This window comes from Nyctereutes procyonoides, unplaced genomic scaffold (genome assembly GCF_905146905.1).
Source record: "Nyctereutes procyonoides isolate TBG_1078 unplaced genomic scaffold, NYPRO_anot_genome, whole genome shotgun sequence".
Lineage (NCBI taxonomy): Eukaryota > Metazoa > Chordata > Mammalia > Carnivora > Canidae > Nyctereutes > Nyctereutes procyonoides.
Window position 1 is genome coordinate 46,157,935 of NW_026575125.1, and position 288,358 is coordinate 46,446,292.

The following is a 288,358-nucleotide window of genomic DNA, read 5'->3' on the forward strand; positions in this document are numbered from 1 at the left end:
AAAGAAAGAAAGAAAGAAAAAGACAAGACAAGACTGGGAAGGCCTCCAGAGGAAGTACAACTTGGTCTGGACCTTCAAAAATAGACTTCAAAGTGGGAAAGAAGAGAAAAAAGAGCATTACATCTAGTCTCCACTCTTAATCCCCTTCTTCTTTTTCATCTGGTCCTTACCTGGTCACTGGCTGTCTGAGTATCTATTCACATGCCTAAAAGATGGTTGAACATCACCAATGCCTCTGGATTTCCAGGGCTAGAGCTAAATGCCACTCTGGAACCAGCAGCGAACAGACACATGATCCAAATGGCTGGATGGTAGAGACCAACCGAGGTCTAGCAATGGTCTCCATTGTCACCCAGTAGGGTGGGTGATCACGCACACCATTTCCTTCTTTCCTTTCACATGACCTCAAGTTGGTGATTTTTTCCCTCGAAATCTCAGTAAAATTGACAGAATCAATCATATTTTGCAGGGTATGAGGTTGAGATAAAAATATGTATGTATGTATATATGTAAGTATGTATTTACATGCATATATATACACTTTAAAGTATCCAGCTCAAGGCCTAACACATAAATGGTACTTGATGTTATTATCATTCCTCATAGAAAGTCAGAGGTAAAAGGAACTTCAAAAATTACCCACTCTAACACTCATTTCTCAGAGTAGCTAAGGTCTAAAGGGAAATAAAACATTGCCTGGGATCACACAGGTTAGTGCCAGAGAAAGAATTGTTTTTTTTTGTTTTGTATATTTTTTATTGGAGTTTGATTTGCCAACATGTAGTATAACACCCAGTGCTCATCCCGTCAAGTGCCCCCTCAGTGCCCGTCACCCAGTCACCCCGTCCCCCCCACCCACCTCCCCTTCCACTACCCCTTGTTTGTTTCCCAGAGTTAGGAGTCTCTCATGTTCTGTCACCCTCTCTGATATTTCCCACTCATTTTCTCAGAGAAAGAATTGTAAACCTTTCTTCCCGCAACCTTCTCCAAGAATTTTCTTTTTACCTTGTCTAGCTGAGTCATGTTGATTACTATTCACACTGTGGGGGTAAAGTAAATGGGTCGCCCCTCCAATGGGTGTTGGCCTGTCTTCAAACAGTTGGAGGATTTATTCACCTAAGAATTACAGAAAATTTATCTATTCCAGGTTATTGCTAGATAAGGTAAGAGACTAGAGAGGACTCAGATCTGATCCCTGCCCCTAAGATATTCCAAGACCTGAGAGAAGATGGTTATAAACAGACAACTGCAAACAAACAAACCAAAAAACCAACCAAACAAAAACTAGAGATTTGTGTGTGTGTCAGGTAGTGAAGGGACTAAAGGGTGACTTTAAGCGATATTAGCCTTCCCCCCTATAAAATCCATCAACCAGTCCACATCCATCACAAATAACTTAAATGGCAAGGATGTTCTTTCTGTGGATGACTGCAGCTCTTAATCTTTTGTAAAGTATGACTAAAATAATCCTGAGAGACTTCCAGCTATGGCTGAATGAGAAGATCAGGAAATGCCCCCCTCAAAAAGAAACCATAAAGTAGATAAGTTGATTTTTAAAAATAAAACCAGTTGTATTGGAGCCCAAAGGAGCACAACAATCTAAGAAGTGTTTATACTTGTTTGTGTGTGTGTGTGTGTGTGTGTGTGTGTGTGTATGTATCACAACTCTTTGTTCATCCATCATGGACACTTTCCATGTCTTTACCTATATAAATAATGCTGTTATGAACATGGGGGTGCAGATATTTTCTCAAGTTAATGTTTTTATTACCTTTGGATTTATTCTCAGAAATAAATATCCACGAACTTGTTGGACCATATGGTAGTTGTATTTTTAATTTTTTTGAAAATTGTCTATAATGTTCTCTACAGTGGCTGCACTAATTTACAAACCTACCAACAGTGAACAAGGGTTTTCTCCACATCCATGCCAATTTGTACTATCTCTTGTCTTTTTGATGGTGGCCCTTCTAACAGGTGTGAGGTGGTATCTCATTGTGGTTTCAACTTGCACTTCCCTCATGACTGGTGATTCTAGGCATCTTTTAATGTACCTGTCGGCTTTTCATGTATTTTCTTTGGAGAAATGCCTAATTCAGATACTTTGATCATTTTTTAATTGGGTTATTTGGTATTTTGCTATTGAGTTAGTTGTAGGAGTTCTTCATATGTTTTGGATATTAACCCATCATTAGATATATGGTTTGCAAATGTTTTTCCCACTCTGCAGATTGTCTTTTCACTTTTTTGAAGGCTTCTTTCACTGTGCAGAAGATTTTTGGCTTGATGTATTCTGACTTGTTTATTCTTTGTTTTGTTGCTTCTGCCTTAGGTGTCCTATCCAAAAAAGTCATTACGAAGACCCATGTCAAGGAGATTTGTTCCCGTTTTCTTCTAGAGGCTTCATGGCTTCAGGTCTAACATTTGAGGCTTTAATATATTTTGAGTTGATTTTTGTAAGTGGTGTAAGATATGCGCCCAGTTTCATTCTTTTGCATGTGAATATCCAACTATCCCAGCACCAGTTAGAGACTGTCTTTTCTTCACTGAGTATCCTTGGCTCTCTTGTCAAATATTAGTTAACTGAGTGTGCTTAGGTTTATTTCCGGGCTCTTGATTCTGCTCCATCGGTCTATTTCTCCATTGTCGTACCAGTACCAAGCCGTTTTGATGATGACAGATTTAGAGTATAACTTGAAATCAGGAAGTGTGATACCTGCTGCTTTGTTCTGCTTTCTCAAGATATTTTTTTGGGGGTGGGGTGATGCCACTTGGGGTCTTTTGTGGTTCTACATAAACTTTAGAGGGCCTTCTTCTACTTCTGTAAAAAACTGTCATTGAAATCTTGATAGGGACTGCATCAAATCTATAGATGATTTATGGTAGTATTGACATTTTTAACAACATTAACTTTTCCAATCTATGAACACAAGATACCTTTTTTTACATTTATTTGGGCCTTCTCCAATCACTTTTATCAATTTCTTCTAGTTTTCAGTATGGAGATGTTTCCCCTCCTTAGTTTAATTTATTTCTAAGTATTTCATTGTTTTTGATGTAATTGTCAATGGGAAGAATTCCTTTTTCCTATGATTAGATGCATATTTTATTTAAAATAGGTTTGGAATTGAGAGAATCATGAAAATCATGAATATAAATATTTATTGGCAACGTTATGGTAAGTACATGTATTATACATGCATATATATATATATACATATACATTGTTTTTACTGTCATCATCTCATTTTGCTTTATGTCATCAATGAAGTTGGTCATTGTATGCCTGTTTTTATAGGATACTTGGCAATGTAATGTAAACTGATCTAAGCATATGCAATTAATAACCGATAGAGTCATAAATTTAACCCAGGCGCTTTTGTCTCCAACAACTATGCTTTATATTTTATTTTATTTTATTTCTATTTTATTATTGAGGTATTGACATAGAATGTTATGTTACTTTCAGGTGAACAACATAATGATCTAACAATTAGCTACATTACTCAGTGCTCACTAAGATAAGTATAGTCACCATTAGTCATTCTACAACATTATTATAATATTGTTGGCTATATTTTCTATGCTGCAGCATTTATCTCCATGACTTATTTGTTTTATACCTGGAAGTTTATGCCTCTTAATCCCCTTCCTATGGTATTTGTCTTTGTCTGACTGGCTTATTTCATTTAGCATTATACTTTCTAGCTCCATCCATGTTGCTGTTAAATGGCAAGAATTCATTCCTTTTTATGGCTGAATAATAGTCTGTTGTATATGTATGATACCACTTCATCTTTGTCCATTCACCTATCAATGGATAGTTAGGCTGCTGCCATAATTTGGTTGTTGTAAATAATTCTGCAATAAACATTAGGGTGCATGTATCCCCTCAACTTAGTGTTTTTGTGTTTTGGAGATAAATACTCAGTAGAGCAATTACTGGATCATAGGTAGTTCTATTTTTAATTTCGTGAGGAACATCCATACTGTCTTTCACAGTAGCAGTGAAACTTTCACCAGTTTGCATTCCCAACAAGAGTGCATGAGGGTTCCTATTTCTATGCATCCTTGCCAACGATTGTTGAGTTTTTGACGTTAGCCATTCTGACAGGTGTGAGGTGGTATCTCATTGTGATTTTACTTTGCATGTCCCTGATGATGAGTGATGTTGAGCATCTTTTCATGTGTCTGTTGGCCATCTGTATGTCTTCTTTGGATAAATGTCTGTTCATGTCTTCTGCCCATTTTTTAACTTGGGTCTTTTTGTGTTGAGTTCTATAAGTTCTTAGATATTTGGATACCTACTCTATTGGATATATCATTTGCAAATCTCTTCTCTCACTCAGTAGGATGCTTTAATTCTGTTGGTTGTTTCCTTTGCTGTGCAGAAACTTTTCACCATGATGTAGTCCTAATAGTTTACTTTTGGTGGTGTTTCCCTGTGGAAACAGGTTGTATAACAAACAGATTGTTCTCTATAGTAAAGAGTCTGTTGGCTGGTTTGCATCTCTCTGTTTTCTACCCTTTGCTCCTTTGTTTTGTTTCTTAAATTAAATGTGAGAGTGAAGTCATACGGTATATCTTTCTCTAACTTAGTTCACACAACACAATACTCTTTAGCTCCATCCGTGTCACTGCAAATGGCAAGATTACATTCTTTTTGAGGGCTGAGTAATATCCCATGTTTTATATATATCCCACTTCCTTATCCATTCACCAGTCAATGAACCCTTGCCTCCTTGCATAATTTGGCTATTGTAGATAACACAGCTATAAACATTGGGGTGCACGTATAGCTATGAATTAATATTTTCGTATTCTTCAGGTACATACCCAGTAGTGCAATCGCTGGATCACAGGGTAGTCCTATTTTTAACCCTTTGAGGAACCTCCATACTGCTTTCCAGAGTGGCTGCACCAGTTTGCATTCCCACCAACAGTGCAAGAGGGTTCCCCTTTCTCTGCATCTTCACCAACACCTGTTGTTTCTTGTGTTGCTGATTTTAGCCATTCTGACAGATGTGAGGTGATATCTCATTGTAGTTTTAATTTGCATTTCCCTGATAATCACTGATATTGAAGATCTTCTCATGTGTCTGTTAGCCATCTGGAGGTCTTCTTTGGAAAAACGTCTATTCACGTTTTCTGTCTCTTTCTTAATTGGATTATTTGGTTTCTGGGTGTTGAGGTTTACAAGTTCTGCACATACTGTGGATACTAACCCTTAACTGGGTGTGTCATTTGCAAATATCTTTTCCCATTCTGTAGGTCGCCTTTAGTTTTGTTGATTGTTTCCTTCACTGGGCAAAAGTTTTTGTTTGATGGAGTCTCAATAGTTTATATTTTACTTTTGTTTCCCTCGCCCCAGGAGACAAATCTAGTCGCTATGGCTAATGTGAGAGGTTACTGCTTGTGTTCTCCTCGAGGATCTTGATGGTTTCCTGTCTCACCTTTAGGTCTTTCATCCATTTTGAATTTATTTTTGTGTATGGTGTAAGAAAGTGGTCCAGTTTCATCCTTTTGCATGTCGCTGTCGTTTTCCCAACACCATTTGTTGAAGAGACTGTCTTTTTTCCCATTGGACGTTCTCTTCTGCTTTGTCAAAGATTGATTGGCCATACAGTTGTGGGAATGGGTTCTCTATTCTGTTGCATCGATCTATGTGTTTGTTTTTGTGCCAGTACCATACTGTCTTGATCCCTGTAGCTTTGTAATATAACCTCTACTCTGGAATTGTAATGCCTCCAGCTCTGCTTTTCTTCTTTAAGGTTTTTGTGGCTATTTGGGGTCTTTTGTGATTCCATACAAATTTTAAGATTCTTTATCGTAACTCTGAAAAATGCTTTCGGTATTTTGATAGGAGTTGCATTAAATGTGTAGTTTGCTTTTGGTAGTGTAGACATTTTAACAATACTGGAAGACATTTGTCTTCCAATCCGTGAGCATGGAATGTCTTCTCATTTCATTTTGTCATTTTCAATTTGTTCATTGATGTTTTATCCTTTTGAGAGCAAAGGTCTTTCATCTCTTTGGTTAGGTTTATTGTCAGATATCTTATTGATTTTGGTGCAATTGTAAATGGTATTTCTTAATTTCTCTTTCTACTCCTTTACTATTATTGTATAGAAATACAACAGGTTTCTGTACATTGACCTTGTGTCCCGCGACTTTACTGAATTTGTTTATCAGTTCTAGCAATTTGTTGGTGGAATCCTTAGTTTTTTATATAGAGTATCATGTCATCAGCAAATAACAAAAGTTTTCCTTCCTCCTTGTTGATTTTGATGTCTTTTATTTGTTTTTGTTGTCTGATTGCTGTGACTGGGACTTCCAGCACTTTGTTAAGTAGAAGTGGTAAGAGTGGACATCTTTGTCTTGTTCCTGGCATAGAGAAAAGCTCTGTTTTTGCCCTTGAGGATGATATTAGCTGTGGGTTTTTCATATATGGCTTTTATTGTGTTGAGTTATGTTCCCTCTACCCTGCTTTGTTGAGGGTATTTTTTCCTAAGGTAGACTTTTTATTATGCACCAAAACAGAGATTAGCAGAAGGATATGGCCACTGTACTCGTAGTGCTAAAAAGGTGTATAAAGAAATAATTCAGAAGTGAGAATGTTGAGCCCTGTATTTTAGTCATAAGTAATGCTCTTTGTTATTCTACTGAGTTGGTTTTGTGTTCATCTGATCTTTGAAAGTCCACTAATGATTTGTAAAATATACATTGTATATTAGTTCTATAGTGTCCAAGGAAAGATCATAATATTATAGTTGGCAACATTATTAACAAGAACCACGGAGGGTTTTTATAATTAATGGATATCCTACATTGTCAAATGCTTTTCCTGCATCTATTGAAATGATTATTTTAAATTTAAATTTAATTAATTAAAATATAATGTATTATTAGTTTCAGAGGCAGAGTTTAGTGAGTCATCAGTTGCATATAATACCCAGTGCTCATTAAATCAAGTGGCCTGCTTAATGCCTATCACCCTATTAGCCCATCCCTCCACCCACCTCCCCTCCAGCAACCCATGATTCTTATCCCTTTTTTCAGTGTGGTGTATCATGTTGATGATCATGTTGCAGATATTGAACCACTCTTGCAGCCCAGGAGTAAATCCCTCCTGATTGTGGTGAGTGACTCTTTCATTATACTGTTGGGTTGGGTTTGGTAGTATTTTACTGAGTATTTTTGCATCTATATTCATCAGGGATACTGGTAGTATTTTACTGAGTATTTTTTTAAAAGATTTTATTTATTTATTCATGAGACACACAAAGAGAGAGAGAGAGAGAGAGAGACAGCCAGAGACACAGGCAGAGGGAGAAGCAGGCTCCACGCAGGGAGCCTGATGTGGGACTCAATCCCGGGTCTCCAGGATCACACCATGGGCTGAAAGCGGCGCTACCGCTGAGCTACCCAGGCTGCCCTTAATTAGTATTTTTGCATCTATATTCATTATACTGTTGGGTTGGGTTGGGTAGCATTTTACTGAGATATTTTGCATCTATATTCATCAGGGATACTGGTGGTCTTTTTTTCAGTGGTGTTTTTATCTGCTTTTGGTATCAGGGTTGTGCTGGGCCTCATAGAATGAATTTGGAAGATTTCCTTCCTCTTGAATTTTTTGGAATAGTTTGAGAAGAATAGGTATTAACTCTTCTTTTCACGTTTGGTAGAAATCCCCTGTGAAGCCACCTGGCCCCGGACTTTTGTTTGTTGGGATTTTTTTGATTGCTGATTCTATTTCTTTGCTGGTTATCAGCCTGCTCAAGTTTTCCATTTCTTTCTGTTCCAGTTTTGGTCATTTATATGCTTCTATGAATGTATCCATTTGTTCCAGGTTGTCCAATTTGTTGGCATAAAGTTTTTCATAATATTCTCTTATAACTGTATTTCCATGATGTCGATTATTATTTCTTCACTCTCATGTGTGACCTTATTCATTTGGGTCCATTCTCTCTTGTTGTTAATAAGTCTGGAGGTTTATGAATTTTATTAATTTTTTCAAAGAACCAGCTCCTGATTTCATTGATCTGCTCTATTGGTTTTTAAGGCCTATATCATCTTTTTCTGCTTTGATCTTTTTTTTTTATTCCCTTCCTTCTGCTGGCTGTAGGCTTCGCTTATTATTTTTCTAGCTCTTTTAGGTGTAAGGTTAGGTTGTTTCATTTTTTTGTATATTTTTTTATTGGAGTTCGATTTGCCAACACATAGTATAACACCCAGTGCTCATCCTGTCAAGTGCCCCCCTCAGTTCCCGTCACCCAGTCACCCCATCCCCCCACCCGCACCCCCTTCCACTACCCCTTGTTCATTCCCCAGAGTTAGGAGTCTTTCATGTTCTGTCACCCTCTCCGATTTTTCCCATTCATTTTCTCTCCTTTCCCCTATAACCCCTTTCACTATTTTGGTTAGGTTGTTTATTTGAGATTTTTCTTGCTTTTTAAGGTAAGCCTGTATTGCTAACTTCTTTCCAAATAGGACCACTTTTGCTTCTTCCCAAAGGTTTTGGACCACTGTGTTTTTACTTTCATCTAATTCATGTATTTTTTTTTTATCTCTTCTTTGATTTCCTGGTTGGCCCGTTCATTGTTTAGTAGCATGTTGTTTTACCTCCATGTATTTGTGGCCTTTCCGTGTTTTTCTTGTGGCTGACTTCTAGTTTTATGGCGTTGTTGTCAGGTGCATGATGTGAAGTCAAAGTTTTTATATTTGCTGAGGCCTGATTTGTAACCTAATATGTGATCTATTTTGTAGAATGTCCCATGTGCACTTGAAAAGAATGTGTATTCTGCTGTTTTAGGATGGAATGTTCAGAACATATCTGTTAAATCCATCTGGTCCAGGGTGTCATTTAAAGCCATTGTTTCCTTGTTGATTTTCTGTCTAGATGATCAGTCCACTGATGAAAGTGGGGTGCTAAAGTTCCCTGCTCTTATTGTCCTATTATTAATGGGTTCCTTTATGTTTGATATTTATTCTTTTATATATTTGTGTACTTGCATATTAAGTGCATAAATATTACCGTTGTTATATATTCTTGTTGGACTGTCATCTTTATTAAGATATAGTTACCATTTTGTCTCTTGTTACAATCTTTATTTTAATGTGGAGTTTGTCTGATACAAGTGTTACTACTCCAACTTTCTTTTGACATCAATTTGGATGGTCAATGTTCCTCCGTTCCCCTTACTTTCAATCTGCGGGTGTCTTTAAGTCCAAAATGAGTCTCTTGTAGACATATAGATGGGTCTTGTTTTTTATACATTCTGACACCCTGTGTCTTTTGTTTGGAGCATTTAGTCCATTTACATTCGGAATAATTACTGATACGTATATATTTTGTGCCTTTTTATTACTGGTTCTTTTGTTGTTTGTGGAGATTTTCTCTCTTCCTTTCTTTGTTACCTTTGGTCTCTTCTTCCCACTCAAAGAGTCCCCTTTAATATTTCTTCCAGGTCTGGTTTGGTGATCATGAACTCCTTTAGATTTTGTTTGTCTGGGAAACTCTTTATCTCTCCTTCGGTTTTTTGTTTGTTTGTTTGCTTGTTTTTGTATATTTTTCATTGGAGTTCGATTTGCCAACATATAGCATAACACCCAGTGCTCATCCCGTCAAGTGCCCCTGTCAGTGCCAGTCACCCAGTCACCCCATCCCCCCCGCCCACCTCCCTTTCCACTACTCTTTGTTCGTTTCCCAGTGTTAGGAGTATTATGCTGAGTGACGTAAGTCAATTGGAGAAAGACAAACATATGGTGTCATTCATTTGGGGAATATAAAGAATAGTGAAAGGGAATAAAGGGGAAAGGAGAGAAAATGAGTGGGAAATATCAGTGAGGGTGACAGAACATGAGAGACTCCTGTCTCTCTATTTTGAATGATAGCCTTGTTGGATAGAGTATTCCTGGCTGCAGATTCTTTCCATTCAGCCTGTTGAATATATCATGCCATTCTTTTCTGGACTGCATGATTTCTGTTGAGAAATCTCCAGCTTGCCTTATTGGCCTTCCCTTATAAGTTAAGGGCCTATCTTTTTATGCTGCCTTTAAGATTTTTTTTTCCTTTTTCACTATATTTTGCAAATTTAACCATAATATGTCTTGGTATTGGCCTGCTTTTGTTGATTTTGATGGGAGTTCTCTGTGCCTTCTGCATCTGGATGTCTGTTTCCTCCCCCCAGATCAGGGAAGTGTTCAGCTATTATTTCTTCAATTAAATTTTCTGCCCCTGTTTCTGTGTTTTCTTCTGGAACACCTATAATACAAATGTTATTGTATTTGATGGAGTCACTGAGTCCCCTAAATGAATTCTCAAGGTACATAAATCTTCTTTCTCTCTTCTGTTCAGCTTCATTATTTTCCATTGTTTTGTCTTCTAGGTCACTGATTCGTTCCTCTGCTTCTTACAGCCTTTTGTTTATTGCATCAAGCCTGTTTCCAATCTTCCTTATTCCATCCTTCATCTCTGATTGATTCTTTTTTTTAACAATTTCATCTCTATGGAAAGGATCTCACTGATGTCTTGTAATATTTTCTCAAGCCCAGTGATTATCCTCATGATTGTTGCCTCCATCAGGGGCAGCCTGGGTGGCTCAGTGGCTTAGCGCCACCTTCAGCCCAGTGCCTGATCCTGGAGGCCGAGGATAGAGGCTGGTGTCGGGTTCTCTGCATGGAGCCTGCTTCTACCTCCGCCTGTGTCTCTGCCTGTGTGTGTGTGTGTGTGTGTGTGTGTGTGTGTGTGTGTCATGAATACATAAATGAAATATTTTTTAAAAATTTTAAAGATAAATACTCCATCAGATGTGTTACTTACATCTTTTTTGCTTAGATTTCTGGCCATGGCCTTACCTTTGTCTTTCATATGGGATCACTTTCTCTATCTTGGCATTTTGTCTAAGTTTGGATCTTCCCTGTGTTGTGAAAGCCAGTTTTATATCTTGTTCTCAAAAGAAATGGCTTTTTAAAGAATAGTCCATGTAGTGCCCTGGGACAAAAAGAAGCAAATCTTTTTGTCCAGTTGAAGTCTCAATAGTTCATTTTTCCTTTTGTTTCCTTTGCCTCTAGAGACCTCTCTATCAAAAAGTTGCTGCTGCCAAGGTCAAATAGGTTGCTTACCCCTATTCTCCTCTAGGATTTTGATGGATTCCTGTCTCTAGTTTAGGTATTTCATCCATTTTGAGTTCTTTGTGTGTGTGGTGTAAGACAGTGTTTCAGTTTCATTCTTATCTATGTGGCTATCCAATTTTCCCAACATGATTTGTTGAAGATACTTCTTTCCCATGTATATTCTTTCCTGATTTGTCAAAGAGTAGCTGACCATATTTTTGAGTATCTATTTCTGTATTTTCTATTCTGTTCCATTGATCTATGCATCTGTTTTTGTGCCAGCACCATAATGCCTTGATGATTACAGTTTTTTAATACTGCTTGAATTCTGGAATTGGGATGCCTCCACCTTTATTTTCTTTTTCAATTTTGCTTTGGCTATTCAGAATCTTTTCTATTTCTATATAAATTTTAGGATTAAGTGTTCCAGATCTGTGAAAAATGTCAACGAATTTTGATAGGGATTGCATTGAATGTGTAGATTACCCTGGATAGGGTAGACATTTTGCAATATTTGTTCTTCCAATCCATGCACATGAAGTGCTTTTCCATTTCTTTGTGTCTTCCTCAATTTCTTTCAGAAGTGTTGTATACTTTTCGGAGCACAGACCATTACCTCATTGGTTAGTTTTATTTGTGGGTGTTGGTTCGATTATAAATGGGATTGATTCAATGATTTCTCTTTCTTCTGCCTCATTGTTAATGTATAGAAATGCAACTGAGTTCCATGCTTTGATTTTATATCCTGTGAGTTTGCTGAATTCCTATATCTGTTCTAGCAGTTTTGGGGTCGAATGTTTTGGGTTTTCCACATAGAGTATCACGTTGTCTATGAAGAGTGGAAGTTTGGCTTCTTGCCGATTTGGATGCCTTTTATTTCTTTTCGTTGTCTAACTGCTGAAGCTAGGACTTCCAGTACTATGTTGAACAACAGTGGTGAGAATGAACATCTCTGTCATATTTTTGACCTTAGGGGCTGAGCTCTCATTTTTTCCCATTGAGGGTTATTCCTGAGTATTTTTCTCATATGGCTTTTATGATATTGAGGTATATTGCTTCTATCCTTACATTGTGGAGAGTTACTATCAAGAAAGCATGCTGCGTTTTGTCAAATGCTTTTTCTACATCCTTGAGGGCATCATATGTTTCTTGTCTTTTCTTTTATTACTGTGGTGTATTAGATTGATTGCTTTGCAGATGTTGAAAGCTTCACCCTTGAAGCCCAGGGATACATAGCATTTGATCATGGTGAATAAATCTTTTAATATATTGTTGGATGGCATTGGGCCATTGGTATCTTGATGAGAAATTTTGAGTCCATTTTCATCAGGGATACTGTTCTGTATTTCTCCTTTTTGGTTGGGGTCTTTTTCTGGTTTTGAGACCAAGGTAATGCTGGCAATATCTACAAATGAGTTTGGAAGTTTTCCTTCCATTTCTATTTTTTGAAACAGCTTCAGAAGAATAAGTATTAATTCTTCTTTAAATGCTCCATAGAATTCTGCTGGGAGGCCATCTGGCAGTGGACTCTTGTTTTTTTGGGAGATTTTGGATTACTTCTTCAATTTCCTTCCTGTTTGTGGGTCTGTTCAGGTTTTCCATTTCTTCCTGGTCCAGTTTTGGTAACTTATATGTTTCTAGGAATGCATCCATTTCTTCCAGACTGTTTAATTTGTTGCCATTTGGTTGCTCATAATGTTCTTTTATAATTGTTTGTATTTCTTTGATATTGGTTGTGATCTCTCCTTTTTCATTCATGATTTTATTTACTTAGATCCTTTCTCTTTTCTTTTTGATAAGTCTGTCTATGAACTTTTCAATCTTATTCATTCTTTCATTGAACCAGCTCTTAGTTTCTTTGATCTCTTCTACTGGTTTTTAAAATTTTTATATAATTGATTTCTTCTCTATCATTTCTCTTCTCCTGCTGTATTTAATGTTTATTTCCTGTTCTTTCTCCAGCTCCTTTAGGTGTAAATTTATATTCTGTATTTGAGAGTTCTGTGTTGCTTGAGAAAGACTCATATTTCTATATAATTCCCTCTTAGGACTGTCTTTGCTGCATCGCCAAGGTTTTGAACTGTTGTGTTTTCATTTCTATTTGCTTCCATGTATTCTTAAAATTCCTCTTTAATTTCTTGGTTGATTCATTTATTCTTAGTAAGATGCTCTTTAGCCTCCATTTATTTTGTGTTTCTTCTAAATTTTTTCTTGGGATTGACTTCAAGTTTCAAAGCAGAAATATGCACAGTATAATCAGAAAATATGTAGTCAGAAAATATGCACAGTATAATCACAATCTTTTTGTACCAGTTGAGACTGAATTGTAACTTAGTATCTGGCCTTTTCTGGATAATGTTTCATATGTACTCAAGAAGAATGTGTATTCTATTTCTTTATGATGAAATGCTCAGGATATATCAGGGGAAGTTCATCAGGTTCAATATGTCATTGAAAGCCCTGGTTTCCTCGTTCATCTGCTTAGATGATTTGTCCATTGTTTGATTGGGATCTTAAAGTGCCTAGTATTATTGTATTATTTTCAATGAGTTTCTTTAAAATTCTTGTTTTATGTATTTGGCTACTCCCAAGTTAGGGGCATATATATTTATAGTTGTTACATTTCTTTGTTGGACATCCCCCTTTATTATGATGTAGTGTCCTTCTTCACCTCTTAATACAGTCTTTGGTTTAAAGTCTAGTTTGTGTGATATAAGGATGGCCACTTCAGCTTCCTTTTGATGTCCATTAGCATGATAAATTGATCTCCATCTGCTGACTTTAATCTGAAGGTGTCTTTGGGGTTAAAATGAGTCTTCTGACACAAAGAGATGGAAAAATATTCCATGCTCATGGATTGGCAGAATTAATATTGTGAAAATGTCAATGTTACCCAGGGCAATTTACACGTATAATGCAATCCCTATCAAAATACCATGGACTTTCTTCAGAGACTTAGAACAAATTATTTTAAGATTTGTGTGGAATCAGAAAAGACCCAAAACAGCCAGGGGAATTTTAAAAAAGAAAACCATATCTGGGGGCATCACAATGCCAGATTTCAGGTTGTACTACAAAGCTGTGGTCATCAAGACAGTGTGGTACTGGCACAAAAACAGACACATAGATCAATGGAACAGAATAGAGAACCCAGAAGTGGACCCTGAACTTTATGGTCAACTAATATTCGACAAAGGAGGAAAGACTATCCACTGGAAGAAAGACAGTCTCTTCAATAAATGGTGCTGGGAAAATTGGACAGCCACATGCAGAAGAATGAAACTAGACCACTCTCTTGCACCATACACAAAGATAAACTCAAAATGGATGAAAGATCTACATGTGAGACAAGATTCCATCAAAATCCTAGAAGAGAACTCAGGCAACACCCTTTTTGAACTTGGCCACAGCAACTTCTTGCAAGATACATCCACGAAAGCAAAAGAAACAAAAGCAAAAATGAACTATTGGGACTTCATCAAGATAAGAAGCTTTTACACAGCAAAGGATACAGTCAACAAAACTCAAAGACAACCTACAGAATGGGAGAAGATATCTGCAAATAACATATCAGATAAAGGGCTAGTTTCCAAGATCTATAAAGAACTTATTCAACTCAACAGCCAAGAAACAAACAATCCAATCATGAAATGGGCAAAAGACATGAAGAGAAATCTCACAGAGGAAGACATAGACATGGCCAACATGCACATGAGAAAATGCTCTGCATCACTTGCCATCAGGGAAATACAGATCAAAACCACAATGAGATACCACCTCACACCAGTGAGAATGGGGAAAATTAACAAGGCAGGAAACAACAAATGTTGGAGAGGATGTGGAGAAAAGGGAACCCTCTTACACTGTTGGTGGGAATGTGAACTGGTGCAGCCACTCTGGAAAACTGTGTGGAGGTTCCTCAAAGAATTAAAAATAGACCTGCCCTACCACCCAGCAATTGCACTGTTAGGGATTTACCCCAAAGATTCAGATGCAATGAAACGCCGGGACACCTGCACCCCGATGTTTCTAGCAGCCATGTCCACAATAGCCAAACTGTGGAGGGAGCCTCGGTGTCCATCGAAGGATGAATGGATAAAGATGTGGTCTATGTATACAATGGAATATTACTCAGCCATTAGAAACGACAAATACCCACCATTTGCTTCAACGTGGATGGAACTGGAGGGTATTATGCTGAGTGAAGTAAGACAATCGGAGAAGGACAAACAATGTATGTTCTCATTCATTTGGGGAATATGAATAATAGTGAAAGGGAATATAAGGGAAGGGAGAAGAAATGTGTGAGAAATATCAGAAAGGGAGACAGAACATAAAGACTTCTAACTCTGGGAAATGAACTAGGGGTGGTGGAGGGGGAGGAGGGCGGGGGGTGGGGGTGAATGGGTGACGGGCACTGAGGGGGACACTTGACGGGATGAGCACTGGGTGTTATTCTGTATGTTGGTAAATTGAACACCAATAAAAATTAATTTAAAAAAATTAAAAATAAAAATAAAATGAGTCTTCTGTACTCAGCATATTGATTTTTTTTTTGTCCATTAGATATCCTATGTCTTTTGATTGGAGCATTTAATCTTTTTAGCTTCAAAGTAATTATTGAAAGACATGAATTATTGCCATTTACAGTCATTGTTTTTGTAGAATATATTTGTTCCTTTCTGGCCTTTATTACTTTTGAGCTCTCTCTTTGTGTAGAGGATCCCCTTTAATAGGTCATGCCAGGCTGGTTTAGTGATCACAAATTCTTTTAGTTTCTGTTTGTCCTCAAAGCTCTATATCTCTCTTTGTCTTCTGAATGATAGCTTTGCTGGATAAAGTATTCTAGGCTGCATATTTTTCTCATCTAGCACCTTGATATACCATACCAGGCCTTTCTAGCCTGCCAGGTGTTTATGATTAGGTCTGCTGCCAGCCTTATGTGTCTACCCTTATGGATTAAGGACCTCCTATCCTGAACTGCATCCAGGATTTTTTCTTTGTCTCCAGGATTTGCAAATTTCACTATTATATGTTGGGGTGTTGACCTATTTTTATTGATTTTGAGGGGGGTTCTCTGTGCATCCTGGACTTGAATGCCTGTTTCTTTCCACATTCTTGTTATGTCTTCAGCTATAATTTATTCAAGTATACCTTTTGCCTCTCTCTCCCTCTCTTGATCTTCTGGGACACCTATTATCTGGATATTAACTTGTTTTGTAGATTCAATGAGTTTTCAAATTCTCCCTTCATTATCCAGTAGTTGTCTAGTTGTCTTCTTTTCAGGTTGCCTATTTTGCATCATTTTATCTCTATATCACTGACTGTCTCTCCTGCCTCATTTATCCTCGTTGTTAGAGCCTCCACTTGGAACTCTATCTCAGTAATAGCATTTTTAATTTTGACCTGATTAGATTTTTATTTTTTTATTTTATTTATTTTATTTTATTTTATTTTATATTTTTTTAAGAAAACGGAAGCCTGCTTTTATTGATGCACACACTGACGGACTTGCCAATGGAAGGGGCGGTGACGTTTACATGACACTGGTGGTTAACGCAACAGAAACATGAGGACAGGAGATGGCTTTGCAGGGACATGATGCCTTCATAAGTTAGGGAAACGGACTGCTAGCTGGCTGCCCTTTCATTTCATGTTCTTCACAAACTCCTCTCCCTTTTTGATGGAGGCCTTCAGCTCGGGGATGGCTTCTGCTATCATCTTCTCTTCAAAAGGGGAGACCTTGCCAATGCCTAGATTCTTCTCGATGCCCTTTTTCCCCAGCAGTAATGGTGTGGAGAAATAGGCACAGTCTGCTTCCTGGGATTTAACAAAGGAACATTCGACAACTCTTTCCTTCCCATTCATTGCATCCACAAGGGAGAAGACAAACCGAGCTCCAGCGTATGCCATGGACAGGGTGGCAGAGCCTGCTCCAGCTTTGGCCTTCACCATCTCCGTGCCGGCCTCCTGAATCCGCCCAGTGATGGCTGTCAGCTGGTCCTGGGGAAGGTCCACCTTGGGAGTGCACTGAGAGATCAGGGGGATGATGGTCTTCCCAGCATGACCGCCAATGACAGGAACATTGACTCGCGCGGGATCCAAACCCTTTATTTCTGCAATGAAAGTGTTGGCCCTGACAATGTCCAGGGTCGTCACCCCGAAGATTTTATTGGGGTCGTAAGCTCCGTGTTTCTTGAAAACCTCCGTTGCAATTGGGATGGTGGAGTTGACCGGATTTGAAAAGACGCAGATCATGGCCTCAGGGCAATGCTGGGCACAGGCAGCAGTCAGGGTGGCCACAATTGAGGCATTGGTGTTGAACAGGTCAACCCGTGTCATGCCTGGTTTTCTTGGGACTCCGGCTGGAATAACCACCACATCGCAGCCTTTGAGGCAATCCGGTAGCTGCTCAGGTCCGAGGTAGCCTTTCACGGTTGCTCTGGTCTCGATGTGGCTCAGATCTGCGGCCACTCCGGGTGTATGAGCAATATCGTAGAGGGTCAGGCGGCTCACTAAGGGGCTGTTCTTGAGAAGCAGCGCAAGTGGCTGCCCAATTCCTCCGGAAGCCCCAAGCACAGCTACTTTAGCATTGTTCTGGGCCGAGGTGCTAAAGCTGCGGCGGAGAGCAGCGCCGGCAGGGCGGGCGAGGGCAGAGAGCATGGTTGGTTAGAGCGGGCAGGGAGCCGAAGAGCAGGCGCAGGAGCCGGCGGCTGGCAGGTGACACCAACGACCTCCCCCTGATTAGATTTTTAGTTCTTTTATTTCTACAGTAGGGGATTCTCAAGTGTCTTCTATGTTTTTTTTCATGCCCAGCTACTATCGTTATAATGATTGTTTGCAACTTTAGTTCAGACATCTTACTTATATCTATATTATTTAATCCATGGCAGTGAGTACTACATCTGTTCTTACTTTGGTGGTGAATTTCTCCATCTCATCTTTTTCCCCAGAAATTAATACAATAAAAGAGAGAAAAAACAAAACAAAACAACAGAGACAACGCAAGATAAACCAGAAAAAATAACAAAACAAAGTAAGAATAAAAATAAAGCAAGAAACAAAACAACAAAACAAAAAAGTAGATCCTGGTGTATTTTGGTTTGTTAAAAGAAACTAGGTGCCAAAACGGGAAAGAAAGAAAAAAATTTACACACACACAAATAAATAAAACACAATGAAAGGAAACAAAAAATGAGATGCCTGGGTGGCTGAGCAGTTGGGCTCCTGCCTTCATCTCAGGTCGTGATCCTGGGATCTGGGATTGAGTCCCACATCAGGCTCCCTGCGAGGAGCCTGCTTCTCCCTCTGCCTGTGTCTTTGTCTCTCTCTCTCAGTCTGTGTCACTCATTAATTAATAAATAAATAAATAAACAAATCCTTTTTTTTCTTAAAGGAAGGAAACACAAAATAAAATGCATGTATATATAACATAAAGAGATTAGGCGGGGCAAGATGGCAGAAGAGTAGGATCCCCAAGTCACCTGTCCCCACCAGCTTACCTAGATAACTTTCAAATCATCCTGAAAACCTATGAATTCGGCCTGAGATTTAAAGAGAGAACAGCTGGAATGCTACAGTGAGAAGAGTTCGCACTTCTATCAAGGTAGGAAGACAGAGAAAAATAAAAATAAAAAAGCATCCAAGGGGGAGGCGCCGACACAAGGAACCCAAAGGCCAGGCGGATAGAGCTCCCGGGACAGGAAAACCCAGTCCCAGAGAAGCAGGAACTTTACCAACCTTCCCAGAGGGAAAGGTGTTCGCAGGAAACCCGGGCAGGATCCTAGGAAGGGCAGTGGAGCACCCAGGTCCCCGGGTCACTAACAGAGGAATTGCGCCCAGGGGAGAGCGCACCACAAACCACTGGCCGCGCTTCCTAAGGGGCTGGAGCTCACACCTGGTAGGGCCTCAGGAGCAGCTCAGGCAGTGGCTAGGGAGGCGACTCCAGGCGGAGGGGGCTGCGCAGTCCGGGAGCATGATTTCCGTGGCGCAGGCCCCGGAGCACAAGGTGCCAGGGGACACAGCCCAGGATCCGGTGCTCCCCATGGGACAGGCAGAGTCCGAGAGGACACAGGACAGCGAGGACGCTCCTGCTGCCAGGCGGCCCTGAGCTATGCAGATCAGCGCTCCCCCTCCCCTGGAGCATCCAGGCCCCTGTGGACTGGGAGACTGCCGTAGTTACTGCTGGAGCTGACTCCAGGACTGGAGAGCTGGCCACCGCCACTGTTGTTCTTCCTGGTGTCACCTTGTGCCTAAGACTGAGCGGAGCTGCCAGGGACCAGGGGCCTCACAGGATAAATAGCTCCCACTGAACCGTGCACCTGGCAGGGCGCAGCGCAGCTCCCCCAAGTGCACACACCTGAGCATCAGCACAGCAGGCCCTTCCCCCAGAAGACGAGCTGGAAGGACAGGGGAGGAGCAAGTTCTTAACCAAGCAGTGCTGGAAAGCTCCAGGGGAGGCGAGGGACTTACAGTATGTAGAATTAGGGGATACCCGCCTTGTTTTTTGTTTTCTGTTCGTTCTGCTCCCCACTTTTTTCCTTCCCTTTTGCCTTCCTTTTTCCAGTACAAGTTGTTTTTAGCCACTCTGCCTGAGCAAAATGACTAGAAGGAAGAACTCACCACAAAAGAAAGAATCAGAAAGAGTACTCTCTCCCACAGAATTACAGAATTTGGATTACAATGCGATGTCAGAAAGCCAATTCAGTAGCACAATTATAAAGCTAGTGGTGGCACCGGAAAAAAAGCATAAAGCAATCAGGAGACTTTATGACTGCAGAATTAAGATTTAATCAGGCTGATATTAAAAATCAATTAAGTGAGATGCAATCGAAACTGGAGGTCCTAACGACGAGGGTTCATGAGGCAGAAGAAAGAGTGAGTGTCATAGAAGACAAGATGATGGCAAGGAAGGAAGCTGAGGAAAAAAGAGAAAAACAATTAAAAGATCATGAGGAAAGGTAAAGGGAAATAAATGACAGCCTCAGAAGGAAAAATCTACGTTTAATTGGGGTTCCAGAGGGCGCCGAAACGGACAGAGGACCAGAAAGTGTATTTGAAAAAAATCATACCTGAGAACTTCCCTCACTTGGGAAGGGAAACAGGCATTCAGATCCAGGAAATAGAGAGAACCCCTCCTAAAATCAATAAAAACCGTTCAACACCCTGACATTTAATAGTAAAATATACAAATTCCAAAGATAGAAGATCCTTAAAGCAGCAAGAGATAAGAGAACCCTAAACTTTATGGGGAGAAGTATTAGGTTAACAGCAGAACTTTCCACAGAGACCTAGCAGGCCAGACAGGGCTGGCAGGATATATTCAGGGTCCTAAATGAGAAGAACCTGCAGCCAAGGATACTTTATCCAGCAAGGCTCCATTCAGAATAGAAGGAGAGATAAAGAGCTTCCAACATAGGCAGAAACTGAAAGAATATGTGACCACCAAACCATCTCTGAAAGAATTTTTCTTTCTGCAAAAAAATATTAAGGGTGACTCTGTAAAACAAAGAGGAAGTCCAAGGAAACAATCCTCAAAAACAGGGACTGAATAGGTATCATGATGACACTAATTTCCTATCTTTCAATAGTAACTGAACGTGAATGGGCTTAATGATCCCATCAAAAGGCGCAGAGTTTCAGACTGGATAAAAAAGCAATACCGATCGATTTGCTGTCTACCAGAGACTCGTTGTAGACATAAGGACACCTACAGCCTGAAAAAGAAAGATTGGAGAACCATGAACCATTCAAAAAGTCCTCAAAAGAAAGCAGGGGTAGCCATCCTCATGTCTGATAAAGTTTATCTGATAAAACTTAAAGGTTAAGACTGTAGTAAGAGATGAAGAGGGACACTATATCATACTTAAGGATCTATCCAACAAGAGGGCCTAAATCATGAATATTTATTTCCCTAATGTGGGAGCTGCCAAGTATATCAATCAATTACTAACCAAAGTTAAGACATACTTAGATGATAATACACTTATACTTGGTGACTTCAATCTAGTGCTTTCTACACTCGACAGGTCTTCTAAACACGACATCTCCAAAGAAAACAAGAGCTTTAAATGATACACTGCACCGGATGGATTTCACAGATATCTACATAACTTTACATCCAAACTCAACTGAATACACATTCTTCTCAAGGGCACATGGAACTTTCTCCAGAATAGACCACCTACTGGGTCACAAATCAGGTCTGAACCGATACCAAAAGATTGGGATCGTCCCCTGCGTATTCTCAGACCATAGCGCCTTGAAATTAGAACTAAATCACAACAAGAAGTTTGGAAGGACGTCAAACACGTGGAGGTTAAGGACCATCCTGCTAAAAGATGAAAGGGTCAACCAGGAAATTAGATAATTAAAAAGATTCATGGAAACTAATGAGAATGAAGATACAACTGTTCAAAATCTATGGGATACAGCAAAAGCAGTCCTGAGGGTAAATACATTGCAATACAGGCATCCATCCAAAACCTGGAAAGAACTCAAATACAAAAGCTAACTTTGCACCTAAAGGACCTGGAGAAAGAACACCAAATAGATCCTACACCCAGCAGAAGAAGAGAATTAATAAAGATTCGAGCAGAACTCAATGAAATAGAGACCAGAAGAACTGTGGAACAGATCAACAAAACCAGGAGTTGGTTCTTTGAAAGAATTAATAGATAGATAAACCATTAGCCAGCCTTATTAAAAAGAAGAGAGAGAAGACTCAAATTAATAAAATCATGAATGAGAAAGGAGAGATCACTACCAACACCAAGGAAATACAAACAATTTAAAAAACATTATGAACAGCTATACACCAATAAATTAGACAATCAAGAAGAAATGGACACATTTCTGGAAAGCCACAAACTACCAAAACTGGAACAGGAAGAAATAGAAAACCTGAACAGGCCAATAACCAGGGAGGAAATTGAAGCAGTCATCAAAAACCTCCCAAGACACAAAAGTCCAGGGTCAGATGGCTTCCCAGGGGAATCCTATCAAACGTTTAAAGAAGAAAGCATACCTAGTCTACTAAAGCTGTTTGGAAAGATAGAAAGAGATGGAGTACTTCCAAATTCGTTCTATGAGGCCAGCATCACCTTAATTCCAAAACCAGACAAAGACCCCACCAAAAAGGAGAATTACAGACCAATATCCCTGATGAACATGGATGCAAAAATTCTCAACAAGATACTAGCCAATAGGATCCAACAGTACATTTTTTATAATAAATTTATTTTTTATTGGTGTTCAATTTGCCAACATACAGAATAACACCCAGTGCTCATCCCGTCAAGTGCCCCCCTTAGTGCCCATCACCCATGCACCCCCACCCCCGCCCTCCTCCCCTTCCACCACCCCTAGTTCATTTCCCAGAGTTAGGAGTCTTTATGTTCTGTCTCCCTTTCTGATATTTCCCACACATTTCTTCTCCCTTCCCTTATATTCCCTTTCACTATTCTTTATATTCACCAAATGAAAGAGAACACATAATGTTTGTCCTTCTCTGATTGACTCATTTCACACAGCATAATACCCTCCAGTTCCATCCACATCGAAGAAAATGGAGGGTATTTGTCGTTTCTAATGGCTGAGTAATATTCCATTGTATACATAAACCACATCTTCTTTATCCATTCATCTTTCTATGGACACCGAGGCTCCTTCCACAGTTTGGCTATTGTGGACATTGCTGCTAGAAACATAGGGGAGCAGGTGTCCCGGCATTTCACTGCGTCTGAAACTTTGGGGTAAATCCCCAACAGTGCAATTGCTGGGTCGTAGGGCAGGTCTATTCTTAACTCTTTGAGGAACCTCCCCACAGTTTTCCAGAGTGGCTGCACCAGTTCACATTCCCACCAACAGTGTAAGAGGGTTCCCTTTTCTCCACATCCTCTCCAACATTTGTTGTTTCCTGCCTTGTTAATTTTCCCCATTCTCACTGGTGTGAGGTGGTATCTCATTGTGGTTTTGATCTGTATTTCCCTGATGGCAAGTGATGCAGAGCATTTTCTCATGTGCATGTTGGCCATGTCTATGTCTTCCTCTGTGAGATTTCTCTTCATGTCTTTTGCCCATTTCATGATTGGATTGTTTGTTTCTTTGCTGTTGAGTTGAATAAGTTCTTTATAGATCTTGGAAACTAACCCTTTATCTGATAGGTAATTTGCAAATACCTTCTCCCATTCTGTAGGTTGTCTTTGAGTTTTGTTGACTGTATCCTTTGCTGTGTAAAAGCTTCTTATCTTGATGAAGTCCCAATAGTTCATTTTTGCTTTTGTTTCTTTTGCCTTCGTGGATGTATCTTGCAAGAAGTTACAGTGGCTGAATTCAAAAAGGGTGTTGCCTCTGATCTCCTCTAGGATTTTTATGGAATCTTGTCTCACATTTAGATCTTTCATCCATTTTGAGTTTATCTTTGTGTATGGTGCAAGAGAGTGGTCTAGTTTCATTCTTCTGCATGTGGATGTCCAATTTTCCCTGCACCATTTATTGAAGCGGGATACAGGGAACATTCCTCAACATCTTAAAAGCCATCTACAAAAAGCCCACAGGAAATATAATTTTCAATGGGGAAGCACTGGGAGCCTTTCCCCTAAGATCAGGAACAAGACAGGGATGTCCACTCTCACCACTGCTATTCAACATAGTACTGGAAGTCCTAGCCTCAGCAGTCAGGAAACAAAAAGACATTAAAGGCATTCGAATTGGCAAAGAAGAAGTCAAACTCTCCCTCTTCAGTGATGTGATGATACTCTTCATCGAAAACCCAAAAGCCTCCACCCCAAGATATCTAGAACTCATACAACAATTTGGCAGTGTGGCAGGATACAAAATCAATGCCCAGAAGTCAGTGACATTTCTATACACTAACATTGAGACCGAAGAAAGAGAAATGAAGGAGTCAATCCCATTTACAATTGCACCCAAATGCATAAGATACCTAGGAATAAACCTAACCAAAGACGTAAAGGATCTATATGCTAAAAACTATAGAACACTTCTGAAAGAAATTGAGGAAGACACAAAGAGATGGAAAAATATTCCATGCTCATGGATTGGCAGAATTAATATTGTGAAAATGTCAATGTTACCCAGGGAATTTACACGTTTAATGCAGTCCCTATCAAAATACCATGGGCTTTCCTCAGAGAGTTAGAACAAATTATTTTAAGATTTGTGTGGAATCATAAAAGACCCCGAATAGCCAGGGGAATTTTAAAAAAGAAAAGCATAGCTGGGGGCATCACAATGCCAGATTTCAGGTTGTACTACAAAACTGTGGTCATCAAGACAGTGTGGTACTGGCACAAAAGCAGACACATAAATCAATGGAACAGAATAGAGAACCCAGAAATGGGCCCTCAACTCTATGGCCAACTAATATTTGAGTAAGCGAGAAGGAATACACACTGGAGGAAAGACAGTCTCTTCAATAAACTGTGCTGGGAAAATTGGACATCCACATGCAGAAGAATGAAACTAGACCATTCTCTAACACCATACACAAAGATAAACTCAAAATGGATGAAAGATCTAAATGTGAGACAAGATTCCTTCAAAATCCTTATAGGAGAACACATGCAACAACCTTTTTGAACTTGGTCACAGTAACTTCTTGCAAGATGCATCTATATTAAGGCAAAGGAAACAGAAGTTAAAATATACTATTGAGACTTAATAGGATAAGAAACTTCTGCACACAAAAGAATCCATTAACAAAACTAAAAGACAACCTACAGAATGGGAGAAGACATTTGCAAATGACATATCAGTTAAACGGCTAGTATCCAAGGTCTATAAAGAACTTATTAAACTCAACACCCAAGCATCAAACAATCCAGTCCTGAAATGGGCAAAGGACATGAACAGAAATTTCAGTCAAGGAGACATACACATGGCCAAGAAGCACATGAGAAAATGCTCCGCATTACTTGCCATCAGGGAAATACAAATCAAAACCACTATGAGATACAACTTCACACTAGTGAGAATGGCAAAAATTTACAAGACTGGAAACAACAAATGTTGGAGAGGATGTGGTGAAAAGGTAACCCTCTTGCACTGTTTGTGGTAATGTGAAGTGTTACAGCCACTATGGAAAACAGTGTCAAGTTTCCTCAAAGAGTTAAAAATAGAGCACCCTATGACCTAGCAACTGCAATACTGGGTGTTTACCAAAAACATTCAGATGCAGTGAAACTCTGGGACACTGTTCCCCAATGTTAATGGCAGCAATGTCCATAATAGCCAAACTGTGGAAGGAGCCACGATGTTCTTTGACAGATGAATGGATAAAGAAAATTTTATATATACAATATCTATCTATCTATCTATCTATCTATCATCTATCTATCTATCAGCCATTAGAAAATATGAATACCCACCTTTTGCTTCAACGTGGATGGAACTGGAGGGTATTAACTGAGTGAATTAAGTCAATCAGAGAAGGACAATGATCATATCATTTCACTCATACAAAGAGCCTAAGAAATAGCGAAAAGGATTATAGGGGGAAAGGGGAGAATCGAGCAGGAAAAATTGGAGAGGGTGACAAACATGAGAGACTCCTAACTCTGGGAAACTAACAAAGGGCAGTGGAAGGGTGGGGGGATTGGGTAACTGGGTGTCGTGCACTTAGGAGGGCACTTGATGGGAGGAGCACTGGGTGTGATAGTATATGTTTGCAAATCGAATTTCAATTTAAAAAATAAATAAAATAGAATATATAGAAAAGAAGACAGGCAGTAACTACTTTGACATTGGCCATGGCGACTCCTTACTAGATATATCTCCAGAGGTGAGGGGAAACAAAAGCAAAAATAAACTATTGGGACTACATCGAAATAAGTGGCTTCTGCATAGTGAAGGAAACAATCAACAAAACTAAAAGGCATCCTACAGAATGGGAGAAGATATTTGCAAATGACATCCAATAAAGGGTTAGTATCCAAAACATACAAGGAATGTATCTTTCAGCATTCTGAAAACACATCACATAATCAAATTTTAAAAGTGAGCAGAAAACAGAAATAGACATTTCTCCAAAGATGACATATAGATGGCCAACAGACTAAAAAGATGCATATCATCCCATATCATCAATAAATGAAAATCAAAATACAATGAGATATCACATCACATCTGTTAGAAAGGCTAAAACCTACAACAAAAGAAACAACAGGTGTTGGTGAGGATGTGGAGAAAAAGGAACACTAGTGCTGGTAGGGGTACAAACTGGTGCAGCCACTCTGGAAAATAGAATAGAGGTTCTTCAAAGAGTTAAACATAGAATTACCTTATGATCCTGCAATTATACTAATGAGCATTTACCCAAAAAACCACAAAAGCTCTAATTCAAAGGGATACATGCATCCTTATATATATAGCAGCATTAGTACCAATAGGGAAGATATGGAAGCAGCCTAAGTATCAATGGATTGATGAAAGGAAAAAGATGTGGTAGACACATACAATAGAATATGATTCAGCCATAAAAAATGAAATGTCATTTGCAATGACATGGATGGATCTAGAGAATATAATGTTAACCAAAATAAGTCAGAGAAACACAAACCATATGTTTTCAGTCACGTGTGGTATTCAAGAAACAAAAAAAAAGGAGAAAAAAGAGGGGGGAGAGAGAGAAAGAGGGAGAGAGAGAGAAATCAAGACACAGACTCTTAATGATAGAGAACAAACTTATGATTACCTTAGGGTAGAATGGTGGGGGGATGGGTTATTTTTTCTTAGTGTAGATTTTTTTTTAATTGAGTTCAATTTACCAACATATAGCCTAACACCCAGTGATCATCCTATCAAGTGCCCCCCTCAGGACCTGTCAATGAGTCACCCCCACCCCCCGCCCACCTCCCTTTCCACTACCCCTTGTTCGTTTCCCAGAATTAAGAGTCTCTCATGTTCTGTCTCCCTGTCTGATATTTCACGCTCATTTTTTCTCCTTTCCCATTCATTCCCTTTCACTATTTTTTATATTCCCCAAATGAATGAGACCATATAATGTTTGTCCTTCTCCAATTGGCTATTATTTCACTCAGCATAATACCCTCCAGTTCCATCCACGTCGAAGAAAATGTTGGGTATTTGTCGTTTCTAATGGCTGAGTAATATTCCATTGTATACATAAACTACATCTTCTTTATCCATTCATCTTTCGATGGACACCGAGGCTCCTTCCACAGTTTGGCTACTGGGGACATTGCTGCTAGAAACATCGGGGTGCAGGTGTCTCGGCGTTTCATTGCATCTGAATCTTTGGGGTAAATCCCCAACAGTGCAATTGCTGGGTCGTAGGGCAGGTCTATTCTTAACTCTTTGAGGAACCTCCACACAGTTTTCCAGAGTGGCTGCACCAGTTCACATTCCCACCAACAGTGCAAGAGGGTTCCCCGTTCTACACATCCTCTCCAATATTTGTTGTTTCCTGTCTTGTTCATTTTCCCCATTCTCACTGGTGTGAGGTGGTATCTCATTGTGGTTTTGATTTGTATTTCCCTGATGGCAAGAGATGCTGACCATTTTCTCATGTGCCTGTTGGCCATGTCTATGTCTTCCTCTGTGAGATTTCTGTTCATGTCTTTTGCCCATTTCATGATTGGATTGTTCGTTTCTTTGCTGTTGAGTTGAATAAGTTCTTTATAGATCTTGGAAACTAACCCTTTATCTGATATGTCATTTGCAAATATCTTCTCCCATTCTGTAGGTTGTCTTGTAGTTTTGTTGACTGTTTCTTTTGCTGTGCAAAAGCTTCTTATCCTGATGGAAGTCCCAATAGTTCATTTTTGCTTTTGTTTCTCTTGCCTTCATGGATGTATCTTGCAAGAAGTTACTGTGGCCAAGTTAAAAAAGGGTGTTGCCTGTGTTCTCCTCCAGGATTTTTATGGAATCTTGTCTCACATTTAGATCTTTCATCCATTTTGAGTTTATCTTTGTGTATGGTGTAAGAGAATCGTCCAGTTTTATTCTTCTGCAGGTGGATGTCCAATTTTCCCAGCACCATTTATTGAAGAGACTGTCTTTCTTCCAGTGGATAGTCTTTCCTCCTTTGTCAAATATTAGTTGACCATAAAATTGAGGGTCCACTTCTGGATTATCTATTCTGTTCCATTGATTTGTGTGTCTGTTTTTGTGCCAGTACCACATTGTCTCGATGACCACAACTTTGTAATACAACTGATATCTGGTATTGTGGGGATCCCTGGGTGGCTCAGTGGTTTGGCGCCTGCCTTTGGCCCAGGGCGCGATCCTGGAGACCCGGGATCGAGTCCGCATTGGGGTCCCGGCATGGAGCCTGCTTCTCCCTCTGACTGTGTCTCTGCCTCTCTCTCTCTCTCTCTGTGACTATAATGAATAAATAAATACAATCTTTCAAAAAAATAATAAGGGCAGCGCTGGTGGCTCAGCGGTTTAGCGCCGCCTTCAGTCCAGGGCCTGATCCTGGAGACGGGGGATCGTGTCCCACGTCAGGCTCCCTGCATGGAGCATGCTTCTCCCTCTGCCTGTGTCTCTGGTTCTCTCTCTCTCTCTCTCTCTCTCTCTCTCTCTCTCTCTGCTGTGTGTGTCTCTCATGAATAAATAAAATAGAATCTTAAAAAAAAGAAATCTGGCATTGTGATGCCCCAAGGTATGGTTTTCTTTTTTAATATTCCTCACGCTATTCTGGGTCCTTTCTGATTCCACACAAATTTTAAGATGATTTGTTCCAACTATCTGAAGAAAGTCCATGGTATTTTGATAGGAATTCATTGAAGTGTGTAAATTTCCCTGGGTAGCATGGACATTTTCGCAATATTAAGTCTTCCAATCCATAGGCTGTGTCTTTGTGTCTCTTTGTGTCTTCCCCAATTTCTTTCAGAAGTGTTGTGTAGTTTTTAGGGTATAGATCCTTTACCTCTTTGGTTAGGTTTATTCCTAGGTATCTTATGCTTTTGGGTGCAATTGTAAATGGGATTGACTCCTTCATTTCTCTTTCTTCAGTCTCATTGTTAGTGTATAGAAATGCCACTGACATTGATTTTGTATCCTGCCACACTACCAAATTGCTATATGAATTCTAGAAACCTTGGGGTGGAGTCTTCTGAGTTTTCAATGTACAGTATCATGTCATCTGCGAAAAGGGAGAGTTTGACTTCTTCCTTGCCAATTTGAATGCCTTTTATTTCATTTTGTTGCCTGATTGCTGAGGATAGGACTTCTAGTACTATGTTGAATAGCAGTGGTGAGAGTGGACATCCCTGTCTTGTTCCTGATCTTAGGGGAAAGGCTCCCAGTGTTTCCCCATTTACAATGATATTTGTTGTGGGCTTTTTGTAGATGGCTTTTAAGAAGCTGAGGAAGGTCCCCTCTATCCCTACACTCTAAAGAGTTTTGATCAGGAATGGATGCTGTATTTTGTCAAATGCTTTCTCTGCATCTATTGAAAGGATCATATGGTTCTTGTTTTTTCTCTTGCTGATATGATGAATCATATTGATTGTTTTACGAGTCTTGAACCAGCCTTGTGTCCCAGGGATAAATCCTACTTGGTCATGGTGAATAATCTTTTAATGTATTGTTAAATCGAATTGGCTACTATCTTGTTGAGAGTTTTTGCATCCATGTTCATCAGGGATATTGTTCTATAATTCTCCTTTTTGCTGGGGTCTTGTCTGGTTTTGGAATTAAGGTGATGCTGGCCTCATAGAACAAGTTTCGAAGTACTCCATCTCTTTCTATCTTTCCGAACAGCTTTGGTAGAATAGGTATGGTTTCCTCTTTAAACATTTGATAGAATTCCCCCTGGGAAGCCATGTGGCCCTGAACTTTTGTGTGTTGGGCGGTTTTTTTTTTTAATTTTTATTTATTTATGATAGTCACAGAGAGAGAGAGAGAGAGGCAGAGACACAGGCAGAGGGAGAAGCAGGCTCCATGCACTGGGAGCCCGATGTGGGATTCGATCCCGGGTCTCCAGGATCGCGCCCTGGGCCAAAGGCAGGCGCCAAACCGCTGCGCCGCCCAGGGATCCCATGTTGGGCGGTTTTTGATGACTGCTTCAATTTCCTCCCTGGTTATTGGCCTTTCAGGTTTTCTATTTCTTCCAGTTCCAGTTTTGGTAGTTTGTGGTTTTCCAGAAATGCATCCATTTTTTTTCTAGATTGCCTAATTTTGGCATATAGCTGCTCATAATAAGTTTTTAAAATCGTTTGTATTTCCTTGGTGTTGTTGGTGATCTATCCTTTCTCATTTACGATTTTATTAATTAGAGTTTCTTCTCTCTTCTTTTTAATAAGGCTGGCTAATGGTTTGTCTATCTTATTAATTCTTTCAAAAACCAACTCCTGGTTTTGTTGATCTGTTCCACAGTTCTTCTGGTCTCAATTTCATTTTATTCTGCTCGAATATATTAACTCTCTTCCTCTGCTGGGTGTAGGATCTATTTGCTGTTTTTTTTTCTACAGCACCTTTAGGTGCAAGGTTAGCTTTTGTATTTGAGTTGTTTCTAGTTTTTGGATGGATGCTTGTATTGCGATGTATTTCCACCTCAGGACTGCTTTTGTTGCATCCCAAAGATTTTGAACAGTTGTATCTTCATTCTCATTAGTTTCCATGAATCTTTTTAATTCTTCCTTAATTTCCTGGTTGACTCTTTCATCTTTTTGCACGATGGTTCTTATCCTCCATGTGTTTGATATCCTTCCAAAATTCTTCTTGTGTTTTAGTTCTAATTTCAAAGCATTATGGTCTGAAAATATGCAGGGAACGATCCCAATCTTTGGTATTGGTTCAGACTAGATTTGTGACCGAGTATGTGGTCTATTCTGGAGAAAGTTCCATGTGCACTTGAGAAGAATGTGTATTCAGTTGCATTTGCATGTAAAGTTCTGTAGATATCTGTGAAATCCATCTGGTCCAGTGTACCAATTAAAGCTCTTGTTTCTCTGGAGATGTTGTGCTTAGAAGACATGTCAATTGTAGAAAGCACTACATTCAAGTCACCCAATATAAGTGTATTACTATCTAAGTATGTCTTAACTTTGGTTAGTAATTGATTGATATACTTGGCAGCTCCCACATTCGGGGCTTAAATATTCATGGTTGTTAGGTCCTCTTGTTGGATAGATCCTTTCAGTATGATGTAGTATGATATAGTGTCCCTCTTCATCCCTTACTACAGTCTTTGTGATAAACTTTAATTTATCTGATTTAAGGATGGCTACCCCTGCTTTCTTTTGGGGACCATTTGAATGATAAATGGTTCTCCATCCTTTTATTTTCAGGCTGTAGGTGTCCTCATATCTAAAACGAGTCTCTTCTAGACAGCAAATAGATGGGTCTTGCTTTTTTATCCAGTCTGAAACCCTGCGCCTTTTGATGGGGTCATTAAGCCCATTCACGTTCAGAGTTACTATTGAAAGATAAGAATTTAGTGTCATCATGATACCTATTCAGTCCCTGTTTTTGTGGATTGTTCCCTTGGACTTCCTCTATTACAGAATCCCCCTTAATATTTCTTGCAGAGCTGGCTTCATGGTCACATACTCTTTCAGTTTCTGCCTATGTTGGAAGCTCTTTATCTCTCCTTCTATTCTGAATGAGAGCCTTGCTGCATAAAGTATTCTTGGTTGCATGTTCTTCTCATTTAGGGCACTGAATATATTCTGCCAGCCCTTTCTGGCCTGCCAGGTCTCTGTGGAGAGGTCTGCTGTTAATCTAATATTTCTCCCCATAAAAGTTAGAGATTTCTTGTCTCTTTCTGCTCTTAGGATCTTCTCTTTGCCTTTAGAATTTTCAAGTTTCACTATTAAATGTCGAGGTATTGAGCGGTTTTTATTGATTTTGGGGTGGTGGTGGAAATCTCTCTATTTCCTGGATCTGAATGCCTGTTTCCTTTCCCAGGTTAGGAAAGTTCTCAGCTATGATTTGTTCAAGTACATATTCTGGACCTCTGTCCCTTTCGGCACCCTCAGGAACCCCAATTAAACGTAGATTTTTCCTTCTGAGGCTGTCATTTATTTCCCTTAACCTATCCTCATGATCTTTTAATTGTTTTTCTCTTTTTCCTCAGTTTCCCTCCTTGCCATCAACTTGTCTTCTATGTCACTCACTCGTTCTTCCACCTCGTTAACCCTCATGTTAGGACCTCTAGTTTGGATTGCATCTCTTTTAATTGATTTTTAATTTCTGCCTGATTAGATCTAAATTCTGCAGTCATGAGTTCTCTTGAATCCTTTATGATTTTTTCTAGAGCCACCAGTAGCTTTGTAATTGTGCTTCTGAATTGGCTTTTGACATTGAATTGTAATCCAAATTTTGTAACTCTGTGGGAGAGAGGACTGTTTCTGATTCTTTCTTTTGAGGTGATTTTTTCCTTCTAGTCATTTTGCTCAGTGCAGAGTGGGTAAATCAAGTTATACTGGGGAAAGGAGAAAAAGAGAGAAGAGAAAAAAGAAGAAAAAAAAGAAAAGAGAAAAAGGGCGGGGACGCAAATAGAAAACAAACAACAAGGGGGAGTATCCTTTGATTCTGTATACTGTAAATCCTTCGACTTCCCCTGGAACTTTCCAGGGGTGCTTGGTCAATAATTTGCTTTTCCCCTGTCAATCTAGCTGATCTTCTGGGGGGAGGGGCCTGCTGTGCTGATTCTCAGGTGTGAGCACCTGGGGGAGCTGCTCAGCCCCCTGCCTGGTGCATGGCTCAGTGGGAGTTGTTTATCCTGTGAGGCCACTGTGAGGCTCAGTGGGGGTTATTTATCCTGTGAGGCGGCCAGCTCTCCAGTCCTAGAGTCAGCTCCCGCAGTAACTACCACAGCTCTCAGTCCGCAGGGGCCTGGATGCTCTGAGGGGGGGGCTGCTGATCTGCCAGCTCGGGGCCACCCAGCGGTAGGAGCATCCTTGCTGTTCTGTGTCTTCCCGGCCACTGCCTGTCCCGGGGGGAGATAAGGATCTTGGGCTGTGTCCCCCAGTGCCCTGGGCTCCGGGGATGCACCCCTGGAATCACGCTCCCACAGGAATCGCGATCCCGGGGCACGCAGCCGCCTCCGCTCGGAGCCTCGCCTCTGCCCAAGCCGCCTCCTGAGCTGCTCCCGGCCCCCGGGCATCTGTAGCCCTTTAGGGAGCCCCGCTGCAGTGTGTTGCCATCTCCCCCTGGGCGCAGTTCCTCTGTTAGTGCCCCTGGGAGCCTGAGGGCATCCCCGCCCCTCCAGGGATCCTCTTCAAACTCCCTGCCAGCGCCATTCCTTCCGGGAAGATTGGTGAAGCTCCTGCTTCTCTGGGCCGGGGCTTTCCTGTCCTGGGGGCACTCCCGCGTGGCCTTAGCCCGGCTCCTCGTGGGGCCCCTCCCCCTTGGATGCTTTTTTATTTCTTTATTTTTTTTTCCGTCTTCCTACCTTGATAGAAGCGCAAACTCTTCTCACTGTAGCATTCCAGCTATTCTCTCTTTAAATCTCAGACCGAATTTGTAGGTTTTCAGAATGATTTGAAAGTTATCTAGGTAAGTTTTGGGGGATGGGTGACTTGAGGACCCTACTCTTCCGCCATCTTGCCCCCTCCTGAATGCACCTGTTGTGATGAGCACAGGGTGATGTATGGAAGTGTTGAATCACATATTATATGCCTGAGGCTAACATCACACTGTATGTTAAGTAACTGGAATTAAAATAAAATATTAAAAAATAACTTATTTTAAACTACATTAAAAAAGGAATATAAAAAAAGAATATATTTGAGTTCCTTAAGGACAGGTATCCTATCCTACTTGTGTTTGCCCACATCCAGTGAGCACCTTGACACAGCTGTGTGCTTAATGTATAATTAAGGATTGAGTACAATAAATAAATGTCCAAGGAGAACTATTTGCTGCACTGGGGAGCAGTGATCGATTTCACGAGAGTCTGAGTACTTGCTTAGCACACCAGTAATGGTGGAATGTCGCCCCAATAAAATTTTTCAGATAAGTTGATATTCATTGAAAGCATCAATATAGTCATCAGGGATAAGAAAAAAGAACACATTGGTAGACTTTCTTACCTTTACTGTTTTAATTTTGAATGGCATATGGTGTGGGAGCACCCCATCTCTTCCTGTTTAGAGCCTCTAAATGTCTTAATCTGGTCATACTTGAGAGAGGGAAAGGATTATGACATGGTCCTCAGAACAGTTCCTGGGGAGAGAGACCTCATACACAGGACAACACACTCTAATTAGTGTTGGCAGAGGGACTGCAGGAAGGGATTTGGGAGCTCAGAGAAGCACAGTCCTCTTAGGGTGAATAGAGGAATCTAATAGGAATGGGGGTACAGGGTGGGTGATAGATAAATCAAATGGGGAGCTGGAGAGAGAGCAATTACTGAATAAGAGGTAGTAACCAGAAAAGAGACCACACAAAGAAGAGAACGCTGAAAGTGGAGAGTGAAGGAGGAGGTTGACAGGCAGGGAAGGAGGCCCATCTGGAGGTGGAAAAAGGCAGGACCACTTCTGGCTGGGGAGGGAAAGCCAACAAGCTCAAAACTAAGGAGAGGTTTGGAGAGAGCAGATGCCTTCTGGATTCCAGAGGACAGGTGAGCTACGGTGCCCAGCTTCAGTGAAGACCCTGTGGGATCCTCTGGGCAATGGCTTCAATGTGCTTGACTCCACACACCCTAAGTTGAAGAAAACCTGCTGCATGTTCAGGAGCTAATTGCATTAATGTGATCAGGTTTAGAGGTGCTTGGACCCTGTTAGTACGGGAGATAGAGGGGGCAGAATCCCCTTTGGGACTTATAATGGAGAGATCTGGTCTCTGTTCTGGCAGCAGAAAGGAGGGATGCAGACCCGGTTTGGACTGTGGGAAGATAAAGAAATAGTTGAGGCAGTAAAAGAAAGGAGCAGGACCCAATTTGGGAGGGAGATAAGCTATGGCAGGAATCCGGTAGACTGGTAAAAGGGGACAGGGTCCGCACTGGGTCACAGAAAGTAGGGATCAGGACCCAGAAATGAGCAGCAAAATCCCTTTGAATAGTGAAAGTGACCAGGCTCAGACAGAAGGAAAGAGGAGCTAGGTGCTAGTTTGAAAAGGGAAGGGAAAGAACCTGGTACTATTTGGGAACAAGGAATACACAAAAGCGTAATACCGCTGGGTTTGTGGGTAGGGTATTGTCGCAGAAAGGGCGGGCGCGGTCACTTGCAAACATGAAGTGGGGGAGCAGTTTGGGGAATGGACAGTGCAGGAATGCACAGGAGAGAGGAAGGAACAGGCATCTTAGGGAAAGGGCGGGGCTGAAAAGTACTGCAAAAGGGGGCAGGGTTATTCAACATAGTACTAGAAGTCCTAGCCTCAGCAATCAGACAACAAAAAGAAATAAAAGGCATTCAAATTGGCAAAGAAGAAGTCAAACTATCCCTCTTCGCCGATGACATGATACTCTACATAGAAAACCCAAAAGACTCCACCCCAAGATTGCTAGAACTCATACAGCAAATTGGCAGTGTGGCAAGATACAAAATCAATGCCCAGAAGTCAGTGGCATTTCTATACACTGAGACTGAAGAAAGAGAAATTAAGGAGTCAATCCCATTTACAATTGCACCCAAAAGCATAAGATACCAAGGAATAAACCTAACCAAAGACGTAAAGGATCTATACCCTAAAAACTACAGAACACTTCTGAAAGAAATTGAGGAAGACACAAAGAGATGGAAAAATATTCCATGCTCATGGATTGGCAGAATTAATATTGTCAAAATGTCAATGTTACCCAGGGCAATTTACACATTTAATGCAATCCCTATCAAAATACCATAGACTTTCTTCAGAGAGTTGGAACAAATCCTGTTAAGATTTGTGTGGAATCAGAAAAGACCCCGAATAGCCAGGGGGAATTTTAAAAAAGAAAAGCATAGCTGGGGGCATCACAATGCCAGATTTCAGGTTGTACTACAAAGCTGTGGTCATCAAGACAGTGTGGTACTGGCACAAAAACAGACACATAGATCAATGGAACAGAATAGAGAATCCAGAAGTGGACCCTCAACTTTATGGTCAACTAATATTTGACAAAGGAGGAAAGACTATCCACTGGAATAAAGACAGTCTCTTCAATAAATGGTGCTGGGAAAATTGGACATCCACATGCAGAAGAATGAAACTAGACCACTCTCTTATACCATACACAAAGATAAACTCAAAATGGATGAAAGATCTAAATGTGAGACAAGATTCCATCAAAATCCTAGAGGAGAACACAGGCAACACCCTTTTTGAACTTGGCCACAGTAACTTCTTGCAAGATATATCCATGAAGGCAAAAGAAACAAAAGCAAAAATGAACTATTGGGACTTCCATCAAGATAAGAAGCTTTTGCACAGCAAAAGAAACAGTCAACAAAACTACAAGACAACCTACAGAGTGGGAGAAGATATTTGCAAATGACCTATTAGGTAATGGGTTAGTTTCCAAGATCTATAAAGAACTTATTCAACTCAACAGAAAAGAAACAATCCAATCATGAAATGGGCAAAAGACATGAACAGAAATCTCACAGAGGAAGACATAGATATGGCCAAAACGCACATGAGAAAATGCTCCGCATCATTTGCCATCAGGGAAATACAAATCAAAACCACAATGAGATACCACCTCACACCAGTGAGAATGGGGAAAATGAACAAGGCAGGAAACCACAAATGTTAGAGAGGATGTGGAGAAAGGGGAACCCTCTTGCACTGTTGGTGGGAATGTGAACTGGTAGAGCCACTGTGGAAAACTGTGGAGGTTCCTCAAAGAGTAAAAAATCGATCTGCTCTGTGACCCAGCAGTTGCACTGCTGGGGATTTACCTCAAAGATACAGATGCAATGAAACACTGGGACACTTGCACCCCGATGTTTCTAGCAGCAATGTCCACAATAGCCAAACTGTGGAAGGAGCCTCGGTGTCCATCGAAAGATGAATGGATAAAGAAGATGTGGTTTGGGATCCCTGAGTGGCGCAGCGGTTTAGCGCCTGCCTTTGGCCCAGGGCGCGATCCTGGAGACCCGGGATCGAATCCCACATCGGGCTCCCGGTGCATGGAGCCTGCTTCTCCCTCTGCCTATGTCTCTGCCTCTCTCTCTCTCTCTCTCTCTCTCTCTGTGACTATCATAAATAAATAAAAAATTAAAAAAAAGATATTTATAAAAAAAGATGTGGTTTATGTATACAATGGAATATTACTCAGCCATTAGAATCGACAAATACCCAACATTTTCTTAGACGTGGATGGAACTGGAGGGTATTATGGTGAGTGAAATAAGTCAATCGGAGAAAGACAAACATTATATGGTCTCATTCATTTGGGGAATATAAAAAATAGTAAAAGGGAATAAAGGGGAAAGGAGAAAAATGAGTGGGAAATATCAGAAAGGGAGACAGAACATGAGAGATTCCTAATTCTTGGAAACGATCTAGGGGTGGTGGAAGGGGAGGTGGGCAGGGGGTGGAGGTGACTGGCCGACAGGCACTGAGGGGGGCACTTGATGGGATGAGCACTGGGTGTTATGCTATATGTTGGCAAATTGAACACCAATAAAAAATAAATTTATATAAAAAAATTAAAAGGGGAAAAAAAGAAGGGGGCAGGGAGGCCTATCAGGAAGGGGTGGTGCGTGTCTGTGTGGAAGAGCAGAGATGGGCGGTTTTAGGGAAGGGGCAGTGCAAAGCAGTACTGCAGTGGGAGCCAGCTGGTGTTGGGGGAAGCGCTGGATCGAAATACGTTGCAGTTAGGAAGAGTGGGTCAAGGGCTTGTCCGAGCTGCTCTGCTGCTCTGAGAGCAGAGGCGTCTGTGGGATTGAGATTATCAGCCTTTCCGGACCACCAAAGCTCATTTACTCCAGCTGGCACGCATGCGCACTATTAAGCTGCAGTATGGAGCGTGTCTAAAATGAAGGGGTGGGGTTGTAGAACTGCCTTGTGGTATCACAGAGGCAAAGGAGCTAGGGTTTGGATAGGTGGTCTGGGTTTCTAGGTATGAGAACCCAATAGTTGAAGGGTTTGGGGGCCAAAGCTGGATAAGCTCCCTCTTCCCTCAGGATAAACGAGAGGTCTGGTGAATCTCCCTCTCCTCATTCTCCCCTAACTCAGGCCCCTTCCCCTCAGGCTTAGTTGTTACTCGGCCTTTCAGAAAAATGGATAGGAGAAATGACCGCAATTATAGGATTCTCCCATTCCAAGTGAGGCATCTCTGTATTCTCACCAGGCCATCTGCCCAGTCCTGAGTTCATTTACTGGTCTTGAGCCCCTTACTACTCTGTAGTTGAAGAATTTCCTAGCCTATCCTGTATCAGTCTTTCCCTGCAAGATGAAGGAGGAGAGAAAAACCTGTCTGACTTTATCTTCTGCTCCCTCCCTTTTCCTCTATCCCCCCCTTCAATCACTGCACAGAGGAAGAAGAGGCCTTTGTGGAAAGGGTACACTGTAGGGAGGCCAGATGGTTCAGCAGATCATAATTCTAAGTGTGTAGGGCCTCCTTCTTTCCCCCTGGGAGCCTGGGGCTTCACTTCCCTCCAGATATACAGATTGAGACCACAGAAGAGGACAGTGTCTTGCTGATGCAATACCCTCTTGGCGGCAACCAAGGACTCTCTGGCCATGGACCTACCAGTTGCTGACCCGCCTAAGAAAAGCAAGATCAAGAATGCTCCCATTAAGTCTGTTACAAAGACCTTACGTGCTGCCCATACGGTCTCATCTGCCAATGTGATTGCCACTAACAAGCCTAAAGTAACTTTGCAGTCTTTATTTATTATTATTTTTTAGTTTCTTTTTTTATAAATTTATTTTTTATTGGTGTTCAATTTGCCAACATATAGAATAACACCCAGTGCTCATCCCGTCAGGTGCCCACCTCAGTGCCCGTCACCCAGTCACCCCCACCTCCCGCCCACCTCCCCTTCCACCACCCCTAGTTCGTTTCCCAGAGTTAGGAGTCTCTCATGTTCTGTCTCCCTTTCTGATATTTCCCACTTATTTTCTCTCCTTTCCCCTTTATTCCCTTTCATTATTATTTATATTCCCCAAATGAATGAGACCATATAATGTTTGTCCTCCGATTGACTTATTTCACTCAGCATAATACCCTCCAGTTCCATTCACGTCGAAGCAAATGGTGGGTATCTGTCGTTTCTAATGGCTGAGTAATATTCCATTGTATACATAAACCAATGAAACGCCGGGACACCTGTACCCCGATGTTTATAGCAGCAATGTCCACAATAGCCAAACTGTGGAAGGAGCCTCGGTGTCCATCGAAAGATGAATGGATAAATTTTGCAGTCTTTAAATCTGCCTATCATCCCCCAGATCAACCAGGCTTCAGCTACCAATGAAGCAGCCAATACTCAGGCTTCTGTAGTCACTGCTCAGCCTAAGAAAGCCAGTAAGACAAAGAGAATTACTGCTAAGACAACCCAAAGCTCCCAATCTCCAACTGGTAAGCAGAGTGTCACTATACAGATCAAGCCACTCTTGCAGGCTCTATACCAGACATCCTGCAGGCTATCCAGGTTTCAGTTACCAGTGGGTCAGCCAACTCCCAGGTCTTGACAGCCTCCACTAAGCCTATGGAAGTTTCCAAAGCTAAGAAGGCTGCTGATAAGGCCATAACTAGTACTATTGATATCTCATTGGCTCCAACCACCACCCACTCAGCTACCACCCAAGGCCAACTTACTAATGAGGCAGCCACTACCCATGCCACAGCAGCTGGCAACAGATCTAATAAAACCTCCAAAGTGAAGAAGGCAAGTGTTAAATACTGACACTGAACTCCTAGAGGCCCCAAATACCAAGACAGCTACCAGGCAGACTGAGGCCTCAGCAGCAGCTATCTGGCCCCCAAAATTCAGGGGTAAGAAGGCTGCCAATAGAAGCCCAAATTCTGCCTATGAGGTCTCTCAGGCTCCATCTGCTGCTCAAATGGTCACAAACCAAGCCCTAGCAGCCACCTTTCAGGTCAAGAGAGGGTCCAGGGCTCATATGTCTGCCACTAAAGCACAGACAGCCGAAAGTCAGACTAAAATTGTTGACCAACGGGCCCAGGCCAAGATGGCCACTTTTAAGACCAACATAAGTGCTCTTGAGACTCAGGTTGCTGCTGCTTTCCAGGCCCTGGCAGATGACTCCCTGGCCCAGTTGAGTCTCTACAACCAGGACCCAGGGCAAGAGGAACCAAAAGGTGAGATCTCTGACATCACCATTCTTAACTCTTCACTTCTTTTCCATTCCTATGCTCCTGGTTTGTTCATTTGTTCTATATAAGTGTATTGAGACTTTTTGCTCTGAGCCAATCCCTCTGTTTGGATAGGCTATGAGAGTTGCTGAGAAGAACATGATATAGTTCCTGCTCCCTGACAATCCATGGATTGGTGGGGAAATAATACATCCATACACTTAGCTACAACCTGGATATAATTCAACTTGTATTTACATAGTAGTTACCACGTGCTATGTTTTCTCTTGGGTAGTCATACAGGTGTGTCTTTATTTTTTGAAAGTAACTCCTACTATCTAGGGATCATAGATCCCAGTTTTATAGATGAAAAAACTGAGTCCCAGAGAGATGAAGTTATTTGTCCAAGGTATACAGCTAGCAAAATCAGTGGTGGCCAAAATAAGAGGAGGAACCCTGGGTCCTGCCCTTGGGTTGCTTTTGTCCTGAAAGGGAAATGAAACTCCTGGCTAGAAGATAGTGAAGACAAATCTAGGACTCAGGGTGGCCAGTTGGACGGTCAGAACCCACTATAGGAAGGGTTTGGGAGATTTTCAGGAGATGGTAGGGTAGGGAGACAGAACCTTTCATCTGGTGACTCTAGACCTTCCTTCTTTTTGATGATGTAGTCAAAGCATCTGAATGGAGATGAGAGAGGTGGCAGTAATTACAGGTTGATCCCATGGGGCTGGAGGCCTCTGCCAGCCTGAAACGTGGCCATTTTGCAAGAAAGGGTAAGAATCCAATTCTGGCAAGTCTCTTTTCTTCTTTACCTTCCCTCTTTTCTGTCATTCTTCCAAGTTTTCTAAAAACATATTGAGTTCTCCCCATGTATTCCTCTTCTCCCAGGCAAATAAGTTGGTGAAATACCTGTTGGTTAAGGACCAAAGATCCCCATCAAGCGCTCAGGTAGAGTCATACCAACTCTCTTCCCTGAAATCTCCTCTCCACTCCCCTCCCTCCTCTGCTCTGGGGTAACCATTTACTTTTATAGCCTTTTTGTTCTCTCATATATCCTCCCTTACTCTTCACATTCTGATATGGCTGGCATCTCCCATTAACACAGTTCAGGACTCAGACTGCACTGACCCCACAAGCTGGCAAAAGGGCTGCAGTTCTGTGGCCCCCGCACAGCCTGGCTGCTCCCACCTCTCCCTTCCTACAGACATGCTGAAGGATGTCATCCAAGAATATGATGAATATTTCTCAGAGATCATTGAACGAGCAAGCTACGCTCTGGAGAAGGTGAAGGGGCAGCCCTGGGGGATGGGCACAATGGGGAAGCCTTGACTCAACAAAGACATACATGACCCTTCTGGGATAGATCAGAGACTTTCTTTTTTTTAATAAATTTATTTTTTATTGGTGTTCAATTTGTCAACATACAGAATAACATCCAGTGCTCATCCCGTCAAGTGCCCACCTCAGTGCCCACCATCCAGTCACCCCCCCACCTCCCCTTCCACCACCCCTAGTTCATTTCCCAGAGTTAGGAGTCTTTCATGTTCTGTCTCCCTTTCTGATATTTCCCACTTATTTTTTCTCCTTTCCCCTTTATTCCCTTTCACTATTTTTTATATTCCCCAAATGAATGAGACCATATAATTTTCAAAGAGACTTTCTATCCCCATTACTATGCAGTTGGGCAAACAGTGGCATAAGTAGGAACATAGACTAGCCCAGGCTCACACTGAAAGCCAGTGGTAAAACACAGCTAGGACTCAAACCTCCCAAGTTAGTTCTGTCTGATGCTGGATGTGTCCTGTAATGCATTTTAGATGGTCACCTCTCTATTTCACTCTCCATTCTCTATCTCCCTAGATTCCCACTAATTACAAAGGTGATGCTGATAATAGTAAATTTCTTACCTGTTTTCTGTAGTGGTGACCACTTAGCTAAGTGCTTTACCTGCATTATCTCACTGATTTCTCATATACACTCAAAACTCTAGCTACACAGGGAACTATGGGATGCTCAGGAAGCTCTCTGATGCCTAGGTTGAATTTTGTGATCTCACAGGCTATATTTTTACTTGGCAGATGTTTTGAGTCAATCTGAAAGAAATTGACAAGCAAAGTAGCTTGCATATTCTCATCAGCATTCAGGAATTCTCTGCAGGCATACTGGGAATGTAAGCTGGGAAAGGGCTGGGGTGGGAGGGAGGCTCTGCTTCTGTCTATGGCACTACCCCATCCCTGTCATCTCTCCCCATATCTCCTTGGAGAGGCAGAAAGTCAGGGCCTAAAAAGCCCCTGTTTAAGCTTCATCACATAGTTGGAACCCTGCAGATGGTAGTGGTACTTGATTATGATTGACTAAAGAGTATAGAAGCCTGGAGAAGTGCATTCCTACTGTCTTGTTTTCTGTTTATACAGAAGCTTCCAGGAAAAGCAGACCTGTTGTTGCCTGTCTCTTCCTACTGGCTTTGGTAAAGTGGTTCTTCCTGGTATGGGTGAATCATAATGCTTGAAGGATAGGAGCATCACTGGGGCTGTACCTAGAATTCTCTTGGAGCAGGGGGGTCAGTTTGGGAGAGAAAGAAAGGACTCACATTAGCTGGGTGCCTAGATTGTTCCAGGTTGATAGGCATTCTTCTATCCTTTTGGCAACCTGGACAGAGGAGCATTGGATTTTGCCATTCTACTTAACAGGAGACTGAGACTCAAGAGTCTAAGTGCCTTGCTCAGTGTCACATAGACCTTGAAGTATAGACTGGGAAGAATTCTGTCATGTGTGAGGAATCTGGGAGAGGGTAGCCTAGTGAGCTGGCTGATATGTTTTTTGCAGATGGCTGCTGGACATAAATCTTCTCTCTACCCTGTTATTTCCCTAGGGCTAAGGATTCGCCAAAGCTAGGTCTCCTCATGGTGCTTCTTAGCATCATCTTTATGAATGGAAATCGGTCCAGTGGGGGCGAGTGACTGGGCATGTAGCTGAATGGGTGGCCACAGTTGGAATTCCACATGTTCATTTTCTGTCCCTGTCTCCTCTTGCCTCCCTTTGCAGCTGTCATCTGGGAGGTGCTGCGCAAGCTGGGGCTGCGCCCTGGGTATGATCAGGCTCTCTCAGTGCTTGCTGTCCGTGTTGTTGTTTGGCAAGAGAGGATGGTCCCAGGATTTCATCAGCTTGGTGGTCTGGTGGTGTGGGAACGGGATGCTGGACTGGGTAGAGGGTCCAGGGTTCTGACCTGGGTGGACGGGTAAATGGTCCTGAACTCTCTGCACTTTCCCACCCCTATGTCATTCCAAACTGAGATAGAAGATAGAACTTTAGGGGCATTCCTGACAAAGAACCATCTGGCTTCAACTTACTGTTTCTAGTGACTGTGTGTTCACTACTTTTCTGGCTTCGCTGGGACTGCTATATATGCTAGAGAGGTCTCTTCCATGTTGAGAAATGCCTCTTCCTTCATATGGGAAGTTTTCTTCTCTGTTTATGGGTTATTTTTTCCCATCATCAGGGTGAGGAACTCTCTCTTTGGGGAAATAAGGAAGCTCATCCCAGACAAATTTGTGAAGCAGAAGTAAGTGGCATTTGGAGGCTTTGTCTGGCCCTGAAGTGTTCTGAGTGTGCTGCTCTGGTTCAGAAAGTGCTCAATCAGCTCTTTTATTACACTAGCTTTAGATGCAGTATGGGCATCCTATGCCCTAGAACTGAGTCCTGTCCACAATTCCCATGAGTGGACAGTTCCAGGATTAGGCTAAAGACAAGGCCCTTGCTTTGGGGTGTGCTCAGAGCAGGGTACCTGAAGAATGGCTCCTCTGTTTACAACACACCCAACAGGAATTTGGGCTTACTCCTCACAGGTTTCAAGGTACTTTGGCCTTCCTGTGACATCATGCCCTATACGTGCCTTCTATGAAGCATCAAGTGACAGCCTTGCACAAGTCCAAAAGGAAATAACTCAATATTGGAGACCAATGCAACAAACTGTGTTTGGGAGTGAGTGTAGGGAAGGAGGGTCTTAGAAATCCTTCTGTAGGAGCTTAGTATTTGAAGGGGCTTGCCACCTGGTACCATTGGTTGCACAATAGATTTGTTTGGTTAGAAGCAAGTTTCATTTCCATTCTCCAAGGTACCTGGAGTACAAGAGGGTCCCTAACAGCAGATCACCTGAATATGAATTCTGGGGCTTGCACTCTTACCATGAGACTAGCAAGATGAAAGTCCTCAAGTTTTCATGCAAGGTAATAGGAGAGCTTCCCTGACTTGTAATAGTAAGGATACTGGATGTCCCTTGCTGGGGAAGACTATGTGCAAGGGTGGTCAGGTACAGGGCAGCCTTCAGTTAGTATATAAACATATGGAACTTCACTGATGTCTGAGAATGCTGCTGAACATAAAGTTTACATTGTTTCATTCTTTTTTCATACTTTGTGTTAGTCTTCTTGCATTGTCATAACAAAATACTACAGACTGGGTAACTTAAACAACAGAAATTTATTTTCTCACAGTTTCTGGAGGCTGAAAGCCCCAGATTAAGGTCCAGCAGGATCGGTTTCGGAAGAAACCTCTCCCTCTGGCTTGCAGATGAATGTTTTCCTGCTGTGTTCTCACACAGTAGAGAAAGGGCCTTTTATAAAAACACTAATCTTATTTGACTAGGGCCCCACCATTATGACCTCATTTAACTCTACTTCCATTAAGGCCCAATCTCCAAATATAGTCACATTGGGAGCTGGTACATTAACATATGAGCTTGTGGGGGGACACAAACATTCAATCCATAACATACTCTTTTATCATTTCCCATCTTCTCAGTGAGGTTAAGTAATTTGTCCAAAGTCACACAACACCTTAGTTATCAGAGCTGAAACTGGATCTCAGGACTGACCCATGATAGAGCCTCAGAAAACTAAGAATTAAAAAAAAATACTGCTGCTATTGGTTTTATACAAAGCCCATAGTATGTAATTAATACATAGTTACAAATGTTATTGTCCTTATATTGATTATCATTCCCATTTCAGGTGCAGAAGAAAGACATCAAAGACTGGGCTGCTTAGTACCAGGCGGTAGAGATGGAAGTGCAAGCTGCAGCTGTGGCTGTGGCTGAGGCTGAGGCTGAGGCTGAGGCAAGGGCTGAGGCAAGGGCTGAGGCAAGAGCCCAGATGAGGATTGGAGAAGTAGCTGTGGCTGGGCCCTGGAATTGAGATGACATGGCTATCGACTGCCTAACAAGGGAAGAGTTAGGTGATAATTCTCAGTCCTGGAACAGATTTTCATTTGAAATTGAGACCAGAGCCCAAGAAAATGCTGAAGCCAGCACCAACATCGACTTCAACAGAGGAGCTAGCACCAGGGTTACCTTCAGTGATAATGCTAGCATTAGCTTCAGTGCTACGCCCAGACCCAGTGGTGGCTTTGGTGGCAGAGCTGGCTTTAGCTTTGGTGGCACACCCAGGACCAGTTCCAGCTTCAGCAGTACAGCCAGCATTTGCTTTAGTGGTATACCCAGCACTAGCACTAGTTTTGGTGGTGCAGCCAGTACCAGCTCTAGTTTCAACAGTGAAGCCTGCATTAGCTTTAGTGGCATACCTTGTACCAGTGCCACCTTTGGTGGTGGGGTCAGCTCTAGTTTCAGTGTCTCACTTAGCACCAGTCCCAGTTTCAGTGGTGAAGCCAGCTCTGGCTTTGGAGGCGCACTCAGCACCACCACTGGCTTCAATGGTGCACTTACTACCAGTAGCAGATTTGGCAGTATGCCCAGAACCAGTTCAGTCTTTAGTGGTGCACTTAGCATCAGGACTGTATTTGGGGCACACTGAGCACTAGTGTCTGCTTTGGTTTCTCTCCCAGCTCTGGTGCCAGCTTTGGTGGCACACTTAATACCAGTTTCTGCTTTAGTGGCTCTCCTAGCACCACCACTGGTTTTGATGGAGTACTCAGCACCAGTGTCTCCTTTGGTGGCTCTTCCAGCACCAGCACTGACTTTGGTGGTACACTAAGCACCAGCATCTGCTTTGGTGGCTCTTCCAGCACTGGTGCCAGCTTTGGTGGTGCATTCAGCACCAGTGCTGGTTTTAGCAGTGCTGTCAGCACTAGTGCTAGCTTTAGCAGTGCACCCAGCACTATCTCTGGCTTTGGCAGTATGTTCAGCACCAATGCTGACTTCAGTGGGGCGCTTAGCACCACTACTGACTCTGGCATTGCTCCCAGTACCAGCATTGGCTTTGGTGGAATTCCCAGCACCAGCCTCTGCTTTGGCAGTATGTCTAACACCAACCTATGCTTTGGTGGCCCTCCTAGCACTAGCACCTGCTTTAGTGGTGCTACCAGTGCTAGTTTTGGTGATGGATCCAGTACCGCTGCTGGTTTCATCTTTGGCAATGGGTTAAGCACCAATGCTGGATTTCGTGGTGGGCTGAGCACCAGTGCTGGCTTTCGTAGTGGACTAGGCACCAGTGCTATCTTCAGTAGTGAACTGAACACCGGTGCTGGCTTTGGTAGTGGACTGATCACAAACGATAGCTTTGGTGATGGACTGGGCACCAATGCTGGTTTTAGCAGCACACTTGGCACAAGTGCTGGCTTTAGTGGTGGCCTCAGCATCAGTGATGGTTTTGGTGCTGGCCCTAATAACAGCTTCAACAGAGGACCAAGTACCATCATTGGCTTTGGCAGTGGTTCCAACACCAGCACTGGCTTAATTGGTGAACCCTACACCAGCACCAGCTTCAATTGTGGACCCAGTTCTATCACTGGCTTCAGCAGTGGACCAAGCACAGGTGTTGGCTTCAGCAGTGGACCAAGGAGTAGTGCTGGCTTTGGCGGTGGACTGAGAAATGGTGCTGGCTTTAGTGGTGGAGCCACCAGACTTGGTGCCTGTAGCTTCTCCTATGGCTAGTGAGGTTTCAGGTAATTACAACATTTGCTCAGCCATGGCCCATGGGGATGGGTATAAGAACTGGGAAATGTTATAAGAAACCCCAAAGGGGGAGGTTTGGGTAGGGGGATGAGGACAATGAAGGAAGTATGAGGAAACAGTATATTTGGTGCTAAAATGTGTTCCTGTTTGGTGTTGCTTTTAGCTTTATTTCCCAGGTTTGCAGATACAGCTAATGAATTCCAGCAGTTCTTTCCAAGGAGCCAAGGTACATCCTTGGGATCTTTGTCCACACAGCAGTATAAACAGACATTATCAATCAGCTGAGGATGACACACTATGAAAAATCTGTTTGCAGATCCTGCTTTATTGTTTGCTTATTGTGTGTTATCATATTTTGGTATCAGAGTTACATTAAATTTGCAAAATGAATTGGAGTTTTTTATGTTTTTTAATGTGCTTGTTGTAATATTTCAGGTTCCTAGAAGAACTAGAGATCAGTGTAGCTCTTCAGAGAAGGGGGGCTGCAGCTTTAGGCTAAAACAAAAATATTATTTCAATGGGATAGAGACCTGGAGAAAGTATAGCAGACAAAGGGATTATAGCTTGAATGAAGATATAGAGGGAAAGCCTGGACTAGAAGGAAGAGGGAGAGGGTTTTGGACAGTAAATATAGATCCATTTTGAGACATTTGTATAAGAATAGAGAGATAGGCTGTATAAGAATAGAGGTAGACACAGGAACAAGGGAGGGTTTTCTTGAGATAGGAAAGAGAGATCTGAACATGTTGCAGAGTGTAGGGGCAAAAGCCAGTAAAGGAGATAGATATTCTATAATAGTCAAGAATGGACTGAAGTAGCCCATGCCTGAGAAGGTGGGATGGGATAGAGTGCCAGGGAATAGAGGGTGACCCTGACTTTGAATAGGATTTAAGGGTGGCTGTGGAAGCAGATAAATGTAGGTTTGTTTCAAACAGCACATCTTCCCAAAAAAGGTGATATGAAAAAGGTGATACAAGGTTTGGGGCTTGCTGGTGGCTATGATGGAAGAACAAAGGAATCAAGGCAGTGAGTACATGAGTCTGTCTCTTTATCCCTGGGTTGCTGATACCTAGGTGCATGGAGAGTGGCTAAAGAAATGGAACATAGGATTCAAGCTGTCTAGGGATGGAGGAACAATGAGGAGGAAAAGATGATAGATTGGAAGAAAATTGAGGAATCAAAGGATTATACTCTTGATGCAGTACAAGAACAAATCTTGTTCATTCAGGAAATACCATACACATGCCTACTATGTGGGAGGAATGTTTCTAGGGATCCTGCAGATGACACAGAGAGTTGTAAGGACTGGGGGCCAGTGGTCAGATAGTGAGATCCTTGTATTTAAGAAGTCATACTGGGACTGGGGTGTCTAGATGGTCTATAGAGTAGATGGCTAAGGGGGAAATGATCATTGTTTTGAGGGGTCAGGGGACTTGGAGGGCAGATTATTATTTGGATCATTTGTATGGACAGTGAAATCATTCAGGATGACAGCAGGAGTTGGAGAAGAGAGGAACACTGTGGTCTAGGTACAAATTCTTCTGAGTGTAGGAATGAAGGTGTCAGGTCCTCAGCTATGCTGCCCACGAAGAAATGAGGCCATAGGTCCTCACAGAGACATATCTCCTCCCTCACTTTTAGAGTTGCTACACCAGAACCCTTCCCTCCAGTAAGCCCTCATCCATTCCACACCCCACAACACCAGAGGCACTTCACAAGGTTGGGATCTTAAGAAGATCTTGTGGGGGAAACCTCACAATGCCTTCCTCTCCTCTTTGTAAGCAGCAAGAGAAGTCTTTATTATTAATAAGGATTTATTAACTTAGAAAAAGTTTCATTCAGAGCTAGACACCTCCTTGGTTGTAGCTAGAAATAAAGATGTGTTTCGAAGCTGCTGAGGGCTTCTTCACTGGAAGCAAGGCTCTTTCAGTAAGGCCAAGTCCAGGGTCTTAAGGTAAAGGAAGTACAAGGATAGCAGCTCTTAAAGGTGTGAGACAATGAGAGCAAAGGCAGTTTCACTTCTTGGAAAGGGCTCAATAGTGGGCAGGGACAGTGTCCAGGGCTTCTTCAGGTTCTCGGGTGATGTCCACATTCTGAGAGGAGAGAGCCCAGGATTAATAGGAAGGAGCCAGCACTGTAGAGCCCCAGCCCCTTCCCTGCCTCTTGTTCTCACTGCCAGGCTCTCCTCCTTCAGCCAGGCCTTGATCCTTACACTTTTCTCAGACAAGCCTCTGGGGAATCTCAACTTGAAGACTTTCGGGTAGGCATTGCTGTAGCCCTGCATCTCAATGGCACCTCAGGCCTGGGCCACAGTTCCTGCAATTTTTGGTGCTGGTTATTCTACCTGTTGGTATGAGACACTCAAGCTCTGTGGGATTGGGCCAGCCTTTCTGTGCAGGTGGGTGCTTTCACCATGTGCCAACTTAGGCCACAGAGCCCCTCACCTACCTCAGGTTTCTCCCGGTGCGTGTTTACGGCTTCCACGTTCAGGTAGATGGACTCCACTTTGCAGCCTCAGAAAAGAACAGCCAGTCCATCCATAAGCCCCCAAGGTAAGCACAAATCTTCCCCAAGGTGTCATTCACTCCCTCACCTATCACTACCTATACCCCCAGCTCCACACCATGTAGATTGTGACTGCTCTGCAGGAAAGGGAATGTAGATCTGCTGAGTGATGTATGGGGAAGACACCAGATCTAAGAGAAGCCAGTGAGGTATCTTCTCAGCTGCCCCTAATAGTCTCAGAGTTCTCTGAGCCTTAGTTGCTCAAATGGGAATAGGAAGGAGATGAGAATAGATGATCTCTAAGGACTCCCCCCAAGTCTTGTGCTCTGTGAGACAGCAATCTAATGTATATAATAGTGGTAGAGCCCTATAGATCTTCTAAGCTGTGTTAAGTGCTGAAGTGGTGGAAAAGCCTTGGAGCTACTGCCTTGGGACAATGAGTCCCAGGTAAAATTTATTTAGAGGACAGGGATGCCTGGGTGGCTCAGTGGTTGAGCCTTTGCCTTCGTCTCAGGGCATGATCCTGGGTCTGGGGATGGAGTCCAGCATTGGGCTTCCTGCAAGGAGCCTGCTTCTTCCTCTGACTGTGTCTCTGCCTCTCTCTCTGTCTCATGAATAAATAAATAAAATCTTAAAAAAACTTATTTAGAGGACAAAATGGTTATGGCATCAACAGAGGTCTGGAAGTTCACAAGGGAGTTCTGGGAGCCTGAAGATAAAGGAGAATGGTATCACTGGGGCCCAGGGCTGGCGGAGGAAGCCCAATGCCTATGGAAGTCCCCCTTAGCTCCAGCCCTGTGGACTGCAACCTACTCTGGGCTTCAGCACACTGTCTTTCCTATTCATACTTTAGAAGATATTTGAGTCTGTCTCTTCCCTGCTTATGAATATTTCATAGCAAACTAAGAGTTTCATAGAAAACTCTTCTTTTTCCCAAGAAAGAGTCTAAACTGACCAGACCAATCTTTGAGCTCTTTCTTTGATCTGGCCCTGACCTACACTAGTTCCTCTGGTCCCCTTCATGTACCTTCTCTTTTACAGCTTAGTGTTCCATGCTTGGTGCTTTGATAGAGCCAAAGAAAGTTGAGGGCAGCTCCTGGATTTAGAGGCCATCCTAGTTCTTCCCTGTTTTCATCCTATTATTGCCAATTCTTATTTCACCAGGACTTACAATTATCCACCCCAGAAACTACCCCCATTACTCTCTTGGGCAAACGGTATACACTGGAAGCATGCTCATGCCTTCTATGTGTCTTTCCACAGATGAGGGTGGAGGCACTCACCATAAGCCACAGGTGTGAGTTTAAGCACTGTGTGCAAAGGACACTTGAGATATGGCAGCTCATCTGGAAAGGAGGATAAAGTAGCCATTAGAGAAAGGGTACTGGGGAGGGTACCATTCCTCAGGCCTCCTCTGCCATACCCCTTTCCTTATGGTCAGCTTCATTAGGGTTACACTCCCCCACTCTGTGAGCAGTGCTGAGAGCAGGGTGGGTAGTAAGGAAGAATACAGAAGGGTGTCCTCTAGAGCAGAAAGGAAGGAGGACCTTGGGGAACGTGGAAAGACTGTGAGTTCCCCAGGAGGGACAGGATGGTCATCTGGGATGTGGCCTATCTCTTCACTCACAGGGCAAACATGAAACCAAGGTAGACCTTCCTCCTGCCCTCAGCCTCAGGCCTTCCACAGGCTCTTTTAGTAAGAAGGCCCACAGCTTTGTCTTGGCAAGTATTTTCTGAGACCTTGCTATGTACCAGGGCCCTTGAATGTACATGTACCTTGGCAGCTCCCACAATTTTCTCTCCAGCCCAGGCCTGCATTCTCTGACTCCTCTCACACTTGTCAATAGGCATTTCTCTATTCACTTGTTTCCAGTTGTTGACTGTTTATTATTCATAAAGTTGTTTTGAATATTCACATACCATTTATTAAATGAGCCTAGGTTTTCATTTATTAGACATCTCTGAGAGGAAGAAATGATCAGGCCCATTCCATGGATGAAGAACTAAGGCTCTGAGCGGACACTTATCCCATGTCACAGTCAGGAAGCAGCAGCACTGGGACTTGAACCTAAGACCCTCTGAGGCTAAATGCATGCTCTGCCCCCTGCAGCCAGCTGCCACTGCCTTGGAGGGGCTCATAGGGTTGTGGGAGTGACACTCCCAGCTCTCACTACTCTCCAACAACAGCCCTCTCACCCACCCAGAGTGCCCTTACCACTTCCCATCTTCCTTCAATGAGCCAGAACCAAACTTCACATGGCTTCCCTGCCCTCAAGGTTCATCCTGGGCTTTTAAGGCTGCCACTACACTCCTGGCTTCCTGAGACATCAGGTTTGGCGATATCCTGGGCATCCATACTGCTCCTCCTCCTCATCTTTGTCATCATAATTGTCAGGCCCTGGGGGCCCAGTGCTTTGGGTACAAGATCTCATTCTATCTTTGCCAATACTCTACAGGGGTTACTGATCCACATGGCGCACATAACAAAATGGACTCAGAGAAGGCAAGTGACTTGCCTGAGGTCTCTGACTTAGCTCTGCCACCACCTGGACAAGTAACCTTGGCCCAGCCTTTTCTTTCTCTGGACCTCAGAGTTCCTACCTCTCCCAGCACAAAATTGGGTTAGATGTACTCTGCGGGTGCCCCAGCTCTGAGGTCCTATAGGTCTGCTTTCCCTGTCACATCATCTCTCTGGGATCCAAGTGTTTCCTCACTGACTAATAGGGGTAAAAGCATGTACCCAGCACTCCCTGGGCCAGCTCTCAGGGCAACTTGGAGCAGCTGGTGTGACCTGTGCATGAATAATCAGGAAGTGTTTAAAGCGGTGTGAGAATAACAGGTACATGTGCTCTTCCTTCAATCTACGCATATCCGTGAGGGAGGTCCTCTGGAAAGTACCTGAGATTGACACCCCTCCCTTATTCCCTGAGCCCTGTAACCTTGGGCAAGTTCCTTCATCTCTCAGAGCCTCCATTTCCTTATCTGCACAGTCGGGGTTACAGTGCTTGCCTCACAGTCTCAAAGATAGTACTGAGCAATAGATATGGGAAGTTATCAGAAATTTAGTAGCACAAGAACCCTCACCCCAAACCCATCACCTTTTCCAGTGAGGAGATTGAGGACCAGGCAAAAGAAATGACTTGTCCAATGTCAAGTTCTCAAGTTCCCTGGGTTTCAATTTGGATGACTCCATATCCAAATACTCTTTATTTGGAAACTAGCATAGTACAGAAGATTCAAGTCTGCAGGACATTGCACAATATAACTTTCAAATATAAATTTGCAAGGTCCATACATACCCTCACAGTATCCTGGAGATGCCAATACTTCAGCATCCACATCAGAAATGAACTATCATGCCAAAGAGTGACATAACAGTCCTTTGCCAGGTTCCCTGCCCTAGGTTGCAGTTCAGTATATGTTGTCAGCCTATAGATACTTTGTAAACTACAATATCTAGATATCTTTTAAGAAAGAAATCATCATTTAAAAAATAAAATTAAAATATCACTATCTTGGGAGAAATCATCGCAAAGACAGAAGCCTATAATCAGGGTCAGGAGGCAACAAAAGGTCCCATTACCACCTGATGACAGCATGTTTCAGAAAAGTACCTTCAGCCTTTTCAGGTTGATACATACTGTTAAGGCTAGCTTTGAAAACATTAACTCAGAATAATACTAATATTAGTAACAGCAACTAACACCTATATAGCTCATACTGTATGTCATGAACTGTCCTAAGCTCTTTACATATGTTAATTTATTTAAACATCATTATTGTTCTCCCCATTTTACAGATGAGGAAATTGAGGCCAGAGAGGCTTAAGTAATTTGCCAAAGCTTGTATGTGACAGAGCAAGAATTTGAACTCAAGAATTTTTGTTCTAGATGCTGTGCTCTTAGCTACCAAGATATAAACTACAGACAGCTGGTGTCAGGATCCCAAATCTTATCCAGCTTCCTGTGTCAGGAACAGAGAGGAGTGTGGTACCTGAGCTCTTATCCAGGAAGTAGGCAAGGAGGCATCGCATGACAGCCTGGTGGCAGATCACCAGTACATTTTCCTGCCGTTCTAGCTCCATTATAACTGGCTCCAGACGCTGAACCAGATCTTCATAGGACTAAGAATGACAGAAATTTGGGGTAAAAAAAGGTAGATGAGGAGATTTGCTCAGAGAACAACTCAGGACTAGGAATCAGGAAAAGTTGGTTCCGGCACAGCTGTTTTTGACCCAGTAGTATGATGTTAAGTCATGCAATTCATTTTTAGTGTCTTAGTTTCTCATCTACTAAATGGGAGCATTCAATACAGTGGACTAAATAACAACAATAATAAAACTTCTCAATATAAAATTCCTAGAAAAGCTAGATAAAATAAATGTTTGGCCTGCCGTACTCTCAAAAAAATAAAGGCAACATGAATGTAGGGTTCCAAAATGGAGAAAAACTTGGAATAAAAATAAAGATAGAGAGAGGTAAGTGGATGTTGCCTTGGGGGGCATTTATCAATCACAGTAAATGAGAGGCTTGAGATTTTAAAACCTTATAGAGATAGAAAGCAATACCTTAGATGTTTGCAAGGTGGAGAATAGGGACTGAACTTTTCACACAAATCTGAGACCCTCAAAGGGCTACATCCTTAGTAGAAGTGTAAACTAGAAGAAATATATATCCACAGGCAAAAGGAAACAATGACATTTATCTGCCTCTCAGTGGAAAAATAGGAAAATCTTCCTATAATAATACATTAACCACAAGCCTACCATCAGGTGGGTTTGTGGTTCAGATTTACAATATTCATGTGTTTTAGAAAATGCTAAGATGAGGGTTTAATAAAAAGCAATTTTAAGTCATTAGTTACCAGAAGTGTCTGGAAGAAGCAAAGGGAAATTATCTCTGGATCCTCTCAACTTAGTCTGTGCAGAATTCTTATATACAAAATTTACCAAACTGTAGCTCACATAACATGCAAGGGAAATAAGCTATCACAAGTGAAAATAAACAGAAACAATGAGAGGAGAACCTTAAAAACTTAAGATAAAGGATCCACAATATAAAATAAATATGTTTGAAATTTATAAAGAAATAAAAGATGGAATAAAAATCTGAGGAATAAGTAAAATGCTATTAAATATATGTTGTAGATTTGAAATAAAAGTAATAGAATTTGTATAAATGAAAAATACATTTATTAAAATTGAAAACTAAATGGATTGAGTAAACAAAAGTTTAGATACAACTTAGGAAATAGTGATTTGGAAGATAGAGCTGAAGAAATTACTCAGAAGGCAGCAAAGACATAAAAAATAAGAAGTTAGGAAACATGAAAAAAGGATAAAGACAGAATGTCTGAGGGTTTCTAGAATTGTGGAAGAATCCCAATTCTCAAATTTAGGAAGTCTAACTAATCATAAGCAAAATAAATGAAAAAAATGTTCAGATATATCTGGGTGGAACATAAAAGCAATGAAGATAAAAGATCTTAATAGCAGTCTTAGGGAAGGTAAACAACAATTAGACTGACTATAGACTTCTTAGTCACATTAGAAGCCAGACGGCAATGATGGTGGGGGAGGAGTTAAGATGGTGGTGAAGTACAGGGATCATGGGCTTTCCTCATTCCTTGAACACAGATTTATGGAGGTCAGATCCCTTGGGACACCCAAGGAACTGATCTGAGTATTGGAAGAAAGATTTCTACAGTTGGAGGGAGATAGTATGACAGGTTTATTTCAACAACAACAACAACAACACAAATCAAAGCATACCTAAAGGTTCAAATGTTCCCCACTGCAAACAAGGAGGAACTCTGCAGAGGACTGACCAGCAGGAAAGGACAGCCAAAACATCAGAGTGCACACAGCATGTATCAGAAACACATTCTGAAGTGCAAAGCCCTGGACATTGTATGACTGCTTTTTAAATATAGCATTACTCTCAGGTGCAGGAAACAAAACAAGCTTTCATAACACGCAAAAGACAGAAATGTAACCAAAATGACAAGATGGAGGAGCTTTCCTCAAAACAAAGTTCAAGAAGAAATTACAGTCAGGGACTTACTAAAAACAGATGTAGGCAATATATCTGAACAAGAATTTAGAACGCTCATGCTCATAATATTACTAGCTGGGCTTGACAAAAAAGCATAGAAGACACAAGAGAAATCCTTGCTACAGAGACAAAGGACCTAAAAACTAGTCAAGCTGAAATGAAAAATGCTATAACTGAGATGCAAAACAGACTGGATATAATCACAAAGAGGATTGAAGAAGCAGAGGAAAGAATAGGTGATATAAAAGATACAATTATGGAAAATAATGAAGCTAAAAAAAGGCAAAGAAAACTAGCAGATCATAAAGATAGGGAACGCAGCATTTCCAAATAGCACAAGAATATTTGTATCATAGGAGTCCCAGAAGAAGAAGAGTGGGAAAAGGGTGCAAAAGGTTAATTTGAACAAATTATAGCTGAGAACTTCCTTAATCTGGGGGAAGGAAACAAGCACTTGAGCGCAAGAGGCACAGAGAACTCCCCTCAAAATCAACAAAAACAGGTTGACACCATGACATATTATAGTGAAACTTACAAAATACAAAGACAGATAATTCTGAAAGCAGTAAGGGGCAAAAGGTCCTTAATCTACAAGGGTAAACATATAAGGTTACCAACAGAGTTGTCCATGGAGACCTGGCAGACCAGAAAGCAGTGGAAGGAAATATTCAACGTGCTAAGTGGGTAAAATATGCAGCTAAGAATACTTAATCCAGCAAGATTATAATTCAGAATAAAAGAAGAGTTAAAGAGGTTCTAAGACAAGTGGGGACTGGGTGGCTCAGTCAGTTAAGAGTCCAACTCTTGGTTTTGGCTTAGGTCATGGCTCATAGGTTGTGAGACTGACCGGCAAGTCAGGCTCCAAGATAAGTGGGAAGTCTGCTTGAAGATTCTCTCCCTATGCCCCTTCCCTGACTTGCTCAACTCTCTCTCTAAACACTAAAACTAAATCAGCCCTGCAACAAATATTAAAAGGGATAGTTTGAGTGGGGAGAGAGCCCTAAAGTAACAAAGAACACAAAGGAACAGAGATAACTATAGAAATAGCAATTTTAAGATAATGCAATGGTGCTTAATTCATGTCTTTCAACAATTACTCTGAATGTAAATGCACTAAATACTCCAATCATAAGACATATGGTATAAGATATCAGAATAAATAAAAAAATAAGACCCACTGATATGCTGCCTACAAGAGACTCATTTTAGAACCAAAGACACCTTCAGCTTGAAAGTGAGGGTGTAGAGAACCATTTATCATGGTAATGGACATCAAAGGAAAGTTGGAGGAGCCATCCTTATATCAGACAAACTAGATTTTAAATGAAGGACTATAATAAGAGATAAAGAAGGGCATTGTATCATAATAAACGGGTCTATCCAACAATAAGATCTAACAATTATAAATATTTATGCCCCTAACTTGGGAGCAGCCAAATATATAAATGAGTTAATAACAAAATTTTTAAAAACCTCATTGATAATAATACAATAACAGTAGGGGATTTTAACACCCCACTCTCAACAATGGAAAGATCATCTGAACAGAGATCAACAAGGAAACAAGGGATATGAATGGCACAGTGGACCAGATGGACTTCACAGATATATTGATAGTATTTAACTCTAAAACAGCAGAATACATATTCCGTTCAAGTGCACGTGGAACATTCTTGAGAATAGACCTCATACTGGGAAACAAATCAGGCCTCAACTGGTACAAAAATTTTGAGATAATACCATGTATATTTTCAGACCACAATGCTATGAAGCCTAAAGTCAATAACATGAAAAAAATTTGAAAGGGCCACAAATACAGGGAGGCTAAGAACATCCTACTATAGAATGAATGAGTTACCAGGAAAGTAAAGAGGAATTTAAAAAAAATACATGTATACAATGGAATATTACTCAGCCATTAGAAATGACAAATACCCACCATTTGCTTCAACGTGGATGGAACTGGAGGGTATTATGCTGAGTGAAATAAGTCAATAGGAGAAGGACAAACATTATATGGTCTCATTCATTTGGGGAATATAAATAATAGTGAAAGGGAATAGAAGGGACGAGAGAAGAAATGGGTAGGAAATATCAGAAAGGGAGACAGAACATGAAGACTCCTAACTCTGGGAAATGAACTAGGGGTGGTGGAAGAGGAGGAGGGCGGGGGTGGGGGTGAATGGGTGATGGGCACTGAGGGGGGCACTTGACGGGATGAGCACTGGGTGTTATTCTATATGTTGGCAAATTGAACACCAATAAAAAATAAATTTATAAAAAATAAAAAATAAAAATAAATGAAAACAAAAAAATACATGTAAGCAAAAGAAAATGAAAACACCAGGGGAATTCTACCAAACGTTTAAAGAAGAAATAATAACTATTCTACTGAAGCTGTTTCAAAGGATAGAATTGAACAAAAACTTCTAAACTCCTTCAATGAGGCCAGTATTACCTTGACCCTAAAACAAGACAAAGACCTGATCAAAAAGAATTACAGATCAATATTCCTGATGAACATGGATATCAAAATACTCACTAAGAATATTTACTACGACCAAGTGGGATGTATTCCTGGGATGCAAGTGTGGCTCAACACTGACAAATCAATCATTGTGATAGATCACATTAAAGAAAGAAAAGACAAGAACCATGTGACCCTCTCAATTGATGCAGGAAAAGTATTTGACAAAATACCGCATCTTTTCTTCATTAAAACTCTTCAAAGGGATCCCTGGGTGGCGCAGCGGTTTGGCGCCTGCCTTTGGCCCAGGGCGCGATCCTGGAGACCCAGGATCGAATCCCACATCGGGCTCCCGGTGCATGGAGCCTGCTTCTCCCTCTGCCTGTGTCTCTGCCTCTCTCTCTTTCTCTCTCTGTGACTATCATAAATAAATAAAAAAATAAAAAAAAATAAAAAAATAAAAAAAAAACTCTTCAAAGTGTAGGGATAGAAAAAACATACCTCAATATCATAAAAGCCATCTACAAAAAGCCCATAGCAAAAATAATTCTCAATGGGGAAAAACTGAGAGTTTTTTCCCTAAGGTCAGGAACACGACAGGGATGCCCACTCTCACTACTGTCATCCAACATAGTACTAGAAGTCCTACCACCAGCAATCAGACAAAAAAAGATATAAAAGGCATTCAAATTGGCAAAGAAGAAGTCAAACTCTCACTCTTTGTAGATGACATGATATTGTATGTGGATAACCCAAAAGACTATACCCCAAAGTTGGTAGAACTCAAACAGCAACTCAGCAACATGGCAGGATACAAAATTAATACACAGAAATCAGTGGCATTTCTATACACTAACAATGAGACTGAAGAAAGAGAAATTAAGGAATCAATCCAATTTACAATTGCACCAAAAATCATAAAATACCTTGCAATAAACCTAACCAAAGAGGTAAAGGATCTGTTCTCTAAAAACTACAGAGCACTAATGAAAGACATTGAGGAAGATACAAAGAGATGGAAAAAACATTCCAAGATCATGGATTGGAAGAACAAATATTGTTAAAATGTCTATACTCTCCAGAGAAATCCACATTCAATGCAATCCCTATCAAAATATCATGGACTTTTTTTTTTTTGCAGAGTTGGAACAAATAATCTGAAGATTTACATGGAACCAGAAAAGACCCTGAATAGTCACAGCAATGTTGAAAAAGAAAACTGAAACTGGGGGGTATCACAAAGCTACATTATAAAGCTGTGATCATCATAACCTTTGAGATGCAGCAAAGACAGTCCTAAGAGAGAAGTATGTAGTTATACAGGCTTTCTCAAGAATCAAGAAAAATCTCAAATACAGAACCTAACCTTACACCTGAAAGAGCTGGAAAAGAACAGCAGATAAAGTCTAAGTCCAGCAGGAAAAGGGAAATAATAAATATGAGCATAAATCAATGATAGAGAAATAAAAACAGTAGAACAGATCAACAAAACTAGGAGCTGGTTCTTTGAAGGAATTTATAAGATTCATAATCCCCTAGCTAGACTTATCAACAAGAAAAGATAAAGGACCCAAATAAATAGCACAACCAATACTGGAGAAATACAAACAGTTATAAGAGAATATTATGAGCAAATATATGCCAATGAACTAGGCAATCTGGAAGAAATGAATGCATTACAAGAAACATATAAACTACCAAAACTAAACCAGGAAGAAGTAGAAAACCTGAACAGACTCATGCATAGCCAGGAAAGAAATCGAAGCAATAATCAGAAATATCCCAAAGCACCAGGCTTCAGGGTTGGATGGCTTCCCAGAGGAATTCTACCAAACTTGAAGAAGAATTAATACCTATTTTTCTGAAGCTGTTTCAAACATTAAAAAAGGAAGGAAGACTTCCAAACTTATTCTATGAGGCCAGCATTACCTTGATCCCCAAACCAGATAAAGGCCCCACCAAAAAGGAGAATTACAGACCAATATCCCTGATGAACATGAATTCAAAAATTCTCACCAAGATACTACTCAATAGGATCCAACAGTACATTAAAAGGTTTGTTCATCATGACCAAGTGGATTTATTCCTGGGATGGAAGGGTGGTTCAACGTCTGCAAATCAATCAACGTGATACACCACATTGACAAAAGAAAGGACAAGAACCATATCATCCTTTTAATAGATGCAGAAAAAGCATTTGACAAAATGCAACATATTTCTTGTTAAAAATTCTCCACAGTGTAGGGATAGAAGAAATATACTTCAATATCATAAAAGCCTTATAAGAAATACACATAGAGAATATCAACCTCAATGGGGAAAAACAGAGCATTTCCCCTAAGCTCAGGAAACTGACAGGGATGTCCACTCCCACCAGTGTTGTTCAACATAATACTGGAAGTCCTAGCCTTCCAAAAGAAATAAAAGGCACCCAAAAAGAAAGAAAAGGCATCCAAATTGGCAAAGAAGAAACCAAATATACACTCTTCGCAGATGACATGATACTCTATCTAGATAACCCAAAATACTCCCCTCCCCCCAAATTGCTAGAACTGATACAGGATTTCAGTAAAGTGACAGGATATAAAATCAAAGCACAGAAGTCAGTTGCATTTCTTTACACTAACAATGAATTTATAGAAAAGGGAATCAAAGGAATCAATCTCAATTATAATCACAGCAAAAATATAAGACACCTATAAACCTAACCAAAGAGGTAAAAGATCTGTACTCTGAAAACAATAGAACATTTATGAAAGAAATTGAGTAAGACAAAGAAATGGAAAAACTCCATACTCATTGATTGGAAGAACAAATACTGTTAAAATGACTATGCTATGCAAAGTCATCTACATGTTCAATGCAATCTCTATCAGGATACCATCAGCATTTTTTACAGAACTGGAACAAACCTGAAATTTTTATGTAATCATAAAAGATCCCAAATAACCAGAGAAATGTTGAAAAAGAAAACCAAAGCTGGTGGTATCACAATCTGGACTTCAAGCTGTATTACAAAGCTGTAATCATCAGGACAGTATGGTACTGGTACAAAAACAGACACATAGATCAATGGAACAGAATATAGAACCCAGAATTGGTCACCCAAACTAATCTTTGACAAAGCAGGAAAGAATATCCAATGGAAAAAAGATGGTCTCTTCAACAAATGGTGTTGGGAAAACTGGACAGCAACATGCAGAGGAATGAAACTGGATCACTTTCTTACACCATACACAAAGATAAACTCAAAATGGATGAAAGATCTATATGTGAGACAGGAATCCATCAAAATCCTAGAGGAGAACACAGACAGCATGCTCTTTTATCTTGGCTGTAGCAATTTCTTGCTAGATATGTCTCTAAAGGCAAGGGGGAAAAAAGCAAAAGGGAACTATCGGGACTTCATCAGGATAAAATTCTTTAGTACAGTAAAAGAAACAGTCAACAAAACTAAAGGAAATCTATGGAATGGGAGAGGATAGTCACAAATATTTTATCAGATAAAGGGTTAGTATCCAAAATCTACAAAGAACTTATCAAATTCAACCCTCAAAAAACATACAAACAAAAAAATCCAGTCAGGAAATAGGCAGAAAACATGAACAGTAATTTCTCCAAAGATGACATACAAATGACTAACACACACACATGAACAAATGTTCAATGTCTCTTGGCATCTGGGAGATACAAATCAAAATCACAGTGAGATACCACCTCACACCTGTCAGAATAGCTGAAATTAACAACTAAGGAAACAATAGATGTTGGTGAGGATGTGGAGAAAGAGGAACCCTCTTAGGCTTCTGGTGGGAATGCAAACTGATGTAGCCATTCTGGAAAATAATACAGAGTTTCCTCAAAATGTTAAAAAAAAAAAGAGTCATCCTATGACCCAGAAATTGCACTCCTAGGTATTTTATCCAAAGGATACAAAGATAGTGATTTGAAGGGGCTCATGCACCAATGTTTATAGCAGCAATGTCCACAATTGCCAGCCTATGGAAAGAGTTCAGACATCCATTGACAGGTGAATGGATGAAGAAGATATATATATATATATATATATATATATATATATATATATATATATATATATGTATTTCAGCAAATGAAATGAAAATCTTGCCATTTACAATGACATTAATGGAACTAGAGGGTAGCTGAGTGAAATAAGTCAGTCAAAAAAGACCAATACCATATGATTTCATTCATATGTGAAATTTAAGAAACAAAACAGATGAATATAGGAAAGGGAAGGAAAAATAAAATACCAGGAAACTGAGATGGAGGCAAACCATAAGAAACTTTTTACTATAGGGAATAAACAGGGTTGCTGGAGGGGAGGTGGGTGGGGGATGGAGTAACTGGGTGATAAGCATTAAGAGGGCACTGGCAATAATGAGCACCAGGTGCTATATGCAACTCATGAATCCCTGAATTCTACCTCTCAAAATAATAATGCAGTATATATTAATTAAAATGTATTTAAATAATTTTTTTAAAAGAATGAAACAGATTATATAACTTAAACAAGTAAAATATCAGGATCAGGGAGCAAGATGGTGGAAGAGTAGGAGTTCTCAACTCACCTGGTCCCACCAACTTACCTAGATAACTTTCAAAACATCCTGAACACCTACAAATTCGACCTCAGATTTAAAGGGAGAACATCTGGAATGCTACAGAGAGAAAAGTTTTCGCTTTTAGCAAGGTAGGAAGGTGGAAATAAATAAATAAATAAAAGAATAAAGTTGGGGGGGGGGATTGCAAGGAGTCAGGCTAAAGTGGAGTAGCAAAAGCCTCCGGGACAGGAAAGCCCAGCCCTGGAGAAGCGGGAACTTTAAAAATCCGTGCCATATTTTTCCCGGACAGAAAAGTGCTTAGCAGGGAAATCAGGCCGAATCTCAGGAGGGGCAGTGAAGCCTCCAGATTCCCAGAGTCACTATTACAGAGAAGACATAGATATGGGCAGCAAGCACATGAGAAAATGCTTCGTATCACTTGCCATCAGGGAAATACAAATCAAAACCACAATGAGATACTACCTCACACCAGTGAGAATGGTGAAAACTAACGAGACAGGAAACAAGTGTTGGAGAGGATGTGGAGAAAGGGGAACTCTCTTGCACTCTTGGTGGGAATGTGAAGTGATACAGCCACTCTGGACAACTGTGCGGAGGTTCCTCAAAGAGTTAAAAACAGAGCTACCCTACCACCCTGCAATTGCAGTGCTGGGGATTTACCCCAAAGATGCAGATGCAGTGAAATCCCGGGACAACTGCGCCCCAATATTTATAGCAGCAATGTCAAGAATAGCCAAACTTGGAAGGAGCCAAGATGTCCTCTGGCAGATGAATCGATAAAGAAGATGTGATATTATATATATCAGCCATTAGAAAGGGCGAATACCCACCATTTTGTGAGATGTGGATAGAACTGGGGGGTATTATGCTGAGAGATGTAAGTCATTCAGAGGAGGACCATCATTATATAGTTTCACTCATAAGGTGAGTATAAGAATTAGTGACAGAGATTATAGGGGAAGGGGGGCAAAGTGATTGGGAAAAATTAGAGAAAGTAAGAAAACATGACAGACTTCTAACTATGGGAAATGAACAAGGGGAATTGGGAAGGAGGTGGGCGGGGGGATGGGGTGACTGGGTGGCAGGCACTGAGGAGGGCATTCGACGAGATGAGCACTGGATATATATATATATATATATATATATATATATATATATATATATATATATATATGTAAGATATCAGGACCTGAATTATAAAGAAGGGAGAAAAATAGAAGTAAAAACTAAGCATAAAGATCTCAAAATAAAAGATATAAGCTCAATTCAATCAATAAAAGTAAATGTATCAGAATTACCATTCAAAAGACATGTATTTTCAGGTTGTATTAAAAATAACACAAGCAACAACATGAACTACAACAACAACAACAGCTGAGGTGCCTGGGTGGTTCATTCGGTTTGGCTTATGACTCTTGGTTTTGGCTCAGGTCATGGTCTCTGGTTCATGGGATAGAGCCCCATGTTGGTCTCCGTGCTCAGTGAGGAGTCTTCTCTCCCTATCTCTTTCCCTCTCTTTCTGCCCCTCCCCCTGATCATGCTCTCTATACCTCTAAAATAAAGGAAATAAAGCTTTTTAAAAAGGGACTACATGCTGTTTACATGGGATATAAAGCAAAAATACACAAGGAAGTTGAAAGTAAATGAATAAATAAAAATGAACTAGGTTGGGGGATCCCTGGGTAGCTCAGTGGTTTGGCCCCTGCCTTTGGCCCAGGGCGCAATCCTGGAGTCCCGGGATCAAGTCCTGCATCAGGCTCCCGGCAGGGAGCCTGCTTCTCCCTCTGCCTGTGTCTCTGCCTCTCTCTCTGTCTATCATAAATAAATAAATAAATCTTAAAAAAATGAACTAGGGAAATACTAGAAAAAATATATAGCTATATTAATATTAGGTAAAATACATTTTCAGGCAAAAATATTATTAGGGGAAATATTATTATTCATAATAAAATATGCAATTCCCTAATAAGATGTAACTTCTTCAAACTTGTGTGCCTCAAAATATATAAGGGAAAATAAAGTCAAACTCTGACTTTATAATGTCATTTCTGAGAATGAGGATAAAAATGTGAAATTGCTTTGTAATACAGGATATCTATTGTTTTGCCTTCCCTCGTGTCCTTCTTTTCTGATAATTATACCCAGGAATTTATATTGGAAATGGAGTATGAATGGGATGCGCACTGGGTGTTATTCTATATGTTGGCAAATTGAACACCAATAAAAAATAAATTTATAAAAAAAAGGAAATGGAGTATGACTAATAAATGCTTTAAGATGTGGAGCTGGCTAAATGGAGGCTGGATTAAAACAATGAGGATCCACCTGATATGGGAATAGGAAATTGACAGTCTCTTCATGTGGTGGCAAATAATTTGGTTAGAATATTAGCCATTGTCCCTTGGGAGTCCAACCTACTGTCCAGAGAGACTGGATCTTTAGGCAACTTGTCAATAAAATTACAGGAGTATGTTGAGTGAAAGGATACCAGAGATAAAATCTAGGATAAAGCCCTCCTGAAAGCAGATGGGAAATAAGCAGCAATTATTTAGCTTTAATAAAAGAGGAATCTGTTGCCTATTGCCATGAAACAGAGACAGCCGAGAGCCAGGTTATAATGTACCTTATGGGACGGCAACAAAATACACTTTAGTCCTTTTCTAAAGCTGTCCAGGGAACTATGGAATTCTGGGTATTGGAATGAAGATACTGGGAGAAGTTCTAGGTATCAGGCAACCCCTCCAAACCTTACCTCTCCCTTGGGATAGCGGTACCGATATTTATCTTGGTCCCGTAGTGCAAATTCTTCAGGATAGTGTTCCTGGATTTCTTCATAGGTCATCTCCTCACAGACACCCTGAGAAAAATCATTTGGGGACAAAAGTATTGCCAAAGTGAAATCCACACAGCCTTTACCATAGTTCTGAGGCCAATGATTGTGGAAAAGCAGAACACAGCACCTGATTTTCTGTGAACAAAGCTCTATGTTTGTGCCTGTTGTCTTAGTATATGTGTGTGTGTGTGCACGCGTGCATGCATGTGCATGAGATGTGTGGATGTGTGAATGTGTTCAGTTTGAGTATATAGTATATGGTGGGTACCTGTGTGTGGTGTTTCTCTATGATTGTCCCTATGATTTGTAGATATACGTTGTACATTTAAGTATGTATTTTATAAATATATGGGCTTAAGGATTTGAGACTGTGTGTGTATGTGTAGCACGCTGGTACATTTAAGGACATATGCCATATATTTATGTATTTGTCTCAGTATTTGTAGTGTGTTTATTTGAGTGTGTGCGTACGGGGTGTCTGAGCATCAGGGATATGCCCACATGAATGTTTCTGTAGTCTTTCAGTGTGTCTGCGGCATGCATTTCTGTGAATGTTTCTGATTACGTCTCTGGTGTATATGTGTGAGTATTTGTGTGCCTACTATGCCTGAGGTTATGTGAAATTCATGGTACTATTTCTATCATGCCATGGTATGCCTCTCTGTGTCCGTGTGATGTAGGTATGTACAAAGACTGCATGTGTGTCTATGGTGAGTGTGTTCATATATATATCTCAAAGTGTGTCTCTGTGAGGTGTATGTATGTGCATGCATGATACAGGTTTAGATTGGTAGATGTGTCTGAGAGGGATCCTATGTCAGACTAGCAGCAGGTATCTGTGAAGTGTATGTCTGTGAATATAGGCATATTTGTGATGGATACCTATGACTGTGTATGCAAGCACACACTTGTGTGCACATACATAGCAGTGCTCTTCTATTTTATAGCATTTTCCATCCCCTCTGTTCCTACCTCTGCTCCAGGACCTCTGGCAGATAGAGAAACACATATCCACAGACATCTCAGAAGACAAGAGTTAATAAATCCCTAACAGTTTCAGAGTGGGCCCTGGGGAGATAGAGTCTCCTCACCCAAAGAAGGAATCTAGAGCTCAAGAGTGAGCTCCTTAGGAGCACATAAGAGCTTCCCAAGTTCACTGAAAAATTCCCGGAAATGAGGTGGGGGTGGGAAGCAATATTGGGTTTATAAGGTTTCCTTTTGATTGTGTGGATTCCAATTAGACTTTTCTGTAAGGGAGCAACAGTCTCTAGTTATTGTCTTTTGAATCATCTATTAACCTTTCTTTAGGGGTGAAGTTCACCCCTGCCATAGCCCACAATCAGCTCTGCAGTGTCAAATTTCTCTACTGATACTGTCCATGGGAGAAAGTGCACTCTACTGCATACACAAGGTCCTTCCAGATTGGCATTGATTTTCTATTTTGAGGCATGCTAGAAGCTTGTTGCCTGTGGAAATGACCATTGACTTCTTACTGACTTAAGGCAAATTACCCAACCTCTTCCAATTTTATTTTTCTCATCTGAAAAATGAGGAGGATTACAACTACCTCACAAAAAATGCTTTGAATATTAGAGATGATATATGTAAAAGAGACTAGTACAGAATGTACAAGGCTTTCAAGACGCAATCAGTGGAATTTATTATTAACATATGGAAAATAAACCAGAAACTTAGGCATCATTCTAAATTATTGCTTCTTCCTTACCCTTCCCCTATAACAAATTTCTGTGATCCTATCTGCTAAATTTCTCAGAAAACCTATTCCTTTTTCTTCCCAGTCTTTACTGCTACCATCATAGCAGTTCTACACACACACACACACACACACACACACACACACACACACACACACACAAAATCTATCTTCTTTGTTTATGCTACTCTCTACCTGACATACCATTCCTGATCCTCTCTACCTGGCTCACTGTTAATTAACTCTCAACTCAGCATCACTTCCTCCTGGCAGATCCTGGCTGAGTTTGATGCCCAGCCCTGATATCTGTGCATCCATGGTCTAACCTACCAGAGCCTATATCACAATGCTGTTTTGTATTTTGCTGTTTTTATTCCCCAACTACTCTGTTTTGACTGAAAATTCAGTGAAGACAAGAATCTCTTTGTCTCCACCATCCCAAAGCCTAAAACAAAGTAGCTATCCAATAAATGCTTATACCACATATAGGCCAGAAGCAAGCAGTGAATGATCTCTTATGATGAAGGGCTTATATATTTGCTTGAATGTATTTTATAGCAAATATATGTGACATGTAGAACAATACTGTATATTCCTTTTCTATATATATGTATCTCTGTACATCTATAGCTGAGTACATGTGTATGTATGTAGAAATACATATATTTCTCTGTATTTATAGAAGTATATCTACAGGCAAGCAAGTTAACCTACCTACATGCAAGTTATTTATACTTGTGATAAAGCTTTTACTTTTAGGTCTAACAATCATAACCTGTGGACTGCAACCTGATGTCAGTATACCTATAGTTCAAGTGAGACAATGTGGAGGAAAAAAATGCTTTTGCAAAGAGCACATGGGAATACTTGACTCTGAAGTGAGATTGCCCTGTCATGAGGGTCGGACGGTATTTCTTCTTCATTCCATCTCCAATGCCACTACTCTGGTCCATCATTACCTCTTGCCTGGACTAATGCAGCTGTCCCCATACTGATCTGCATGCTCATCCTGGCCTTCTTCCCACATAGTTTCCATTCATGACCAGAATGAACTTCCATTTTTAAATTAATTAATTAATTAATTAATTAATTAATTAATTATTTTATTTACTTATTTATATCAAGTATAGTTAACATACAGCACTATATTAGTTTCAGGTGTATGATATAGTGATTTAATAACTCTATACATTTCTCAGGGCTCATCAAGATAAGTGTACTCTTAATAAACTGTGTCTATTTCACTCATCCCCTGCCTACCTCCCCTCTGGCAACCACCAGTTTGTTTATTTAAGAGTCTGTCTTGGGATCCCTGGGTGGCGCAGCGGTTTGGCGCCTGCCTTTGGCCCAGGGCGCGATCCTGGGGACCCGGGATCGAATCCCACGTCGGGCTTCCGGTGCATGGAGCCTGCTTCTCCCTCTGCCTGTGTCTCTGCCTCTCTCTCTCTCTGTGACTATCATAAATAATAAAAAAAAAAGATTTAAGAGTCTGTCTTTTGTATATCTCTTCTTTTTCCTTTGTTCATTTGTTTTTTTTATTACATTCTACATATGAGTGAAATAATATGGTATTATTTTCTTTTTAAGAATGTGAGACACATTCAGGCTACTTCTCCTTGACTTAGACTACATCATTGGCTTCCCACTTTTAGGGCAGTATCTAAACACCTCAACATGAATTATAAAACTCCATGAACTGCCTTCCTTTCCAACCTCATCTCCCTTATACTTCCCTTCTTACAACCTTTTGTCATAGGAGATGCAGTCTTAATTATGGCCTGCCTTTGGGCTCCATGAGGACAGAGAACATGTCTGTTCTGGCCTTCACTGGATCCCCAAAACACAGAACAGTATATGGTACATGGCCGGTTGTTGAGAAATATTTATTGAATTAATTGGGTTCTTCATAGGCACCAAAGCAGAGGCAATCCAGAGGATAAGCCCAGAGTCAAGTCCCATCAATCACCAAAAAATCCATCCCCCTCCATCTCACCGCATCAATTTCATTTAGGGCCTTCCACTGCTCATAGGGAACACCGAGGGCCTCCGCTGTTTGTATAGTCCTCTTCATGTGGCTGGTCCACACCTTCAGGGAGTTGATGCCCTGGGACTGAATGAAGTTAGCCAGGGCATAGGCATACTGGGTGGTGGGGTTGCAGAGGATGAGAAGACAGGAGAAAGAGAGAGATGAAAGAAGATAGAGTAGCTGTGAGATCTGCCACAAATGGTGAAATCACGATGAACAAGAAAGAATAGAATTTAAATGTTCCCAGTTTATAAACAAGGACATGACAAGGATCAGGGGAATAGAAAAGGATACGTGTGTGTATGTGTGTGTGTGTGTGTGTGTGTGTGTGTGTGTGTTCATTGATGCTTGCTTATTAAACCCCTTAGTTATTCATTTAAATTGCCCACATCTGGCATTTGTGGAGCCTGGGAGTACAAATGGAGGCATTCTACCCAGTTGACCTCCCTTCTCTTCCCATTTCTGCCTCCATCCTGCACTTATAGGTGCCTTGAGTACATGTTTATAGATAACCCAGTCACATGACCAAGTTCTGTCCACACCCTATTTCCACTGATTCCCATGATCCACAAACAGCGACCCCTTGGCCACTCCTTTGCCTAAGGGTAAACATTACTGTAATGTGGCTGCTCTCAGGTGGACAGACTCTTGGATAGGCCCACACAGTCATGGAAAGCAGATGCCAGGGCAGAAGGGAAAGGGATTCTGGGTTCTGGGTACTCAGAGTATGGTCTAGAAGTAGAGGGTGTGGGATTTGGGAGACATTTCTTTTTGCCCTTGGGGATTCTCATTGCTTGAGTGGGGGTCTTTGGTACCCAGCTTCTAAGGGCATTCAAACATACTGAGTGTGTGGTCATGTGCTGGGTACCAGGGTGTCCTGTTCTCAAGACACAGCCAGTGCAGTAAGGGAAACAATGACAGCATTGAGAGGAAACATGAAGAGCTGTCGGAGCCCAAATGAGCAAGTCATTTGTTCTTCTTTGGCAAAGAGTCATGTTATTAGCCGCAGATGGTATGTGAGGAACATTGACACAAATACATAGATGTGTTTATATGAACATATGCATATATACAAATATAAGCATTGTATATATCTATTCTAATTATGGATTATGATTCAGTAGTCAGTGTGCTCTGGTGGAAGGAGCCCTTGATTGGGAAATAGGCAATTGGAGTTAAACTTTCCCAGCTTCCTCACATGGTCCCTGTGCTCTGGGACACATCCCTGATTCTCTCTGGCCTCATATCTTCTGCCTGTAAGATGTGAACAGCATTAACTCAGCCTTTTTCCTGTGAGCATCACATTTGATAGTGGACAAGAAGCATTCAGAGTGCTCCCCGACACACAGTAGGTGACAGCCTCTGTGATTATGGGTGATAGTTGATGGGAAAATGCTTTGTAAACTGCATGGTACACTGAGCCCATAAGCATAAATGTTGGTCCCAGGCATTTACATGTACATGCACACATTTGTGTGCAAGGGTAGTATGCGTTGTGGAGTTGGCATGTGTCCAAACTGGGCATTGAGCTGTGTGGGTAGGGCCATAGCTGAGCCCAAGCAAGAGATCCCTGGTTGCAGGTAGTGCCATGGGGCAAAAGCTGATGCCACCAGTACCTTCTATTCTTCTCTGAGGAGTAAAACAGGTGGGAGTCAAAGGTCTGGTTCACCCCAAGGGGAGTCTGTCAGTCTGAAGGTAACAGAAATGGAGCCACGAGGACCAGGCCTTCCAGTGCAGTGCCTTGCCTAGGGACACCACTACCTCTGCAGAGGGGGATGCTTAGGGGTAGGCAGGAAAGCTTGGTTTTCAATTCTGGCTCTCTTTTTTTTACTGGCTGCATGACCTGGGCTGTTTTTTTCTCATCTCTGGGCCTCAGCTTCTTCAGGTTTCATAAATCACTAATGATAATGCCCACCCCACAGAACTGTTGTGAAGATTGAATGAGGCCACACATGTAGAAGCAGATGGTGCTGTGACTGTGCACAGGTGCCCAATAAAAGAGAGTGCTCCCTCCCTCATGCACCGCACTTTCCATTTGTTCTGCCCAAGCCATTGTTCCAGCAAGAACAATACCTGTATTAACAAGCCCAGAAACAGAGCCAAACACTAGGGGAAATGTGTGTCTTTAATTTATACTCATAATGTATAAGTTACTATATGTTTGGCTGGAGAGAAGAGACTCATGCCACAGAGTCAGAGATGGGCCAGAACTGAGAGTGTTGGAGCCTAGAGCCTGCCCCCCTGGGAGGGCAGGAAAGGTCAGGGGAGAGCTTCTTGGACCAAACCATGGAACAGGAGCTGGGCCCTGGAAGGGAGTCAGGAAGAGAGGGCAGGAAAAGGGCAGTAACTTGTGGGGACAAGTGCTGACAGTGGGATGACTTGAAGGAGGGGTGGGGGACTGTGGCATCAGCCCTGAGTAAGGGAGAAAATAGATTCAAGGATGGGGTACATCAGAGTAGCTTTCAGGGCATGTGATGATGCTCACCAGCTGACAGAGGAAGGCGGCCTAGGTGGAAGAAACTGCACAAGCAAATGCACAGAGTTGTGTGAGAGAAGCGGGGACCAGTCATGCAGGGGAGAAGGGTGCTCACTATAATGGGGGTAGGAGAGCAGCCAGATCTGGGCAGGCCTGAAGTGCCAAGACCAAGCTGCAGATGCTATTAGTGCATGGGAACCATTCAAGGATGGGTTAAGGCTGAGCGGCTGATTGGGTGGAAGAGTGAGCGTGACCAGAACCTACTTTTACCCTGTCACTGAATTCCCCCATCATCAGGACCCAGGCAGTGGCTGTACCACCCACCCACAGCCCACCTGGGCCAGTTAATCCAATGCCTGGGGGTGTGTGGGACCCTTCCTACCTGCTTGCCTCGAGCTGAGAGGCCAGAGTCACCTCCGATGCGGCCTCTGAGGTTGAGTTCACTCTCACCATGCCGGCATAGGTAGATGGAGCGGGGTGTGACGTGGATGTTCATGAGATAGTAGACTGTGCGGCTCTGGATGTGGTCCTGTACTCGGTTCACCATGTAGCGTGTGCCCACATCGAAGATCTTGATGTAGGATAGGTGGCTGGGCCGGCCCAAGCAGGAGCAAGGGCAGCTCAGGGGATGATGGTGGAGAGGCTGATCCCAAGACAAAGCCCCAACCACATACCCTGCCTTCAAGCCTCTTCAGTGCACCCTTCACCCATCTTTCCTCTAACAAAATGCCATGCCTTGCCCTATTCTGGGTACCTGTTCTAGAGACTTGGCTCCTGTCCACCCCAAAGAGCTCACTGCCTGCTACCATATCCCCCTGTCTCCTTTCTTCAGTTTCAGTTTGATCCAGGCTATCTTTTCACATCTACTTTTTACACTTCAGTCATCTGGGCTCTCTTCTTTGTGGTTCACACTCCTGAAAAACTCAGAGAAAAGCTGTAATCCCATGTCCCTGGCTGCCTTCCACATCCTACTGGCAGCTCCTGAATTGCCTACTCACTCTTTTAAATCTCAAGCTGAGCTCTGTACCTCTATTCTTTAAGTCTCTGCTATGATATATTGTATTTGACAGTCTATAGGCAGCTACCAGATTGGGTCTGTATGCACTTGTGTCTGTGTGTGTGTATGTCTCTCTCTTCACTCAGAAAGGGAAAAGTGTTGGTTTTTTTCCCTGTAATGCAGTTAACAAACACACCTTCTTCTGTTTTAAGCCTTGTGTTTGAGGTGGGGACTCAGCATCTGCCCTTTGGGAACTCTCAGGCCAGTCAAGAACATGGAAACACATAGCCGATGCTAAACACCCCTTCCATAAACAGTCATTCACTCTTTGTGAATGTGTGCCAAGTATTGGGATATGGGAATACAGAAGTGGTACACAACATGGAAATCTTGTGGTCCTTGTTTCAAGCCCCCCTTTTATCTCTCTTAATTCTGTGCCCTAGTCATGAACTAATAACTATACACAGAGTGATAATCAAACTATTCAATAACCTGTCTGAAGAGGAGCTGGGAATGGGCAGCACTGACTAGTCAAAAGATTAGAATAATGATCTTATGAGGCCCCTGCTATGCCAAGCATGAATCTTTTAGTTGTTGGACTATAAGGGAGTTCAAGGAAATCCCTGGGAAGAGGTAGGGAAGGCTGCAAAAATGGGGTGACAGACAGCAACCCTGGGTGCACAGTAGCAAAGCAAAATAAATAGAAATAGCTATACTAACCCAAGTCATGTAAGTCAGTGGCTGATGGGTTTGGCTTCAGAAAGCCTCTCTTCTGATCTTCCTAGAGAAGCCTTTTTTATCTCTGAAGTTTTATTTTTATTTATTTATTTATTTATTTATTTATTTATTTATTTATTTATTTATTTTTGGAGTTCAATTTGCCAACATATAGCATAACACCCAGTGCTCATCCCGCCAAGTGCCCCCCATCACCCAGTCACCCCAGCCCCCCACCCACTTTATCTGTACCATACTTAATCATGCCCATCCCTGTCATCTGTGTCAATGGTTCCCACAGGACACTTGCTGAGCACTTTTTTGCGTGTGTATATCTGTCAAGGAGTGGGGACTTCGAAATACATAAATCCTCATAATCATCCTAGGAATAAGGGATTATTAGATTTGTTTTATAGAAGAGGAAAATAAAACACAGAGAAAGGAAATGATTTGTGTAAGGTCAATCTCTCCAACTATCTTATCCAGAACTCTCAGAACCGAGGGGTAGAAAATATCTGATGTAGGCTTGTTGCCTAATGACTGTCTGTTCCTGATGCTAGGTCCTGGATAGCTCTAAGAGAACTTCTGAATTCCTCAGTTAGTCTGACATTCTAGGTGCCTTCACACACTGGCCTTGCTTGGCCTCACTTCATGGTCCCACATCCACACCTATGCCCACAATTTCTCTGTTTCAATCTAGCCTTCGTTATTTTGCTAGAATATTCTCTAAATTCCTGTACTCTTATTCAGATTTAACTACACCATTCCAAAATGCTGTTCTATTTCCTTGAAAAGATATTCCTTGCCTGCTTTCCAAAGCTGAGTTGCTATGCATCCATTCCTCAAGAACCAGCACATTCAATCTCTCTAGGAAGTCTTCTTTGAGCTTTGGATCATGTGGAGTCATTTACGGGTGCTTCCCACCAAAAATATTATATTAGCTAGTGCCCACCTCTTACCATGTGTAATCTAAAACAAAAGTTATAAGCTATATTACAATTTGAAGAGGTCCTATGAATTTTTTTTCATTTTGACCACATTGATGCTGGTTTTGAAGTTAAAATAGCAAAAGCTTTCCAGATTGTTTTATTTTTATTTTTGGTAGCCTAAACCTTTCTGGTATCCCAAATACACATCTAGTCTACCTGCACTTGGTGAACCTGGTCTTCCAGATCTCTTTTTCCAATCTGGGGTAAGTTTTCTCCTTTGTGTTCCTTTAGCCCACTTGGTTTAACATTTCCACAATTCTGATCAACTGCACATTCATTGTCTTCTCTGACCAAGTGGGCATTCTATCACAGCAGGAACAGCCCTTCCCTCTTTGGATTCCTAGGGCACAGCTTTGGCTGAGCCCTGATACATAGACTGTAAATGTCTGTTGATGTAAAATGATTAAATAAAGCCAACCCTCAGAATATGTCATATTCAGTCCCAAACACTAACTGAGCACCTGTAGAAGTCTAGGCTGAAGGCTAGGGGCTTTCTCAATGTCATTTTTCCACTTTAGCTCCCCTTCTTCAAGCTTCTTTCACTATAAGCTGCTAGCCTATATGGTGGTTTTGTGGAAATATGAAAAAGTTATTCTTTCCTGAGGGCAGAAACATCTCCATTCCAGCACACATGTCTCGGTGAGAAAAACAAGTGTGCCCTTGACTTGGTTGTCCTTGCACAGTGAACAATCTTTACAATTGTACATAAAGGTCCTGCTCCTTGCACCAAGTGTCTAAGCCACATGTGACACTTCTTTATGATTTAGGCATGTGGGAGGGGGATAACCAGGCTGGAGGGATGAGATAACGGTTTGAATAAATATTTTACTGACTCATTATGTGGCCTCAGGTAAGCCCTTGCTCTGTTCTGTATCTCAGTTTCTCCATCTAAGGAGCAATGCAGTAACAATACTTGCCTCTTAGGACTTCAATTGGACAGAAGGATGCTCTTTACATTTTTTTAATGACTATTTGAGGTGAGGTCTCCTTATACTTCTCACTTGGGGCCCAAAGGGTCTGAGTGACCACAGTCTCTTCTCATCACAACCCATTTTCAGGATTATGGGAATATAGTATGTCTAAAATTCACATATTCTCTGCACTACCAGCTAACATGTTTCTAATTTTTAGCTGGCAATATCAATGAGAGTTTAATATTTTTCATGTGTTTTTCCATATGTCAAGGCACGATGGAAGCTACCTGCGGATAGAAACCACCTCTTGCCATTATTGATATCCCTACATACACCACAGCTCAAAGAGGCCAAATATCTATTGATTGAAGAGGAACATGGATTTTGTGAAAAGAGACATGAGTAAGAGACAAAATATGATTAAAATCCTAGTTCTACCCCTTGATTTGTACTGGGAACTTGGCAAATGGTTTCAGCTAAGACTCAATTTTCTCTTCTTGAAAAATTATAAGCATAAGATCTATTTTGGCTTCCTTTATAGGGGTGCTGAAGGGATTCAGTAGAAACAAAGAACGTGAACATGTTTGGAAGCTGAAGTGTCATCCATGTGTAAGGAATGCTCTTGAAAAAAAAATAGCAACAACCACAAAAAAAAAAAAAAACAAAAATAGCATTTGTTCCTAGAAATCAGGGTCCTTAGCTGTCCATATTGCTCAGGAAGGCACCACCTTAACCATCTCATAGACATTTTACATCTCAAGGACTACCTCAGATAATTAGAGTTTGGAGGGTCCTAGAAGACAAATAATCAAATCTAGCTCTATGATTTTATAGATAGAGAAGTTGAGGCCCAAAGAGGGGGGACATTTTCCCAGGTCCTAAAGGACATCAAAATAGGGTTAAAGATCCTGTCTTGGATTTTAGGGTTCTGCATTCTTACCTATCCAGTTCATCATCCAAGGGTTGGTAGTTGACCTCATAGCACTCAATTCTCTTTAGAAAGTCTTCCAGAACCTTTTCCCGGTCACAGTCTATGTAATCAGGGCTGCCAAGTTTTACTTGCTAGGAAAAGGGAGAACAGGGAAACTGTAAGAGACAGAGACTCTAACAGTGATCTTTGGAAGTGCTCTTAGAGATCATTGAGTACAACATCCCTCATCATGAAGATTAGGAAATTGAGGCTTAGACAAAGGGTCTTGCCAAGTTTACAAAGTCAGTCAATTGAAGATAATTTGGATTGTGTGTCTGCTTATTCCTTATTTCTATGTGATTAAACAAGGTCTGTTATAATATTGTACTCACTTCTAAAGCACACAGTGTCTAAGAAGAACAATTAAAAGAACATGTGATATATACACACAATGGAATATTGCTCAGCCATCAAAAAATTGAAATCTTGCCATTTGCAACCATGTGGATGGAACTAAAGCGTATTATACTAAGCAAAATAAGTCAATCAGAGAAAGACAATTATCATGATTTCACTCATATGAGGAATTTAAGAAACAAAACAGAGGATCATAGGGGAAGGGAAGGAAAAGTAAAATAAGATGAAATCAGAGAGGGAGATAAACCATAAAAGACTATTAATCATAGGAAACAAACTGAGGGTTGCTGGAGGGGAGGTAGATGGGGGGATAGGGTAACTGGGTGATGGGCATTAAGTAGGGCACTTGATATAATGAGCACTGGGTGTTATATGCAACGGATGAGTCACTAAACTACCTCTGAAACTAATAATACACTACATGTTAATTAATTTAATTTAAATTAAAAAGGTAAAAAAAGTAAAAGTAAAATTGTGATGTGAGAAATGGTTGAAGAAGAAGAATAGGAGATCTTGGCCAGGGGTCATAATGGCTTACATGTATTGAGTGTTTAATGAGAGAATATGGCATGCTGGCTTTAAATTTCTAAAAGGTTGATGGCTCCTAATCCCCCAATGCCTATCTTCTCCATCCACATTTGCCATCTCATGAATGGCACTATCATCCACTCAGTTACCTGAGTCTAAAAAGAATAGAGGAGTCATCCTAGATGTGTCATCATACCTTACCTCTCAGCAGACACCAGATCCTTTCCACTCTATCTTCTAAATATTCCTCCCATTTATTTCCATTCTCTCTTTCATGGATGCTTACTTTAGCTTTGTGACTAATTTACTCTTGTCTACAGTCTTGTTACTTCCAATGTATTCCTCATACTAGCAGCCAGAAAGATATTTTTAACATGAACATCTGACCATGGCATTCCCCTGCTTAAAACTCTTAATCATTTCCTTATATATTTTAGGGCAAAGTGTGAACTATTTTATTAGGTGACCCATTTGTCATAATTGACTCCAAGATTATTTCTTCATCTCATATCTTATTGTTCTCCTATTCTTCCACACACTGCTCTAGCTAACTTAAACTACTTATAGTTCCCTGGAGATGCCATAATTAGTATATACTATTCCTTTATATCCAATTCTTTGCCTGCCAAGTTCCTATGTATTCTTCAAGGTTCAGGTCAGCTATTGCTTTCATTGAGAAGCCTTCCCTGATACACATATATCCCTCCCATGTAAGGATTGGTACTCAACAGTGTTTTCCCACAGCCTCTTTTTTTTTTTTATAAATTAATTTTTATTGGTGTTCAATTTACCAACATACAGAATAACACCCAGTGCTCATCCCGTCAAGTGTCCCCCTCCGTGCCCGTCACCCATTCACCCCCACCCCCCGCCCTCCTCCCCTTCCACCACCCCTAGTTCATTTCCCAGAGTTAGAAGTCTTTATGTTCTGTGTCCCTTTCTGATATCTCCCACACATTTCTTCTCCCTTCCCTTATATTCCCCTTCACTATTATTCATATTCCCCAAATGAGTGAGAACATACACTGTTTGTCCTTCTCCGATTGACTTACTTCACTCAGCATAATACCCTCCAGTTCCATCCACGTTGAAGCAAATGGTGGGTATTTGTTGTTTCTAATGGCTGAGTAATATTCCATTGTATACATAAACCACATCTTCTTTATCCATTCATCTTTCGATGGGCACCGAGGCTCCTTCCACAGTTTGGCTATTGTGGACATGGCTGCTAGAAACATCGGGGTGCAGGTGCCCCGGCGTTTCATTGCATCTGAATCTTCGGGGTAAATCCCTAACAGTGCAATTGCTGGGTCGTAGGGCAGGTCTATTTTTAATTCTTTGAGGAACCTCCACACAGTTTTCCAGAGTGGCTGCACCAGTTCACTCTACGCCAATAAATTAGGCAATCTAGAAGAAATGGACGCATTCCTGGAAAGCCACAAACTACCAAAACTGGAGCAGGAAGAAATAGAAAACCTGAACAGGCCAATAACCAGGGAGGAAATTGAAGCAGTCATCAAAAACCTCCCAAGACACAAGAGTCCAGGGCCAGATGGCTTCCCAGGGGAATTCTATCAAACGTTTAAAGAAGAAATCATACCTATTCTACTAAAGCTGTTTGGAAAGATAGAAAGAGATGGAGTACTTCCAAACTCATTCTATGAGGCCAGCATCACCTTAATTCCAAAACCAGACAAAGACCCCACCAAAAAGGAGAATTACAGACCAATATCCCTGATGAACATGGATGCAAAAATTCTCAACAAGATACTAGCCAATAGGATCCAACAACACATTAAGAAAATTATTCACCATGACCAAGTAGGATTTATCCCCGGGATGCAAGGCTGGTTCAACACTCGTAAAACAATCAATGTGATTCATCATATCAGCAAGAGAAAAACCAAGAACCATATGATCCTCTCATTAGATGCAGAGAAAGCATTTGACAAAATACAGCATCCATTCCTGATCAAAACCCTTCAGAGTGTAGGGATAGAGGGAACTTTCCTCGATATCTTAAAAGCCATCTACGAAAAGCCCACAGCCTCTTTTATTTCTTCATCTCAGCACTGACTCATAGTTATGTCTATAAACTTGTCAGTATCTCTCACTTGGCTGTGATCTCAAGGGCAGGATTTTTCTCTATGTCTCTAATACACAGAATAGACCAGTTTAGTCATATAGATTAAATTTGTGTTGAATCAATAAATGGCTGGATAGAAGGGGGGATGAAGAAGAGAGGGATTGGACATGTTCTATGTCTCAAGAGGAAAAAACAGGACAAATCAGTGAAAATTTCAGGGAGGTAGATTTCAGCTTGATTGAACTGCATTTGATAAAAGCAATGAGTCTCTTGTCACCGGAGGTATGAAAAAAATATATAGACAAACATTTAGCTGAGATTTCAAGTATTTGATGGAGGGTTGAGGGAGATAACCTATAAGATTTCTTCTGTCCCTGAGCTCCAATAATTTCATGAAATAAGGAACAATAAAATGTGGTGGGTGATCCAGTTCTAGACCACATGCCTAGAATATAAGAGCAGTTATATTTCTGATACAAGCTTGAGGTCTAGTCCCAGTACTACTTCTTTCTGGTTGTATGAATCCTTGAAAACTCTTTTTTTTGGAATCTCTGCTCTCTCTCTCCAACAATGAAATGATACCTAACATACAGGTTTATTGTAACAAATCAGTAAGAGATGCTTGGTGCCCACTGCATATTAAGGACTCTATATTATGTTGGCTACTTTACATTTCATAGGATTATTATAGGACAGGATGGTCAGGAAATACTTCCTATAGGAGAAGAATACCACCTTTAACCTCATAGAAGTCTTTTTAGGCATTATCCAAACCTGAGGAAAAGTAAGGAGGAAAGGGTAAAGTGCTCCTTACCCTGATGTTTTCTGCAATGATGCCAGGGTCATTACAGATAGACTCAATGAAAAAGACCTATAAGAGAAAAAGAAGAGAAATTTTCAGCAAGGAATTATGTTTGGTGGTGCCAACCATAGCTTCACTTCTTCACAGTGGCTCTGAGTTATCCCCAGGGGGCATCTCTGACAACATAATTTCATACAGTGTTACTTTTAGGATTTTGAGTTTTATGAGGCATATTGACTCTAAACTGAATGGCCTTAAGTTATTCTTTTATGTTTTTATTAGGTTTTAGTTCTTATATATGCTTTTTGTAGTGCTTCTCTTCCCTCCATCCTCACTTCCACCTCCCACAGTGTCAGCCTGTCAGCAATTATCTTCCATTACTAATATGGCACCTCTTCTTTCCTGTTCTGTTTTGCTGCTTCTAACTGTGATCTAGAAAGCCATATAACAAATTAAAGCCTGACTTGGGCTGATTTGTAGCTGATTTGGCAGGTTGCAGTCCTTTGGTTTACCTTTCTTTAAGATTTGTACTAGATAAGTAGGCTCTAGATAAGAGTGGGAGTGTTACTATACCTTGTAACCATGTTCTTTAGCAAACTGCAGAATTAGTGACCGTCGTTCTCTGGTAGTGTTGGTGGCATCAAAAACCTATAGGCCAATGATGACATTGGGTTACTCTGAATGTGGTTTTTGAGAGAACACCTACTCCTTGATTATCCTTGTGCTAAGTGGAAGGCTTCCAGGGTGAGATAGAACTTGACTGAGTTTTGAAGGATAGGAAGGATCTGATACTGATTTATGCCAATATCTCAAGCATTTATTGAGCCCTTGCTGTCAGTCCAGAAATGTAGCAGACTGTAGGCATAGACAAGAGGAAACCTGTAAAATTTTATTAGCGTCATTTTATAGATAAAATAGCCAAGGCTTTGAGGAAAGATTTGCTTTAACCAAGGCCACCAAGAGCGGCTGACAGAGCAGAGCTACAATGGATTTTCTCAACTCCTAGTTGAGGCTTCTTCCTTCTCTATCACTTTGGAACTCTTTAAGAACAGGTAACAACTCCCTATCCTCAGCACCTTAGGTGGGACTATTTAAAGATCTCTTCTCCTTTTAGAATTCACAAATCCTACCCCAAGGGTTTATAATATTAAATTGACTAGATTTTTAGGTAAATCTCTAGAACTCAAAAATGTTTGTACTATAGTCTTTTTTAAAAAATATTTTATATTTATTTAAGAGGCAGAGGCAGAGGGTGAATAAGGCTCCCTGCAGGGAACCCAATTCAGGACTCGATCTCAGAACCCCAGGATCATGACCTAAGCCAAAGACAGACGCTCAACCACTGAGCCACCCAGGCGCCCCTGTACTGTAGTCTTAAACTGTGTTGTAGTCTTAACTCTTGGGGGTGGAGTGGTAAAGCATAGTGGTTAGGAATGTAAAAAAATTTTTTTTAAATATTTTATTTATTTATTCATGAGAGACACAGAGAGATGCAGAGACACAGGCAGAGGGAGAAATAGGCTCCATGTAGAGAGCCCAATGTGGGACTTGATCTCAGGACCTCGGGATCAAGCCCTGGGCCAAAGGCAGATGCTCAACTGCTGAGCCACCCAGGCATCCCAGGAGTGTAGATTTTGGAGCTATACAAACTGAATTCTAGTTTTGGCCTTGCTGCATACATGCTGTGCCACCTTGAGGAATTATTTACTCTCTCTGTGCCATTTTTTTTTACTATAAAATGGAGTATTAACAACAACATGCCTGTCTCATGGGAGAGGGTGGAATTAAATTAATATGTGTAAAATACTTATAATAATGTGTAGAACATAGTAAATGTTCAATACATTTGAGGGGTCCTTCATTCCAGCAGAAACTTGAGGGAAAATGCAAATTTCTTTACCGCAACATGACCTTCCTCATGGCTGAGATAGTCATGGACATCCTTCAGGGCTGCCAGGGCACACTGCCTAAAAAATATAGAGAAAGAAATGGAGACAATCCCTATCCCCAAGATGAGTTCCTCTCTATTTTTCTCCATTGTCTTTTGCACCATCTCTCAGATATCTCACATTAAATTATTAATCTATGAAACATATACATAGGGTATCCTATATTCCAGACACTATGACAAGCACAGAGAGGTCACATAGTTGAAAGTGGCTTTGTGGGCCAGGCATAAAGTGGCATACCCAGGAAAAGTGGACTAATGACAGAGCCATAATATTAAAAACTCCAATCTTTGGGGTGATAGAGCTCAAGTGGAACTGATCCTTAAACCCAGTTAGAGTTTGAGTATATGGTCTGTGAAATAGAGGGCATTCCTGAAATGGGTACCAGTACAAGCACAGGTATAATGGTGGCAATATATTCATGCATTTGGTAAAAATCTATTTAGTGATTATTCTTTGCTAGGTTCTTTTTATAAGGGCATGGATCAATAAATGAGATATAGGATCTGTTGTGGAAATGGTCAGTGTCGTAGAGGAGATAGACCTTGAGATTGAATAGATGGGACTGGAGATACTGAAATGGGCCAAGCTATTGAGACTCTTAAATGCTAGGCTGAGAATTTTCCACTTTCTCTTGTAAGGAGTAAGAGACTGAGACCATTAGTTCCTAAGTTCTTAAGTAGGGGATGGTCGTGGGTTTTGGGTAGGCTAGAGGAAAGGCCTTTGAGAGTCTAGAAGATCTCCTTGCTAACTCAAGTAACTCTGCCCCATGTCCCCATTATCTTAACAAAGCCCTCCTTCAACAATGGGCAGCACAGTTCTATAAAATAGTAGGCACTTACTTCCTGATAAGTAGGGCCTCCATATTGTCTGGGAGAAAGAATTCGTAGTTCTTGTAGCTCACTGCTTCCCGTCGGTACTGGCCTAAATTAAACACTGAAAGCAGGGAGACCTGGTGAAGAGGTTGGAAAGATTCTAGTAGAAAAATATTTAATTGCTGGGAGAGATTTCAGAGGTAGAAGGAGGTATAATTTGTGCCTATATAATATGCTTATAAAGCTTCAAATTGTGGCTACCAACTCACTTATTCCTTACAACAACCCTGCAACATAGAAATTACAATCCCATTTTATAAATTAAGAATTTTTTTTCTAGATGCCACTCTTTTTTTATAAATTTATTTTTTTTTTTGGTGTTCAATTTGCCAACATATAGAATAACATCCAGTGCTCATCCCGTCAAGTGCCCACCTAAGTTCAGAGATAAGAAGTAACTTTCATAGTTAATAAGTGGGAAGCTGGGATTCAAAACCAGGTCTGTTTGGCTCCAAAGCTAGTGGACATTTTACTATTCTATTTCATTATAAATTCCAACCCTTTTAATGCCCTATTCTATTGGAAAGATAAGGAAAAAAAATTCAGTGAGTAAAATTAATCACTAACGGTCAGTGAGTTAGCAGGTAACAGAATTAGACTGGACCTCCTGAAACCTAGCTCAATGTTATTGCATTCTCCTGTATAATGATAGAGAATCCAAATTTATTGCCCTCTCTAGGCCATACTTTTTCATCAGTAATAGTGAAAAACTGAGAGAAGGTAAGGAAAGGAGGAGAAAGAGGATAAGAGGCTAACACAATATTTCATTCAATAAATACATTCTGATGTACACTCTGTAAAGCAGGACAAGAGTTCTGAAGCCTCAAAGATAGACCAGATATGTATGATGGGGACCCAAGGAGCTTACAATATAGCAAGTAGGACAGACAGTAAACCAGTAAACAGAGTTCCCACAGAGTTTCTTGAGTTCTCTGACAGACGCATTCAAAAGAATAAGGGGAAGGACAGATTAATTATACTTAGGGTAATCTGACATGGTTTCCAGTAGCATTTGAACAAGTCCTTTTAGGAAGGCAGGCCTTTTTATAGGCAGGCATGGGGGATGGGAGTGGGGAACAAAAACATTCCAGGCAGAGGAATACTATAAGCAAAGGTATGACATTGGCAAAAGGCAGAACATGTTTAGGGAATGATGAGTCATTCACTGTGACTGAAGCCTGAGAGACTGGCAGGGGTGGATCATGGAGGGCCTTGAACAACAGGTTAAAAATCTTGGGCTTAAACCTGCAGGCCAAGAGGACCTGTGGAGGTATGGTAAGCTTTGTGCTTTTTGAAACATGACTCTGAGGCTTTGTGCTCTGTGGGAATGGACTATATTGGAGCAGATGGAAAGCGTGTGCATTAGGGCAGAGACCTATCCACCACAATCCCATATTCCCCTAACATCCAACAGAAACTACGTGGAGCCTGTAGTCCTCCACAAGAACGATCCTTTCTCTTCTCTTTTGCCAATGTTCTACTCCTCCCACAGGACCAAGCTCAAATATATCCTACCTGGAAGCTTTCTCTGCCTTCCAGTTGGTTATTTCCTCTGTGAGCCCCCTCATTACCCTGCTCTAGGATTCTTTAAGTGACCATGAGGCATTCGTATGCATCCCAGCCAGATAGAAAACTCTTCAAGGACAGGGTGTGATTCATTAATTTTTGCATCCTCATTGCCTAGCATGGGTTTTAGCACATAAAAAAGATTGGGAAAGCCTTCATCAGTGAATAAGAGAAAGTGCATGAAGGAAAAGAAATGGGATAAAGAGAGGAGGAGACTTGAAGAGAGGGAAGGAAGGGGGCAGATAGATAGGGTGCTGGGATGAGCAAGAGAAAGAAGAGGAAGAGAATGGAGAAAAGGTGAAGTACATGGCCAACGTGGGATTATTTTTTTCCCCATCTGTAGAGCCAAATAGTAGACCTGGTACAGTGGGTATCAGGCTTTGGAATAAACCAGATGTGGGCTCATTTCCTGGTTCTTTCACTCAATGGCCATGTGCCTTTAGTGGGACTTCACCTCTTGGGCACTAATTTAATCAATTGTAGAATGATGATAATACTAGTTTCTTCTTCATGGGCATTTTAGAACTTAAGAATAGATGTTCGTTCTTAAGAGACCACACTGAAGAGAATGGAAAGTTGGAAATAGGGAGTGAAGGAGGAGGTTGATAGGCAGGGAAGGAGGCCCCTCTGGAGGTGGAAAAAGGCAGGACCACTTCTGCCTGGGGAGGGGAAGCCAACAACAAGCTGAAACCTAAGGAGAGGCTTGGAGAGAGCAGATGTCTTCTGGACTCCAGAGGACAAGGTTAGCTAAAGTGCCCAGGTTTAGTGAAGACCCTGTGGGAACCCCTGGGCTGTGGCTTCAATGTGCTTGACTCCATATACACTAAGGCTTAAAGAAGATCTTAAGGTTTTGAGTAAATGGTAATGCTAATCAAAATAGTAATATTGGTGTGGTAATAATAATAATGGCAATAAACATAATAATGATAATAAAAATACTATATTACTCATATGGTTGTGTTAAGATCTTGCAAAACTGGAGGTCCCTGAGAACAGACATTTAGTCCTGTTAATTAACCTATACCTAGTACCTAGAATACAGTTAGGCACAGAGTATGTGCTCAAGAAATTGTAAAACTTTTAAGAGTGCAGTGGTGGTGGTGGTAGTAGTAGTAGTAGTGGCGGTGGTAGTAGTAGTAGTAATTCTAAGATTGGTAATAATGTTTTGAGGCATTCCTGGTACTGAGGGAATGTCCTTTCTGAGGCCTGCTACCTTACTCTTCAGCTAGTGGCCAGTAAGGGGCCATAGAACAAATGGTTTCAGAAACATACCTTTAGTTGGTGTTCCTATCCAGTTGAGATATCTTGTGAGCTTCGTGGAGATGTAGGTCTTTCCTCGAGCTGGTAAACCCACCATGATCACCATTGTGGGGGAATTGGTAAACTGGGGTATTGACGCTGGAAAATAAACAACATCTCGAAAGCTTATCCCCAGGTTCCCATGACCTTCTGGTATCATATTAGAGGTGTAGAATTAGAAAAACATCCTTCCTACCATTGTAACAGCAACAACAATAACAAAAACCTGGACATCTTTTTTTAAAAGATTTTATTTATTTATTTATTCATGAGAGACAGAGAGAGAGAGAGAGAGAGAGAGGCAGAGACACAGGCAGAGGGAGAAGCAGGCTCCATGCAGGGGGCCTGACATGGGACTCGATCCTAGGTCTCCAGGATTCCACCCTGGGCTGAAGGTGGAGCTAAACCACTGAGCCACTGGGACTGCCAAACCTGGACATTTTCTAACTGACTTCTGAATTCATCAGAAAACTGAGATTACAATGTAAACAGCTAACCCCAAATCCGTAGAGATAGGCAGACATCTGCAGGGAGCAACACGGCCCAGGTATTTCCTTATCTTTCATAGATACTACTGCATAACATATAAACTCATAAAAAGACTCAGCTAAAAAATTTTTAATAAATTGTTAAAGATTGGTTGTGAGCTAGTATGAGAACGTGAAGCCCCTGGGGGCTGAAGAAATAGATGGTTTTGCATCCTCTAAGAATTCCATCAGGTGCTGACAGAGAAGACAGAAGAATCCTGAGATAGATGTCCTGTAGTTCTGGCTTGGAGAGGAAGACAGAAGAGCAGCCATTGCTGAAATTGTGCCCAGATCATTCTCCCTTTGTATTCTATGAAACAAAAACCTTAGTCTTCACAGAGAAAGGGAATGCAACTGTAGTTTGGGAGCACTAGTGGAAATTAACTGCAGCTGATAAAGAGGAATGGCCAACACTACTGAAATTCTGCCCAGACCCATCTACTCCATCTCCCCTAAAGAAAATAATCTTTAATCTGCAAGGAAGGGCAACAGAAACTGAGGACACTGGGAGAAACTCACCACAGCTGGAGAAGAATAATGGAAAAAATGCTATAGCCCAGGAGGCATAGGAATATGCACTAAGCCTACCATTATAGTTAGAGAAGAGGCAGGAACACATGGGAAGGTCACACCTCCAAGACTGAGGATAAGCCTGCCTAAGGCTGAGACTTAATTAGACTAACATAAAATGGCATTGGTCCCCTATTCCCTACTACCAGGTAAAATAATAGAAGACTGCATCTTCAAAGGATGCAAAAAATAATTGTCTCCCTCCAGAGAGTAACACAAAGGGAAGAATCAAGGCAAGAAAAAAATAGTCTGAAGAGACAAAGAAATAATCAGGATCAGACTCAGTTATGATACACATGTTGGAATTATCAGGCAGAGAATGTATAATAGCTAAGATTGATAAGTTAAAAGGTTTATTGGAAAAGGTAGACAACATGTAAGATCAGATAGATAATTTCAGTATGGGGATGGAAAGTATAAGAAAGAATCAAATGTAAATGCAAGAGAAAAAGCACAGTAATAGATCTTAAGGATGTCTTCAATGTTCTCATAAATGAACTTAACATAGCTAAGGAATCAATGAACTTGAAGATAGGTCAGTAGAAATTACACACCCTGAAATGCAGAGAAAAAATATTAAAAAAACAAACAAACAAAACAAAACAACCCAGAATAAAACATCCAAGAAATATGGGAAAGTATCAAATAGTGTAATATATATGTAATTTATAAATATCATGTACATATATGTATATACATGCAATATATATGTAATTAAAATAACAGGAGAAGAAGGAGATAATGGGAAAGAAGAAATACTTGAAGAGAGAATTGCCAAAAATTTTCAAAATTGAGTTATTGATTATAAACCACAGATTCAGGTATCTCAGAGAATACCAATCAGGATAAATAAAATATAAAAATGAACCACACCACACCTAGACATATCAAATTTAAACTGCAGAAAATCAGGCAAAAATAAAATACTGAAGAAGGCCGGGGAAAAGATGCAGTAGGAACACCTTATCTACAGAAGAACAAGGAGAATTATATTAGACTTCTTGTCAGAAGCCACATAAGCTAAAAGATAGTGAAATAAAAAATTTAAAGCTTTGAAAGTTAACAACAACTACAGTAACAAAAACAACAAAACCCACAGACCCTGCCAATCCAGAATTCTAAAGTAAGCAAAAATATCTTTCAAAAATAAAGGAAAAATAAATACTTTTATTTAAGACAAACAAAAACAGGAAATTCATCACACCAGACCTGTCATATAATAAATATTAAAGAATAATATTTAAGCAGAAAAGATGTGATATAGGTCAGAAAATTGGATCTACATCATTAAAGAAGAGCATTAGAAAAGGAATAAATTAAGGCAAAATACACCTTTTATTTTTCATATTATTAATTGTTCTAAAAGACAACTGACTGGCTAAAGTAATAATAGTAATAATGCATTGAGTGTTCATAGCATATATCAGAATGAAATAAGCACAAAAAAGACACAAGGAAAGAGAGGAAGAATCTAGGAATATTTCTGTTATAAAGGTACTTGTTCTACATATAAAGCAGTATAGTGTTATTTGAAGGTAAACCCAAATTATTTTCAAAATAGATTGTAAACTCCAGGGGAACCACTAAAAAAGTAAACACACACACACACACACACACAGAGAGAGATATATAGATGATAAGTAAACACAAGCAATAAAATGGGATCATAGGGGATCCCTGGGTAGATCAGCGGTTTAGCACCTGCCTTCAGCCCAGGGTGTGATCCTGGAGTCCCGGGATCGAGTCCCACGTCGGGCTTCCTGCATGGAGCCTGCTTCTCCCTCTGCCTCTCTCTCTCTCTCCCTGTGTCTCTCATGAATGAATAAATAAAATTTAGAATATATAAATAATAATAATAAATTGCAACTGCCCTTTCTCCAACACATGCTTTAAAAAAATGGGATAATAGAAAATGCTCAAATAAAATAAGAGAAAGCAAAAAAAAAGATAAAAAAAAGAAACAAAGAGGTCTGGGAAGATGGTGGTGGAGTAGGAAGACTCTAGGCTTGGCTTGTCCCACAAATACAACTAGATAACAATCATATCATCCTAAATAATCACCAAATCAACGTGGAACCTGGCAGAATAAACTCCACAACTAAAGGTAGAGAAGAGACCATATCAAAGAAGGTAAAAAAAATGTGGAGACACATCTTGGGAGAGAAACAGATATGGCCACCATGGTGGAAAGGAACTGCAGTTGCAGAAAAAGGCAAGAGATAGGCTGGCACACAGGGGAGCCCACAAGAGGCAAACAAACCCCCATGGAAATTGGCTTGGAAAGTGAAAGGGGCTGAATTTTGTGAGTTCTTGCAACAACTAGGGTTAAAAGTCTGGAGATTTAAAGGCCAGCAGCATTGGCTCAGGGAAAGCACAGAGAGCATTAGGATGCTCTTAGAGAGAAAGCTGGGCAAACAGCCTGTGGACATACAACTTGAAAATAGCAATCTGAAGAGTGCCTGGGGAATACAATGAGGAAATTATTTGCTCCTCTTCGAGTGGTAGCATTCACGGAAAAACCCATCTGGGAACAAAATGAATGGCAGGCACCATTCCTGCCTCCCAACACTTTAGGAACGGGACCACTTGTGGGACCCAACCAACGCTTACATTTGCTTCCCAACTAGCTTTTGCCAAGCCCTCCCCCGCCTCTGGTGGAACTTCCCTTCCCAGTCATGCTTGCCTCGGTTCCATTGTGGCAGGCTTCTTCTCCTAGAAGACCAGCCCAAATCCCTGCCCACATTTCATCCCTCCAGCCAGGAGTTTTGTGGGGCCTCAGTTCTGGCAGCAATGTTAAAAGCATAAGCAGACCAGAACATACCTAGTTAAAACTTGCCACACTCAGACCAGGTACCAAATATTGCCCACAACAGGGAAAGAGAGCCTCTGTAGATGACTGGCCTGAAGGATAAAGCAGTCAGGACACAATGGCAGAGCACATGCAGCACAAATTGGAGACATGCTCTGAAGCACTAGGCCCTGGGGAATAGGGGACACTACATTAAAGGGTATTACAGGAGCTCTTCTTCATCAGGTGATTATCCTCAAGAACAAGAGAAGTAGCTGACATTCCTTACATATAGGAACATGCATAAGGACTTAGACAAAAGACAGAAAAAATTATTCCAAATGAAAGAACTAGAGAAGGTCACGACCAGAAGTCTAAGCAAAAGAGATATAAGTGACATGCCTGACAGAGAATTTAAAGTAATGATTATAAAAATACACACTGGACTTAAGAAAACACTGGAAGTCACTAGAGAGAACCTTAACACAGAGATAAGGAATAACATAAGAGAGATAAAGGGTTCAATAAGGGAAATGAGAAACACACTTGATAGAATGAACAGCAGACTGGAAAAAACAGAAGAATAAATTAGTGATCTAGAAGACAGAGTAACAAAGTAATCAGGCTGAATGAAAGAGAGAAAAAAAATAATTATGTAAAATGAGAATAGACTTAGGGAACTGAGAGACTCCATCAAACATAATAACATTCATATTATAGGGATCCTAGAAGAAGAAAGAGAAAAATGGGCAGAAAATTTACTTGAAGAAATAATAGCTTAAAAAATTCCCTAATCTGAAGAAGGAAATAAATATCCAGATCCAGGAGGCACAGTGATGCTCCAACAAAATCAGTAAAGCATATCCACACCAAAACATATGGTAATTAAAATGACAAAATATAGTGATGCTTACAGACAGCAAGTCAAAATAAGACAATTACATACAAGGGAAATCCCATAAGGCTATAAGTAGACTTTTCAGCAGAAACCTTGTAAGACAAAGGGAATGAAGTGATATATTCAAATTGATGAATGGGAAAAATATACAGCTAAATTACTCTAACCAGCAGGGCTATCATCCAGAATAGAAGGAGAGATAAAGTTTCTCAGACAAACAAAAACTAAAGGAGTTTATTATCACTAAACCAGCCTGCAAGAAATATTAAAAGGAACAATTTGAGTAGAAAGGAAGGATTATAAATGAGTATATGAAGGTAGGAAACACAAATGCAGTAAAAATGAACACTTCAGTAAAAAATCAGTTAAGGAACTCAGAAAATAAAAGGTTTTAAAATATGGCACCATATACCTAAAACATGAGAAGGACAGGAATAATGAGTTCAAACTTAAATGACCATCAACTTAATATAGACTGTTATATACAAGAGATTTTCTATACAAACTTAACTGTAACCATAAACCAAACACACTAATATGTATACAAATAATGAAGAGAAAGAAACCCAAATGTATTACTAAGGAAAACCAGCAAATCATGAAAGAAAGAATGATCAGAGAAAAATTACAGAAACAACCACAAAACAAGTAATAAAATGGCAATAAATACATGTATATATCAATAATTACTTAGAATGTAAATGGACTAAATGTCCCAATAAAAAGACAGGCTAATACAATGGATTACAAAGCAAGATCTATCTAGATGCAGTCCACAGGAGATGCTTTTTAGACTTAGAGATACCTGCAGATTGAAACTAGGGGAATGGAGAAACATATATCATACAAATGGATGTTAAAAGAAGGCTAGAGGAGCAATAATTGTATCAGATAAACTAGATTTTAAAACAAAGACTGTCACAAGAGACAAAGAAGGATACTGTGTAGCTAAATGGAGACAATCCAACAAGAAGATATAACAATTATAAATATTTATGCATCCAAATGTGAGCACTCAAATACAAAAAAAAACCAGATTAAAACAAACATAAAGAAACTAATTGGTAGTAATGCAATAATAGTAGATAGGGGATCTTAATATTCCGCTTACATCAATGAACAGATAATCTAAACAGAAAATGAACGAGGAAACAAAGGTTTTTTTTTTTTTTTGAAACAAAGGTTTTGAATGACACATTATACAACATGGATTTAACAGATATATTCAGAACATTCCATCTTAAAACACAACACACATTTTTTTTCAAGTGCACATGAAACATTATCCAGAATAGATCACATATTAGGCCATAAAACCAGTCTCAACAAATCAAAAAAAAAAAAAAACAAAATCATACCATGTATCTTTTCTGACCACAACATTATGAAACCAGAAATCAATCACAAGAAAAAAATTTATAAAGACCACAAATACATGAAGGTTAAATAACATACTACTAAACATGAATGGGTAAAACAAGAAATCAAAAAGTACATAGAAACAATTGAAAATGAAAACAAATGGTCCAAAACATTTTGGATGCAGCCAAAGCAGTTCTAAGAGTGAAGTTTATGGCAATAGAGACCTACCTCCAGAAGCAAGAAAAATCTCAAATGATCTTACACCTAAAGTTAGAACAAGGTAGAAGAAGAAAAACAAAGAGCACCTAGCTGGCACAGTCAGTAAAGCATTTGACTCTTGATCTCAGGGTCATGAATTTGAGTCCCATGTTGGGGTAGAGATTAATTAACAGAGTTTTTAAAAAGATAAAAATATTATTTTTTCAAATATTTTATTTATTTATTCATGAGAGACAGAGAGAGGCAGAGACATAGGCAGAGGGAGCAGCAGGCTCTTCACAGGGAACCTGATGTGGGACTTGATCCCCAGACCCTGGGATCATGCCCTGAGCTGAAGGATGACACTCACGCGCTGAGCCACCCAGGCATGCCCCAAAATATTCTTAAAAAAGAAAAAGAACAACAAATAAAACCCCAAAGCAACAGAAACAAGGGAATAATAAAGATTGGAGCAGAAATAAATGGTATAGAAACTAAATAAATGGTAGAACATATCCTTGAAACCAGGAAATGGTTCCTTAAAAAAAATTAATAAAATTGATAAACCTGTAGCCAGACTTATCAAGCAACAATAGGAAGGGACACAAAGAAAACTACAAATGTAGGGGATAAATAACAATCAACGCTTAAGAAATACAATCATAAGAGAATATTATGTAAAATTATATGCCAACAAATGGGACAACATAGAAGAAATGGATAAATTATAAGAAATATATAACCTTCCAAAACTGAAAAGGACCAAATAGAAAATTTGAAAAGACTAATTACCAGCAATGATATTGAATCAGTAATCAAAAAACTCTCAACAAACAAAAGTCCAGGACCTGACAGTTTCACACGTGTATTCTACCAAACATTAAAGGATTAATACCCATTCTTCTCAAGCTATTCCAAAAAATAGAAGAGGAAGGAAAACTTTCAAATTTATTCTATGAGGCCTGAATCAGCCTGATAAAAAATTATATATAGACACCACAAAAAAAAGAGAATTACAGGCCAATATCTCTGATGAACATCGGCACAAAAATCCTCAACTAAATACTAGCAAACTGAATCCAACAATGCACTAAAAAGTCATTCATCACCATCAAGTGGGATTTATTCCCAGTATGCAAGAGTGGATAAGTATTCATAAATCAATCAACATGATACACCACATCAATAAGAAAGGATAAACATCTTATGATCATTTCAATAGATGTAGAAAAAGTATTTGACAAAGTACAACATCTATTCATGATGAAAGCTCTAAACAAAGTAGGTTTAGAGTGAATATATCTTAACATATTAAAGGCCATGTATGAAAAACCCATAGTAAACATCATACTGAACGGGGAAAAACTGAGAACTTTTCCCCTAAACTCAGGAACAAGGGAAGGAGGTACACTCTCACTTTTATTCAACATAGTACTGGAAGTCTGAGCCACAGCAATTAGGCAACAAAAAGAAGTAAAAGGTATCCAGAATGGTAAGGAAAAAGTAAAACTTCCACTATATGCTGATGATATGTTACTATATATAGAATACCCAAAAAACTCCACCAAAAAACTACTACTAGAACTGATAAATGAATTCAGTAAAGTCCCACAGGATACAAAACTTTAAAAAGATTTTATTTATTTATTCATGAGAGACACAGAGAAAGAGGGAGGCACAGACACAGGCAGAGGGGGAAGCAAGCTCCATGCAGGAAGCCTGATGTGGGACTCGATCCTGGGACTCCAGGATCATGCCCTGCACCGAAGGCAGGCACTAAGCTACTGAGCCACCCAGGGATCCCCACAATATACAAAATTAATGTGAAGAAATCTGTTGCATTTCTATACACCAATAATGAAACAGCAGAAAGGAAATTTGAGAAAACAATCCCATTTAAAACTGCACCAATAATTATTATTTTATATCTAGGAATAAACCTAATCAAAGAGGTGAATGAAGTATACTCTGAGAACTATAAACACTGATGAAAGATATTGAAGATGACACAAAGAAATAAAAAGACATTCCATGCTCATCAATTGGGAGAACAAATATTGTTAAAATTTCCATATCACCGTAAGCAATCTATGCATTTACTGCAATTCCTATCAAAATATGAACAGCATTTTTCACAGATTAGAAGAAAAGAATCCTAAAATTTATATGGAATCACAAAAGGCCCTAAATAGACAAAGCAATTTGGAAAAAGGAAAACAAAGCTGGAGGCATCATAATTCTGTATATCAAGTTATATTACAAAGCTATGGTCATCAAAACAGTATAGTAGCGGCACAATAATAGAGATAGATCAATGGAACAGAATAGAAAACCCAGAAATATGGTCGATTACTCTCACAAAGCAGGAAAGGATATCCAGTGGGAAAAAGTCATCTCTTCAACAAACAGTGTTGGGGAAACTGGTCAGCTATATGCAAAAGAATGATATTGTACCACTTGCACCACACACAAAGATAAATTGCAAATGGATTAGAGATCTAAATGTGAGATGTGAAACCATAAAAATCATAGAAGAGTGCACCGGCAGTGAGGTTTCTGACATCAGCCATAGCAATATTTTTCTATGATATGTCTTTTGAGGCATGGAAAATAAAAGCAAAAATAAACAACTATTGGGACTACAAAAAATTATAAAGCTTCTGCAACAGTGAAGGAAACAATCAACAAAACTAAGAGTCAACCTACTGAGTGGGAGAAGATATTTGCAAATGACATATCTATTAAAGGGTTGGCATCCAAAATATACAAATAACTTATACAAATCAATACCTGAACACCAAATAATCTAATTACAAAATAGGCAGAGGACATGCCCAGATGTTTCTTCAAAGAAGACATCTAGATGGCCAACAGGCAAATAAAAAAAAGATGCTCAACCTCACTCATCATTAGGGAGATGCAAGTAAAAACTGCAATGAGTTATCACCTCACCCCTGTCAGATTGATTAAAATTAAGAACAGAGGAAATGGGGTGCCTGCGTGGATCAGTGGATGAACATCTGCCTTCAGCTCAGGTTGTGATCCCGGGATTCTGGGATCAAGTCCCACATCAGGCTCACAGCAGGAAGTCTGCTTCTCCCTCTGCCTGTGTCTCTGCCTCTCTCTCTGTGTCTCTCATGAATAAATAAATAAAATCTTTTTTTTCTTAAAGAACAGAGGAAACAACAGGTGTTGGTGAGGATGTGGAGAAAGGGGAACACTCTTACACTGTTGGTGGGAATGCTAATTTGTGCAACCACTGTGGAAACCAGAATGGAGGTTACTCAAAAGCTAAAAATAGAACTATTCTTTTATCTGGTAATCACATACTGAGTACTTCCAAAATACAAAAAAAAAAAAAAACACAAAAAACCCCCACCAATTCAAATGGATACATACACCCCTGCATTTGTAGCAGCATTATTTATGATAGCCAAATTATGGAAGCAGCCCCAGAGTCCATCGACTGATGAATGAATAAAGAAGATGCTGTATGTGTATGTATATGTATATGTGTATCTATATCTATCTGTCTATAACGGAAAATCATTTAGCCATTAAAAAAATGAAATCTTGCCATTTGCAATGACATGAATGGAGCTAGAGAGTATAATGCTAAGAAAAAGAAGTCAGAGAAAGACAAATACTATATGATTTCACTCATGTGGAATTTAAGAATCAAAGCAAATGAGCAGAGGAAAAGGGAGAAAGTGAAAGAGAGACCAAGGAACAGACTCTTAACTATTGAGAACAAACCGATGGTTACCAGAGGGGAGATGGGTGGGGGGTATGGGTGAAATAAGTGATGGGGATTAAGGAGGGCACTTATGATGATCACTAGGTGATGTATAGAATTGTTGAATCACTATATTGTACACCTGAAGCTAATATAACACTGTATGTTAACTATTCTGGAATTAAAATAAAATCTTAACAAATAAAAAGGAAATGATACCAGAAGGGAGCTAGAGTGTGGGAAACTATGACAGAAATGTTAAACATCTGGATAAATGTATTTTCTGAATCTTAGAGTCCTTTGAAACATGCAAGCAAAAAATAATAGGGTTAGGGTTAGGGTTAGGGTTAGGGTTAGGGTTAGGGTTAGGGTTAGAGAAAATCCTTAAAGCAGCAGGAGACAAGAGATCCCTAACTTATAGGGAGAGAAATAGTAGATTAACAGCAGACCTCTACACAGAGACCTGGCAGGCCAGAAAGGGCTGGCAGGTTATATCCAGGGTCCAAAATGAGAAGACCATGCAGCCAAGAATACGTTATCCAGCAAGGTTCTCATTCAGAATAGAAGGAGAGATAAAGAGCTTCCACGATAGGTAGAAACTGAAAGAATATGTGACCACCAAACCAGCTCTGCAAGAAATATTAAGGGGGGCACTGTATAAGAAACAGGAAGTCCAAAGAAATAATCCACAAAACCAAGGACTGAATAGGTATTATGATGACAATAAATTCATATCTTTCGATAGTAACTCTGAACGTGAATAGGCTAAATGATACCATGAAACACACAGGGTTTCAGACTGGATAAAAAAGCAAGACCCATCTATTTGCTGTCTACAAGAGACTCATTTGAGACCTAAGGACACTTACATCCTGAAAATGAAAGGGTGGAGAACCATTTACCATTCAAATGGTCCTCAACAAAAAGCAGGGGTAACCATCCTCATATCAGATAAATTAAAGTTTATCCCAAAGACGGTAGTAAGAGATGAAGAGGGAAACTAATTCATACTTAAAGGACCTATCCAACAAAAGAAACTAACAATCATGAATATTTATGACCCTAATGTGGGAGCTGCCAAGTATATCAATCAATTACTAACCAAAGTTAAGACATACTTAGATAATAATACACATATACTAGGAGACTTCAACACGGTACTTTCTGCAAATGACAGATATTCTAAGCACAACATCTCCAAAGAAACAAGAGCTTTAAATGATACACTGGGCCAGATGGATTTCACAGATATTTACAGAACTTTACATGCAAACGCAACTGAATACACATTCTTCTCAAGTGTACATGGAACTTTCTCCAGAATAGACCACATACTCGGTCACAAATCAGGTCTTAACCAATGCCAAAAGATTGGGATTGTCCCCTGCATATTTTCAGACCATAATGCTTTGAAACTAGAACTCAGTCATAAGAAGAAATTTGGAAGAAATTCAAACACGTGGAAGTTAAAGACCATCCTGCTAAAAGATGAAATGGTCAACCAGAAAATAAGAGAATTAAAAAGATTCATGGAAACTAATGAGAATGAAGATACAACTGTTCAAAATCTTTGAGATACACCAAAAGCAGTCCTGAGAGGGAAATCCATTGCAATACAAGCATCCCTCAAAAAATTGGAAAAAACCGCAAATACACAAGCTAACCTTGCACCTAAAGGAGCTAGAGAAAAAACAGCAAATAGATCCTACACCCAGCAGAAGAGAGTTAATAAAGATTCGAGCAGAACTCAATGAAATTGAGACCAGAAGAACTGTGGAACAGACTAACAAAACCAGGAGTTGGGGAGGAGGGACAAGATGGCGGAAGAGCAGGGTCCCCAAATCGCCTGTCCCCACCAAATTACCTAGATAACCTTCAAATCATCCTGAAAATCTACGAATTCGGCCTGAGATGTAAAGAGAGACCAGCTGGAATGCTACAGTGAGAAGAGTTCGCGCTTCTATCAAGGTAGGAAGACGGGGAAAAAGAAATAAAGAAACAAAAGACCTCGGAGGGGGAGGGGCCCCGCGAGGAGCCGGGCTGAGGCCGGGGCGAGTGTCCCCAGGACAGGAGAGCCCCGTCCCGGAGAAGCAGGAGCGGCACCAACCTTCCCGGGCGGAAAGGGGCTCGCAGGGAGTTAGAGCAGGACCCAGGAGGGCGGGGATGCCCTCGGGCTCCCTGGGACACTAACAGACACCTGCGCGCGCAGGAGAGTGCGCCGAGCTCCCTAAGGGCTGCAGCGCGCACTGGAGCAGCTCGGAGGGGCTCGGGAGCGGCTCCAGGGAGGGAGCTGCAGGGCGGGAGCGCAAATCCAACAGCGCAGGCCAGGAGCACAGGGCACCGGGACACAGCCCAGGATCCGGCCTCCCCCGGGACAGGCAGAGGCCGGGAGGGCCCAGGACAGCGAGGACGCTCCTGCCCCGAGCTGAGCAGATCAGCAGCCCCGCCCCGGAGCCTCCAGGCCCTGCAGACGGAGAGCCGAGAGCCCCGAGCCCCGTAGTTCCTGCGGAGGCTGAATCCAGGCTTCCAGAGTTGCCATAGCATCTGCGGCTGTTCCTCCTGGGGCCTCACGGGGTAAACAACCCCCGCTGAGCCCTGCAGCAGGCAGGGGCAGAGCAGCTCCCCCAAGTGCTAACACCTGAAAATCAGCACAGCAGGCCCCTCCCCCAGAAGACCAGCTAGACGGACCAGTGATACTCCCCCGTGTTCCAATACAACTTGTTTTTGGCCACTCTGCACTGAGCAAAATGACTAGAAGGAAAACCTCACCTCAAAGAAAGAATCAGAAACAGCCCTCTTTCCCACAGAGTTACAAAATCTGGATTACAATTCAATGTCAGAAAGCCAATTCAGAAGCACTATTATACAGCTACTGGTGGCTCTAGAAAAAAGCATTAAGGACTCACGAGACTTCATGACTGCAGAATTTAGATCCAATCAGGCAGAAATTAAAAATCAATTGAATGAGATGCAATCCAAACTAGAAGTCCTAACGACGAGGGTTAACGAGGTGGAAGAACGAGTGAGTGACATAGAAGACAAGTTAATGGCAAAGAGGGAAACTGAGGAAAAAAGAGACAATCAATTAAGGGACCATGAAGACAGATTAAGGCAAATAAATGACAGTCTAAGGAAGAAAAACCTACGTTTAATTGGGGTTCCCGAGGGCGCCGAAAGGGACAGAGGGCCAGAATATGTATTTGAACAAATCCTAGCTGAAAACTTTCCCAATCTGGGAAGGGAAACAGGCATTCATATCCAGGAAATAGAGAGATTCCCCCCCTAAAATCAATAAAAACCGTTCAACACCTCAACATTTAATAGTGAAGCTTGCAAATTCCAAAGATAAAGAGAAGATCCTTAAAGTAGCAAGAGACAAGAAGTCGCTGACTTTCATGGGGAGGAATATTAGGGTAACAGCAGACCTCTCCACAGAGACCTGGCAGGCCAGAAAGGGCTGGCAGGATATATTCAGGGTCCGAAATGAGAAGAACATGCAACCAAGAATACTTTATCCAGCAAGGCTCTCATTCAAAATGGAAGGAGAGATAAAGAGCTTCCAAGACAGGCAGGAACTGAAAGAATATGTGACCTCCAAACCAGCTCTGCAAGAAATTTTAAGGGGGACTCTTAAAATTCCCCTTTAAGAAGAAGTTCAGTGGAACAATCCACAAAAACAAGGACTGAATAGATATCATGATGACACTAAACTCCTATCTGTCAATAGTAACTCTGAACGTGAACGGGCTTAATGACCCCATCAAAAGGCGCAGGGTTTCAGACTGGATAAAAAAGCAGGACCCATCTATTTGCTGTCTACAAGAGAGAGACTCATTTTAGACAAAAGCACACCTACAACCTGAAAATAAAAGGTTGGAGAACCATTTACCATTCAAATGGCTCTCAAAATATACCCTAAAAACTATAGAACACTTCTGAAAGAAATTGAGGAAGACACAAAGAGATGGAAAAATATTCCATGCTCATGGATTGGCAGAATTAATATTGTGAAAATGTCAATGTTACCCAGGGCAATTTACACGTTTAATGCAATCCCTATCAAAATACCATGGACTTTCTTCAGAGACTTAGAACAAATTATTTTAAGATTTGTGTGGAATCAGAAAAGACCCTGAACAGCCAGGGGAATTTTAAAAAAGAAAACCATATCTGCGGGAATCACAATGCCAGATTTCAGGTTGTACTACAAAGCTGTGGTCATCAAGACAGTGTGGTACTGGCACAAAAACAGACATATAGATCAATGGAACAGAATAGAGAACCCAGAAGTGGACCCTGAACTTTATGGTCAACTAATATACGATAAAGGAGGAAAGACGATCCACTGGAAGAAAGACAGTCTCTTCAATAAATGGTGCTGGGAAAATTGGACATCCACATGCAGAAGTATGAAACTGGACCACTCTCTTGCACCATACACAAAGATAAACTCAAAATAGATGAAAGATCTAAATGTGAGACAAGATTCCATCAAAATCCCAGAGGAGAACTCAGGCAACACCCTTTTTGAACTTGGCCACAGTAACCGGAGAAGGACAAACATTGTATGTTCTCATTCATTTGGGGAATATGAATAACAGTGAAAGGGAATATAAGGGAAGGGAGAAGAAATGTGTGAGAAATATCAGAAAGGGAGACAGAACATAAAGACTTCTAACTCTGGGAAATGAACTAGGGGTGGTGGAGGGGGAGGAGGGCGGGGGGTGGGGGTGAATGGGTGACGGGCACTGAGGGGGACACTTGACGGGATGAGCACTGGGTGTTATTCTGTATGTTGGTAAATTGAACACCAATAAAAATTAATTTATAAAAAAAATAAATGACAAATACCCACCATTTGCTTCAACGTGGTTAGAACTGGAGGGTATTATGCTGAGTGAAATAAGTCAATCGGAGAAGGACAAACATTATATGGTCTCATTCATTTGGGGAATATTAAAATAGTGAAAGGGAATAAAGTGGTAAGGAGAGAAAAATGAGTGGGAAATATCAGTGAGGGTGACAGAACATGAGAGACACATAACTCTGGGAAAGGAACAAGGGGTAGTGGAAAGGGAGGTGGGCAGAGGGTTGGGGGGACTGGGTGATGGGTCCTGACAGGATGAGTAGCGGTTGTTATGCTATATGTTGGCAAATTGAACTCCAATAAAACAAAACATACAAAAAAACCGCAACCAATGTTTTCGAAACTATAGGATTAGATACACCAAGCAGATATTAAGGTAAATAAAAGTAATGTCATAATATCAGAAAAAAAATTTGTTTTTAGGCAAAATGTCAAAAATACCAAGTTTCTAGAAATATTTTCCTTACACTTTGATAAAATATTAATTTCACCAGGAACATATAGCAGTTGTAAATTTTTTTTAATTAGTTATATAGCTTCAAAATTGACAGAGTTACAAGGAGACATCAACACATTTTTCATCTCAACAAGTAGAGAATACCTCAGAAGTATGTTTAGAACATTTGAGCAAGATTAACAAACGTGACTTGACATATATACTATAGCAAACCCAACTGTAAAATGTATATTTTTTTCAAGTGCTTATGGAATGCTTACCAAAAATGGCCTTTTGTTGGTCCATGAAGCAAATATAAATATGTTTCAAAGAACTGAAATAATAAGAAGTACAAGAATGAAAAAAAAAAGGATGCCTAGGTGGCTTAGTGGTTGAGCATCTGCCTTTGGCTCAGGGCATGATCCTGAAGTCCTGGGATAGAGTCCCACTTTGGGCTCCCAGCATGGAGCCTCCTTCTCCCTCTGCCTGTGTCTCTGCCTCTGTGTGTGTGTGTGTCTCTCATGAATAAATAAGTAAAAGCTTTAAAAAAAATTAAAAAGAATTACAAGAATGTAATCAAGAATGTAATCAAACTGGAAATGGCAGGGGCATTGATCTGCCAAAATGGAAGCTGGTGGGTTGACTGGCTCCAAATTCCTGGAGCCCTCCTGCTGTGTTAGGCATTAACCCTTTAGTTGCTAAATGGTGGTTAGTAGGTCCCAGCAGTCCTAGATAAAGGGATGAAGTGCCCAGGGAAATGGGGTACCTGGTGGGGAAACTAAGAAAGCCAGGAACAGTGTTTATTTACCAAACAATCTAGAAATAATTTAAAAGTCATTATGTCCACACAATCATGAATCTGAGGAATATCAGTCCTATTTTTTAATCATTCTTATTTAATAGGTAAATTATAGCACCTGATGCTTATAACTCAAAAAAAACGAAAGTCTGAAAATTAATGAGCTGAGCACTTAACTCCAGAAAGTAAAAAAAAAAAAAGAAAGTGAAAGAAATAGAATAATGATAAGAAAAATATTGTTAAAAAAAAGAAAAAAAAAGAAAAATATTGTTAAATGGGAAACAAAGACATAACAGAAAAGTAAAGAGTCAAAAGTTGATTATTTTTAAAAACTTGTAAAAGTGAAAAACTTTTGGTAAGATTGATCAAAACGAAAATGAGAAGATACCGATAAACAATATTAGAACAAAAGAGAGGCTATAACTGCAAATACAACAGAGATTTAAAAAATCCTAAGTGGGACATCTGGGTGGCTCATTGGTTGAGCTTCTGCCTTTGGCTCAGGAAGTGGTCCAGGGGTTTTGTTTTTTTTTTTTTTTTTTTTTTTGAATACACGGTAAGTCTTTATTACAAACCAAACCTTCCTCACATTGATGCTAGGCAGCCCTAAATGCATGGATGTTTTATTTTCCAAAATATCATCAGTAAATCAGCTGGTTTGAACTTGCAACACATTTTTCTGTAGAAACAATATTGTAAATCATGGTTTGTTTCAGAAACTTGTCTGAAAAACCCTATTGAAACTATAATGCAGCTCTATATCTGAAGTTAAAATCATACATAGAGAAAACATCTTTTTCTTTTCCTTTTTTTGTATACACCATAAATATAATTAGGCAAATGGGAGAGACAAAATAACCTTCAGTAGATACAATAATTTTTAAATGTGTTGAATTAGAGAAAACTAAGCCAAATGGAAAACATGTCTTCAGTTAAATGGGTTTTTAGATTTGCTTTTGGATGTTAGCAATTGAGAAAAATTAAATTTATTTTGGGAGTGATAAAATAAATGGAGAGATGTGAAGACTAACAGGAATTTGTGGGCAGTCTCAGAGTCTTTGAATATTTGTTGTAATTTTCTTTTCATTTAATTTTTATTTTAATACTTTTTACTTTTTCCCTTGGTATTTATAGATTGCCAACACCAACAATTAAGTCAGTTTTATTTATTTGAATTATAATTAAAGCATATGTTTTTATTTGAAAGCACCAAACTTCTCTAACTGCCTCTCCTAATTTTTCATGTTTAAAGGTTCTTCTGAACTCCTTTAGATTAATTTCTCTATTTTACTGCATTATATTTTTCTTATTATTATTAATATTTTTTGCTTACTTCCTTTTTTTGTACTTCTACAGATATACACCAAATAGAGCTTTATTGAAAATATGTATTCATAGATCAATGGAACAGAATAGAGAATCCAGAAGTGGACCCTCAACTTTATGGTCAACTAATATTCTATAAAGGAGGAAAGACTATCCACTGGAAGAAAGACAGTCTCTTCAATAAATGGTGCGGTGTTTTGGGATTGAGTCCCACATCAGGCTTCCTGCATAGAACCTGCTTCTTCCTCTGCCTGTGCCTCTGCCTCTGTCTCTCTGTATCTTTCATGAATAAATAAATAAAACCTTTAAAAAAATAAAAAATAAAAAATCCAAAGATAAGAACTTCAAGCAAATAAATTTTAAAAGTAAAATGAAAGAGAAAAATTCGTAGAAAACCATAACTTAAAAATATTGACAAGTAGAAACAGCAAACTGGAATGATTCTATAACTATTTTTTAAAATTGCATCAGTTAAAATTTTCTTATAAAGAAGATAGCAGGCTCAGATGTTTTTATCTGGAAGCTGTGTCAAATATTTAAAGAACACATAGTTTCTTGGATGACCTGTATCAGAAAATAGAATGAAAGGAAATAATTTGTACTTCATTTTATGCCGCCAAAATCAAATAGAGAAACATGAGAACCATGGAAAAATTACAAACCAAGCTCATTCATGAACAAAATGCCAAATTCCTAAATAAAATATTAATGAACTAAATCCAGCAGTTTTTATTTATCCTAGGACTGTGAGATCAGTTCAACACAAGAAAAACCTGTAATGTAATTCACATTAACAAATTAAAATAGAAAATTAACATGTCATCTTAAGAAATATAGAAAAGATTTTTAATAAAGTTCAAAGTCTACTTATTAAAAACATCATATTGGAAAACTCAGAATAAACTGGAACTTCCAGTGCACCTGGGTGGATCAGTGGTTGAGCGTCTGCCTTTGGCTCAGGTCTTGATCCCGGAGTCCTGGGATTGAGTCCTGCATCAGGCTCCCCATGGGGAGCCTGCTTCTTCCTCTGCCTCTTTCTGCGTTTCTCATGAATAAATAAAAAATCTTTAAAAAATTAACTGGAACTTCCTTAACCTGTTAAATAGTATCTACAAAAAACAACTGCAAATTTACTCAATGGTGAAACTTTAAAAACATTCTCTTTAGGGATGCCTGGGTGGCTCAGTCATTTAAGCAGTTAAGCTCTGCCTTTGGCTCAGGTCATGATCCCGGGGTCCTGGGATCAAGCCCCACATATGGTTCCCTGCTCAGTAGGGAGCCTGCTTCTCCATCTCCCTCTGCTGCTCCCCTTGCTTCTGTTCTCTCTCAAGCTCTCTCTTGCTGTCAAATAAATAAATAAAATCTTAAAAAAAAAACATTCTCCTTAAAATTATGATCAACATAACAATACACACTATTAACATTTCTATTCAGCATTGTACTTAAAATGGTGTGTTTGAGGTGAGAGGTCCTAGGAGTACAGTAATATAAGAAAAAAAGATACAAAAATATAAATATGAGAGGTGAAAAAGAAAACTATCATTAACATATAAGTTATCAAAATTAATAAGAAAGTTAATGAGGTTATCTAGTTACAAATGCAATAGACAGTAACTACAATTATATTTGCATACATTAGCAATAAACTGCTATGAAATGTAATTTTCTAAAAAGGTATTGTTTACAATAGCAACAAGAAATAAAGAAATTTCTTATAATGATGCACAAGTCCTTTCAAATCATAAAACTTCACTCAAATTACATGAAAAGATTTTTAAAAGATGGAGAGATATACTGTGTTTACAGAAGACCCAATGTCACAAAGTCATTAACTCCACCTTAAATTGATCTACAGATTGAATGCAATTCCAATCAAAATCCCCAGATTTTGTCTGTGTGTATAACTTGAAAAGCTAATTACAAAATTTATGTGGGCAAAAATTTTTACTGCAGTATTGTTCATAACCAAAAACTTGAAACTACCTAATTGTGCACCAACAGTAAAATGGATAAACAAACCATGAGATTTCACAAAAGGTAGTACTACACAGCAAGGAGAATAAATACAACTACATGCAACAATAATATAGATGGCACACAAAACACAACATTGAATGAGAAAACAAGTCCAGATGAACATCCACAGTTTTCCAAGCACTTTATACATATTAATGCACTTAATTCTCAGAACATCATTGATTGTGTTAATCTCCTCACCCATTGTCCCCTTTGGGACCAGGCAGTTCTAAAAAGGATGCTCCAAGCAAAAGGTAATTCAGATCTTTCAGTGGTAAATAGACTCCTCAGCAAGGGAGGTGAGACAGACTTTGCCTAGGGCAAGATATGGCAATCACTAGGTTTATTGTCTCTGTGGTCTGACATAATTCAGTCAATCACTAATGAGAGACTGTCTTAGGCACACAGAGTCCACGCTTGCCTATGGTGAGTAGTAGGGTGAGTGGAAGTACAGCATTAAACATATGCTATGTGCCAGGTTCTGAGCTTGATGCTGAGGATATGATGGGCAAAAAGACCACACATCCATCTTCTAGTTTAAATAATAACTAACATTTATGGAGCACTTACTATGAGCTGGACATTTTAAGCATTTTATATACTTTACTGTCTAATCTTTATAACAACACTATTATTCACTTCTTTTTACAGATGAAGAAATGGATGCACAGGGAGGTAAAGAGACTTGCCCAAAGTCACAGAGGCAGGAGGTGGCAGATCTGGGATTCAAACCTAGGCAGTCTGGATCCAGACATCTGAATCACTGAATTGTCCCAACAACACAGTGTGAGAAGAATTAGTTCTGTTTTGCAGCCGAGGAAAGAGATGCTCAGAACTCAAGTGGGCACATATTTGTTTTGTACCCTCTATGTAACAGAGACTATACTAGGAGACTTACATATATTTTTCTGCAACCTGAAAGAGTTCACAGGAATACAGGGTCCTAACTCTAGAGGACCCAAGTATGCAGAGACTGGTTTGCCTGCTTGCCAACTGAACCCAACAGCCCCTTGGAAAGAATTAAAGTGGTTGGCTGGATGGGGGTGGGATGTAATTCTCCGTCTCATCCAGGTCCCTAGATCTCTAGATGAGTGAGTGAAATTCCTGGTGGAGAGAAGGAAAGAGAATAGGAGGCTGGGTTTTTCCACCTCTTCCTCTTCTTCCTCTATCTACATCTTGCACACTACACACCATATTTAATATCCTACATCTTCCTGTATTCTCTAAGCAACTACCTCTCTTCCCAATAGTGCTGAGCCTGGACCTCCTCTAGCATTAGCATAGTGCAAGCTTGGTCAGCTGGTCCTCAAGATGTCTAGGTCCCACAGTCCACTGCTATCTTATCTCTGCTCACCTCATGGCTGCTCATGGCTCAGTCCATCCTTGGACTGGAAACACCTTGGTCTACAACTGTCCCGTTATCTATGGGAAATGGAATACTCCAGTTCTTTTTTTTAATATTTACAAGTTTTGTTTGCTTCTCCTTCGCCCTGCTTTTTCTTAAAATTTCAAAGTGAACATCACACAGCAGGCTGTCCCTGAGAGGCTGAATGTTTTCTCTCTCAAATTTCCAGAGCAGCGAAAGTGTCCATGTGTGCCAAGAAGGAACTGCGGGAGACAGGACATCCAGACTTTCCCAAATCAGACAGGTATAGACTTATTAGAAGAGGCTTGAGAAAAGGGAGGAGCAAAACTGACCAATGACATGAGACTGGTGTGTATCCAGCACCTGTCTCCTGAGAAATTATGCCAGGAATCATTACCTTATTTCACCTAAGCACTATCAGACAGGACCAATTTCCAAACTCTTCACAGAGTTCACCAAAATGAAACATTCTAGGCTAGCACTGAACAGTTAGTTCCAAACTAGCAATGTCAAACAAGAAGCATTTCAAATAAGCTCTGCATAAGAAAAAAAGTGCCTAGTCAAAAATCCCTCTAAGATGGTCTTTACCTAATCCTCATTCTTTCTGTCCTTTATCTCTCTCTTTCTTTCTCTAATTCTTTCTCTGTCTTTTCTGACATTATCCTTTTGTTGTTCTACAGCTATTTCATTCAGCTGCTTATCTAATCCAACTTTCAGGTTCGGATGGGGGTAGAAATGGGGGGGGGGGACTGTCCTTTGCTCTTCTACAAATTCTACTACCACCACCCTGAAGCCCATGGAAGCAAACCACACTTACAGCCCCTCCTCCGCTGTAGCCCGCTGCTGCCACTGCTGTGTGGAATCCAGATCTTCTGCAACCTGGTTTGGGTGAGCTCTTCCATCTCTTGAGACAGCTTAGGTGTTGCAGCAAATGACACCACTGTCCACAAGGTACTGGGCCTCACTTCCTGTCTTACTAGCTATCTCTTCTGTTAATGTGACCACAGCAGCAGGTGGACAGAGTTGGGTCAGGGAGGTGCACTGGGCTTCTGAGCTCTCTGGCAGCCTGTCTCCAGCCCCCTCTCCTCTTTCCTAGTCCTTGCCTGACTTGCCTGCCTCTGCGCCTGTACGTACCAGTGGGGGCTTGGGTACAGAGAAAGAGGTTGGGTAGAGGTCAGCAGAGGCCTCTGAACTCCAAGGACTGTGTACATAGGAGATAAGTTGGAGCCCAGCAAGGAAAGCAGCCAGCAAGACAGCCTAGGTCTGGCCAGTTACTTCCCTCCAATGAAGACAGGACTAGTAGAGTATGCAAATAAAAGACCAAAGATCATGTGCTTATATCCTGTGTGAGGTGGAAACGGTAAAGGTGATGGAGGCCGGTCTCAGTAGCTTTTACAGCTTTGAAATAAAATGATGAGCCTAAGTAGAATGTCAAGTTCTAACTCAGAAACAGAGATCTATATCAGAAATTCAAGGTTTTCAATATAAACAAACAAAATCCCTACTGAAAAATGCAATGTTTTGAGCTAGCAATCAAAAACCAGAACTAGAAGTAGAAGATTCATTGTCTCACTGTTTCTCCCCACCCACAAATGTTATTGCAACTGTTGTCTTCCCCTTAATTCAGCTGTCTTTCCTACCACAGGTCCTTTCCCACTTAAAATGTGCTGCTTGGGGGCACTCTTGGGAGAGATGGACACCATCTAATCATCTTTATGTTCTCCCCAGCCAAGGCTAAATAAATTAGAATAAACCTGACACCTTGGAAAGAGAAGTGAATGCAGCCATTTCTGGGGGGAGAGATGGTAAGTACTGCCCACATGGCTGCCAGCTGCCATTAGGAGTCCTAGGGAGAAAGGCATCATGATCTGATACAGAACCTGACTACAGTTCTTCATGCCAAGTGGAGGCTTAGGGTAAAGGCTGCAGCCGGCTGAGTGTGGGAAGCAGGGAGCAATGACCTCAAAGTAGGACAAGTCCATAGGCCAGAGTCATCTCACCCAGATGTGTCTACTTTACCTTCCCCCCTTCCCCTGGTTGTTTTGAGGCTTTTATGAGTAGAACTCATAACAACATAGCTTACCTGGAAGATGTCCAAGTATACTCTTACTTCATTCTTTTGCAACCTTCCCACCCCCTGAAGAGCCTCCAGTGATTGGCTACAAGGAAGCTCAACTTTCTTCCACTGAGCTGGGTTACACAGGAAGCTCTTGGGAATAGAAATCTCTAATCCCTTTCCTCCAATGCTCTTGGCTGTACTTTGCCTTTTAAGAAGTTCCCTAAAAGTTTATTTTCAGTATCCTAGTCTATACAAAGGTTAGATTTCCTCCAGTTGTGTATAAATCATTCCAAATCTTCAATACATTTCAGAGCCTGCCTATCTAAATGAATGTACTGATGCAGTGAGTCACAGTAGTTAAAAGCAATGGGCTGTGGAGCCATACCACCTGAGTGGAATCCCACCTCTTCCCTCTGCAACGAGATCTTGGGCAGAAGATTTAACTTTTCAGTGCCTCAGTCTTTTCATCTGATAAGAGTATCTATCTGCTCAGGGTTGTTGAAAACTCAACGTGTTAACACACATAAAGCAACCTGGGAAATATTCAAAATGCATTAGTTAACCCCTTTTGTGAAGTAAATGATCAATCACCTCTTCAGCTAATCTGAAACTTCTAATGTAATGCTGAGTATACAAGAAACAATAAAAGGAATTTATAACATATTACAAAGGGTTAACATTTATAATAAAGAACTCCTGCCAATCAATTAGAAAGATAAATTTACTTTTACTTTTTTGGTTTTGTGATACAGAAAAACCTAGAAATCATTACATCCAACCTTCTCTGGTAAGAAAATTGAAGCCTAGAGAGGGGAGGTATTTTCCTAAGGTCCTGTACCAAACAAGTGACCAAGTCCGGGGTAGAACACTGGGGACCTGATTTTTCCCAGTCCAAGGCTTGGAGCAACTTGGACTTTTTTTTTGTTGTTGTTATTAATTGATCAATTTAGTTTGATTTAAGAATGTGGTCTTTCAGATGATCTCAGAACATTTAGAGTCTCAGAACTAGACCTTGGAAGAGATACAACTCTCTTAATCCTAATAAGTCTTCTAATAAGTATTACTCTGCTAATAATTATTTTTTCCTCAGCATTGGCTTTCCTTGCTACTGAGTTGTTTTTTTTCTTTTTCTGACAATGCAATATTGCATATACTGTATTTTGTATTACTTTTTAATTGAAGTATAATTAACATACAGTGTTACATTACTTTACAGAATAATTTAATAATTCTATACATTTCTTAGTGGTCATCTAGATAAGCGTACTACTCTTAATCCCCTCTATCTGTTCTACCCCTCCCATCTACCCAGTTTGTTCTCTGTACTTAAGTGTGTTTTTTTTTTTTGGTATTTTTTAAAATTTATTTACGATAGTCATACAGAGAGAGAAAGAGGCAGAGACACAGGCAGAGGGAGAAGCAGGCTCCATGCACCGGGAGCCTGACGTGGGATTAGATCCCAGGTCTCCAGGATCGCGCCCTGGGCCAAAGGCAGGCGCCAAACCGCTGCGCCACCCAGGGATCCCCCTTTTTGGTGTTTTTTCTTTGTTTGTTTGCTTCTTAAATTCCACAAATAAGCGAAATCATATGGTATTTGTCTGACTGACTCATTTCACTTATCGTAATACTCTCTAGCTCCATCCATGTCATTGAAAATGGCAAGATCTCATTCTTTTTTATGCCTGAATAGTATTTCATTGTGTGTATATGTATATATATGTATGTGTGCATATATATGTATATGTATATATTTTTGTGTGTGTATATATGTATATCCTATCTTCTTTACCATTCATCTATTGATGGACATTTTGGCTGCTTTCATATCTTAGCTATTATAAATAAGGCTACAATAAGCATAGGGGTGCATATATCTTTTTGAGTTAGTGTTTCCATTTTCTTTGGGTAAATACTCAGTAGTGGAATTGCTGGATTGTATGGTATTTCTATTTTTAGTTTTTTGAGGAACTTCCATACTGTTTTCCACAGAGGTTCCCTCAATTTGCATTTCCACCAACAGTATATGAAGGTTCCTTTGTTCCCACACCCTTGCCAACACTTGTTATTTCTTTTGTTTTTTTATTTTAGCCATTCTGACAGATGTAAAGTAATAACTCTTTTTTATTTGCAATGTTAATAATCTTAATAATAACTTTTTACATGTATGTTTTCCATTGTCCACAAAACAACAACATATTCCATATCCTAGTTGCTCCTTACATTCTCACTAGTTTCATAGGGAAACTAAGGTCTAGGGAGATGGGAAAAAGCTTGTCCAAGGTAATTGAGCTGGTTACGTGAACCCCCTTCTCTGTTTACAGTTTTGTCCTCATGACTCTTCCAAGAGGCAGAAAGATAATTTTAGCAGCAGGAAATCTGAGATAGGAGGCTAGCAGGCTATTGGCAAGGTCTGAGAGGGTAAACCTAGGGTCCAGGCTTGAAAACCCAAGTTAAAATTGCCTGGAACTGGAACTAGCTAGCTGGTTTTTGTTGTTGTTGTCATATTTTTTTTTATCTGGCTTTTGTGGTGTATGTGTTGTTTGTCTGGGTTTTTTGTTTGTTTACCTGTTATCAATTTTGATCCTAGAAGCAGGAGAACTAAACAAGATTTATGGAAAGGTCTCAGGATGGCTGTTCTAAATCAAGCCCCAACCTACTTCTCTAAGCCATGTCTCTCTTTCTAAGCCCATGCTTAACTTGCGCTTGCTGATTCACTGAGTCCCCAAACATAACGTATACTTTTTTTTTTTAAACCTCTGGGCTTTTGCTCCACCTGAAATGCCTTCTCTTTCCTTCCATTCTCAGTGAAATCTAACTCAATCTTCAAGAACTGGCTCAATGTTGCCTCCTCTGGGAAGCTTTCCCTGTAATCTGGGATAGGCATTATCTTTGGTTCTCATATTATCTGTATGTTTCCATTTATCTGAGCAAGTATCCACTAGCTTTTACTGGTGTACTTCCCTACTAGACTATGAATTCCTTGAGGATGGGAACTAGACCTCAGTTACCTGCGATCAGTGTTTCCAGTATTCAGCTCAGGTTCTGGCAAGGAGGAAACACTTGCTCAATGAGTATCTCTCTGCCCTAGATGAGATGAACGTATAGACAATCACTATTTGGAAAAGTAAATGTCATAACTGAGATCTGTACAGGGAACTGGGTGGGCAAACTAACTAGGTCTGAAAGTAGAAGGTGGTATCTAGAAAGATTTTTTAACCTTGAATGAGGGAGAATAGAATGAGCAAAAGAATGAAGTCCACCCCACCTGAAAAAGTCCAATCAACTGGTTGCAGAAAAAGAGTTCACTCAGTATCAGTGACTCACTCAAGACCAAGATCTGAACCGCAAATTCTAAACTGGGTTAACTCTATGGAGAAAAGCACACCGTGTGACTTCCTGAGATTCACAGGTCCTGATCATCCTCCCAAAGTATAGGGTATGTGGGAGAATCCCACTAAAAGCACTATTAAGCACATACTGATGGGTTGCAAAATCACAAATGGAGTATCTCTATTAGTAATTCTTGGGAGTATGTGGGTATAAATGCATTTGTAGGGGGTAAGGGTGTACAGGGGAGATTGGCCACATACTTATAATTTAGGTGCTGATGTATTAGGCTTTCTGTGGCAACCACCTAGGTACCACTTCATTGTTAGTCACTGTTCTGGCCCACTATCCCCCCACCACATTCAGCCTCACACCTGGAGCCCAAGGATTACTGTATCCCAGTCCCAGGAGTGGCTCTCTACAGACCATAGTCACTCAGAGAGAAGAGCAGCTGGAGGCCTGTGGGTGGTATTGCCTGTGGAGGCTACAGAAAAAAGCAGGATCACTAATCTCAGACAGAGCATGGAAGTTCTGAAACATCTCCAGAAATTTGGTTCCTGTTCTCCTACTCCTCTTCACCTTGAGATAGCCCTCTGAAGGACGTAGGCCAGGGATTTCAATTTCCATTTTAGTAAGAAGGTTATTGAAGCTCTGAGAAGGTTGAAAAGCTTGTTCAAAGTGCCACAGAAAACCAGACCCACTGTATATACTATTGGGGGAGGTAAGAGATATAATCCCTACTATCCAGTTCACTCAAAACTGGAATAGACCAAGAGAGACTTCTAAAGGTGCTAGAGAACTGCCCTTTTGGTTAGTGTCCCACAAAGACAGGTGGCGATGGATGACAGAGAGATAGATATAGATATCATCTTTTCCCCAACTCTTTCATACCCTTTAATGCACACTTCAAGTAACCCCTATACAAAGAAAACTTTCCAGAAACCTAAAGAATGGATTTGGAATTGTGTATCCCTATCTATTTTTCCTTCTGTCTCACCTACCTGTTCTCCTAGAGGTTTTCTCTTCCATCACTAATTATCCGACACACAGCTTTCTTGCATTTAGACCTTCAAAGCAGGTACCTGGGTGGCGGTAAGAGGGAGTCTCGAGGCGTTGGTTGGTTCCTTGAAAACACTGTGGAAGTACCCTTAATAAGAGGGGCATGTGTGTGCTCTGTTGAAATATCAGCTGTGTTAGTTGTCAAAGAAGTTCCTGAGCCACCGGAGCCTTTTCTCTTCAGGCCAACCATGTGTTCACCTTGCCCCAAAGGTCAGAACTAATATTAACAAGCAACTGCAGAATGGGGAAATTAAAACCAGCAATGTAGACAGGCAAGATCTGGATTTCCTAGGGGCTGAGTTTCAGATTGGTCTTTAGTGTAAATGGGCATGATCTCTTACTGGACAGTGATTTGGCAATATGAAGCAAGAGCAATAAAAATGTTAATTTCCTTTGTCCTAGTTATCCTTCTCCTGGGACTCAGTCCTGAGCCAATAACCACCAAAGCATGAAAAAGCTCAAAGCACCAAAATTCTTATTTTAATTGCAGAGCTATTTATCCTGATGACAACAACTGGAAGGTAACCTTTAAGTCCTCTAGGAGGAAAAGCAGCTATTTGGGCCTTTTCTGCAGACATTGAGGATGATGGCTCTAATAAGGTTATGGTATTCTGGGGGGGGAAATTATGCTGCAGCTTAGGGTGAGGAACCTAAGAATGCGAAGTCATGCTTTTCCTTGGACATTGGGCATGTCTATCATTTCTATTTTTGTGTTCTCAAAAACAAGTCACTAATCTTTTGCTTTTGCATTTGCTCCGTGTTTGTTTATTCAATTAGGAAATATTTATTGACTCCTAAATATGCTGTGCCCTAGATTAGAGGATGGGGCTAATAAGATGAATCAGACATGGTCTTTGCTCACAAGTTGCTGGCAGTTGTGTGACAAAAACAGCAATCAATGGTATCTGTGCATTGCGATAAGTGCTGTGACAGAATGGACCACAGGGTGCTGTGGGGGCCCAGAGAAAAGACCTAACTGGGGAAGTGTGTGGGTGTTAGGAAAAACTTATCCAAGAAAGTATTCCTTGAGCTGATTAAGATAGGCTTTGAATCCTGGCTCTACCACTTCTGTGAGACTGGGGTGAACTCACTCATTCTGTCATACTTAGCCTTAATACCCCATACGGGGTTATCCAGAGAATCAAACAAATAATGCATGTGGAAGAGCCATGGGGTACATTGGGAGACAGTGCTGCTCTGGATCTTGGGTAGCCCACTTCAATTCCCTGGGCTCAACTTTACTTATCTGAGAAATGGAGCCAGGAAAAAATATGTGTTGGGGACTTAAGAATGTTATAAAGCCCAAGACAAATAATGGCTAGAGGGTGGGCTTGAGACAGGTTCCTCTCTTCCCCTTCCCTTATAAATCTACACTAGAGCATTTCTTTTGTTTTTTTTTTTAATATTTTATTTATTTATTCATGAGTGACACACACACACGCAGAGGCAGAGACACAGGCAGAGGGAGAAGCAGGCTCCATGCACCGGGAGCCCGATGTGGGACTCGATTCCGGGTCTCCAGGATCGCGCCCTGGGCCAAAGGCAGGCGCCAAACCGCTGCGCCACCCAGGGATCCCTCTAGAGCATTTCTTACTGCTCCCTATAGCGGCGCGGTTCCCTTCGAGCCTCCCTTCCTCCACCCAAGCACAGTTACAGCAGTAACCCAGAACGACAGAGGCGCACTTGGAGGTAAGGTCAGTCTCACTGGGAGCGGGGCTTCGGTTACCGCGCGGTTTCGTTCTGCTGCTTAAAAGGTGGCGAAATCCGATCTGTAAGTAATTGGAAGCACCAAGGGGACTTTAGAGCGGCTCGGAAACGCAGTCAGACTGCGGTGTGCGGACCGAGTGCTGAAGGAGGAGAAGGAGCCTAACTGGAGGACTTCCTCTTGCCATTCATTCCTCCTAGGCATTTGCACCACCCCCATCAACTTCCGCTCCTCCCGCCAAATGAGAACTGAGAGGCTCGAAGTCCCGCCTCACCTTCGTCGACGTTTTTCGTGGCGCGCAGGAAAACGCTTGGGCCAATGCGCGCGGAAGGCGGGATCTGGTTGGGTCGGGGGCGCCTAGCTGTTCTGTGTCCCCTACATTGGGCGCGAACTGTGAGGCTTTGCAGTTGGCCTTCAAGATGTTGCGTGTGGTGAGCTGGAACATCAATGGGATCAGGAGCCCCCTGCAAGGGATGGTATATGAGGAGCCCAGCAACTGTGCCGCCATGGCCATGGGGCGCATTTTGGACAAGCTGGATGCCGACATCGTCTGCCTTCAGGAGACCAAAGTGACCAGTGAGCGCTCAAAAATCCAAGATCCCTACCATACTTTACCATTTCCACTAAATTTTTCCCCAACTTAATCTCATTTTACTTTACTATTTCTCTATCCGTAGAGTCCTCCTGTTAGACCTAGTTCAGAATCCTGACCCCTTTCTCTTAAACCCCTTTTTCTCACTCCAGTCTGATGTCTTAATTCCTACTTCTCCTGTCCTCAGCACAATCTTAATTCCCTCATCCGTTCAATCTTCGTCCTCGTTCGGATCCTCTACATCCCACTCATTCTCCTGCCCCAGCTCAGTACCCCAAATTTCTTCCTCATGCATTATCCAGCTCCAGCTCCCAAGTTAAATCCTCCAATTCCCCTCCCCCGCCCCCCAGCTCATATCCTTTAATTTCCACCCCATCTTTGTCCCCAGCTCAGACTCCCTAATTTCTTCCCTTTTACCGCTCCCTCTCTCAATCCTCAGTTCTCCCCTCAGATCCCTTAGAGCTCTACCCCCATTTCTCCTTCCCAGCCTCAGAACCTCTTACTTCTATCTCATGTCCTATGCCAAGGTTAGATTCCCTATTTCCCTCTCTCTCCCACCCGAGCTCAACACTCCCCTCCCCCCATTCCTTCCTGCTCCCTTGCACTGGACCCTGAGACCCACTAACAACTTTTTCCTCCATCCCCAGTTCAGATCCTCTAATTGCTTCTCTCTCCAACCTCATATCCCCAGCTCAGATTCCCAGTTCCCTCTCTCATATTTCCATTTCGCACCTCCAGCTCCTCTATTCACCTAATCACTAGCTTCCTCCCACCTAATTCTCCTCTCCTTCTATAGCTTTCTTATTCTGATATCAATTCCCTCTCTAGGCTCTGATGTGTGCAAGGAATTGCCCTACAATGTTAATTCCAGACCTTTGTTTCCTAGGCTCTACTTTTATCTCTGACACAATCTTACATCTGTTTTTTGCAGGAGACGTGCTCACAGAGCCACTGGCTATCATTGAGGGCTATAACTCCTATTTCAGCTTCAGCCGCAACCGCAGTGGCTATTCTGGTAAATGGGGCTTTCTGGGAATGTTAAATTAGTGATGGAGGCAGGTCGGGGGGTGAAAAAGTTTCCAATATTTGATGAGAAAATAATAAGAAACTCAGTCTTTTAAAAGCTACTTTTAATACTTTGGGGTGAGCCCCACAGGAATAAAAAACTCTGGGAAGGGATCCCTGGGTGGCCCAGGGCGCGATCCTGGAGACCCGGGATTGAATCCCACGTCGGGCTCCCAGTGCATGGAGCCTGCTTCTCCCTCTGCCTATGTCTCTGCCTCTCTCTCTCTCTCTCTCTCTCTGACTATCATAAAAAAAAACTCTGGGAAGGGGGTAACCCCTTTACCCACAGGATGGCCTAGGGGAAGAGAGGCTAAGGGAAGGAAAAAAAGCACAGGAGGGATCCGCTGCAGAAACAGGACAAAAATGAATGCTAATGGTGCTAGGACCTATGAGCACTACAGGAGAAAATGAGAGCATGTTGGGACTGGCTTCAGGCACACAGGGGAGACCAAGAAGGTTGGACATGTAGCCACAGAGCTACTTGGGTTCCTCCTTCTTCTCATTTGCCTTTTTTTGCTTTTCCTGAATGGTCTCTGAGGCCCTCTGTTTGCAGGTGGCAGCAGAAAGCCCATTATCTCAGTACTTTCCCTTAACCTAGTAGCTCTGCTTTTTCATATTCTTCTGGTGGATGAGCTAACTCTGGTTACCCTGGGTCATGGTGAGGGCAGCAGATCTGGCCTACCTCCCTTGCATCCCCTCATTCTGTCCCATGTTGCAGGCGCCACAGGCTTTTAGTCCACAGAGCTAAAGTCACATAAAGTTACATGAAGGATAGTTTTTATGTGTAAAATTATCCTATTTGACTTTGGAAGCACAGTCATGTGGTGGTTTATTGTATGAACTTAGGACTGCCAGGGTTTGAGTCCTACCTCACTTCCTAGCTGTGTATCCTTTGACAAGTTACTTAACCTCTTTGTGCTTCAGGTTTCTCAGCTGAGAAATGGAAATAATGCCTATGTCCTAGGGCTACTACAGGCATACCTTGTTTTGTATATATACATAATACATATGTATGTATATATACATTTATAAATAAACATATATAAGTAAATACAAGATAAGCAACAAATATATGAATTTACATATCTATATATTTTCATATATACATACATATATAAAGCACTTCACTATATTGTGTTTTTTTTGAAGTTCGATTTATTTTTTTAAAAAATATAATTAACATACAGTAGTATATTAATTTCAGGTGTATAATATAAAGATTCAACAATTCTATATATTTCTCAGTGTGCATCAAGAGAAGTATATTCTTAAACCTGTTTATCTGTTTCACCCATCCCCCTACCCACCTCCCCTCTATACTTAAGAGTTTAAGTACCACTTTTTTTTTCATTTTTTTTATTGGAGTTCAATTTGCCAACATATAGCATAACACCCAATGCTCATCCTGCCAAGTGCCCTCCTCAATGCCTGTCACCCAGTCACCCCAACCCCCCGCCCACCTCCCTTTCCACTACCCCTTGTTAGTTTCCCAGAGTTAGGTGTCTCTCATGTTTTGTCACCCTCACTGATATTTTCACTTATTTTCTCACTTTATTGTGTTTTGAAGATACTACATATTTTATAAATTGAAGGCTTTTTTTTTAATTTTATTTTTATTTTATGATAGTCACAGAGAGAGAGAGAGGCAGAGACACAGGCAGAGGGAGAAGCAGGCTCCATGCACCGGGAGCCTGATATGGGATTCGATCCCGGGTCTCCAGGATCGCGCCCTGGGCCAAAGGCAGGCGCCAAACCGCTGCGCCACCCAGGGATCCCAATTGAAGGCTTTTTTAAGATTTTATTTATTTATTCATGACAGACACAGAGAGAGAGGCAAAGACACAGGCAGAGGGAGAAGCAGGCTCCATGCAGGGAGCCCGATGTGGGAGTTGATCCCAGGTCTCCAGGATCACACCCCGGGCTGAAGGCGGTGCTAAACCGCTGGGCCACCGGGGCTGCCCTAAATTGAAGGTTTTATGGCAACCCTGTATTACAAGTCTCCTGGCACCAGTTTTTCTAGCAACATTTGCTTACTTCATGTCTCTTTTTCACTTTTTGGTAATTCTTAAATATTTCAAACTTTTTTATTATGTGTAGTTTTTTTGTTTTTATTATTTTTTAAAGATACATACTTTATTTTTTTAAAGATTTTCTTTATTTATTTGAGAGAGAGAGAGTGAGTGAGAGAGAGAGAGCATGAGCTGGGAGAGGAGCAGAGGGAGTGGGAGAAACAGGCCCCCACTGAGCCGGAGCCCCCTGTGGGGCTCCATGTGGGGCTTGATCCTGGTACTCTGGGATCATGACCTGAGCCGAAAGCAGACACCCAACTGACCACCCAGGCGCCCCTTAATATTTGTTGTATGGTGATCTGTGATCAGTGCTTGCAACTTGCTAAAAGCTCAGATGACAGCATTTTTTAGCAGTACTTTTTAATTAAGGAATATACATTGTTTTTTTTTAGACATAATGTTAGCACACATTTAATAGACTATAATATTGTAACCATATAACTCTTATGTGTACTGGGAAACCAAGAAATTCATTTGACTTTATTGCAATATTTGCTTTATTGTGGTAGTCTGTAACTGAACTTGCAATATATTGTGGTGTTCCTGTACAAAGATTAAACAAATTAGTCTATGTGATAATAATAATGGCTAATAATTTTTGAACACTTACCATGTATCCATATAAAATATTTAGACCATTAGCTATTGTTCTGTGGCTTTTTTAGATGAAGGAACTGAGACTCTCAGAATTGCCTCAGGCTTTCAGGAGCCATCCATGGCCCTTAAGTTGGAAGAGTTGTCAGTATAACCACATTACATGAAGTTGACTCAGGTGACCCATTTGGGGGCAACAAGCAATACGATAGGCTGTTGGCTTCTAGGCCCTCTCAGAGTATCCTGTCTATCTCCAGGTGTAGCTACCTTCTGTAAGGACAGCGCTACTCCCATGGCTGCTGAAGAAGGCCTGAGTGGCCTACTTGCCACTCATAATGGGGACGTGGGTTGCTATGGAAACATGGATGAATTCACCCAAGAGGAGCTTCGGGCTTTGGATAGTGAGGGCCGGGCCCTCCTGACACAGCATAAGATCCGGTAATAGCCCACATCCCTTTGCACTGAGCACTGCTGGTTCTACTCTTAGTGTAGTGACTCTGAGGCTCACCTTGTATACTTATATTCATCATGGAAAACATCCCAGATTTGCCTTTCTTGGACTACAGTTCTGACTGGGCTACTCATTGTGTGACCTTGGGCAAATCATATTCGCCTCTGGGCTTTGAGTTTCCTATCTCTACAGTGGGGAACTGGCTGGGAGGTATAGCTCCCTTATTACCACAGGCACCTCAAAGGCAACTTAGCAACTCATCGCCCCAAGTTGCTCTCTTTCTGAGTATCCTGTCATTGTGAATGGCAGCACCGTCACCTGGTTTACCTGGGTGTTATCCTAGATGCCCCTCTCCCTGTTTTACCTGTAGTCTGTCCCCAAGTCCTGTGCATGCCAGCATGTTCATGTCTTTCTGTCCCCTTCACATCCATCCCACAGGTAACCATTAAGTGGAAGCCACATGATGTGGAGAGGGGAGGTTTGGAAATGACCTTTTCTTGTGTGTGTGTGTGGGGGGGGTGTCTCTTCTCCCCAGGACATGGGAAGGGAAGCAGAAGACCTTGACCCTAATCAACGTGTACTGCCCCCATGCGGATGCTGGGAAACCTGAGCGGCTGACCTTTAAAATGCGCTTCTATCGCTTGCTGCAGATCCGAGCAGAAGCCCTCCTGGCAGCTGGCAGGTATTGTAAACCTAAGTGGTACTTGAGGTTCTAGGTCCCCAGCCCATTTAGGTATCAAGCTCCATTGAAAGGGATGTGGGATCTTTGTCTTTTGAGTTCCTTTACAGCCTAGTTGGAGACACCAGCATACCTCCCAGAATGGGCTCTGCTCTCTATGAGCTGTGAGGATCAGGTAAAGTGGTACAAATATGGGTTTTGTACTTAGATACCTTTAAGCACCTATCCTGGCCCTTTTATTCACTATGAGTCCTGAGGCTAGTTCTGCTTTTATTTTCTCAAGTGAGTATATGAATCCCTACCTCACAGAATAGTTTTAAGGATGAAATGAGATGAAGAAGGTAAAGTGTCTAGGAGCAAATGAAAAGTCTTGTCCCAAGAAAGGACAGGAAAGTGAGGGTGGGTTAGAGTAATCAAGGGATGCTTCCTAAAAGAAGTGGTACCTGAGCTCAACTTTTAAGGACCAGAAAGATGCCATTAGGTAGAGATCAGTGAGATAATCATGTCAGATAGGGAATGATCTCATCTCTGGAGATCAGAATTGGGTTGGTCAGGCATAAAAGGTAGCAAGGTTATGGTAAGATTGGAGAGGTAGCCTGCTATGCATTGCTGTGGACTCCTACCTTGGACTCCCTGTGTGAAAAGGTGCCTTTCTGAGCTCTTGGGCCCAGAAGAAAGTAGATGGGCCAGGACTATTGGTTCCCTGTCTTGAATGTCTAGTTGATAATCTCATGTCATGTTTTTTAGCCATGTGATCATTCTGGGTGACCTGAATACAGCCCACTGCCCCATTGACCACTGGGACGCAGTCAACCTGGTAAGGCTCTTCAAGGCCCCGTTCCTCACTTCTGACCGTGGTTCTGTTTAGGCAGCCAGCCAAAGCTGGATTTGGGGCTCAAGGGTAGCTTCCTTCATGGAAAAGGAGAGCTTAGTTTGAAATACAATTCTCAAAGCACTGAGGATTGTTGGATTGTTCATTCAGGAGACATTATTGATCTTGTCCTTGGCATTGTCCTGAGCTATGTCCTGAGGACTCAGTTGCCAGTCAGTTCTGGCTCTTGGCCCCTCAGAGGTTTAAGCATAGTGGGGGATATGACCAGCCATTTACAAAAAGATGTCTTCAGGGCTGAGATGGTAGGCCAGGAGTCTAGAGGAGCCTGGAGAAATGAAATCCCTGGGCTAGTCTGGACATTAGGAGGTATCTGAAAATGGTCAAATATTAAAAACAGAGCTTTAGGGGTAGGGGAAGCAAAGCATTCTAGCTTGAGCAAAGGCTACAAGGTGAGAATTTGCCTGGTATGCATGGTGAACTGCAAGTCCCATTCTTGTTAGAGGTTGACATGGGAAGGGGGGTTAGAGGCAGGAGATGGGGCTGGAGGGTCCTTTGGGGACCAGATTTCAAGGTCCTTGAACTCCATATTATCTTGATCCTTTCCCTCATACAGTGTTTCCTGCTCATGAACTTTCAGTATCTCCCTGTTAGCTCTGCAATGCAAAGAAAACATCTAGGCCTGGCATTGAAGGCTCTTTCTGGTCTGTTCCCAGTCTTCATTTCCATCCTCAGTCCCCCTACACGTTCCGTCCACACCAGGGAGATCTTCTTCTCTCAGTCCATTGTAAAAGTTATTTTCATTTTGACTTTTCTCACTGTACCCTCTGTTTTTTTTTATTGTATGAACCTTTCATCTCTGAGTCTCTTTAGGCCAATGGTTCTCATTCCCTGACAGCACATTAGAACAAGGAACTTTTACAAGAACATTAATACTGGGTGCCACCCCAGACCAATTAAATCAGGATCTCTTGGGTGTGGGGCCAGGGTAGCAGTATGTTTTACAAGGTCCCAGGCTGATTTTGTTGTACAGTCAGGCTTGAGAACCACTTTCCTAGAGTCTACAAGCCAGCTCTCAGCTTGCCTCATGAAGGGAGTGATCAATAACTTATGCTGGCATAGTCCATCTCAGCATTGGACTTGGCTCAAAGAAGGGCCTGTAGGAAGAGTCTTCGATTGGTATGCAGAAGAGTCACATAAACCGATGTGGCTCCCAGCTGGGAAGAAGAACAGAAATGAGATAATGAAAGAATGTTGGTATTGGTGGTATGGTGGGGAAGCGAGTGTACATTACAAAATGTAAACTTCAGTCTCTTCATACCTTATTTCTCATCAGGTATATACTCAGTCTGTTCTTTCTGCTTCCTGCAATAGTGTCATATAACTTTATGCCTTTTTTTTCTTAGTTCAAAACTCTAGATCTCTCAAGTGCACCTTTTACATTTTTCCTTCCAAGAAAAGAGAATAGTACCAGGTCACATGACAAACACAGTCTTTCCAAAATAGAATATGAGAACTTCCCAAAAGACTGGGTCTTCTAGTCTTCTTCTCCCTAAATGGCACCATCATCTCCTTGGCTACTCCAACCGGAAGCCTGGGAATTGATGTTAGTAGTTTCCTTACTCTCTAACCCCACATCCCACATTTAGCTGATCAGTGAGTGCTGCTGACTTTAGTTTCAAACCATTTCTTAATTTCATTTTTCTTTGTCTCCTCTGGCTCTACCCTGGTCTAAGTGATTATCATCTCTTGCTTGCACTATGATAGTTATCTCCTGCCAGTCTCCTAGTCCCCAGTCTGGTCTCCCTTTGTCTTTTGGGTGCACTGCTTCCTTTCTCCACAGGTCCATTACAGAGGCTGCTCTCTCAATTTATAACATCCTCTGTCTGGGTTGTTCTGCTCAGCCTTCACTTTTCAGCTCTAGATCACTTCCTCAAAGGAAGCCTCATTGGTCACTTGGACAAGCTCAGGTTCCCACCTTGTTTCTAGTATCATGCCTGGCACATAATCAGTGTTCTTTGAACATTTTTTCATTGAATGAGTGGGTGGGCAGGTGGATTGGATGGATGGATGAATTGGGAATCAGAGCCAAAGGAAATATTTAATAGGCATGGAATTCTGGAGCTCCTCAGCTGAGGAGTTTGGGGCAGGGGAGGCAACAGTCTGTGAGGCCCTTGATACACATTTAATAAGCCAAACAGTTCCAGAAGGTTTAAATGAAAAAGTAACAGTTTTCTTAACTTCTAACCCCATCCCTACTTCCTAGACGTAACCACTTTTGACTTCCTGCTCTCCAGCCTTTTGGTGAGCAAATCTGAGAATTGCTTTTATTAAGCAAATGACAAGCTTTCAGATTTGGCATTTAATCCCAGCTGTGCCAGTTCTGGACCCTGAGTAGTAGTCTTTTGGGGACCAATCACATTTTTTTTTTTGTCTGAAAAATGAAGCAGTTAGTCTAAGTCTCTTCCAGGTCTAGGCATCTAGTTTTGCCTCTCTGTTCATTCTCCTCCCCCTTCCCCAGGAATGCTTTGAAGAGGACCCAGGGCGCAAGTGGATGGACGGCTTGCTCAGTAACCTGGGATGCCAGGCTGGGTCCCATGTCCGGCCCTTCATTGATAGCTACCGCTGCTTCCAGCCAAAGCAGGAGGGGGCATTCACCTGCTGGTCAGCAGTCAGTGGTGCCCGCCACCTGAATTATGGCTCCCGGCTTGATTATGTGCTGGGGGACAGGACCCTGGTAATTGACACCTTCCAGGACTCCTTCCTGCTGCCTGAGGTGATGGGCTCTGATCATTGCCCTGTGGGTGCAGTCTTGAGTGTGTCCTCTGTGCCAGCAAAACAGTGCCCACCTCTGTGCACTCGCTTCCTCCCTGAGTTTGCAGGCACCCAGCTCAAGATCCTTCGCTTCCTAGTTCATCACAAACAAGATCCTGTGTTCAAGCAATCAGTGCTGCGACTCGGCAAACAAACCCAGGTACAGATGCACCAAAACAAAGCCCGTGTGCGCTCAACCAGGCTTCGGCCAAATCAAACTGGCTCTAGCAGAGGCCAAAAAAGCCTGACAAGCTACTTCCAGCCATCCTCTAATCGTCCCCAAGCTTCTCCTAACTTGGAGCTTCCTAGTATGGGTGCCCTCATGACCCCAAAGACTCCAGAAGAGGAGGTAATGGCCAAAGTGGTGGAAGGGCAAGTCGGTGCTTCAGAGGCCAAGAATGAGAAGGAGATACAGACCTCTTTTTGGAAGTCTTTGCTTGGGGGGCCCTTGCCCATGCCCCTCTGTGCGGGCCACAGGGAACCATGTGTGATGCGAACTGTGAAGAAGCCGGGACCCAATCTGGGCCGCCACTTCTATATGTGTGCTAGGCCCCGGGGTCCTCCCACTGACCCTTCCTCCCGCTGTAACTTCTTCCTCTGGAGCAGGCCCAGCTAAACCAACCCAGGCCTAGGGATGTCTGGCATCATCAGCCCTGTATGTAATTTGAGGCCAGCTCCATCCTAAGCTGCCTATTCTTCCTTCCCCAAAGACACCTCTTCCTCTTTACTTCCTGAAGAACCCTTCCCTTTCCTTTCTCTCTTCCTCCTTTAAGGCCTCTCTTTCTCTTCTTCCTGCCTAGTTCCTACTCATTGGTGAGCTTCTTGTTCCTTAATGCTGTGACCCAGCTCTCCACTCCACTTCCCACCTTCCTGTCAGAAGTGCACAGGAACCAATTGTCCCAGGAAGTTGATTTTATACCCCTTTCTTGTTGAGAAATATATCTGTGCCTAAACAAAGTCTGTGTTTTTGTTTTAGCACACTATGTCATGTAGACATTTTGGATGTGCTTTATGAAGTTGAATCAGAGACATTATCTCAACACGGGTTGCCAGCTGCCTATAGCCTGATGATACAACTCCTAGGAAGGGGAGAGGAAGGAGTGGTACTCACCGTAAAGGTGCTCTGTTGAGTTGTAGGGATTCCTGCACTACTAAGGTTGGATCAGCAAGGGAGGTGAGTGTGGTATGTTAGAAAGCTCAGGTGGTTTGAATAGCTTTCAACCAGTGCTTCCCAACTGCCGTGTCCCACAACTGCCACAAAATGGATTATAGGATGGAAAGAAATGGCCCTAGAATTGCCAGGCAGAGCATGAATGTCAGGAGAGAGTGCCTCCTAGGCAAGTAGTATCATTAGTTCATGCAGGTGTGCTATGCAAATGTTTTCTGTGTGCTATGATCTGGAAAGATTGGGAGTGTTGCCTTGAAAAAGTTGTTTGGTATAGCCAAGTCTCTTTCCCACCTTGGAAAATAGAGCTGGTAGATCCTGTTCTATAAAGTACCGTGGAGAGGAGAGGATAACAGATTGAGGACATCCATTCTGTCTGCTAGAAAATATCTCCAAAGTTTGAGGAACTCTTCTCTTCCAAGCAGTTCATTTAGGGGTGATTCCATCTCCTGGCTTCGGGGGCTACATGGGCCTAGGTTTTCCAGGTCTACCAGTAAAGAGTCAATCCCTGGATTTTTGTTGAAACCATGGGAAAAATCCATTTCAAATAAACCTGCTGAGTGTCCCAACTCTGTATGCTACTCACTGTGTGGTTTTTGGCTGCCATTTTCCTCTTTCTGGATCAGTGTCCCTATTAGTAAAATGGATTGGTCAGACCAACAAGTGACCTATGGTTTCCTCATGGCTCTGCTACTTGTCTGAAGGAGTCAGATATAATGCAGTTTCCTGTCTAACAAAAGGCTACAAATGCTGCAGTTTGTTCTTTATTTTCAGGCTGAAGTCAGCTAGAGGCACACAACAAAGCAGAGGACAGGAAGAGGATCAGTGCACATGGGTTGGGGCTCTGAGGCAGCTGGCTTCTCAGGCATAGGTGGTGACATACTGGGGCCCCATGTTCCCAAAGTAGGAACGTTCCCACTCACTCATGAGCTCAAAGTGCACAGGCCGGTGACAAAAATTGCAGGCAGCCATAGACACATCCTGGAGGGGCAGCCCCACCTCAGTCCAGGCTACCAGCAGCTTCTCTAAAAGGTGGTAGGGGTGGGGAAGGAAAGAATTGGTTAGATTAGGTCTTTTAATCCCAGTGTCACAATACAGATGTGCCAAGATAACGATCCCCTCAAGCCTCTATGATACCTTAGAACCAGAAATAACCTTTGCTCCATTGTGTGCTATGAATGTTACCATTTGTGTATGAGTGCTGTAATGTATACAAGATTGGGAAGCACTCCTTTGACACAACTTAAAGCTGTACTGGCCTGGCCTGGACTACTGCTTAAGTACGGGACATACTGTGACCCAAGAAGTGAATCCATTTGCTTGAAAACTCAGCCTAATGAAGTTAACACAATAGCCATACGGTGTCATCATTTGTGACCTGTGAGCCTGGGATGGGGGGTGTTCTGGAGTGGGTGGGAACCCAGAGGAGAGAACCTGACCCCATTATTGGAAATGCTTCAGGTGTGTGACAGGGCTCTGTCCTTGACCTTGTTTTTATGCTTACTCCCTGGGAGATCTTATTTAGTCTCATGGCTATAAATACTATTTATATGTTGATTTTGAGCTTTTCATCTCAGCTCAGACCCCTCTTCTGAATTCTAGACATGTATATACCAATTGCCTTTCTGTTTCTCCACCTGGATGTTTAATCAACATCTCTAACCACATGAGCACAACTGAGCTACTGATCTCCCTGCCTTCCACCAAGTCTACTTTCAGCCTTCCCCATCTGTCTCAGTTGATGGCAGTTCTAGTTCAGTCCAAAGATTTTAGAGCCATCTTTATTTTTCTCTTTCTCTCTTACCACACTTCCAATCTATCAGAAAATGACTACTGATTTCACCTTCAAAATTTAGACCACTTCTCATTCACCTCTAATGCCATCATCAGGTTTAAATCACTATCCTCTCTTACTTGGATTATTACAGTAGCCCCCAATTGGATCTCTCTGCTTCCACTCATTCTCTGTTTCAGTCTATTCTCAACATAGAAGTTGGACCAGTTCTGTTAAAACCTCAGTCAACTATGTTCCTCTTCTGCTCAAATCCTTCAAAAGACTTTCAGAGTTGAAGCCAAAATCCTTCCAATGGGAGGATACCTTACACAGTGTAGCTTCACATTTCCCTTCACTACTCAATTTTCTCTCTGCCTCTTGCTTATACCACTCTATCCACATCATCTCCTTACTATTCCTCAAGTATAGAAGGAATACTCCTGTGACAGGGTCTTCCTGCCTTAGGTTGATCTCTCTGCCTGGGATGACCTTCCCTTTGATATCTGCCCAGCTAATTCCTTTACCTTTATAGCTTTGCTCAAGTGTCCCCTCAATGATCTCTAGTCTTAACACTATTTAATGCTACAACCCTCTTCCAAACCAACCCCTCCCCACCAGCACTTCCTATTCCCTTATCCTGCTCTATTTTTTTCCATAATACTTAAAACTACCATGCTTATGCATTGCTTATTTTTTAATGGTTTTTGACTATCTCCTTCCTCTAGAATATATGCTGCAGAAGGATAGTGATTTTGTGTCTGTTTTGTTTACTACTGGATCCCCAGCACCTAGAATAGTGTCTAGCACACAGTAGATACTCAATATTTGTTGGAAGAATGAATGAAAGGATGACCAATTAAGTCTAGAAGATAAAAAAAGTGCACCAGAGGAAAGAGTGAGGGAGGGCATTCCAATAAAAAGGGAGGAAAGTACCAGAGGTAAGAAAGTAGAGCAAAATAAGGGGTTTACAAGTCACTCAGTGGACCTGGAGAACTAAAATGAATGTAGAAAAGAGGTGAGGGCATAGAGTTCACCATGTTTAAGGCATTGAATGCCATGCCAAGGAGCTTCAACTTCTACAGGCTTCTACAGTGGTCTCTAAATTTTGGACTGTACAATCTATCAGTACAAACATTTTAGCACATGCCTCTAATTTACGTATGTTTTTTATATACTGATACATGTATAATTGTCAGTCTATATGTTAAAGATCAGTTCGTTATGTCTAATTTCCTATTTTTAAGATTAAAAAAAGGAAAAATTCTAATGACCTGCCTCGCCCTATGGGTCATCTTGCATACCTTGGAGACCACTGCTCTAGTCTAGGCAAATGGGAAACAGGAAGAGGTTTATGTAAGGGAAGTATATAGCCAGATGTTTAAAAAAATATCCCTCTGATGGTCACTCTGGAGAACAGAAGGGATCAAGGGAGAAGCAGGAAAATTAGGAAGAAATCACATTGACATGTATTCAAAAACTGGCAATAGCAAAAAACAGATTTGAGAGAGACTGTAGAGACCACTTGTAGGATTTCAGGATGGGTTGACTGTGGGCTTAAAGGACTGGTGGAGGCATGGTAAATGCCTGTCATATTTCTTTACTGAAAAGCTCAGCATAAGTGGACACTCAGAGAATGGAATACTGAGGGCTCCATAATTAAAGGCCAGAGCTACTTAGAGGACTGAGCCAAAGGTCCAGGAGTCTGGATCATCAGCTCAGGCAGTGGACCTGACTACTGGTTATGACTGTAGAGGTAGAGACAGACTCCCCAGTTCAAATCCAATAGCTGTGTGACCTTGGTTGACCAGTTACTATATATTTTTATGCCTCAATTTCCGCATATATAAAATGGAAATGCTAATAATAGCATCTCGGTCTGATGAGTATTAGATGAGTTAATACATGCAAAAAGTTTATAACAGTGCTTGGCACATGGTAAGTACTTAATAAATGTTGGCTAGCATTAATTAACGTTTTTGAATGAATAGCACCTACCTATCTTATCTTCCTTGAATTCTCATGCTACCTATGCCCCAAACAGAATGACTATTGCCAATGCATGTCTTCTGTTTTCCCATCTCTAGGTCCTTGCTCACAGAATTTCCTTATTCTGGAATGCCCTTGCACTATACCATATGTACTTCAAGGTGCAGCACAAGAACTTCCTCACCCACAAAACCTTCCTAACTTCACGCTTCCTACTTTCTCTAGCCATGAGTGATTACTCTCTCCAGCTCCCAGAGCACTGTAGCTCATCACCCTGGACCAGTACTGTCTATGTCTATGTCTCTCTCCTTTTCTAGACTGTCAGCTGCCTACATGTCTTTTGTCCAACAGACTTGGAATGAACACTTGCTCTATGCCAGGCCCTGTGCTAAAAACTGCATCCAGTGGGAATCCAGTAAACTTTAGGTGAATTGACTAAACTGGCATCATTCAGGATAAAACCCAAGCTACTCTGTAGCTCTACAAACCTCTCAATCCAATCCCTGTCTTGTGTTGTCTTTGTAGACTCATAGGTTGGCACTTCCTTCCTCTACTCCATTCCTACTACTCTACATCTCAGTAACACCTGCTTATTGTTCTTGATATATCTCAGGCTAGTTCACATCATTCTCTTTGCCTTTCTTTATGCTCTTCCTTCTGCAAGGAATACCACTTCCACACTATTCTCTTGGTCCAGTACCACTCTCATAAAATTCAGCTCAGGTGTCACTTCCACTAGGAAGCCTGTCTTGAATCCTGTGTGTTGGGTCAGGCCTCTTCTCTCTGTTTCCACAACTCTCTGATGCACTCTTTGTTGAAATTTGATCACCTCTTACAGTCATTGTGTCTGCTATGGCTCATCTGAATTGGAACTTTATGAATCTAGAAAGTGTTTCTCATCCTTTTATTACCCCAGTTTAGAGTCTGGCACACAATAGATATTCTGGAAATATACTTTTAAACTGAATGGAATTCATTCCCTCAACTTATTCAGATCCTGGGGCTGAAGGGAAAGAGAGTGCTATAGACACCTATGTTGAGGACTTACGCACAAAGTCTTCCATCATCTGAGGGCTGTGGTGAGGGGAGGGTGCCAGACGCAGCAGCTCTTCACCTCGTGGGACAGTTGGGTAGTTGATGGCCTGCACATAGATACCATGCTTGGAGAGCAGGAGATCACAGATCTTGCTGTTCAGTGCTGCGTCACCCACCTGGGCTCAGGAGAAAAGCGTGTCAGTATCTGCTACCCTGGCCCCACTATCAAAGTTCCATTGAACAGGTGGAGGGAGGCAGTTCAATGAACATCACTGAAGTTTGAGACAGATTTTTTTTCAGAAAGGGCTTAGTGGCAGCTCCAGAATTTCTATCAAGGAGTTGCTCAGAGGCAACAATTAAATTTGAAGGGTTTGGGATGGAGGTGGTGCTAGGTACCTGGTCTTGAAAGTATTTGCAGAGCAAGCACACTGGTTTTACCTAGATGTTAACTTGAGTTCATTCTGAGTAAAAAGGTGAACCCTCCCCAAGCTACCTCTAGGGTGTTGTCATTGGGTTAATTTAAAAAAATTCAAAAATAGTCTCCCCACCATTTGCTTCAACGTGGATGGAACTGGAGGGTATTATGCTGAGTGAAGTAAGTCAATTGGAGAAGGACAACATTATATGGTCTCATTCATTTAGGCAATATAAAAAATAGCGAAGGAATAAAGGGGAAAGGAGAGAAAATGAGTGGGAAATATCAGTGAGGGTGACAACATGAGAGACACGTAACTCTGGGAAATGAACAAGGGGTGGTGGAAAGGGAGGTGGGCGGGGGTTGGGGTGACTGGGTGACGGGCACTGAGGGGGGCACTTGACGGGATGAGCGCTGGGTGTTATATGTTGACAAATTGAGCTATAATAATAATAATAATAATAATAATAATAATAATAATAAATAGTCTCCCAATATCCCCAAAAAGGAATATTGAATTAGCCCAAGCAGTGACTATTTGTTTCTCATTCACAAAACCGTTACAAAAAAAGTGTCTTTACCACACTCTGACATACTGACACACACAAATAGATGTTAAGAAAGAAGTAGCAGTTCATTTTTAAAGGCAGTAAACAAACATGATTAGGAATCCAAAATAGCACCTTGTCATGGTTTTTGACTTTCTATTTTCTGACTTCAATATTTTTTACTTCAACTCTTTTTAAGAAATATGTTTCATATCATGACTGATTATACATCCACATATATCACATATGTGTGCATATACATATGTATAAAATTGAAACACATTTTCATAAAATATTACCTTCTCTATTTGTGATGTATTACAACATTTTCAATTCTATTTTAATTTTTAATACTAGTCATAACTTGCTAAACTGATTTTGCCACTAGTGGTCTTGACCCACAGTTTCAAAAGCACTGAATTATAGGTCACAGGTACCCAATATTGTGAGGGTCAGGACAGTCTAATAATCATGAGATAATAGCTAATGCAAAAAGAGGTGACTAATCCAGAATGGCTGATGATTTTTCAAAAAGGGTAACATAGCTGGAAATGAGGGTAGTTAACAGGAAAGTAAAGAATTGATCAGAGGAGCTGGTGTTGGTTTGCTGGGTGTGGGAGGGCTCCAGAAAAGATAAGTGGGTAGGATAATGGTCAGGGTGGGGCTCTCACCCGGATGGGGATGATGTGGCTGGGGCAGGGAATGACAGGAAGGCCCCTGTCCATTAGTAGCTGGCGCATGTGCTTGACATTGCGCTGGTGGGCTCGCCTCAGGGCTTGGCCTTCCTCTCCCTTGAGCAGCCGCACAGATTCTAAAGCCCCAGAGAGCACCATGGGAGGCAGTGAAGTGGTAAAGATGAAGCCGGCAGCATAGGAGCGCACCATGTCCACCAAGTCACGGGTGCTGGCGATGTAGCCACCCACACAGCCAAAGGCCTTACCTGGAGATAATGGGGGGAGGATATGCACAGAGCCCATAATTAGTCTCTAAAGGGACAGGATTATGTCCAGATAAACATGAAGATGTGCACCAGAAGCTGGAGTTCCAGATTCCTTTCCCAGACCTCTGCTTATCTCTCTTGTCCATGACAGTACAGACAGCTGATAGTTCTGCTGCTTTGAGATAGGACTTCCAAGGCCTGCCACATGCAGTGATGAGATAGGTGGTAGCTGGGTGGGGACCTTTAGCTGTTTAGTCCCAAAAGTGGAACTAAAATGAAGGTTGGGGCTGGAGTGGGGGAGGAATTTAGAACTACAACTCTCCATGTACTGACTGAACCTGGCTATTTGTCCCTACTTAGGGTTATTCTCAAAAACCCCTCCCAGACTTTCTCAGCAACTCTACAGTGGGGTAGGAGTGGGAGGAGGGAATCCAAGAAGTTCCATAGCCTGAGGCTATGAGTTCTACCCAAATAACTTCTATAGCTTTGGGGAGGAGGAAGGAAAGGGTCTTACTGGATTATATATAAGGGCATCCCAAGGCACTCACCAAGAGTTCCAGAGACAATGTCAATCTTGTGCATAACTCCATCACGCTCCCCAATCCCAGCACCCTGGGGTCCATATAGCCCTACAGCATGAACCTCATCCACGAAAGTCAGAGCCCCATACTGATGGGCCACATCACACAACTCCTCAAGGGGACAGATGGCACCTGAGAAAAGCCAAGGAGAAAGGTAGGAGATCACAATGCTTCCCCAGCCTCATCTCCAGTGTGGAATTTGTGACCCATAACTATTTTGGGTTGGAAAAGGGCGAGGATGTGCATACTCGGCTGGGACTATTTCAAACTTCCTTAAATTTGTTGACTGCCTCCACCTCATGCCCACTCAAGGTGTGTGTGTGTGTGTGTGTGTGTGTGTGTGTGTGTGTATTTCCCCTAGTTTGTAATCAAGGTTTGCCTCTGTGTTTCTATTTTTACTTCTGACAGTATCTATCTTCTTTTTTAAGCTATTTTCCAGCCTCTCTTTGCTTCCTTTCTTCACTCCCACAAGTCTGTGTATTTCCACTTTGTGTTGGCACTGGCCCATTTGATGCCTTTGTTTTAATAAATTGAAAAAGTAACTTTTGGGGGATCCCTGGGTGGCTCAGTGGTTTAGCGCCTGTCTTTGGCCCTGGGGCGTGATCCTGGAGTCCCAGGATCCAGTTCCACATCGGGCTCCCTGCATGGAGCCTGCTTCTCCCTCTGCCTGTGTCTCTGCCTCTCTCTCTCTCTCTCTCTCTCTCTCTCTCTCTCTCTCTCTCTCTCTCATGAATAAATAAATAACATCTTTAAAAAAAAAGAAAAAGTAACTTTTTCTTCCAGGTTAATGCAGTCCTGATTTCAGAGCCAACTCATCCCCTCAGGCAGGTGCTAATATCTTTATACTGCAGTGGTCCTCCCTGTCTCCGTTTTTCTGGATTTCTGTCACTATTTTTTTTAAGATTTTATTTATTTATCAATGAGAGACACACACAGAGAGAGGCTACCTCTCTCTCTGCTTCAGACTTTCTTTCCCTGTACCTATATGCTTCTGAGTTTCTCTTCTTTTTTTTTTTTAAAAAAAGATTTTATTTATTCATGAGAGACACAGAGTGAGAGGCAGAGACATAGGTAGAGGGAGAAGCAGGCTCCCTGTGAAGAGCCAGATGCAGGACTTGATCTCAGGACCCCAGGATCACCACTTGAGCAGAAGACAGACGCTCAACCACTGAGCCACCCAGGCGTCCCTCTTTCTGAGTTTCTTTGAGCCTCTGTTTTTCTGTGTCTCTGTGGGAATGCATTTCTCTCTCATCTCTGTCAATGTTATTATCTGAAGGAGCCCTCCCACAGGCTCAGTCTCAATCTATTGGATGGAAGAATTAGAAGTAATGTTTGCTCCTCACTATTTTTCATACAGACTTACCATTTTCCTATGTTATTCTGGACATCTTCTATGCTGATAATTGTCTATAATGTCTTCAAATAGCTGTGAATCTCATCTATAGACTTTGTGGCCACTCTGCATATATAAGAACTTATACTTTCTGTCATTCCCCATCTGGAAAATGCTGAGGTGCAGGGAGTTGGAATATAGAAGAAAGTTCTTCAGGTGGAAACTGGGGCTCCAAACCAGGATTAAAAAATGTGAGCAAGGGATCCCTGGGTGGCGCAGCGGTTTAGCGCCTGCCTTTGGCCCAGGGCACGATCCTGGAGACCCAGGATCAAATCCCACATCGGGCTCCTGGTGCATGGAGCCTGCTTCTCCCTCTGCCTATGTCTCCGCCTCTCTCTCTCTCTCTCTCTCTCTCTCTCTGACTATCATAAATAAATAAAATTAAAAAAATGTGAGCAATTCAGAACAACATAAGGGAAGAAAATCACAATAGGTGGAGCTCAAGACAAATAGCGAAATGGCTCCAGCATAATTTCATTTTTTTTATTTTTACTTTATGATAGTCACACAGAGAGAGGCAGAGACACAGGCAGAGGGAGAAGCAGGCTCCATGCATGCACCGGGAGCCCGATATGGGATTCGATCCTGGGTCTCCAGGATCGCGCCCTGGGCCAAAGGCAGGCGCCAAACCGCTGCACCACCCAGGGATCCCTCCAGCATAATTTCAATGGAAGAAATTTAGCCCTCAAATTGATAGTTTAAGTAGTGTCCACCAACAAAATAAGGAGCCATTCATTTGCAAATGTAAGGAAGTAAAATGATCCCAACATGGTTTCCACTAGAGACATAATGAATTACAGTAGTCTCAGCAGTAGAAATATAATCATGGGATAGTTTTACTTTGTTGCTAGTTGTAGAAATGTGGAAGTGGGCACAATAATAAATTTTTCACATATATCAACTAAATTCTCACGGCTACTCTATTATAACCCCCATTTTACGAAATAAAGAAGAAAGAAAGAAAGAAAGAAAGAAAGAAAGAAAGAAAGAAAGAAAGAAAGAAAGATAAAGAAAACCCTGAGACACAGAGCAATTAAGAAAATTGCCCTAGCTAATAAGCTGTCATGTTGGGATCTGAACATGAATAGCCTGGTTCCATAGCCTGTGCATCACAGTTACGTGTTACTGATGACACTTATGTTAGCCAAATCAAGTAATACTATGGACTCTCCTTTATTTCAGTTGGAAAAACAACAAATTTAAATGAAGTGAGAAGTGTTTATTTAATAAATCCACAAGGCGATGTCTAAAACACATGATTTCTGCTCAAGATAGGTAGCAGTAGAATGTTTGGACATTGTTTCAGTTGGGGGAAGAAAAGAGGTAGGAGGGTTAAGGTCATTTATTTCTATTTAGATAATAATAAATGGAATGACTTCCATTGTCTAATTCTTACTATTAGATATTTTATGTTGGGAAAAACTGAGGCTCAGGGAGTTGAGGTGTTACCCAAGATCATAGAACAAGTAAGTGCCAGAGGTGGGATTTGAACCCAGGTCTCTCTCACTTGAAAACATGTTTTGATTCCAATGCTTCATACTGGACCCTGAAAGAACTCCCAGGCAATGGTTCTTAAAATTTTTCATTGCAGAAACCAGACACTAGAATGACTGATTTCATAGCATTTCTAATGGAGGGAGTGTTATGTGAAGGAATTGGAATAATACTTTCTAGGGTACAAATACTTTGGCACCAATTTACTGAGTCAACCAAAACAAGTTGGGTACTGTCTCTGAACATCAGTTCTTAACCTGTAAAATCAGTATAATAGCTGCTTTGGCATTTACTGGCTGTATGACCTTGAGCAAGTTACTTTATTTGTTTGTGTCTCAGTTTCCCCATGTAAATAAATAGAAATAATAGAACTTACTCCATGGAATTATTGTGAAGATTAAGCAAATTAATATGTCTAAAATACGAATAATTTCACTGGGTGTTATTCTGTATGTTGGCAAATGAACACCAATAAAAAATAAATTTATTATTTAAAAAAATAAAATAAAATACTAATAATTTTGCTTGGCATATAAACAAATTCTATACATGTCAGCTATTATCATTGCTACCATGGTTTTTATTATATACATACCATCCATGGAGTGAACAGTCTCAAAGGCCACAATTTTGGGTGTCCTAGTATTGGATTCCTTTAGAAGTTTCTTCAGGTGGTCAGGGTCATTGTGCCTGAAGACAAACTTCGCTGCTCCACTGTTGCGAATACCTTGGATCATTGAAGCATGATTCCCTGCATCTGAGTAAATCTCACAACCTGAAGAACCAGACGCATATTCCTTAAGCTTCTGTTCCAGTATTTCCACTTCAACCTCAGGGCTGACCTGACAGGGGTAGAGAGAGCCAGCCAGCCATCCCTTTGAAGACCCTGTTCTGCTTCCGTCTCCTTTGGAAGCCTTTGTAACACCTCTTCCTCCCTTGAAAGAAATCCCCTGCCCTGAAATTCTGACCCCTACACCCTTCCCTTCAATCTTTTCTAGCCTGATCTGGCACTGACTACCTTGGGGGTAGACGAAATTTTAATTTCCCAAGAAGCTCTAGAGTTTCTTGAGGGCAGGGTCTGGGTTCCCAGATACATAAGATCAAGCCTTGGAGAGGAGTTATCCCAGGGAATGGGACTTGACTTGTTGATTTGGACTGATACTACATTCTTTCTGGCCTAGATGAAATCCGACCTCTTCCAGGTATCATTCTTCTGCTTATAGTTACAGAGTAGATACTTATAAGATTTTCTATTTGAATCATAAGCTCATGGAATGTCAGAGCAGAACAGAACATTAGTAAACATGGAGTTCAGTTCCTTAACTATTATAAGTGAGGAAGCTAAGGTCTACAAAGGGGAAGACCTTTCCCTAGGACCTGAGGAATATAGAACTTTTCACTGAACAAATATGGGAGGACAGGTAGAGGCGGGATATTGGTGGAGGGGACTGATTCTTGGCTCCCCCCAAATTGCACTGCCATCAAGGAATTCTGGACTTTCATTAGTTACTCTAATGAAAAGCTATCACTTCTAACTGAGAAAATCGGGCATGACTTTCTAGGGGACCTGCCATGAAGGAAAGTAGATTTGGAGTTTGTTGAGAGCAAGAATCACACAATTTTGTTGTTGTTAATGCAAGAAGATGGTATTTGAAGGACACAAATTATACACAGTGTAATTCCAATGAGTTAAGCATATGGCTATTCCCATATGCTTCTACAAATACATTTACAAACACTAATATCTTAGTGAAAGAAGATGCTCCTTGAAAGATACATTATACATAGTATAGCTTCAATGAGTTAAATATACATCTATTCCCATATCCTTCTACATATAAGTTTACAGACACTTATATGTTAATGACATATTATTTGTAGTTTTGATTTGTATTTCTTTGATGATCAGTGATATTGAGCACCCTTTCATGTGTCTGTTGGCCATCTGTATATCTTCTTGGAAAAATGTCTATTCATGACTTCTTCCCACTTATTAAATTGGATTAATAGTTTTTTGGATGTTGAGTTTTATAAGCTCTTTATATTTTTGGATACTAACTCTTTATCAGATATATTATTTGCAAATATCCTTTCCATTTCATAGATTGCCTTTTACTTTTTTAAATTTTATTTGTTCATGAGAGACAGGGAGAGACAGAGAGAGAGAGAGAGGAGAGAGAGAGAGAGAGAGAGGCAGAGACACAGGCAGAGGGAGAAGCAGGCTCCATGCAGGGAGCCTGATGCGGGACTAGATCCCAGGACTCCAGTATCATGCCCTGGGCGGAAGGCAGGTGCTAAACCGCTGAGCCACCCAGGGATCCCCTGCCTTTTACTTTTGTTGATTATAAACTACCAAAACTGAAACAGAAAGAAATAGAAAACTTGAACAGACAAATAACCAGCAAATAAATTGAATTAGTAATAGAAGAACTCCAAATAAACAAGGGTCCAGTGCCAGATGGCTTCACAGGCAAACTCTACCAAACATTTAAAGAAGAGTTAATACCTATTCTTCTCAAACTGTTCCAAAAAATTGAAAAGAGGGGAAAACTTCCAAATTCATTCTATGAGACTAGCATTACCCTGATACCAAAACCAGATAAAGACTCCACTAAAAAAGAACTACAGGCCAATATCCCTGATGAATATAGATGGAAAAATTCTCAATAAAATACAAGCAAACTAAATCCAACAATACATTTTTTAAAAAATTATTCACCATGATCAAGTGGAATTTTTCCTGGTTTTCAAGGTGGCTCAATATTTACAAATCCATGTGATATACCACATTAATAAAAGAAAGGATAAGAACCAACTGATCATTTCAATAGATGTAGAAAAAACATTTGACAAAGCACAACATCCATTTATAATAAAAACCATCAACAAAGTAGGTTTAAAGGGAGCATACCTCAACATAATAAAGGCCTTATATGAATTATCCACAGCCAATATCATCCTCAGTGGGGGAAAACTGAGAGCTTTTCCTGTATGGTCGGGAACAAGACAGGGATGTCTACTCTTGACAGTGTTATTTAACACAGTACTGGAAGTCCTAGCCATGGCAATCAGACAACAAGAAGAAATAAAAGGAATTCAAATCAATAAGGAAGAAGTGAAACTTCCATGATTTGCACATGACATGATATTTTATATAGAAAACCCAAAGGCTCCACCAAAAAATTGCTAGAACTGATAAATCAATTCAGTAAAGTGACAGGATATAAATAAAGGTACAGATATCTGTTGCATTCCTATACACTAATAATGAAGCAGCAGAAAGAGAAATTAAGGAATTGATCTCATTTACAATTGTACCAGGAACAGTAAGATACCCAGGAATAAACCTAATAAAAGAGTGAAAGACTGCTACTCTGAAAACTATAAAACACTGATGAAAGAAATTGAAGATGACACAAAGAAATGGAAAGACATTCCATGCCCAAGCGTTGGAAGAACAAATATTATTAAGATATCTATATTACCCAAAGCAATCTACACATTTAATGCAATCTCTGTCAATAGCATTTTTTCACAGAGCTAGAACAATCCTAAAATTTGTATAGAACTACAAAAGACCCCCCATAACCAAAGAAACATTGAAAAAGAAAAGCAAAGGCGAAGGTGTCACAATTCCAGACTTCAAGTTGTGTTACAAAGCTGGGTGATGGGCACTGAGGGGGGCACTTGACGGGATGAGCACTGGGTGTTATACTGTATGTTGTCAAATCGAACTCCAATAAAAAAAATATACAAAAAACCACAAAGCCGTAGTGATTAAAACAGTATGGTACAGGCACAAACATAGACACATAGATCAATGCAACAGAATAGAAAACCCAGAAATGAACCCACAACTGTAGGGTCAATTAATCTTCAGCAAAGCAGGAAAGAATATTCAATGGGAAAAAAGACTCCTCAACAAATGGTGTTAGGAAAAAAAAAAAAAGGATGGGGGGACGCCTGGGTGGCTCAGCAGTTTAGTGCATGCCTTTGGCCCAGGGCGTGATCCTGGAGTCCCAGGATCGAGTCCCACTTTGGGTTCCCTGCATGGAGGCTGCTATTACCTCTGCCTGTGTCTCTGCCTCTCTCTCCCTGTGTCTCTCATGAATAAATAAATAAAATCTTAAAAAAAATAGTTTTAGGAAGATTGGACAGCAACATACAAAAGAAGAACTGAATTTTCTTATACCATACAAAAAATAAATTCAAAACAAATGAAAGACCTAAATTTGAGAACTGAAGCCATAAAAATCCTAGAGGAGAACATAGGCAGTAACCTCTTTGACATTGGGTATAGCAACTTCTTACTAGATATGTCTCCTGAGGCAAGGGAAAAAAGGGCAAAAATAAAGTATTAGGAATTCATCAAAATTAAAAGCTTCTGCACAGTGAAGGAAATAACCAACAAAACTGAAAGAAATAACATATTTTATCTTTCTGTCTCTGGTACCCAGTATAAATCTAAGTACACAGTAGATGCTAATTAAACATTTTTTGAATTAATTGATGGATAAACAAATTACTGATTTATAAGTGAGTAAATGAATATATTACTGAACAAAAGAGTGAGAGGAGGAGTATCAAAGATGATGCTGAAGAGGTAGGTAGAAGCTAGATTATTGAGGGCTTTAGAAGCCATGATAAAAAGTTTAGGTTTGGTCTTAAGGGCAATGGGAATATATTAAAGAGTTTGGGGCAGGGGGTAACAAAAATAAGTTTGCATTTATAAAGATATTCTTCTGACTGTTGTGAAGAATAGAATATAGGAGGGCAAAGGTGAAATCAAGAAAATGATGTTGGTCTAAGCTAGGATGGTGGTAGAAGAAATGGAAAGAAGTTTAATTCTAATGGTTGAGGAGGATGTTCACTGAAAAAATTCCCAAAGGTATTGGGATTTAGTTGGGGTTATGCATGCTCTCAGAAAAAGTTTCTCAGAAACAGTAGAAATGTTTACAGTGTGCTGAAGAATCAACAGGAAGTAAGGAAGTAGATAGCAAGTGTAGAGACTTCTCTCAAGCAGTTGGTCTATTGTAGGAAGGGGATAGATAGGGCAGTAGCTAGATAGTGATGAAAGGACTTTTTTCTTTTTTAGATGAAAGAGACTTTAGCATGTTGAAAGAGGAGAGGCTGAAGATGCAAGAAGAAGGGAAGGAAGTGATAGATCAAATTTTCTGAGGAGGTAGAGGGGAATGAGACACAGAGCACCAGCAAAAGGATAAGTCAACAAGAAACAGGGCACCTCTTTCATTGTGACAGGAGAGAAAAAGTGAGGAGAGTACATGTAGGGATGTTTGTGAGTTTGTATAGTTTGTGTTAAAGAGTTGAGGACATTGCTACTTGAGAACTTCTATTTTCAGTGAGGAAGGAGGTGAAGTTATTTGCTGTGGTTGAGGGTGAGGTGGAAGTGTGGGAAGGCTGAGCAGAATGGGTGGAGGGGTGTTGCAAAACTGCCCTGGAGATTTGGAAGGCTGATCTTGGAAACAGGATCGCTAGACAGCATAGAGGACCTGGTACAAGTTTGGGACCATGAATTTTTACTGGATTCCACCTGGCTAATTATATGTGCCTAGGATTGGCATGGAGAAGGTGGAGAATTATATTCATCTGTGGTCGGGGATGTGATTGAATGACAATAGGCATATGATTGAGGACATTATTAGCTAGAGAGTGGGAGATTGAGAAGATTAAGTGCAGATGGGATCTACTACACAGTGAAAGGATTGGCTTTAGGCAGAAGAGATATGCCTTCAAATTGTAAAAGGAAAGCATGAAAGAAGGGTAGGTGAAAAATCAGATAAGTTTGTAGGTTTGATGGCTTTAAGCTAAAAGAGTTTCTGGTGGCTTCTGTTTTCTTTGCAATGTGAGATGTGAGGTTATTTGCTAAGAATGAAGGAAGAGATAGTCACAGGTTTTAAAACAGAAGAGTGTTTGAAAAAAGCTAGTATGGAGACACCAAAGAAGTATTTATGGGTGTTATGGGCCCAGTTAAGTTTGGAGGGGGTGATAAATTTACAGTGTTACTCTTCTGTGGAGTTGAGCAATGTTCCTTAGTAGTATTCTTCAGCCTAACTAAAGAAGGGGAGAAATGAGAGGGATATAGTCATCCAGTGTTGAGGATACGTAAAGTGGGTAAGAAGGAAGGGCAATGGGAGCAAGTGAACTCAGAATAGAGGGAAAAGGTGATGAAGGCAAGGAGACTGCATGCTATAGTGCAAGATTCCAACCTTGAACAGAACTCAGACCCTAGGCTTACCTGGCAGGATCTTTGCCAAAGTGAAGAGAGTAGAGTCATTCGCCACAAAGCAGGAAGAAAAAAGCAGGGCTGCATCTTTTTGGTGCAGCTCAGCCAGCTCCTGCTCCAGCTCCACATGAAACTTACTGGTACCTGAAATATTGCGGGTACCACCAGCTCCAGCTCCATGACGCTGCAGGGTCTCCCTGGCCAGGAGAAAACAGAGGGAGGACAAGGGGAGGGAAAAACCCTTGTCAGGTACCAAGGAACTGGGCAGGTTTCTCTTCATTGATGGAGGTCAGTGTTGATTTAGTTATCCTATATGAGCTGTGCCCTATGTAATCAAATAGAGGGCAAGATTGACACAATGAGGAGATATAGGTCCTCCTTCTCAGGAGGATGGCACTCAGGGATGGAGGGAGAAGATAGTTGAACAGCTAGGAAAAAGAAAAAAAAAGAAAAAAAAAGGAAAAAAAAAAAGAACAGCTAGGAAGACCTTCTAGAGGATGTCACACACTATCTCTAGCAATATTCATTCTGTAACCAGAGTAAGAGCTCATGGAAAGTGGGCCTTGCTTGGTCTTCCATCTTCTCCATAGAACTGGACAATCAATAATTTGGAAATCATGGTTTGTTGACTGACATGGTTCATATTTGAGGGTTAGATACACTGGAAGACCATGGACAAAAGGGGTGGTAGGTGGAACTCAGTTTTCCACTGCCGCTCTGCTTTTCCCTTCCATGTGTGGCTTTGATTCTTTTTTGTATGTGTCCCCACAGCTCATGGCCCAGATCTTACTACTCACTGTGTAGCTTGCAAGACCCGAGGGTGCCGGCTCATGCCTAGATAGTCATTACTGCACCAGACTGACACGTCCTTTGAGGCCATAGATGCCTCAGAGAAGTGTTGGGCAAAAGGGTATGCATCAGCCCAGCGATTTACAGTCTTGAACACACGGTAGGTATGGTCCTGTTTCTTCTCCATGATCTTGTGCCTGAAAAACTGGTCATAACCAAAAACATGGTTTCCTGCCAAAGTAGAAATGGAGATGAAAAGAATTCATTTTTAAATCACTTCCTGATTAGTCCATATTTTATCCACGTAGTTGATTTTGAGTTCTCCAGTTCTCTTTCCTTTTATTCATTTATTTGATCAGTCATCAACTTACTGAGCCACAGTAACTCTCCATGACTTCATTCAGTGATTCCTTTGCTTTCTCAATTGCTCAGTTGCTCAGTAAATTATTCATACATTCACTCAGATTTACTGCCCCTGGCAGGGCCATCTCTCTTTTTTTTAAGATTATTGTGGTTGCCTTCTTGCTGAAATCACTACTTCTAGTTTTAGTGGAAACAGTATCAACAGATCTGGTTTCTAGTCATTACTCTGCCACTTCCTAGTTATGTGACCTTGAGCAAGTCATGAATCCTCTCTCTTAGTTTTAATTTCCTCACCTGTAGAATGGGGCTAATAATACCTTCTTGGAGAATTGCGAGCACTTGATGATAAACAGAATGTAATACAGCCAAATTAATGTCTGGTACATAGTAGTATTATTACAATTATAGTAGTAGTAGTAGTAGCAGCAGCTAATATTTAATTATATTATTATAACCAACATTTAATGAGTGCCTATTATATGTAATGCCTTCTCTTAGGAACTTTATAAATATTATTTCTTGTATTCCTCGTAACAGCCCTATGTGGAGAGTTTTGTTAGTATTTGCATTTTACAGATGAGGAGATGGAAGCATAGACAAGTTAGGTAACTTGACCAAGGTTATGCAGCAAGAAAGTGGCCTACAAATAAGTGACCTAGAGTTTACTTTCAAAACTGCTACTACTATCAAATGGAGCAATACTATTTTCAGGATAAATGGAAACAACGTGTGCCAATGGACTTGTTAAACATGAGACAGAAATCATGATTGTTGCAGATGACAACTGATGTGGTAGGGATCTAAACTGGTAACATCTTTGCTGCAGGGATGTTTAGAAATATGTATCAAGAATTTTTAAAATGAAAATACTGGCATACCTAGAGAAATACTTGCAGTATTTTTAACAGAGAAAAATGATTGATATCCAGAACTTTTTTTTTAACTCTGAAAAGTTTGGGTTCTGGATGGTTCAGTCAGTTAAGCATCTGACTCTTGATTTTGTCTCAGGTCATGCTCTCAGGATTGTGAGATTGAGCCCTGCTTTGGGTTCTGTGTTGGGCATGGAGCCTGCTTAAGATTCTCCCTGTCCTTCAGAGCCCCCCTTTCTCCCTCTCTAAAAAGAAAAACACCTCTAAAAACTTACTATGAAAACTTTTCAACCCACTAGAAAAATGGGCAAAGAATATAAATAGAAAATTTAATAAATGTAGAAGATTCTTAAGGAAAACCAAACTGCAAAATCAAATTTTCACCAATATTGATAAAGATGTAAAAGTCTGATGATATCAAGTGCTAGAGAGGGTGTGAGAATATGAATACTCTCTTTGATAACTAGTACACCACTTTGGAGGGCTAACTGGCAATGTTTATTAATGTTAAAAATGTATACAACCTTACACCCTAAGATTTTTCACCTCTTAATGCTATCCTAGAGAAAAAAAAACCCTACCTATGTCCATGCTGAGGTACACTCAGAGTTTTTTGTTGCACCACTATTTGTAGTAGGAAAAGTTGGAAGCAACTCAATAGAGGAATAGCTAAATAATCTCTAGTATAACCATTATGGGTCTAAGATAATATTATGTATTATATTTGAGTACATTTATATGTACATAAAATAAAACATACACTATAAAGCAGAATAAAGCACAAAAAATTGAAAATAATAACCTGCATTATAGATGCTTGATTAACTGAACGATGTTGCATCCATGCTTATAGAACCATTCAACCATTAAATAATGATTATGCATCTCTATGCTTAGGGCCATGAAATGATGCCCATGACATACTGTTAGGTAAACAAAGCAAGATAACAAAACCAATGAGAGACTCCTAACTCTGGGAAAAGAACAAGGGGTGGTGGAAATGGAGGTGGGCAGGGGGTGGGGTGACTGGGTGATGGGCACTGAGGGGGGCACTTGATGGGATGAGCACTGGGTGTTATGCTATATGTTGGCAAATTGAACTCCAAAAAAAAAAAAAGGATAACAAAACCAGTATAATAAAATCACATTTCTAATAAAAACATGTATGTAGAAGGAAGCATAGGAGGTATGTCTGTGTGTGTGTGTGTGTGTGTGTGTGTTATTAGTCATGGAAAAATATATGGAAAAAATATGAAAAGTTAATAGTGGATGGCGGAAGTCTGAGTGATTTAAATTCCCCTCTATATTTTCCTATATCTGTTGAAAAATACAATTAATCATCTTCCTTTTATATTAGAAAAAGGCAAATTGCATTATGAATAATCAATATAAACACATACAAGAAAGGGGAAAAGGGAAAAAGGCTATCGGTAAAAGATGAATTTTTGAGGGAAGTATGAACAAGAAATAATAGGAATAAACGTAGTATTTACTGAGGCCTCAAAACAGCTAGAAACACTTCCATAAATCTAATTTTATTTCTTCCTCATGATAACCTGTTGAGGCAAGTATTAAAATTCCACTAAAAGAAACTGACTTACTTGCCAAAGAACATTGATCCAGCAAGTTTTAAATTAAAATTTAAACCCAGACTCCCTTTGGTTTCAAAGTACTTCCTTGAAATTTATTCTACTGTTTCAGAAGCCCCTTTAGCACTCCTTCCACATTCCTACCCCCCTTTATTTCCACCTGAACAAACTCACCAATCATGTTGTTCTGAACCAGGTGTGTGACCTTCTCTGAAATTAGCTCTAGCTCCTGGGGATTGGAGAATGGCTTTCTCAGGCTGGTTGAGGCCAGGGATCTGGGCAGGTCTGACAGAGAGTGTGAGATTCATTGGCCATGAATAGAGGGGAGAAAAAAAGAAAGCATATGCTGTCCTCTTTAAACTCAATACAACATGAAAATTCAAGGTTATGAAGTAGAGAAGCCTGTAGAGAGAAGAGATATTCTGCAAAGTGAGCCCCCACTCATCTCACCAAGTGGAAACTTTAGTGTCAGGCACTTTCCATAAGGTATTATTTTCCCCATTAGAATTTTCCCTTGGGTAAAGTAACTGGGGCAGCTGCCTTGAATCTTGTACGTAAGAGGTATATGCAGGACATTGTACCTTACTCCTCTTTTCCGAATGTCATTAAAATTCAAATTTGAAATTTTTATTTTTAATGATATCCCAAAAGGGCCTATGAAAAATGTCAATAGTGTGGCCATATTTCAAGTGTGATTTTCTTGAATAGTCTGCACCAATTGAGTTGACCTGGGGCTTCATATCCTTTTAAAAGTTGTACCTGCTTCCAACACTTACTCTCATGCAAATCCAGATTGTTGTAGAGTGGTATTGCTTAAATGTGGGAGCCCAGACTGTTGCAATCCATTAACCACTTTCGGGAGAGAGGAGGCAGAGCTCTAGAGGGCTCATTTTAGACTAATGGCTTAAAGTTACAAGAACCTCTGCATTTATGTGTGTTGGGGAGGGCACATTTCAGTGCACTAAGCCATTGCCTACCATGGTCTCCTTGGAAAAGACTGGACTTCCCATCATGGGATGCATACTAGTTGACCTAGAATTAGCCTAGCTCAGGACTGTGATGAAGTGAGTTCAAGCATTAGGAGTAGAGCTTGGATGAGGTAGCACTTGACTCCAACCTGTCTTGAAAGTCTTCACATCCTCCTGGACTTCTGGAGCTGCCTTCTGCACAATCTTGCTCTTCCCATCCTGGAGTTCTGACAGCATAAAGGGACAGGGGCTTTTGGTCCAAGGTGGAGAGTCTGTGCAAAGGTAAGAGAGTAAGTGGCAATGCATTTCTAGCCATAAGTTTAGTTTAACAATGATTACTGAGACCTACTGTATCCCAAAGCTCTATCTCAGGCTATGGTAGAGATACAAAAATGTCCCTTGCTGGGGGAGCTTCTAGGCTGGTAGAGGTGGCATACACTGAAGACACATTGTGAACAGTGCTGAGATAAGAGAGAGGACATGGGCTGTGGTAGTCTAAAAGAGGGAGGAAACATGACCCAGAATTGGAAATGGATAGGCTGGAAGTTTAGACAAGCTTCAGAGAGGAGATGATGCCCACGTTAAGTGTCACATGAAAAGTATGAGATACTCTGGTAAAAGGTATGGGTAAGGGTCATGTGACAGGTGCAAAGACATAGAAGCTTGAGACAATAGAATTCATCCAGGCAAATTTAAGTAGTTTCAGCAATACTGGGAGTATATAGAGTATGAGGGGCATGAGAGTGACACTCTTGAGAGATATTGGCAAAGTCAGAACCCAGATGTGTTTTGGGGTCAGCTCATTTTGTCTTGACACATTTCACATAAGCCTTCCCACTTATTAGGCAATGATGGTCAGTATGACTTGGAACCTTATCTGCAGGATCCAGACATTCTCCATCATTTGCCAGAAACTTCTTCTTACCTCCTCCAGCCTTGGTTGCCTTAAGGTGGATTTGAGAAAAGGTTGGTCTTTGGCTGGCAAGGATAGGACAGCGTCCAATACCAAACAGGAACTGATGAGTCTTAATGATCTTGCCCAGGAGGCCTATATGGTCCCGGGCAAGCACAGGACAGCACTGTAGCAACATAGCTACTACTACCATCTTGAGCCCGAAGTCCTACAGAAGATGTGGAAGACATAAGAATCCATCATGAAGGCCTGACCAAAAGCCAAGGGTCATTCCTGTGTTTGATGATTTGCCTATAGCTTTGCACCCAATGTATGATGCCCCTTTTAAAGATGCCCTCGTTGTCCTTCCATGGTAAGACTTTTCCCAATGTCAAAGTGTACCAACAGAGCATCAGGGAGGAAGAAATGAGACAACGACCATTAGACAATGGGGTAAAGTAAAGAGTTCCAACTGAAGGTTAGGAAGCCTAAATTCTGATTCAGACTCTGCCACTGACCCTTCTATGATGGTGAGGATTACTGAAGTATGATTGTATGTAGCAGGATGAGAACTGATGACCACTAACTCTTTGATAACACTTAAGGTTAAAAGTCTTTCTAGAATATTACCCTTAGTCAAGTTAATATTCATTCTGATAATGCAAACAGATGCCATTGGCTAGGACTCCTGAGGCTTGGCTTAGAGTGTTTCCTGAACAGGCCCAACCAGAAAGGAAAAAGGAGCTTGAGGCCACAGGTTCCAGCTTAAGTAGATTCAAGGAATAGGACAAAAGGGAAGGCCTTAGGCCCTACAGGCCATGTGCCACCAGACTGGTATTTTGCTGTCTTTGAACTTGCTCCTGGATTTTAGAAAAGAACAGTTAGAAGAGATGAAAACAAGATCCAAGGGATTAGGGAAACAAGCCTAAGGGCTAATGAAAGAGGAAGAGGATAAGACATAGGACAGAAGGGACAGAGTGCAGGTCAGAAAAAAGATAACAAATACCCATTTGGTATACACATACCTATTTGAATACAAATAGGCATTCAATAAATATTTGTTGAATTTAGGATTAAATTAATGAATGAATAGGGACTGAAGTGAAGGAAAGAAAAGAAGGGTAAGGAAATAGAAGAAAAGAGAAACTGGGGAAGATAAAAGGGGGAAGTGAGAGAAAACAAAGGTACAGTGGTAGTGGTGAAGTTAGAAGAAGAGAAATTGTGGGAGAGAAAGAGATCAATAGCATAGGGAAAGGGATAGGCTCATGATATGAACAGGAAAAGGAAGAAAAACAGGAGGTTCAGAAAAACAGAAAAAAGGATTCTTGGAGATACAAAAGGATAAGGAAAGAGACTTAGATGAGAGAGAGAGAGCAGAGGTAGAGGCAGAGATAGACAAGACACAAAATGGACATGAAGAGAAATAAAGGAACATACAAGAAAATACAAAGACTCAGAAAACTGAGTGCAGGAGAGGTGGGAATCCAGCAGGAGCAGAGAATCAGTCAGGCACAAAGATAAGGGATAAATGCTTCCATAGATATTGGGGGTTGGAGAGAGCAACACAGAAGAGTTAGGGTAAGAGGAGATTGATGCTACTGGGGGAGATGAGAGAGACTGAGCAACAGAGAGAAAGGAATAGAGATAAGATAAAAGGATAGATAAGAAAAGATGGTTAAGGCGTGCTGAAGGTTGGGATGAGGGAGGGCTAGGAAATATAGAGAAGGACAAAGAACGAGTAGGAGAAATAGATTAAAAGTAAAAGAGCAGGACAGCCCGGGTGGCTCAGTGGTTTAGCACCTGTCTTTGGCCCAGGGTGTGATTCTGGAGACCTGGGATTGAGTCCCATGTCAGGCTCTGCATGGAGCCTGCTCCTCCCTCTGCCTGTGTCTCTGCCTCTCTCTGTGTGTGTATCTATGAATAAATAAATAACATCTAAAAAAAAGTAAAAGGGCAAACTGGAGATCCAACATCAGAAAGTGAGACAAAATAGGGGACAGGACAATAGGGGAGATATGGGGGAATGTGGAAAGCCTAAGACCCGAGCACCACCAGAAGAGCTAAGCACCTCTACTATACAGGACTTTATATTGTAAGGGAAAAGTGAACAGGAGGACCTCATAGTCCTTTCCTTATATGGTAACCTCCTTTCTTTCTTTTTTTTTTTTCTTCCTCCTTTATTTCTTATGGAACAATACCCCTCCCCCTAATTCACAAAGCAATCTCTTCCCCTTGTTCATCTAAGAGCATTCTCCCTTCAACATTCACAGGCTGTCATAGGAACATAGATCAGGGCAGGGTGTGTGACACCTGAAATTGGGAAAGGCCAAGGGGTATTGAAAAAACTAGATGAAACTCATGTTAAGCCGTTAGAACAATACTTGACACACAGTAAATTTTCAATAAATGTTAACTTTGCTTACTTAAATTTCAGCTTCCCAGCTACCTGTTAGATGTTTTTGGAAAGTCACTTCCCCTCTCTGGGCCTTAGCTTTCATCAACTGTCAGATGTAGGGTATTTATGCCTACTTCATATGGTAGGTAATGAATTGGATCCAATGCCTACATCATATGTGGAGATATCAGTTTCCCCTCCCCTGCCTGCCTGCAAAGGCCAAAGCACTTAGGGCTGAGTCTGCAGACCACAGATAAAGCTCCCAGTATTTATCATTGTTGGAGTCTCACCACTCCCTAAACTGAGACCAGGGTGTGGGAGGGAAGGAGAGCTCCTTTCTAGAATCATGATTGAGCATCTGGCTGGGACTGCCTCTGGCAATATGTGGTAAGGATGGGTGGATGATCCAGAAAAGGAAGGCAAAGAAGATGTTCAAGTTCTAGGCTCCTGCAAACTCCTTTCCCCAACATCAACACTGACAACAATAAGACAACAACATTGGGATATGTAATGGGAAGGAAAGCCTCCAAGATTGGAAGCAGAGTCTAGTCCTGCCTTGGGATGATCATGGATTAAGGTCTTTTCCCACCCCATATATAATTCAATCCATTCATCATCTCTGAGGAACTTCTGGCCATGATATTTTCAGGGACCTGAGAAAATATAGAATACGTTTTGGAATTTGTTGAATTATCAAGTTCTTTCAAGCTTCAATTGCAATTTCTCTGTTCTGATTCTCCTTTCCTTGAATTTGCCCAGCCCCCCTCTCCCTGCCCACCTTTATGATCCATAATTTTACAGTCTAGTTACCTTCAGCTCTGTTTCCATTCCATCTCCCCTACCTATCATGGGATTGGAGTGAGTGAAATTGAATTAAGAAAGTATTTTAGGCAACTTAGTGTATCTAAGAGCACAACCTCTGGAGTCAGACTTTCTTGAATTCTGGCTCCACCACTAACTAGCTCTGGGACCTCAGAAAAGTTTTGTCTCTTCTCTACATCTTATATCTGTAAAATTTAAATAATAACAAAGACAAGCTACTTCACAGGGATGTTGTGAAGATTCAGTAAAATAATCCTATAAAGTATATAAAACAGTGCTTATCTTAGAATAAATATTGAAAATAATGTTACTATTATTTCTATTTTCTACAGTTCTATGTAGAGAAAGTAAAGGTACATCCAAGGAATGTACCTTTACTAGTCTATACACCAGAATAGTTCTCTAAAATTGATTCTTGTCTCAATCCTGATTTTTATCCTTACCCTATTAAAACTTACTATGTGAACTTGGGCTCTTTACTTTCCCTCTCTGGGTCTCGGTTTCCCACTTCATCAATTTCATCTGGTTCTAATATTCAAACAAAGAGTACTCACTGTGTCAAACATTGTTGTAATGCTTCACATACATTGACTCTTTTAATTATCACAACAACCCTATGAGGTAGACACTAATATCAACTTTACTTCAAACCTGAGGAAACTGAGCTCCCCATAGATTAATTAACCCATTCAGGTCACAGAGCTAATAAGTAAGAGAAGTAGGATTCAAACCGAGGCAATCTGACTTCAGGGCCTGCTAACTTAACCACTATGGATCTATGATTCAAAAATTACTACATATTTTCTTGGCTGAGAGCCTGACTCCAGATATTAATCCCCTCTGCTGCACTAACAGGCCCCTTTCTGGGACATTTGATTTTGGACTGTGAAAGTGCTTTTAGCAAAGGAACAGATTTCTAACTGAAGTGGAATTTCAGGCACTGGTGAACATTAATTCATTCAATTTAACAAATTATGCATCCACTTTGTAGCAATCTTTGCCAAGGATCTTCTTAAAATAAAGATTCCACCAAAGATATAATGGTGAAATTTCAGGCCAAGTGACAGATCATTACTTGTAGGTGTTCCTTATACCTTAAAACCCCTTTTCATGTCAGCAGCCAATATGTAGTCCTAGAGATCAGAGGGGCCAACCACAACTCTACTTCAGCAGAGAACCAGAAACCACTCATTGCCATGTTCTTTGCTCCCTCTCTCCTCTTTGTGGATTGCTTTGCAAGAATCAGTTAGGTCTGTAGGGGATGATCACTTTTCGTCCGGAATTGAATGTATCAAACCTTACTTCCCCTCCTGGCATCCTCTCAGCGTCATGAAAGAGTCAGAGAATTTTAGATACTTGGAATCACAGAACCCGAAATTTTTAGAAACAAAATTTCAGAAGACCACAATATCAAAGTTAGGAGAGATTTTGGAGATCACAGGACAAGCACCCTTTTTTTCAGAGACTGAATGACTTGCCTAGGGTCTCACAGAAAATTAGAGTGAGAATACAAATCTATTGGCATTCAGCATAGAGCCCTTTTAGTGACAAAACATTCCTCTTCATCCTTCTCCCCTTATTTATGCTAATCAATTCTTAAGTCCTTCAAATATCTCTCTACCCAATTCATCCTTCCCTTCATCCCCACATTCCCTCTATTTTCTCTCCCTACCTCTGGCCCCCTAGGCACAGACCTGCTGAGTTCTGCCATCAGCTGAGCAGAGAAGAGTCAGAGTGAGGGAGAAATGGATAATTACTGGAAGAAATAGCAAGACATCTTTCTGACAGAGAGGGAAAAGAATAGAAAGATAGGAAAACAGAGAGTGAGAGATGCCAAGTAGAAGAAAGAGAGACAAAGAATGAGAGAAGAGGGGATCCCTGGGTGGCGCAGCGGTTTGGGGCCTGCCTTTGGCCCAGGGCGCGATCCTGGAGACCTGGGATCGAATCCCACATCGGGCTCCCAGTGCATGGAGCCTGCTTCTCCCTCTGCCTGTGTCTCTGCCTCTCTCTCTCTCTCTCTCTCTCTCTCTCTCTCTCTCTCTCTCTGTGTGTGTGTGTGTGTGACTATCATAAATAAATAAAAAATAAAAAAAAGAATGAGAGAAGAATATACAGACAGAACTCAAAGAAAAATAAGAGAAAGCTAGAGTGTCAGAGACAGATGAAGTGAAGTGAATGATCCTGAAAATAACAAGGGAGAGAAAAAAGGCAGGACAAAACAAAGGAAAGCCCAAAATAGGGAAAGACAAAAAAGATATTGGAGGAAAAAAGAAAATGTCAGAGAGACAGATTCTAAGGAATAAAGTCAGATCTAGTCAGACCAGAGAGTTAGAATGTGCAGGCTTGAGGTGGGCAGTAGACCAGAAAGAGCACACCCAGACTGAAAGCAACTCTTACCTGTTGCCCTGCACTGAGGACGAACGAATGACGGGTGGGTGCTGTAGGTAAGAGCCTGGCATTTATCCCTTCCCCCTTGGCTCAACTCCACCCTTCTCTCCTTCTGTTGGCCAGGCTCTGCGTTGGCCCCAAAGGTATCACAGGCTCTTGCTAGAGATAAAACCTAGTGTAGTCCCCTGTCACCCAACCCCTTCATTTAGCACTGCCTCTCCCCTATTTTCCTTCTCCTCTCCCTCTGGAGTAGTAAAATGAGCTTGCTAGGTTTTGGAATCAGATAATCCATATATACCTAGGGCAGCTTGAGAAAAACCACCTCTCTGATCCTTGGTTTCCTTGTATAAAAGAAAGAAAATAAAACTCAGAAGCAACTATAGGACAAGTGGGAATGGCCTCAAACAGACAGCTTCCATAGACTACATTTAGGCCATTGTAAAAAATTAAAACATAATCTGTAGGGGATCCCTGGGTGGCGCAGCGGTTTGGCGCCTGCCTTTGGCCCAGGGCGCGATCCTGGAGACCCGGGATCGAATCCCACATCGGGCTCCTGGTGCATGGAGCCTGCTTCTCCCTCTGCCTGTGTCTCTGCCTCTCTCTCTCTGTGACTATCATAAAAAAAAAAAACATAATCTGTAGAAAACAATATGAACAGAGCCTGGTTCAAAAAAATAACAGCTAATATTAATTGGATTACTGTGCACCAGACCTTTCATTAAGTGCTTTACAGGAATTAATTTAGCCCACCCCAATAAGGACCTTATGAGATAAAAGCTATTATTCCCATATTACAGATGAAGAAACTGAGGCTCAGAGATGTGAAGTAACTAACTGATAATTACTCAGCTAAGTACAGAGCTCCACTGTGAAACCAAGCAGTCTGGTTCTGGAACTTTCACATTTCAGAACTCACACTCTTTTTAAAATTTTTTTTAAATTAAATTCAATTTAGTTAACATAGAATGTACTATTAGTTTCAGGGATAGAGCTCGGTGATTCATCAGTTGCATATAACACCTAGTGCTCATTTCATCAAGTGCCTTCCTTAATGCCAAACATCCAGTAAACCCATACCCCCACCTACCTTCCCTCCAGGAACCCTCAATTTTATCCCTGTAGTAGAGGCTCTTATGATTTGTCTCCCTCTCTATTTTTTAAATTTTTTTCCCTTCCTTTCTCCTATGTTAATCTGTTTTGTTTCTTAAATTCCACATGTGAGTAAAATCATATGGTATTTTTCTTTCTCTGACTGACTTATTTTGCTTAGCATAATATACTCTAGTTCAATCTAGTCATCAGAAATGGCAAGATTTCATTCTTTTTTTGATGGCTGAGTAATATTCTCTTTTCTCTATATATCACCTCTTCTTTATCCATTCATCTGTCAATGGACATCTGGGCTCTTTCCATATTTTGGCTATTGTGGACATTGCTGCTATAAACATTGGGGTGTATGTTCCCCTTCAGAACACTATGTTTGTATCCTTTGGATTGCTACCTAGGAGTGTAATTGCTGGGTCACAGGATAGTTCTATTTTTAACATTTGAGGCACCTCCATACTGTTTTCCAGAATGTCTACACCAGTTTGCATTCTCATCAACAATGTAAGAGGGTTCCTATTTCTCTGCATCCTTGCCAACATCTGCTGTTTCCTGAGTTGTTCATTTTAGCCATTCTGACCAGTGTGAGGTGGCATCACATTGTGGTTTTGATGTGTATTTTCCTGATGCTGAATAGTGTTGAGCATTTTTTTCATGTGTCTGTTAGCAATTTGTATGTCTTCTTTAGGGAAATATCTGTTAATATCTTCTGCTCATCCCTTTTTAAAAAATATTTAATTTATTTATTCATGAGAGACACACAGAGAGGTATAGGCAGAGGGAGACACAGGCACCCCATGGGGAACCTGATGTGGGACTCAATACCAGGACCCCAGGATCACGACCTGAGATGAAGGCAGATGCTCAACCACTGAGCCACCCAGGTGTCCCTGCATCATATATTTCTGCTCTACTTCTCATTATTTCCTCCTTCTATGGGCTTTAGGCTTCATTTGGTGTTCTTTTTCTGGCTCGTTTAGGTGTAAGTTTGATTATTTATTTGAAATATACTTGCTTCTTGAGGTAGGAAGACTATTGCTATGTATTTCCATCTTCAGACTGCATTTACTGCACCCCGAAGGTTTTGGGGTCATTGTGTTTCTTTCTTTCTTTCTTTCTTTCTTTCTTTCTTTCTTTCTTTCTTTCTTTCTTTCTTTTTGTTTACTTTTTTATTGGAGTTCGATTTGCCAACATATAGAATAAGACCAGGTGCTCTTCCCATCAAGTGCCCCCCTCAGTGACAGTCACCCAGCCACTCCACCCACCCACCCACCCACCCACCTCCCTTTCCACTACCCCTTGTTCATTTCCCAGAGTTAGGTGTCTCTCATGTTCTGGCACCCTCACTGATATTTCCCACTCATTTTCTCTCCTTTCCCTTTTATTCCCTTTCACTATTTTTTATATTCCCCAAATGAATGAGACCATATAATGTTTGTCCTTCTCTGATTGACTTACCTCAATCAGCATAATACCCTCCAGTTCCATCCATGTTGAAGCAAATGATGGGTATTTGTCGTTTCTAATGGCTGAGTAATATTCCATTGTATATATAGACCGCATCTTTATCCGTTCATCTTTTGATGGACACTGAGGTGCCTTCCACAATTTGGCTATTGTGGACATTGCTGCTAGAAACATTGGGGTGCAAGTGTTCCTGCGTTTCACTGCATTTGTATCTTTGAGGTAAATCTCCAGCAGTGCAATTGCTGGGTCATAGGGCACCTCTACTTTTAACTCTTTGAGGAACCTTGACACAGTTTTCCAGAGTGGCTGCACCAGTTCACATTCCCACCAACAGTGCAAGGGGGTTCCCTTTTCTTGTTAATTTTCCCCATTCTCACTGGTGTGAGGTGGTATCTCACTGTGGTTTTGATTTGTATTTCCCTGATGGCCAGTGATGCAGAGCATTTTCTCATGTGCTTGTTGGCCATGTCTATGTCTTCTCCTGTGAAATTTCTGTTCATGTCTTCTGCCCATTTCATGATTGAATTGTTTGTTTACTTGCTGTTAAGTTTAATAGATTCTTTATAGATCTTTTTTTTAAAAGATTTTATTCATGAGAGACGCAGAGAAAGAGAGAGAGAGAGAGAGAGAGAGAGAGAGAGAGAGGCAGAGACACAGGCCGAGGGAGAAGCAGGCTCCATGCAGGGAGCCCTACGTGGGACTGGATCCCGGGTCTCCAGGATCACACCCTGGGCTGCAGGCGGTGCTAAACCGCTGCGCCACCGGGGCTGCCCAGATTCTTTATAGATCTTGGATACTAGCCCTCTATCTGATATGTCATTTGCAAATATATTCTCCCATTCTGTAGGTTGTCTTTTAGTTTTGTAGACTGCTTCTTTTGCTGTGCAGAAGCTTTTTATCTTGATGAAGTCCCAATAATTCAATTTTCTTTTGATTCCCTTGCCTTGATAGATGCATCTTGCAAGAAGGTGCTGTGGCCAAATTCAGAAAAGGGTGTGACTGTGTTCTTCTCTAGGATTTGATGGATTCTTATCTCACATTTATATCTTTCATCCATTTTGTGTTTATCTTTGTGTATGGTGCAAGAGAGTGGTCTAGTTTCATTCTTCTGCACGTTCAGTTTTCCCAGCACCATTTATTGAAGAGACTATCATTTTTCCAGGGGATGGTCTTTCCTGCTTTGTCGAATATTAGTTGACCATGGAGTTGAGGGCCCATTTCTGGGTTCTCTACTCTGTTCCATTGATCTATGTGTCTGTTTTTGTGCCAGTACCACACTGTCTTGATGACCACAGCTTTGTAGTACAACCTGAAATTTGGCATTGTGATGCCCCCAACTATGGTTTCCTTTGTCAATATATGCCTAGCTACTCATGGTCTTTTCTGATTCCACACAAATCTTAAGATGATTTGTTCCAACTCTCTAAAGAAAGTCCATGGTATTTTGATAGGGATTGCATTAAATATGTGAATTGCCCTAGATAGCATTGATATTTTAACAATGTTATTTTTTAAAATCCTTGAGAATGAAATATTTTACCAACTCTTTGTGTCTTCCTCCATTTCTTTCGGAAGTGTTCTGTATTTTTAGGGTATAGATCCTTTGCCTCTTTGATTACATTTCTTCCTAGGTATCTTATACTTTTGCATGCAATTGTAAATGGGATTGACTCCTTAATTTCTCTTTCTTCAGTCTCATTGTTAGTGTAGAGAAATGCCACTGATTTCTGGACATTGATTTTGTATCCTGCCACACTGCCAAATTGCTGTCTGAGTTCCAGCAATCTTCGGGTGGAGTTTTTGGGTTTTCTATATACACTATCACATCATCTGCAAAGAGGGAGAGTTTGACTTCCTCTTTGCCAATTTGAATGACTTTTATTTCTTTTTGTTGCCTGATTGCTGAGGCTAGGACTTCTAGTATTATGTTGAATAGCAGTGGTGAGAGTGGACATCCCTGTCGTGTTCCTGATCTTAGGGGAAAGGCTTCCAGTGTTTCCCCATTGAGAATGATATTTGCTGTGGCCTTTTCGTAGATAGCTTTTAAGATGTTTAGGAATGTTCCCTCTATCCCTATACTCTGAAGAGTTTTGAACAGGAATGGATGCTGTCTTCTGTCAAATGCTTTCTCTGCATCTATTGAATGGATTATATGGTTCTTGGTTTTTCTCTTGCTGATATGATGAATCACATTGATTTTTTTTTACGTGTATTGAACCAGCTGTCTGCTGTTAATCTGATATTCCTCTCCATTTAAGTTAGGGATCTCTTGTCTCTTGCTGCTTTGAGGATCTCTTTATCTTTGGAATTTGCAAGCTTCACTATTAAATGTCAAGATGCTGAGCGGTTTTTATTGATTTTATGGGGGGGGGGATCTCTCTATTTCCTGGATCTGAATGCCTGTTTCCCTTCCCAGATTAGGAAAGTTCTCAGCTAGGATTTGTTCAAATACATATTCTGTACCTCTGTCTCTTTCACTGCCCTTGGGAACCCCAATTAAACATAGATTTTTCTTCCTCAGGCTGTCACTTATTTCCCTCAATCTATCCTCATGATCTTTTAATTGTCTGTCTCTTTTTTCCTCAGTTTCACTCTTTGCCATCAACTTGTCCTCTATGTCACTCACTCCTTCTTCCACCTTGTTAACCCTCGTCGTTAGGACTTCTAGTTTGGATTGCATCTCATTCAATTGATTTTTAATTTCTGCCTGATAAGATCTAAATTCTGCAGTCATGAAGTCTCTTGAGTCCTATATGCTTTTTTCTAGAGCCACCAGTAGCTGTATAATAGTGCTTCTGAATTGGCTTTCTGACATTGAATTGTAATCCAGATTTTGTAACTCTGTGGGATAGAGGACTGTTTCTGATTCTTTCTTTTGAGGTGAGGTTTTCCTTCTAGTCATTCTGCTCAGTGCAGAGTGGCCAAAAACAAGTTGAATTGGGAAAAGGAGAAAAAGAGAGAAGCAAAAGAAGAAAAGACAAAAAAAGAAAAAAGAAAAAAAGGAAAAAAAAGAGAAGAAAAGGGAAAAAGAAAAAAGGGGGGAAGCAAACAAATAAAAAAACAAAAAACAAGGGGGAGTATCCTCTGATTTTGTATACTGTAAATCCCTCGACTTTCCCTGGAACTTTCCAGTGCTGTTGGTCAATAATTTGTTTTTCCCTTGTCCGCCTAGCTGGTCTTCTCGGGGAGGGGCCTGCTGTGCTGATTTTCAGGTGTTAGCATTTCGGGGAGCTGCTCACCCCCCTGCCTGGTGCAGGGCTCAGTGAAAGATGTTTAACCTGTTTATCCTGTGAGGCCACTGTGAGGCTCAGTGGGGATTCTTTATCCTGTGAGGCCCCAGGAGGAACAACAACAGTGGCTGTGGCCAGCTCTGGAGCCCCGGATTCAGCTCCTGCAGTAACTATGGAGCTCTCAGTGTGCAGGGGCCTGGATGCTCCAGGGGCGGGGCCGCTGATCTGCTCAGCTTGGGGCAGGATCGTCCTTCCTGTCCTGTGCCCTCCTGGCTTCTGCCTGTCCCTGGGGGGGGGGGGGGAAGCGCCGGATCTTGGGCTGTGTCCCCGGTGCCCTGACCTCCCGGGCCTGCACTGTTGGATTCATGCTCCCGGCTGTGCAGCCCCCTCCGCACAGAGCCTCTGCCGGATCCGCCGCCTGAGCCACCTCCGAGCTGCTCCAGGGTCCAGCGGTGCGTGCGCAGCAGCCCTTTAGGAAACTCCGCCGTGGGGTGTGGTGCGCTCTCCCTGGGGCACAGGTGCTCTGTTGGTGTCCCTGGGAGCCTGAGGGCATCCCCGCCCTCCTGGGGTCCTGCTCCAACTCCCTGCGAGCGCCTTTCTATCCGGGAAGATTGGTGAAACTCCTGCTTCTCCAGGCGGAGCTCTCTTGTCCTCGGGGCGCTCGCCTCGGCATTAGCCCAGCTCCTCATGGGGCCCCTCCCCCTTGGATGCCTTTTGTTTCTTTATTTCTCCCCCCCCTTCTTCCTACCTTGATAGAAGCGTGAACTCTTCTCACTGTAGCATTCCAGCTGTTCTCTCTTTAAATCTCAGGCCGAATTCGTGTATTTTCAGGATTATTTAAGGTTATCTAGGTAATTTGCTGGGGACAGGTGACTTGGGGACCCTACTCTTCTGCCATCTTGCCCCCCAGTCTGGTTTATATATCTTATTAATTCTTTCAAAGAACCAGCTCCTGGTTTTGTTGATCTGTTCCACAGTTATTCTGGTCCCTATGCCACTGAGTTCTGCTCGAATCTTTATTAATTCACTTATGCTGGGTGTAGGTTTTATTGGCTGTTCTTTCTCTAGTTCCTTTAGGTGCAAGGTTAGCTTGTGTATTTGAGTTTTTCCCAAGTTCTTGAGGGATGATTGTATTGCGATGTATTTCCCTCTCAGTACTGCTTTTACTGCATCCCAAAGATTTTGAACGGTTGTATCTTCATTCTCATTAGTTTCCATGGATCTTTTTAATTCTTCTCTAATTTCCTGGTTGACCCTTTCATCCTATAGCAGGATGCTCTTTAACCTCCACGTGTTTGAATTTCTTCAAAATTTCTTCTTGTGATTGACTTCCAGCTTTAAAGCAGTGTGGTCTGAAAATATGGAAGGGACATACCCAATCTTTTGGTATCAGTTGAGTCCTGTATGTGATCCAGTATGTGGTCTATTCTGGAGACATTTCCATATGCACTTGAGAAGAATGTGTATTCAGTTCCGTTCAGATGCAAAGTTCTGCAAATATCTGTGAAATTCATCGGGTCCAGTGTATCATTTAAAGCCCTTGTTTTGAATAGACCACACACTGGGTCACAAATCCAGTCTAAAAAGTACAGAACACTTCTGAAAGAAATGGAGGAAGACACAAAGAGATGGAAGAATATTCCATGCTCATGGATTGGCAGAATTAATATTGTGAAAATGTCAATGTTACCCAGGGCAATTTACACATTTAATGCAATCCCTATCAAAATACCATGGACTTTCCTCAGAGAGTTGGAACAAATTCGTTTAAGATTTGTGTGGAATCAGAAAAGACCCCAAATAGCCAGGGGAATTTTAAAGAAGAAAAGCATAGCTGGGGGCATCATAATGCCAGATTTCAGGTTGTACTACAAAGCTGTGGTCATCAAGACAGTGTGGTACTGGCACAAAAACAGACACATAGATCAATGGAACAGAATAGAGAATTCAAAAATGGACCCTTACTTCTATGGTCAACTAATATTGACAAAGCAGGAAAGACTATCCACTGGAAAAAGGACAGTCTCTTCATTAAATGGTGCTCAGAAATTGGACATCCACATGTAGAAGAGTGAAACTAGACCATTCTCTTACACCATACATACAGATAAACTCAAAATGGATGAAAGATCTAAATGTGAGACAAGAATCCATCAAATCCTAGAGAAGATCACAGGCAACACCTTTTTTGAACTTGGCCACAGCACCTTCTTGCAAGATACATGTATCAAGGCAAGGGAATCAAAAGTAAAAATGAATTATTGGGACTTCATCAAGATAAAAAGCTTCTACACAGCAAAAGAAGCAGTCAACAAAACTAAAAGACAACCTACAGAATGGGAGAATATATTTGAAAATGACATATCAGATAAAGGGCTAGTATCCACGATCTATAAATTACTTATTAAAGTCAACAACAAAGAAACAAACAATTCAATCATGAAATGGGCAAAAGACATGTACAAAAATTTCACAGAGGAAGACATAGACATGGCCAACAAGCACATGAGAAAATGGTCTGCATCACTGGCCATCAGGGAAATACAAATCAAAACCACAATGTGATGCCACCTCACACCAGTGAGAATGGTGAACATTAATAAGACAGGAAACAACAAATGTTGGAGAGGATGTGGAGAAAGGGGAACCCTCTTGCACTGTTGGTGGGAATGTGAACTGGTGGAGCCACTCTGGAAAACTGTGTGGAGGTTCCTCAAAGAGTTAAAAATAAATCTGCCCTATGACCCAGCATTGTACTGCTGAGGATTTACCCTAAATATACAGATTCAGTGAAACGCTGGAATACATGCATCCTAATGTTTATAAGAGCAATGTGCACAATAGCCAAACTGTGGAAGGCACCTCAGTGTCCACCGAAGACGAATGGATAAAGAAAGTGTGATATATATACATATGCAATGGAATATTACTCAGCCATTTGAAACGACAAATACCCACCATTTGCTTTGGTGAATGGAACTGGAAGGTGTTACGCTGAGTGAAATAAGTCAATCGGAAAAGGACAAACATTATATGGTCTCATTCATTTGGGGAATATAAAAAATAGTGAAAGGGAATAAAGGGGAAAGGAGAAAAATGAATGGGAAATATCCGAAAGGGAGACAGAACATGAGAGACTCCTAACTCTGGGAAACGAACTAGGGGTGGTGGAAGGGGAGGTGGGCGGGGGTGGGGGTGACTGGGTGACGGTCACTGAGGGGGGCACTTGATGGGATGAGCACTGGGTGTTATTCTATATGTTGGCAAATTGAACACCAATAAAACATAAATTTATAAAAATTATTGAAATGGAATAAAGGGGAAGGAGAGGGAATGAGTGAAAATATCAGTGAGGGTGCCAGAACATGAGAGACACCTAACTCTGGGAAACGAACAAGGGGTAGTGGAAAGGGAGGTGGGTGGGGTGTTGGGGTGACTGGATGATGGGCACTGAGGGGGGCACTTGGGATGAGCACTGGGTGTTATGCTATGTGTTTGCAAATTGAACTCCAATAAAAAAATTAAAAAAGAATAAAGTCTTGTTTTTTTCCCAGAGGTTGTGTTTAGAATAGCTGTCTATTACAGAAAGTACCATGTTTAAGTCTGCTAGTATTCGTGTATTATTATCTAAGTAATTGTTTACTTTGGTTATTATTTGACTGATATACTTTGCAGCTCCCACATTAGGGGCATAAATATTCATGATTGTTAGGTTTTCTTGTTGGATAGACCCTTTAAGTATGATAGAGTGTCCCTCTTCATTTCTTACTACAGTCTTTGTAATAAACTTTAATTTATCTGATATGAAGATTGCTTCCCCAACTTTCTTTTGAGGATCGTTTGAATGGTAAATTGTTCTCCAACCTTTTATTTTTAGGCTGTAGATGTCCTTCGGTCTAAAATGAGTCTCTTGTAAACAGCAAATAGATGGGTCTTACCTTTTTATCCAGTCTGAAAACCTGTGCCTTTTGATGGGATCATTAAGCCCATTCATGTTCAGAGTTAATATTGTAAGATATGATTTTAGTGTCATCGTAATACCTATCCAGTCCTTGTTTTGTGGATTATTTCTTTGGTTTCATCTTTCTTATACAGTGCCCCCCTTAATATTTCTTGCAGAGCTGGTTTGGTGGTCTTATATTGTTTCAGTTTCTGCCTCTTGGAAGCTCTTTATTCTCCCTCTATTCTGAATGAGAGCCTTCCTGGATAGAGTATTCTTGGCTGCATGTTCTTCTCATTTAGGACCTTGAATATATCCTGCCAGTCCTTTCTGTCCTGCCAGGTCTCTGTGGAGAGGTCTGCTGTTCATCTATTATTTCCCACCATATAATTTAGGGATCTCTTGTCTCCTGCTGCTTTAAGGATTTTCTTTTTATCTTTGGAATTTGCAAGTTTCACTATTAAATGTCGAGATGTTGAACAGTTTTTATTGATTTTGGGGGTGTCCCCTCTCCTGGATCTGAATGCCTGTTTCCCTCCTCAAATGAGGGAAGTTCTCAGCTATGATTTGTTCAAATATGCTTTCTTGTCCTCTGTCCCTTTTGGCATTCTCTGGGTCCCCAATTATATGTAGATTTTTCCCTCTTAGGCTATCATTTATTTCCCTCAACCTTTCCTCATGTTCTTTTAATTGTTTTTCTCTTTTTTTCCTCAGCTTCCTTCCTTGCCATTAAGTTGTCTTCTATGTCACTCACTCTTTCTTCTACCTCATTAACCCTCATCATTATGACCTTCAGTTTGGATTGAATCTCATTTAATTGATTTTCAGTTTTGGCCTGATTAGATCTAAATCTGCAGTCATAAAGTCTCTTGATTCCTTTTCGTTTTTTTTCCAGAGCCACCAGTAGCTTTATAATTGTGCTCTTGAATTGGCTTTCTGACATCAAATTGAATCCAATCTCTGTAACTCTGTGGCAGAGAATAGTGTTTCTTTTTTTAAAGATTTATTTATTTATTTATGATAGACAGAGAGAGAGAGAGGCAGAGACACAGGAGGAGGGAGAAGCAGGCTCCATGCCGGGAGCCCGATGCAGGACTCGATCCCGGGACTCCAGGATTGCGCCCTGGGCCAAAGGCAGGCGCTAAACCGCTGAGCCACCCAGGGATCCCGAGAATAGTGTTTCTGATTCTTTCTTTTGTTGTGAGTTCTTCTTTCTGTTCATTTTTCTCAGTGCAGAGTGCCTGTATGAGTGGGCTGCATCAAGCATATCAACCAGAACCTAAGTATATTTCACCCTAGATGAGTCTGCTGAGGTCAGAGACCAGAAATTGAAAACAAAGATCAGAACGAAATAAAACAAAAGGGCCACCTAACTGAAAAACAAATTTTAAAACATAGTAGTAAAAAAATAAGAGGCCAAGAATGCCAAAGAAGTAGAGAAAAAAAAGAAAAGGAAAAAAAGGAGAATTAAAAAATAGCGGGGGGTACTGGGAGATGGTGGTGGTGACAATGTTGTAGTGGAGGGAGAATATAGTGTATCTGACGGGTTCTAGAGGGTGATCCTCTTGTTCCTGAGTATATTAAGTTCTGTATATTAGAAGATGCTCATTCCCAAATTTATATAAACCAGAAATACTTGTAGAGGGCCTCAACATTGACCACCAAAACATAAATGAGATAAAAGAGGGGGGCAGAATGGGAATGAAGAGAGAATATAATCACAGACTGAGCCAGCATGGTATACCACTTGGTTCTTAGTGAATGCTGGTCATGTTTTAGAAGGTATTAACGTCCATTAAAATGAGGCAGAGAAAATAAAAAACACAAAACAAAAAAACTTATTTTTATCTCTCCCAAAATTAAGTTGAGTATATCGAAGGGAATCTAGACATGGAAAATATATCTAGACCTGTAATTGTAGAAATATGAAAGTCAAAAAGGAAGAACCTTAAAAATGAAGAGGTGGTAAAATATTACAGTTAAGGTGTGAAAAGAGAAAAAAATGGGAAATTTACAGTCTGATATAAAAACAAGCTGTACTGGAAAAAGGAAGAAAAAAATAGGAGGGGTATGCTCTAGTTCTATATACCGTAAATCCCTGGACTTCCCTTGGAGCTTTCCAGAGCTGCTGGGTTAAGAACTTGCTCTTTCCGTGTCCTTCCAGCTCGTCTTCTGGGGTAGGGATCTGCTGTGTTGATTTTCAGGTGTTTGTACCTGGTGGAGATGCCCGGCCCCTTGCCGCTGAGAGCAGGGCTCAGTGGGAGATGTTTATCCAGTGAGGCCTTTGTTCCCTGGGGGCTCCGCCCCTCCCAGGCACTTGGTGAAACAAGGAGGAAGAACAACACTGGAGTCAGCCAGCTCTCCAGCCCTGGAGTCAGCTCTGGGCTGTAACTACTCTAGTCTCTTAGTTGGCACTGGCCTAGATGCTCCCAGGCTGGCAGGGGGCACTGATCTGCACAGCTTGGGGGCGCCCCGAGGTAGAACAGTCCTTGCCGTCCTGTGCCTTTCCCGCCTCCACCTGTCCCAGGTGGAGTGCAGGATCCTGGGCTGTGTCCGCTTGGCGCCCTGGGATCCGGGGCCCTGTGCTGGTGGAATCACGCTCCCGGGGCACGGCTCCCGAACGCAGCAGGACGCAGCTGCCTGCCTGACAGACCGGCTTCTCCCAGATGCCCCTGAGGGTGCGTGCTCCAGCCTTTTACCAAGATCGGCCCACAGTCCATGGCAAGCCTTACCCCAGGGCGCACTTCTGCTATTAGGGACTCGGGAAACTGGAGGCTTCACTGGTCCTCCTGCTATTGTGCCCTATTTCCCTGCTAAGCGCCTTTTCATCAGGGAAGAATCCAGTGCAGATTTTTTTTAATAATAAATTTATTTTTTAATTGGTGTTCAATTTGCCAACATACAGAATAACACCCAGTGCTCCTACCGTCAAGTGCCCCCCTCAGTGCCTGTCACCCATTCACCCCCATCCCCCATCCTCCTCCCCTTCCACCACCCGTAGTTCATTTCCCAGAGTTAGGAGTCTTTATGTTCTATCTCCCTTTCTGATATTTCCTACCCATTTCTTCTCCCTTCCCTTCTATTCCCTTTCATTATTATTTATATTCCCCAAATGAATGAGAACATATGTTTGTCCTTCTCCGATTGACTCATTTCACTCAGCATATTTTTTAAAGTTCCTGCTTCTCTAGGTTTGGGCTTTCCTGTCCTGGAGGCTTTTGCACCCAGGCTTTATCTCCGTTCCTCATGGGGCCATTCTCCCAGTTGATTCTTTTTTATTCCGCCCCCTACCTTGTTAGAAGCAAAAATCCTTCTCTCCGTAGCGTTCCAGCTGTTCTCTCTTTCTGAGGCCAATAATTCCTGTAATGCAAATGTTATTACACTTGATGGAGTCTCTGAGTTCCCTAAGACTATTCTAATTTTGTATAATTTTTTCTATCACCTGCTCAGCTTGATAACTTTCCATTACTTTGTACTCCAGATCACTATTTCATTATTTTGCTTCCTCTAGCCTAGTGTTTATTCCATCTTGTGGGATTACATCAATTTTTAATTTCAGTTATTGTATTCTTCATATCTGATTGGTTATTTTTTATCTCTTCCATAAGGATCTCAGTGATATCCCCCATTATTTTCTCAAGTCCAGTGAGTATTTTATAATCATTACTTTAAATTCTGTATCAGGCATATTACTTATATCCATTTTGCTTGAATTTATTTCTGTGATTGTGTACTACTATTCTTTCATTTGGGATATATTCCTTTGTCTCTTCATTTTGTCTAACTCACTGTGTCTGTTTCTGTGTTAGAAAAGTCAGCTATGTCTTCTGTTCTTGAAATTGATGGTCATATGAAGAAGAGGTCCTATAGTGCCCTGCAGTGCAGTATCCATGTTCACCAGAATCTGGTGCTTCAGTGGTATCTCCTATGTGTGTTGTGTGTACTTTGCTGTTATATCCAAAATATGTAAATAACTTATAAAACTCAACACCAAAAGACCACACAGATAATATAATTAAAAATGGGCAGAAGTCACAAACAGACATTTTTTCAAAGAAGACATACAATAGTTCATTTTTGCTCTTGTTTCTCTTGCTTTTGGAGATGTGTCTAGCAAGAAGTTGCTGTGGCCAAGGTTAAAGACGCTGCCTGTGTTCTTCTCTAGGATTTTGATGGATTCCTTTCTCACATTTAGGTCTTTCATCCATTATGACTTTTTCTTTGTGTATGCTATAAGAGAATAGTCCAGTTTCATTCTTCTGCATGTGACTGTCCGATTTTCCCAGCCCCATTTATTGAAGAAACTCTCTTTTTCTTCCAGTGGATATTCTTTCCTGCTTTGTCAAAGATGAGTTGACCATAGAGTTGAGGGTCCATTTCTGGATTCTCTATTCTGTTTCACTGATCTCTGTGTCTCTGTTTGTGCCAGTACCATACTGTCTTGATAACTACAGCTTTGTAATATAGCCTGAAGTCTGGCATTGTGATGCCAACAGCTTTGGTTTTCTGTTTTAACATTCCTCTCCCTATATAGTGTCTTTTCTGGTTCCATACAATGTTAAGATTATTTATTCCAGCTCTGTGAACAATGTTCTAGGGATTGCTTGGAATGCGTAGATTGCTCTAAGGAGTATAGATATTTTAACAATATTTATTCTTCCAATCCATGGACATGGAATATTTTCCCATTTCCTTGTGTGTTCCTCAATGTCTTTTATCAGTGTTATATAGTATTGAGTGTACATATCCTTTACCTCTTTGGTGAGGTTTATTCCTAGGTATCTTATGGTTTTTGGTGCAATTGTAAATGGGATCAATTCCTTAATTTCTCTTTCTTCAGTCTCATTGTTAGTGTATAGAAATGCCATTGATTTCTGGGCATTGATTTTGTATCCTGCCACACTGCTGAATTGCTGTATGAGTTCTAACAATTTTGGGGTGGAGTCTTTTGGATTCTCTACATATAGTATCATGTCATATTCAAAGAGGGAGAGTTTGACTTCTTCTTTGCCAGATTGAATGCCTTTTATTTCTTTTTGTTTTCTGGTTGCTGATGCTAGGACTTCTAGTATTATGTTGAACAGAGGTGAGAGTAGGCATCCCTGTCATGTTCCTGACCTTAGGGAAAAAGCTCTCAGTTTTTCCCCATTGAGAATGATATTCACTGTGGGCTTTTTATAGATGGCTTTTATGGTACTGAGGTATGTTCTCTCTATCCTTACATTGTGGAGAGATAAAAGGCTTCTACACAGCAAAGGAAACCATCAACAAAACTAAAAGGCAACCTATCAAGTGGGAGAAGGTATTTGCAAATAACATATCAGATAAATGGCTAGCTTCCAAAGTCTATAAAGAATGTATCAAGTTCTACACCCAAAAAACAAATAATCCAGTCAAGAAGTGGGCATGTACAGTCATTTCTCCAAAGAAGACAAAGAAATGTCCAACAGACATGTGAAAAAATGCTTCACATCACTTGGCATCAGGGAAATGCAAATTAAAACCACAATCAGATATCATTTCATGCCAGGCAGAATGGCTAAAATTAACAAGATGGGAAACAACAAATGTTGGTGAGGATGCAAAGAAAGGGGAAGTCTCTTACACTGTTGGTGCGATTGCAAGCTGGTACAGCCACTCTGAAAAATAGTTTGGAGGTTTCTCAGAAGTTAAAAATAGAGCTACACCACAATCCAGCAACCCAGCAATTGCACTACTAGGTATTTATCACAAAGATAAAAATATAGTGATCCAAAGGTGCACCTGCACCCCAATGTTTATAACAACAATGTACATAATAGACAAACTGTGGAAAGAATTGAGATGTCTATTGAGAGATGAATGGATATATATATATATATATATTATATGAATATTACTCACCAATCAGAGAGAATGAATACTTACCATTTACATTGATGTGTATGGAATTGGGGGTGTCATACTGAGCAAAATAACTCAGAGAAAGATAATTATACGGTTTTACTCATATGTGGAATATAAGAAGCAGCACAGAGTATCATAGGGTAAGGGGGGGTACTGAATGGGGAGTCAACAGAGAGGGAGGAAATCCATGAGAGAATCTTAACTATAGGAAACAAACAGGGTTGCTGGAGGGGTGTGGTGGGTGGGGGAAATGGGGTAATTGGGTGTCGGATATTAAGGAGGGCATGTGATGTAATGAGTACTGGGTGTTATATACAACTGATAAATTATTATACACTACATCTGTACTGAGTGTTGGCTAACTGAATTTAAATAAAAAAAAGAAGACATACAGATGGCCAAAGCAGATGTGAAAAGATACTCAACATATCTCATTATCAGGGAAATGGAAATCAAAACCACAATGAGATATTACCTCACACCTGTCAGAATGGCTAAAATAAAAAAACTCAAGAAATGACAAGTGTTGGAGAGGATGTGAAAAAATAGGATCTCTCCTGCATTGTTGGTGGGAAATGCAAACTGGTGCAGCCACTGTAGAAGAGTATGGAGATCCCTCAAAAAATTGAAAATAGCACTACTCTGATAAATTGTACTACTGAGTATTTACCCTAAAATATGAAAACATTAATTTGAAAGGATATATGCACCCCCATATTTATTGCAGCATTAAAAAACTGAGATGGAATTAAATTTTAAAAAAAGCTTGGAGATCAGATGGTAGTGGGATGATATATTGAAAGTATTGAAATGAAAATACTATTAGACAGGAATTCAATGTCCAGTGAATTCATTCTTCAAAATAAGGAAGTTTATAGGTTCCAAAATAAATACTGAGACATTTTATCACCAGCAGAACTGCTCTACAAGAAACACTAGAGGGAGTCCTTCAGATTGAAATAAAAGGACAGTAGACAGTAACTCAAATCCAGATGAAGAAATATTCTGGTAAAGGTAACTACCTTGCAAATATTTAAGTATTCTTATAATGTAGTTTTATAATTCTTATTTCTCTTATTTGATTAAAAAAGGAAATTGCATAAAGCAAAAAATTATATATCTGTACTTATAGCATAAAAGGTATAAAATTTACATAACAATGTTAGCAAAATGGAACAGGCAGCTATGGTGAAAGAGAAGGGCAATTGTTTTTGTATATAATTAAAATTAACTTGGTATTAGTTAAACTTAAAAAACAACTTGGTATTAGTTGGAACAAGATTGTTATAAGTTAGGATGTTGATTTTAATCATCATCAGGGAAACCAATAGAAAAAAAAATTAAAGAAAGGCAGACTGGTACATGCAGCACCTCATTTGGGTGTGTCTGGTGTTTTGGAAGTTTAAGTACCCTATATTCTCCTACAAATTGACCTTGAGAGCTTGTTTGAAGGTTGTAGCAGGGGAGTACCAGCTACTCATATATCCTTGACCAAAGATAATCCTTCTCTATTGGGGAAGGTCATTCCCTTTGACTGAGTGTGCAGCTTTGGGAGGGATGCACATGAAGCAATGAGGGAGAAAGGGTTCATCTACCTACCCAGCCAGGTCAGCTGAATGAACCCTGGCAACCAGTGGGCTGACATATGTCACAGCCAGATTGCCCTCACATCCAGAAAATTTTAAAGTAGAGTAAAAAACCCAGTACTAGAGTAAATAGAATAAGGGAATTAAAAATAATACACTAAGAAACAATATCTATTTAACACAAATTTAGAAATGAAGTTTCTGTCTTTAATTAGACAAACAAAAAGATAAATCATATGGAAAAAAACAAAATGGCAGGTATAAATGTTACCTTATCAATAATTACATTAAATGCATTAAACATTTAAAAGGCAGAAAATTTCAGAAAAGATTTAAAGAAAAAAATGATCTATATACTGTCAATGAGAAACATGATTTTAGATTCAAAGACATAAATAGTTTGAAAAAACAATAGAAAAACATATATCATTCAAAAAATAACCATGAGAAATGGAATGACTATAGTAATTCTAAACAAATAGACTTTAATACAAAAATTGTTGCTTGAGAAAAACTAGCACATGTTATAATGTTAAATTCAAACTGATATAAAAATTATAAACAGGAGTTAAGATGGTGGGGCAGTTCGGGGACTCTAAGTTTGTCTTGTCCCTTGAATACAACTAGACAGTTATTAAATCATCCTGAACACCTGAGAAATCAATTGGATATCTCAGAAAACAAATGTTGCAAGTCTACAAGTTGAAAGGCAACTACCATTTTGGCAGGGGCAAGGCAGCGTGCTTAAGGAGGCCACTGCAAAGTAATATAAGCAGCAGACTGCATAATTGGAAGAACTCTGCTACAGTAGGGGACGTGCCTGGCTTAAGGGTGACTAATTTTGGTGAAGTGGAGCTGAATCCCAGGTGTGACAGAATGGTCTGAGGATCCCTGAGGTTGTAAGAAGAACAGGTAGGTGGTGCCTAACTGCAGCCCAATTCCCAGGCATAGAAGTGTGGAAGCCACCTGAGAAGAGCAGCTAGCTTTCTGCTCTGTGTTCCATAAACTGCAAACCACAACACAGTCATGTAAATGCTTTCTGGGATGGGTCCAGCCAAAGGCAGGAGCCAGGTGAGACCCTCCCCAGGAGGAACACTGTGGGTCTGCACCATGGAAATCCCTAAATTTGGAGTTTTGAAACACAGTAACATGTCTGAGATAAAAACACCCAGATGCAGGCAAGGTGAACACAATTCTGACAGAAACTGGGGAGACAAGAGTGATTGATTGTTCTGTGAGGTCTCAGTGAAGAGTGGGGGGCATAAATTTTTAGCTCACAGCTAGAGAGCAGTGCACTGCTATATTAATCTCCATGATCAGCGCTGAAAGACTTCAGAGAACAAAACAGGACCACCTAGTGGAGTCTGGACTATGTACACCAAGCCCAGCTTCCCTGCACACTGGAGGCACGTTTCCACTAGGGCAAGTCCACCTGAGAATCAGTATAAGAGGCGCCTTACCCAGAAGACCTGCGCAAACAACTCGCTGCCACAAGTTCAGTGATCATAGATGGTGGCAAAGCCTCAGTTTTAGGGGATGTATCATAGCATTCTTTGTATTTTTATTCCTTAGTCTTTTATTATGATTTTTTTCAGGTATTTTCTTATTTTTTCAATTTTTTTTGGTTATTTTTTAATTTTTATTTTTGTATACACATTTAAATATATCATTTTTTGTTTCATATATATATATATATCTTATATTGGGATCTACTTTCTTTCAACAAGTAGATGAAAACACCCACGGGACCGAGGTTTATTTTTTGTTGTTGTTTTCTTTCTTCTTTTCTTTTCTGGACAAAATGACAAGATGGAGAAATTCTCCCCAAAAGAAAGAACATGAGGTACTACTTATTGCCAGGGATTTAATCAATATGGATATACATACGTAAGATGACTGAAGTAAAATTTATTTATTTATTTGTAAAGATTTACTTATTTATGATAGACATAGAGAGAGAGAGAGAGAGAGAGAGAGAGAGAGAGAGAGAGAGAGGCAGAGACACAGGAGGAGGGAGAAGCAGGCTCCATGCCAGGAGCATGACGCAGGACTCGATCCCGGGACTCCAGGATCACGCCCTGGGCCAAAGGCAGGCGCTAAACCGCTGAGCCGCTCCGGGATTCCCTGAAGTAAAATTTAAACAGTGGTGATAAAGATACAAGGTGGGCTTGAAAAAAGCATAGAATACAACTGAGAATCCCTTAGTGTAGAGATAAAAGAACTATAATCTACTCAGGCTGAAATTAGAATTGCTGTTACTGAGATATTGTCCCAAGGGGAGGCCATAATAATGAGGATGTATGAAGCAGAAGAGTGGATAAATGATATAGAAGATAAAGTGATGAAAAATAATAAAGCTGAAAAGAGGATATTAAAACTATTAGATCATGAAGGGAAACTTAGGAAACTTATCAATTCCATAAAGCAAATATTATCCATATGAGTCCCAAAAGATGAGAAGTAAGAGAAAGGGGCAGAAAATCTATTTAAACCAATTATAGAAGAGAACTTTTCTAATCTGGGGAAGGAAACAGGCATTCAGGTCCAGGAAGCATAGAGAATTTCCCTCAAAATTAATGAAAATAGGTCAACACCTCGCCATATTATAGTAAAGCTTGGAAATTAAAAAGAGAGAGAAAATCTTGAAAACAGCTCTGGTCAAGAAGTCCTTAACCTACAAGGGGAGACACAAGGCTGGCAGAAGACCTGTCCACTGAGACCTGGCAGCCAGAAAGGATTGGCATCATAAAATCAACCTGCTAAATGGGACAAAATACACCTAAGAATACTTTATACAACAAGGCTATCATTCAGATAGAAAGAGAGATAAAAGGTTTCCATGAGGCAAAAAGCATAGAAATCTGTGAACCCTAAACCAGTGCTGCAAGGAATATTAAAGGGGGATCCTTTAAGCAGAAATAGAGAGCCCAAAAGTAACAAAGACCAAAAAGGAACAAAAACAATCTACAGAAACACCAACTTTACAGGTAATATAGTGGCACTAAATTAATATCTTTCAATAATTACCCTGTAAATGAACTAAATGCTCCAATCAAAAAGACATAGGATCCATCAATATGCTGCTTACAAGAGACTCATTTTAGAACCAAAGACATCTCCAGATTGAAAGTGAAAGGTGGAGAATCATTTGTCATGCTAATTGTGATCAGAAGAAAGCTGGGGTAGGAGGGCAAGGCAAGATGCCAGAGGACTAGGAGTCCTCAACTCCTCTGGCCCCACCAACTTACATAGATAACTTTCAAATCATCCTGAACACCTAGGAATTCGACCTGAGATTTAAAGGGAGAACAGCTATAAACATTGGGGTGCAGGTATCCCGGCATTTCATTGCATCTGTATCTTTGGGGTAAATCCCAGCAGTGCGATTGCTGGGTTGTTATAGCAGCAATGTCCACAATAGACAAACTGTTGAAGGAGCCTCCGTGTCCATCAAAAGATGAATGAATAAAGAAGCTGTGGTTTATGTATACAATGGAATATTACTCAGCCATTAGAAATGACAAATACCCACCATTTGCTTTGACGTGGATGGAACTGGAGGGTATTATGTTGAGTGAAATAAGTCAATCGGAGAAGGACAAACATTATATTCATTCATTTGGGGAATATAAAAAATAGTGAAAGGGAATAAAGGGGAAAGGAGAAAAAAATGAGTGGGAAATATCAGGGAGGGAGACAGAACATGAGAGACTCCTAACTCTGGGAAACAAACTAGGGGTGGTGAAAGGGGAGGTGGGCGGGGGGTGGGGGTGACTAGGTGATGGGCACTGAGGGGGGCACTTGATGGGATGAGCACTGGGTGTTATTCTATATGTTGGCAAATTGAACACCAATAAAAAATAAATTTATAAAAAATAAATAAAAAATAAAGAGAGAACAGCCGGAATGCTACAGAGAGCAAGGTTTTCACTTCTAGCAAGGTAGGAAGGTAGGGGAAAAAAAAAAGAATCAGGTCAGGGAGGGGCACCGTGAGGAGCCTGGCTAAAGCCAGTAGGGTGAAAGCCTCCGGGTAGGAAAGACCGGTCCCAGAAAAGCAGGAACTTTAAAAATCCACACTGGATTCTTTCTGGATGGAAATGTGCTTAGCAGGGAAATTGGGCAGAATTGGAGGAGGCGTAGTGAAGCCTCCAGTTTCCCAGAGTCACTAACAGAGAAAGTGTGCCTGGGGGAAAGCACACCACAAACTTTGGACCAATCTCGGTAAAGGGCTGGAGAGCACAGCCAGCAGGATATTTGGGAGAAGCCAATCAGTTAGGCGGACAGCTCCAGACGGAGGTGTCTGGCCCTGCAGCCTTCAAGAGCCACGCGCCCCAGGAGCACGATTCCAGTAGCACAGGGCCCCAGATCCCAGGGTGCCCAAGTGGACACAGACCACTATCCTGCATTCCCCCTGGGACAGGCGGAAGCCGGTAGGGCACAGGAAGTGAGGACTCTCCTGCCTCTGGGCATCCTGCCAACTGTGCAGATAAGCGCACCCACAACGGCCCCTGGAGCATCTAGACCAGTGCGGACTGGGAGATTGCATTAGGTAGTGGCTGGGAGCTGACTCCAGAGCTGAAATTCTGGCCACCACAATTGTTTTTTTCTCCTGGTTTCACCATGTGCCTGGGAGAGGAAGGGCCGCCAGGGAAGAAAGGCCTCACAGGATAAACAGCTCACACTGAGGCCAGGACCCGGAAGGGGGTGGGGCATTTCCGTCCAGGCAACATACCTGAAAATCAGGACAGAAGACCCCTACCCTGGAAGACCAGCTGAAAGAAAAGTACTCTTTTTTTAAAAAAAAAAAATTTTATTGGAGTTCAATTTGCCAACATAGAGAATAACACCCAGTGCACATCCCATAAAGTGCTCCCCTCAGGGCCCGTCACCCAGTCACCCCAACACCCCACCCACCTTCCTTTCCACCACCCCTTGTTCTTTTCCCAGAGTTAGGTGTCTCTCATGTTCTGGCACCCTCACTGATATTTCCCACTCCTTTTCTCTCCTTTCCTCTTTATTCCCATTCACTATTTTTTTATATTCCCCAAATGAATGAGACCATATAATGTTTGTCTTTCTCTGATTGACTTACTTCATTCAGCACAATACCCTCTAGTACAATTCACTTTGAAGCAAATGGTGGGTATTTGTCGTTTCTAATGGCTGAGGAATATTCCATTGTACATACATACACCATATCTTCTTTATCCATTCATCTTTCAATGGACACCGAGTCTCCATCCACAGTTTGGCTATAGTGGACATTGCTGCTATCAACATTGGGGTGCAGGTGTTCCGGCATTTCACTGCATCTGTATCGTTGGGGTAAATCCCCAGCGGTGCAACTGCTGGGTAATAGGGCAGTTCTATTTTTAACTCTGAGGAACCTCCACACAGTTTTCCAGAGTAGCTGCACCAGTTCCCATTCCCACTAACAGTGCAAGAGGGTTCCCCTTTCTCCACATCCTCTCCAACATTCGTTGTTAACTATCTCATTAATTTTTCCCATTCTCACTGGTGTGAGGTGGTATCTCATTGTGGTTTTGATTTGTATTACTTGATGGCCAGTGATGCACAGCATTTTCTTATGTGCTTGTTGGCCATGTCTGTCTTCCTCTGTGAAATTTCTGTTCATGTCTTTTGCCCATTTCATGATTGGATTGTTTGTTTCTTTGCTGTTGAACTTATTAAAGTTCTTTATAGATCTTGGAAACTAGCCCTTTATTTGATAGGTCATTTGCAAATATCTTCTCCCATTCTGTAGGTTGTCTTTTAGTTTTGTTGACGGTATCTTTTGTAGGAATTTTTTTTAATTTTTATTTACTTATGATAGTCACAGAGAGAGAGAGAGAGACAGAGACACAGGCAGAGGGAGAAGCAGGCTCCATGCACCGGGAGCCCGACGTGGGATTCGATCCCGGGTCTCCAGGATCGCGCCCTGGGCCAAAGGCAGGGACTAAACCGCTGCGCCACCCAGGGATCCCTGACGGTATCTTTTGCTTTGCAAAAGCTTCTTATCTTGATGAAGTCCCAATAGTTCATTTTTGCTTTTGTTTCTCTTGCCTTCATGGATGTATCTTGCAAGAAGTTACTGTGGCCGAGTTCAAATGGGTGTTGCCTGTGTTCTCCTCTAGGATTTTGATGGAATGTTGTCTCACATTTAGATCTTTCATCCATTTTGAGTTTATCTTTGTGTATGATGCAAGAGAATGGTCTAGAATCATTCTTCTGCATGTGGATTTCCAATTTTCCCAGCACCATTTATTGAAGAGACTTCCTTTTTTTTCAGTGGATAGTGTTTCCTCCTTTGTCGAATATTACTTGACCATAAAGTTGAGGGTCAACTTCTGCATTCTCTATTCTGTTCCACTGATCTATGTGTCTGTTTTTGTGCCAGTACCACACTGTCTTGATGACCACAGCTTTGTAGTACAACCTGAAATCTGGCATTGTGATGCCCCCAGCTATGGTTATCTTTTTTAAAATTGCCCTGGCTATTCGGGGTCTTTTCTGATTCCACACAAATCTTAAGATGATTTGTTCCAACTCTCTGAAGAAAGTCCATGGTATTTTGATAGGGATTGCATTAAATGTGTACATTGCCCTGGGTACCATTTATATTTTCACAATATTAAATTTCCAATATGAGCATGGACTATCTTTCTATGTATTGGTGTCTTCCTCAATTTCATTCAGAAGTGTTCTGTAGTTTTTAGGGTATAGATCCTTTACCTCTTTGGTTAGGTTTATTCCTAGGTATCTTATGATTTGGGTGCAATTGTAAGTGGGATTGACTCCTTCATTTCTCTTTCTTCAGTCTCATTGTTAGTGGATAGAAATGCCACTGACTTCTGGACATTGATTTTTGAATCCTGCCACACTGCCAAATTGCTGAATGAGTTCTAGCAATCTTGGGATGGAGTCTTTTGGGTGTTCTATGTAAAGTATCATGTCATCTGCGAAGAGAGAGAGTTTGAGTTCTTCTTTGCCAATTTGAATGCCTTTTTTTCTTTTCTTTTTTGTCTGATTGCAGAGGCTAGGACTTCTAGTACTCTGTTGAATAGCAGTGGTGAGAGTGGACATCCCTGTCTTGTTCCTGATCTTAGGGGAAAGGCTCCCAGTGTTTCCCCATTGAGAATGATATTTGCTGGGGCCTTTTCGTAGATGACTTTTAAAATGCCGAGGAATGTTCCCTTTATCCCTACACTCTGAATTGTTTTGATCAGGAATGGATGCTGTATTTTTTCCAATGGTTTCTTTCTATCTATTGAGAGGATCATATGGTTCTTGTTTTTTCTCTTGCTGATATGATGAATCACATGGATTGCTCTAGGACTCTTGATTCAGCCTTGCATCATGGGGATAAATCCCACTTGATCATGGAGAATAATTTTCTTAATGTATTGTTTAATCCTATTGGCTAGTATCTTGTTGAGAATTTTTGCATCCATGTTCATCAGGGATATTGGTCTATAATTCTCCTTTTTGGTGGGGCCTTTGTGTGGTTTTGGAATTAAGGTGATACTGACCTCATAGAACGGGTTTGGAATTATTCCATCTCTTTCTGTCTTTCTGAAGAGCTTCAGTAGAATAGGCACGGTCTTCTTTAAACGTTTGATAGAATTCCCCAAAGAAGCCATCTGGCCCTGGACTTTTGTGTCTTTCGAGGTTTTCGATGGCTGCTTCATTTTCCTCCCTGGTTATCAGCCTGTTCAGGTTTTCTATTTCTTCCTGTTCCAGTTTTGATAGTTTGTGGTTTTCCAGAAATGCGTCCACTTTTTTCTAGATTGCCTAATTTATTGGTGTAAAGCTACTCATGTTTTTAAAATCGTTTGTATTTCCTTGGTGTTGGTAGTGATCTCTCCTTTCTCATACATGATTTTATTAATTTGAGTCTTCTCTCTCTTCATTTGATTAAGGCTGGCTAATGGTTTATCTATCTTATTAATTCTTTCAAAGAACCAACTCCTGGTTTTGTTGATCTGTTCCACAGTGCTTCTGGTGTCTATTTCATTGAGTTCTGCTCGAATCTTTATTAACTCTCTTCTGCTGCTGGGTGCAGGATCTATTTGCTGTTTTTTCTCCAGTCCTTTAGATGCAAGGTTAGCTTTTTATTTGAGTTCTTTATAGTTTTTTGATGGATGCTTGTAATGCGATGTATTTCCCCCCAGGACTGCTTTTGTTGTATCCCAAAGATTTTGAATGGTTGTATCTTCATTCTCATTAGTTTCCATGAATCTTTTTAATTCTTCTCTAATTTCCTGGTTGATCCTTTCATCTTTTAGCAGGATGGTCCTTAACCTCTACATGTTTGAAATCCTTCCAAACTTCTTCTTGTGATTTAGTTCTAATTTCAATGCATTATGGTCTGAATATATGCAGTGGATGATCCCAGTCTTTTGGTATCAGTTCACACCTGATTTGTGACCCAGTATGTGGTCTCTTCTGGAGAAAGTTCCATGTGCATTTCAGAAGAATGTGTATTCAGTTGCGTTTGGATGTAAAGTTCTGCAAATATTTGTGAAATATATCTGGTCCAGTGTATCCTTTAAAGCTCTTGTTTCTTTGGAAATGTTGTGCTTATAAAACCTGTCGATTGTAGAAAGCACCGTATTCAAGTCTACAAGTATAAGTGTATTATTATCTACGTATGTCTTAACTTTGGTTATTAGTTGATTGATATACTCGGTAGCTCCCACATTCGTGTCATAAATATTGAGATTGTTAAGTCCTCTTGTTGGATAGATCCTTTAAGTATGATATAGTGTCCCTCTTCATCTCTCACTATAGTCTTAGGGATAATCTTTAGTTTATCTGATATAAGATGGCTCCCTCTGCTTTCTTTTGAGGGCCATTTGAATGGTACATGGTTCTCCAACCTTTTATTTTGAGGCTGTAGGTGTTCTTAGGTCTAAAATGAGTCTCTTGTAGACAGCAAATAGATGGGTCTTCCTTTTTTATCCAGTCTGAAACCCTACGCCTTTTGATGGGGTCATTAAGTCCATTCACGTTCAGAGTTACTACTGAAAGATATGAAGTTAGTGTCATCATGATACCTATTCAGTCCCTGTTTTTGTGGATTTTTCCCTTGGACTTTCTCTATTACAGAATCCCCCTTAATATTTCTTGCAGAGGTGGTTTGGTGGCCATGTTTTCTTTCAGTTTGTGCCTATCTTGGAAGCTCTTTATCTCTCCTTCTCTTCTGAATGAGAACCTTGCTGGATAAAGTATTCTTGGCTGCATGTTCTTCTCATTTAGGACCCTTAATATATCCTTTGTGCCCTTTCTGGCCTGCCAGGTCTCTGTGGAGAGGTCTGTGGTTAACCTAATAGTTCTCCCCATAAAATTTAGAGATTTCTTGTCTCTTGCTGCTTTAAGGATCTTCTCTTTATCTTTGTAATTTGCAAGTTTTAGTATTAAATGTCGGGGTGTTGAGCATTTTTTATTTCGGGGGGCAATCTCTATTTTCTGAATCTGAATGCTGGTTTCCCTTCCCAGATTAGGAAAGTTTTTAGCTATGATTTGTTCAAATACATGTTCTGGACCTCTGTCCCTTTTGTCGCCCTGGGCAACCCCAATTACATGTAGATTTTTCTTTCTGAGGCTTTTATTTCCCTTAACCTATGCTCATGATCTTTTTATTGTTTGTCTGTTTTTTTTCCCTCCGTTTCCCTCCTTGCCATCAACTTGCCTTCCATGTCACTCACTCATTCTTCTACCTGTTAACCTTCGTCATTAGGACCTCCAGTTTGGATTGCATCTCATTTAATTGATTTTTAATATCTGCCTGATTAGATCTAAATTCTGCAATCATGAAGTCTCTTGAGTCCTTTATGCTTTTCTCTAGAGCCACCAGTAGCATTATAATTGTGCTTCTGACTTGGCTTTCTGACACTGAATTGTAATCCAAATTTTATGACTCTGTGTGAGAGAGGAGTGTTTCTGATTCTTTCTTTTTAGGTGTGTTTTTCCTTCTAGTTATTTTGCTTAGTTTAGAGTGGCTAGAAACAAGTTGTGTTGGGACAAAGAGAAACAGAGAGAAGAGACAAAAGAAAAGAAAAAGGAAAAAAAAGAAAAGAAGGAGAAAAAAGGAGAAGAAAATAAAAGAAAAAAAGGGGGGGAAGCAAACAAAAGAAAAAAACATTGGGGAGTATCCTCTGATTCTATATACTGTAACTCTCTCGACTTCCCCTGGAACTTTCCAGTGCTGCTTGTTCAATAATTTGTTTTTCCCCTGTCCCTCTAGCTGGTTTTCTTGGGGAGGGGTCTTCTGTGCTGATTCTCATGTGTGTGCAACTGTGGGGAGCTGCTCAGCCCTCTGCCTGTGCACTGCTCAGTGGAAGTTGTTTATCCTGTTTATCCCGTGAGGCCACTGTGAGGCTCAGTGGGAGTTGTTTATCCTGTGAGGCCCCAGGGGGAACAACAACAGTGGTGGTGGTCAGTTCTCCAGCCTTGTAGTCAGCTCCCGCAGTACCTACCGGACCTCTCAGTCCGCAGTGGTTCGGATGCTCTGGGCGTGGGGGCCGCTGATCTGCACAGCTCAGCTGCCCAGCAGCAGTAGCGTCCTCATTGTCTTGTGTCCTTCTGGCCTCTGCCTGTCCTGGGGGGAGCAACGCATCCTTGGCTGGGTCCCCTGGGCCGTGCAGTCCCCTCCCCGTGGAGCTGCCGCCCCAGCCGCCACCAAGGTGCTCCTGGGACCCACTGGGCGCACGCTGCAGCCCTTTTGGGAACTCGGCTGTGGGGTGTGGTGCATTCTCCCCAGTGGCGCAGGTCCTCTGTTAGTGTCCCGGGAGCCTGAGGGCATTCCCTCCCCTCCGGGATCCTGCCTCAACTCATTGCAAGCACCTTTCTGTCCGGGATATTGGTGAAGCTCCTGCTTTTCCTGGATGGTCTTTCCTGTCCTAGGGGCATTCGCCAAGTTGCCTTAGCTCGCTCCTCTTGGGGGCCCTCCCCCTTGGATGCCTTTTATTTCTTTAAATTGTTTTCCATCTTCCTACCATGATAGAAGTGCGAACTCTTCTCACTGTAGCATTCCAGCTGTTCTCTCTTTAAATCTTAAGCCGAGGGATCCCTGGGTGGCGCAGCGGTTTGGCGCCTGCCTTTGGCCCAGGGCGCAATCCTGGAGACCCAGGATCGAGTCCCGCGTTGGGCTCCTGGTGCATGGAGCCTGCTTCTCCCTCTGCCTGTGTCTCTGCCCCTCTCTCTCTCTCTCTCTGTGACTATCATAAATAAATTTTAAAAAAATTAAATCTTAAGCCGAATTTGTAGGTTTTTAGGATGATTTGAAAATTGTCTAAGTAATTTGGCGGGTACAGGTGACTTGGGACCCTACTTCTCCGCCATCTTGCCCCCTCCAACCATATTTCTTCCTACACCATAATCCTGACCCCAGTGTTATGAAAATAATCTGGAGCTTTTGATTTCCTGAATGACCTGGGGAGTCAAAGAAGCAAATGACATTCCACTTATTTAATACATGAATTTGTTTAAAACTTTCTCATAGCTATGTTATTAAATGGATATTTATGATGGTAATCATTGCAGTTTGATGAAGAATTCACAGCTCGACAGGTAGCTCAAGCTGAGCTTCAAAAAAGATAAGAAAAAATTAAAGAGCTTGAATCAGAAATCCAGCAACTTCGAACCCAGGTAATGATAGAAGATATAGACTTTATGTCATGTAACAGTGAGTTTCCTGGTAGAAAATTGTCTTGTTAGATGGAAGGAAAAATTTCACCAGAAGCAGACTTTTTGGGAGTTTTGCATTTTAGATGGAATAACTCTACAGATTTGATTTTCCAGGATAATAAATAATTTTACTGTTTTTGGATAAAAGTAAGGCATTAGTTACCTAAACTTCCTTGAATATTTTAATGTAATATATTACACAAGGACGACTGTTCAGGTAATGAAGGTTTCATGATGATTTGAAAAATTGAATGCGTAATTTCAAAACCTAGAAACTTTGTATTTCCAGCTGCATCACCTATGATGGAAAGCACTCATATACTCTCAAGGTCCTAGTTATGGTGTCTAAACTTTACAACCAATGTAGTCCTCTCAATACTTTTTAATTTATTTTTATTTCTTTAAAATACCCTCAGCAGTTTTTATGTTTTAAGTGGTTATTAATAAATGGAAGATTACTATCGTTGGTGAGAAAAAAAATGTCCTTTCTCTATGTATGCATTTCCTTTTTAATTTTTACTGCACATTGTAACATATAAAGCCCATTAGTGAAAACAATGATTGAGAGAAAAATGGAAGAAAAAAATGTTCATTAAAACACAAAATTAAACCACATAAATTTTGAAGGTCTAATTGGCTTTATTAAATGATTTATGAACTTGCATCATTCTATTTAGTCAGCATTGGGGAACTATACGGAATTGTACAAAATGAAAGATTTTTATGGAAAGGAGGTGGGGCAACAATGTTATTAGGAAAGGAAAGGATCAACTAGCAAAGCTATCATGGTTGCCATCCTGAAGATATCTTCTGCTATAGGGAAGAAAAAAACCTTATCCATTTGCTCCTCCCACCTGACAGCCATCATCATTTTCTATGCAGTCCTTTCATACATGTACTTACAGCCTCAGGCTAATAATTCCCAAGAGGATATGAAAGTGACTTCTGTATTTTACGGCATTGTGATTTCTTTTTTGAACACTCTGATCTATAGTTTGAGAAAAATGGAGGTAAAAGAAGCTCTAAAAATGATGAGGAAGAAGTTCTTCTAGGTTGGACCCAAGTTTTTAAAGTTCAGCACATTCAAGCATTAAGTAGGGATGTTTGACCACCGTGTAATGTTTCTGAAGCTGGGAACATGTTCACGTCTTAAGCCAATGCTATCTCTTTTTTAATGGATGAGTTCTTAAAATGCAAGAAATATAGTAACATCTCATGGGCCTAATTTTCCCCTGAATATAGTTTGAGATATATGTCTCATACTGTCTGTACTTTATTGAGATTATTTAAATATTAGAAATAATGTACAGACTTCACAAAGTATTAGTTGCTTCTAATATGTTTCAGACATGTTCTTAAAGAATAGAAAACCTCAATTTTGTATATAATCAATGTTAAAATTGACGTTCATTATTATCTGTTCACTTATACGATATCCCTAAATTGTCTACAAAGAAACTCTTCATATGTTCTGTTCCAATTATTGCACAAGCCTGAATGTAAAATAATGTACTGACTTGGGAAAAAAAAAAAGGAAAGGATCTTTTCAGACCCTGCCACTTTCCTTCGGGGGAAAAGCAGGAGGTCTTATGGAGTTTACCTTATTTTCCTTTAGGGATGGAGAGAACTTTTGTGGCAGACTTTTTGGCTGCTAAGTTCCCAACTCACCTATCAAGATAGCATTTCTTGGGGATGTTGAAATAATTAGATTATATATTAAGCTATGGTTTGGGGACTCAGTCTCACTGATGCCTTTGGGGGCCTCTGGTTTAACACCTCTTGACATGGTGGATGCTCAGTAGATGTTTATTGATTTTCTAGATTTGTATCTGAAAAATGATTTAAAAGGTCATTGATAAAAAAAAGTCATGGATGAACTCAAAATTATTCAGTGCAGGGCCTTTTCCTACCCTTTCACTTATCTATAATATTTGATAATTTCTTTCATTAAATCTTTCACTTTTTTGGTATCATCTGACTTCTCTTTTCACACCTCTGAGAACTCAGTTTCTTTTTGTTTTTGCCCCCAATCCAAGATTGTGACATTCCTCAATTTCACCCCGGCACAAGGCATTTCTATTTAGTGAGCAGTTGCTTATTTATTATTAAATTAACTGATGTGTAAAAATACAGAGTCACACAGTCCTTTCTAGTGTACCTCAAATTGTGCCAAATACTAAATCATTCATTAGCTATTTTCAATTCTCAATACTCTATTGTAGCCTAATTTAATTGTTGCATTCTTAATTGTTCATGAAAGGGAAGAGAAGGGCCGATATGATTTGATTTTTAAAGACTGGTGGCATTTATTTGAGATTCTTTATTAAATTTGTGAAGCATGCGTTTAACTTGAGGAAAATCCTCTCTTAAAAGTGAAAACATTTTTATGGCTCCACAAGTCTCATATCATAGATATGATCCAATAGAGTAAAAAAAATAAATTTGATGCTAACAAATATAATTGGATAAAAAATTTAATTTTTACTAAAAAAACTGGATATACATTTTACTTTTCAAAATATTCAACAAATCCATTTATATATAAAACTTATAGGGTAAATTACTAATTTCTTAAAACTTTTCAGAAAAAAATTTATTTTCTCCATAATTTCTTTTTTTTTAAAAATTTTTATTTATTTATGATAGTCACACACACAGAGAGAGAGAGAGGCAGAGACATAGGCAGAGGGAGAAGCAGGCTCCATGCACTGGGAGCCCGACGTGGGATTCGATCCCGGGTCTCCAGGATCGCGCCCTGGGTCAAAGGCAGGTGCCAAACCGCTGCGCCACCCAGGGATCCCTAATTTCTTTGATCTCAATCAAAATTGTAAAAAATTCACTGTTTTCTAAGATTTTGTTGCATTAAAAGTAAAATGAAAATAATTTTACATATTTTAATTCTTACTAATTCATGAGAGGATTGTATTACAGGGGAGAATTGTCATTTGTTGAGTGTATAGATAGTTTATTTGCATGTATGTATGTACACACATAAACATCATATATATGAATAAAATATTTAGACTGCATATTAAATATTATGAAAACATTTCTATGATTTTATGATTATTAATTATAATATTCTTATAAATAGGGCAGTTTTTTAAATTGATTGTTCTTAAAATATGCTTCAACTTATTTGTTTTGTTAAAGTATTTCAAAGTTTAGTTGGTACAATTAAGTACTCCATCTTGGAAATTCATATTAGTAAAGATAAGACTTTCTTTTGAAATAAAAATAACACGAATTGAACACCAATAAAAATTAATTTATTAAAAGAAATAACACGATGCCAAGAATTTTTATTAATTTTAAACTTTTCATTCAATTCATCTAATGTCATATCTTTGTTACAAATACATCTGTTCATTGGTAAGCTTATCTTGGGAATGTTTATAATAACCAACTTTACTTTTATATTCGTTTATTTTAGAAGTGAACCATTGCAATCAACAATGGTTTAAATAAACAGGTACAGATTAATTTAAAAAGTAGACAATTTGGAATGAGATACTGTCCTTCATTTGTTATCCATTAACATTAGAGAATGAGGTTGAAGCTACTTTCTGGTGGTAAAAGTAAGTTATACTATCCTCATAATCCAATCTGTGTGAATTAAATCTTTTCATGGCAGGTGACTCCATGAGGAGATAGTCTGGTATAGTAGAAAGAGGACTACATTAGGTATAAGAACAACCACATTTAAATCTTAAGAACATTTCAGACTATGACCTTTGATTAATCATTTAACCTTGTTGTAGTTACTATTTTCTCATCTATTAGCAGTGAGATGAAATTGAGATAAAAATACCCTACCTATATTACACGCTTGTAAAGACAATGAAGAGAAATAATCGATATAAAAACATTGACAAACATATTACCATGCAAACAGATGTTACTTGGTATTAATTATTGATATTCGAAAACTGCTAAGTTGCTGGTACCATGAGATAGACTCTGTGTAACGCTAATTGGCTATAAGGGAATCAGATCTTTGATTGTATTAATTATCGCATATTCAAACCAACTAGTCTAATAGGCTAAAGCCATTTCAGTACTTTGCATATATTTATAATGAAAGGTAACTTTTTCATTATTTTTCAGAAGTGTTTCACAAAATCTTGAGGATGCCAACTTTTATTGTGTGTTAGTAGAAGTAGTCATTATCCAGAGTTTATAATGCTTATCAAAAATCTATGGGACACTGGGTGTTATGCTATATGTGACAAATTGAACTCCAATAAAAAAAATTTTAAAAAATCTATGGGAATCTTTTTCATTTACTTCTAAGCCCTATGATATTACTAAACTAAATAAAGTGTATATAATATTAAACAAACTGCAAATGTCTACTGATAAGTTTTCTTTGTTATTATATTTTACTGTAAGCATTTAAACCTTGTATTACATTATGTTTCAGGGACATGGATTCTTAGGTTCATCAGGAATTCCAGGCCCTCCTCCACCACCTCCATTGCCAGGTGGTGGGACATCCCCACCCCCACCACCTCCACCAGCACCACCTCTACCTGGCGGACCTCTCCCTCCTCCTCCACCTCCTTTACCTGGAATAATTGGTATACCACTACCACCACCACCTTTGTTTGGGGGACCTCCTCCACCACTTCCCCCTGGAGGAGGAATTCCTCCTTTTCCAGGAGAACCACTTGATCTGCCGTATGGGATGAAGCAGAAAAAAATATATAAACCTGAGGTGCCCATGAAGAGAATCAATTGGTTAAAGGTGATTATGACTATGACTAGACTAGATTATTTGACCAGCTATTTTTATGACTAGATTATCTTTGGCTTTGTCCAGCCATAGTTGATAATTAATATATGATTAACTATTGCTGCATATAAGTATTGTATAATGCTTGAGACTGTGACTGCTGATGCTTGCTTTCCTTTGTGAGTTTACCATCTTATGTTTATCTTTTAGTCTAGTACCCTGAGAATTGGAAACTCCACAGATAATTTGAAATTAATGTAGAAGTCAAAAGGAAAGCTGAAGTGAAAATGGTGCTAGAAAATAATATATAAAATATATATCACCAAATGAAACATTTTAATTCTGGTACTGCTGTTAAGTACTACAACATTCTTAAATATAATCTTTATTATTATTAAGCCTTTCTCTATTAGTTATTTTTGTTTTTAGGGAATGGGTTTTTTTGTTTTTGTTTTTTATTTATCAGAGAGAGATTGAGAGAGCGCACGCAGAGGAAGGGGCAGAGGGAGAGGGAGAAGCAGACTCCCACTAAGCATGACCTGAGCGAAAGTCAGATACTTAACCAACTGAGCAACCTAGGTGCCCCTTTTTTGTTTTAGCTTTAATATTTAGATTGTATGGAATAGGTGACAGCATTCAGTAGTGACATAACCTAATTACTTTCTTATGTAATGTATGAAATGTTCTTGTTCCTTTTGAATGTTATTTCCTTGTTTTTTTTTTTTTTTGGAGAGGGAGAGAAAGGGTGAGAGAGAGAGTACAAGGTGGGAGAGAGGCAGAAGGAAAAGAGGGAAAGAGAGAGAATCTTAATCAGGTTCCATGCCTGAGCCCAACACGGGGCTTGATCTCAAGACCCTGAGATCATAACCTGAGCTGAAATAAAGAGATAGACACTTTACTGACTTTACTGACTGAGCCACACAGGCACTTTTTAATTCTTCCTTAATTTCCTGGTTGACCCTTTCATCTTTTAGCAGGATGGACCTTAACCTCCACGTGTTTGAAGTCCTTCCAAACTTCTTGTTGTGATTTCGTTCTAATTTCAAAGCATTATGGTCTGAGAATACGCAGGGGACGATCCCAATCTTTTGGTATCAGTTCAGACCTGATTTGTGACCCAGTATGTGGTCTACTTTGGAGAAAGCTCCATGTGCACTTGAGAAGAATGTGTATTCAGTTGCGTTTGGATGTAAAGTTCTGTAAATATCTGTGAAATCCATCTGGTCCAGTGTATCAGTTAAAGCTCTTATTTCTTTGGAGATGTTGTACTTAGAAGATCTGTGATATAGAGAAAGAGCATGTTGAAGTCTCCCAGTATTAGTGTATTATTATCTAAGTATGTCTTAACTTTGGTTATTAATTGATTGATATACTGGGCTGCTCCCCCTTTCGGGGCATAAATATTCATTATTGTTAGGTCCTCTTGTTAATTAGATCCTTTAAGTATGATATAGTGTCCCTCTTCATCTCTCACTACAGTCTTTGGGATAAACTTTAATTCATCTGAGATGAGGATGGACACCCCTGCTTTCTTTGAGGGCCATTTGAATGGTAAATTGTTCTCCACCCTTTCATTTTCAGGCTGTAGATGTCCTTAGGTCTCAAATGTGTCTCTTGTACATAGGAAAGAGATGGGTCTTGCTTTTTTATCCAGTCTGAAACCCTGCACATTTTGATGGGATTGTTAAGCCATTCACATTCAGAGTTACTACTGAAAGATATGAATCTGGTGTCATCATAATACCTATTCAGTCCCTGTTTATGTGGATTGTTTCCTTGGACTTCCTCTTTCTTTTACAGAGTCCTCCTTAATATTTCTTGCAGAGCTGGTTTGGTGGTCACATATTCTTTCAGTTTCTGCCTATCTTGGAAGCTCTTTATCTCGCCTTCTATTCTGAATGACAGCCTTGCTGAATAAAGTATTCTTGGCTGCAGGTTCTTCTCATTTAGGATCCTGAATATATCCAGCCAGCCCTTTCTGGCCTGCCAGGTCTCTGTGGAGATATCTGCTGTTAACCTAATACTTCTCCCCATAAAGGTTAGGAATCTCTTTTCTCTTGCTGCTTTAAAGATCTTCTCTTTGTCTTTGGAATTTGCAAGTTTCACTATTAAATGTCGAGGTGTTGAATGGTTTTTATTGATTTTAGGGGGGATCTCTCAATCCCTGGATCTGAATGCCTGTTTCCCTCCCCAAGTTAGGGAAGTTTTCAGCTATGATTTGTTCAAATACACTTTCTGGTTCTGTGTCCCTCTCAGCGCCCTCTGGAACCCCAATTAAACATAGATTTTTCCTTCTGAGGCTGTCATTTATTTCCCTTAACATATCCTCATGTTCTTTTAATTGTTTTTCTCTTTTTTCCTCAGCTTCCTTCTTTGCCATCAACTTGTCTTCTATGTGACTCACTCATTCCCCCACCTCATTAACCCTCATCGTTAGGACCTCCAGTTTGGATTGCATCTCATTTAAATGATTTTTAATTTCTGCCTGATTAGATCTAAATTCTGCAGTCATGAAGTCTCTTGATTCCTTTATGCTTTTTCCGGAGCCACCAGTAGCTTTGTAATTGTGCTTCTGAATTGGCTTTCTGACATCACATTTTAATCCAAATTTTGCAACTCTGTGGGAGAGAGTACTGTTTCTGATTCTTTCTTCTGTGGTGTGTTCTTCCCTTTAGTCATTTTGCTCAGTGCATGGTGGCTAAAAACAAGTTGTACTGGCAAAAGGAAGGAAAAAGAGAAAAAAAGGGGCAAAACAAACAACAAAAAACAAGGACGGGTATCCTCTGATTCTATATACTGTAAGTCCCTCTACTTCCCCTGGAGCTTTCCAATGCTGCTTGGTCAAGAACTTGTTCTTCCCCTGTCCTTCCAGCTGGTCTTCTGGGGGAGGGGCATGCTGTGCTGATTGTCAAGTGTGTCCCCCTGGGGGAGCTGCCCCGCCTCCTGCCAGGTTCAGAGCTCAGTGAGAGCCTTTATCCTGTGAGGCCTCTGCTCCCTGGTGTCCCTGCTCAGTCCCAGGAACCAGGTGACACCAGGAGGAGCAACAACTGTGGTGGCTGCCAGCTTTCCAGTTCTGGAGGCAGCTCTAGCAGTAACTACCGCAGTTTCCCAGTCCGCAGGGGCCTGGATGCTCCCAGGGCTGGGGCCGCCTGGCGGCAGGAGCGTCCTTGCTGTCCTGTGTCCTCCCAGCCTCCGCCTGTCCCAAGGGGAGCGCCGAATCCTGGGCTGTGTCTTCCGGCGCCTTGGCCTCCGGCCCTGCATGGCTGCAATCACACTCCCAGGGCTGTGCAGCCCCCTTTGAGTGAGCGGCCTCCTGAGCTGCCATCTGAGATGCTCCCAGGGCCACGCAGCCCCCTCTGCGTGGAGCTGCCACCTGAGCCACCACCTGAGCTGCTCTCGGGGTGGCGCAGCACCCTTCGCGCTTGGAGCTGCTCCCAGGGTCCCGCCAGGCATGGGCTCCAGCCCGTTATGGAGCTGGGCCCGCGGTGTGTTGTGTGCTCTACCTGGGGTGCACTTCCTCTGTTAGTGACCCCAGGAACCTGGGAGCTCCACTGTCCCTCCTGGGATCCTGCCCGAGTTCCCTGCGAGCGCCTTTCCATCTGGGAAGATTTGTAAAGTTCCTGCTTGTCTGGGAGTGGGCTTTCCCGTCCTGGAGGCTCTCTCTGCCTGGCATTAGCCCGGCTCCTCATGGGAGCCCCGCCCCCACTGGATGCTTTTGCATTTATTTATTTTTTCCCATCTTCCTAACTTGATAGAAGCATGAACTCTTCAAACTGTAGCATTCCAGCTGTTCTCTCTTTAAGTCTCAGGCTGAATTCTTAGGTATTTAAGATGATTTGAAAGTTATCTAGGTAAGTTGGTGGGGACAGGTGACTTGGGGATACTACTCTTCTGCCATCTTGCCCGGCCCTCCAAGTTTATTTGATTTTTAATTGGTTTATATAGTTGTCTGCTCTCACGTTAGGAGGATAAGTATTTATAATTATTAGCTCTTCTTGTTGGATACACTGTTCAAGTATGATACAGTGTCACTCTTCATCTCTTACTACAGTCTTTTTTTAAAATCTAATTTATCTAATATGAGGATTGCTACCCCAGCTTTCTTTTGAGGTCCATTTGCGTGGGTAATTGGCTCTCCACCCCCTCATTTTCAGTCTGAAAGTGTTTTTATTTTTTTATAATAAATTTTTTATTGGTGCTCAATTTGCCAACATACAGAATAACACCCAGTGCTCATCCCGTCAAGTGCCCCCCTCAGTGCCCGTCACCCATTCACCCCCACCCCCCGCCCTCCTCCCCTTCCACCACCCCTAGTTCGTTTCCCAGAGTTAGGAGTCATTATGTTCTGTCCCCCTTTCTGATATTTCCCACACATTTCTTCTCCCTTCCCTTATATTCCCTTTCACTATTATTTATATTCCCCAAATGAATGAGAACATATGTTTTTAAATCTAAAATGAGTCTCTTGTATATAGCCTATGGATGGGTATTGCTTTTTTATCCAATCCCATAGCCTGTGTCTTTGATTGGAGCATTTAGCCCATTTACATTCACACTAACTATTGAAAGATATGAATTTAGAGTCATTGTGTTACCTGTAAAGTCCCTGTTTCTACAGATTTTTTTCTGCTTCTTTCTGGTCTATGTTACTCTTGGGCTCCCTCTTAACTTACAGGATCGTCTTTAATATTTCTTGTAGGGCTGGTTTGGTGGTTACATATTCTTTCAGTTTCTGTCTTGGAAGCTCTTTATCTCTTCTTCCATTCTGAATGATAAAGTATTCTTGTCTGGATATTTTTCTCATTTAGTACCATGAATATATCGTGTCAGGACTTTCTGACTTGCCATGTCTCTGGATAGGTCTCGTGTCAATCTACTATTTCTACCTCTGTGTGTTAAGAATCTCTTGTCTCAAGGTGTTTTCAGGATTTTCTTTTTATCTATGATATTTGCAAGCTTCACTATTATATGTCAGGCTATTGATCTATTTTTAGTGATGTTGAGAGGGTCCTCTCTATCTCTTGGATATGAATGCCTGTTTCCTTCCCCAGATTAGGGAAGTTCTCAGCTATGATTTGCTCAAATATACTTTCTGGATCCCCCCCCCCACCTTCACCCTCAGGAATTCTGATAATTCTGATGTTGGTTCTTTTATTTTTCATGGCATCTCTTTTCTCTTGGATCCTCTACTCATGGGGTATTGTTCTTCTCTCTCTTCCTCAGCTTCCTTCTTTTCCATGAACTAGTCTTCTATGTCCCTTATTCTCTCTTCTGCCGCATTTAACCTAGCTGTTAGAGCATTCAGTTCAGACTGCATCTCAGTTAAAGTGTTATTATTTTTGGCCTGATCAGATCTCATTTCTGCACTAAGAGATTCTCTAGAGTCTTTTATGCTTTTTTCAAGCCCAGCTAGTCACATTATAATTATTATCCTGAATTCCATCACTGACATTTTTCTTAAACCCATATCCATTACATCTTTTGCAGAGTATTACCTCTACTTCTTTCTTTTGTGGTGAATGCCTTCTTGTAGTAATTTTTTCCAAAGAAGAATCAACAAATACATGAACAGAATAAAAAATATGAACCATGACCCAAGCAAAATACACAGTAGACAAATCCAAAGAGTTCGGAAGTCAGCAAAGAAAAAGAGGATTGCTATCCCAGCTTTTTTTTGAGGTCCATTTGCACGGGTAATTGGTTCTCCACCCCCTCATTTTCAGTCTGACAGTGTTTTTAAGTCTAAAATGAGTCTAAAATGAGTTTGAGTTTTTAAGTGAGTTTTTAGAATGCTTGAGTTTTTAGAATGAGTTTCTAGTTTGTGTTTTTAAGAATGAGTTTTTCATTATCTTTATAATGAAAAACAAAACAATATAAAAAACAAAATAGAAAGAAAAGGAGAAAGAACAAAGGAGAGGAAGAAGAACATAATCTCACAGAGTGGCCTAAACAAGGTGATGTGCTTGGTCCTGAGTGCATTTTGGTCTGTGTTAGAGGATATTAAATTCCAAAATTACAAAGAAAGCAAAATATGCATATATATGTATATATAATCACACAAAAATAAAAATAATTAAACAATTTTAAACTGAAAGATAAATCATCAGAAAACACTCTCAAGTTATATATACTTTTCTTTCCTAGCACTGGAGTTTTTCAGTCCTGTGTTGTCCATAAATTTGCTGTTTTCCTGTTTTTTTCTTTTTTACTGGAGTTTAGTTTGTCAACATATAGCATAACACCCAGTGCTCATCCCATCAAGTGCCCCCCTCAGTGCCCACCACCCAGTCACCCCAACACCACACCCACCTCCCTTTCATCACCCTTTGTTCATTTCCCAGAGTTAGGTGTCTCTCATGTTCTGTAACCCTCACTGATATTTCCCACTCATTTTCTCTCCTTTCCCTTTGATTCCCTTTCACTATTTTTTATATTGCCCAAATGAATGAGACCATATAATGTTTGTCCTTCTCTAATTGACTTACTTCACTTGGCATAATACCCTCCAGTTCCATCCATGTTGAAGCAAAAGGTGGGTATTTCTCGTTTCTAATGGCTGAGTAATATTATATGTATATATATACCACATCTTCTTTATCCATTCATCTTTCGATGGACACCGAGGCTCCTTCCACAGTTTGGCTATTGTGGACATTGCTGCTATCAACATTGAGGTGCAGGTGTCCTGGCGTTTCACTGCATCTGCATCTTTGGGGTAAATCCCCAGTAGTGAAATTGCTGGGTCTATGGCAGTTCTATTATTAACTCTTCGAGGAACCTCCACAGAGTTTTCCAGAGTGGCTGTACCAGTTCACATTTCCACCAACAGTGCAAGAGGGTTCCCCTTTCTCCATATCCTCTCCAACATTTGTTGTTTCCTGACTTGTTAATTTTCCCCATTCTCACTGGTGTGAGGTGGCATCTCATTGTGGTTTTGATTTTTATTTCCCTGATGGTGTTATAGGGGAAGGAGAGAAATGAGTGGGAAATATCAGAGAGGGTGACAGAACATGAGAGACTCCTAACTCTGGGAAACAAACAAGGGGTAGTGGAAGGGGAGGTGGGTGGGGGGAATGGGGTGACTGGGTGATGGGCACTGACGGGGGCAGTTGATGTGATGAGCGCTGGGTGTTATTCTATATGTTCGCCAATCGAACTCCAATAAAAATATACAAAAAATCCAAAAAAGGAAACAAATGAAAAAAAAGATACAAAATATGTAGAAAAATTATGCTGAAAAATCAACAAAGTTAAAGTTTTTTTACTGCTTAAAATTTACTCCGGAAGACTGTATGTATGTGTGTGTGTGTGTGTGTGTGTGTGTGTGTGTGTGTGTGTGAGAGAGAGAGAGAGAGAGAGAGAGATAGATATAGATATATCTTTAGCAGCCCATGAAATGCACTTCTTAGGCGATACATTTTAATTGGCTCCATTTCAATCCACTTAAATCTGATATATACGCAAAACCTACTATAAATTCTGTAGTATTTTAAAACCATGATTTCCTCTAGTTACACTACATTGCCATGTCATGCTGAATGTCCTATATAACATAATAAGACATGGAAAAATATAAATGTTATACATCTTAAGAAAGAATGAATACAACTGTCTCTGTTCACAAATGACATGCTCATTTGTGTGGAAAATTCAAAGCCATCAACAATAATAAAAAGTCCTGTAACAAAAAGCAAATATAGCACAGATGCATTATACAAGGTTAATATACAAAAGTCAACTGCTTTCCTGTATACCAGGACTTAAAATGTTGAATTTGAAAATTTAAAAAAGCCCAAAATATATTTTACAATAGAAAGTCCAAAATGGAATAGTTATGCAAAAATATTTTTAAAATGTACAAAATCTACATGAGGAAAATTACTATACTCAGTTGAAAACTACTATAAAGAAATCGATAAGTGAAGAGATAGTCAATGATCAAAAATAGGAAGACTAGTCATTCTCAGGATGACCATTCTTCCCAATTTGATATATAGATTCAATGCAATCCAAATAAAAAAAAATCTCAGGAAGATAATTTTTGGATTTTGACAAGATGATTCTAAAGTTTATATGGAGAGGCAAAAGACCCAGAATAGCCAACAAAATATTGAAGAAGGACAAAAGTGAAGGATCAACAATTGACTTCAAAATGTACTTATAATTTGTGGTTTTCAGAAATGCATCCATTTCTTCTAGATACCCTAACTTATTGGCATATAGCTACTCATAATACATTTTTAAAATACTTTGCATTTCCTTGGTATTGGTAGTGATCTCTCCTCTTCCATTCATCACTGTATTATTTTGAGTCTTTTTAATCTTTTTAATAAGGCTGGCTAAAAGTTTATCTATCTTATTAATTCTTTCAAAGAACAAACTCCTGGTTTTGTTGATCTCTTCTAAAGTTCTTCTGGTCTCTAAATCATTGAGTTCTGCTTGAATCTTTATTAACTCTCTTCTTCTGCTGGGTGTAGGTTTTATTTGCTGTTCTTTCTCCAGTTCCTTTAGGTACAAGGTTAGCTTGTGTATTTGAGTTTTTTTCCAATTTTTTGAGGGATGCTTGTATTGCGATGTATTTCCCTCTCAGGACTGCTTTTGCTGTATCCCAAAGATTTTGAACGATATTATCTTCATTCTCATTAGTTTCCATGAATGTTTTTATTTTTCTCTAATTTCCTGGTTGACCCATTCATCTTTAGCAGGATGTTTCTTAACCTCCATGTGTTTGAGTTTCTTACAAAATTCTTCTTGTGATTGAGTTTAAGTTTCAAAGCATTATGCTCGGAAAATATGCAAGGGACAATTGCAATCTTTTGGTATCAGTTGAGACCTGATTTGTGACCCAGTATGTGGTCTATTCTGAAGAAACTTCCATGTGCACTTGAGAAGCATGTGTAATCAGTTGCATTTGAATGTAAAGTTCTGTAATTTCTGTGAAATCCATCCGGTGCAGTGTATCATTTAAGGCTCTTATTTTTTTGGAGATGTTGTGCTTAGCAGATCTGTCATTTACAGAAAGCACCATATTGAAGTCTCCCAGTATTAGTGTATTATTATCTAAGTATGTCTTCATTTTGGTTATTAATTGATTGATATACTTGGCAGCTCCCATATTAGGGGCATAAATATTCATGATTGTGAGGTTTTATTGTTGGATAGATCCTTTTATTTTTATTCTTATTTCTTTATATTTTAAAAGCTACAAAAATTTATTTTTTAATAATAAACTTATTTTTTATTGGTGTTCAATTTACCAACATACAGAATAACATGCAGTGCTCATCCCGTCAAGTGCCCCCCTCAGTGCCCACCACCCAATCACCCCCACCCCCCACACTCCTCCCCTTCCATCACCCCTAGTTCGTTTCCCAGAGTTAGGAGTCATTATGTTCTGTCTCCCTTTCTGATATTTCCCACACATTTCTTCTCCCTTCACTTCTATTCCCTTTCACTATTATTTATATTCCCCAAATGAATGATAACATACAATGTTGTCCTTCTCCAATTGACTTACTTCACTCAGCATAATACCTTCCAGTTCCATCCACGTTGAAGCAAATGGTGGGTATTTGTCATTTCTAATGGCTGAGTAATATTCCATCGTATACATAAACCACATCTTCTTTATCCATTCATCTTTCGATGGACACCGAGGCTCCTTCCACAGTTTGGCTATTATGGACATTGATGCTATAAACATCGGGGTGCAGGTTTCCCAGCGTTTCATTGCATCTGAATCTTTGTGGTAAATCCCCAACAGTGCAATTGCTGGGTCGTAGGACAGGTCTATTTTTAACTCTTTGAGGAACCTCCACACAGTTTTCCAGAATGGCTGCACCAGTTCATATTCGCACCAACAGTGTAAGAGGGTTCCCTTTTCTCCGCATCCTCTCCAACATTTGTGGTTTCCTGCCTTGTTAATTTTCCCCATTCTCACTGGTGTGAGGTGGTATCTCATTGTGGTTTTGATTTGTATTTCCCTGATGGCAAGTGATGCAGAGCATTTTCTCGTGTGCTTGTTGCCCATGTCTATGTCTTCCTCTGTGAGATTTCTCTTCATGTCATTTGTCAATTTAATTAGATTGGATTGTTTGTTTCTTTGGTGTTGAGTTTAATAAGATCTTGGAAACTAGCCCTTTACCTGATATGTCATTTGCAAATATCTTCTCCCATTCTGTAGGTTGTCTTGAGGTTTGTTGACTGTGTCCTTTGCTGTGCAAAAGCTTCTTATCTTGATGAAGTCCCAATAGTTCATTTTTGCTTTTGTTTCTTTTGCCTTTGTGGATGTATCTTGCAAGAAGTTACTGTGGCCAAGTTCAAAAAGGGTGTTGCCTGTGTTCTCCTCTAGGATTTTGATGGAATCTTGTCTCACATTTAGATCTCTCATCCATTTTGAGTTTATCTTTGAGTATGGTGAAAGAGAGTGGTATAGATTCATTCTTCTGAATGTGGATGTCCAATTTTCCCAGCATCATTTATTGAAGAGACTGTCTTTCTTCCAGTGGATAGTCTTTCCTCCTTTATCGAATATTAGTTGACCATAAAGTTCAGGGTCCACTTCTGGGTTCTCCATTCTGTTCCATTGATCTCTGTGTCTGTTTTTGTGCCAGTACCACACTGTCTTGATGACCACAGCTTTTTAGTACAACCTGAAATCTGGCATTGTGATGCCCCCAGCCATGGTTTTCTTTTTTAAAACTCCCCTGGGTATTCGGGGTCTTTTCTGATTCCACACAAATCTTAAAATAATTTGTTCTAACTCTCTGAAGAAAGTCCATGGTATTTTGATAGGGATTGCATTAAACGTGTAAATTGCCCTGGGTAACACTGACATTTTCACAATATTAATTCTGCCAATCCATGAGCATGGAATATTTTTCCATCTCTTTGTGTCTTCCTCAATTTCTTTCAGAAGTGTTCTATAGTTTTTAGGGTATAGATCCTTTACGTCTTTGGTTAGCTTTATTCCTAGGTATCTTATGCTTTCGGGTGCAGTTGTAAATGGGATTGACTCCTTAATTTCTCTTTCTTCAGTCTCATTGTTAGTGTATAGAAATGCCATTGATTTCTGGGCATTGATTTTGTATCCTGCCACGCTACCAAATTGCTGTATGAGTTCTAGCAATCTTGGGGTGGAGGCTTTTAGGTTTTCTATGTACAGTATCATGTCATCGACGAAGAGGGAGAGTTTGACTTCTTCTTTGCCAATTTGAATGCCTTTAATGTCTTTTTGTTGTCTGATTGCTGAGGCTAGGACTTCCAGTACTATGTTGAATAGCAGTGGTGAGAATGGACATCCCTGTCTTGTTCCTGATCTTAGGGGAAAGACTCCCAGTGCTTCCCCATTGAGAATGATATTTGCTGTGGGCTTTTCGTAGATGGCTTTTAAGATGTTCAGGAATGTTCCCTCTATCCCTACACTCTGAAGAGTTTTGATCAAGAATGGATGCTGTATTTTGTCAAATGCTTTCTCTGCATCTAATGAGAGGATCATATGGTTCTTAGTTTTTCTCTTGCTGATATGATGAATCACATTGATTGTTTTACGAGTGTTGAAGCAGCTTTGTGTCCCAGGAATAAATCCTACTTGGTCATGGTGAATAATTTTCTTAATGTATTGTTGGATTCTATTGGCTAGTATCTTGTTGAGAAGTTTTCCATCCATGTTCTCCAGGGATATTGGTTTGTAATTCTCCTTTTTGGTGGGGTCTTTGTCTGGTTTTGGAATTAAGGTGATGCTGGCCTCATAGAATGAATTTGGAAGTACTCCATCTCTTTCTATCTTTCCAAACAGCTTTAGTAGAATAGGTATGATTTCTTCTTTAAACGTTTGATAGAATTCCCCTGGGAAGCCATCTGGCCCTGGACTTTTGTGTCTTGGGGGGTTTTTGATGACTGCTTCAATTTCCTTTCTGGTTATTGGCCTGTTCAGGTTTTCTCTTGCTTCCTGTTCCAGTTTTGGTAGTTTGTGGTTTTCCAGGAATGCGTCCATTTCTTCTAGATTGCCTAATTTATTAGTGTATAGCTGTTCATAATATATTTTTAAAATCGTTTGTATTTCCTTGGTGTTGTTAGTGATCTCTCCTTTCTCATTCATGATTTTGTTAATTTCAGTCTTCTCTCTCTTCTTTTTACTAAGGCTGGTTATTGGTTTATCTATCTTATTAATTCTTTCAAAGAACCAACTCGTGGTTTTGTTGATCTGTTCCACAGTTCTTCTGGTCTCGATTTCGTTGAGTTCTGCTCGAATCTTTATTAACTCTCTTCTTCTGCTGGGTGTAGGATCTATCTGCTGTTTTTTCTGTAGCTCCTTTAGGTGTAAGGTTAGCTTTTGTATTTAAGTTCTTTCCAGTTTTTGAATGGATGCTTGTATTGTGATGTATTTCCCCCTCAGGACTACTTTTGCTGCATCCCAAAGATTTTGAACGGTTCTATCTTCATTCTCATTAGCTTCCATGAATCTTTTTAATTCTTCCTTAAATTCCTGGTTGACCCTTTCATCTTTTAGCAGGATGGTCCTTAACCTCCACGTGTTTGAGGTCCTTCCAAGCTTCTTGTTGTGATTTCCTTCTAATTTCAAGGCATTATGGTCTGAGAATATGCAGGGGACGAACCCAATCTTTTGGCATCGGTTCAGACCCGGTTTGTGACCCAGTATGTGGTCTATTCTGGAGAAAGTTCCATGTGCTCTTGAGAAGAATGTGTATTCAGTTGAGTTTGGTTGTAAAGTTCTGCAGACATCTGTGAAATCCATCTGGTCCAGTGTATCATTTAAAGCTCTCGTTTCTTTGGATATGTTGTGCTTAGAAGACCTATCTAGTATAGAAAGAGCTAGATTGAAGTCACCAAGTGTAAGTGTATTGTCATCTAAGTACTTTTTCACTTTGGTTATTATGGATTTAAATATTTGGGAGCTCCCACATTCGGGGCATATATATTGAGGATTGTTAAGTCCTCTTGTTGGATAGATCCTTTAAGTATGACATCGTGTCCCTCTTCATCTCTCACTACAGTCCTCAGGGTAAATTTTAGTTTATCTGATATAAGGATGGCTACCCCTGCTTTCTTTTGAGTACTATTTGAATGGTAAATGGTTCTCCAACCTTTTATTTTCAGGTTGTAGGTGTCCTTCTGTCTAAAATGAGTCTCTTGTAGATGGCAAATAGATGGGTCCTGCTTTTTTATCCAGTCTGAAACCCTGGGCCTTTTGATGGGGTCATTAAGCCCGTTCATGTTCAAAATTACTATTGAAAGATATGAGTTTAGTGTCATCATGATGTCTATTCAGTCCTTGTTTTTGTGGATTGTTCCACTGAACTTCTTCTTAAAGGGGAATTTTAAGAGTCCCCCCTTAAAATTTCTTGCAGAGCTGGTTTGGAGGTCACATATTCTTTTAGTTCCTGCCTGTCTTACAAGCTCTTTATCTCTCCTTCCATTTTGAATGAGAGCCTTGCTGGATAATGTTTTCTTGGTTGCATGTTCTTCTCATTTAGGACCCTGAATATATCCTGCCAGCCCTTTCTGGCCTGCCAGGTCTCTGTGGAGAGGTCTGCTGTTACCCTAATACTCCTCCCCATAAAGGTCAAGGATTTCTTGTCTCTTGCTGCTTTATGGATCTTCTCTTTATCATTGGAATTTGCAAGCTTAACTATTAGATGTCGAGGTGTTGAACAGTTTTTATTGATTTTAAGGGGGGGATCTCTCTATTTCCTAGATCTGAATGCCTGTTTCCCTTCCCAGATTAGGAAAGTTTTCAGCTATGATTTGTTCAAATACATATTCTGGCCCTCTGTCCTTTTCGGCGCCCTCGGTAACCCCAATTAAATGTAGGTTTTTCTTCCTCAGGCTGTCATTTATTTCCCTTAATCTATCCTCATGGTCTTTTAATTGTTTGTCTCTTTTTTCCTCAGTTTCCTTCTTTGCCATCAACTTGTCTTCTATGTCACTCACTCGTTCTTCCACCTCGTTAACCCTCATTGTTAGGACTTCTAGTTTGGATTGCATTTCATTCAATTGATTTTTAATTTCTGCCTGATTAGATCTAAATTCTGCAGTCATGATGCCTCTTGAGTCCTTAATGCTTTTTTCTAGAGCCACCAGTAGCTGTATAATAGTGCTTCTGAATTGGCTTTCTGACATTGAATTGTAATCCAGATTTTGTAACTCTGTGGGAGAGAGGACTGTTTCTGATTCTTTCTTTTGAGGTGAGGTTTTCCTTCTAGTCATTTTGCTCAGTGCAGAGTGGTCAAAAACAAGTTTTATTGGGAAAAGGAGAAAAAGAGAGGAGAGAAAGACGGAAAGAAAAGAGAAAAAGAAAAAAGAAAAAAGGAAGAAAAAAAGAGAAGAAAAAGAGAAAGAAAAAGAAAGAAAGGGAAAAAAGGGTGGGGGAAGCAAACAGAAATCAAAAAGAAAAAGAAAAACACGGGGATGTATCTTCTGATTTTGTATACTTTAAGTCGCCTGACTTCCCCTGGAACTGGTCCGTCTAGCTTGTCTTCTGGGGAGGGGCCCGTTGTGCTGATTTTCAGGTGTTAGCACTAGGGGGAGCTGCTTAGCCCCCTCCCTGGTGCAGGGCTCAGTGGGGGTTGTTCACCCCGTGAGGCCCCAGGAGGAACAACCGCAGTTGGGTGGAGCCCTGGAGTCAGCTCCTGCAGGAACTACAGAGCGATCCGTCTGCAGGGCCTGGATGCTCCGGGGTGGGGCCGCTGATCTGCTCTGCTCAGGACAGGAGCGTCTTTGCTGTCCTGGGCCCTTCTGGCCTCTGCCTGTCCTGGGGGGAGGCCGGATCCTGGGCTGTATCCCCGGCGCCCTGGGCTCCGGGGCCTTGCGCTGTTGGATTCACGCTCTGGCCGGGCAGCCCCCTCTGTGGAGCCACCACCCGAGCCCCTCTGAGCTGCTCCCGAAGCCACGGAGCCCCCTCCGCGCAGAGCCTCTTCCTCTGCCCGAGCCCCTCCGAGCTGCTCAGGGTCCCGCCTTTAGGGTCCTGAATACTTCAGGGGCCTGAAGCCCTTTAGGGAGCTCGGCGCACTCTCCTGGGCATGCAGGTGCCCTGTTAGTGTCCCAAGGAGCCCGAGGGCATCCCCGCCCTACTCGGGTCCTGCTCCAAATCCTTGCGAGGCCTTTTCGCCCGGGGAGATTGGTGAAGCTCCTGCTTCTCCGGGACCGGGGAGATTGGTGAAGCTCCTGCTTCTCCGGGACGGGGCTCTCCTGTCCTGGGGACACTCGCCCTGGCCTCAGCCCGGCTCCTCGCGGGGCCCCTCCCCCTTGGAGGCCTTTTTTTTCTTTATTTCTTTTTCCCCGGTCTTCCGTCCTTGATAGAAGCGCGAACTCTTCTCACTGCAGCATTCCAGCTGTTCTCTCTAAATCTCAGGCCGAATTTGTAGATTTTCAGGATGATTTGAAGGTTATCTAGGTAATTTGGTGGGGACAGGTGACTTGGGGACCCTACTCTTCCGCCATCTTGCCCCTCCTCTCTGGATCGATCCTTTTAGCATGAAATAGTGTCCCTCTTCATCTCTTACTACAGTCTTTGGGATAAAGTTTAATTTATCTGATATGAGGATTGCTACCCCTGCTTTCTTTTGAGGACCATTTGAATGGTAAATGGTTCTCCACCCTTTCATTTTCAGGCTGTAGATGTCCTTACATCTAAAATGAGTCTCTTGTAAACAGCATATAGACGGGTCCTGCTTTTTTATCCAGTCTGAAACCCTGCTTCTTTTGATGGGATCATTTAGCCCATTCACGTTCAGAGTTGCTACTGAAGATATGAGTTTAGTGTCATCACAATACCTATTCAGTTCCTATTTTGTGGATTATTTCTTTGGACTTTTTCTTTTATGGGTACCCCCTTAATATTTCTTGCAGAGCTGGTTTGGTGGTCACATATTCTTTCAGTTTCTGCCTGTCTTGGAAGCTCTTTATCTCTCCTTCTATTGTGATTGAGAAACTTGCTGGATAAAGTATTCTTAGCTGCATGTTTTTTCGTTTAGTACCATGTGTATATCATGCCAGCCCTTTCTGGCATGTCAGGTCTCTGTGGAGAGGTCTGCCATTAATCTTATATTTCTCCCCATATAAGTTAAGAATCTCTTGTCTCGAGCTGCTTTAATAATTTTCCCTTTATCTTTGAAAGTTGAAAATTTCAGTATTAAATGTCAATTTGTTGAATTTTTTATTGATTTTTTTGGGGGAATCTCTCTATTTCTTGGATCTGAATGCCTGTTGCCTTCCCCAGAAGAGGGATATTTCTGCTAAGATTTGTTCAAATATACTTTGTGGTCTCTTTCCGCTACTTCTGGAATCCCAGTTAGACATATATTCTTTTTTTTAAAAAAAGGATTTTATTTATTAATTCCTGAGAGATACAGAGAGATACAGAGAGAGAGAGAGAGAGAGGCAGAGACATAGGCAGAGGGAGAAGTAGGCTCCATGCAGGGAACCTGACATGAGACTCATCCCCGGACTCTAGGATCATGCCCTGGGCCAAAGGCGGGTGCTAAACCACTGAGTCACCCAGGGATCCCCCAATTAGACATATGTTCTTCCTTCTCAACTATCATTTATTTCCCTAAGCCTTTCCTCATGGGTTCTGAATTGTTTTTTCTTTTTTTTTCCACTCTGCTTCCTTGCTTTCCATCAACTTATCTTCTATGTCACTCACTGTCTTTTCCACATCCTTAACCTTACCAGATATAGCATCAGGTTTGGATTGCATTTCAGTTAACCTATTTTTAATTTTGGCCTGATTAGGTCTCAATTCTGCAGTAACAATGCTTCTAGAGTCCTTTACTCTTTTTTCCAGAGCCACTAGCAATGTTATAATTGTGCTTATGAATTGAATTTCATTATATTTAAATCCACATTCTGTAACTCTGTGGCAGAGATTATTGCTTCTGGTTCTTTCTTTTGTGGTTCATTCTTCCTTCTAGTCATTTTGTCCTGTGCAGAGTGGCTGTATGAGTGAGTTGAGTCAAGAATATCAACCTCAAGCTAAGTCAAATCCACCTACATGATTCTGAAGAGGTCAGAGACTAGAAAATAAAAGAAAAAGAACAGAACAGAATAAAACAAAAGGACCACTAACATTTAAAACAAATTTTAAAATAAAATAGTAAAAATAAGAAAACAAAAACCAGAAGAAAGAAGAGAAAAAAGGAAAAAAATAGAAAAAAAAGCGGGGGGGGGGGATGATGGTGTTGAGGAAGTGGTGGTGGAGAGAGAATATAGTCTCTCAGATGGGACCCTAGAGGGTGATCCTCTTGGTTTTGAATGTATTTTGTTCTGTATGCTAGAAGAGGCTAAGTTCCAAATTAATATAAACCAGAATAACTTATATAAAGACCCAACAGTGACCACAAAAACATCAACAAGATAAAAAAGGGGGACAGAGTGGGAAGCAAGAGAGAATATAGTCCCACAGAATGAACTAACATGGTATTGCACTTGGTTCTTAGTGTATTTTGGTCATGTGTTAGAAGGTATTAACTTTCACCATGTTAAAACAAAACACGACAGAGAAAAAACAAAAAAACATACACAATACCCATATCTCGTATATCTACCAGAATTAAATTGAATACATTAAAGTGAATAGAGAAGTGAAAAATATATCAAAGACATGTAATAGTAGAAATATGAAAGTCAAAAAGAAAAAAAAGCTTAAGGACGAAGTTGGTAAAATATTTTAGTTAAGGCGGGAAAAGGGAGAAAATACTGGAAATTTTTAACCTGATATAAAAATGAGTCGCAATGAAAAAAACAAACAAACATATGAAAACCAGACCCTCTAGTTCTCTTTCCTATTTACCCTTAGTCCTGGGGCTTTCTGGTGTTGCTTGTTCAATAACCTTGATTTTCCCTTGTTCTTCCAGAAGTTCTGTGGGTGGAGTCTGCTGCACTGCTTCTCAGATGTCTTTGCCTGGGCAGAAACACTAGTGTTTTTAGGTTTTAAGAGTACAAGTCCTTCACCTCTTTTGTTCAGTTCATTACTAGGGATGGAGGACCAACCAATTTAAGATGGTGGGATCATAGGAGGACCTTATGTTTGCTTCGTCCCTAGAACATGCTAGATAAATATAAAATCTTATAAGAACCCAAGAAATTGATCTGAGGGCTGAGAGCACAAGCTGTACACCTAGAGGGAGAAAAATGGCACCATCAATGAAGGTAGGAGGTGCAGAAATGTGATTTGAGGGAGAAAAGAATCACCAGTGCTGCAGAGGAGATGGACTCCTGATTATGGAGAGAAGAAAGTAAGACAGACAGACAGACAGAGAATGCAGGGCAGAGGACATTGCACAAGAAAAACTCTTCCCCAAAACCATTGATGGAGAAAATGAGAGGAGCTGACAGTCACAAGATTTACAGACAGCAGAGCTCAAAGTCTGAAGTTTTAGAAGCCTGTACCATCACCAGGGTGGAGCCTGGTGAGTATGGAGGTGCTCTGGTGGAGAAGGAGGGTAGAGTCCCAGGAATGGGCGGTGTGGTCTGAGAATTCCCTGGGTTGCACTGGGAGACATCTCCCCTTCTGAGTGCATTTGGGAGTGGTGGCACTGCCTCTCTGAAGACAAAAGAGCCAGCAGGCACCATTGAGCTGACACATTCATTAGCATAGGATCAGAGGCAGCTGATGAGGGCAGCTAACCTGAACATTGGCCTTTTGTTGCACTTTACCATAAACTCCAAGCCCCTGCACAATCATACCACTGCTCTTCTAGGAAAAACCAGCACCAAATACAGTGCCGTGAGACCCTCCCCAGGGTATCATAATGAATCTATACAACATTGGATCCCTAACATTTGGAATTTTGGAACCCAGCTGGCACTCCTGAGGTAAAACACAAGAGCACTGTGCTGTTGGGTGTGCAGATTGCTTGAACATAGACAAGGCGGAGGCAGGGATCTGAGGAAAGCCTGAGACAAAAGAAGGGATATTGTTAGCTCTTCTGTGAGGGCTTCCTAAAGAGTGGTAGTGTGATCTCCCATTCATGGGGACAAGACCTTCAGCTTATGCCATTTTTAACGTGCCCATCAGCACAGAAAGACTTCAGTGAGCAGCACAACACCCACAAGGGGGATTAAGCACCTTACAACAAGCCCTGCCCCCTGGGCTCTCCAGTTGCATTTTTACTAGGGTAAGTGTGCCTTAGATACAGAGTAGAAGTGGGACACTCCCCCTGAAGAACAGCACAAACCCCTTGCACTCACTAAGCCTACTGACTGTAGAGTGCTACAAAGCTTCTGCTCTAGGGGAAATAGATCTAACCTGTTTTAATAAGCAGACCAATGCACACATACTTAAAACTCACCACACATTGGACAAGGTCCAAATATTCCCCACTGCAGACTCTGCAGAGGACTTATCTTTTTTTTCTCACTCAAAGAACACCTTTAATATTTCTTACGGGGCTGGTTTAGTGGTCATGAACACTTCAGGGAAAGAGCAGCCAAAACACAACAGTAGAATACACACAGTCTATACCAGAAATGCTTCCTGAAATGTCAGTCTCTGGACAATATATGACCTTGTCTTTTTTTTTATTTTCTTAAATTTTTATTAATTTTTCAACTGTGACTTTTAACAACTATGATAGTAATTAGGAACTTTCTTTTTTTTTCTTTCTTTTTTTTAAATAAATTAATTTTTATTGGTGTTCAATTTACCAACACACAGAATAACACCCAGTGCTCATCCCGTCAAGTGTCCCCCTCCGTGCCCGTCACCCATTCACCCCCACCCCCCGCCCTCCTCCCCTTCCACCACCCCTAGTTCATTTCCCAGAGTTAGAAGTCTTTATGTTCTGTCTCCCTTTCTGATATTTCCCACACATTTCTTCTCCCTTCCCTTATATTCCCCTTCACTATTATTCATATTCCCCAAATGAATGAGAACATACACTGTTTTAATATAGCCATTATTCTCAGGATCTGGAAACATAACAGGCTTTCCTAACGTACAGAACACAGAGACCAAGAAAAAAATGCCAAGACAGAGAGATTCATTCCAAAATAAAGAGCAAGAAGAGGCCAAAGCCAAGTAGCTAATCAAAACAGATAAGTGTTAGGCCTGAAACAGATACTAGTAATGATCATAAGGATACTAGCTGGGCTAGAGAAAAGCATGGAAGACACAGGGAATCCCTTAGCACATAGATAAGAGAGATAAAGACAAGTCGGGCTGAAATAAAAAATGCTATAACTGAGATACAAAACTAACCACAAGGATGAAAGAAACGGAAGAATGAAGATGTGGTATAGAAGATAAAATTAGAGAAAATAATGAAGCTGAAAAGAAGAGGGAAAGAAAATACTGAAGCACGAATGTAGATTTAGGGAACTTATCAATTCCATAAAGCATAATAATATCCATATATAATAGGATTATGAGAAGAAGTAGAGAAAAAGAGGCACAAGGTTCATTTGAGGAACTTATAGCTGTAAACTTCCCTAATCAGGAGAAGGAAATAATCCAAATTCAGAAGCCACAGAGCACTCCCATTAAAATCAACAAAACTAGGCCAACACTAGACATATTATAGTAAAATTTGCAAAATGTAGCGATAAATAAAGAATACTGAAAACAGCAAAGGACATAAATCCTTAACATATAAATGAAGACAAATAAAGTTAGCAGCAGACCTCTCTGCAGAAACTTGGCAAGCATGATATATTCAATGTGCTGAATGAGAAAAATACACAGACAAGAATACCTTATCCAGCAAAGCTATCATTCAGAATAGGAAAGATAAATTCCCCAAAAAACAAAACAACAACAACAACAAAAATAAAGTGTTCATGACCACTAAACCAGCCCCATATGAAATATTAAAGGTGTTCTTTGAGAAAAAGGACCAAAAGAAATAAAGACTAGAAAGGAACAGAGGAAGTACCCAGAAGCATCAAGTTTATCTGTAAAACAATGACACTAAACTCATATCTATCAATAATTACTCTGAACGTAAATGGACAATATGTTTTCCAATCAAAAGATATAGGGTGTCAGAATGGATTAAAAAAATAAGACCCACCCCATATGCTGCCTACCAAAGACTCATTTTAGTCCTAAATAAACTTGCAGATTGAAAGTGAGGTGATGCAGAATGATTTATTATGCAAACAGACAAACTGGATTTCAAAATAAAGACTGTAACAATAGATGAAGAAGGGCAATATATCATCATAAAGAAGTCTACCCAACAGGAAGATCTAATAATTGTAAATATTTATGCCCTCAACTTCGTATCAACCCAATATATAAAACAATTAATAGCAAGCATAAAGAAACCCATTGATAACTATACAGTAATAGGGGATATTAACATCCTACTTACAGTGATGGACAGATAATCTGAGCAGAAGATCAACAAGGAAGCAATTGCTTTGAATGACATACTGGACCAGATGGGTTTAACAGATATATTCAGAACATTTCTTCTTAAGCACTAGGATACATATTCTTTTCAAGGTCAGATGAGACATTCTACAGAATAGACCACATACTGGTTTATAAGTCAGGCCTTAACAAATATAAAAATACTGAGATCATACTATGCATATTTTCAGGCCACAATGCTATGAAACTTGAAGTCAACCACAGGAATAAATTTGGAAAGATCACACATATGTGGAGGTTAAAGAACATCCTACTAAAGAATGAATGTGATAGCCAGGAAATTAAAGAAGAAATAAAAATATACACAGAAACAAATTAAAATGAGAACACACCTGTCAAGAGGTTGTAAGAGAGAAGTATCTGCAATATAAGCTTACCTCCAGAAGAAAGAAAAGTATCAAATACACGACCTAACTTTACACCTAAAGCAGTTAGAACAGGAACAGCAAATGAAGTCTAAAGCCAGCAGAAGAAGGGAGCTAATAAATATTAGAGCAGAAATAAAAAGATATAGAAACAACAACAACAACACACTAGGACAGATCAATGAAGCTAGGAGCTGGTTCACTGAAAGAGTTAGTAAAATTGATAAACCCCAATCCAGACTTATCAAAAACAAAAGAGAAAGGTCCCAAATAAATAAAATCATGAATACCACTGAAATACATACAATTGCCAAGGAATATTATGAAAAATTATATGCTAATAGTTTGGGTAATCTGGAAGAAATGGATAAATTCTGACAAACATACAAACTACCAAAACTAAAGCAGGAAGGATGGGAAAAGTTAGACTCATTACCAGCAAAGAAATGGAATCTGTAATAAAAAAAAATCTCCCAGCAAAAAACGTCCAGGGGCAGATACATGGCTTCCCAGGGGGAGTTCTAACAGACATTTAATGAAGAGTTAATGCCTATTCTTCTCAAACTATTCCAAAAAGTAGAAATGGAGGGAAAATATCCAAACTCATTCTATCATGCCAGCATTACCTTGATTGCAAACCAAAGACCACACTATAAAGGAGAATTACAGGCCAATATCCTTGATGAACATAGATGCAAAAATTCTCACCAAGATACTAGCAACTGTATCCACCAGTACATTAAAAGAATTATTCACCAGGCACCTTGATAGCTCAGTGGTTGAGCATCTTCCTTTGGCTCAGGTCATGATCCCAGGGTCCTGGGATTGAGTCCCGCACAGTGTCCCCACAAGGAGCCTGCTTCTCCCTCTGCCTATGTCTCTGCCTCTCTTTCTGTATGTCTCTCATGAATAAATCAAAATGTTAAAAAAAAGGATTATTGAGCACATTCAAGTGGGATTTATTCCTGGACTGCAAGGGTGGTTCAATACTCACAGATCAATCAACCTGATACACATACTAATAAAATAAAAGATAAGAACTGTATGATCCTCACAACACTTGCAGAAAAAGCATTTGATCCATTCTTGATAAAAATCTGCAATAAAGTAATGACAGAGGGAGCATACCTCAACATCATAAAGGCCATGCATGAAGAAAACACAGCAAATACCATTCTCAGTAGGGAAAAACTGAGAGCTTTTCCTCTCTGGTAATGAACACGATAGAAATGTCCCTTCTCAACACTATTATTTAACATAGTACTGGAAGCCCTAGCTCCAGAAATCAGACAACAGAAAGGAAACAAAAGCATCCAAATTGGTAAGGAAGAAAAATTAAAACTTTCACTATTCTCAGATAACACGATTCTTTATGTAGAAAACCCAAAAGACTGCATCCAAAAGTTTTCTGGAACTGACACAGGAATTCAGCAAGATTGCAGGACATAAAATATACGTACAGAAATCTGTTGCACTTCTTTTTTTAAATTTTTATTTATTTATGATAGCCACAGAGAGAGAGAGAGAGAGAGAGAGAGAGGCAGAGACACAGGCAGAGGGAGAAGCAGGCTCTATGCACCGGGAGCCCGACGTGGGACTCGATCCCGGGTCTCCAGGATCGCGCCCTGGGCCAAAGGCAGGCGCCAAACCGCTGCGCCACCCAGAGATCCCATCTGTTGCACTTCTATACACCAATAATGACGCAGCAGGAAAGGGAAATCAAGAAATTGACCCCATTTACAATTGCACCAAACCCCACAAGTTACAAAGGAATAAACCTAATCAAAGAGGTAAAATATTTGTACTCTGAAAACCATAGAATCCTTATGAAAGAAATGGAAGAGAACAAAAAGAAATGGGGAAAAAAAGCATTCCGTGTTCATGAAGTGGAAGAACAAATAACGTTAAATTATCTATACTACCCAAAACAATCTATACATTTAATGTGATCCCTATCAAAATACCACGAGAACTTTTCATGGAGCTAGCACAAACAATCCTAAAATTTGTATGGAACCCCAATGGCCCCTAAATAGCCAAAGCAACCATGAAACAGAAAAGCAAAGCTGGAGATGCCAGAATTCCAGACTTCAAGCTCTATTACAAAGTTGTAGTCACAAGAGAGTATGGTACTGGAAAAAAACAGACACAGAAATCACTGGAATAGTATAGAATAGTATAGGAAACACAGAAATGGACCCACACCCTCATGGTCAACTAATCTTTGAAAAACCATGAAAGAATATCCAATGCAAGACAGTTTCTTCAACAAATGGTGCTGGGAAAACTGAACAGCAGTATGCAAGAATGAAACTGGACCACTTTCCTACACCATACACAAGAATAAACTCAAAATGGATGAATGACCTAAATGTAAGAAAGGAAACCATCAAAATCTAGAGGAGAACAGTGATAGTAATACCTTTGACCTTAGCTGTCGCAACTTCTTACTGGACATGTCTCTGGAGGCAAATTAAACAGTTTTCCAACTTTTAATTTTAACCTAAGTGTGTTTTGAGTTCAATTAAAAAAAAAAGCCGATTCTGGGATCCCTGGGTGGTGCAGCGGTTTGGCCCCTGCCTTTGGCCCAGGGCGCGATCCTGGAGACCCGGGATCGAATCCCACGTCGGGCTCCTGGTGCATGGAGCCTGCTTCTCCCTCTGCCTGTGTCTCTGCCTTTCTCTCTCTGTGTGACTATCATAAATAAATAAATAAATAAATAAATAAATAAATAACCGATTCTGATGATCTTTGATCTTTGTGTTTTTTTCTAATTAGATATTTATTTAATTACTGATATAGTTAATATACCAGATTGTTTTGATCCACCTGGTGTAGAGTAAAAAATTGCAATGGACAAAAGGCTCCCTTTGCTTAAAATTATCCAAAACTATTAAAATATCTCCCAAGAGAAGGAGATTCAGGTCCGTCAGATATCTTCCTTTCTCTCTCAATCTTTCTGTCTCTGCCTTTGTCACTTTCTATCAACTTCTTCCTCTCTCTTTTTTATCTTCTTCTCATGTTTTCCTGGTCCAGAATGGAGGCCTTTTTCATTTTAATAGCCTTTAATCTTTTTTTCTTAATATCAAAACTAAGGTTTAATGGCAGACAGGGATGTTTTCTGTATGTATTTATAAAAATTCTATAATTTAACCTGCCAAAGTAGGCTTCCAAACTCTTGTTTTACTAAGCCTTCTCTGTGTAGGATAATAAACTTAATTACTCATTCCCAGTAGCAGAAAGATTCAAAAGAAATACAATCCTATACAGGAAAAGTTTTAAAAATTACCACCTCGAAATATCTGGATAACTAATTTTTCAACTTTGATAAATTTTAAGTACTGTGGGATATTTTATTATATTTATTTATTTTTTTAATAAATTAATTTTTATTGGTGTTCATTTTACCAACATACAGAATAACACCCAGTGCTCATCCTGTCAAGTGTCCCCCTCAGTGCCTGTCACGCATTCACCCCCCCCCGCCCCCTCCCCTTCCACCACCCCTAGTTCGTTTCCCAGAGTTAGAAGTCTTTATGTTCTGTCTCCCTTTCTGATATTTCCCACACATTTCTTCTCCCTTCCCTTATATTCCCTTTCACTATTATTCATATTCCCCAAATGAATGAGAACATACACTGTTTGTCCTTCTCCGATTGACTTACTTCACTCAGCATAATACTCTCCAGTTCCATCCACGTTGAAGCAAATGGTGGGTATTTGTCGTTTCTAATGGCTGAGTAATATTCCATTGTATACATAAACCACATCTTCTTTATCCATTCATCTTTCGATGGACACCGAAGCTCCTTCTGTGGGATATTTTATACCTCTGATTGGTGTAATTAAGTCTACTTGTACTACATTTCTTAGAAGTTTAAATATACTTATTTTGTTGTTATTGTTTAGGTTTCAATAAACTTTAAATTAGTCTCTTTCGGGGGGGGGCAGGGCAAGATGGTGGAGGAGTAGGGTCCCCAAGTCACCTGTCTCTACCAATTGACCTAGATGCCTTTCAAATCATCCTGAAAACCTACGAATTCGACCTGAGATTTAAAGAGAGAACAGCTGGAACACTACAGAGAGAAGAGTTTGCACTGCTAACAAGGTAAGAAGGCAGGAAAAAAAAATAAAAAAGAATCAATTGGGGGAGGGGCTCCGGCGAGGAGGCGGTCTAAGGCCTAGCAGAGAAAGCCTCCCAGGACAGGAAAGCCCAGTCCCAGAGAAGAAGGAACTTTAAAAATCTACACCGGATTATTCCCGGACAGAAAGGCGCTCAGCAGGGAAATTGGGCAGAATTGCAGGAGGGGCAGTGGAGCCTCCAATCTCCCGGAGTCACTAAAAGAGGAAGTGCACCCCAGGGGAGAGTGCACCACACACCACGGCCCAGCTTGGTAAAGGGCTGGAGCCACACCTGGTGGGGCCTCGGGAGAAGCTCAGGAGGTGGCTCTGGGCAGAGGGGGCTGCGCCCTGCTGCCTTCAGGAGCTGTGCCTGGGAGCGCAATTCCAGCAGCACAGGCCATGGATCTACCAGGCACCCCCAAGCTGTGCAGATCAGCAACTCCTACCCCCAGAGCATCCAGGCCAGTGTGGACTGGGAGACTGTGGTAGTTACCACAGGAGCTGATGCGAGAGCTGGAGAGCTGGCCGCCGCCAGTGTTGTTGTTCCTTCTGGTGTAACCCTGTGCCTGGGATGGAGCAGGGCTGCCAGGGAACAGGGGCCTCACAGGATAAACAGCTCCCACTGAGCCCTGCACCTGGCAGGGGGCGGGGAAGCTCCCCCAGGTGCACACACCTGACAATCAGCACAGAATGCCCTTCCCCCAGAAGACCAACTAGAAAGACAGGGGAACAGCAAATTCTTCACCAAGCAGTACTGGAAAACTCCAGGGGAAGTAGAGGTATTTACAGTATATAGAACCAGAAGATACCCCTCCTTTTTCTTTCTTTCCTTTCTTTCCTTCGTTTTTCCAGTACGACTCGTTTTTAGCCACTCTGCACTGAGCAAAATGACTAGAAGAAGAACTCACCACAAAAGAAAGAATCAGAAATGGTACTCTCTCCCACAGAGTTACAGAATTTGGATTACAATTCAATGTCAGAAAGCCAATTCAGAAGCACAATTACAATGTGGAGGCCGAGAGATTAAGTCCATTCCACCTCAAGTTAAGCTAGCACAAGTACAGCCATCTCAGTCCCCTGTGAATAAGAGCTGAACTTTACAGGAAAAACCGCAGAAAAAACTGTCTCCCTTGAGCTGCAGGGCGGGAGCGCGAATCCAACAGCGCAGGCCCCGGAGTACAGGGCACCGGGACACAGCCCAGGATCCCGCCTCCCCCTGGGACAGGCAGAGGCCGGGAGGGCCCAAGACAGCAAGGACGCTCCTGCCCGGAGCTGAGCAGATCAGCGGCCCCGCCCCGGAGCCTCCAGGCCCTGCAGACGGAGAACCGAGAGCCCCGAGCCCCGTAGTTCCTGCGGAGGCTGAATCCAGACTTCCAGAGTTGCCATAGCAACTGCGGCTGATCCTCCTGGGGCCCCACGGGGTAAACAACCCCCGCTGAGCCCTGCAGCAGGCAGGGGCAGAGCAGCTCCCCCAAGTGCTAACACCTGAGAATCAGCACAGCAGGCCCCTCCCCCAGAAGACCAGCTAGACGGACCAGTGATACTCCCCCGTGTTCCAATACAACTTGTTTTTGGCCACTCTGCACTGAGCAAAATGACTACAAGGAAAACCTCACCTCAAAAGAAAGAATCAGAAACAGCCCTCTCTCCCACAGAGTTACAAAATCTGGATTACACTTCAATGTCAGAAAGCCAATTCAGAAGCACTATTCTACAGCTACTGGTGGCTCTAGAAAAAAGCATTAAGGACTCACGAGACTTCATGACTGCAGAATTTAGATCCAATCAGGCAGAAATTAAAAATCAATTGAATGAGATGCAATCCAAACTAGAAGTCCTAACGACGAGGGTTAACGAGGTGGAAGAACGAGTGAGTGATATAGAAGACAAGTTAATGGCAAAGAGGGAAACTGAGGAAAAAAGAGACAATCAATTAAGGGACCATGAAGACAGATTAAGGCAAATAAATGATAGCCTGAGGAAGAAAAACCTACGTTTAATTGGGGTTCCCGAGGGCGCCGAAAGGGCCAGAGGGCCAGAATATGTATTTGAACAAATCCTAGCTGAAAACTTTCCCAATCTGGGAAGGGAAACTGGCATTCAGATCCAGGAAATAGAGAGATCCCCCCCTAAAATCAATAAAAACCGTTCAACACCTCGACATTTAATAGTGAAGCTTGCAAATTCCAAAGATAAAGAGAAGATCCTTAAAGCAGCAAGAGACAAGAAGTCCCTGACTTTTATGGGGAGGAATATTAGGGTAACAGCAGACCTCTCCACAGAGACCTGGCAGGCCAGAAAGGGCTGGCAGGATATATTCAGGGTCCTAAATGAGAAGAACATGCAACCAAGAATACTTTATCCAGCAAGGCTCTCATTCAAAATGGAAGGAGAGATAAAGAGCTTCTAAGACAGGCAGGAACTGAAAGAATATGTGACCTCCAAACCAGCTCTGCAAGAAATTTTAAGGGGGACTCTTAAAACTCCCCTTTAAGAAGAAGTTCAGTGGAACAATCCACAAAAACAAGGACTAAATAGATATCATGATGACACTAAACTCATATCTGTCAATAGTAACTCTGAACGTGAATGGGCTTAATGACCCCATCAAAAGGCGCAGGGTTTCAGACTGGATAAAAAAGCAGGACCCATCTATCTGCTGTCTACAAGAGACTCATTTTAGACAGAAGGACACCTACAACCTGAAAATAAAAGGTTAGAGAACCATTTACCATTCAAATGGTTCTCAAAATATACTCTAAAAACTATAGAACACTTCTGAAAGAAATTGAGGAAGACACAAAGAGATGGAAAAATATTCCATGCTCATGGATTGGCAGAATTAATATTGTGAAAATGTCAATGTTACCCAGGGCAATTTACACGTATAATGCAATCCCTATCAAAATACCATGGACTTTCTTCAGAGACTTAGAACAAATTATTTTAAGATTTGTGTGGAATCAGAAAAAACCCCAAACAGCCAGGGGAATTTTCAAAAAGAAAACTGTATCTGGGGGCATCACAATGCCAGATTTCAGGTTGTACTACAAAGCTGTGGTCGTCAAGATAGTGTGCTACTGGCACAAAAACAGACACATAGATCAATGGAACAGAATAGAGAACCCAGAAGTGGACCCTGAACTTTATGGTCAACTAATATACGATAAAGGAGGAAAGACGATCCACTGGAAGAAAGACAGTCTCTTCAATAAATGGTGCTGGGAAAATTGGACATCCACATGCAGAAGAATGAAACTGGACCACTCTCTTGCACCATACACAAAGATAAACTCAAAATAGATGAAAGATCTAAATGTGAGACAAGATTCCATCAAAATCCCAGAGGAGAACTCAGGCAACACCCTTTTTGAACTTGGCCACAGTAACCGGAGAAGGACAAACAGTGTATGTTCTCATTCATTTGGGGAATATGAATAATAGTGAAAGGGAATATAAGGGAAGGGAGAAGAAATGTGTGAGAAATATCAGAAAGGGAGACAGAACATAAAGACTTCTAACTCTGGGAAATGAACTAGGGGTGGTGGAGGGTGAGGAGGGCGGGGGGTGGGGGTGAATGGGTGACGGGCACTGAGGGGGACACTTGACGGGATGAGCACTGGGTGTTATTCTGTATGTTGGTAAATTGAACACCAATAAAAATTAATTTATAAAAAAAAACTGTCTCCCTTGACAGAGAGTCCCATATCAGAATGACAACACAGCTCAGAATGCCCTTGACAGAAACTCCCGTATCAGAATGAGAACAGATCTTAACACCCTTGACAGAAAGTCCCATATCAGAATGAAAACAGAGCTTAAGAAACTCCCACACCCTTTCCCCCATATCGGAATGAAGAAATTCCTCCACCCCTTCTGGAAATCCCCTAGACCAGCCCATAAAAACCCTGCTGTAACCCACCTCGGGGTCCAAGTCCCTGCTCTGCTGTGTTGGGTATACTTGGACCCAAGCTCCAGCTTGTTAATCAACCCTCATGTACTTGCATCGGTGTCGGCTCCTTGGTGGTTTCTAGGATTTGCAATCATGGGCACAACCAAAAAGCTACTGGTGGCTCTGGAAAAAACAAAGCAATCAAGAGACTTCATGATTGCACAATTTAGATCTAATCAGACTGAAATGAAAAATTAATCAAAGGAGATGCAATCAAAACTGGAGGTCCTAACGACGAGGGTTAATGAAATAGAAGAAAGAGTGAGTGACATAGAAGACAAGTTAATGGCAAAGAAGGAAGCTGAGGAAAAAAGAGAAAAACAATTAAAAGACCATGAGGAAAGGTTAAGGGACAGCCTCAGAAGGAAAAATCTATGTTGAATTGGGGTTCCAGAGGGTGCCAAAAGGGACAGAGGTCCAGAAAGTGTATTTGAACAAATCATAGCTGAGAACTTCCCTAACTTGGGGAGGGAAACAGGCATTCAGATCCAGGAGATAGACAGATGCCCCCCAAAATCAATAAAAACCATTCAACACCTCGACATTTAATAGTGAAACGTGCAAATTCCAAAGATAAGAGAAGATCCTTAAAACAGCAAGAGACAAGAAATTCCTAACTTGTATGGGGAGAAATATTAGATAAAGAGGAGACCTCTCCACAGAGACATGGCAGGCCGGAAAGGGCTGGCAGGATATAGTCAGGCTCCTAAATAAGAAGAACCTGCAGCAAAGAATACTTTATTAAGCAAGGCTCTCAATCACAATAGAAGGAGATATAAAGAGCTTCCAAGACAGGCAGAAACTGAAAGAATATGTGACCACCAAACCAGCTCTGCAAGAAATATTAAGGGGGTACCCATAAAAGAAAGAGAAAGTCCAAAGAAATAATCCACAAAATAGGAACTGAATAGGTATTGTGATGACACTAAACTCATATCTTCAGTAGCAACTCTGAACGTGAATGGGCTAAATGATCCCATCAAAAGAAGCAGGGTTTCAGACTGGATAAAAAAGCAGGACCCGTCTATATGCTGTTTACAAGAGACTCATTTTAGATGTAAGGACATCTACAGCCTGAAAATGAAAGGGTGGAGAACCATTTACCATTCAAATGGTCCTCAAAAGAAAGCAGGGGTAGCAATCCTCATATCAGATAAATTAAACTTTATCCCAAAGACTGTAGTAAGAGATGAAGAGGGACGCTATTTCATGCTAAAAGGATCGATCCAGAGAGGAGGGGCAAGATGGCGGAAGAGTAGGGTCCCCAAGTCACCTGTCCCCACCAAATTACCTAGATAACCTTCAAATCATCCTGAAAATCTACAAATTCGGCCTGAGATTTAGAGAGAACAGCTGGAAATGCTGCAGTGAGAAGAGTTCGCGCTTCTATCAAGGTCGGAAGACGGGGGGGAAAAAGAAATAAAGAAACAAAAGGCCTCCAAGGGGGAGGGGCCCCGCGAGGAGCCGGGCTAAGGCCGGGGCGAGTGTCCCCAGGACAGGAGAGCCCGGTCCCGGAGAAGCAGGAGCTTCACCAATCTCCCCGGGCGAAAAGGCCTCGCAAGGATTTGGAGCAGGACCCGAGTAGGGCGGGGATGCCCTCGGGCTCCTTGGGACACTAACAGGGCACCTGCATGCCCAGGAGAGTGCGCCGAGCTCCCTAAAGGGCTTCAGGCCCCTGAAGTATTCAGGACCCTAAAGGCGGGACCCTGAGCAGCTCGGAGGGGCTCGGGCAGAGGAAGAGGCTCTGCGCGGAGGGGGCTGCGTGGCTTCGGGAGCTGCTCAGAGGGGCTCGGGTGGTGGCTCCACAGAGGGGGCTGCCCGGCCAGAGCGTGAATCTAACAGCGCAAGGCCCCGGAGCCCAGGGCGCTGGGGATACAGCCCAGGATCCGGCCTCCCCCCCAGGACAGGCAGAGGCCAGAAGGGCCCAGGACAGCAAAGACGCTCCTGTCCTGGCAGAGCAGATCAGCGGCCCCACCCCGGAGCATCCAGGCCCTGCAGACGGATCGCTCTGTGGTTCCTGCGGGAGCTGACTCCAGGGCTCCAGAGCTGGCCATGCAACTGCGGTTGTTCCTCCTGGGGTCTCACGGGGTGAACAACCCCCACTGAGCCCTGCACCAGGGAGGGGGCTAAGCAGCTCCCCCAAGTGTTAACACCTAACACCTGAAAATCAGCACAACAGGCCCCTCCCCCAGAAGAAAAGTTAGACGGACCAGTTCCAGGGGAAGTCAAGCGACTTAAAGTATACAGAATCAGAAGATACATCCCCGTGTTTTTCTTTTTCTTTTTGATTTCTGTTTGCTTCCCCCACCCTTTTTTTCTTTCTTTTTCTTTCTCTTTTTCTTCTCTTTTTTCTTCCTTTTTTTCTTTTTTCTTTTTCTCTTTTCTTTCCTTCTTTCTCTCCTCTCTTTTTCTCCTTTTCCCAATAAAACTTGTTTTTGGCCACTCTGCACTGAGCAAAATGACTAGAAGGAAAACCTCACCTAAAAAGAAAGAATCAGAGATCCCCCCCTAAAATCAATAAAAACTGTTCAACACCTCGACATCTAATAGTAAAGCTTGCAAATTCCAAAGATAAAGAGAAGATCCTTAAAGCAGTAAGAGACAAGAAATCCTTCTCTCCCTATGGGGAGGAGTATTAGGGTAAGAGCAGACCTCTCCACGGAGACCTGGCAGGCCAGAAAGGGCTGGCAGGATATATTCAGGGTCCTAAATGAGAAGAACATGCAACCAAGAAAACATTATCCAGCAAGGCTCTCATTCAATATGGATGGAGAGATAAAGAGCTTGCAAGACAGGCAGGAACTAAAAGAATATGTGACCTCCAAACCAGCTCTACAAGAAATTTTAAGGGGGACTCTTAAAATTCTGCTTTAAGAAGAAGTTCAGTGGAACAATCCACAAAAACAAGGACTGAATAGACATCATGATGACACTAAACTCATATCTTTCAATAGTAATTTTGAACATGAACGGCCTTAATGACCCCATCAAAAGGCCCAGGATTTCAGACTGGATAAAAAAGCAGGACCCATCTATTTGCCATCTACAAGAGACTCATTTTAGACAGAAGGACACCTACAGCATGAAAATAAAAGGTTGGAGAACCATTTACCATTCAAATAGTCCTCAAAAGAAAGCAGGGGTAGCCATCCTTATATCAGACAAACCTAAATTTACCCTGAGGACTGTGGTGAGAGATGAAGAGGGACACGATGTCATACTTAAAGGATCTATCCAACAAGAGGACTTAACAATCCTCAATATATATGCCCCGAATGTGGGAGCTCCCAAATATTTAAATCAATTAATAACCAAAGTGAAGAAGTACTTAGATGACAATACACTTATACTTGGTGACTTCAATCTAGCTCTTTCTATACTAGATAGGTCTTCTAAGCACAACATCTCCAAAGAAACGAGAGCTTTAAATGATACACTGGACCAGATGGATTTCACAGATGTCTGCAGAACTTTACATCCAAACTCAACTGAATACACATTCTTCTCAAGGGCACATGGAACTATCTCCAGAATAGACCACATACTGGGTCACAAATCAGGTCTGAGCGGATACCAAAAGATTGGGTTCGTCCCCTGCATATTCTCAGACCATAACGCCTTGAAATTAGAAGGAAATCACAACAAGAAGTTTGGAAGGACCTCAAACACGTGGAGGTTAAGGACCATCCTGCTAAAAGATGAAAGGGTCAACAGGAAATTAAGGAAGAATTTAAAAGATTCATGGAAGCTAATGAGAATGAAGATAGAACCGTTCAAAATCTTTGGGATGCAGCAAAAGCAGTCCTGAGGGGGAAATACATCGCATACAAGCATCCATTCAAAAACTGGAAAGAACTTAAATACAAAAGCTAACCTTACACCTAAAGGAGCTACAGAAAAAAACAGCAGCTAGATCCTACACCCAGCAGAAGAAGAGAGTTAATAAAGATTCGAGCAGAACTCAATGAAATCGAGACCAGAAGAACTGTGGAATAGATCAACAAAACCAGGAGTTAGTTCTTTGAAAGAATTAATAAGATAGATAAACCAATAACCAGCCTTAGTAAAAAGAAGAGCGAGAAGACTGAAATTAATAAAATCATGAATGAGAAAGGAGAGATCACTAACAACACCAAGGAAATACAAACGATTTTAAAAACATATTATGAACAGCTATACACTAATAAATTAGGCAATCTAGAAGAAATGGACGCATTCCTGGAAAACCACAAACTACCAAAACTGGAAGAGGAATCAAGAGAAAACCTGAACAGGTCAATAACCAGAAAGGAAATTGAAGCGGTCATCAAAAACCCCCCAAGACACAAAAGTCCAGGGCCAGATGGCTTCCCAGGGGAATTCTATCAAACGTTTAAAGAAGAAATCATACCTATTCTACTAAAGCTGTTTGGAAAGATAGAAAGAGATGGAGTACTTTCAAGTTCATTCTATGAGGCCAGCATCACCTTAATTCCAAAACCAAACAAAGACCCCACCAAAAAGGAGAATTACAAACCAATATCCCTGGTGAACATGGATGGAAAAATTCTCAACAAGATACTAGCCAATAGAATCCAGCAATACATTAAGAAAATTATTCACCATGACCAAGTAGGATTTATTCCTGGGACACAAAGCTGCTTCAACACTCGTAAAACAATCAATGTGATTCATCATATCATCAAGAGAAAAACCAAGAACCTTATGATCCTCTCATTAGATGCAGAGAAAGCATTTGACAAAATACAGCATCCATTCCTGATCAAAACTCTTCAGAGTGTAGGGATAGCAGGAACTTTCCTCGACATCTTAAAAGCCATCTACGAAAAGGCCACAGCAAATATCATTCTCATTGGGGAAGCACTGGGAGTCTTTCCCCTAAGATCAGGAACAAGACAGGGATGTCCATTCTCACCACTGCTATTCAACATAGTATTGGAAGTCCTAGCCTCAGCAATCAGACAACAAAAAGACATTAAAGGCATTCAAATTGGCAAAGAAGAAATCAAACTCTCCCTCTTCGCCGATGACATGATACTCTACATAGAAAACCCAAAAGCCTCCACGCCAAGGTTGCTAGAACTCATATAGCAATTTGGTAGCATGGCAGGATACAAAATCAATGCCCAGAAATCAATGGCATTTCTATACACTAACAATGAGACTGAAGAAAGAGAAATTAAGGAGTCAATCCCATTTACAATTGCACCCGAAAGCATAAGATACCTAGGAGTAAACCTAACCAAAGAGGTAAAGGATCTATACCCTAAATCTAATAGAACACTTCTGAAAGAAATTGAGGAAGACACAAAGAGATGGAAAAATATTCCATGCTCATGGATTGGCAGAATTAATATTGTGAAAATTTCAATGTTACCCAGGGTAATTTACACGTTTAATGCAATCCCTATCAAAATACCATGGACTTTCTTCAGAGAGTTAGAACAAATTAGTTTAAGATTTGTGTGGAATCAAAAAAGACCCCGAATAGCCAGGGGAGTTTTAAAAAAGAAAACCATGGCTGGGGGCATCACAATGCCAGATTTCAGGTTGTACTACAGAGCTGTGGTCATCAAGACAGTGTGCTACTGGCACAAAAACAGACACAGAGATCAATGGTACAGAATAGAGAACCCAGAAGTAGACCCTGAACTTTATGGTCAACTAATATTCGATAAAGGAGGAAAGACTATCCACTGGAAGAAAGACAGTCTCCTCAATAAATGGTGCTGGGAAAATTGGACATCCACATGCAGAAGAATGAAACTAGACCACTCTCTTGCACCATACACAAAGATAAACTCAAAATGGATGAAAGATCTAAATGTGAGACAAGATTCCATCAAAATCCTAGAGGAGAACACAGGCAACACCCTTTTTGAACTTGGCCACAGTAACTTCTTGCAAGATACATCCACGAAGGCAAAAGAAACAAAAGCAAAAATGAACTATTGGGACTTCATCAAGATAAGAAGCTTTTGTACAGCAAAGGATACAGTCCACAAACCTAAAACACAACCTACAGAATGGGAGAAGATATTTGCAAATGACATATCAGATAAAGGGCTAGTTTCCAAAATATATAAGGAACTTATTAAACTCAACACCAAAGAAACAAACAATCCACTCATGAAATGGGTAAAAGACATGAACTGAAATCTCACAGAGGAAGACATAGACATGGCCAACATGCACATGAGAAAATGCTCTGCATCACTTGCCATCAGGGAAATACAAATCAAAACCACAATGAGATACCACCTCACACCAGCGAGAATGGGGAAAATTAACAAGGCAGGAAACCACAACTGTTGGAGAGGATGCGGAGAAAAGGGAACCCTCTTACACTGTTGGTGGGAATGTGAACTGGTGTAGCCACTCTGGAAAACTGTGTGGAGGTTCCTCAAAGAGTTAAAAATAGACCTGCCCTACGACCCAGCAATTGCACTGTTAGGGATTTACCCCAAAGATTCAGATGCAATGAAATGCCGGGACACCTGCACCCCGATGTTTCTAGCAGCAATATCCACAATAGCCAATCTGTGGAAGGAGCCTCGGTGTCCATCGAAAGTTGAATGGATAAAGAAGATGTGGTTTATGTATACAATGGAATATTACTCAGCTATTAGAAACGACAAATACCCACCATTTGCTTCAACGTAGATCGAACTGGAGGGTATATTGCTGAGTGAAATAAGTCAATCAGAGAAGGACAATCATTATATGGTCTCATTCATCTCTGGAATATAAATAATAGTGAAAGGGAATAGAGGGGAAGGGAGAAGAAATGTGTGGGAAATATCAGAAAGGGAGACAGAACATAAAGACTCCTAACTCTGGGAAACGAACTAGGGGTGGTGGACGGGGAGGCCAGGGAGGGGTGGGGGTGACTGGTTGGCGGGCACTTAGGGGGACACTTGACGGGATGAGCACTGGGTGTTATTGTGTATGTTGGCATATTGAATACCAATAAAAAATGTATTATTAAAAAGAAAAAAGAAGAAATGACAAATAGCCACCATTTGCTTCGATGTGGATGGACCTGGAGGGTATTACGCTGAGTTAAATAAGTCATCGCAGAAAGACCAGCATTATATGGTCTCATTCATTTGGGGAATATAAAAATTAGTGAAAGGTAATAAAGGAGAAGGAGTGAAAATATCAGTGAGGGTGGGAAATCTTGAGAGACACCTATCTCTGGGAGATGAATAAGGGCTAGTGGAAGTGGAGTTGGGCGTGGAGTTGGGGTGTCTGGGTGATGGGCACTGAGCGGGGCAGTTGGTGGTATGAGCACTGGGTGTTATGCTATATGTTGGCAAATTGAACTCCAATAAAAAAAGTTTTTAAAAAACAATACACATCAGAAGAAGAGAGTTAAAAAAGATTTGAGTAGTACTCAACGAAATAGAGGCCAGAAGAACTGAGTAAAAGAACAACAAAACCAGGAGTTATTTCTTTGTAAGAATTAATAACATAGATAAACCATTAGCCACCCTTATTAAAAAAAAAGACCCAAATTAATAAAATCACGATTGAAAAAGGAGAGATCACAACTAATACAGAAGAAATACAAACGATTTTCAAAATATTATGAGCAGCTATATTCCAATAAATTAGGCAACCTAAAAGAAATGGACGCATTTCTGGAAAACCACATACTATCAAAACTGGAACAGGAAGAAATACACAACCTGAACAGGCCAATAACCAGGGAGGAAATTGAAGCAGTCATCACAAGCTACCAAAGACACAAAAGTCCAGGGCCAGATGGCTTCTCAAGGGAATTCTATCAAACATTTAAAGAGGACACAATACCTATTCTACTACAGCTGTTCCAAACGATTGAAAGGAACGGAATACTTCCAAACTCATTTTATGAGGCCAGCATCACCTGAACCCCAAAATCAGTCAAAGATCACACCAAAAAGGAGAATTATTAACCAATATCCCTGATGAAAACGGATGCAAAAACTCTCAGCAGTATACTAGCCAATAGGATCCAACAGTACATTAAGAAGATTATTCACCAAGACCAAGTGGGATTTATCCCCAAGTTGCAAGGTTGGTTCAACATTTTAAGACAATCAACATGATATATCACATCAACGAGAGAAAAACCAGAATCATATCCTCTCAATAGATGCAGAGAATGCACTTGTCAAAATACAGCATCCATTCCTGATCAGAACCCTTCAGAGTGTAGGGAAAAAGGGAATATTCCTCAGCATCTTAAAAGCCATCTACGAGGGATCCCTGGGTGGCGCAGCGGTTTGGCGCCTGCCTTTGGCCCAGGGCGCGATCCTGGAGACCCGGGATCGAATCCCACGTCGGGCTCCCGGTGCATGGAGCCTGCTTCTCCCTCTGCCTGTGTCTCTGCCTCTCTCTCTCTGTGACTATCATAAATAAAAAAAAAGCCATCTACGAAAAGCCCACCGCAAATATCATTGTCAATGGGGAAACACTGGGAGCCTTCCCCTAAGATCAGGAACATGACAGGGATGTCCACTCTCACCACTGTTATTTAACATAGGATTAGAAGTCCTAGACTCAGCAATCAGGCAACAAAAAGAAATAGAGGCGTTCAAACTGTAAAGAAGAAGTCAAACTCTCCTTCTTTGCAGATGATCTGATACTGTACATAGAAAACCCAAAAGACTCCACCCCCAGACTGCCAGAACTCAAACAGCAATTCTGTAATGTGGCAGGATATAAAATCAATGCTCAGAAATCAGTGGCATTTCTATACACTAACAATGAGACTGAGAAAGAGAAATTAAGGGGTCAATCCTATTTACAATTACACCGAAAAGCATAAGATACTTAGGAATAAACCTCACCAAAGAGGTAAAGGATATATACCCTAAAAACTACAGAACACTTCTGAAAGAAATTGAGGAAGACACAAAGAGATGGAAAAATATTCCATGCACATGGATTGGAAGAATTAGTATTGTGAAAATGTCAATGTTACCCAGGGCAATTTACACATTTAATGCAATCCCTATCAAAATTCCATGGACTTTCTTCAGAGAGTTGGAACAAATCATCTTAAGATTTGTGTGTAATGGGAAAAGACTCCGCATAGCCAGAGCAATATTGAAAAAGAAAACCATGGCTGGGGGCATTACAATGCCAGATTTCAGGTTGTACTACAAAGCTGTGATCATCAAGACAGTGTGGTCCTGGCACAAAAACAGACAAATAGATCAATAGAGCAGAGTAGAGAACCCAGAAATGGGCCCTCAACTCTATGGTCAACTATATTTGACAAAGGAGGAAAGACTATCCACTGGAAAAAAGACAGTCTCTTCAATAAATGATGTGGGTGAAAATTGGATATCCATATGCAGAAGAATGAAACTGGACCGTTCTTTTACACCATACACAAAGATAAACTCAAGATGTAAATGTGAGACAAGAAGCCATTAAAACCCTAGAGGAGAACACAGGCAACACCCTTTTTGAACTTGGCCACACCAACTTCTTGCAAGATACATTTATGAAGGTAAGGGAAATAAAGCAAAAATAAATCTTGGGACTTAATCAAGATAATATCTTCTGCAGAGCAACAGAAACTGTCAACAAAACTAAAAGACAACCTACAGAACGGGAGAAGATGTTTGTAAATGACACATCTGATAAAGAGCTAGCATCCAAATCTATAAAGAACTTATTATACTCAACACCCAAGAAACAAACAATCCTATCACGAAATGGACATAAACATGAACAGAAATTTCTCCAAAAAAGACATTCTCATGGCCAACAAGCACCTGGGAAAATGCTCCACATCACTTGCCATCAGGGAATACAAATAGTTGTATTTATATTGTATCAAACTCTTTGGAAATATAAATAGTTTGAGTTGGTATCTCATAACCACAATGAGATACCAACTCACACCAGCGAGACTGTTGAAATTAACAAGACAGGAAACAATAAATGTTGGAGAGCATGTGGAGAAAGGGGAACCATCTTGCACTGTTGTTGGGAAGGTGAAGTGGTACAGCCTCTCTGGACAACCATGTGGAGGTTCCTCAAAGAGTTAAAAATTGAGCTACCCTTTAACCCAGCAACTGCACTCCTGGGAATTTACCCCAAAGATACAGATGCATTGAAAATGCAGCACACCTGCACCCCAATGTTTATAGCAGCATTGTCCACAATAGCCAAACTGTGGAAGGAGCCTCAGTGTCCAACAAAAGATGAATGGATAAAGCATATGTGGTCTATTTATACAATGGAATATTACTCAGCCTTTAGAAATGACAAATATCCACCATTTGCTTCATCGTGGATAGAGCTGGAGGGTATTATGCTGATTGAAGTAAGTCAATCTGAGAAGGACAATCATAATATGGTTACACTCATAAGGGGAATATAAAAAATTAGTGAAAGGGGTTATAAGGGATCCCTGGGTGGCGCAGCGGTTTGGCGCCTGCCTTTGGCCCAGGGCGCGATCCTGGAGACCCGGGATCGAATCCCATGTCGGGCTCCCGGTGCATGGAGCCTGCTTCTCCCTCTGCCTGTGTCTCTGCCCCTCTCTCTCTCTCAGTGACTATCATAAATTAAAAAAAATTAAAAAAAATTTTTAAAAAAGAAAGGGGTTATAAGAGAAAGGAGAGATAATGAGTGGGAAAAATCAGAGAGGGTGACAAAACATGAGAGACTCCTACCTCTGGGAAATGAAGAAGGGGTAGTGGAATGGGAGGTGTGTGGAGAATGCGCTGACTGGGTGATCGGCCTTTCGAGGGGCACTTGACGGGATGACCTCTGGGTGTTATTTTATATGTTGGAATATCGAACTCCATAAAAGTTATACCCAAAATATTGTATTTCCTAAGTCTGTCTACTGAAAAGGCTAAAAGCAATGACATCCCTCTAGCAAAAAAGCACTCTTGTTGTCTTTTTCTTGCTTTCTAAAAGCCATTTATGTCTCAAAGGAACCAGGGTTTCTTAGAAAAATGGCAGATTTTAATAACAGAATTGGAAAAGTACAAGAGAAGCTTTGAAAATATTTTATGACAGGAAATAAGGAAGCAGTCAAAAAATGAAGTGGCATATCATAAGTACATGGGAGTTAACTCAAAGGTTATTCCATCGATCAAATCTGGAACACTTTGCGCATCAAAATGAATAACATAGTGAATGTATGTTAATTTTTTAAAACCCATGATTTATAGCAATGCTAAAAATCAGTGGGGTTCAGTTTGGGGATGGAGAGCTCTATCAAGGGGAATTCTGCTATTTATGACAACATGAATTGATGTTGTGGGGATTGTGTTACATGAAGTAAGTCTCATAGAGAAAGTCAAATAGCATATGATATCACTTTTATGTGAAATCCAAAAAAGCCAAACTTGTAAATACAGAGTATGGTGCTTACAAAAGGCTGTGTGGTAGGGGAACTGGAGATGTGTCCTTTAAGGGTGTAAACATGAAACTAGTAGATGAACAAATTCTAGAAATCTAATGCACTGCATGGTGTTTATATTCAACAATCTTATATTATAAATTTCAAAGTGGGTATGTCACTAGTTCTTAATAGTTTCCACCACATAAAAATGATAATTAAGTGACAGGATAAAAATGTTAATTAATACTACAGTGGTAATCACATTGCAATATATAAATGTGTCATATCAAATATGTCCTATACATTAAGCTTATACAATGTTGTATGTCAGTTAAGAAGAATGTAACCACCAATGATGTACTTTAGAGATTGAATACAGGATATAATAGAGCATGGCTGAAAACAATACATGGAGGGAAATATTATCAACAGTGGCATAGCTCCTGAATAACCAGCTATATAAGTTAGTGTCATTTGTTGCATGGCTTAATAAACAAAAGTTATGTCCACCAAATACTTCAGTCTCTCCTACATCCTGAACCTCATAGAATTATACTTCATAGGCAGTATAAGTTAAAGATGACCACACAAACTGAATTCCAATGAAATGTAAGCAAGAGTAATTTGTGTCACTTCTGGAAAGAAGCCTTTCAGGAAGAAACATTATGTATCACATTCCTTTTTTTTTCTGAAATACTGCCCTCCAAAGTTACATCTAATGAGGTTCTCTCAGCTTTGGACCTTGAGTGAAAATGATGTGAAAAATAGCCCTCTTCCTCCCAGAAAGCATATATAACATAAGCAAAAAAAAACACCTGTTTGTTGCCTAAATACACTTTGTTGAAGGGTATTTGTTAATGCAGAAAAAACTAGCACACACTGATAAATTTGAACTACTATAAAAAATCTCTAACTCATACTTTCCTATTATTTGGCATACCTAATCCAAACAATTCTCTACTTAAGAACACAGAAATGTTTATTAGTCAGATATGACTAACTATTCTGTTTATGACCCCACAACTTTAAATTATTCACTCTATTTTTAAAACACTTTCATTTCTCCCTACTCTACTTTGTGTAGTGCACATACTGTGCCACTGCCTATCCAATGCTTTTCTTATTTGGGTACTGAGGTAAAGGCACCATCGTGGCCCAGATGGCCCTTTTTGTTTTTTAATTCTAATTCTGGAGTTAAGATGTCAGAGTAGTAGGGGGACCCTGAGCTTGCCGCATCCCTCAAACACCGCCAGATCAACACCAAATCATTTTGAACATTTAGGAAATCAATATGAGGATTAAGAAAAGTAACTGCACAATTGGAGAGAGGCAGATATGAGGTTCATAGCTGTGAATTGGGGGAGAGAAAAACTGGTGCCACGAAGAGGAAGGAACTCTTTTTCATGGAGCAAAGTTAAGGAGAGAGGGGTAGAGAGCAGCATGTAGGGTTTACAAAACACACTGCAGTGAGGGGAGCCCCTGAGTCACACTGGGAGAGATCACTCCCCTTCCTGGAGTACTTTTGGAAGAAGGTATTTTGCTACTCCAAAGACCAAACCTTCACTCTCCAATGTACGCGATAGAGGCACATGGGCAAAGGGCAGGTAACCTAGTCTAAGCTTTCCCCTGTGCACTATAATAGACTCCAGCCACCATGTGCACACCGTGCAACTACTTTTCTGGGACACAGTGGTACTGGTCCTACCACAAGGCTCTACTCTGGGAGAAGGGAGAGGGCCTACACCTTGCCAGGCCCTTTGATTTAGAATTTTGAATCCCAGACACAAGCCAGAGATAAAACACAGAATTGTGGTGCTAGGCATGCTGCTGGCTGTGCACAGACAGATTAAGGGCAGAAATTTGGGGAAAGCCTTGGACATAGGAGAGGAGATTGTTTGATTTTCTTTGAAGGCCTCCTTAACAGTGGTGGATATAAGTTCCCCTTCCTAGGAATGAGAGGGTGAGGTGACACCATTTTTCACATTTCACCCACTTGTCCACTAGCATGGTTGGATGTCAGAGAGAAACATAGCACCTCCACTGGGGGCTAAAGACACTTACACCAAACCCCAATCCACTGTCCCACTGTGCCTGGCAGGGGTATCTTTATAAGGGCAGGCTGATTGTGAGCCAGCACAGCAGGTGTCTCCCTCAGAAGACCAACATAAACCCCCACATATGCCAAATCTATTGATTACAGAGTGTTCCAAAGTGTCAGCTTCAGTGCTGGTGGAAATAGGACCAGACTTTTGGTTTTTATATTTTTTTCCTATTTTTTCTATATATATATAGATAGATATAGATATAGATATAGATATGTCTAGATATATCTATAAACATGTTATTTTATTTGTTTTTTCTTTTTTCTTTGGTATCAAGCTTAAAGGGTTTTTAAAAAACTTTATTTATTCATGACAGACAGAGAGAGGCAGAGACATAGGAAGAGAGAGAAGCAGGCTCCATGCAGGGAGCCCGATGTGGAACTCTATCCCACGACTTCCAGGATCACACCCTAAGCCAAAGGCAGACACTCAACTGCTGAGCCACTCAGGGGTCCCAAGCTTAAAGTTTTTTGTCCATTTGTTGGTTTGTTTATTTTCTTGTCTAGTTTTTTGGATCAGGATACTTTTCTTTTTCTTTTTTCCTTTTTTCTTTCTTATTCTCTGGAATCACACTTATAGATTTTGTCTTTTCATTTACTTCTGTGTTCCTTTTCCTTCTCTTTTTTTCTTGGATTAAGCCTTTTTTTTTTTTGTTCCAGGCTTATTGTAACAAACAAATCAAAGCACACCTAGTTAAAGGTCCAAACACTTCCCACTGCAAGCAAGGAGGAACTCTGTATATCACTGACCTCTGTGAAAGAGTACCCAAAACACTACAACAGAGTGCACACAGCATACAACAGAAACACTTCCTGAAGTGCCAGGTGCTGGACAGGGTATGACCGCTACTTAATATAGTGTTACTCTCAGGAGCAGAAAGGATAACAAGTTTTCATAAAACACAAAAGACAGAAACCTAGACATAGTGACAAGTTGGAGGAATTTTCCCCAAAAGAAAGATCAAGAAGAAATCACAGACAGAGATTTGCTCAAAACATGTATAGCAATATATCTGATAAAGAATTTAGAGCAACAGTAATAAGAATACTAGCTGCACTTGAAGGAAACTCTGAAGACACAAGAGAAACCCTGCCTGCAGAGATAAAAGACCTACAATCTAGTCAGGCCAAAATAAAACATGCTATAACTGAGATGCAAAACAGACTGAAAGCAATTACAATGAGGATGGAAGAAACTTATTATTGACACAAGGACACCTACAGATTGAAAGTGAGGGGGTGGAGAACCATCTATCATGCTAATGGACATCAATAGAAAGCTGGAGTAGTCATACTTACGTCAGTCAAACTAGATTTTATTTTATTTTATTTTAAATTTTTTTTAATTTTATTTATTTATTCATGATAGTCACAGAGAGAGAGACAGAGAAGCAGAGACACAGACAGAGGGAGAAGCAGGCTCCATGCAGAGAGCCCGACGTGGGATTCGATCCCGGGTCTCCAGGATCACGCCCAGGGCCAAAGGCAGGCGCCAAACCGCTGCGCCACCCAGGGATCCCTCAAACTAGATTTTAAATCAAAGACTGTAATAAGGGATGAAGAAGGGCACTATACACTAATAAAGGGGTCAATCCAACAAGAAGACCTAACAATTGTAAATATTGATGCCAGCAACTTTGGAGCAGCCAAATATATAAATCAATTGATGGCAAACTTAAAGAAACTCATTGATAATAAAACAATAATTGATGGGACCCTTAACACCCCATTCACAGCAACAGACAGATAACTGAAGCAGAGATAAATGAGGAAATATGGCTTTAAATGATACATTGGACCAGATGGACTTAACAGAAAAATTCAGAACTTTTCATCCTAAAGTAGGAGAACACACATTCTTTTTGACTGCACATGGAATATTTTTCAGAATAGATTACTAAGTCACAAATCAGACTTCAACAAGTACAAAAAGATTGAGATTATATCATGCATATTTTCTGACCACAACACTATGAAACTTGAAGTTAACCACAAGAAAAAATCTGGAAACATCACACATACATGGAAGTTAAAATATATCATACAGAAGAATGAATGGGTCAACCAGAAAATTAAAGAAGAAACAAAAAATATATATGGAAGCAAAGGATAATGAAAATACAACAGTCCAAAACATTTGGAGTGCACCAAAGGCGGTCCAAAGAGGGAAGTGTATTGCAATACAAGCCTACCTCAAGAAGCAAAAGAAATCTCAAATACATAATCTAATCTTACACCTAAAGGAGCTAGAATAGGAACAGTAAATAAAGTTTAAAGGCAGCAGAAGAAGGGACACAATAAAGATTAGAGCAAAAATAAATGATATACTAACAAAACAAAACAAGTAGAACAAATTATTAAAATTAATAACTGGTTCTTTTATTTTTTATATATATTTTTTATTGGAGTTCGATTTGCCAACATATAGTATAACACCCAGTGCTCATCCCGCCAAGTGTCCCCCTCAGTGCCTGGCAACCAGTCACCCCCTCCCCCTGCCCACCTCCCCTTCCACTACCCCTTGTTCATTCCCCAGAGTTAGGAGTCTCTCATGAAGAACTGGTTCTTTTAAAGAATTAATAAAATTGATAAGCTCCTAGCCAGACAAGCTCCTAGCCAGACTTATCAAAAAGAAAATAAAAAGGACTCATATCAATAAAAAATTATGAATGAAGGAGGAGAGATTACAACCACACCACAGGAATATAAATAATCATAAAAGAGGGATCCCTGGGTGGCGCAGCGGTTTGGCGCCTGCCTTTGGCCCAGGGCGCGATCCTGGAGACCCGGGATCGAGTCCCACGTCGGGCTCCCGGTGCATGGAGCCTGCTTCTCCCTCTGCCTGTGTCTCTGCGCCTCTCTCTCTCTCACTGTGTGCCTATCATAAATAAATAAAAAAATTTAAAAAAAATAATCATAAAAGAACATTACAATAAATTATATACAACAAACTGGGCAATCTGGAAGAAATGAATAAATTCCTACAAACATATAAACTTAAAAAAATTGAAAGAGGAAGATATAGAAAATTTGAATAGACTTATAACCAGCAGAGATATTGAATCAGTTATCAAAAATCTCCCAACAAATTAAAGTCCAGAGCCAGATGGCTTTCCAGGGAAATTCTACCAAACATTTAAGAAGAGGTAGTGCTTATTCTTCTGAAACTGTTCCAAAAAATAAAAAATGGAAGTAAATATTCCAAACTCCTTCTGCAAGGCTAGCATTACCTTGATTCTGAAACCAGACAAAGACCCCACTAAAAAGAAAACTGCAGACCCATATCCCTGATGAACATGGATGCAAAAATTCTCAAAAAGACACTAGCTGATTGAATCCCACAGTACACTAAAAGGATTACTCACCATGATCAAGTGGGATTTATTCTGGGAAGCAGGAGTGATTCAATATTTGCAAATCAATCAACATGATACATCACATTAGTGAAAGAAAGGATAAGAACCATATCATCCTCTGAATTGATGCAGAAAAAGTATTTGACAAAATTCAGCATCCTTTTTTGATAAAAAAAAAACTCTCAGAAAGTAGAGATAGAAGGAACATATCTCAACATCACAAAGGCCATATATGAAAGACCCACAGCTAATATCCTCAATGGGGAAAACTGATAGCTTTTCCCCTAAGATCAAATACATGACAGGGATGTTTGTTCTCATCACTGTTGTTCAACGTAGTACTAGAAGTCTTAGCCTCAGCAATCAGGCAACAAAAACCAATAAAAGACATCCAAATTGGGAAGGAAGAATTGAAACTGTTAATATTGGCAGATGAAATGATACTCTATGTAGAAAACCTGAAAGGTGCCACCAAAAATTTCTAAAAGTGGTATACGAATTCAGCAAAGTCACAGGAGATAAAATCAGTGTACAAAAATATGTTGCATTTTATACACTAACAATGAATCAGAAGAAGAGAAATCAAGGAATCGATCCCATTTATAGTTGCACCAAAAATCATAAGATACCTGGGGGGAAAAAACTAAACAAAGAGGTGAAGGATCTGTATGCTGAAAACTATAGAACACTTTTGAAAAATACAGAAGACACAAGGGATTGGAACGACATTCCATGCTTTTGGATTGGAAGAATAAATATTGTTACCCAAAGCAATCTATGCATTCAATGCAATCTGTATCAAAATAACACCAGCATTTTTCACAGAGCTAGAACAAACAGTTCCAAAATTTGTGTGGAACCAGAAAAGACACAGAATAGCCAAAGTAATGTTGAAAAAGTAAAGAAATGGGCAGCCTGGGTGGCTCAGCGGTTTAGCACTGCCTTCAGCCCAGGGCCTGATCCTGGAGACCCAGGATCGAGTCCCACGTCAGGCTCCCTGCATGGAGCCTGCTTCTCCTTCTGCCTATGTCTCTCTCTCTCTCTCTCTCTCTCTCTCTCTCTCTGTGTGTGTGTGTGTGTCTCTCGTGAATAAATAAATAAAATCTTAAAAAAAAGAAAAAGTAAAGAAAAGCTTGAGACATCACAATTCTGGACATCAAGCTTTATTACAAAGCTATAATCATCAAGACAGTGTGGTACTGACCCAAAAACATTGACATAGATCAATGGAACAAAAATAGGGAATCCAGAAATGGACCCACAGTTTTATGGAAAACTAATATTTATCAAAATAGTAAAGAGTGTCCAATTGAAAAAAGACAGTCTTGGGGCACCTGGGTGGCTCTTATGGTTAAGCATCTGCCTTTGGTTCAGGTCATGATCTACAAGTCCTGGGATCAAGCCCCACATTGGGCTCCCAGCTCAATGGGGAGTCTGCTTCTCCCTCTCCTTCTGCCTCTCCCTCTGCTTGTACTCTCTCTCTCTGTCAAATTAATAAATAAAAAATCTTTTAAAAAGAAAGAAGACAGTATCTTCAAGAAATAGCGTTGGGAAAGCTGGACAGTGATATAGACAAGAATGAAACTGGACCACTTCTGTACACCATACACAAAAATAAATTCAAAATGGACAAAAGACCTAAATGTAAAAAAAAAAAAAAAGACCTAAATGTAAGACAAAAAATCATCAAAATCCTAGAAGAGAAAGCAGGCAGCAACCACTTTGACCTTGGCCACAGCAACTCCCTCCTAGACATGTCTCTCTGGAAATAAGATAAACAAAAGCAAAAATGAACTATTGGGACCTCATCAAGATAAAAAGCTTCTGCAGAGCAAAGGAAATAGTCAACAAAATTAAAAGGCAACCTAGAGAATGGGAGAAGATATTTGCAAATGTCATATCAGATAAAGGGTTAGTATCCAAAATCTATAAAGAACTTCTCAAATTCAACATCCAAAAAACAAATATTCCAGTTAAGAAATGGGAAGAAGACATGAATAGGAATTTTCCAAAGAAGACATCCCGATGGCTAACACAGGAAAAAATGTTTAACATCACTCATCATCATCACAAATCAAAGCCATAATGAGATAAGACCTCACACTTGTCAGGTTGACTAAATTTAACAACTCAGCAAACAACAGATGTTGGTGAGAATGCAGAAAAAGGGGAACCCTTTTCTACTGTTCATGGAAATGCAAACTGGTGCAACCACTCTGGAAAACAGTATAGAGGAAGTTCCTCAAAAAGTTAAAATAGAACTACCCTACCATTCAGCAAGTGCACTACTAGGTATGTATCCAAAGGATACAAAAATGTTGATTCTAAACAGCACATGAATCCCAATGTTTATAGCAGCACTGTCCACAATAGCTAAATTATGGAAAGAGTCCAAATGTCCATTGACTGATGAATGGACAAAGAAATGGTATATATATATATAGACTGGAATATTACTCTATGTTCAAAAAGACTGAAATCTCGCCATTTGCAAATCGTGGATGGAACTAGAGTATATTATGCTAAGTGAAATAAGTCAGTCAGAGAAAGACAAATATATGATTTCACTCATATGTGGAATTCAGGAAAAAACATATGAACATAGGGGAAGGGAAGGAAAGATAGAATAAGATAGAAATAGAGATGTAGGCAAAACATAAGAGAATTTTAAATGTAGTGAACAAACTGAGGTTTGCTGGAGGGGAGATGGATTAGGGGATGGGCTAAATGGGTGATGAGCATTAAGGAGGGAACTTGTTGGGATGAGCAATGGGTGTTATATGTAAGTGATGAGTCACTAAATTCTACTCTGCAACCAATACTACACTATATGTTAACTATCTTGAATTTAAATTAAAAATTAAAAATAATTAATTATTTAAAGTCTAATTCCAATATAGTTAGCATACAGTGTTATATTAATTTCAGGTGTACCATATAGTGATTCAACACTTCCAAACATCACACAGTGCTTATCGCAACTGTACTCCTTAATCCCCATACCTATTTCACATATTCCCCACACACCTTCTCTCTGGTAACCATCAGTTTTTCTCAGTAGTTAAGAATCTATTTTTTTTCTCTCTCTCTCCATTTTCTTTTGCTCATTTGTCTAGTTTCTTAAATTCCACATATGAGTGAAATAATATGCTATATGTCTTTCTCTGAATGACCTGTTTCATTTAGCATTATAATCTCTAGCTTTAATCATGTCTTTGTAAATAAAAAGATCTTTTCTTTTTCTTTTCTTTTTTTTTCTGGCTGAATAGCTGGATAGTATTATCTCACATCTTCTTTATCCATTCAACTATTGATGTACACTTGGGCTGTTTCTGTAATTTGGCTATTGTAAATATTGCTGTTGTAAACATAGGGATGCATGCATCCCTTTGATTTAGCAGCTTTGTATGTTGGGGACAAATGCCCAATTGAGTGATTGCCAGATCATAGGGTAGTTCTTTTTTTCCCCTAATTTTTAAGGAATCTCCATACTGTTATGTACAGTGCCTGCAAGAGTTTTCATTCAAAACCAACAGTGCTTGAGGGTTCCTTTTTCTCCATATCCTTGCCAATGTTTATTTGTTGTGTCCTTGATTTTAGCCATTCTGACAGGTGAGGTGAAATCTCATTGTAGTTTTGATTTACATTTCTCTGATGAGGAGTCATATTGAGCATCTTTTCATGTCTATTGGCCATCTGTATGTCTTCTTTGGAGAAATATCTGTTCATGTTTTTACCCAGTTTTTAAAAAGTTTTATTTTAATACTAAGTAGTTAACATATAGTGTAATATTGGTTGCAGGTGTACAATATAGTGATTCAACATCTAGTGCTTATAACAAAAAGTAAGCTCGTTAATCTACATGCCTTATTTCGTCTATCCTCCCACCCACCTCTATTCTGGTAACCATCGGTTTCTTCTCTATACCTCAGAGTCTGTTTCTTAATTTGGCTCTATCTTTTTTTGTCCCTTTGCTTCTTTATTTTGTTACTTAAGTTCCACATATGAGTGCAATTATATAGGATTTGTCTTTCTCTGACTTATTTCACTTAGTGTAATACTCCCTAGCTCTATCCATGTTGTTGAAAATGGCAAGATTTCGTTCTTTTTATGGCTGAGTAATATTCCATTGCATACATATGCCACAACTTCCTTATCCATTCATTGATCTATGGGCACTTGGGTTGTTTCCAAAATTTGGCTATTGTAGATAATGCAGCTATAAACATTGGGGTTCATGTGTACATTCACATCAGTATTTTTGTATCTATTGGGTAAATACTACTGTGCAATTGCTAGATCATAGGGTAGTTCTACATTTAAATTTTTGAGGAACCTCCTCTACACTGTTTTCCAGAGTGTCTGCACCAGTTTGCATTCCCACCAACAGTGTAAGAGGGCTTCTCTTTTTCTGCATTCACTCCAAAACCTATTATTTCCTGTGTTGTTAATTTTACCCATTCTGACATTTGTGAGGTGTTATCTCATTGTAGTTTTGATTACTACAGCTTTGTAATATAATTTGAGGTACAGAATTGTGATACCTCCATCTTTGCTTTGCTTTTTCAAGATTGCTTTTGCTATTTGGAGTCTTTTGTGGTTCCATGCAAATTTTAGGATTGTTTGTTCTAACTCTGTGAGAAATGCTGTTGGAATCTTGACAGGCATTGCATTAAATGTGTAGAATGTTTTGGGTAGATAGACATTTTAACAATATTTGTTCTGGGGATCCCTGGGTGGCTCAGAGGTTTAGTGCCTGCCTTTGGCCCAGGGCATGATCCTGGAGTCCTGGGATCAAGACCCACATCAGACTCCCTGCACGGAAGCCTGCTTCTCCCTCTTCCTGTGGCTCTGCCTCTCTCTCTCTCTCTCTCTCTCTCTCTCTCTCTCTCATGAATACATAAATAAAATCTTTAAAAAAATATATTTGGGGATCCCTGGGTGGCGCAGCGGTTTGGCGCCTGCCTTTGGCCCAGGGCGTGATCCTGGAGACCCGGGATCGAATCCCACATCGGGCTCCCGGTGCATGGAGCCTGCTTCTCCATCTGCCTATGTCTCTGCCTCTCTCTCTTTCTCTCTCTGTGACTATCATAAATAAATAAAAATTAAAATATATATATATATATATTTGTTCTTCTAACCCAGGAAGATAGAATTTCTTTCCATTTCTTTGCATTATCTTTGATTTCTTTCAGTAGTGTTTTATAGTTTTCAAAGTACAGGAATTTCATTTCCTTCGTTTGGTTCATTTCTAGGTATCTTATTGATTTTGATGCAATTGTAACTTGAATTCATTCTTTAATTTTTATTTGTGCTGCTTCATCATTGGTGTATATAAATGCAAACAATTTCTGTATATTGATTTTGTATCCTGCAACTTTACTGGATTTATTTATCAGTTCTAGCACTGTTTTGATGTAGTCTTTTAGGTTTTATATATGTAGTACATGCCATCCGTAAACAGTGTAAGTTTTACTTTTTGCTAATTTGCATGTTTTCTATTACTTTTTGTTGTCTTATAGTTATGGCTTGGACTTCCAGTTGAATGAAAGTGGTGATAGTGGCTTTTGATGTCTTGGTCCTGACCATAGGGGAAAAGCTTTCACTTTCTCCCTGTTCAGTGTGATAGTCATGAGTGTTTTACACATATGGCATTTATTATTATTTTTTAATTTTTATTTATTTATGATAGTCACACAGAATGAGAGAGAGAGGCAGAGACATAGGCAGAGGGAGAAGCAGGCTCCATGCACCGGAAGCCTGACGTGGGATTCGATCCTGAGTCTCCAGGATCGCGCCCTGTGCCAAAGGCAGGCGCTAAACCGCTGCGCCACCCAGGGATCCCTGGCATTTATTATTTTGAAGTATGTTCCTTCTAAACTTAGTTTGTTGAGGGCATTTATCATGAATGCGTGTTGTACTTTCTCATATGCTTTTTTCTGCACCTATGAAATGATAATATGGGCCTTATCCTTTCTTACACTCATGTGATGTATCATATTGATTGCTTTGCGGAATATTGAACCACCTTTGCAACACATGAACAAATCCTACTTGATCATAGTGAATGATTTTTTAATGTATTGTTGGATTTGGTTTCCTAGTATTCTATTGAGAATTTTTGCTTCTATGTTCATCGGAGATATTGGCCTGTAGTTCTCTTTTTTTGTGATGTCTATCTATCTGGTTTCAGTATCAGGGTGATACTGACCTCATAGAATGAATTTGGAATTTCTCCTAATTTTGGAATAGTTTAAGATTAATGGGTCCCAAATTTTCCTTAAATATTTGGTAAAGACTTCCAGAAATTGGCAGCAGAGTGGTAGGACATTGGGCTCATCTTGTCCCACAAACACATCTATTTTATATCTATTTTATAGATAACTATAAAATCATTCTAAAGACCCCGGAAATCAACCTGAAGACTGACAGATCAGACTCCCCAATTTAAAGGAAAAAAATCTACACCAAAGAAGGTAGAAAGTGTGGAGATGTGGTGTAGGGGAAAAATGGATCACAGGTCCTGTGGAGGGGAGTAATTCCTGGTCACAAAGAAAGGTGTGTGAAAGAGAGAGAGGACCACATGAGAATAGACAAGGAGATAATATTCCCAAAGTCATTGGCTGGGAAAACAAAAGCGGCTGATTTTCCTGAGCTCTTCCATCAGTGGAGTTTATACTCTTGAGTTTTAATGATCTGCAGATCTCACTGGGATATTGCCTTGAGGGCAATGCTCTACTCCTGGAGACAAGCAGGCAAACAACCCAGCAGCAGAGGCTATAGAAACAGTGATTTGAAGAACACCTGGGACACACAGTAGGGAGATTATTCACTCTTCTTGGAGTGCTTCCCTGAGAGGCAGCAATCAGGGAGATAACTCTCTGGGGATAAGGGAGTTGGCCAGGGCCATTTCCATCCCTGGACCCTCAGCATAAACACAGAGCCACCGGCAGGAGGCAACACAGTGCCACACAGGCTGCCTATCTTGTTTAGACCAAATCCCAAACCCCTGTGCTCTGGCACCACTTCCCTTCTTGGTAAAGTTTGCTTCAGTCCCAGCATGGCATGCCTCTCCCTTAGAAGACCAGCACAAACCCCTGCCCACATGGCATCCCTAAAGCCTGGAGTTTTAAAAGTTAGCAGGTTCGGCTGGGATAGAGCCCAGGAAGTCATTGTTCTGCTCCTGGAGAGAAGGCAGCCAAAGAATCTGGAGGCAGACAGTGTGGAAATAACAATTTGAAAAACGCCTGTTACACACAAAGGAGAGATTATTTGGTCTTCTAGGAGGGCTTCTCTGAGAGGCAGCATTCATAGAGATGCTTTTATGGGGATAAAGGAGATGGCTGGCACCATATCTCTCTTCCATACCTCAGCAAAAACACAGAGCCAACTGTGGGAAGCAACACAGTGCTCAAACAGACTTCCTAACATACTTACACCAAGACCCACCCCCCTGTGCTTGGGCAGGATTGCCCTTCATCATCAAGCTTGATTCAATCCCAGCATGGTGGGCCACTTCAACAAAGGACCAGAAGAAACCCCTGCCCACACTCTACCTCTGACCACAGAGTTCTGCAAGGCTTCAGTTCTAGAGCAAGTAGTATCAAGTTTCATTTAACAAGCAGATCATAGGACACCAAGTTAAAACTCGCCACATTCTGGCCAAAGATCAATCACTGCCCACTATAGGCAACTAGAGCCTCTGCATACCAATGGCATGAAGCATAGAGCAGCCAAAACACAATGACAGAGCACACACAGCACACCTCACAGGGGAATTCAGAGATCATTACCACAGAGATAAAAGAGTAAAAAAAGGATCAATCAGAAATTAAAAATACAATAACAGTTTCAAAACAGACTGGATGCAAGGAACACAAGGATGGAAGAAGCAGTGGAAAGAATAAATGATATAGAAGACTAAATATGGGAAATAATGAAGAGAAACAAAAGAGAGAAAGAAGAATTATAGACCACGAGAATGGATTTAGGGAACTCAGTGACACCATCAAATGCAATAACATTCATATTGTAGGAGTCTCAGAAGAAGAGAGAAAAGAGGGCAGAATATTTATTTGAGGAAATAATAACTAAAATTTTCCCTAATCTAGGGAGAGAAACACACATCCAGATCTAGGAGGCACAAAGAACTCCCCAAAAAATCAACAAAACAGGCCAACATCAAAAAATACTGTAATTAAATTAGCAAAATATGGTTATAAAGAACAAATTTAAAAACAGTGAGACAAAATAAGTCCCATAAAGCTAATGGTAGATTTCTCAACAGAAATGTGGCAAGCCAGAAGACAGTGTCATGATCTATTCAACATGATGAAAGGAAAACACCTGCAGCCAAGAATACTTTATATAGCAATGCTATCATTCAGAATAGGAGAGATAAAGAGATTCTCAGACATACAAAAAATAAAGGAGATCATGACCACTAAATCAGCCCTGAAAGAAATATGAATGGGGACTCTTCCAGTGGGAAAGAAAGATCAAAAGCAAAAAGACTAGAAAGGAACACAGAACATCACCATAAACAACAATTCCATAGGTAACACAATGGCACTAAACTCGTATCTTTCTGCTCTGAATGTAAACGGACTAAATGCTCCAATCAAAACACATAGGGTACCAGAATGGATGAAAAAGCAAGACTCATTTATATGCTACTCACAAGAGACTCATTTTAGACCTAAAGACTCTTGTAGACTGAAAGTGAGAGAATGGAGAACCATCTATCATGCTAATGGACCTCACAAGAAAGCCAGAGTATCTGTACTTATATCAGATAAACAAGATTTTAAGCCAAATATTGTAAAGAGAGGAAGAAGGGCACTATATCATAAACATTATAAATAAATCCATCAAGAAGATCTAACAATTGTAAATATTTATGTGTCCAATGTGGGACCACCCAAATCAATGAAATAATAACAAACAAAAGGAACTAATTGATAATAATGCAATAGGGATGTCTGGGTGGCTCAGTGGTTGAGCATCTGTCTTCACCTCAGGGGGTGATCCCGGGTCTGGGGATGGAGTCCTGCATCAGGTTCCTTGCAAGGAGCCTGCTTCTCCCTCTATCTATGTCTCTGCCTGTCTCTGTCTCTCATCAATCAATATAAAAATCCTTTAAAAAAAGATAATACAATAATAGTAGGGGGGCTTTAATACCCCCCTTACATCAATGGACAGATAATCTAAACAGATAATCAACAAGGAAACAATGGCTTTGAAGTACACACTGGACCAGATGAACTTAACAGATATATCCAGAACTTTTCATCCTAAAGTGGAGAATACACATTCTTTTTGAGTGCACATGGCACATTCCCCAGAATAGATCACATACTTGGTCACAAATTAGGCCTCAACAAGTAAAAAAAGATTGAGATCATACCATGCATATTATCAGACCATAACACAATGAAACTTGAAGTCAACCACAAGAAAAATTCGGAAAGACCACAAAAACATGCAGGTTAAAGAACGTCCTACTAAAGAATGAATGGGTAAACCAGGAAACTAAAGAAGAAATGAAAAAATACATAGAAGCACATAAAAATAAAAGCACAACAGTCCAAACCCTTTGGAGTGCAGCAAAGGTGGTCCTAAGAGGGAAGTATATTACAATCCAGGCCTACCTCAAGAAGCAAGAGAAGTCTCAAATATACAACCTACTCTTACACCTAGAAGAGCTAGAAAAGGAGCAGTAAATAAAACCTAAGGGAAACAGGGACGCCTGGGTGGCTCAGTGGTTCAGCATCTGCCTTCGGCTCAGGGCATGATCCCAGGGTCCTGGGATTGAGTCCCGCGTCAGGCTCCCTGCATGGAGCCTGTTTCTCCCTCTGCCTGTGTCTCTGCATCTCTCTCTGAGTGTCTCATGAATAAATAAATAAAATTTAAAAAAATAAAACCTGAGGGAAATAATAGAGATTAGAGCATAAATAAATGATTATACTAACAAAACAAAACAAAGAAACAGTAGACCAAAGAAATGAAACTAAGAGCTAGTTCTTTGAAAGAATTAATAAAACTGCTGAAAAAAAATTGATGAATTCCTAGCCAGACTTATCAAAAAGAAAAGAGAAAGGAACCAAATAAATAAAAAAGACAGGAGAGATCAAAAGCAACACCTGAGAAATACGAACATTATGAAGAGAACACTATGAAAAATTACATGCAAAAAACTGGGCCATCTGGAAGAAATGCATAAATTCCTAGAAACATACAAACTTCCAAAAGTGAAACACAGAAGAAAATAGAAAATTGAACACACTCATAACAAGCAAAGAAGTTGAATCAGTAATCAAAACTCTCCCAACAAACAAAAGTCCAGGGCCAGATGGCTTCCCAGGGAAATTCTATTAAACATTTAAAGAAGAGTTAATACCTATTCTGAAACTGTCCCCCCCAAAATAGAAAGGCAAGTAAATCAGGATGCCTGGTGTCTCAGGGGTTGAGCGTCTGCCTTTGGCTCAGAGCATGATGCCGGGGTCCTGGGATCGAGTCCCACATCGGGTTCCCTGGAAGGAGCTTGCCTGTGTCTCTGCCTCTCTCTGTGTGTCTCTCATGAGTAAATAAAATATAAAAAAAAGAAATGGAGTAAATCTTCCAAAATTCTTCTATGAGGATAGCATTACTTTGATTCCAAAACCACACAAAGGCCCCACTAAAAGAATTACAAGACAATATCACTGATGAACATGGATACAGAAATTCTCAACAAAATACTAGCTAATCCAAGCCAACACAATTATTCACCACAATCAAGTGGAATTTATTCCTGGGCTACATGGTTGGTTCAATATTTGCAAATCAATCAGCGTGATGCACCTTATTAATAAAAGAAAGATTTAGTAGCATATTATCATCTCAACAGTTGGAGAAAAAGCATTTGACAAAATACAGCATCTCTATTTGGTAAAGACTACAAACTAGGCACAGATGGATGTACAACATCTTAAAAGTCATATATAAAACATCCACTCAAATAGCATCCTCACCAGGGAAATGCTGAGAGCTTTTCCTCTATGGTCAGGAAAATACAGGATGTCCACTCTCATCATTTTATTTAACACAATATTGGAAGTCTAAGCAATCAAAGAGCAAAAAGAAACAAAATGCACCCAAATTGGCAAGGAAGAATTCAAATTTCAATATTTGCAGAAGACATGACACTCTCTGTAGAAAACTAGGAAGATTCTACCAAAAAATTGGTAGAACTAATATATGAATTCACCAAAGTAGCAGGATTTAAAGCCAATGTACAGAAATTTCTATGCACCAATAATGAAGAGCGGAAAAAGAAATCGACCCCATTCACAATTGCACCAAAACCAATAAGATATTTAGGAATAAATCTAACCAAAGAGGTAAAAGATCTGTACTTGGAAAACTATAGGATACTCATGAAGGAAATTGAAGAGGACATACAAAAAAGGAAAAACAGGTCATACTCATGGAATGTAAGAAAAAAACATTATTCAAATATCTATACTACCCAAGTAATTTATAGGTTTAATGCAATCCTTATGAAACAACATGAGTGTTTTTTACAGAGCTAGAACAAACATTTTCAAAATCTGTATGAAACCAGAAAAGACCTCAAATAACCAAAGCAATCCTAAAAAAGAAAAGAAAATCTGGAGGCATCATGATTCTAGACATCAAGTGATATTACAAAACTGTAGTCATCAAGACAGTATAGTACCAGCACAAAATCAGACACAAAGATCAGTGGAACAGAACACCTAAAAATGGACCTATAACTCTATGGCAAACTTTCTTCAGTAAAGCAAGAATATCCAGTTGAAAAAAAGACAGAAATGGTGTTCAGAAAACTGGGCAGCAACATGTAGAATGAATCTAGATGACATTCTTACACCATAAACAAAGGCACACAAAAATAAATTAAAATGAATGAAAGAACTAAATGTAAGACAGACAACCATGAAAATCATAAAAGGGAAAGCAAACAGCAACCCCCTTGACCTTGGCCACAGCAACTTCTTGCTAGACACGTTTCCAAAGGCAAAGGAAACAAAAGAAAAAAACTACTTGGACCTTATCAATATAAAAAGCAAAGGAAAAAATCAACAAAACTAAAAGAAGATGAACATTACTCAGCCACCAAAAAGAATGAAATCTTGGCATTTGTGACAATGTGGATGGAGCTAGATTGTATTATGCATACTAAATAAGTCAGTCAGAGAAACACAAGTGATTTCACTCCTATGTGTAGTTTAAGAAACAAACATTATATGTCCTCATTCATTTGGGGAATATAAATAATAGTGAAAGGGAATATAAGGGAAGGCAGAAGAAATGGGTAGGAAATATCAGAAAGGGAGACATAACATAAAGACTCCTAACTCTGGGAAACGAACTAAGGGTGGTGGAAGAGGAGGAGGGCGGGGGTTGGGGGTGAATGGGTGACGGGCACTGAGGGGGGCACTTGACAGGATGAGCACTGGGTGTTATTCTGTATGTTGGCAAATTGAACACCAATAAAAAATGAATTTATTATTAAAAAATAAAAAAGAAACAAAACAGATGAACATAGGGGAAGGGAAGGAAAAATAAAATAAGATGAAAATTGAGAAGGAGGGAAACCATAAGAGACACTTAACTCTAGGAAATAAACTGAAGGTTGCTGGAGGGGAGGTGGTTGGAGGGGATGGGATATCTGGGTGATGGTCATTTAAGGAGGGTACTTGATGTAATGAACGCTGGGTGTTATATGCAACTGATGAATCACTAAATTCTACCCCTGAAACTAATAATACACTATATGTCAACTAAATCAAATTTAAATAACTTTTCAATTACACTGAGATGCCACCTCACACCTGTCAGAGTGGCTAAAATGAACAAAAGGAAATAACAGATATTGGCTGGATGCCAAGAAAGAGGGACCTTCCTCTCTTGTTGGGGATGCAAACTGGTGCAGCCACTCTGGAAAACAGTGTGGAGATTCCTCAACAAGTTAAAAATAGAACTACCCAGTGCAGCCCAGGTGGCTCAGCAGTTTAGCGCTATCTTTGGCCCAGAGCCTGATCCTGGAGACCCAGGATCAAGTCCCACATTGAGCTCCTTGTGTGGAGCCTGCTTCACCCTCTGCTTGTGTCTCTGCCTCTGTGTGTGTGTGTGTGTGTCTCATGAATAAATAACTAAAATCTTTTTTTTTTACAAAAAAAAAAACTACCCTATGACCCAGTAATTGCGGTACTAGGTATTTACCCAAAGGATACAAAAATACAGATTTGAAGGGGCACATGCACCACAATATTTACAGCAGCATTACCAACAATAGCCAAACTATGGAAAGAGCCCATATATCCGTTGACTAATGAATGGATAAAGAAGAGGTGGCATATATAATGGAATAATACTCAGTCTTCAAAAAGAATGAAATGTTGCCATTTGCAATGATGTGAATGGAGCTAGAATGCATTATGCCATGTGAAATAAATCAGTCAGAGAAAGACAAATACCACATGATTTCACTCATATGTGGAATTTAAGAAACAAAACAGATGAACATAAGGGAAGGAAGAAAAGAAAGAGATGGAAGCAAACCAAAAGAGATTCTTAATGATAGAGAACAAATTGAGGGTTGGTGAATCTAGGTGGGTGGGGGATGGGCTAAATGAGTGAGGTGTATTAAGGAGGCCGCTTGTGATGATTAGCACTGGGTGTTAATAAATATAAGTGATGAATCACTAAATTCCACTCCCGAAGCCAGTATTACACTATGTGTTAACTAGCTAGAATTTAAATAAAAACTTGAAGAAAAAAACCTACTGAATTCATGATGGCAGGGCCCCACTGAGGAAGAAAAGAGTGGTGTGGGTCTGGGAAGAAGTAACATAGGGCTTTTCCATATCTGTCATGTAAAGGGCAGGCCAAAGTAAGACATAATTTTTAAATTTGGGACAGCGGGGCACAGGTTATACAGGTGTTTGTAACATTAATCTTTATTCTTGTCCCTGTGCTCAAGATTAATTTGCAGTAAAGATATTTCTTCCTAAAACCCAGCAGATAAATCCAAAGTCAATCACATGATTTTTGTTTGATGATGGTAAGAGTATAGACTTCCTTGGAAGACCCTAATTCTTGGAAATTGTAAAATAAGTCTGTACCTGCTCTGTGAAATGATTGTCAGTAGGCCAGAAATTGTGAGGAGTCCCTGAATGAGGGACAGCAGATGTGGTCTCACTCATTTGTTTGAGTAAGTCATGGCCCACAATCTGTGCAAAGGTCACTGCAAATGGAGGTACTGGCCCAAGAGTGTTCTATGCCCTGGGGAGGTGCTGGCTGGCATCAGAACAGAGCACATAGGTGAATTAGTGCAGCAATAAGAGCAGTGTGGACTAACCCAGCATTTCCCTATCTCGCTCCCAGCACTTACCACCCAGGGGGTGGCTATAGATGTCTGCCCAGGTGAAAGCAATGCCTATGGACACTTGGGCACACGGATGGGACAATGTCTGGGGTGGATGGGTTAGCAGACAATCCCCGGGGAAGAACAGGGTGCAAGACCCACAAGAATTGCTGCCAATGTATCCAGCCCAGCATATCCCAACCCAGTCCCTTCCAGCACTTCCACTGAAAATATGGCAGTGGTATAAATTCACCTCAACAGTGGCTCTTATTCATTAGCTATTCCCTGTGAATGAGGTACATATATGCCTTGTGTATGACTTTCCTTCTGCTGATGTAACAAGTTACCACAAATTTAGTGGCTGAAAACAACCAAATTTACAATTTTACGGTTCTGGAGGTCAGAAGTTTAAAATGTATCTGCAAGTCTACGTTTCCTCCTGGAGGTCCTTGGGGAGAATCCACTTCCTTGTCTTTTCTAGCTTTGAGAGGCATCCTACATCCCTTGGCTCATACTCCCTTCTTCCATCTGCAAAGCCAGCAGGGTAGCATCTTCTCTCCTCTTTGATCTCTGCTTCTATCCTTAGATGTTTTGCTGACTCTAATTCTACTGTCTGTCTCCTATAAAGGACTCTTACATTTACCTTGGGCCCATCCACATAGTCCAGGATAATCTCCCCATCCAAAGATCCTTAACTTAATCACATCTTCAGAGTTCCCTTTTGCCGTATAAGGTAATATATTCACAGGTTCTAGGGATAGGGATGTGGATGTATTTGGAGCCTGGGGGGGATTTTCAGTGTACCCCATCTTGTATGAGCTATTTTCCTTTAATCTTTACAAAACCACTGTGACATGCCCATTTACAGATGGAGAAACCGAGGCTTAGAAAGGTAGGGTAACATGCTGGACTTGACACAGCTCGGAAGGAGCAGGGCCAGGCATGGAAAACCTGGTAAGGTGACTAAGGATCTCTGCTTTTCTCTTCCCTACACCTGTCCCTTTTCTCATCTCTTTTCCTTCTGCTCCTATTCCAAGAGAGCAAGAATACTCTTTTCCATTGTAAGCCCTCTTGAACCACTAAATGTGCATGCATTCAATTGGAGCAGCTGCAAGGTGTGTGATGGCAGAAGTCAGGGCTTGGAAATCTGAAGATGTGAACCCAGACACTGACATTCACCAGCAGCGCTATGATCTTGGGCAAAAGAGCTAACTTTTCTCTAGCTTCACTGGTAATTGAAGGTTCTTGCAAAAGATTTCAGTTTGGATGCAATTTAGGCACAGAGCCTACCACAATGATGTTACTTTCCCTCTTCTCTCTGTACTCCCAAGGCCCTCACAAGTCAGTTGCCCTTCCTTTGTCATGTGCTATTTAGCCCAGACAAGCCTGTGGTCCACCATGTTCCAAGGCCTGGCTTAATTATTTCCTCCTGTTAAAACCATGCCTGGTGATATTCTGGCTATGAAATACACTGTGTTTATTTACCAACTACTTCTGTGACCTGTCTTACATAAATGTGATTTCTGTTAAGCATTTGTGAATACTGAATGTAGCTCACAAACTAAGTTACCTTGGGGAATTTGGATGGAAGCTACAGCCCTAGCTTGTACATTGCTTCAGGTAGGCTCTGATCCACCCTCGGTGCTATGGGGAGCTGCCCTGCCCTTATTGTGGAGTGGAGCAAAGGTTCGCTCAGATGAGGCCTGAGGCAGAGAAATGCCCACCCCCTCCTCAGCCAGCTGTTTGGTAGGCAGAAAGCAGTGCTGCAGTAAACGTAGACTGCTCCAAATTAGTTTGTGGCCAGGCTTCCCCAACAGAAAGCCCTGGTAGGCTCTGGATATAAAGAAGATTTCAGTTAGAAAGTGACTGTTGGGAAGAGAATTAGCTTGCTGGATCACATTCTCAAAAAATCCCAACAGAATGGAGAAGCTATTAAAAAAATAGAGGTGATTTTGCAATCTTCTAGGCAGATTCATAAAGGCAAACATAAAACAAACAAAAGAGGGAAAAAACCCTGAATTCCAAGGAACCTGCTTTCATCCAGGGTCACTGGTATGTACTGTTGGATGTCCAGAGAGCCTGAAAATAGGCCTGGCATACAAGGCTGGAGAGATTAGCCTTTTCCTGTTGATTCAGAGGACAAATCACAGGACAGAGATGGTAAGTGAACTCAGCAAAGTCAAAGAGCTTGTAAGCAACACGGGCTGGGCCAGAACTCATGTTCCCAGGTTTGAGCTCAATGCTTGTTACTCTATACCAGGCATCTCCTTTCTACACATGTACAGGGGACTGGGCTTTGTTGGGTGCAATTCAGCTGGGAATTCTGCCCTGATACACTGCCCTGATCTACCATTTAGTCACCAGGTGTAGCCATATCCTGTTCCACAAACTCTATGGAGTATCAAGAGGCTAGACAGGGTCCTTTCACTCAGTGGGATTATAGGCTGAGGTTCTGTCAAGCAAGTATTTAATCTCTTCCAGCCAAAAAGGGTATAAAGTGTTTGCTTGCTTTTAAAATGTTCAGGTAAACACACGTGCAAAATATTTTCCATCATGTATTCCTTCAACATGCATTTATTACATGCCACTCTCACACACTGCTTGAAACACCTGAGAGGCAAAGTCTGTGCTTCCTGCATGATAAGTGCTTTCATTTGTAATGTCATTTAATTCTCACAACCTTATGAGTACGGCACTTAATTAACCCCATATCATAGACGAGAAAACCGAGGCTCAGAGAGGTGAAGTGACTTAGGCAAAATAATATCTTTGAAATGACATAAGAAAGATACAGACTGTTTGCTGCAGACTCCGCCATCAGGGGAGCCAACATGGACCCACTACTCATTCAGGAAGACCAGCTTCAGGGAGGAAGAGGCCAGTGCATAGGCAGATGGAATTTAGATAGTTGGGGATGAGAAGAAAAGCAATTCAGACAGAGGAAATAGTGAGCAAAGACCCAGAGTGGATAAAGCTCAGTTTGCTCACAATTACATTTGGATTACCAAATGAATGAAAGAACCAAAATAAATCAGGTTGTCAGGTGGGCTGGAGCCTAGAAACCTCAGAGCCAACCTGCACTTCTACCACCTTTTTCCACCTAATCAGTCCCTGAAGCCTTTCCATGAGCACCCTTAAAATGCCTTTCTGCTTCTCCATCCCCATCGCAGCTGCCTTAAGGCTCATTTTCTTTTCCTCTTGCTTTTTGTACAAATTGCTTCCAAAGTGACTTGCCAGACAACAGTCTCGACAGCCTCTGTGAAGCTCTGCAAATCCAAGTCTGATGCTTTCCATGCCCTGCTTAATAATCCTGTGAATATAGAACATTTTAAGGGTTCTGCAACTCTTGCACACTGTTTGCTGCTTTTGCAGTCCCACTTCCCCTCATCGCCCAGCCATTCAACCATAGGCGTCCTATCTGGGCCCACGAATCAATTAGTACACATGTAAACTATTTCTGAGAACAGGGATGGTGGATCAATGTGTTGTGTATGCCAAGTCAGAAAAGGAGAACTGTGTCCACTGATACCTCCATAAATACACTCCATTCCCCAACATCCTCCATCACCACCCCTTGACCCATCAGTCTGCATTCTGTGAGAATGTGTTAGAGACACATTGCTTCCCACTACCTGCGAGTAAATCTTGTACAAGACTGAAAAACACAGGAATCCTATGCTATTCATTTGTCCCGTGTGTCCCCTGCCCTTGTCAATCTCTAGCTCTCACTTCTACCCTAGTCCCACCCCTGCCGCCTAGTGCCTCTTTTTCTGACAGCGGAAATTTGTGTGGAGGAGACGCCCACTTCCTCTTTGGAGTTCCGAGTGCGTGGCAGAAAAGGCGGAGTCTGTTCCGCAGAGCTGTCTCGGGGGTTCGCAGCGGGAGCGAGTGCAGAGGGCCGTTGCTCAGGCATTCCAGCTTCCCTGGGAGTGAGCTTTCTCGTTGAGCACGTCTGGCTTGTTGCTACAAAGACTATTGACATTGCTGGCTTCAGCGGCGGCCGCTGCTTAAGGTAGAGGTAGTTGCTTTCGGCAGAAGTTGCAGGCATTTCCCCCTAGAATTGCAATAGACTCAAGCGCCCATAGTAGGAGACATGCCTCGGGGTCGGAAGAGTCGGCGCCGGCGTAACGCAAGGGCCGCAGAAGAGAACCGCAACAACCGTAAGATCCAGGCCTCGGAAGCTTCTGAGACCCCAATGGCCTCTTCTCTGTCCCCAAGCACCCCGGAAGACGACCTGAGTGGCCCTGAGGAAGAGCCTCGCACTCCGGAGGAGGCCTCCATCACCCCTGAAGAAGCCTCCAGCACTGCTCAAGCTCAAAAGCCCTCGGTAGCCCGGAGCAATTTTCAAGGAACCAAAAAAAGTCTCCTGATGTCCATATTAGCCCTCATCTTCATCATGGGTAACAGCGCCAAGGAGGCCCTGGTCTGGAAAGTGCTGGGGAAGTTGGGGATGCAGCCTGGCCGGCAGCACAGCATCTTTGGAGATCCAAAGAAGGTCGTCACAGAGGAGTTTGTACGGAGAGGGTACCTGATTTATAAGCCTGTGCCGCGGAGCAGTCCAGTGGAGTATGAGTTCTTCTGGGGACCTAGAGCACACGTGGAATCAAGCAAGCTGAAAGTCATGCATTTTGTGGCAAGGGTGCGTAACCGATGCTCCAAGGACTGGCCATGTAATTATGATTGGGATTCCGAGGATGATGCAGAAGTTGAAGCTATCCTCAATTCAGGTGCTAGGGGTTACATTGCACCCTAGGGAGATCTGGGGAAACCCTTAAGGGGGTTTGGAAACAATATCAAAGGTACCCCAAGAAATAGATTAGCTGGGTCCTGAATTGAATACCATGGGAAACGGGGTGGGGGGGCATTTGTTATTTGTGATCAGTGCTAATTGTTTAACTGCAAAATAGACCGTTTGCTTTGGATGTTGTACAATTTATACATTTTAATATAGTGCTGATTAAGGTCACAATATGATTAAAATATGATTGCAGAAAAGATACTGTTTTTTCTGTCATTGAGATTTAGTAAGACAGTTTTGCTTATGTTATAAAATGAGCACATCATATACTGTGATCTAATACATATTTTATATCATTGATATAGGCTATTCCTCCAAGTTTGAAATAACCAGTATGTGAAAGACGGATGGGGGAATTCTTTTATGTCTGACATTTCAGAAACCTTTGTGTATGCTATCATGTAAAGAGAAGTGACAACTACCACAAATTTGCTTAGTTACTGCACAATATAGAAAAAAAATAAAAGCATAATGACAAGGACACCTTGTTCATTTATTGACCACCAGTTATGTGTGAGACACCAGGCTAGGTTCTGGGGATACTCCGTGACACACAGTCCTCAGTTCTAAAGAATATTCTAGATTACACAGGAGAAACAAATATGTAAACTGGCAGTTTGGTAAACGCCATAATAGGGAGTGAGTAAGGGTGCCATAAAAAGGTAGAAACACTTAGGTGACCTGTCTTGGGGGTGGGGTGGGAAAGAGGAGACAACAGAGGATTCTATGAGAATGCAAGAGATGCTGAAATAAGTTTGGGGGAACTTACAAGTGGCATCAGAGCATTCTATGAAAATACTGTGCATTAACTAATTTTTGGATACCTAACCCACCTTGTGGGAGGGGGTATTGGCAAAGGGAAGGGAATATCTTGGGCTACTGTGGAAATAGAAAATACACTTGAATCAGCTTGAGAGGAAGGCAGGGGAGAGAGGGAGTGGTTGCAAGAAAAAGGACATTGTGGGGTACTATAGAAATTAAAAAGATGGGACTGTCAGAAAATTCTTGGTGAGATGACAAGCTGAGGTCTGAAAATAATATTGAAGACGGGGAAAGGAGTAATTATGGAGGCACTAAAAGCAGCGTGGACACTAGGGAGAAAACAAATTCTCCACCAAATGATTAAGGCTATGTTAAGGGGAAAGTGGAGGAAAGGTGGGGAAGGTGGGGAAGAGGTGAGCAGAAGCTAGAGCCTCAGAGGATGGGAGTTATGGCTGACTTTAATGAGAGCAAAGATGGTTAATAATAATGATAATCCTGGAATAATACTAATTTTTAAAAAAGCAAAAAAAGCAGAGCCCCTTGGATGAGTCAGAGAGAAGACTCGACCTGTGGCATCTCTGAAAGATAACCTGGCACTTTTGTCAGAAACTACAGTTTGTTAAGGTGTGCCAATTGTTTTAAAAGTGTGTGTGTTTGGCGGGGGGTATGCATTTTGGCGTGGGAGGGGAGCAGAGTTAGCACTTTGACTTTCTCCTTCAGCCAGAGTAGTGAGTCCAGAGAGCCACTTGGCATGGTGGCCCATGGTGCACTAAGCATGTGGTATCAGGTTTCTTTCGGCCTCTACCAAGGAGCTCAATGCCCTTCCAATCTAGTCTATCACCAGGGAGTTCTGAATCCTCTATCTCACTCTGCAGCAAATCTGGAGACATAGGAGTCATCCCTCACATTCTCTTTAGCTACAAGCAAAGAACATGCATAAGATGTTCTGGCTACCCCCAAAGCCTACTACATCTACTCCTAGAGCTAAACACTGTGTGAACTAAGTCCTCTAATAGGGAACCCCAAGGAAGGGTGCCTCACCTAGCTTTGTGGAGCTCAGAGGGAGCAGCTATCACACACAAGAGTGGCCAGTGTCCCTTCTTTCTTTTGCCTCCTGTCAGTCTTCTCCTGCTTTCAGCTGTGTGCAAGGTAAAGTCACTGGAGCCAGGGTAGGCTACCAGATGACTTTCTGGCAAAGGCCCAGGGGCCCACAGACATCAGCCTGCAAAGGAGGCTTCAAAAGTAGAAACTATGATGCCTCAGCAGCTCCAAATTCATTCAGCAAGCAAGGAAATAGTGAGAGCCTTCTATGATTCAGGCAGTGTGATAGAAACTGAGGCTGCAGAAAATGAAAAGGCATGTTTCTGGCCCCAGAGGAGCCCTATTTGTCAGTGCCACCTCCAGAGGTAGATAAGGTATGAATCTGAGGTTCAGATTACCAAGTGACTTTCCTGTCTAGAGCCACAGGGGTGGCAAGTGACAGATCCTAGGCAAGACCCCACATCTGGTCTCTGAAAATCCAGTGTTTTTCCATAGGCCACCCTGCTGTCCATTCCTGCCTGCCGATGCACTCACAAGGTCTCTGTCTTGAAACAAACACATGTAAAGTCCGTGGTACAGGTCTCAGTAACCCGAACTGCAGCCTCAAATCCTTTTGAGGACAAGACTGACTTAAAATACTCTCCCTTTTATAGAGATAGGGCTCATAGAAGTCATTTGGTACCAAATCAGTCAGCTAGTAAGTGGGAGAGCCTGCAGAGCAAAGATTTATTATTGAGCATCCCCTCTGTACCTGGGGCTTGCCACATATTATCTCTGCCAGGTCAGTAAGATCACCCGTTTTACAGGAAGCTCCAGCTAGCTTAGGGGAAGAAATACTGTCCTTCCAAAAACTGTCTGAATCTATCTTTTCTTTGGTTCTGGTGGGGAATAATCATCCAATTGTCTAAAATGATTCTTTGCAAGTGTGGGCCAAGAAGCTTAATTCAGTCAGAGAACCAGTACTACCCAGTATAAAGGGAGAAAGAGTGGGAGTAGACAGCAAGCTGCATTGTAAAAGAGATGACTGCTGGGATCCTGAAGGCCTCAGGCAGGAGGCTCCACAGGGAGGCACAGAGGCTCTTGTGACCTGCCTCAACCCAGCAAAGGAAGCAGTTAATGACTCACACTCACTCTCGCCTTGGCCTGAAGGTTTAGTGTGTCTCCCATCCCTTTGCGCCCCCGACACATTACATTGGTACCGCAAAGAGTTAATCTTCATTTGATTAGGTAAAAGCTGAGCAAGGGTGGGATTTCCGGTGGCTGTGAAATGAATGACAGGGCTGACAGGCAGGGAAAGGAGCCTCTGGAAGGTGGTGAGAAAAAGAGAATATTCATTGTTTCATTTACATAAATTCTTTGAGCTTTGAGCAGTATCCTTGGGGGACACAAGCTGGAAACCTCTTGCTTGTGTAAGTCAGCAACCTGACCTGGCTCTATCCCAGCAGAGTTTCCACACATTGAGTGGAAAGGCTGCAGTTTTAGTTGCCAGAATGCCTCTGGAGTGGATTGAGTTTCTGGGGCTAGAAATACTAGAATACTCCAGTTGTTTAGGGGGCTCAGGGATAGAGAGCTCAAAAGTCCCCAGTGCATAGCAAGAGTGGCAGCTGAGTGCCTAGATTGTGCCAGGCACTTTGATGGTTGTTTTCATACATTGTCTCTAATGTTTGCAACAGTCCAGCAAGGTAGGCACCACCAGGCCAAGTTTACAGAGGAGGAAACTCAGGGTCAGATATCAGAAGCAAGTTGCTAGGGTCACCTGGTTGGTCAGTGACAGCCTTGGACATGAACCCGGGGCCAGGGCCAGGGCCAGGCAAGTCTGAAGCCCACACTATTATAGTAAAACAACAAACCGCATCGCCAGGGCATCTGGGGCTCCACCCAGCTGTGGGAAAGTCCTCTGTCTTCAAACTCCACCACAACCCAGGGTCAAAGTGAGAAGGAACATGCTGGGGTGGGGTGAGGAGGCATGGGGAAATAAGGTTAAGAAGTCATTTGGGGATTAGCTGTGGATGTTCCTTTATTATGAATTACTGTGGCCCCGGTTGCTAGGCATCATTCAGGGGCTGCAATGTGTAGAACGATTCTTTCCTTCCAAGACAAATGTATCCTCTCCATCACAACGCCTTGCTCAGAAACTTCACCACCCTGAACATTCCATTAATCCTCAAATCCCAGGTCCTGGCTATTGCACAGTGAACCAACCAAACAGCAACCTTTCTGGTCCTGCCAACGTTGCTGGCTGATGCTGTTTCCAATCCAGAAGGTACAATGGGTCACCACAACTCTGCCTTGAGCAGAGTAGAGTGCCTGGGATAAGACACAAGCAGAAAGCAGTTGACTATCTGCCTGTGCAAGAAGACAGGCTGAGGGGGGTCCTCCTTGGGCCCAGTATTGTGGCCATGGCCTCAGTAGTCAGGTGCAGAGCAGACCATGGCCATGGTGAAAGACAGATATGGATTCTGCCTGGGTTCACATTCACCTCGTGAGGTGGGTAGGGGCCAGGATCCTTCTGCATCCTTCCTTTGGCAGAAGCAAAGAACTCCAGAGTCCTGAAGGAAATGATTTTGAAAGCAGTGGTGGTGGTGGAGAAGGGTGATTGCTATGAAGATGTCCTGAGACCTATATGCAGGTTACTCCAGGGTTTGTGAACCATGAAACAGTTAAACATCAAAGAGCTAATGGAATTTCTTTGAAAATCTGTGTGAGGACACTTGCACAAAAGGAAGGTCTCAGCTCAGTCAAAGCTGTATAAAAGAATGGCTCTGGAGAAATCCAGGGCTTGCCGAACAGATTTTGGGAGGGAAAGTAGACTCTAGGTTTGTTCTGCTCATCATTCAACAGACATAAAGCCCACACAGGGTGGTTTGGAGGGGAAGGTAGAGCCCATAAACAGCTGGTGAAAATCAGGCCCAATTCTTGACTGGTCAATTTCTGCCTCAGTTCCTTGTGACAAATGACACCCTAGAAAATGTTATCTCAAAATGTGCAATGTATGAGAAGTGCCTGAAATCCCTCCTGTAACTATGACCAAGGAGGCCCTTGGATTCATGCTCAGCCTATAAAGCTTCAAAAATAACTAGGCCTCTGTCATTTTGGATGCTGTGATTATCCATTCACCCATTCGACACACATTTACAAAGGTCTATTTGTGGGATACCTCAGTGGGTGAGGTTGAGCGTCTCAGTGGCTCAGTGGTTGGTTGAGCGTCTGCTTTCAGCTCAGGGCATGAACCTGGGCCTGGGATCAAGCCCTGTAAGGGGCTCCCTGCAGGGAGCCTGCTCCTCCCTCTGTCTATGTCTCTGCCTCTCTCTCATGAATAAATAAATAAAATATTTAAAAATAAAAACACAAAGGTCTATTTGTGTCAGTCACAGTTCCAGTCACCTGGGATACATATATGAACAAAACACAAGCTCTTATGCACAAAAACAGAAAATACAAAGTAAACCTTTTAAATAACAAATTAGGCAGTACCTTAGAAGACAATACTTACTCTGGTTGGCGGGGCGGGGGGAGGGCGGGCAGTGGTAAGCTCACATAGAACAGGGCAAAGGTGAATTGGAAATGCCAGGAAAGAGAGGGATCATTAAATTCTACGAAAGGGTAGGCAGAGTAGAAAGAAATGAAGAAGGTGAGGCGGTTCACTTTGCTGATATATAAAGGAGGTATCGTTCAGGCAGAAGGACGAGTTAGTGCAAAGGCTCCAAAGCCCAGGAGTGTCTAAGCACATTTGAGGAAGGGTGGACAGACCAGTGTGGCTGCTGTGGACTGAGTGAAAATGACAAGAGTTGGAGATGAGGTCAGAGATATTAACAGAATCCCACCTTATGTGGGGGCTAGTAGACCATCTTAAGGAACTTGGCTCTTGTTTGCAGTAGAATGTGGGGGTCAAAGGAGGGAGGTCTTGAGGTTCTGAGCGGAGAAGCGGCACAATCTGACTTACCTTTTGACTACTTACTGTGTTAAGAATAGAGTGAAAACCGGCAAGGGTGGGAGCAGGAACACCAGGTAAGAAGCTATTGCTGTAAGTCAGACTAGAGATGATGGTGGTTTGGGTCATCTATAGGTAACAGAAGATGTGATGGGAACTGCTCAGCTTCTGGATACATTTTGAAGTTGACCTAACAAAATTCCTGATGGTTTGGATATGGAGTGTCAGGAGTCAACACTGACTCCAGGATTTGGTGGGTTTTTTGTTTTGTTTTGTTTTGTTTTGTGTGTGCATCGTGTTTCCCTTGTTTGTTTGTTTCTTGTTTGTTTGTTTTTGTGGTTTGTTTGTTTGGTTTTTTGGCCTGAGCAAGGAGTAGAATGGAATGCCTGTCAAATGATATGGGAAATGGCTGTAGTTGGAACAGTTTTTATAGACGGCAGAAGGAATTCAATTCTGGGCATGTTGAGTTAAGATGTCTCTTTGACACTCAATGTGAGCTGAGTAGGCAGTTGTATAGAATACAATTGTATAGAAGTCAGGAATTGGGCAGCCCCGGTGGCCCAGCGGTTTAGCGCCGCTTTCGGCCCAGGGCCTGATCCTGGAGACCCGGGATCGAGTCCCACGTCCGGGATCGAGTCCCACGTCAGGCTCCCTGCACAGAGCCTGCTTCTCCCTCTGTCTGTGTCTCTGCCTCTCTTTCTCTCTGTGTGTGTATCTGTCGTAAATAAATAAAAAATCTTAAAAAAAAAAGAAGCCAGGAATTTGGCTGAAAGATTGTGTCTAAGATGTAGAAAAGGAATTTAAAAGCCATAAGACTATTATGAGATCAGCTAGGGAGTGAGTGCACATAAGGAAGTGCAGAAGATCATGGGCAGAGATTTGCAGCATAAAGGGATCAGAGAGAAGAGGAGATGCCAACTGAGAAGACAGAAGTTTCACCAGTGCTGTAGACCAAGAATGTAGTGTTCGGAGCCGTGTGAAGCAAAGTGTATCAAGGGAGAGTCAGTGGTCAACTATGCTCAAAGTGCTGACTAAGGTAAGGTAAGGTAAGGTAAGAGGAGGAGTGAGAGGTGACCATTGGATTTAGCAATGCAGAGGTCCCTAGTGACCTTGATGAGAGCAGCTTCATTGGAGGGATGTGTGATAAGGCCTGCTCTGGACAGGTTTAAGAGAGAATGGGAGGTGAGGAGTCAGTGAGTATAGGCAGGCCAGCCCTAAAAGGAGTTTTGCTGCAATGGGGAGCAAAGGCATTGGGCAGCATCTTCTAGGGGAAGAGAGAGTCAAGAAAAGATCTATTGCAGATGGAGGAAACAGTATTGTGCTGAAGGGAAGTATGCAGCAGGGAGGAGTGAAGTCAACAGCACAAGGGAGGCAGACAGAATTGTTGGAGCAGTAACTTTGAGAAGGCAGGAGGGCACTTGGATCTTGCAAAAAGAACAGGACTAGAGCGTGCCCAAGGAGTTGCAAATCATGTAGTTACCAGATTGGGTAGAGATTAGCTAGGCTTTACACCCGGCCCCCCATCCCACCCCCACCCCCAAACTCCCCTAGCTGAGGTCAGGCACTTGCCTATTTGTTGAGCGTCCATGTCTGCTGAGTATCTATTAGGTATCAGGCACACTTCAGAGCACCTTAGTAACATTTAATACTCCAAACAACTCAATAATGTGGGTTATATTGTAATCCCCATTTTATAAGTAAGAGATGTACTGCACAAGCTGTTCAGATGGATTGGCCAAGGGTATACAGCAAACAATTGGAGGAGTAAAGTTTTGAACCCAAACAGTCTGTCTCTCTTATAACCATAGGCTCCAACCTGCTGGCAGATTGGCAGTGTGGAAGTGCTTTTGGTTCCTCTTACGTTGTTATGAAGCCTCCTCACTGAACCACAGCTGCTTAGAATGCCCACATGAAAGCCACAGTCTGTGTGAGCCGCACTTTCCGATATGACACAGCTGGTGCTCTAATCAGTGCTGGAGTTATAGTCTAAGGCTGAGGCTGAGTAGCAGAGCCCCTGAGATCTTGGCTTGCTTAAAACAGACCCCTCCTCTGAAGGCTGGCCCAGCTCCAAGTGGGACAGATATCCCAGAACCACAGAACTGACCTCTCCTTGACTTTTAGAACATCCTTACTACCTGAAGATCTGTTTTCTGACCAAGCCAGAACAGTAGCTCCCTGGGGACATTAACAACTCTGATCAAACTAAAAGGCCACTCAGAACACTATCCTTTAGGCTGTTGGTCATACACACGCACGTGCGCACACACATACATACACACGATCTGTTTGTTCTTGGTTGGGCTTCCTTCAGTTGGTTTCATTCTGAAATCTTCCTACTCCCTGATAAACTTGTCTAGCAAACAATCCCATATGACATGACCCCCAAGGAATGAGCTTCACAGTGAGGTGAAACCCTACCTGCAGAGTAAGACTGAGACTAGATAAAGCTTTCACAGGATTGGGTCTCAGGTCACAGGGTCTAAGCCTGTCCCAGGAAAAGAATAATTATATGGCTAATCTAAGCCATGGAGAATGAATTCAGACTCCATGAAAAAAAAAAAAGAACAGAGGAAGAAGAGAGGGCACTGGGGCCATCAGAGACCTACACTCCAATAGTGATGACCCAGAAATGGCAATCAAGGCCTTTAAGCCGCCCACGTCTCTGCAAATGGACATTTAGTATTGTTTTACTCTGTTTTCCCTTCAAACAGTGCTTTAGTTAACATGTTTGAAACTGTGTCCCTCTTTTCAGAGACAAGCTCCTCCAAGATGCTCCCCGTCCCCGCTGCAGGGATAGCAATAAAGGCTGCCATTGAGCTGGTCCTCAGGCATCATTGGCCCATGCGGTGGGGGTGAGGGGGTGGAGAGCAGCCACCAGGACTAGGTAATCAGCATTTCTGAAGTCCTAGTAAGATAAACAAGTGCTGGACACCAATGGAGCAATGGTTGAGGTAAACTACACAAGGCGAGTGGAAACCTCCTGGGCCCAAACCCAAGGTTTTCTACTTGTGGACCTAGCTGAAGTTATCTAGCTTGTATCAGCCTCCATGTAAACCACCAAAAACACAAACAATGCCTCTTGCTTTATAGACACGCTGTGGCAAATAAATCACCTGATCTTCACAAAGCCCCTACACTGCTGCTTCTCAAACTGTCTGAAGTGAAGGACGAGGATTTCGTTTTTCTCCAAGTCAGTCACTCATGGATCAATACATTCATATAGCACAGGGAAAACAAATTAATACAAAGAAGAAAAATAGCAAAGACACACAAAATACAACCCCTGGTTTTTGTTAACGTCATGGAGACTCTTGCCATCATAAAATACAATGATGCTATAAGAACTTTCTAAACATGTACTCTCAATTTATGTACTTACCACAGATTGGTAACACACTTCTGCAAGGCAGCAAGTGTCCACGGACTGCACTTTCATCCCTTCAGCTCTGGCACAGTGCCTGGCCTATTACAGACAATCAATTGGTCATCGCTATAGCAAGGGAATTATTACAAAATATGGTCCTTATCATGAGGGAGATTAAATAATAAGAAATCACAAATAAAAAGAAGAAGAAATATCAAGTGATTCGATTGCTGACGGAGTGTCAAGAGAGTTCTGTGCCCAAGAAGGAGTACAGGAGTTAAAAAAGAACATATCACAGGGGTCAAGACTTCCGCTAGGCCTTGACAGTCGAGGAAGAATGGAACTTACTTTGTAGCTTTTTGTATTTTATGATTGTATAGGAAAGTGTCAACGTTCAGTGCACGTATTTCTGCCAGTCCTGAAAGCATACAGAGTTTGGGAAATATTTTTAGCCATAATCCCACCATCCAGAAGTTATCTGTGCTAACATTTGTGGGTATACTTTCAATGCATAGTCAAGAAGATGATACTGATGATAATAATAACGAATACGATAAAAATTTTAATTACAGATAAATATATATATTTATATTTAATGCTACACACATATTTATAAACATCTACACCAGTTTTCTGTGTATCAATACAAACAAAAGTGCCATGACTCAGAGACCCCTCTGTTATCACTGTTGACCCCATCAGCCATCTTGGGAAAGATCCCCACAGTTGTTGTGCCTGGGAGTCCCAGAAGGGTGACACAAATTGCTACCAGGACCTATCTGTTCACTATAGTCTCCAACAAGCAATCTTGAAGTCCTCTGAGAGAACTTCAGTATAGCCTCCGGGTAAGATGATGCCCCTCATGATGTCAACATTGCTCCCAGGCATTTCACACGGCTGCCAAAGCCCAGGTGCCAGAGCTGAGCTATATTCTGTGTGGAAGTGCATGCTGTGGTCCTGTTCCCAACTGTGTATCAAAGGTGGATCATGAAGCAGCTCTGCTAAACCCACGCCACTCTCTCAGAATACCAGTACCCCTCACTTCCTACCCTCCAATCAAGTTTATCTGAAACAAGTCCCCAATCTCCAACACAATGCACCTCACAGTTAGAACCTCTAGAACCCCGATCTGGACAATTTATGGCATACGTGCACACGCATGTACTCTCACACATACACAATTAATGCATTGTTGAGGAGGAACTGCCTAGCTGACAAGTGAACAGTTATTACAGCTGCCCCTCTCTTTGTGCACTGGAGGCAGTTCAGAGGAAGTGGCTGTTCGAGAACTCTGGTCTCTCCACCCTTGCTGTGTAGGAATGAATCCCCTTGCCCTCCAGGTCATACAGGAAAAAATTAGTATTTCCCTGGAGGAATTGTACTAAGACCAAACAATAAGCAAAATAATACCCTCAAACATCAGGATAGAACTGGTCTCTGTCCCAAGGCTGATCATCAAACTCAGTCCACATACCACCTTAGCCTGTCATCAGCCATCAGCTGTGTCATCTCAGCCACACAGATCTGGGGCATGGCTTGGTGCTAGTCTATGCAAATGTGATCCTCAGACCAAGGTAAGTGAAAAGTGGCACCACCGACCAGCCTGCCAGGGGATCTCCTTTCCCTGAGAACCTGTTTCCTTTACTGCTGTCTGGTAGGGCCCATCCTCCCCCCATGCTCCTCTGCACCCTGGCTACACACAGCACATCTTCCTATTGTTGACTGCTCATGTCTGATCTTTCATCTGGGCTGTGCCCCTTACCCCCGTCCCTGAGACAGCTCGCAGGAGCCAGGATACCATGGGCTGTTCTGCCACCCTCAAGTTTGCTCGTGACATGGTTGGTCTGTGCTCCCCGTCCTTGAAGTTTGTCTGTCTACTCTTGTTTCCATATGCTCCTCTGACTCTCCTGCCTTCTCTGCTGTCCCTTCCTATGTTCAGCAGCCTCAGCTCTCATTCTCAGCTCATTGACTGAGGAGCTCTGACAGACGTGTCCTGGGCCCCAAAAGTGATGAAGTAAGACTCCCTTCCCCCCAACACGTGACAAGTCTTCCCTCCCAAGTCACACAGAAATGCAACAACCTCTCCCTAAAGGTACACTCCCATACTCACAGACAGCTGCCTCACACATGTTCAGACTCTCCTAGATGGGGCATCATCCCAATCTTCACTTCTGAGTGTGCACTCATAGGCTTACATTCCCAGGCAGGCAGACACACACCAAGGTGTACACACACAATCCGGTGCCACATGTACACACTCACCATATGCACAACCCATAAACATACCACATATTCTTCCACACATACAACCATATCTAAAAATGAATAGGTACCTTACAGCCACACATGCCACATGCAAGTACGCAAGCATATACGATATACGTGTGCACAAAAAAGGAGAGAGAATATCTCAGAGGGGGATATGATGCCCAGAAATACACATAAATGCACGCATGCACACATACCTAGAAACTAATATACACATCACAAAAGCAAGTATATTCACGAAGACGAACATACATGTACACATACATACACATGAAAAGGAGCAAGTTATGTCTACTAAAACTGTCCAAATTTCAGGAAAGAAAGAAAGTTAAAGACACATTTCTAAGCCTCTGGTTCTCCCTTCTTCCCAGACCTAGAATGCATAGATGTGAAGCTAAAGATCTGACAGTCTCTGTCTCTCTCTCTGTCGGTTTCTCTCTCTCTCTCTCTCTCTCTCTCTCTCTCTCTCTCTCACACACACACACACACAGGCACACATGCACACATACAAGCACACACAGAGACATGGAAGCATGTTCTCTCACATATATAAACATGCACACACATATTCTCTCACATAATCTCTCTCTTACATACACACAGACATGCAAGTGGGCTCTCACACACACAAACACGTACACACACATGCTCTCTCACATTCTCTCCCTCTCTCTCTTTCTCTTTCTCTCTCTCTCTCACACCCACACACACACACACACACACACACATCATCCACAGAGATGGTAGGGGGGAGAGTGGAGGATGGGCAGCATGGTTCCAGATCCTGACCAATGGCTACTGTGCGTAGGTGGCAGCTACATCCTCCCTGGAGCCCTAGGTCACAGAAGAACCCAGTTCTTGGCACCCAGCCTGGACAGCTCCAAAGGGCAGAGACACGGCAGCCTGCTCCTCAGCTCCTTCTGTTCACTGTTTCCTGCTTCCTCTCCCTGCTGTGAGACCTCCTACTCTGTTGGCAAGATGCTCTTGGAATGTATCTATGAAGAGAAAGCAGATATACCTGCTGTTCTCTCCAAACACTAGTCTCAAGAATCTTGCCTTGGCAAGAAGAAGACAGAGTAAACATGTGCAGCGGGTGATGAAGGAGCACAAACAACTTGCATGCCAAGTCAGGGAATAGGAAATCAGCATACAAAGCAGCAGACATGTATCTGGGAGGAAAAAGAGGAGTGAGGAGAGCATGGCAGTGGAATCCTACCCGGTGACCCAGAGCTGCCAATGCAGCAGCAAAGATTTCCTCAGAACTCCCAAGAGGTCTCCCAGCGCCCCCTTCTTCCCTCCAGCTCTGTAAAATCAGACTGATTCCCTGAGAAAACCTCAGTCCATGGCATGATGACCTTTGATATGAGGCTTTAGGACATATGACTAACAAATACATAGACGGAAAATTCTTGAAGAATGTCAACAGCAGGGGGCCTCAATACAGGGCCCTGGTCATTGAGCTCATGCTGCCCCTCCTTCACCTCACCATGTAGCTGATGCCCCCAAAGCCCTCCACCCTCAGTCAGTAGACTCCCACAGGGCAGGGTATAAGATCTCCAGCAGCTAGGAGTGGGGCTGCTCAGGCCAGACCCTGAGTTCCAAGGACCAGGAAAACCGTGATGCCCAGTATTCTCCAGTCAGGCTTATAATCAGGGCTCATGTGCCTCTCTAGTCCTGGCAAGAAGTGTGTGGATCAGTGATGAGACTATGTAAGAATAAAACCAGCAATTAGATTTTTTTTTTGGGGGGGGAAGCCTCTGAACTACCAGTTTTAAGAAAATTGTCAGAAGTGGGCATGCCAGGAGACTAAAGAAGCTGTGTATAAGAGCAGGAACCCACTTAGACCACTATGCTAAGGTTTTCCTCAAAGTAGCTCACAGTCTATCTACATCAGCATCCATGTTCCCAAACAGTTCCATGAGTGCAGTTAGTGCCAAAGTGGAAGGCAATGGGATAACTAGTGGGATGTGCCATATTTGCCACTCCAAGAACCCATGGACTGCAGTAGCCTTCCTCTTCCACTGCACCTTACTGTGTCCTGCATTGTTGCAAGGAGGAACCACCAGCCAAAAGTCACGTTCATGGCTTTTGGACACCAATGGTGGCAGCAAACCCAGGTGCTGTTGTGTCTCTCTGCTAAAGCAGAGAAGTCAACAGTAGACTGGTTGCTGTGAGCTCCTCCCTCATATCTATCTCCCAACCCCACCTCAATTCTGGCAGATTATAAAGGATACTTATCTCTTGGTGAGGATAATATGGATAGGAAATGACTATCCGTCCCTGTCTCAGGTAATCAAGAGTGTGAACCTTGCTGCCAGTGAGGTCTCTGCACAGCAAAAGTAAGCCTTGGGTAGGTCAGATGTTGTGATGCTTGGGAAGGGAGGATGTGGGCTGCTCATCCTTGGACTAGTGGAGTCGACCAGCAGGCCATGAGGCGTGGTACTAACTCCTTGGCTATGGGTGGAAGCCACATCTTCCACCCCCACCCCCGCAGGGCTGTGGAAACACGACTCATTACACTGAGGCAACTGCTTTTCGTTCTTTAATAAACACTCTCTCTTTTGGTGACACTCCTCTACACCCCACACACCCCCATACACCCTGCCCTGCATCTCTCGGTGTATGATCATCCATTTTCTCAGTCCTCAAGGGATGGGGCTGCTTGTACTACATACACCCCTGGGGAAAGAGTGGGATTTGGAATCAGAATGTTTGACTTCCCCACTTTCACTGAGCTGTGTGCCAGTGGACAAAGACTTTCATTTCTTTGAGTCTCAGCATCCTCAGCAGTAGAGTGGCTATTACAATGATAATACTTACTCAACAAGAGGGTTAGGAAAATTAAATGAGGTACAGGGTGTGCAACTGCTTTGTATAGCGCAAGGAGGGACTAAGCAGATATTATGATTCTTATCATTGCTAAACATAATAACAGATAGCAAAGTGTACTTATGAAGCTGGTCACATTTCCACTAAGGTGGGGGAAACAAAGCTTCTCTGTCCTGTCTGATTTCTCTGGAAATTGCCACAGTGTCTATGGCCAGAGGTTTATTTAGTCCGGGGGTCAATTTTCCTATTGTCATTTTACTGGAATGGAAGCTCTGTGAGATCAGGATTTTATTTGTGTGTTTGATCCTATTGCTGGTATATCCCAGGTGCCTGAAATGGTATCTCGTGCATATTAAACAGTCAAAAAATATTAGGTGTTATGAGTGAAGGAATCTTTTGAGAATCTAGTGAAAATAATGTCAATAATAGTGATGATAAACACTTGCAAGTTCATGAGGTACGCCCACAAAGAAATCAGCTGACGACATAATATTACTTCACTCATCTTTGAATAAAAGATACATAATTACTTTAAAATATGAAGACCACCAGAGCTTGTGTGTGTGGAGGGGGGGATTGCACATGCAATGAATCATTAATTTAAAGGTAAACTGCACAATGGCAAAGCCAGAAAAGTTGTTGGGAAGCTCTGCAGATGTACAGGATTCTCCCCCTGATCCTGGGGCAGGTTTCCAAATGAGGAAGGAATGTAATTCATAGTTATAGCTCATGATAATTGAGCATCTGTTACATTCTGGGCATGTATTTATATTACCTATATCATGTAATTGCACCCTCACCACAACACTATGTGATAGCGTTTATAATCCTCCATTTCCCAAATGAGATGTCTGGGATTCAGAGAGGTTAGGAAACTTCTACAGGGCCACGCAAGATTTCTACTAAGTGGCAGAACAAAGATTTGAAATCAGGTCTCTCCAAGTCCAAAATATGCAGTTTTCTCTCAAGTATTAAATGGCACTGCCGTCCATCATCTGTGAACTGTTTCAAAATGTTACTACGGGATATGCCAGGTTTTAGGTGAAGTTTGAAACCACTAGAAGGATATAGGCACCAAAACTGACAAAGAGGCACATGAGATTCTGCTAACAGAATCTCAAAATCTAATACAGTATTCTCTGCTGTGCAAAGACAAAACAACTTATTTGTTTTCCATAACTAATCCTGCTTTTCCAGTACACACTCCAACGGATACTAAAGGTGGGCAGGTAGACCACTTACATTTCATGATTAAAGACTCTTCAGGCTCTTCCAGTTTGGCTTCTTCATTTCAGGCAACTATTCAGTCAATTCTAACTTCTACTTACTTCTTCTCCTCTATAAAATGGTGTCTGTGGATTGGAGGACAGAGTGTGGCTTAAGTGATGTCTGGTGGTGACCATACAGAAGTGTCCTCAGCCTGAGTGCTATTCTTTGGATTCTGATTATGTGGCAATGTAAGTTGAATACTGCTTCTTAACTGGACTTTCCTTTTGCCAGACTTATGGATCCCCTTGAGATTTTGTTGCAACTCAAAGTTAACTCCAATGTGGGTGCCTAGAACGACATTCACTACAACAATGGCCTCTGGTTGTTTTTCATTACACACTGTGCACTAGGTTGAATAGCGTGCCCTCAAGATTCATGTCTATCTCGGATTGTGACTTTATTGGAAACAGGGTCTTTGCAGATGTTAGGTGTTAGTTAAGATAAGTCCATACTGGGATTAGGGTGAGCCCTAAACCCAGTATGACTGTTGTCTTATTTAAAAAAAAATAGAGAGAGTGACACATAGAGGGTGGCTCAGCGGTTGAGCGTCTGCCTTCGGCTCAGGGAGTGATCCTGGGGTTCCGGGATCGAGTCCCATGTGGGGCTTCCTGCGTGGAGCCTGCTTCTCCCTCTGCCTATGTCTCTGCCTCTCTCTCTCTGTGTCTGTCATGAATAAATAAATAAAATCTTTTTAAAAAGAGAGAGAGAATACACAGAGACACAGACTCACTTGGAGGAGCACACCATGCAAGGATGGAGGCAGAGATTGGAATGATGCATCTACTAGCCAAGGAAAAGCCAGGATTGCTGCAACTCTTCAGAAGCTAGGAAGAGGCAAGAAGGGATCGTTCCCTAGGGGCTTCAGAGGGAGCATGGCCCTGCTAACTCCTTGCCTGAGACTTGTACGTCCAGAACTGTGAGAGAATACATTTCTGTTGCTCTCAACTACACAGTCCGTGCTAATTTGTTACAGTGGCCCTGAGAATCTAATACATGCACCAGTAAGGAGATTTTGAGCACATACCTCCAACATGTTTGTTATCTATTAATTTACAGATTACATACTGGCGACACTGTATTAGTATACAGTGCTCATCATAAAACATGTGCTAAAATTAGGAATTTTAAAAGGATGTCATAAAATTAAATATGCTTAGAATTTCTAGTGCTTCCTCTCCACACCTAAATGCTCTTCTCACCCACCTCATATGTGTACACATCCCACTTTGTAGACCAATATACTCCAAGATCCCTTCACCTCGCTTAGAGTCACTCTGATGTGTTGAACAGTGTTCAGTTGTTTTCTGTATCCTTCCAAAAGGCTGGTAAAATAGTCTTAATATCTCCTAAAGCAAACGGGAGCTGAGGAAGTTTTAGAAATGTACATATGGGTCCAATCTCTCCATATCCATTCTGAGTGAAGTGCCTTCACAGACTACAATAGTACTTTTGTCTTCCAACAGTCATATTGGCTCCAGTGTTGTTGGCACATGCTGCCTCTGTACTCAGCTTTCAAACCCATCTAATACCACCACTTACAGGACTTTTCAGAAGATGATTTTAGGACACACATATCTATCTAATAATTCTCTCTCTCTCTCTCCCTCTCCTTCCCTCCATCCTTACCTCCCTATCTCCTTCCCTCACCTCTCCTTTCCTCACTTCTTCTGAGAAAGAAACACTTTCATTTGCTTCTTCTTTCTAAGAGTCAGTGGCCTAATTCTCCCAGATCATGTCATTCTTCCTCTCAAGGGGACATAAACACTTTCCCCCACCCCAGGGCCAGAATGACTATTGGAAGGTGAAAGATTTATTGCAAAAATAACGAAAAATATTTACATTTTTTATTTCAAACTAGTATTACCATTATACGACTTTGCTTCTGGAACTTATCCCATCCTGTGAGCAAAAGATGGTGCGCACTACCTCTGGCCTCTGTCACCCCTACTGATCCTACTTAGATGAGAAGTGTCAAGCTGGGACTGATCCTTTCTTGAATATAAAGCAAGAGGAAATGGCAGTTCACCCAGAGATGAACATGATACCTGATACACTAGTCTCCAATTTCTACTACCGTTCCTTGGAGAACCTAGTAAGATCTGAATGCAGTGGGTCCAAGGGGTTTTTATTTCCTGGGAATATGCATGGACATGTTTAAGAATCTTGCCTTTTGGGTAGAGGAGAGCAATCTTTCCAAGGGATCCTGACAAGATTCACCACTGTTCTTCCAGTGCACTAGTTGTAAGGATGGAAAGTAACTGACTGAGGCAATTCCCGGGACTGATGTGTGTGTTTGTGGGTCAAAAATTGATGGGGAGAAATGAGCCCTAATTCCTATAAATGGAACGTAGAATATGTACCCGTTCCGCAATGACAATAAAAACCAGGGCATATGCTCTGACTAAGGGTCCCTTGTTTCTATTTACATCTCTATTTTTCACTATTAAAGTTATAACATATTAAGCACATTAGAGCATTTTTTAAATAGAAAAAAGAAGAAAGGTATGACCCAAAACATGCCCAGACCTGACCCTCTGGCGCAAGGACCAGAAAAACCATGACTGCCATTATGCCTCAGCTGGGCTTCTAAACCAGGATCCCTTTGTTTCTCCAGTTCTGGCAAGAGAGTGAGCAGAGTATATTTTCTTCAACAAATAAACGGCATGGAAAAGATGAGGGGGAAATGTAAAACATTAAAAGACTAAGCCACATATCAACCATAAACAGTACATGGGATTTTTCCGATCCTAATTTGAGCAAACAAACTGTATGAATACATAAATCATGTGTAAATACAAGTTTGATGAAGCAATTGGGGAAATGGGACATTGTTGGGTAGTAGATGATGCTAAGTCAGTCTTGATCATTTTCTTGGTTTTGATACTGTGCCGTGGTTCTGTTAAAACCGGTCAGTCCTTATCTACTAAAGTGTATTTCTGGATGGAATGAGTTGATGTCTACATTTTGCTTCACAGTACTCCAGAGAAACAAAACAAAACAACATTTTTGTTAAGTACGATGGGAGAGAGATGAAACAAGAATTGAAGAAAGTTAATGATTGTTGAAGTTGATGACTCTTGAGCTTAATGGGTACATGGAGTGCATTGTACTTTTCTTTCTGCTTTTATGTGTTTGCAATTTTCTATAATAAAAAGTTAAAGATAAAAAATGAAATGCTTGGATTACTGAGGGTAATGTGGGGTCAGTAAGAGATGAGGGACAGAAAAAATACAAAATAGTCATGTTCATGGGAAATGAAATATGAAAAATGCCCGTGAAAATATCAGTCACATATTTACAGACGTTGTGCCAATTGCAGATTCTGGCAGATATAAGCCATCCTTAAACAAATGGTGCTGGGAATAGCTTTGCAATTTTAAACAATGTTTATTTACTCAGAGAAAGAGACTTGAAAGGAGGAGATGTCTTCTTGATTTCTTAAACACACTTTAATTTAGAGAATTTTTTTTTCTGTTCTTGTTGAAGGACACGTAAAGAAATTTTGTATGCAATAATATGCCCCTCTGGTAAGAATACTGAGCGTGGTGTGCTTGAAATTTTCTTACCTAAAAGAAACCAGGTGACAGGAATTATTAACTCTCTCATATGTAAGCTTCGTAGAGAAAATAATTGAGGTGCAGAGAGGTGTTTAGGGGTCAGAACAAAGGGCACATCTCTTAACCAAAGCCAGCACCATCTGCAATGTAACAGTAATATAGCAAGGGAATCTTGTACTCTTAGGAACTTCTGCATTAGGGAATCCTCTGTCTCTGGGGATCCATTACCCTGGGACAGGGGATAGCAATCTTTCCATAGTTCTTCACCAAGTATCACACCTATGTTCATTGCTGTGCCAGTGGTAGCACAGGGTGCTGAGACAAGTTACCAAATTTGTGTCCATGTGTGTGCATGGGGGTGGTGGTGCGTGTGTGAACATGTGTGTGGGCATGTGTGTAGATGGGATGGGTCCTCGCTGGAGAGGGAAGGTGGGAAGCTGTCACATTATACAGAAACTATATTTTAAAAACAAAAATAGAGAAACGTGCTTTGAAAAGGTTATTATTTTCTTATCTTTTATTGAACATATAACATAGGCACATGACAACAATTTGAGAAAACAAAGAAAGAGGAAAGAAGGTCAAATGTCATCGCATCACCATACACCTCCACTGTTGGTACTGTAACAACTTTGCTCCCCTCTTGTAGTCTGTGCATATGCATGTTTTAGATGGCTATGATCATACCATAAATAGGATTTTATGTCCCGATTTTTTTTACTTGACTTTAATTTGTGAATATAGGCATATAAATCCTCATAAAACTATAAAAACGGAATCATGGGACGCCTGGGTGGCAGGGTGTGATCTCACGGTCCCAGAATCGAGTCCCACATCGGGCTCCCTGCATGGAGCCTGCCTCTCCCTCTGCCTATGTCTCTGCCTGCCTTTCTCTGTGTCTCTCATGAATAAATAAATAAAAATGGAAATCACATTTGCCCACACATGAATCAGACTGCAGTTTTCAAAATGACAAAATTAGATGTAATCAGACCTGTCCCTGAAAATCCAAAGCATTTGACCTCCATAGGTCTGATTGTCACGGAAGGCATATGGAAGAGCCCCAAGTCTCAATCACTGGCAAACCGTGAGATGGGGGCTGGCAGCAGGAGAGGAAATGAGGATGGTCTAGGCTCACCGCGTAATGCTGGAGTTACTTGGCCTTTTTATCATCCAGCTCATACAGAGTGGACCAACCCCTGCTCCTGGGTACTCAAGGTCATTAAAAATGGAGCTGCAGCAGGATAAATCCTAATGAAGAATCAGGGAAGCAACTGAGAGCTGAAGAGAATCTATCCTGACTTCCAGAACACCTTTCACCTCTAAATGAAAGCTGGCATGAGAAAAAAAAAAAACAAAAACAAACTTGAGACCACATACGTGCAAAGATGATATTGAAAAATAATTTACAAACAGTACAATCATGTAAATAAATACATGTGTCAGTATAGAGATGGAAATTTTTTTAGAGATGGAAATTTTAAATATATTCTTTTTTTGTGCCCTGAATAAACTATTGATGATAAAACTATCTAACATACAATAGAAGTTGTAGCTTGACAGCCAATTTCTATTAAAGTGTATGGACTTTGCTTGATCCGATTTCTAAACTTTTTTTTGCAGCTCTGTCACTATAGGGAGCCTGTTGAGGTCCACATTTTCTTCCTATTTTCATTATTTTAATGTCTGGTTTTTCAGGATGTTACTTCTCTCTGTTTGTTATTTGAAGTAAGGTGGTAAACATAAAGTTTATTGGAAAAAGACTTTTGCATATTCACTTTACATCTTTTGGTGGACCAGCCAGAGATCATTGAACATGATGACTTATCACCAAATAAAACATTTGGGAAACTGACAGGTCAGCTTAAATCCCTGACTTTCTCCCTAGCTTTACACTGGTAACATCTTTCCAAATGCCAATACTTTTTCATCTGAGTATTTTCTCATTAACCCCATTCTCTCAGGCACAGATAATAAAGTTTGGTTAATTTTTCATATGGTGTTCTTTCCGAATTTCATATTTTAAGTAGAATTTTACAGAGGTTTTCTGGTTGAAACAGTGGAAGGGTAACGGCACCTAGTTGGCTCAGTCAGTAGAGCATGCGACTCTCGATCTCAGGGTCCTGAGTTCAAGCCCTACGTTGGATGCAGAGAGTAATTTTAAAAAGAGAAGAAAGAGAGAAAGAGAAGTAGAAAGGGAAGAAAGAAAGAAAGAAAGAAAGAAAGAAAGAAAGAAAGAAAGAAAGAGAAAAAAAGAATCTGAGAAACAGTGGAAGGGTGAACAGCTGAGCAGTTGGCTCAGGACTATCCCAATTTTAGCACTAAACACCCTGTGTCCTAGGAAACATCTCTCCAGGACATAAAAAGTTCTGCTTTTCACAGATGGATGCAAAAGGTTGGGGTGGGGGTGTACAGAACTCTTACAGTAGCCCCCACAACTCTTTTGGCCCTTGGGGCTGAAAGCAATAGTGCTTTTAGTGTCAAATGGACACCATATGGATTACAGCCTTTCCTAGTTGCTATGGCTGTTTTGTCTCCTGACTGCTGATACTGACAACCATAATTTGGGGTTCACAATAATGATCATGCATTTTGCATCACCCTGTGAGATGTGACTTGAGAATGCAACTTAAGCATGTTGTCATCCTGAACATTGAGTCCTTAGTCTGACACTCAGGAGACACTTAGGGAATGGCTATGGAATAAATTTACAGTTATTTGTCACACTGATAGACACATAGATGTGTGAAATGATGCTGTACAAATGTATTCTTCGCAGCATGATTGCGATGAGAAAAAGAAGGAAACAAGTAATGTACCTACCATAAAGGAAATGGTTAATATTATCAAGGTGCGTAAGTTTTGCAGCCATGTGAGTATGTTATCTTTCATTTTTAAATGATTGATTGATTGATTGATTTAGAGAGAGAGAAGGAGGGAGGGAAGGAGGGAGGATGCATGATGGTGGAAGGACACACTGAGAGGGAGAGGGAAAGCATCCTAGTAGACTCCTGGCAGAGCCCCACTGAGGAATGCTCATATGACCCTGAGACCTTGACCTGAGCCTAAATCAGATAAGATGCTTAATTGATTGAGCCACCCAGTAGCAGCCTGTAATTCTTCTCCTGATAATCTTATTTTTGAAACTCTAATTTTCAGGGTGCCTGTGTGGCTCAGTCTGTAAGCATCCACTTTTGATTTCAGTTCAGATCATGATCTCTGGGTTGTGGGATTGAGCCACCATCCGGCTCTGTGTGGGGTATCCAGGCTGCTTAAAATTCTATCTGTACCTTTCTCTCTGTCCCTCCCCTTCCCTCTCTAAAGAGTTATAAATAAATAATAAATGAAAAGTCTAATTTTCATTGTGCACCCTAAAATGCATTGTTAAATGTTGTATATATTTAATATGATGACATGATTGTTTGACATACATATACATATTGAAATGATTATTACAATCAAACTTATTAACACATTATTCCCTCACATAGTTAGCATTTTTTGTGTGTGATGAGAATACCTTAAACCTACTCTGTTAGCAATATATTAGTATTTCATACGGTATTATTAACTATATTCTTCATGTACATTAGTTCTCAAGACTTATACATCCTATACAACTGCAAGTTTGTGATTCACTTTGTTCTAGTTTGGAATACTTTCTATGATATACTGTTAGTTTAAGGAACACTGGAAAGCATGATATTTATGTTACTGCTGCATTGTTTTCAAAATGAAATAGGCAGTACCTATTTCGGTTTGTATTTCCATAGAAGATTTTGGAAGGATACACATGGATCTAGGAATAGTGGTTGCCTCTGGTAGGATGAAGTTTAATGACTAAGGTCAGGAGAAAGAGGGAAACATTTCACTATGTACAGTTTTGTACTCTTCGAATTTTCTTCTTGTGCATATTATCTATTCAAAATATCAATTTAAGAACATAAATCATTCCTTCCTAAAATTATATAACTGATGGGTTTTAATGTCAGATACATAGTCTTCTATTTTACACATTCTTGTACTGTTGGAAGTTGATATAGACTACTTTATCTTTTTATAACGCTATGACATGGGCTAGATAGATGTTCATTTTTATATTTCTTTTGTTATCCCAGAAATTCAGAGAACTCATGACTCTTCTATTTAACTTCAAAATTAGAATATTATCCAAAATTGGTGGTCTCTTGATTTTATATGTTTTTATATGTTTTAATTTAAAAATCTTAGCATTTTAGATATCAACATATTGTACCCAGGGCAGCCTTGGTGGCTTAGCGGTTTAAGTGCCGCCTTCAGTCCGGGGTGTGATCCTGGAGACCCGGGATCGAGTCCCACGTCGGGCTGCCTGCATGGAGCCTGCTTTTCCCTCTGCCTGTGTCTCTGCCTCTCTCTCTGTGTTTCTCATGAATAAATAAATAAATAAAAATAAAAAAATAAAAAAAATATTGTACCCATTGACCACGTCAAAAAGAACAAAGAAGTGAGAAGAAAAAATTAACATAAAAGTTAAAGTATTCAGTACTAGTACCAATTATGCAATTTACAGATAATGGGAAAGTAGTGACTGAGTACTTCTTAGAAAATAGAAAGTACAACTGCACTGGCTACCAGGAGACAGGTCAAATCTGTAGCCAATAAGCTCCATCAATGTTTCTCAGCTATCACTGCAATAGTATGTCTATTTAGCAGGGCTTGGCATGACATCTAATCTGTGTGCTGTCTGAATATCAATTCCACATTTGTGCCCTTCTGCCGAGCCTCCGGGTAAGCTCCTGTTTCAGAATCTTTTCATAGTCAGACCTGAGGAGCTCTTCAGTTATAGCTCTAGCATCCTTGTCACTCCTTTATTGGAACATGCAGTCTGTTGGTTTCTTCAGTCAATGAGGTTTCCTTACTCTCACACAGATACTCAGTAATTTACTAAGAATTGTGTGGAAAGACAGTGAACGAAGCCATATACTCCAATTTTATTCCACCATCCAAAGAGCAAATACCATATGATTTCACTCATATGTTGAATTTAAGAAACAAAACAAATGATCATAGGGGAAAAAAAGAGGGAGGCAAACCAAGAAACAGACTCTTAGTTATAGAGAGCAAACTGATGGTTATTAGAGGGAAGGTCTGTGGGGGATGGGATAAATGGGTGACGGGATTAAGGAGTGCACTCGCGATGAGCACTGGGAGCTGTATGTAAGTGTTAAATCACTAAATTGTACATCTAAAACCAATATTACACTGTATGTTAACTAATGAATTTAAATAAAAACATAAAAAAATAAAACAAAGAGCTGAAGCAAATAAATGATAAGGAGAGAGAGAATATAGCCCTGTGTCAAAATTTCTGGAGGCTCCAGGGCTGGGAGTCCCCATTTTCATCTGTATCATCCTGGGTCAATATAAAATGATCCCTCCATTTTCCCATCTGTAAGGTGTGGATAACAATACCTACTTTGCACCACAGGTGATAGAATACATTCTAACGGGTGTAGAGAGAAGAGCACATAATATACATGTAATAACAGGTTTGTAACAAATTTGCCCACTAAGCAAATAAAATATTCAGGGCATTATGAAGCAAAAGGGGTCATGATATGGAATTCAGAGAGGTCTGAGCATATGAACAGGAAAATACCCATGCCTTTATTTTCATTTACCTTTATTTTTTAAAAAATAAATTTATTTTTTATTGGTGTTCAATTTGCCAACATACAGAATAACACCCAGTGCTCATCCCATCAAGTGCCCCCCTCAGTGCCCATCACCCATTCACCCCCACCCCCCGCCCTCTTCCCCTTCCACCACCCCTAGTTCGTTTCCCAGAGTTAGGAGTCTTCATGTTCTGTCTTCCTTTCTCATATTTCCCACTCATTTTTCTCCTTTCCCCTTTATTCCTTTTCACTACTTTTTATATTCCCCAAATGAATGAGACCATATAGTGTTTGTCCTTCTCCGATTGACTTATTTCACTCAGCATAATACCCTCCAGTTCCATCCACGTTGAAGCAAATGGTGAGTATTTGTCATTTCTAATGGCTGAGTAATATTCCATTGTATACACATCTTCTTTATCCATTCATCTTTTGATGGACACCGAGACTCCTTCCACAGTTTGGCTATTGTGGACATTGCTGCTATAAACATCGGGGTGCAGGTGTCCCGGCGTTTCATTGCATCTGTATCTTTGGGGTAAATTCACTTACCTTTAACTTAATTTAAGCATGTCCTTCAATTATTAACCTAGGCAAGAAACCACAATAATATGATTAGTACATGTGGCAATATCACCAATATTTTCATATCCCATTACATTTGTTTCACATTTCTCAAAGTATCATTTATGCTCATCACTATTTTAAAATATGTTATTGTGTCTATCACTAGATACTATTATTTAATGCATTAATAAAGAAACATGTTATCAAATTATGGTGTTTTTTAAAATTCAAAACCGTATTTCAACATCATAGATGTCAGTTATGCTTCTCTTCATTTAACTTTATGTATTTATAAAAAATATTATTCTTTTAAGGAAGCTACAGGCTATATAAAGCTGCCAAGGTGCCAAAAGTTTGAGAATGTCTGTGCTAGGAAATGTTTTGAAATGAGAATCCCTGGGAAGGAAAGGGATTGGACCGACATACTGGATGTTTTCATATATGTTATCTCATAGATAGGAACAATACAGAGGCTTCCATGGCTAAAGCACTGGAGTCATGAGGGAAGAAAGTGAAGATGAAGTTGGGCATATTTGGGGATAGGGAGAGTTGGAGTAAGTTGGAAATTTTCCATTTTAAAAAACCAAGAGGCTACAGAGAATCACCATGGGTCTGTGAGCAGGAGAGAGCACATAGAAGTGGTGTTTGAAGCTGTTGCTTTGGAAGGCTGGAGGCAGACTAGCTAGGAGCTGAGGCACAAGGAAGAAAGGGAGCAGAAGAAGGTACCCAAAGGAAAAGAGGGCAGAAGGCTGGCAGATAATGTGAGTCCCCAAGGACCTGAATCCAATCCACAGCCCTCTTCCTGCAAACCTAGTCAAGGGCAGGCAATGGCTGTAAGTCTGCCTTTTATTTTTTTTAATAAATTAATTTTAATTGGTGTTCAATTTACCAACATACAGAATAACACCCAGTGCTCATCCCGTCAAGTGTCCCCCTCAGTGCCCATCACCATTCACCCCCAGCCCCTGCCCTCCTCCCCCTCCACCACCCCTAGTTCATTTCCCAGAGTTAGAGGTCTTTATGTTCTGTCTCCCTTTCTGATATTTCCCACACATTTCTTCTCCCTTCCCTTATATTCCCTTTCACTATTATTCATATTCCCCAAATGAATGAGAACATACACTGTTTGTCCTTCTCCAATTGACTTACTTCACTCAGCATAATACCCTCCAGTTCCAACCACGTTGAAGCAAATGGTGGGTATTTGTCGTTTCTAATGGCTGAGTAATATTCCATTGTATACATAAACCACATCTTCTTTATCCATTCATCTTTCGATGGGCACTGAGGCTCTAGCAGCCATGTCCACAATAGCCAAACTGTGGAAGGAGCCTAAGTCTGCCTTTTAGAATGCTGGCCTCACAGAAGTGAGGTGATTAAGAGTCCCCAGTTGGGGGTGAATGGGTGATGGGCACTGAGGGGGGCACTTGATGGGATGAGCACTGGGTGTTATTCTGTATGTTGGCAAATTGAACACCAATAAAAAATAAATTTATTATTAAAAAAAAGAGTCCCCAGTTGGGAAAAAGATGCTGTGTGAAGTTGCAGAGCGCCTGTTCTATAGGTCCTAAGGCACCAGGAGTGCAGAAACAGGTTTTATACAGATCCCTCTCTTTCCAATTCTACTCACCTCAAAACCACCCCCAGCACCTGCTGTAGTTAGAAAAACATAAAAGAAGCCAAGATAATACTCCTGGGAAACCAGCCACACCAGAAAGGGTTCCTGCTACTAAGGCCAGAGGGCCTTGACTTGTGGTTCTTTATACATTAGCCCACAACAAGTGGTTCTCAAAGTCTGGTCCCTATACCAGCAGCATCAACATTTAGCACCAGTATTAGATGGTTAATTATCAGAAAACAAACTACTGGGCCTCACCATACTTATACAGCATTTCCATCTAGGTCTGTTAACCCAGAAATAAGCAAGTCTTTTGTTAGCCATGGCTGAGAAAATACCTTTACCTAGAAAAAAAATTTCCTTCTTAAATTAGTCAATAGTTCCAAAGAGGTTTCCCGCCAAGTACTTTTATACGATTGTGATTTCACACGTTTTCCAGCTACACTTCTACAGGATACCTTCTTTCTTTTTAGATGGTCTCTTCATAACAAAGGGGCAGGGTTAGAAGATGGTGAGGGGCTGGGGAAGGATCCAAACTGAGGGACCCAAAAGGATCTTTCTTAAGAGAGGCTGAGTCCAGGGGGCACCTGGGTGGGTCAGTTGGTTAAGTGTCTAACTCTTGGTTTCAGCCCAAGTCATACACTTGAGCTAGGTATAAAATGAGGAAATCAGGAAAGAGACCAGATCCTTGGAGATGGATGCAAACCAAAGTCAACTCTGGAGATGGAATAACCCCTCTGGGGTTACTTCATGGCATCCTGAAGACCTGCTCCCTCTCCCTGTCATAACCCTTAGGGTTCTATTGTCAGGAAGTGGATCAGAATCACAAGGTTTAGTTTGGGTAGAACAGGCTAATTTGTGGGGATGATGACTGGCTGTTTTTCAGGGAAGGGTGGCACTTCTGGGACTTACAGGGCCACTAAGCTCTCTCCTTACCCCATTCCAGACTTCTGCCAAGGGAGGGACACCCAAGACAAAGGGTAATTCAGAGGGAGGGAAGGAAGTAAGGGAGATAGGAGGGACTCCCCCTCAAGCTACCAGGGGTCTTCATCTTCCCCTGTGCCATTCAACCACTTACCAGCAAGAAGGCATGCCATTTCCTTTCTGTGACCCTGCCTCCCCTCAAATTTCTCTTGGGTACTCACTGGTGACTCCATTACTGCTTCTTTCACCTATTGCTTCCTTGTATGTATGCTCTTCCATACTGGTACAATCTGTCTAAATCCCAAGTCAAAATCTCTAATATTTACACAAAGCCAAGTTCCATGGTGTTGGAAAACTCTGCTATTCTTGTTATCATTACTTACTAAAAGTCTTTTGTAAACTCCAGAGAAAGACAAACTAGTCCGCCAAAAGGCACATTGGTTTAAACAGGTCATCCCATCTCCTGAAGCTCCTCTAATGAACACTTAATTGGATCCAGAGAAACTGAAAATTATAGCCTGAAAACAGTAAGCCTCCCCTCTCTGGTGTGAAGTTATGACAGCTAAAGCCATGAGAGTGGCAGTGGCCTTTCCAGTCAGCCACATGGCCATTAACTGACTTGGGGGCCAAGTATCTGTGAATTGGAAACCTCATTAGGATTTATGCTAAGTTTATGTTAAGAACTGCTAACAGGTCAAACCAACTCCTTTCTTACTTGGGAAACTGAATTGTAAAAATGATATGTTGCTTGCTTAAGTTTACAAACACCACTAGTAATGGTGGGAAAGTATAAGAGCATTGTTCTTGTCTTCTAGGCAAATGTTCCTGCAAACATATTAATCTGAACACTTAACTCTTACTTGAATCTCTCAATCTATAGTCACTCTGGGCTACGGGACAGTTGTGGTTTTTCTCTCCAAGATTATGATGATCTGTGCCCATTCTGAAGATTCATATAGATTACTGAATCTCTTTTATGTCTTAAAATCACTGACATTCATTTTGGAAAGGCGCGTACGATATCACCCCTGAGCCTGAGAGAATTGAATCCTAATCCTGAGGCTTAGAAAGGAGGTGCCTGACTGTTCCAGAGAGATTAAATGTAGCATTAAACATCTTCACTGATGAGCAGGAATATCCTTGAGATTGGACAGGAAGGACAACAAGCTCTAGAGATAGCAGCTTTCATGGGAGGTTGTAGCCTTGGATGTTGTATCTGTTAAAGAGAAGGAAAAATCTCCTGGGCTATGAACTCCTGGAGGACATAAATCTTTTTATTCTATATTTCTCACAGCACAACCTAGCACAGTAATATAGTCATGGGATCCATGTACACTTGTTCCCATACATGAACTGCTTAGGAGGGGATAATCTGGTGAACTGAGTGATAACTTTGAGAGAATCTTGAAAGAGTGGGTGTTCCCATACATGAACTGCTTAGGAGGGGATAATCTGGTGAACTGAGTGATAACTTTGAGAGAATCTTGAAAGAGAGAAGTGTTCTCTTTTTCTCTACTCTAAGTACCAGGCATTTGCTATAGGCAGATTTTAAAATGCGGACTGAGAAACAGATGTGAAAGAAACAGGTGCCACAAAGATCCTTTACTTTACATATATTATGATTTAGTGTTCATAACAGGTTAGGATCATTATTCCTACCTTTTTTTAACAGATGACACAACTAAGGCTCAGGTAGATTAGGTGTTTTATCTGCGATCACGCAGCTAGCGGGTGCCTGGGCTCTCCCACCTGAGACTGAAGCCCTTACTAATGGTTCTTCTCACCACTCCGGAATCATATTCCTCTCTTCACTTAATTCCCATAGATCCAATCCTGAGGGATTCATGCCAGAGAGTTGCCATCCTTGAGACCACCCAACCCCCACTCCAATGAATCTTTTTTCTGCGGAGTGCTGGCCCTGGAGCCAGGTGAGACCAGAATCTACATGTCAAGGGTTTTCTCTAGAATCTGTCGCTGTGGTCGCTCCAGTAGAATCTGTTTCAGGAAGAGGTCTGACCAAGCAGGATAGCGTGACATTCATCATGCAGGAGAGCAGAATCCGGGGCTGGGGGCCACATGTCGAGAAGGGAGGGGCCGGGGGCGGCCCCCTTCTGACCAGCCCTGAGGAAAGGTCAGGGGAGAACGCTGGCTGAGGAGCGCCTGTACAGCAGCAGCTGCTGACGTTCTCTATCACGTGCCTGTGGCCCAAGGTAACCCAGACCTTTAAACAAACAGCGAGGCTGGGGGCGTTGCGGGGCCGAAGGCGGGAAAGGACAGGGACTTTGGGGGTCGCACACTGAAGACGGGGCGGGTGGTGAACGCTTGGAGGGTGTGAGGAGTCCAAATTCTCAGAGGAATAGGGAATGAAGGAACTGAAACAAGAAATGAAGTGTGAGAAGGAACACAAGTGTAAAATGAGCGTGAGAGGGCCCAAGAGCTTGGCTGACCAAAAGGGCGCTTGGAGGTAGGGGCAAGGGTGTAACACACCCAGACCCAGCAGCATAGGTAAGGTGGGAGTAGGAGGACACATTTTTTTTCCCTGAGCCCATTTTCCATAGGTGGTTCCCTTTTAGCTATTTTTTAAAAGATTTTATTTATTTATTCATAGAGACACACAGAGAGACACAGGCAGAGGGAGAAGCAGGCTTCATGCCGGGAGCCTGACCTGGGACTCGACCCAGGATCTCCAGTATCACGCCCTGGGCTGCAGGCGGCGCTAAACCGCTGCGCCACAGGGGCTGCCCCCCTTTTAGCTATTTTTAAGGTAAAATGTTGGCCCCAGTTTTTTTTTTGTTTTGTTTGGTTTGGTTTGGTTTTGTTTGGTTTGGTTTGTTTGTTTAGAATATACGGAAAGAACGTCAGAGGAAGCTGTACCAAAGCAAGGCTGCTCAGGGCTTAGGAAACCCAGACAGAGGGTGGCGCCTTTTTTAAAGATTCCGCCTCTACCCTAAAGCTCAGGCCATACCACACCCCCCCCCACCTTTCCTCCCTCTGCCTCCTTTTCGCCCACCGCAGCCCCCCATTCCCAGTACGATCGGATCGCCTTTAAACCAGGTAATCGCCTTAGTCTCCACAGCAGTTCTGGGAGCTCCTGAGTAGAGGGGGTGGAGTGCGCAGCGACCTCAGCCCGAGCTCTTGGTGGGAGGGGTGCCGGGGGCACTAATGGCGCGCCGCGGCCATGACGCTGGTCAGGTCATTCACAGAAATTACTTGTTTCATTCCATTTACAGTCGCAGCTCCACTGCAGACGCCTTTCTTCTCAGGCCGGACGGTGAGGTGATGGCCCAAGTTCGGGAAACTTCCTTGCCCTCCGGCTCTTTAGTCCTCTGGAGCTCTGGAGGTGGGGGAGGAGCCTCTCCCAAGGAGAAGGCCAAAAAGGCGGGGGAAATGGAGAAAGACGCGGTGGGGGCGACAAAGGCGTGTTCAGGCCAGGATGCTAAGGAGATGAAGCTGGAGCTGCTACAAGATCATAAGCCTTGTTCCTGAGGATAACTTGACGTGGAGTGACAGCGGAGGTGATAAGAAGGTGCTCCCTTCGTCCCCTCCTCGCTGTTACATCAGCTCTTCGCCCCTTTGCCCGCGCCGCAAGCCCCGCCCAAGGCCCCAGCCTCGGCCAGCTCCAGAAGCCCGCCTGGGCTCTCGGCCCCACCCCAGCCTCCATCCCATCCTCCCCCTCCCCTTCCCCCACCGCCTCTGACCTGACCTCAGCCCTGGCGACCCTAGGGCTGGCCTCAGATGCTGCAAAGCATCTGACCCTGGATCTAGGCCTCAGATGCTGCAAAGCTTTTCTGGTGGCCTAGGTGGCTCTGGGGATCGAAGTGGTTTAGGGGACTGGTTGCTGGAGGTGGAGTTTGGTCGGGGTCCTACGTGGTGCTCTCATGTGGAGAACTTTAAAGTGGCTAAGAACTGGCCGAAGAACCTGAGGCTGATCTACCAGCGTTTCGTATGGAGTGGGACCCCAGAAACTAGGAAACATAAGGCAAAGACGTGCATTTGTCATGTATGTAGTACCCGTATGAACAGACTCCACTCTTGTCTCTCCTGTGTCTTTTTTGGCTGCTTTACTGAGAATCATATTCACAAACATGCAGAAGCAAAACAGCACAATTTAGCTGTAGATCTCTACCATGGGGTTATATATTGCTTTATGTGTAAGGATTATATATATGACAAAGACATGGAATGGATTGCCAAAGAAACAAAAGAGAAAAATTTGAAATTATTAACTTCCATCTCAACAGATGTCTCTCAACAACAGTGTATAACATCAGATGTTGAAGAGAAGCATTCAACCTGTGAGTCAAAGGAACAGGAGCCAAAATTTGTGAAACCCAAGAAAAAGAGGAGAAAAAAGTCAGTCTATACTGTAGGCCTGAGGGGGCTAATCAATCTTGGGAACACATGCTTTATGAATTGTATTGTCCAGGCACTTACCCATATTCCTCTATTGAAAGATTTCTTTCTCTCTGACAAGCATAAATGTAGAATGACAAGCCCAGCTTGTGTCTTGTCTGTGAAATGTCTTCTCTTTTTCATGCTATGTGCTCTGGGAGCCGAACTCCTCACATTCCCTATAAGTTATTGCATCTAATATGGATTCATGCAGAACATTTAGCAGGGTATAGACAGCAGGATGCCCATGAGTTCCTTATTGCAATATTAGATGTGCTGCATAGACACAGCAGAGATGATAATGTGGAACAGGAGGCCAATAACTCCACATGCTGTAACTGCATCATAGACCAAATCTTTACAGGTGGCTTGCAGTCCGATGTCACATGTCAAGCTTGCCATAGTGTCTCTACTACAATAGACCCATGCTGGGACATCAGTTTGGACTTGCCTGGCTCTTGCGCCACATTCAGTTCCCAGAATCCAGAGAAAGCTGACATCACAGTGAGTAGGGATGACCACATACCAGGAATTCCCTCACTCACAGACTGCCTACAGTGGTGTTTACAAGGCCAGAGTACCTAGGAGGCAGTGCCAAAATCAAATGCAGTAGTTGCCAAAGCTATCAGGAATCTACTAAACAACTCACAATGAAGAAATTACCTATTGTGGCCTGTTTTCATCTCAAGAGATTTAAACATGTAGGTAAACAGAGGAGAAAGATTAATACTTTTATCTCCTTTCCCTTGGATCTGGACATGACTCCATTTTTGGCCTCAACTAAGGAGAGAAGAATGAAAGAAGGCCATCCAGCAACAGATTGTACATCCAATGAGAATAAGTATTCCTTATTTGCAGTGATTAATCACCATGGAACTTTGGAAAGTGGACACTACACCAGCTTTATCCAGCAACAAAAGGACCAGTGGTTTAGCTGTGATGATGCCATTATCACCAAGGCTACCATTGAGGACTTCCTCTACAGTGAAGGGTATTTACTGTTCTATCACAAACAGGGTCTAGAGAAAGATTAGTCTTAGGAGACCACTTCCCAGAAAAAAAAAGTAAAAGAAGTGAATATACCAGGATACTGAAGTGACACACAAACCTACCTGGAATGGACAATGACAACACCCATACAACAAAAAGCACCTCTTGAAGTTTCACAATAATCTACCTGGCATGGACAAGGACAACAGCACCTATATGACAAGTAGCACCTTGATATGAAGAACCTATTTTGCCATGGCTTATGGATCTGTAAGAGGAAAAAAAAATACTAGTGACCATTCAGCCTTAAGAAATGGGAGGAGTGGGGATCCCTGGGTGGCGCAGCGGTTTAGCACCTGCCTTTGGCCCAGGGCACCATCCTGGAGACCCAGGATCGAATCCCACGTCGGGCTCCCTGCATGGAGCCTGCTTCTCTCTCTGCCTCTCTCTCTCTCTCTCTCTTTCTCTCTCTCTCTCTCTCTCTGACTATAATGAATAAATAAAAAAAAGAAAGAAATGGGAGGAGTGAGAAGAGGTTGAAAATGGTCATATAAAGCATACTTAAATGAACAGAATGCTTTAGGTGGGGAGAGTGGGAATGGAGATGTTCTGCCAATGCTATACTATATATCATTTGCTTCTACAAAAATACCATGGGAAATTAGACAGTATTCGTACATTAACAAAAAGCTTCTCAATTGGGTTCTAGCTGTGGCTGATTAGTCAAATAGTTTGAGAAAAGGATATTGTAAAAGAAAATTTCAAAAGCCTTAAAATCTTTAAAAAGAAAAAATATTTTTTATTAATTTTAAAAGAAAATATTTTTAGGGCAGCCCCGGTGGCGCAGCGGTTTGGCATCGCCTTCAGCCTGGGGTGTGATCCTGGAGACCTGGGATCTAGTCCCACATCGGGCTCCCTGCATGGAGCCTGCTTCTCCCTCTGCCTGTGTCTCTGCCTCTCTCTCTCTCTGTCTATGAATAAAATAAATTAAGAAAAAAAATCTTAAAAAAGAATATTTTTAAATGTTGAAAATTTTAACTATATTAAAAGAAATATTTTAAAATTTAAATTTTTTAATTTAAAATTTAAAAATTATTAAAATAAAGCTTAAAAATAAATTTTAGAAATTTTTAGTTTTAAAAAGATAAAATGAATAAAAGAAGGACAAAGATAAAAAATGAAAGTTTACCAAAAAAAGTGAAAGAAAGTTATAAAAGTAAAAAGTTAAAGGAGACGGGAGCTCTTAAAAGTTTAATAAAATGTTAATATAAATAATTTTTAAAATTAAACCATAAAATATGTGTTGGAAAATGAGAGGTTAGCAAGATTCATGAATAGTTTAAAATATAAAATTTCCAAAAATACAGAATCGAATGAAAATTCAAATTTTTTTTAAATTTTTATTTACTTATGATAGTCACAGAGAGAGAGAGAGAGAGGCAGAGACACAGGCAGAGGGAGAAGCAGGCTCCGTGCACCAGGAGCCTGATGTGGGATTCGATCCCGGGTCTCCAGGATCGCGCCCTGGGCCAAATGCAGGCGCCAAACCACTGCGCCACCCAGGGATCCCTTGAATGAAAATTCAAATATAAGTTTACAGAAAAGTTTTAAAGGAATAAAATTTAGAATAATTCAAGACAAAACTTGTTTTCAATTTTATTAATTTAAAAAATTTAAAAAGGACAAGTTAAGAGAAAAATAGAGAATTTTAAGATATATAGGTAACTCTAAGGAAGTCCAATTAGAGGGATTTAAATAAAAACTAAGTATTTATTTTTTAAAAAAATATTTTATTTATTTATTCATGAGAGACGCAGAGAGAGAGAGAGAGAGAGGCAGAGACACAGGCAGAGGGAGAAGCAGGCTCCATGCAGGGAGCCTGACGTGGGACTCTTGGGACTCAATCCTGGGTCTCCAGGATCACACCCTGGGCTGAAGGCGGTGCCAAACCGCTGAGCCACCTGGGCTGCCCAAAAACTAAGTATTTAAACAAAAAGGATAAAAAAAATAAAAATTTTAAGACAGAAATAAAAATACAAAATTAAAAAAAACATTTAAGTAGAAAAAATATTAAATATTAAAATATTTTAAAACTTTTTAAGTTTTTAAAAGACATTCTTTTTTAATTTAAGCATCTAAAAATACAGGTATGAAAAGTAAAAGGAGGACATAGGAATAACAAAAAAAAGGCTGGTTAATTTTTTGTTGCATTTTATGTTGATACATAAATAGAATTTGAAAAAAAAATAGAGTCCTTTGAAAAACAACAACAAAAACAAAACAAAACAAAACAAAAACAGAGTCCTAACCATAATTTTACCACTCATTTGTGAGATCACTGCAAGGCCTGAACTCTAGCCTACCTTCCCTTTTCAGGTTCCATACCCCATCTGATTTCTAAAGGAAGTAGAGCTGTTTCTTAGGAAGAATCAACTGCATCTAAGAAAGATAAAAATAGTAGGGACTATCTCACATTTAGAATTGCATTATTCATACAAATTATTTGCTACCAAAACGTAGTTCTTGATAGTTTAGTGGCTTAGGGATATTAGATCACAATTCAAATTCTGGCTTTGATGTTCAAGCCCCATGGCCTGATTGAGGAAGTAGCAGGGACCCATATCTGAGGATGTCCCACCCTTCTCCCCCTCTTCCTCTCCATGAGGAAACAAGACCTTTAAATTTCCATAGTAAAGCCGTGGGCTTGTGCTTGACAGTCCTACTCATTCCTTACTCCCTCTCTTTTTTCCTTATTCCATCATTCCTGCCTGGTTACCTGATCCACCTACTTACCTACATCTCTGAGTCCCAGCCTGTGGAGCTCCTCCTTTGACTGTTTCCTGGTGGCTTTTATTCCTCCTTCAAGACCCAACTCACAGATGGCTTCTCTGGAGCCTTTCTGAATGCTCTAGGCAGGTATAAATTGGAAAATTGTTCCTTCCTCACCCCTCTGTCCCTGTCCCTGTGCCTCAAAGTACTTTGTCTGTACCTCAGTAATATTCTACTGTGATTCTACTGGAGC

At 41.0% G+C, this 288,358-nt stretch overlaps 7 protein-coding genes, 1 non-coding gene and 1 pseudogene across 13 annotated transcripts; 5 read left to right on the forward strand and 4 right to left on the reverse strand.

Annotated features, from left to right (window-relative positions):
• Positions 1-16,723: 16,723 nt before the first annotated feature.
• Positions 16,724-17,778, reverse strand: LOC129517816 (malate dehydrogenase, mitochondrial-like). The gene has a single exon (XM_055337957.1). It carries the CDS (start codon positions 17,776-17,778, stop codon positions 16,762-16,764), a length of 1,017 nt encoding a protein of 338 aa, XP_055193932.1. The 3' UTR covers positions 16,724-16,761.
• A 22,710-nt stretch (positions 17,779-40,488) lies between these two features.
• Positions 40,489-113,340, reverse strand: PFKFB1 (6-phosphofructo-2-kinase/fructose-2,6-biphosphatase 1). 6 transcript variants are annotated; one of them, XM_055337959.1, is made up of 15 exons: positions 106,791-106,810; positions 104,342-104,457; positions 85,887-86,012; positions 83,016-83,109; positions 82,125-82,191; positions 80,798-80,872; positions 80,237-80,293; positions 76,422-76,543; positions 72,247-72,454; positions 69,356-69,502; positions 65,568-65,672; positions 53,703-53,832; positions 50,993-51,055; positions 49,653-49,717; positions 40,489-41,206 (listed from the first exon to the last, which is right to left on the reverse strand). In XM_055337959.1, exons 1-15 carry the CDS (start codon positions 106,793-106,795, stop codon positions 40,937-40,939), a joined length of 1,650 nt encoding a protein of 549 aa, XP_055193934.1. In that variant the 5' UTR covers positions 106,796-106,810; the 3' UTR covers positions 40,489-40,936. The 6 variants fall into 6 exon arrangements, with proteins under 6 accessions (XP_055193934.1, XP_055193937.1, XP_055193940.1 ...); XM_055337963.1 differs by lacking the exon at positions 40,489-41,206 and adding an exon at positions 44,758-45,479; XM_055337964.1 differs by lacking the exon at positions 40,489-41,206 and adding an exon at positions 49,043-49,297.
• On the forward strand, positions 44,059-44,187 carry LOC129519000 (small nucleolar RNA SNORA11). Its single transcript, XR_008666319.1, has one exon. It is a non-coding gene; the product is annotated as a small nucleolar RNA SNORA11 (small nucleolar RNA).
• On the forward strand, positions 45,486-48,885 carry TRO (trophinin). Its single transcript, XM_055337958.1, is given in 2 exon segments — positions 45,486-46,090; positions 46,093-48,885. Coding segments are annotated over 2 exon segments (1,686 nt in total). The 5' UTR covers positions 45,486-45,495; the 3' UTR covers positions 47,184-48,885.
• A 1,826-nt stretch (positions 113,341-115,166) lies between the features above and the next one.
• On the forward strand, positions 115,167-125,784 carry APEX2 (apurinic/apyrimidinic endodeoxyribonuclease 2). Its single transcript, XM_055338884.1, has 6 exons — positions 115,167-115,528; positions 116,476-116,559; positions 119,530-119,710; positions 120,259-120,405; positions 121,150-121,219; positions 123,753-125,784. The coding sequence occupies exons 1-6, from the start codon at positions 115,372-115,374 to the stop codon at positions 124,659-124,661; spliced, it is 1,548 nt and encodes a 515-aa protein (XP_055194859.1). The 5' UTR covers positions 115,167-115,371; the 3' UTR covers positions 124,662-125,784.
• Positions 116,864-117,266, reverse strand: LOC129518687 (small EDRK-rich factor 2-like; annotated as a pseudogene).
• Positions 125,785-125,815: 31 nt separating the features above from the next.
• On the reverse strand, positions 125,816-152,781 carry ALAS2 (5'-aminolevulinate synthase 2). The gene is made up of 11 exons (XM_055338883.1): positions 152,705-152,781; positions 147,124-147,319; positions 146,348-146,470; positions 145,405-145,515; positions 142,418-142,640; positions 141,633-141,817; positions 135,972-136,151; positions 132,457-132,621; positions 131,640-131,908; positions 130,019-130,181; positions 125,816-126,235 (listed from the first exon to the last, which is right to left on the reverse strand). The coding sequence occupies exons 2-11, from the start codon at positions 147,302-147,304 to the stop codon at positions 126,072-126,074; spliced, it is 1,764 nt and encodes a 587-aa protein (XP_055194858.1). The 5' UTR covers positions 147,305-147,319; positions 152,705-152,781; the 3' UTR covers positions 125,816-126,071.
• A 98,432-nt stretch (positions 152,782-251,213) lies between these two features.
• Positions 251,214-252,369, forward strand: MAGEH1 (MAGE family member H1). The gene has a single exon (XM_055338401.1). It carries the CDS (start codon positions 251,466-251,468, stop codon positions 252,123-252,125), a length of 660 nt encoding a protein of 219 aa, XP_055194376.1. The 5' UTR covers positions 251,214-251,465; the 3' UTR covers positions 252,126-252,369.
• Positions 252,370-283,233: 30,864 nt separating this feature from the next.
• Positions 283,234-285,447, forward strand: USP51 (ubiquitin specific peptidase 51). Its single transcript, XM_055339155.1, is given in 6 exon segments — positions 283,234-283,431; positions 283,433-283,565; positions 283,568-283,671; positions 283,673-284,444; positions 284,447-284,907; positions 284,910-285,447. Coding segments are annotated over 6 exon segments (2,139 nt in total). The 3' UTR covers positions 285,381-285,447.
• The last annotated feature ends 2,911 nt before the right edge of the window (positions 285,448-288,358 follow it).

What these genes read in the sequence shown, in the direction of transcription:
- APEX2 (XM_055338884.1), top strand. Translation starts at nt 115,372, where the DNA reads ATGTTGCGTGTGGTGAGCTGGAACATCAATGGGATCAGGAGCCCCCTG. An exon ending in CAACCGCAGTGGCTATTCTG is followed by an intron (nt 116,560 to 119,529) that starts GTAAATGGGGCT and finishes GTCTATCTCCAG; the next exon opens with GTGTAGCTACCTTCTGTAAG. An exon ending in ACTGGGACGCAGTCAACCTG is followed by an intron (nt 121,220 to 123,752) that starts GTAAGGCTCTTC and finishes CCCCTTCCCCAG; the next exon opens with GAATGCTTTGAAGAGGACCC.
- PFKFB1 (XM_055337959.1), bottom strand. An exon ending in TTGGATGATGAACTGGATAG is followed by an intron (nt 72,455 to 76,421) that starts GTAAGAATGCAG and finishes GGGCCGGCCCAG; the next exon opens with CCACCTATCCTACATCAAGA. An exon ending in CCCTAAATGAAATTGATGCG is followed by an intron (nt 65,673 to 69,355) that starts GTGAGATGGAGG and finishes GATTTTTCTCAG; the next exon opens with GGTGTCTGTGAGGAGATGAC.
- LOC129517816 (XM_055337957.1), bottom strand. Translation starts at nt 17,778, where the DNA reads ATGCTCTCTGCCCTCGCCCGCCCTGCCGGCGCTGCTCTCCGCCGCAGC.
- MAGEH1 (XM_055338401.1), top strand. Translation starts at nt 251,466, where the DNA reads ATGCCTCGGGGTCGGAAGAGTCGGCGCCGGCGTAACGCAAGGGCCGCA.
- ALAS2 (XM_055338883.1), bottom strand. Translation starts at nt 147,304, where the DNA reads ATGGTAGTAGTAGCTATGTTGCTACAGTGCTGTCCTGTGCTTGCCCGG. An exon ending in GGCAACCAAGGCTGGAGGAG is followed by an intron (nt 146,471 to 147,123) that starts GTAAGAAGAAGT and finishes ACCTTTGCACAG; the next exon opens with ACTCTCCACCTTGGACCAAA. An exon ending in GATGATGGAAGACTTTGTGC is followed by an intron (nt 126,236 to 130,018) that starts GTAAGTCCTCAA and finishes ACCACCTTTTAG; the next exon opens with AGAAGCTGCTGGTAGCCTGG.